Source organism: Anthonomus grandis, chromosome 2, assembly GCF_022605725.1.
Source record: "Anthonomus grandis grandis chromosome 2, icAntGran1.3, whole genome shotgun sequence".
NCBI classification, from domain to species: domain Eukaryota; kingdom Metazoa; phylum Arthropoda; class Insecta; order Coleoptera; family Curculionidae; genus Anthonomus; species Anthonomus grandis.
This window is the reverse complement of record NC_065547.1, coordinates 29,100,644-29,389,001: the sequence shown is the minus strand read 5'-3', so window position 1 is coordinate 29,389,001 and position 288,358 is coordinate 29,100,644. Positions and strand designations below refer to the sequence as shown.

Here is a 288,358-nt window from a genome sequence, read left to right as displayed (position 1 = left end):
AAGCAGAGCTCCTACTATTCACGAGAAGACTTCACTTTGGCACACCACCTGTTGTGTCTTTGGGTGGCGTAATGCAATACTCCAGGCAGTTTGATTTCTGGGAATCATATTAGATTTCTATAGAGAACTCTCCTGGTATTCTCACACAGACATCAGAATTAAGAAAGCCATCTGCGTGCTATAGGCCTGCAGGAAGGCTATCGGCAACACCTGGAATATGTCCCCTTCTCTAGATCTATTCACCGAACGTCAAACTTCTTCTCACATATCGTTTGGTGGCTATATACGGAGAAAGCAAACATTCAAGCTCAACTGGATGGAATTCAATGCTTTGCATGTCTCAGCATAATGAGTTCCATGCAAACGGCGCCAACTAGAGCGTTTGAGACTCATGTTGAGCCTTCCGCCCTTGAGATACAACGTAAGGCAATGGGGAGTGCGGGTGGAATGAACAACGGGCTGGTGAGACTGATCATGCAAAACTCTGGTCACAGGAATCTCCTCTCACTCTTATGGACAGCGACCTTATGGACCTGAGACAATAAATTGGAAGAGTGTGACCCATATCGCAGGCAGCGATAAGTAGCAGAATGTTGCGAAATTATTATACAGGGTGTTCATTTGAAAACTTCCCACCACGGATTTATCGAAGACCACTGTTTAAAAAAAAAACGCCGAAATACGTCAAAAGGTTTGCCAAGGGGGACAACTTTCTAACCTAAAATTACTTCACCCCCTTTCACCCTCTGCCCCCCAGGGTCATACCCTTAAAAAATTTAAATGGCAAGGGGTATCGAGTAATAGCTTGTTTAAAAGGTCTTTCAAAGTCTTTTTTTTTGACGTTTGATTTTTTTTAAATCGGTCGATTCAAAAAGCTATTGAAGGGCACAAAGATTATGGAGGAACAGGTGAAGGTGGGCTGCAGGGTTTAGCTTGTCGAGTCTTGGCCACTCAGGCTGTACTGAAAATGAGGAAGGGCACAAAGATCATGGAGGAACAGATGAAGATGGGCTGCAGGGTTTAGCTTTTCGAGTGCCTGACCACTCAGGCTGTACTGAAAATGAGGAAGCGGACTCCCTTTCTAGAGTGCAGCCTGAAGCCATAATTGTTATAGCTAAATGTGTAGCACTTTTATCAATAAAGAGTCTGCTGAAGAAGTAGATTTCCATCTTCCTTCGAAGATGGAAGGAAGCGCCTGGCATAAATAAGCGCACATAGACGAGCTGTCTGTCTGTCTAAGACGCGAAATTCGGCAAGTGACAGGTCTTTAAACCCGACACTGACATATAAGAAGTCATTTCCACACTATCGGCATTGCAGACAACCGGCAATACTGGTGTTATTGGTAGGAGGATAAAACTGCAGACCAACGTTATTGTGGAGTGCACAGTATTCACGCGCACTTTTTTTCTTTAAATATCAATTCTCTTTAATATCTATTTCAGTGTAGATACTGAGTGGCTTTAAGTCCTTCATACCAGAGAGCCTCATTGGTTTTTCCTAAGGTTACCCTGTTATCAGAGGCCTGTGGGGCACGACAGGTCCTTTAGGCGGCCTATAAGGTACATTACAGCCTTAGCCTCCTTGGCTGCCCACTGCACTATAGATCTACAAAATAGTTTAAGAATTATTACTTTCGACTTTTTATTATACCTAATTTATATTTTCATAAATATATGAAATTAAAAAGCATTTGTTTTATTAATAATTATCTATTAGCAATTATTCACGCCACTTATTGTACAGGGTGTCCCATTTTGGGTCCTTTTGCGGGATATCTCCTTTATTTTTAGAGATAGAGAGTTACGGTTTTCGCGACACTGTGCTACTTTTTCGTAAAACTAAAGATGCTGTTAACTAATGCTAAATGAATTGCGTCTCGAAGTTCTATTAGATTATTGCATTGACTTTCATACACTTGATCTTGTATATACCCCCATAAAAAACCTAAAATCTAGAGATCGGGGGACCGTGGAGGCCATCTAACAGGTCCGTTGGCACCTATCCATCTTTGAGCAAAGTTATTTTAAGAAATGTCCTTACTAGCCCAGAGTTATGACTTGGGGTACCCTATTGTTGTAGGTAGACAGTGTTATATTGGGCTAGAGAGATATTTTCCAGAAGTTCTGGAACAACTTCCTCAAGTATGTCTAGATACCTACGTTCAAAAATTCGGCATACTATTTGTTTTCCCAAAATAAAAAAAAGACACTCAACTCATATTTTCATTATTGTATATTTTAGGACGCGGCTGAACAACAAATCCGTGCTCATGTAATTTGTCCTTTAAACAAGGAAATATACCAAAAAAACGGTTGCCTTCTCTCTGGATATCTAGCAAGCATAAAATTACAACATTAGAAATTGCAGGTAGTCATATAACGGCTTCTAACTTACCTATGGAAATATAGTTCAGAAGCTTCTTCAGCATTGAAAATACTTTGTATAAAACATACAAGCATATCATATTTTTCATAATTTTCAAATGCTGCCATTTTTTTCGCCAAATTCACAAATAACGAAAATAATTATTTTCGTTATTCATTCAAAAACAGAGAAATGTCAATCAAAACCCGAAGATAGTTGACACAATTTTACAAAAATTAAATAATATAAAAGATACTAATATTAATTCAACTAGAGTCTAATCACGCCAGTAACTTTGGTTCAGACTTGGCATCATTATTACATACACATATTTTCAAATATTTTAAAATTAATATTTTATCGAATAAATTGTCTTGAATGAATGCTGTGAATGTTTTTTAATATCTGATTATGTTCCTATATCAAATTTTTGTCGTCAACAATCTATACATGGAGGAACCATGATCTTGGCTAGGCAAACAATTGAAACGATTTTTGTAATATTGATAAGTATGATAATCTTCTGTTAGAGAATTGTTTTTGAATTCTCTCTTTTTTTTTGTAAGCATTTTAATTTATATATTCTTTGTGTTTATAGGTCACCTACAGGAGATATTGCTATGTTTTTGGACAAACTTGATTCTCTTTTATCCCAGTTGTCCCTACACTCTTAGGTTATATTGGCTGGTGACTTTAATATCAACTACACTGATAAAATCTTGCCACGTACTTCTATTTTAAGTATTTTAAATTCTTACGACTTGAAAATGCACGTTCTTTCTCCCACACGAATAACTTTTACATCTGCAACTACAATTGACTATTTCTGTACAAATTTTGTTGACGTTTTATGCACAGTACTCCCATCTGGTACTTCCGACCATGAAGCTATTCTTGCTAAAATGCCATATAATACTGTATCATCTTCATCTCATTATATGGGAAGAATTTTCAGCAGGAGAAATTTAAAGTTAAAAATAAGCATAAGTATACTCAAAAAGATTTAGTTTTAAGTTCTAAGAGTGTTACTATTTTTATTGCTGTCACCAAATAATCGTCACGTCCGTGGACAAAGTCAAAAAATCAAAATATCTGCGTGCGATATGTTTTTAAAAGTATGCCTCCTAGTTGACGCTCTAGTAATTTTATACTCCTTTGCCCTCAGTGTTTTGTTGATGTCGCAAGTGAAACCGTTTTGTGCAAATTTAGTGCCCTTTTTAGTGATACCTGTTGTTTCAAGCACTGTGATCACGTCTTTTTATTTTCTTTTAAGGACTATAGTCTGGAATAACTATATGTATTTATGATACTTTTATTATTTAGCCACAAGTATCGTGTTCTCTTTAGAATTTTCTTGTATAGTTCAAAATATTTGATAAGATATTTCATAATGAAGGAGTTTTCGGTTAAAATCTACATCTCTCAACTGAAAGAGACGATGTTCATGTAGTGGAATGAGGTGTCTATTCCTTTGCCCAAACCAAAGTAAATCCAAGTATCTGCTCGTCCACTTCAACATACAGCACCCTTTTCGTCATATAACACCACTGTATAGAGACACTAAAATTCTGCTAGACCAAATAAAAAAAACTCAAGAGGCAAACTTCTCATCGGAGACTCATACCTGCCAAAGACGCTACCTGAGGATTTCTACCGAGAGACACTCAAGAGCCAAGACGAGTCAATCAAAAAAAAAAAAAAAAGAATAGAGGTGAACAAAGAGGAATTGTTTTTAGACCAACAGGCCTAGATAAGGCAGAAAAGTCAGACCTTGAGTTTTAGACTAAGCTCTGAAGCCGAGGAGATGATCCGCGAAACGGTAGCAATTACGACTATCAAGAACTTCATTTGTCTCTGGTAGTTTTCAAAACAAATTGGAAATTCAGTTTTTAAGTTTTTAATAAGTCCAGATTCCTAACGTCAAAAGTATCTAGAGACTAAGTTCTAAAAACTAACGACTGAGGACTAAAAGACACAGTTTTTAATGAACTTTAATCCAATTGTAGTCTTGGTGTTGGTTTTGTACCAATTAGTCTTTCATTACAACTTCCCATTCTCTTACTGAAATTCAATTCTGGTACTCTGCTACGAGTAAAAAATAAAGATTCTTGTAGAAATGTTATTTCGAATTGCTGGGTAATAAAATTTGGAAACAACCAGTTTCAGTGGGAATAAGACAAAAAGAGATAGAAGGATAGAAAAAATAATTGTAGATTATGTGATCAATTATTACGTGTCATGCACAGGACAACAATACGAAAATGCATTTACAAAAAGAGTCAGGAATATAGAAATTGGGCTTTATATTGGAAACAGTTTAGGATTGCGATGGCGCTATAGCAAATTGGATTTCCTATAGGATATGATTAAAGTATATTATAACTAAAAGACTCTTAATGCATCTCGTTTATTCTATGACCTAAATTTTATTTTCCAATGCAAATAGTAAATTATTTACTATTTTATCTCTCTTTCTAGGCAGACGAATGTAACAGACTTTGGGTAATAGATAACGCCAACATAAATAACGACTTCATTTGTCCCCCTCAAATTTTAGCTTTTGACCTAGAATCGGTAATGATTTTAGAATGAATCTAATAGATATGATTTAATTCCTAATTTCAGGATACCCTGTTATACAATGAGCTACCTTATGATCAATATCATAATAATAACAAATACCAAAACGTTTCATATTATTCAACGCCAATCGCAGAAATCGAAAGTATGGAGGATAATTGAGGATAATTGTATGAAAACTTGGCTGTATGTGGCTGATCCTGAGGGGCCGAGATTACTCGTATATAATTTGGAAAAGAAAATTTCCTGGACGATCCAGGATCAGAGCTTCCATCCGGATCCTAATTATGAAAATTATACTGTAGGAGGTAAAGCACTCAATTTTCCAAGTACAACAACAATTTTGAATGGCTGAGAGTTGAAAATAACTTTGGATACAACATAATCTCCTTTAAAGTACTATTTTTTTGTTGAAGACTGAGTTTTACTAGCGACCTCTTTCTTTGAGGATCTCTTTCGTCAACATCAACGAGCAATAATGCCATAACTGTTAGTTAAAAACATCATAATTTGTTACCAAAGTCATATGTCAGTTTACAACATACATTGCGTGTGTCTTATTAGGGTGAAAAGACCACGAAACGAAAGAAATAAATAATTAACTATTAAAAAGGAATAATGAGGGATAGTGTAAGGCCTTATATTACTTAAATACTCTTGCATATTGAAATGAGGCCGTTGTAAATAACGTTGACATTTTTCAGATCTTTCGTTACCAGAGACGGGAACACAGAGGTAGTTTAAGATAAAATAACTTAAACCACATAAGTTCATCGTTAAAGGTAACTTTTCTATCGAAACATATTAAGTGGAGAATTATTAAAGAATACTTGATGACGCTTTATCGAGATAAAATATAACAGATGTCACATAACATTACGTCAAAGCAGCCAAAAAAGTAATAAAATAAGGATAATAATCTTATTAATGTTAAATACGTATTATCATAAAGAAAAACACAAATAAACATTGTTGCACAGAAGTTTTGTAACCTAACCTAAAAATCTATAATTTTAAATCGTCAAAAGGTAATTTTCCATCACGTCCGTGGACCTCACGTCCGTGTATCATGAATGTCCACGTGAGTCCGTGGACAATTAAATATTATTTATACACATTAAAAGTATTTTTAACAACTTTTTCTTTATGAGCTTATAATCTATAAAAAGATAATTATTGCGTAGCTTTAGATAATCCATTAATGCATCAACTAAAAAACACTTTTTTTTAAGGTATTAAATGGCTAGAACAAAGAAAATATGCGATCGAGATCTAGAAAAAAGAAGAGAAGCGAAGAAATTAAGTATGCGCAAAGCAAGAGAAAAAATTAAAGCTGATCCTGTGCGATATGAAGAAGAGAAAAGAAAACATAGGGAACGAAAAAAACGAAGTCGACGCCCTATTGAAGAGTTTAGTGACCGAGTTCAAAAAAAATTCGAAAAAATTGGAGAAATCGTTTAAGACGTTATAGGGAGAAAAAAAAAGATGCCGAAAAACACGCTGAAAATGAAAATAATTATATTAACTACAACACCCCACCATCCAGCCCTTTACCGATATTAGAAGATATTCCTGGGCCAAGCGGATCGAGAAACATTACTCCTCAACAAATAAGAGGACAAAAACTAGCGAGGAAAACCTGAAACACTGAAAAAAAAGATTAGGGATTTGGAGCTCTTAGTAAATACCCTAAAAAAGCGCGTAAATAAATATAAAACCCAAGCAAGCAGAGCAAATCATCGTCACCTTTCTAAAATACAAAGTCCTAAATCAAACGTCAGCAACTTGTTAAAAAAATATACGGTACCCTCAGCTGTAAAAAAAAACTTTTATTTGCTGAAGTGATTGAAGAGCAGGTAAAAGAAAACTATTCCCGGGAAACCAAAAATAAAAATAAGGTCTATTTTCTATCGATGCTTAATGGTGAAATGGTAAAAAAATACAAATTTCTTACACATTTGGCGAAGCTCACATCAGATGGAAGAAAGAAGCACATACACAAGCAAGATATAGAAGCAAGAATATTAATGACAAAAATGAAAGTCAGGCATTTTTTAGAAAAAGATGAAAATAGCAGAATAACAGCCGGAAAAAAAGAAACAATTACAAAACACAAAGTTAAGAAACAGAAGCGGCTGTTAAATGATACGCTTCTGAATCTTCACAAAAAGTTTACAGCTTTATACCCTAATTTTAAAAAGTTGAGCTATTCGACATTTTGTAAGTTTCGTCCATTTTGGATTTTGTCTCCCAATTATAAGAATAGAGACGTGTTTGTGCAAACAGCATGCAAATATGGGCCTTATATTGGAAAGTCTTAAGAAACATTCCATTATTAACGAATCAAGTATGAATGAGGTAATAAAACGTATTTGCTGTGATCAATTTCCCAAAGAATTATGTTTGGAACGGGCCTGTGAGCGGTGCAAAGATACTAACGTTAATTTTAATCATTATGAAAAAAACGAACAAATATTCCATCAAACGTGGGCTATTCAGAGACATGAAGTTGATATTAAGGGTCAGCAAAAAAAATGTTCGAAGACTTAACGAAACAGTCAAGTTAACGAAAATGTGAACCAAAGAAGAACTAGTGAATATCTTTAAAGCCACGTTAAACGGATTTATGCAACATATTTGTAACATAAATCACCAGTACGCTGCAATTGATTTAGTTAAAAAGTCACTGTCGGATACAACAGTACTAATCCACATGGACTTTTCAGAAAATTATGTCCTAAAATATGCTTCCGAAGTTCAGGCTTCTCACTTTGGGGCGCCAAAGCAGCAAATTAGTTTGCACACCTGTGTTATCTATTATGGTGGCGATATGAAACCTGAGTCTTATTGCACCCTTTCTAACTGTTTAAGACATGACCCTGCTGCGATTTGTGCACATTTAGACCCGCTATTACAGGAAGTAAAAAAAAAAATTCCAAATTTAAAAACCATTCATTTTTGCAGCGATGAGCCGTCGACCCAGTATCGCAATAAATAAATGTTTTACCTAGCGTCTTCACATCTAACAAAAGTACTTAACGTTGAAAATATGGTGCGGCATTTTAGTGAAGCTGGGCATGGAAAAGGTGCGCCAGATGGTGTCGGCGGGTGCTTGAAGCGCACTGCGGATAGCTTAGTAGGAAGAGGAAAAGATATATCCACTTTGGAAATACTGATTCAAGAAGTTAAGCAAGCTTGCAAAGGGATCCACATTATACCGATTGATGACCAAAACTTTATCGCAATGGACAAACTGGTTCCAAATGACATTCCAAGTTTTAAGGGAACATTGCGAGCCCACCAGTTAGTATGGCATCGTGCTAAACCGAACACCATCTATGTTAGAAGGCTGAGCTGCCAAAATTGTCATACAACTTGCAGTCACTACAACTTGGGCAAATTGGTGTATAAATCTCATAATATATTGGAAGATGGAAGGGCTGATGATGACGACGATAATTTCTGGTCACCAGTTCACGAATGCCTACAATACAATGACATTTATGGATCTGACAGTGATACAAGTGATGATATACCACTTTCAAAAATTCAATCCAGACCAGATTCACCAGTTTAAAAAAAATATGTTTGTTGTTGTGAAATTGTTGGGAAAAAAAATTATCGACATTATGTGGTGTGTATATTATCCGTAGATTCAAACAAAGAATATACTGTTAAATTAAAAAAAAAAACTGGAACTAAAACGTTTGAATATCCAGAAGTACCAGAAATAGCTATCATTGAAGAACAGGAAATTCAAATGGTATTAGATCCTCCTGAGTATCTTGAGAAGAAAGACGAATACCTTGTTAAAAATTTAAGTTCCATCCCAAACTTGTTTTAGCAAATAAGTGTTGTTTATAACATTTTTATAAATTTTATAAGATTACTTACTTTCTTACTGTCAGTTATAAAAATCATTAAAAGAATAAAGTTTCATTTTGAATCATGTTTTTTATTTAAATCTATTAAAATGCATTAATTTTATAATTTAAAACTAAAATTTTTGTACTATCAAGAAAATAGATCATGTCCGTGGTCATGGCATGTGTTCTACCCAAATAATTTTTTTGAAAATTTGGCCAAAATATATTTTATTCAGCTCGACCACTCTGGTTATTCTATAAACTAATTTACTTTTATTGGATTTATCCATCAAAATCACATTTTAAAACGAATTTATTTAATTTCAATTGTACTAGTATTATCCGGTAATTTTTTAAGAATAACCCATATATCTATACCACTAGATTCTACGAAAAAAAATCTATAAGAATAAGTTCTTACTTTTACAAAAACTTTAAAAATAACGGAGATACGACGAGGGTCCCAAAATGCAAAAATTTCAAAAATGCCCTGTATCTTAAAAATAAAAGAGCTATGAAAATTTTGTTAACAGCATCTTTAGTTTTATGAAAAAGTAGCAAAATTGTCGCGAAAACCGCAACTCTCTATCTCTAAAAATAACGGAGATATGCCGCAAAAGTACCCAAATTGGGACACCCTGTACATCCAGCTCTTTCTTGTTTTCGCTCACGTTCTACTTGTTTCTATGAAAGGTAAGCTTTTAAATTGCTTTCTTAATCAGGTTTGCTGTGTTGCTCTTCATTTTCTCTTTTCACGTCATCTTTCAAGCATGCCCTTAACAACTTGCTATAAATAAAACAAACTCTCATACTGGGGTAATTATAATTTTATTTGAATCTTTTTTTCAGAGAATACAAATTTGGTATTAGTCACATGTAACAACTTAACCCTATTTTTTACCAGATGCGTATCATGATAATAATAATATACAATTTGGTAAATATATAATTTAGCGTCTATAAAACACAATAATGAAAATCTGTAATCTTTTAGTTAAATATTTACAAATCATTAGGTCCGTGTCTGTATATATATTCGAATAAAATTACAATAACTGGTTGGAAGCGTTACATATATATAATGAGGCCTAATTAGAAATCTATAACTGGTTACAACGGAGAGCCTGAATTGGTTTATTTTTGACAATTCTACCATATTTATTTAAGTTCTACGCTTAATTAACTCTTTAGCTAGGAACCACTTTAGAAGAATTAAATTTTCTTTTTCTTTTATATATTTTTTTTCAAATGAGACACGTACCTAGAGAGTATAGTTTTGAGCCGGTTCTATCTAAGATGGTTCCTTTGTATGCATAAAAAATGCGATGTCATTTTTAATTCTTCGCTCGTATCGAATCACTGTAAGCAAGAACAAACCTAATCAATGTTAATTTTTTGTTCATTATTCCAAATTTTCTTCTGTGTCATATTTTTTATGCATAGAATACTGTAGTAAACATATTTTTTCAAAACAAATTAAAAGGGCTTTATCGTTCGTTAACAGAGTAAACACTGAAAGAATCCGGCTTCAGCGTATACGTATGTTAAATCCACCTTAACTCGCTTTATATTTTAGTGACGCAACGCCAATCCGACCTGACGAGGCATTTAAAGATCTAAACGCTCACCTATTATGCTAGAATAAACTTTCAAAAGTTTTCTGGTGGGATAAGTTTCCATCATCGAGGCGATAATCTGCAGTACTTATTATTTTATAGACTTTTAAATAATTTGTCCCTAACTTAATTGAATATTTGAGGGTTTTGCAAATTTTAGATTCCCGTGATTTTTTGATTTTCAGCTTTTACTTAATAGACGAACCTTGAGTTTAAAAAAAATTGTTTGCAAATTGCTGAGAAACTTATTAAAGTTTGAGTTCGTAATCAACAGAGGTATTTCTTACTAAATAGCGAGGTACACAGTTCATTTTTTTTGTACCTACAGACTTGACTCGGCTTAAAGAAATATTACTCTAAATAAAAATTCAACTGAAGAGGATGGTCTATCTGCTAGGATATTTCTATACATGCCAGATTTCATTCTACAGGGCTAGTCTCTGTTAGGGCTACAAATGCATCGTGAGTCACTTCTCCTCATTTAAACCCTGCCAAGGTTTTTCCCGTTCATAAGACATGCTTGATGAAATATCAAATTTTAGACCAATTTCTCTTTTGTCCACACTGTCAAAAATTATTAAAAAGATGGTTAAAAGCCGTGTAGTTTCTTTTTTAAAACCCAAACGTATTTTAGGTAGATCTTTCGATCTTTTAGACAGAACGTTTTTTACAGTGGTGGGGTTTCCGCTGCAATGTTTTGTGACTTGTTGAAAGCATTCGACTGCGTTAGTCAGAAGATTTGCTGCGAAGCTCTCCACTAAGGCTTTCCAGAAGCGGCGGCAACCTGATTTGCATCATATCTTAGGAGTGCCATCAGGGAATATGACCTCGGGAGTTCGTTATTAAGACCATTACTGTGCAGACGACTACCATTACTTGGAATAGTTTTGATAATGACTCCCTGCGGGTAAACATGATGGCAAACCTTAGCAATAAGGTTTCTGCAGATTGCTTTGATATTAGAGTGACTTCTCGAAAGCTTGGCATGGCGATTTTTATAACAGTGTATTGTCCATTGATTGAATATTATCACAGGAACGGCATTTGCTTTTGGGGTCTCACGAGGAACCATTACATTATCCATAGGACCATCTTTTATTAGAGAAAGCATTCTGACAATCTACTTTCTTTGCATAAAGGAAGTTGATGATGATTCTCTTAAATCAACATAAGATTGTTACATTAAACCCAAGATATGTCAAATGGCAGCAAAATAATTTGCAACTTCTAAGCCCAACATTTGCTTTAGTTAAAAAAAACCATTAAAGGTATAATAGTTCTTAAGCACCTATCGAGGGGCATTAGGGAGGCGAAGTCACTTAAAGGATTTAAATTCCTTTTAAAGAGATTGGTCGGCCTTATTATTCAGTGCTTGAATATTTTAATGACAATAATATCTTTGTGAACTAATGGAATAGCCAGTTGCCTTTTTTTTAGGGCGCGCCTTTTTCACCACTTGGAACTATTGCAGATCTTTTGACTTTTTAACCTTGGGCTAAAATTTGAATATAACATCATTTGAAAATCTAAAATTCCAAATTGTGTTGAGAAAAAATTATACATTTTTCAAAATTCCATTTTTAATCCATTTATTAAATTATTTATTAGATTTTCCAGGCAATTAAGGCCATATTTTACTCTTTCTTGGTTGTCTTGGTAATTTTTTTCTGAACAATTTGACTTTTTGTCCAATCCAATTCGATGTATCCAATTTCATGTCTTTCTTCCGGGCAGTCCCAATCATTCTTAGTTTTCCAAACACTTGGACTCGTAAAATACTTCTTCCAGGCAGTTGAAGCCCTTTCCTATGTCTTTTAAAAAATTAGCGTTATAATTAATTTCTTCCAAGTGATTTAAGAAATGTCTTTTGCGTAAATTTTAAGAAATTTTTGTTTAAAATTTATGTTTATGAAATTGTGAAGTTACTTTGATTTTACATATTTCTATGCAAAATTTTTAAATCGTTAAATTGCCACATTTTTATGAAATAAAAAAACTTTGTAATAAATAAATAAAAAAATAATACTTTTATTTATTTATTGGTGCAAAAAAGTACAATAGTCTTATACATTTTCAAATTGTGAAATCCTCAGTTTTTAATTAATTAAAATTCAATTTACTATAATAATCAAGTTGGAAATATGCAAAAGTCTGAAAATCTCGAATGGTTCCATTTTCAGATTTTGAAATTCTAAAAAGTTGGAAACAAAGTGCAGGAAGTTTAAAACCTCAAATAAAACTGATTTTGTTTCAGGAGAGATACCAACGTTTCGGCCTTTACTTAGACCATCTTCAGGGATATCTCGGTTTAAAAAGCCAGTTTACTGTAAATAAACTTATAATGACTTCATAATATTCTCTTATTTTATCATTAGACATAAATTGTTTTTTTTTTTAAGATCTGAAGATGGCAGATGGCTTAAATAAATGCTGAAACGTCGGAATTGCTTCTGGAACAAATTTTTACTGAGGTCTAGGACCCTGCTGCATTTTTCTCCATTTAACTCTGAGGACGCTAGGCTAATAAGCTTTAATATTCCTAACATTTTAGAGTATTATTCAATATTCATTATTCAATGAAATCAATCATTTTTAAAGAGTATGAGTTTTTTTTAAATCATCTTCTAAAATTCAAAATTTTTAAATTATTTATTTATGAGTTTAAATAACAGATACCATGTAAAAATCCTAAATTTTAAAACATATTTCTATCCAAAATTCCAAATTTGAACATTAATTTAAAAAAATGAAACGCTCTTAAGGTGAGATTTTACGACGATTTTTTTTTCTTTATGAAAGGAGAAAAGCGCATGCTTAATTGTAATGAGGTGCCTAATTTTTGACAATATATTTTTTTTTAAATACTTTGAATATTTAAGACTAAAATTTCAGAGCCCAATTTTAAATTCCCAATTATTTTTGCCAATTTGGCGCCTACAAATTGCCCAATTTAATGAAATGAATATGCAAATTTTCAAAATCTGATAATTTTGATTGCATTATGTTAATGATAATAAAAAAACTTTAAATCCTAAAAAGTAGTGTGGCGGAAATATGATCAAAATACCAATAATGCTCAAAACGTCAACTATCGAGATTTCAGAATTTACGGCTTTTAACTCGTAAAATTTCTTATTTTTTTTATATCAAACACATGAAATCGTCAAGTTATCAAAACATTGCAAATTTTGAATTTTTGAAATTTTTAGCTATTATGCGAATTTTTTTCAGTAATTCTTTGACTTCATTTTAATTTCAAACCACTGAAACGTTTATATTCTTAAATTCTTAAAAAAACTTTGAACAATTAGGATTTTATGCCATTTTAAATTTTCATATACTTTAAAAAATCTCATGTCATCAAGAATTCATATTTTGAAATTTAAAAAATAAATTATTATATCATAATAATTATATAAAATTATTATGATATATAATTATATAAAAAATAAAAAATTATATCAACCATTAAAATTTAAAACTTCATTAATTATTCAATTTTTCAAAATGTTTTTAAATATTACAAATATGAGCAAAAATTACATTTTATTCATAAAATTTTTCAACATTTCATAAAATTTAAAAATTTAGTGTTGACAATCTGTAAACTTTCATCGTTTTCAATTTAAAATTAATAGTATTGGTAAAAAAATCCCAGATTTTTTAAATTGATATTTTCAGTTCAAATCATTAGGTACATCAAATTATTAAAATGTGAATTTTTCAACACTCATAGCTGAATTCTAACATTCAGGAACTTTCTAACTGTTTTAAAATGTTTTAGTCTTAAATGTAACTCTAAGATTTTAGTTAGAAAAATCTAAAAAAAAATTAATTTTCAATAGTGAATGTGTAAATCATAAATTATAATTAATAATACTTACCGAAAACTTAAAATTTGTATTCAAATTCAAATACTCAAAACTCTGAAATTTGACAGTCAAATGTCTGAGGAATTCACTTAAACAATCTTTTTTCAATTTTTTTTCTACATTTTTGGAACTTTTAAACATTCAAAAGGAAAATTTCCTATAAGTGAACTTAAAGTTGAAATGAATGCTGAATTCTTATCTTTCTAATTTAGCAACTGCAAATTACATAATTTGAGACACTTTGAAATTATGCTACTAACCCAACATGGTGAATTTGACAAATTCCAAACCGCCAATAAATTAAGTAACATTTTAAATTTCTGAATAGTGATATGAAAATATAATCAGAACTTTCAAAAGACAACTCCTCTTTCATATTTTTGATGTTGATTTTAATGTAAAGGTTTTAAATATTGATTGTACTGAAACTCTGAAGCACTCAATTTTCAAAATTCTAGAAATTTGATCAAAAATATTCTTCTTTTCAGTGTGCCTTACCCTCTCATGATCTTGGAATTCCTTCTTCTGTCTGGTTTCATTTTCTGTCTATTTTTCCTTCAAATATGAGTTGTGCAGTGTATTTTTCGCTTCTTATTATGTATCCAAAGTAACTTTGTATAAAGTACTCTTCTTTGTTTAACAGGATTCAGTATTATTTATTAAAATTAAAAGAAGATTTAGTTTGGGTTTCGAAATTTTCCAATCGTCAATTTATGAATATGCCAAAGTCCTTTTACCGAAAGGTATAAAATGCACAATTTCAGAAATTCAAAATATCAAATTGTTAGAAATTTAAATTCTTAAATTTTTGACCATAAGATTTAGTGTTTTCAATTTCTAATATTTTTATAAATATTTTTTATTTGCAATAAAATTGTACAATTGTCCAAAGTACCAAAACTTTTCAAGTTTTAAACTTAATTTGTTTGTTGAATTCCAAAAAGAGGCAACTTCAAAGTGAAATTTTCTAATTTTCAAATTCTTAAGTAAAGATATTGAAGAAATTTCTGAATTTGATAGCTAGCTGATTTTCAAATTCTGAATACTTTCTTTCCAGTCTAAAGCTTTACAATTTAAAAAATTTTTATTTTTTGAAGACACACTTTTGAATTGAGATTTCCAAAATGATCTTAATTAAAATGTTTATTTATTAATATTTTATTGTTATTTATTAATATTTTAAATTCAGACTTTTTATTACTTAAGTTTTGATATTTTTAAAATTTTCGTATCTTCATGAATAAAATATTCAATGTCCTGCAATTTTTAAGCCATTAAGTCGTCATGTTCTGAAATACAGATATTTATGATTTTAAAAGTAAATACTATGTGAAAACCTGCAATTTTAATAGTTTTTGTTGACAAATCTTTTGATTTTCAAAATTAGATATGGTTAAATGGATTTTTAAAAATTTTTCAAGCGTGAATTTACTTTTCTATAAATTGTGAGTTTCATAAATTTTCAAAAATTGAAATTATGATTTAAAATTGAAAAATGGTTAATTTGTGAACGTGCTGAATTTTTTCGCAATCATAAATTCAAATATCAGTCAGTCTCAAATTTCCCAATTCGAAGACTGATAATTTGTCAAATTTTGACAATCAATAGATTGACAATGTAAAATTTGCAATTTGAAAAATGTACTTGAAATTCTTTAAACTTAGAAGATCAAAATTTCAGACTTCAAGAATTGAAAATTTTTAATTTGTACAAAGTCTGAAATGTTCAAATATTTAAACTTTTCAACTTCTTAAAATCTAATAATTAATTTGCAAGATATTAAGTCATAAAATTGACAATCTCCAAAATTTTCAAGTTTTAAACTGTGTTTGAAAAAAAATCAGCTTCTAAAGTTCTTAAATTCCAAAAAGAAGCAATTTTTATGTTTAATTTTGATTCTAGAATTCTCAAAATCTAAAATTTTACAATTCAGCACATGTATCAAAATCTGAACTTTGCAAATCGAACCCAAAATAAAGGAATTTAAAATTTCAAATTCTGCCATTCGTAACTTTTAATTCAAGATATTGAAAATTTTAGATTTTGACAATTAACAGATTTTGAGTATTCAATTTTGCAGTCCCAAACTCATTTTGAAAATTTAAAATTTTTGAAGACCGCACAATTTTGAGATTTATTTTTTCAATTTCTAAAATTTGAAGTTTCTTTGCAAATCGTCAAATTAAAAAAGTGTGAAGTTGATCTAAATTTTAAAATTTAAAAATAAAAAAAAAATACATTTTTAAAGTCTTCACCAATATTTTTAGAATCTGACTATAACAAATTCCCCAAAGGGCCAATTTATAAAACTTATGTATTTGAAAAGTGTAAATTCTCGAGATTCCTTAATTTCTAATATTCGAAATTTGTAAATATGCCGAAGTCTAATTTATTTATTCCTCAATTCTCCAATAATTTTAAAATCTAAAATTCAAATTAAAACAATTTTCATAAATAAAAGTTTCAATATTCGACAATTTAAAACTATTAGGTCGTCATATTCTGAATTGTTAAAATTTATGATTTTTCAGGTTTTGAAGTCAAATCGCTTTGGTCGACAACTTTCCAGAATTTCAAATTTAAAAATCAAAAAAAAATAAATTAATTTTTTATTAAATGATTTTTTTGAAAAATTTCAAATCTCCAAGTGTGAATTTACTCTTGTACCTTAAATTTGTGCATTTCATGCATTGTCAAATCTTTTTTTTTTAAATTGAAAAATCGTCAATGAGCGAAATTGCAAAATTCCGAGATTATATGAAATTAAGATTTTAATTAAGATTATTGAGGTTTTATGTAAATTCTACTATCAGCACATCTTGAAACTTAAAAATTTTAAATTTGTCATATCTTGCCAATCAATCAACTTTCCTAAGCCAAAAATGTAAAATTCTGCGTATTTAAGATATGCAAACGTTTAAAACCCCAAGTTGTCACATTCTGAAAGGCAAAAAAATTAAATGCCTGGAATTTAAAAATGCTTAAACCATGGAAATTAATTTTTTTTAAGTCAATATTTTAAATTAAAATTTAGAATTAACTTATGTAGGAATGCTTAACTTCCATTTGCTTAAATTATAAAATACCCAAACTTTTAAAGATTTAAGTCGTCTATTCGGACATTAAAAAATATATGATTTTAAAGGTTCTTACAAAAGTCTGAAATTTTATTCGCGTTGATTGCAGCTTTTGGAATTTATACATGCTAATATCTTAATGTAGACAAAATTTTAAATATTTAAATTATTCAAGCCACTAAGTGTAAAATGTGAATATCCTAAATTCTTAAATGTTCATTTTCTAAAATTGAAAAATGGTCAATTTGCGAATACCGATAACTGTAAAATTTTGACAATCACTTTTTATAACATAGAAAATTCTCAGATCTGCCCATTTGAGATTAAATTTATGAATTTAATCTCTCTGGCAAATAATTTAAACTTTTAAATCTAATATTTTAAAACTAGTTTAAATTGAAAGGATAAAAAATCTTTTAAATTGTGACAATGTCAAAAAGTGAATTTTACTGAAACTGTGAAATTGTAAAAACTCTCAAATTCACTATTTACAACTTTTAAATTACTTTGCGAACCCGATAATTTGAAGAATTAAGAATTTGATTCGGTTTATTTAAAATTTTAAAAGTTAAGTTCTCGAATTGTAAATAAATTTTAAATCGTTTTATTATCTTATTCAGATATTTCGAAATATTTAACAGCCAAAATTTTAAAATCATAATTTTCAAATTTTAAGGTTTAGAAGCTCCTAATTTGTCAAATTTTAAGATCAACTGAAAATTTGTTCAAATCAACAAATTTCTGATTTTGTATAGATAAAATTTGAAAACCCTCAAAGTTCAATTTTTTAATTAAATTTGAAAATAAAATAAAAGACTTTTAAATTTTGGGAGTAGAGAATCCGATAATTTGCATAATGAAAAATTCCAGAAATTTTCAAATTGTAAAAGTGTAAAAAAAAAAATCTTAAGTCGTAAAAATCAAAACTTCTTCCTTGCTCTCAAACAAAAACTGAAATATGAAAAATTTGAATTTTAAATTCTAAATATCTGAAACTTCGAAATTGAAATTTCTATCCGTGTTCTAATGCCGGGTTTCCACCAAGCGGACAGATCAAAAACAAAACACAAACTCGGTCCGTTTGTGACCGTTCGCGAACTGTTTGCAAACTGTTCTGGAACATTTTTGATGTTTTCAGAACTTTTTAGTCCGCGAATAGAGTTTTTACGAACACAAACAGTGTCCCGGCGAGTGCCGGTAACTTCAAAGGGTCCGCTTGTTCTAGAAATATTTGTCTGCTTGGTTTAGACTGTAGACGTCTTGAGACAGTTGTGGACAGTGGGGGAAACCGCCAATTTAATTGAGGGCTCCAAAAAATGTATAAGCTTATGGCTTGCTAAACACGTAGACTATAAAAACAGAATTTTAAAAAAAGATGCCTTGATGGAACTAGGAAAAATGTGTAACGTGTCCACAGCCAAAGTTGAGCGAATGTTAGAGGTCAACTTTAAAGCGAGGCCAACATTAATTCTCAGTATCGTAGAGAGGGGCGTAATTATAAAAAATATAAAGTCTTGAGCGGCTTCTTCTTTTCGTTCTAAATGGTTTGGGTATAATTTGATGGCTTTCCAAGACAGAAATAAACCAAGAACTACAAAACAGAGCCTTGAGCCTTGGCCTTGATGAAAACAATTCTTGATATAGATAGTACCGAAACTTTCAATAAATACATTAAACTATGGTACAAATCTCCTGTTGCTAGAAACCTCAATGTAACGACAAAACGATCCACTGCTGGGATAGTCTCTGTAGTTGGTGTTGCTCTTGCTAATGATAGGGCCAATTAAATAAAATAAATTTTCAAAATCTGTGCTTCACATTCTTAAAAAGTTCTTAAAACTTGATCGCAGTTCACCTCCTAGACTTAATAAAAAATAGTTTAGAAGTCACATTTTCTGCTTTTTGCCTTAAATATGGTCTAACCCAAAATCGATATTTATTTTTGTTCTTCTTATTCATAATAAAATATGGAGCTCCTAGCAAAAATAAATACTCGTCATCTGGTCTTAACATATTTCCTGTGCACCACATTTTCACAAATGCCGTGTCCGGTGTCTCGATGTAAACTGAATAAAACTGAATAAAACTATATTACAAGACATAAACAGTTTTTATTGATTTCAGCTCATTGCTGGTTGAAAGTCCGTTGGGGACACAACAGTTTTGAAACAATTTCAAAACAAAACTGTTCGAATTTTCTGTTCAAACGGACAGTTCGTGTTTCGTTTTTATCCTGTTCGCTTGGTGGAAACCCGGCATAAGAAGCACGACTGATTCAACTCTCAATTCATGAAATTCGCACTATGTGAATATGCGTTGGTTAATTGGTGATATGTTAGGTCTGCACTGCCATCTCTGATCGGACTAAACAGTTACGTGAACCCAAACCTTTGAGAAGACGAATTAAGGTCACATTAAAGTCCTTTTACAATAAAACACAAAAATTAACATATTTTGCCAATTTGGAGATGGTTTGATATTGGCCTGAATAAATTCAAGCCCGGTCCTTATCTGTAGCGAGCGCATGCGCAAAGACAGATGGCGTCATTGTTTACAATTCACTGGTCCTTTTAATAGTTCTAATTCCTGAAAACTTCTAGGTCTCGCTACTTCTAATTCAATTTTAAGTTATGATGCTTCACGTTTAGTGGGTGCATGCGCTTTACTAATTTAATATTTTTCCCTATAAGTGTAAAATTATATAATATTACGATTGAATAATAATAAAATGGTTAATGATATTTTTATTCATTTGAAGCATGCGCAATATGCTGTACTGGTTCAATATTGTTCTTTATGAAAATGAAACAGATTTGAGAAAAGTTGCAATGAGATATTGGCTATCCTTAATAGATTACCACATACATCTAGTTTCTGTTGTTTTTTTTCTCTGTAAATTGTCGAGTTTTTACAGAAAAAATAATAAAATAAGTACAAAATGGCATCCGTATTGTCATTGTAGGTAAAATCAGTAGTACCCTGTTGCGGTTAATTAGCGTTAAATTAATTTAGAATATTCGGTACGCTGACAGTATCTCTTTTACCTATACACACAAAAATAAATATACCTAACTCACCTTACATAACACACAGGAAATTCACGTCACGTCAAATTTTATTCATAAGGTTATGCTTCCCACACTAATTTATACAAAAGAGAGAATTATATTCATTTTTGTCCTTTAGCTGATGATGTAGAGATTCTTTTTTCTTTTAATTAAAGGCACTTTTTGTGCGTACTTAGATTACTCCTTCATTTCAATAATTCACATTTCATAAGACTAAGAGAAGTGCGCGACTAAGATGTTGCATCTACGAGTCGACATCCAACATTTCACCGTCGGATAACTTGTAGGCCGTGAGATGTTCAATGCTGCGCCACAGTACGAAATACACCGCTAAAGATTGGTAATCTGATACGCAGTCAGTGATTTGTTGAATGCTGCTCCATACTGAATTATAGCATCGGTAAACCTGGTTGCTAGTCTGTGAGGTGTTGTTGCTGCACTTTGTTGTAAATAAAATGCATCCAACCGATAAACATCTATAACCGCGTCACTGGTCTTATTTTGTCATTCATTTGTGCGTTTTTATTTATTATATTAACTGGTGACAGACAATAAAGGGAACTTAATCGTTTCTTTGTCTGTCAGCTTGTGCGCAATTTATTCACTCAACTAATTGTGTCTTTTACGCCAATTAAAACTAGATTATCGCCTACCGATCACTTTTATTTCGCTGATAATCGCCTTAAATGTCGTTTACTTTCCTTTAATTATTGTTAAGTGTGCGCGAAAGGGCAAAAGAAGCGGGTCTTGGTCCCTAAAAACTAATTTTGATACATTTTTTTAATTAACAGCGAAATAATTGGCTTACCGGTTTGGAATTCGTTCAATGCTAATGCAATAAGACGTAGATAGTGGCGCCATGTGTTCCAGGCTATTGTCGTTTTAATCATAAGAAATACTACCAGAAGCTGTTAATCACAGTTTCAGAATATCACAGCTATTTTTTTGTGAAGAACGGTTTTTAATCATTGCGATGTTAAAAAGGGTGCAATTTACTTTTTAATGGTCGTTATTTCGTTTAACAATTTTTTAAAAACGGGTCAATACGGGCGCTGATATGTTAAATGTGGTTTAAGCCCTCTTAAACCTAACCAGAAAATCAATTTATTTTATACATTTCTGATTCCAGAGTAAACGAGTCGACGCTAAAGGGGTATGACCAAGCGATTAGGGCATTATTAAAATAATATCTTTATTTGCCTTGGACTACTCCGAACAGCACCTTTCACACTAAGCTCCAGGATGGCAGATTGTATTTCCAAGAGCTCAGAAAGTCACGATGATACACTTCTCAGCCATGTCGTTAGGATACATGGGTTCTACAGACAGATCAAAGCAGAGAGATCATGGAGAACCTCCAAGAATATTATACATTTTTGGTAACCCCCTAAGGTGTGAAGGGAGGCCATAATCAGCCTCATTTACTGCGGGAATCGTATGCGGTCGACACTGCGTTAGCAGGGAGTGGCTGATCACCACTTGCTACATGGACCCCGTTGAACGTGGACGCGGACATACCGGCTTCAAAGCTCAGGAATCGCTTTCTCATGTAAAAGGTTTTCCTGCTATGTACGGTGAGCGCATTCGATGGCACGATGAGATCGTAAATCGAGTTGTAGACTGTCGTCCGAAGACTTTAGTCGGAAGCCTTGGCAGATAGACGTGGAATAAAATTTATGTAACATTCTAGATAGTAATCCGCTGTAAAACCGACTCTGTAACTCCCTTTTGAGACCTAATTGGCAACATTTTTTTAAAGATGGAATCTGGAATAGGCTTCTGCCAATATAATAATTAACTCATTGATTCACGATTTGTTTTTGAAAGGTGGATGGTTGAAAATGGCGCCATTTATATACTGCGCATGGCTCAAAAGCCTATTAATTGATGTTCGGCTACAGCTATGTTTTATATCTCCCTTGTTTTTGGCCTTATAAATGTTCACAAAAGGCTTCAGCAAAGTTTTCTAAGATTTGGTGATACATTTCACCGTTGAATATATGGAAATTATGTTTGACTGTGTTGTCAGAAGTGTTATTAAATTAGATGTCAATATTTACAAAATATTGCAGGTTGCAATAATTTAATACCAAAAGCAACGAAATCCATAGTCGGTACAGGTCGTGAACGGTTGAAAGTGACGCCATCTGTCCCAAAGTAAAAGGTGGTAGACAGCATCAAGTATGTAATTTTTGATTCTAGATGTTCTATGTCTTAATTTCTTCTAAATGTCCTCTGATTATAATTTAGGAAAATTAATCCTTTCGATTTACTGCATTCAGATTAACAGCGGTGAAATGTTCAATTCGACGCCATGTATAGGAGAGTAATCACTATCTCTAGATAGTGCTACTCTCTATACCTCACTTTAATGCTGTATTCTGTATTGCTAACTCACGTAAAATAAAATATTCCACAGATTCGTGGCCTTCAAGTTTTAAAGAGTAGTAGAGGTTGATAAGACCTAGAGTGATGTATAACGCATCAATAGATAGCGCCCTTCCTTCGTTTTAAATGCTACTCTTAATAAAACTAAAATAAATTCGTTCAGTTTATTGCGTTCAGATAAAGGGCGTCTAAAATGTTTAACGGGAGACTATCTATATGGTAAGGAACAAATGGCTTGTGGCGCCTCTGCAGTTAAAAAAAATAATAATAAAACGCCTGGAAGAAGAATTTAAGCAAAACAAGGATGAGGTAGTTTTTTATGGCTACTAGAGTAATACGTGTTGCTTATTTGAACCGATTTGCTAGCATTGAACGTACCCAAACCTCCTAAAAACACTCTCACAGGGCGAAATTTAAAAAATTAACTTATCCAATAGTAAACTATACCTAAAGAATAAAAATATTTACAATTTGTGCGGTGCTAGTGTGCTAAAATAGGGCGTTCCTTCGGCGCAAACTCCTTCCGCCTTGACGACGCCGCGCAAAAGAAACGCCCGTAAGATTAAAGTGGAATCCGTACGTTGTAAGATCCACATTTAGTTGTGCGCTTAAATTAACTAATTATGCGTCTTGATATTGTTGTCCACCACGTTTCGCACCTACTACTGCGCGCGTCATCAGGAAGAGTTAAAACTGGAGTTGAAGCAAAGCAAGCGTTCACAGCGCCACTTATTAATACTAATTTGAAAACCTCACCCAAAAATTAATTTAAAGATTTTTATTGCTGGATCCTTTTCTTTTCCGTTGAGGTAGCGTTAATGTTTATTTTTTCTTCACGCTTGGGTTGGTTTCCATAGGAATTACATACTAAGCTTATAATCTATGAGTGTTTTTTTGGTTCCTACTATAAGACTTGACAGGTAAATTATTAAGAAGTCATTATTGTCGTGAGAGAAATCGCTGCATATCGGTGTTATGTTGCCTGTGGTATCATTTGCACAGCAACGTCAATGTTGAAAGCAATAGATGGCGCTAGATATAGGATGCACAGTAGATGCTACCTCATACGGTCTACTGTTTGATGTGCGGTGATATTAGCTGTGGCGCCATCGAGAAATCAGTTTATCATTTCTTACTTTTAAAGCTTTAGAGCCATCTTTTTTATAATGGGGTCTGAAGATCAAAACTTCTTGTTTTGTATTGAATACAACCTTGGATCATAAATTTATATGTATTGTTATAGCGGTGAGATGTAAGACACACCTATGTTCAAAATGCGCCGATTATTATCTATTGATTTGTAAATTGATGATTTAAGTGTCAACATTTTCGGAAAGCAATAATCTCGTATTTTATTGCTGACTCCGAACATTAAAGACAAAAATTTCTGATTTAGCACTGTAAGTATTTGTACGTCCTAAGCGAAAGTCATCCATTTTTGGACTACATTTGCCGTATAATTAAACTTTCTTAGCAACTGTAAATGATATAAGAATTCACGATTTAGTTCACACTTGTTTTTTACCTGGCATGCCTCGAAAGAAATGGATGGATACAAATAACAGTAGGTTTAACTCGTAAACCTACTCTCAAAACATCCAAAAAACAAAAGTGATCCATCCAATGAACTACATGCTTTAAAAAATCCTAATTTTTCAGCAATTGTAAATGTTAGATTCACGATTTAGTTTCCAAACATCTCCACATTTTATTATTGACTCAGCAAGGAATTCCAAAACTTCTGAAGCGGCACTGAGTTTTAAATAGCATGTCTCGAAAAAAATTGAATTTCTCAGAAACGAATAGCTGAGTGAGACCCATCCATTGGATCACGTTCCTCGAATAAATGAAATTACTCAGAAAATGTAAATGGTAGTTTGACAATTCGCATCAAAGTATTTTGAAAGCAATAATTTAACCATTTTAATAATGACGCAGAACGCTAAAGGCAAAAACATCTGATCCAGCACTGAAATTGCGGTTTGCTAAGAAAGTCATCCATTGAACCACATGCTTCAAATAATAGGAACTTCTTAGAAACTTTAAAGCATAGATTATTAATTTAGGTATCAAAATATTCCGAAAACAATTTTCTCCATATTTTATTATTGACACAGAACGCTAAATTCAAAAACTTCTGAAGCAGCACTGAATGGATTTAGTGACATTTGTTTTTTAAATGTTATGCCCCGCAAAAACTGGAATTTCCTAGAAACTGATAAAGATAGTTTTATGAGTTAACTCTCAATACATCCAAAAAACAAGAATCTATTTTATCAATGGCTCAGAACGCTAAATTAAAAAAAATCTGAGCCAGTTTTCAGCACTGGGTATTTGGGTTAGCTAAGAGTCATCGAATAAATGAAATTTCGCGGAAACTGTAAATTGTGGATTGACGATTTAGCAATATTCAAAAGCCATATTCCACGCATTTAATTTTTGACTCAGACCGCTAAAGGTGAAAACTTCTGAGCGAGCACTGAAATATGACAATATTTGGTTTCCCTAAGAAATTGCCATCAATTGAACCACATGCCTCGAAAAATCGTAATATCTCAGAAACTGTAAATGATCAGCACCGAAAATATTCAGGTTGTACTTCTATTCAATTTCTTAGAATCAGCGAACGATTCAGCGAACAGATCTTAACACATCCGTGAACATGCAAATTTTAATAATGGCTCTGAATGCTAAATTTGAGAAACTCCTGAGCCAAGATATCAGGAAAACAAGAACCTGCACATTTTATTAATGACTCGGAGTCCTAGAGAAAAAAACTTCAGAATTAGCTCAGAAAGAGGTTCTGCAAATCTCTTTCATCTCCGTCAAAATGACTTCTTACCAATTTAACCTGTCTTTTTCCACTCTTAGGCAGAAGCATTAGGACACACAATTTATAAGTAATTATTATTAAATCGCTAAGTTTGCACCATTTCGGATAGACGAGTTTTATAACTACTACATACCGTTTATTATTTCTTGGATCTTTTTTGGGTTAAATATTTCTCACTGATTGTGAGGTTATGTCCCTTCTTAATTGAAAAGATAGGTAAATTAATAAGTTTTGTCATGTCATATATTTTAGGCAGAGTGATTTTGACAACTACAAGCGAAAGTTGAAAGAGAAAGTTAGATCTCACCTTATAAACTAAAATTAAATTCTGATCTAACCCACTTTTTCTTTCTGGTTTACAGCGGTTTTATTTAGAAAGTTTTAATTTCAATTTGCCTTGTTAAGGTTTAGTGTAAGCTCAGAAACCGAAAAACACAAATATCTGAAAGTCTTAGAAACTGTCTACTCAGTAGAATGAGAAGTTAATTTCTTAAAAATATATTTTTTACGATTCAGAACGCTATATTTTAAACCAAATTATGCAGCCTTAAATATATTATATCGTTAGGAAACTTTATTTTATGAGTTAATGACAAAGATTTTAAGGTACTCTTAAAATCTTGTTCACGTTTTGGGCGAAAACTTCTGATCTAATGCTGAATGTTTCTCAATATAATGCAATTAGTATTATTAAATATTTTTTGGAGATGTTTGTTCTAATCTATTGACGAAGATCTCAAGATATTTATCATAAAATTTCAAGGAATTTATTGTCTGAGTTAATGACGAAGATTTCAAAGATACTCATAAGCGTCCTAAACTTTTTGATATAGACAGAACAATAAGATGAAAACACTTAACACTTTGCAGTTAGCGCTGTATGTTTCTCAACATAAGGCAATTAACTCTGTGAGATATGATGATTATTTTGGTTTGTCAAGATTTGTATTCCTTATTAATGAGAAAGATTTCAAAGAAATTGTACCTGTACAAATTGTTTCATAGATCTGCAAACTCAGATTTAACTTAGATATTCATCCAGGGTTATAACTGTTTTATTAAAAATGTTTAAATGTCAATCTTTTCCAGATATTATCGTAACCTCAGAACGCTAAACTCCAAAACATCTGAGTTAAAAAAAAACTGAATACTCAATATACTAAGAAATAATTTTTGGTTTTAAAATGCTATATTCTGAGACAGTAAGTCCACCCGATCATGCGGGGTCTAGAAACCTTCATTGTTTGAGTTATTGATGAAGATTTCAAAATACTTGGAGAACTAAAGTCAAACACCTCTAACCTAACTTAGATTTCCGTTCTGGGTTAAAACGATTTCATTTAGTATGCTTAAACGTTAATTTTTGTCAAATTTAGTAGTAAGCTCAGAATGCTAAAGTCAAAAACATCTTAGTTTCTCAAACACTCTGTATATTCAATATATTGAAAAATACATTTTTTTTAAATGTATTTTTTGTTCTGGGTTATACAGATTATATTTTCAATGATTACATGCCAGTCCTTATCAAATTTCAGTATAATCTCAGAACGCGAAAGTCAACAAGTTCTGAGGTATATGAAGTGTTTTCACAATAAAAATTTCGACTCAGAACTCATAAGTTAAACTTCTAAGCCTTCGGTCAAATAATTTTTTCGGGTTTGTGCGTGTTTTCCAGTTAATTAGCATGAATCTTCAAATATTCAGAAATGAGTCTTCTACAAATAGTATTATGGACTCAGAAAGCTAATGTTAAGAATCTTCAGATCTTCAGAAATTATTAATTTTAAATAATTTAATTATAAGTTTAGATGTCCAACCTTAAAGATTTCTGATCCAGCATGGAATATAATCAAGGCAATATTTCACATGAAATGCTTCAAAATAGAAATTAGATTTTCTTGAGAGCTGTTGTAATAATATAATATAAAAGCCGTAAAGTACTCAGAAATCCCTTGCTTATAATATTAGTTATAGCTTAAAGCCTTCCTGAGTCAGCTCTTGTATTGTGATTTTTAACGAAAATTGTTTAATATAGACTCGTTCGTAAGGTTTATTAGGACCGAAATATCACTTCAAAAACTCTTGATGTTCCTCAAGTTTTCTTCAGGTTTATCAAGTGTCTAAGCCTAAAGAGGATCAGAACATGGTTCATTAAGGAGAGATTTCTTTATAGCGGTTATGAGAAGTTTTTCGGCTTTATATTGATCTGAGTACTCAGAAATTGATCATCTGTAAATTTTATCTTTAAGGCTTTAAGCACGTCTTTTTCAAAGACTTTAAGTGCAATTATCTGAATCACGAACGATCTCAAGATATTTAGAGATCATTTATATGCTAAGAAAGTTTAAGTTATAGACTTCTCATAATTCTTTGATGTTCTTTTACTCAGAAGGCTAAAATAAAAAATAACGAAATCAATTCTTTACAAAGTTTGTTCTAGGCTCAGAACGCTAAAATCAAAAGCTTCTCAGGATGCAAGGTTTCCTTCTAGTGTGTCAAGGGATACCGTGCCTTTAATATTAGCGAGAAAGACATCGAGATTGTTAGAAATTGGTCCTTTACAAATCTTATAGAATGTTTAAGAGCTTCTGAGATGTTAGCATTAAATGCTATTGTCTGAAGACTTGAGCTAGTATTATCAATATATTTTTTTTAATTTTTATAAATAGAGTAACATCAAAGGTCTCTGAGTCAGTGATGAATACAATCAGGTTAAACATGATATGCATAAATGTCTACACCAGCTCTTGTTAAAGATTTAATTTCTAAACTACGTGGTGGCTTTCAGATGTAAGGTTTCTGAGCCAACGCTCAAGATATTCAGGAATATTAAACTTGGAATAACTTGACTTCTTCAGGAACAGTAATTTTTTGATTGATAGTTAACTTACAAGTCTGTTTATCAATAATTCAGAAAAAGGTAAAATTGAATATTTCTGAGCAAAGGCATAAGGTAGATCAGATTTGAGACGTCAAGACGATCAGTTTTAAAACCATGGTTTGATAAAAATTAAATTGCACTTGATTGCAACTTTGGCTCTGAAATTGACTCAGAATGCTTCAGTCAAATGTTTCCGAGTAAGTGTAAATACTTAAAAAAAAGAGATCAAGATGTACTAAAAGTATTCAAAAGAGCACGTTCCTAGAGTTTTCATTGAAAACTCAAACTTTTCGAGTCAACAGTTGTAAAAATTGTAATGCCTAAACTATTTTTCATTTATTAAGAATTCGCTCCACTACAGTATTTTATATATATTCAGAAGGCTAAGGATGAACTGTTTCTGAGCCAGCGATCAAGACAATGAGACTCCTACATAATAAAAATCGACATTGGAATGGCTCAAGATGCTGTAAATAAAATTAACTGTTTTGGGAACGATTAACATTTCTGGATTAATGACGATAGTTTCTAAAATATCGAGGAAAAGACTCTGAATGATTAAATTAAACATTTCTGAGTTAGTCTTGAAACCATGTTTTGGTAAAAGCTGAGTTTCTTAAAAGTTCTATTTTTTAGATTCAGAAAATTTCTCCAGAATGTTCAAAAAATTCTCTAGATTTTTTATTATAGAGTCTGAGGGGCAAAGTCAAACAATTTTGAGTTAGTTTTTAAGTTAATCAGGTTTGTCATAAAAGAGACTAACTTATTTTAAGAATATTCAGAAATCGCTTTTCTAAAAAACCGAATTTAGCTTTCTGAGCTAACGCTTATAAAAAATTGTAATTTCTGAGCTATTCAAAATTAAGTCCTACCTACAATTACAATTAGAACTACAGTCAATACCTACAACTACAATTAGAACGCTAGGATGAATAGTTAAACCGACGAACAAGATAATCAAACTTGCACATTGTCAAAAAATGACTCGAAATGCTGTGAATAATTTTTTTTTAAAACGGTTATTTTTTAATTATTGTAATTATAACAAAATCGAGGAAAAAACTCTGAATTATTAAATTAAATATGTCTGAGTCAGTATTGAAACCATGTTTTGACAAAAATTGACTTTCTTTCTGGATTGGAAACGTGTTTTCAAAATATTGAAAAGTAATTTCTTTAGAATTTTTATTATAAATTTAGAAGGTCAAATGTTTTTGAGCCCGTGCTTTAGGTAATTAGGTTAGTCATGAAATTCTTCAAGGAAGACACTAATTTATATTAAGATTATTCAAAAATCACATTTCTACAATATTTATTAAGAACTTAAACATCTTTTGAGCCAAAGCTTAGAAAAAAAATGTTATTTCTGAGTCATTCTTCAAATATGAGAATCTATTCCTTACAGTATTTATAATAGACTCAAAACGCTAAAAGATTAAAGGTTTTTGCACTAGCGATTAAGAGAATTCATATTCTGTAAATAAAATAATTTGTTTGAACGACAATTTCTGGATTTTTTAACTGTATTTGTTTTTCAGATATTAAGGAAAAGACTCTGAATAGCCAAATCGAACAATTCTAAGCCAACGCGTAAGGAAGATCAGATTTGTTATCTCAATTAATCTTGGAATGACGTTTTGACAAAAATTGAATTGCTGTCTTCATAATATTCAAAACTTAATTCTCTACAATTTGTATTGTAGACTGAAACGGGCAAAATCAAACATTTCTGCGGTAATTCTGAAGTTAATCAGGTTTATCATGAAATACTTTAAAAAACGGGATCACATGATATTAGGAGTGATAAGAAATCACTTCTCTACAATATTCATTAAAAGATTTAGTCCCCTACAGTATTTTTTGTAGACTCAGAAGGCTAGATGAATTGTCATTGAGCCAGCAGTCAAGATCATGAGACTGCTACATCAGAATAATCAACCTTGAAATAGCTAAAAATGCTGAGGATAAAAAAACGATCGTTTTTAAAATATCGAGGAAAAGACTTTGAATGATCAAACTGAACATTCTTGGAACCATGTTCTGATAAAAATTAATTTTCTTAAAAGCTTTACTTTTTAGATTGAGAGAATTTCTCTATAATGTTCAAAAGTAAAATCTCTAGAACTTTGATTAGAGTTAAACGGGTAAAATCAGACTTTTCCGAGTTGGTACTGAAGTTTTTTCTTCAATTTGTATTATTAATATTCACATATTACCTCTCTAGAATATTCAATTTTAATAAAAGTTTTCTGAGCCAACGCTTGTAATAAAATTGTAATTTCTGAGTTATTCTTTCTATTCATAAATTAAGAAAACAGTACTTACAATATTCGCTATAAATTCAGGACGCTAAGATGAATAGTTCATGATGAATAGTCTGAGCCAACGATCAAGATAATCAGACTTGTGTGAGAGAAAAAATCGACTTTGAAATTACTCGAAATAGTCAGAATATTTTTTTTTGTTGAGAAACGGTTATTCTAGATAGAAGAACTTCTAGAATAATTGTTGAAATTCCGAAAAAAAAGACTCTAAATCTTTTGATACAAATTGATGTTCTTCTTTCTGGATTGAGAGAATATATCCATAATGTTCAAAACTAATTTCTCAAGGCTTTTTATTATAGATCCAAAAGAGTTAAGTCAGACGTTTCTGATTCAGTGTAGCTAATCAGGTTGATGATTAAATAATTTAAAAAAAAATGCTCTTGTAATTTTATTGTATTGGGCTTCAAGACTCAGAATCCTAAGATGAACGGTTTTTAAACCAACGAGTAAGATTAGGAGACTGTTACATTCGAAAAATCAACTTTGAAATTGCTCAAAATGCTGTGAATAAAATTAAATTTTTTGAGAACAATAAATTCTGGGTTACTAACCATAGTTTTTTTAATACCGAGGAATAAATTTTGTTAGAACTAATGTATAAAACTAATTTCGCTAAAATGTTTGCATTTTTACAGAAAATCAAACGTTTCTTAGCCTGTGTTGCCGAAAATCAGGTTAGTCATTAAACACTTAAAAACAAAACATTTGAAATAAATTTATAATAAGTATATTATATTTATTCCTTACATTATTTGTAAACAACCGTTAAAACAAATGGTTTCTGAGCTAGCAATCAAGATAAAAAGTTAAAAATACTCTGAATAGTCCCAATAGTCTGTGCTAATCAGATTTGTCAGATTAAGACAAGCGAATGATGTGCTTTGACAAGAATTTAATTTTAGTTTTTTACAAATTTGTATAGTTCAAAAAGCTAACTTTTAAACTGCTGCCCCAACAACAATTTGAATGATTAAATTCAATATTTCCCCTTATTATATTGTTATATGGTGAAACGTATGCCATCTAGTAATGCGAGAAGAGTCCGGATTACTCGTCCGTTCAATCCGAATATCAAATTATTCCGAATCAATCCGGATATCTAAATCGTCCGGATACACGCCGCCCGTCGTCCGTTCGACCGACAATGAAATAATTGTATGAGCTTGCATGAGGCTCACGAAGTGACACAATCGAAGTACAATATGCAGGAGTATTTCCTATTTCTTTTCGAGCCCGAAGGCCGAAACATGGCATAATTTGCCGAACGGGCGAGACATCAAGCGGGTGAATTAATCCGGATGAAAAAACTGAATTTTCAATTCATCCGAATCAATATTGTCCGGATATTGAATTAATCCGAATTTTTACAACACTAATGCCATCTTTAATGACGATAAACCAGTCTTGCGACGAGATGTTGCAAATCAGCGCTATCTAGTTATTATCTATCTATCTATATATATCTAGTTATCTAGTTATATTTAATTATACACGTTCTTACGATTTCTTTTCAACTATTATATACAATTCTTATTATTACGTAAAATTTTTGGCGCTATGTGAATAGGGAGAAATCTGAGAATGATGTGCTTTGACAAGAATTTAATTTTAGTTTTTTACAAATTTGTATAGTTCAAAAAGCTAACTTTTAAACTGCTGCCCCAACAACAATTTGAATGATTAAATTCAATATTTCCCCTTATTATATTGTTATATGGTGAAACGTATGCCATCTAGTGATGCGAGAAGAGTCCGGATTACTCGTCCGTTCAATCCGAATATCAAATTATTCCGAATCAATCCGGATATCTAAATCGTCCGGATACACGCTGCCCGTCGTCCGTTCGACCGACAATGAAATAATTGTACGAGCTTGCATGAGGCTCACGAAGTGACACAATCGAAGTACAATATGCAGCAGTATTTCCTATTTCTTTTCGAGCCCGAAGGCCGAAACATGGCTTAATTTGCCGAACGGGCGAGACATCGAGCGGGTGAATTAATCCGGATGAAAAAACCGAATTTTCAATTCATCCGAATCAATATTGTCCGGATATTGAATTAATCCGAATTTTGACAACACTAATGCCATCTTTAATGACGATAAACCAGTCTTGCGACGAGATGTTGCAAATCAGCGCTATCTAGTTATTATCTATCTATCTATATATATCTAGTTATCTAGTTATATTTAATTATAGGCGTTCTTACGATTTCTTTTCAACTATTATATACAATTCTTATTATTACGTAAAATTTTTGGCGCTATGTGAATAGGGAGAAATCTGAGAATGATGTGCTTTGACAAGAATTTAATTTTAGTTTTTTACAAATTTGTATAGTTCAAAAAGTTAACTTTTAAACTGCTGCCCAAACAACAATTTGAATGATTAAATTCAATATTTCCCCTTATTATATTGTTATATGGTGAAACGTATGCCATCTAGTGATGCCAGAAGAGTCCGGATTACTCGTCCGTTCAATCCGAATATCAAGTTATTCCGAATCAATCCGGATATCTAAATCGTCCAGATACACGCCGCCCGTCGTCCGTTCGACCGACAATGAAATAATTGTATGAGCTGGCATGAGGCTCACGAAGTGACACAATCGAAGTACAATATGCAGGAGTATTTCCTATTTCTTTTCGAGCCCGAAGGCCGAAACATGGCATAATTTGCCGAACGGGCGAGACATCGAGCGGGTGAATTAATCCGGATGAAAAAACCGAATTTTCAATTCATCCGAATTAATATTGTCCGGATATTGAATTAATCCGAATTTTTACAACACTAATGCCATTTTTAATGACGATAAACCAGTCTTGCGACTAGATGTTGCAAATCAGCGCTATCTAGTTATTATCTATCTATCTATATATATCTAGTTATCTAGTTATATTTAATTATATGTGTACTTACGATTTCTTTTCAACTATTATATACAATTCTTATTATTTCGTAAAATTTTTTGCGCTATGTGAATAGGGAGAAATCTGAGAATGATGTGCTTTGACAAGAATTTAATTTTAGTTTTTTACAAATTTGTATAGTTCAAAAAGCTAACTTTTAAACTGCTGCCCCAACAACAATTTGAATGATTAAATTCAATATTTCCCCTTATTATATTGTTATATGGTGAAACGTATGCCATCTAGTGATGCGAGAAGAGTCCGGATTACTCGTCCGTTCAATCCGAATATCAAATTATTCCGAATCAATCCGGATATCTAAATCGTCCGGATACACGCCGCCCGTCGTCCGTTCGACCGACAATGAAATAATTGTACGAGCTTGCATGAGGCTCACGAAGTGACACAATCGAAGTACAATATGCAGCAGTATTTCCTATTTCTTTTCGAGCCCGAAGGCCGAAACATGGCATAATTTGCCGAACGGGCGAGACATCGAGCGGGTGAATTAATCCGGATGAAAAAACCGAATTTTCAATTCATCCGAATCAATATTGTCCGGATATTGAATTAATCCGAATTTTGACAACACTAATGCCATCTTTAATGACGATAAACCAGTCTTGCGACGAGATGTTGCAAATCAGCGCTATCTAGTTATTATCTATCTATCTATATATATCTAGTTATCTAGTTATATTTAATGTACCTTTGCTTACGATTTCAATTCAACTATTATATACAATTCTTATTATTCCGTAAAATTTTTTGCGCTATGTGAATAGGGAGAAATCTGCATCTTTCAACGTCATAACTGTCAACCAATCATTCAACATTAAAGGTTTGTTCTCACTGTAAATTTCTTACAATTTGAAACTGTTTCCAAACCATTTTTAATGCGCATGCGTAAGAACGGAAAGACTCTTCTTCCAATGCTTCTCTTGTTTCTGCTGCTTCATTCCGGGTTGTTTTGTCTCCTTATCTCCTCTCTTGCGCTTCTCTTTATAGGAATTATTTCTTTTGTATATAGATGGAATTAACTATTTAGGGCATATTAGCATGTATTATATAGATGATTTTAATGTTATGATATGGTTTCATTTTAATTATTTATACTTAATAGCAGAAAACTGCCACACAGGTCGAGGGATGGGAAATTTTGATACAGGCCAAGCTAACGGTCTAGTGAAATGTTCCATTCCGTTATAGACGCTACAATAATATTAAGGTAATTTTGTTAATGGGATATTGTACCAATATAGACTATTGTATTGCTGTCTATTTGCTATTGAATGATTTATATTTTGTAAATTTGAATTAATATATTGTAATATTGTAATTATAATTTTAAATATTACAACTGCTGATCGATTTGAAACCGTCTGTGCGAACATCGAATACAGGTTGAGTGGAGTCCATATTAAAAAAAGAAGAGCAAAAATACCTAAAACCTCTCACTTTTTTATGCCTCTGGGAAATGGAAAAATAAATAAAACATAAACAAAAAAAAATTTACACCACAACCTTAGAATAGCTGTATATTATTAATAAAGTTTAAAATTGTGTAATGATTTGCTACTTCAGGGTTTACTCTAAAATGGTCGAGAAATTATATTCTATTAAATTGGGAGACAGTTTCATCAATATAGTTTTGATTTTTGGGCCTTATCGGCTTATCCATTCTTCAACTTAATTTTCTTTAAAAGTCTATGTCGGAATCAACAAAATTCTGATCAGATTCGTCCGACGATTCAAAATCACTCATTTCCTTAATGTGTATTTTTAGACTAATCCAACAATTTAAAATACAATTTTTCAATGAATATCAGGGACTATACAAAACGACAAAACACAAACAATAATTTAGAGGTTATGTGCATATTCCGAAGATCGGCATTGACTGGCTACATGAATTCTCTGACTTTGCTTGAAATAAATCCGAAAACAAGTCTGACTATCAGATGACGATCAGAAATTTGTGTAAAAACATCAAACTTTTGATTTGAAACCGATCAGAAGATTCTGTGCAAACACATTTTACTCTATTGCGCATGCTTATTTGTCAAAAATTTGTTTCTTACTACTGTGAGAACAAACCTTAAATGGCGCCTTAAGGTTGAAAGTAATCACAGCTAAAATGACGTTATCTTTCTCTCTCTCTCTACTGAATAATGTCCTATCCTAACTCAAAAGATATTCTGATATTTTATTTATTTTCTCTAAACACAAAACACTGTAATGGGCAAAAACGTTGTGCGTATCGTTCGTGTAGCTCATTTGTGCTTTAGAATATTTTTTCACGTAAATTTTTGCTTCATTTTGCGCAGGTGCATCTGAATGTGAGTTGTCCCGGTAGTGCCTTAAGTACTAATGTTCCCAATGACAATAATTTTTTTTTGTTTTTTTTTGTTTTTTTTTAATTTCCTATTCTACTTGACATTTAGATTGATAAAATGCTGTAAAAACGAGTAATATGAGACCCTTAAGGATCAAAACTATTTAAAATCTTAATTAGTTTAAAAACATCGACTAAAACTACATTAATTAATTAACCTGTATGTACTATTATATATCCGTGTGTTTCTGAGCACCCACATAAACTTATTATTGAATCGCATACACTGATCCATATGTACAAGAAGCTTGGGCGAAAACTTACGTGCTAATTTTGATTTTTCATTAAGACCGGAAAAACTCACATTTCACAATATACCGAATGACTCACACCTAAATATTATACAGCTAAGCCCTGAATAATTACCTGATGAATTATTATTATTGGTCGGATGAGAAAAAGGTCTCTTATTGGGTGTTCTTAAGGCGGTTCATGGATGTGATGGTGAATTTTTTCAATGTGGGCGTGGTTAGGCACATTTTTGTTTTTGTACTTTTTTCATTGCTTAACTGAATTTTCTCTTCTAGTATAATAAACTTTTCAATCGGATTGCTTTAAAAATATTTTGAATTCTCAGAAGCTGTATGCAGTAGATCATCAAACTCTGTCTCAGAATGTTCAGAAAATTATCCTCTAGAAACTTTGCATGACTCAAATCTATACTTCTAAGCGAACTGCGGTAATAATAAATCTTAACGAGTAATAAAACAAATTTTATCGTCAGTGCCTCAAACAAATGTAAAATTTCGTGGCATCTGTTAATGGCGAAGCAACCAATTTGGTTTCAAAATGTTTACAAAGTATTTCGCTACAAATGGCACAGAAAGGACTCTTAAAAGCTTCTAAGCCAGTCACGAAATTTTAGAGTAACATCAACCTTTGCAAACGGATTGCTTTAAAAATTATATGAATGCTCAGAAACTGTAAACAGAAGGTCTGCAAACTGCGCCTCAAAATATTCAGAAAATAATCCTCTAGAAACTTTGTCAATGACTCAGAATACCATATTTCGTCAAAACTTCTGAGCCAACCGCTAAATTAGTGAGCCTCGACGAGTAACAGAACAAACTTCTGAAATTGAAGTGCCTCAAAGATACATAAAATTTCATGGCATCTATTAATGGCTACGAGTTAATAGCTAGTTAACGAATTTGGTTCTAAAATGCATAGAAATTATTTGTCTAAAATTGTTGCTAATGGTTCAGAAAGATACATTTAAAAGCTTTTAAGCCAGTCACTTATATGATTGCTTTAATTTTTTTTAAATCTTTACTTTAGCCTCAGAAAGCTACATGTAAAGGATTTTGAGCCAATTATTGCGAAATTATTGGGTTTTGACGAGTAACATAACTAGCTTTTCAATCGGAGTACCAAATTATTAAATTGGTCAGAACTTATACACAGTACGTCAACAAACTTGTCTTGAGAAGGTTTACAAATCAATCCTCTTAAACCATTGTCGATAACTCAGAAAGCTCTATTTAACAAATTTATGAGGTCTGTCAATAAAGACGACACAGTATCCAATGGAAATTTTTCAAAAGAATAGGAAATTTCTCAGAACCTTTTAAAAGGTAGGTCAACAAATTTCGTCTTCAAAATGTTCACTAAATATATCTCTAAAAATGTTGCTAATGGATCACAAAGGTACATTCAAAAGCTTCTGAGCTAGTCACGAAATTGCCAAGTACTTTAACGAATTTTAACGAGTACTTTAAAAAAGTCATGAGTTTCTCAGGATCTGTATACAGTACATTAACAAGCTGCATCTCTAAACGGCCAGAAAGTGGTCCTTCTGATAAGCTTCTGGGCCAATCGCAAAATAAATGAGTTTTGACGAGTAATATAAGTAGCTTTTCAATCCAAATGGTTTAACAAAGTATTGAATTTCTCGGAATCCGTATACAGAACACCAGCAAACTACATCTCAGAATGTTCAAAAAGTGTTGCACTACAAACTTTTCCAATGACTCAGAAACCTATATTAAAGAGGTTCTTTGTAAGTGAGTAATTTAATGAGGTATATCAAGAGCCAAGACAAACTATTCAATAAAAATGTTTCAAAGAAATATAAAATTTCTCAGAATCTATTTAAAGGATATCGACAAATTTGGTCTCAAAATATTCACAAAATATGAATAAATATGTTGCTTACAGATTAGAAAGATATATTTAACAGATTCTCATTCTGTCACGAAATTTCCGAATAACATAACAACTTTTCAATCGGAATAAGTAAAAAAAAATCACAGAGGTTGTATACAATACATCAGCCAACTGCATCTCAGAATGTTCAGAAAGTGGTCCTTTAGAAACTTTGACCACTGACTCAGAGGGCTATATTTCAAAATCTAAGAGTGAGTGATAAAATTGAGGCCTTTCAAGAAACAGTACAAACTATAAAATGCAACTTTCTTAAAAGAATATCAAATATCTCAAACTTTCATTAATAACATGCACATCACTTTCATTAACATCATGCACAAATTTAGTCTCAAAATATTGTTAATGCTTCAGAAAAGTACTTTTAAAAGCTTCTGAGCCAGTCACGAAATTGCCAAGTAAAGCGTTTCATTTGGGTTCCTTTAAAAAAGTTATTTGGGTCTTAGAATTTCCAGAAACTAATCTTTTAAGAACTTTCTCAATGACTCAGAAGCCTATATTTAAAAGTTTCTGAGCCAATCTCGAAATTAATACGAGCAACATAACAAGCTTAATAAAACTAATGTATCTTGTCGATAAACATCGAAATTTAAAAATGCCTCAGATTGTATTAATAGCAGATCAACAGGTTCAGTCTTAAAATATTCAAAGCAAGCGTTTAGAAAACGCTTTTTTGCTATTGATGCAGGAAGATGCAGTTAATATATTCTGAGCCAGTAGTCCCCCTAATAATGGGGCAAACCAAGTAACAGAGTTGAACCTTCGGAGATCGGGTTCAATATGAAGTTACATTTTCCGGAATATATGGGAGTTAAATAAAATTGACTCGGAAGTGTTCAGAAATTAATATTTTTCATATTTTAATTTTAGTTTAAAATGCTATACAATTATTAGTTACGTAGAGGACATGACCAATGAATTTGATCTGTAAAAAATTCAGAAAATAAGCCGCGAGTAGTTTTTGTTATACTTTCTAGCTTCTGAGCTGATCAAGGTAAAAATGAGACAAGCCGAGTAACGCAGGAGACTCTTTGGAAAAGATGTCCCAATAAAAATTTATATTTTTTTAATCTCTTCGATTCCAGAACAATACATTCTCATCTGAAATCATCATCTGAAACGATTCAGAATTTAATCCTCAAGAAACTTTGTTATGACTCAGAACGCTATGGTTTTTAGTTTCTGAGCTAGCTACGGTAATAAAAAGTGAAGTCAAGTAAAAGACTAGAAACTTCGGAGAACATGTTTTCATAAAAGTTGAATTTGTCTGAATCTCTTTGGGGTAGAACAATAAATTTGATCTGAAACGACTCTGAACTTAGTCTAGAAATATTATTGATGACTCAGAACGGCAACCAAATTAAACAAAACAAAATACTATAACCAACGTCTTCTGAATCAGCAAATGATTTATCAAACAAAAATTTCTTAGAAAACTCAGTTAAGATTTTCCGATCTGTGACAATCTTTGAATTTAGCTCAGAGAATTACCAAGCCAAAACACCTCAAATAAAAAGATTCTTAGTTAAGAGAAACACATTTTTATATGGAGCTCAAGAAGTTACTTTTAAGAACTTCTGAGCATCAAATATCTGGCTTTTAATGACATTATTTCTATTCTAATGATATGTCTGAAGTTACCATAGACCCTTTTCTCCCCCAACCGTATTTTAACAAAATAAAACGGTTCCTGAGTAAGTTTAGGAATTAGTTTAGCAAAAGGCGTGTTATAACATTTAATAAGCGTTTTCTGAGTAGACTTATTTAAACAGGAAGAACATAGTTACGAACTAGTTATTGTTAAAAATTCTTCTACGCATGCCTTAGAATTATTTCTATTTTTTTTTTGGTGGGCAAAGCTTAGCATGTCAATCCAACGCGAACTAAAACGACTTTTATATGTTATTATCACATTTTTTAAGTTTAATTTGTGGTTTAATTTAGGTTTTATGCTAAGCGTTGTCCGGGGGGTTTTTAGACTTTCTGAGGTCACCTCAGAAATTTTATTACTATTTGACTAATTACGCTAAAACATCTTAAATGTGTGTTACGATTTAAGGTGTCAATTTACAACTTACCCTAATTTAGAATTGCAATATAAATTTTTCTGTTTTATAACGGATTTTGTGTTAAATTTCCCAATTATGCGACCCTTAGCTTGTGGCAAGAAACACCTTTTGGTTATATAATGTTTCGGTTTTTTTGGATATTTCTTGAATAACGATTTTTTAAATTCTTGTCTCTTGCCTGAGAATCTGGCAGTTTCATAATAACGTTTAATTATTGCAATTCCCTGATGTCTAATAATGAAATTTTCGCGCTAATTATAATATTAGACCACAAACAAAAAACGGGTTTTAACTTTTCCTGATTTATAACTAACTTATACAACTACTCTATAGGATCAAATTTTAGTATTTTTCTTCTGGTTAGGTCAACATTATATTAAGTTCGTATTAGTGCGATGATATTGTGCGTTTAATTCAAGTGGAGTCGCTTTAGGCTTGAGAAGATTTTTTTACAAATAATTTCCTGTTTATCAACCTTCGCTTGGTCCCATATGAGCACATATAGTCAAAACCGTTCCCTAATTCTTCCGGATTCCAAAGAACTAGGAGACACAAAAATTTACTTATATAGTTAATTTAACTTCGCTGGGTTATGGTGGGAAATAAATCTTATAATGAACTAATAGGACCGAGCGAAATAAGGTTGAAAAAACAGACTTTTTCATGTGTCAACTCTATCAAATTTTAAATTGGCTGTGGCAACTGCGTCTGATTTCTATTAGAATTTATTATTCATATGTAGTGACTCTCATAAATAGCCACTGTGGTTTGAATCTGAAACCTAAGTGATGTCAGTCTATTTTTTTTATTATATCCTTGTAACATTTTAATACTTTGGACTGTCATAAGTGTCAATTATTCCTGCCATTTCATATCCTGTATGAGGTGCCAAAATGACGAAACATCTCAAGCATATCAAGATGAAAATAGGGAAAGGAAGAATCAAACAGTTTATATTCTAAATTAATACGTAATTTCTTTTAGTGCATTTGATTTTATCAGAACAATTATGACGTTATTCCTGGTTCACGAAAACTATCATATGTCAATACATAACTACTGCTGCCACCATAACTAAAACAATTAATGCGATGCTTAGGGATACCATGTTTTAAGATCTTGTTTTGCTCCTGTTTAATGACTTATTAAACTCTCTTAATTGTCATTCCTATCAAAATTTAAATCGCGCCGTCAGTGGTGGCCAAGCAAACTACACTATGATGTAAGTAATTTTAAGCTTTTTTATTCTTTTCAATGGTAGACCTCTACTCTGCGCTGCTAGGGCTATTAAGAGCTGCTCAAATCTTAATAATTTCTTTTTCAGTAAATTTCAATCCAATCTGTTAATTTTTTGAAAATTTTAACAAACTTTGTATTTCCTTCATTTCTGTCACTAGAGTTTAGAGTCATCTGTCAACTGGCATAGTTCATAAATTTAAACAATTACTATCAGAATTGTCATGTATATCAAAATTTAAATAGCCCTCCGCAGATGGCATACTGCAAAATGATATATTTAAATCTTAAACTGTTTAGATCCTAACCTTAAAATTAATTTATTAAGTGGTTGTATTAAATTCGATTAATAATGGACAAAAATGAAGAAAAACAAAGACTTAGATTTTAACCACATTTTTTAATTTTTCGTAGAATTAAAATTAAAATTTAAATCTAATTAAAATGGTTTAATTAACATAGGCAGACTTTCATAGTTCATAAATACGTCGCGTGCTTTCGCTATGCCATGAGTCGTAACTAAAATAATGAATTTTTTATGAATTCTATTGAATCATTATGCCCATTCCTTTTAAAATTTAAATTGCCCACCGCCTGCATGTGATTTGAAATTTTATTCTTTATTAAAAATTAAGTTAATATGTGTGTTGCCTCAAGTTTCATTATTACGATTAGTACTTTTAGTTGTGTTTTATGTAGTGGCGATTTAATAGAATATTAAGAAACCCTATGCACCAAGAAAGTAAAAAAGTCAAACTTTCTAGATCCTCACTTCAAACTTTATTTTCTTTTTAGTACGTTAAACTTAATTAAATGTCAATATTATCTTGACTAAAGCTATCAAAAGTCATAAATTGCGAGGTCTGCGCTGCCGCAACCTCCTCACTATTTTTACGCTTAAAGTAGTTTTATGTTTAATACAACTTAACATTTAATACTTTTAAACCCCATTCGAAGAGTGATGTATCAACTGCTGTCATGCCTGGATTTATTTATGCACTTCTGCCAGGACATTTTATGAAGTCCAGATTTAGATTCAAAGGGCGTGAGGCTAAAGTGTTTAACGTCTTACATTCAACGAAATGTTAATATTCCTGACATATTTCGTTGATAAAGTAGAAGGTTATGGATTTACCTAAGTTAAAGTTTCTATCATTTCTGTTAAAGTCGATTCATCAGTCGAGCCTGGAAATCTTTTAAATTGTTTTACGTTAAAATTTTATGATTTTGAACCATATTCTTGTATGTTATTATTTCAAGAATTATAAGTCAACTGTCAATTTAAATAGTGCTCTTATGGCAAAGAACAGCAATTTCTTGTGTTGCACCTATTTCAAAACATGGTTACTAACTTATACTATGACGTCCTCATTTTATTCCGCGACTGGTTCGACTGGTTCAAAATAATAATAATATCTGTTTGGTATAACATACCCTCAATTTGTTTATTATACTCAGAAGTATTAATCTATGATTATAGTTCAATCACTTTACTGGGTTTTATTCATAGTTCTTTAGATTATATTTATATAAGTTTATTTGGTAATGGATAAATTATTCATATTTATAACGCGACCTTTGACTTTGCGCGGTTATCTCTAATTTCGTGGATAACAAATTATGGAAACTCAGAAAATTAGTTTTTCTCGTTTCCAATTTTATTGAACCAGGAGAACCACATTAGGCCTCATGGATATCATGAAGAATGGTTGCGAGGTATATTGAATTCGATTTTTTTCAATTAATCCTATGTAAAATTTTTGGGGTACCTTGACATCAAACTTAGTAGAAAATATCGCAGAGAAGAATACCCTATCTCCAGCCAAAAAGAAACTCTTAATATCAATGTGGTATTGAGGTAAACATTATAGTAATTAGGTTTTTTTATTATTTTATGTGAAACGCCCATTAATCGTTTATGTTTTTGTGTCGCCCATAAAATCTACAAAACAAACATAACAAATATTTTGATATGATTTTGACTACTTTAACGCAAGCCATGTTAACAGGTTCCTGTATGTCACTATTGCAAGGCGAGAATCTGAATATTTATAACTTTTTGAACGGGCTTCATGACGAGAATACGTCTCAAATCATAACATCAATAATTCTGCTTTAAACTCCAAGTGTCATGTATCACGTCTTATGATTGAAATGACAAATGCACGCCACCGGTGGCAGCAAATCAAACTGGACGATGACGTGTTAAGCATGACGGTTTTGATCTAGAGATTATAAAACATTAATTATTACGTTAAGTTAATTTTTATAAGGGTTTTATGTAAAACTGCTATAATGGCTATTCAATAAATTTTCAATATATTTGCTTGAAGTGAATGCCACTAGGCAAAAACTCTGAGCCAAAGAAGATGAAGTATCAAATCGTCAACTATCATCATTGGGGATATGGGCGGATTCACGTGAATATAAATAAATTTCGTGTCTTTCCTGGCGAAATTCAATTTCAATCAGTCATAAATTGCTATACCTGCCGGCTAAATTTATTTGTGCGTTTCTGCTGTCAACAGAACATTTTGACATTCAAAATTAGATTCAAAAAGCCTGGTCAAGTTGGTTTCACGTCATACATGTAAAAAAATATTAATGTTACTGATTTATTTTGCTGATTAAATACCAAGTTATCTATAGACTATGGATAACCCTGAATTGAAGTCGCTGAAATTTCCATTATTCCTGCTAAAGTCGGTTGATCAATTACTTATCAATTTGTTTGGTCACTGTCTGCATGCCAAGGCAAAAAGATCTAGAAACAACATACATGAAGTATCAAATTGGCAACTGGCTTTATTGAAGATTTGAGCAAAGTGTTATGATTACAACTAAATTTTATATCGTAATACTAATTACACTTTAATCCATTATAAATTGTCATGCCTTTCGGTTAAATTTAACTGTGCGTTTCTGCTAACAAAAAAAAGAAATTATGATATCCAAATTGCGATTCAAAGTTCGTGAGGTATGAGTGGTATTTCGCCTGAATTAAATAATTATGAAATGATAAATTTAATGACCAAATTCTTGGTATAATATCAAAAGCTGATTAACTGCTAAATTCGATTAATCAATTGATACCGTAAGTCTTTTAAGTTGTCATGTATCATATTATATCATTAGATGAAAGTCAGGCACTAGATAACACAAAAAAAATTATCTAAAATCGTAAGACCTTATCCTTCCTTTTATGTTTGAAGAGTCAACTGTCAAATAGCGACTACAGCGCCCTGATGGCAAAGAACAAATCCTGACATATATGATGCTTTAAACTTCGTAAGTGTCATGAATGACGTCTTATGATTGAAATGGAAGAAAAGCAAACTTATTCACAACAATCAACCAATATTACCATCATTCTTAATACGATAACGTGTTAAGAATGATGTCGTTAATTAGTTTTTGCTAAATAACCATTTAATGTTTGTGACCTATTCATATCCTAGAGATTATAAAATATAAATTATTACGTTGAGTCTATTTTTCTAACGGTTTTAAATGAAATTGTCATAATGGCTATTCAATAAATTATCAGTGGATTTGTTTACTCACTAAATACCACAAGGTAAAAAAATCATGAAGCCAAAGAAGGTGCAGTATCCAATTGTCAACTTTCATTATTGGGTGATATGTGCCGATTTACGTAGATATAAATGCCATATCCTTTCTGTCTAAATTTCACTTTATTTTTGTCATAAATTTTCATATCCGTCAATTAAATTTATTTCTGAGCTTCTGCTGTCAACTGAACAACCTTTGAGAACTAAATTAAGATTCAAAACGCGTGAGGCTTGTGTCGCTGGTTTCACGTCTTACATTTACCTAAATGGAATGTTACCGAGTTACTTAGCTGATGAAGTACAAAGTTACTCTATTGTGTATAATCATTCTGCTAAAATAGTTTGATCAATCAAGCCTGTAAATCTTTCAAATTGTCAGGTTTCATATGTTATAAGATGGATGTCAGGCATTAGATAACATGAAAGTCATCTAAAATAACAGAGATATCACTCCTTTTATGTTTAAAGTGGCTTTAGCGATAGTATGAAGTTATCTTAACGACAGCTGATGATAGATTAGATTCTACCTTCACATTTAATTTTCTTAATGCTAATATTAAATTCGGTTCAAGAAGACTAGAAGTAAAGAGACTGATTTCCGCAGCTAAATAAGTTGATGCGTACGCAAAATTAAACAATCACTGGGTTCACAAAGTAGCCACCTCGTCGCTGTTGGTTAGAAGGGTACCATGCTCTCATTGGCTACTCTTTACGTGGCGGTGACAATCAAGTTCAAATGGCATTTTTAAAAAGAGAATATTTGATAAACAAACAATGAATGATTTATTTCATTTTTAGGCAATTAATATTACTGTTTCGCAAGCAACAACCTTATCAACTCTCAAAAGGTATGTCTAGCCAATCAGAATGAGGTACACTTCTGATCAACAACACCGACGTGGCTACTTTTTGAATCTAGTTATCCTTAATTTTTGGAAATGCGCATTTACCATGCAGATCGGTCTTCTTACTTCTTTAAAAATTATAGTCTCCTTGATTAGGTTAATTGTTAACATAGGTCTTTTCTGAGTGTTTGACCGTCAAGAATCAAAAGATAAAGAAGAAATAAAATGGTTTAGATTTAAACAACACTTTTAATTTTTCGTAGTAAGTTGCAACTTGCTTAAGGTGATTTTGCTGTCATGTGTTAACTGCCATAATTCACAAACACGTCATGTGCCGCCGCGAGGCCATGAATCTAAACTAAAATAAGAAATTACTGTCTAAACGCCAAGGCAATAAGTCGTCTGAAAAAGAATCAAATTAGATGAAGTATGAAATTCGCACTATTGGAGATTTGGACAAAGTCTCATGAATACAACTTAATTTAATATCGTAATGGTTTACCTAAACCTTCCAACTATGATGCCTACCAATAGCTGATTCACTACTAAATTCGATGGACCAATTGATTCCTTAAGTCTCTTAAGTCATATTTTTCGTTAGATCGATGTCAGGCACTCGATAACACAAAAAAAATCATCTAAAATCGCGAGATATTATATACCTTTCTTTAATGTTTGAAGTTGTTTTTCGTTTTTTAAATTTGAAAAGTTTAAACATTATTTCTGTCTTTTAATGTTTGAAGAGTCACAGGTCAACTGTCATAATTTCATTGTCAAATAGCGACTATAGCGCCCTGGCAAAGAACAAATCATAACATCAATCCTGCTTTAAACTCCGTAAGTGTCATGTATCACATCTTACGTTTGAAATGACAAATGCAGACCGTCGGTAGCAGGAAAGTAAATTTCACCATGACTGTTAATTCTTTTTTATAAGAGTTTTCTGTAAAGCCATCATAATGGCCATTCAGTAAAGTAATAATCTGTTTGCTTACTTAGTGAGTACCACGAGAAGATGAAGTATAAAATTGTCATTATTGGGGATATGGGTTGATTCATGTGAATGTAAATAAATTGTATGTTCTTCCCATCGAAATTAAACTTAATCTGTCATAAATTGATATGCCTGTTAGCTCAATTTAATTGCGTTTCTGCTGTCAACAAAAGAAGCTATGACGTCCAAATTAAGATTTAAAGAGCGTCAGGTTTAAATGGTTGGTCTCACGTCTTACATTTAACGAAATCTTATTGTAACTGAATTATTTTACTGATTAAGTATCAAGTTAATGGATTATAGATTATTCCTGCTAAACTCGATTGATCAATCGAGCCTGTAAATCTTTTAAGCTGTCATAATTATCAGGTTTCATATGTCATTAGATAGCACTAGATTAATACAAAAAATCAACTTAAATCGAGTGATATTATTGCTGATTTTATGTTTGAAGTAGTTTTTTGTTAAAATTTGCCTAATTTAAACCATATTCCTATCTTTAAATGTTTAAAGAGTCACATGTTAATTGTCACGCTTTAAATAGCGACCGCAGCATGCTGAGGGCTTCTTATATCACTTCTTATGATTGAAATAACTGCACACTGGTGGCAGCAAAAAAAATTCACGATGACTTGTTAAAGATGACGTTTTTTTATTATTTTTGCTAAATAATGTTTTCATGTACGTGCCGTGCTCTATTCATTTCACTCTAGAGTTTATAAAATATTAATTATGTATGTTTAGTTAATTTTTCTAAGAGTTGTAGGTAAATAAATAACAATAAATTATCAATGTATCTGCTTGCTTACTGAATGCCACAAGAAGATTTCATTTTTCATTATTTCTACTGAAGTTCATTGATCAGTCGAGCCTGTAAATCTTTAGGCTGTCAGAATTGTCCTAAAACATCATCACGTATTCAATTCCTCGAAGTTGTAAAATATAAAATCAGTACGTTTAGTTCATTTAAGGTTGTCAGGTAAAACTAACATCAGTGGTATTCAATAAATTATCAATGTATTTGGTTGCTTACTGAATGCCATAAGGCAATAAGTCCTAGAGCCGTAGAAGATAAAGTATCAAATTGTCAACTGTCATTATTGGAGATTCACGAGAATATAAATTATATTTCAGATTTTGAAGAATTGCTTGCATTTTTTAAACCTTTTTTAAATAGAGTCATTAAATGGAATTTATTTCCTTTAAACTGCAAGTTGTTAAGAATGCCTGTACAGTAAAAATTACTGTATTTAGCTAAAAGCAAATCCAGGTTCATTAGTAAAATTAATGCTCTAACTCTTTTTCAGTTTACATATGTTTTCTTTTAAGTCTTAGGAGAAAACCAGTAAAGCGACTTACTTGACCTATTTTATTTGCCTGGAAAAAGTCATTCTCTATTAACTTTAAATTTACATATTCTATTTGGGATAAATATTTATTCGTATTTATAATTTTTAAATCAATTTTTAAACAAAAACATAGGAGGAATATTGACTTCTCACATCCCATGTAAATGATTACTAATGTATTCTTATTTAGCTGCCATTAAGACTTTATTTTATATCTGTCATAAATTGTCATACCTGTCAGCTAAATTTATTTGTGCGCCTCTGCTGTCAACATAACATTTTATGACACATAAATTTAGATTCAAGAAGCATGAGGCTTGCATCTTACATTTAACGAAATTATTTTAACATTACTGAATTATTTTACTAAGTACCAATTTATTGGACTATGGATACTCCAGAATTTAAGTTGCCGATAGACTTATCGCAGCTATCATAATTTTCTGTTTTCATATATCATTAGATGAATCTTAGACACTAGATAATAGAAAATAATCTCAAAATCTTTCGATTTTAGTTGATTTTTACTCCTTTATATTTGACGAAATTTTACATTAACATTTGATTAATTTAAATCTTTACTCAGGTGTCAAATATCATAATTTAAAAAAACGACTACAGCGCACTGATAATAAAGATCAAATCTTAACATCAATCCTGCTTTAATATATTAGCTAATTATTTTATTAAACATTTTGCCTGCCATGAGTCAACTGACCAAATGATACCTACAGCTTTATTTTACCGTTTAAATTACTGTCATCACATGAACTAAAATTATCAAGATTCTAACCTCACAATGAATATTTCAATGTCTTTCCTTTAATTATATTTATAATATTTTATTTATCCTTTAATAGCTCTTAAACTGTATTTATATATCCTTATTATTGTCAGAAATGTCAGATGACAGTTTTGAAAAATCAGACAAAAATCCAAATGCTATTGTGTGCTCTTTAATTAAAGTAAATCTTTCTTGAATTGATAATATAGTTACGTCTATAATTTGGTAATAAAAATTAACCCTAAAACTAACTTTAGGGTCAATAATGGGCTCGTCGCCGGCTTCATAATCAAATAACTTTTTTTTCAATCTTTTGCATAATGGCGTACATCTTCAAAAGCTGGTTCTAAATCTAAATCGTTAGCAGTATTCCTAGCGTCTTCTATGAAGTTTTCACATTCGTCATCAGTTCGTTTTGCTGTAAAATAGTTTTGTAAGATATCAAGTTCCTTCAAGCAATCTACCATGTTTAGACTAGAGCTCTGAAGCAATTTGCTTACAATATTTATTTTTGATAAAACTTCATACCAAATTGATACGGAAAGAATAAATTTAAAAGATTTTTTTTCCAAGCGATTCCGCCTCATTTCGGGTATGAATATCACGTTTCAGATCGGAAGATAATTCACAGAGAGCATCGTATATTTTGGGGGATGAATATTTCAAGGGTTTAAGAGATTCAATACGACTTTCCCATCGCGTGGTAGAAAGAGGTTTTAAGGTTAAATTTTTCACATTGCTTTGAAAAACGGCCCACCTTTGGGTGGAAGAAGAAAAGAAAACGTATAGCGTTTGGACGACCTTGGACGGCTTGGAAGAATTAATATGTTCGTTTGAAACTGTTGCGGCATCATTAACGACTAAATTGAGACTATGTGCAGCGCAAGTTATTAAAAAAGCCCTCGGATTTATGTTAAGGTCGGCTGTCTAAACAACGACTGATATGCCATAGTAGAATAGAATTAGTTTTTTAATTTGAAAATGTAACTTAAATGTTTATAATAATTTCACCTTAACTACTAATTAAAATAACAGATCACCCCAATTATCATGTGTCAACTGTCATAGCTGTCAGAAATATTGTACGCGACACCGGTGACAACAAAATATACCACGAGTATATTATATTATATTTTTTCTTTGATTAGTTTCAAGGATATCTTAATTTTACTATTCTTATTCCTGTTTCTTGACGATCAACTAGCACGTGTCAATATTGTCAAAACATAAATGACGACTACCGAAGCCTGATGGGCGAAACTCGAACTAAAACTGAATTTTTTGGCAGGTGAATTAATTTATGAGGTCTTGTTTTGAATTTTTCTGAAAAATGTGGGCAAAATGGTCACTTTTAGAACGGGGTGCCAAAATAAATATAACATTGAATGCAAATATAGTATTCCAACTAGAACTAATTGCTCATATTTTATTCGGAATTTCTTTCAGGTTTTGTACTGCGCATGTGCATAGGGTTCAGATAATGTATTTGTGAACTCACGATTAACGAAATTAAAATGTTCGAAATTAATGATAATGGAAAACGTAGGAAAATTAAAACAAAGTGCAAAAACTTCAAATAGTATCCGTAAACCTTATGCGCATGCACATTACGAATACCCAACGTACTGCGCAGTCGTTTAAACCAACAGATATTGTTGAAATACATTTAACTGAGCATGTAAGTCAACTGCAACTTACATGAAGTTGAAATAGAGTGAGAGCGGCAGTTTAACTTATGGTGTTTAAGTGGCACTGGATTGAAAAAAGGGACAAATTAAAGTGGTTATGTTTTGGATATTCTGCTTGTACTGCTTAGTAAGACTTAGGCGTGGATTAAATAAAATACTGCTAAAACGAGCGATTTAGAACCAGCACTTTCAAGTGTGACAACTCCGTACACTCCATGAGCTATCTTTATGATGATGGATGTCTATCTTTATTTATCTAATGATCATTGTTCTTCAGTAAGAGTGAAAGGTGCTGGTCCTATTTCGTTTCTTAACGAGTGGACTCCTTTGCTAAATCTTTAGTTTAGAGATGTTGAGTAAGTATACACGTTTTACGTTTCCATCTTAACCCGAGATTTCATACTTTGTGATCCACGAAACTGTGAAAAAACGTAAAACCTACTTTAGGAAGAAATCGAAGTTAATTTTCTAAGTGTTTTTGAATTTCAGTCTTTGTAGGTTCCATTTTCACCATTTAAATGTCCAAATTGGCTTTTGACTGTTATATTTATCATTTGTCAACTATCGTAATGCAGTTAATTATGGCACCGATGGCAAAAGGATGAGCTGAAACAATCCCAGGTTCTCTAACTTAATTTTTGATGGCCACTTAACACGTTTTTAGGTTACCGCCTCATATTTATCGATATTTGATCTTGTATGTGTTCGTTCACTCTTCCTGAAGTCCAACTTCTAGGCTATTCTAACTAGTTTCTGACCTCCCTCTGTGTGTTTTTTTTTCTTTTCCAACCTCTTCGACAGTGTTATGAGTTAGAAGAGAATTTTATGTCGGGGCACGGATATCCACTTTTCTCGCAATGCATCCGGCATCATCCGACCTGGGCATCTGCGTTAACAGGATCAGCCAAATACCGGCTAAAAGGTAGCAAGAGATCTGGGAACGGATTTCGGAAAACCTACAAAATGTTTGAATTTTAAATGTTCTTTTTTTATTTGGCAAGTTTTAGATTCATCTAACGCAATACTGTAATAATTGTCATTTTTTATTCATCACAATTTGATTCACCTTGGATTGGCTTTTGTTGGTAAATTTTTATTTATCAAGTTGAAGATGCAATTTGCTGTGACAGAAATGGCGAAAGAATGAACTGAAAGACGTTTTGTGGTTTCTAACCTTATTTTTAAAATAATTTCACTTTTGGACGCGCACAGTTTTATTTTGAGTGAATGGTCACAGCTTACACAGCTGGTTACGTGCTGGCATGCATGTGCGGCAGTCGAAGGAGTACTAAGAACTTCTGTATTTTTTGACGGATGTATGACACTTGAATGGCACTTTTTTTAACTGTGGCTGGTGGTAAATGAATATTTAACCTTAAAGCGTTTTTGAAGCCCCCCGTTTAATTTTAGGAACATTTGATAAAATCTTATCTCCTTTTTGAGTTTCTGTGTGTATTTGTGTGAAGTATTTTTTTCGAATTCTTCGATTATAATTGAGAGCTTTTTTCGAGATGACATAATTAAAGTTCCGTTCTGTTTCGGGTGTCCACCATTCGGTGGACCTCTGGTCTGATCAACTTAGGCTATTCCAACTATGTACTATTTCCTCTGCTGGGGGTCTATACTTAAACAGGGCTCCTTTTTTTTAGGTTCCCTTTACCAGTCTGTGCTGGCTTAGGAGAGGCTGCTATTTTTGTGTCCTCACACCCTTGCTATGTAGGGCGGGGTGAGGCTTTTCCAAATATCCAAAATTTAAAATCCAAGATTTAGATCCTAAATCTCAAGATTTCGGACGAATTTAACTAGTTAAATATGGCCGTGACATTCCATTCCCCTCGCGTCTTCCGTCACCTTAAGAACTGTAGATTAATAGGAATCTTCGCTCACAGCATCTAGTTCCAGTTGCAGCAACAACTTTTCCGACTAGCTGGTAAAATTAGATTTCCACAGTCGGGATTTGCACGCCTATTCCCGCCAAGAGGGAGCTGAACTAAGCCGCGATGCGAACACCACGACTGTTAAAACCGATCTCGATAATTAAAGTTCGGATCTCTTATTACGACTAATGTTAGTGTTGTAAGCTGTTTTGATTTGTTACTGTCATAATTGTCAACGGTCAAATGCAGATTGCTGCGCCGCAAAGATTTAAAGAAAGAACTTGACCAATCGTCTGAAAGTGGATTTGATATTTCATTTTGTCTTTGTTCTTTAAGTGCGCACGACCTAATTTTGAGTCAACAGGCATAGCCTAATCCACACTATTTCAGAATTCAATTTTAAACAAATGTTTAATTTAAAAATTATTTAATTATGTTTGAATGCTTTTAGCATTTGTAGTGCCGCCATAATTTTCCCTCATCACATTTGTTTGAGTAGTAGTAAGCGATTTTGGTGTTTTTGTCTGGAACCACCAAATCAGACATTAGCAGTAATTGCATTGACTGCTCGCAATCGAATATAGATAAATCGGGATTTTTTAATTTTATTTCAGTTCAAAGACGTTATTATTGTCGAGTGTCAAAACCTCACTCATGTTAATTATGTGTCGTAACACCTTTTTAATCTAAAAACTCTCATAATGTTATACGTTTTATTACTATATATCACAATAAGGCTTCGGATTTACGTTTGAAATGTCCAAATTAGCTTTTAAATATCATATTTGTAATCAGCAATGTCGGTGGAAAATAGATTTGATATTTGATTTATAATGTCACAGTATTGTTCATTTTGCTGCTCCGGCACAGGCAAAAAAAACCGAATCCAGTGTTTCGGTTTGTTTTTCGTGTTGGAAAAGTTGTATGGGTTTATTTATTTTGTTTAACTGACCGGTCAAAATGCAAATGAGAGCTCATGCGCTGCATAGGCAATTAAACAACTAAAACATCAAGATATCATCTGTAAACCGCCATTGTGCAACTGCACAACTGAAAAAAAACTGTCAAGTTTATTTTATAAAGTAACTTTTCAGGGCAAGATTGATCTTATAGTTTTTTTTTGGTGTTTCTCCCTAGATTTGATCGTGCAGTAATAGTTTTTGTCGGCTGTCATTATAGATGCCAAGATTTGATCTCCGAGTAGTTTTCCGGTTAGTTATATTATTATTTTATAATTAGCATTACTATATGTCAAACAAAATGTCTAAACTGTTTTTTTTACTGAGTATTTGTCATTTATCAAGTATCATGAAGCAGTTTGCGCCACCACGTGAAAAAAACAAATCGCAATTATTAATTAGAAAATTATTTGATATTTGATTCATAGTGTCATAATTACCACAAAGCAGTTTGCTGCGCCGCGAGTGCCAAAACAACCGACTAAAAAACATTTGACATTCTATTTTGGTTTTTTTTTTGTTTAATCTAAAGACTCTCTGCTACAATTTTTATGTGTTATACTGGGATTTGCTTCGCCGCTAGTGGCAAAAAGACGAACTGAAATCAAGGTTTCCTTACCTTATTTTTGATGGCAAGAATGATTTAATTGTTTATTTTGTAATAGTTAACACTAAAAGGTTTAATCGTTTTTGTTATTATTTTGATGAAATACAAATGAATGAAATGTATGAATTTTGGATATTTATGTTTACAGTGACCTGTCAAAATGTACGAAGACTAAAAAAAACGACTTACATGACATGACAACATGACAACACTTCATATCCTTATTTCTTACACAGTGACTTTTAATTCACTAAAATACGCTTCACATGCTGATGTAAAATGATTCAGGTTTTGTCCGTAAAAAATCATTAAATTTTGTTAATTTATAATATCTTGTGATAATTCTATTGTCATTCTTCAAATGCGGACTGTGAAGCCAGGGTGAAAAAAGAACAAACTGTAGCTATCAAGTTTATTTGATAACCACACTTTTCAACCCAAGATTGATCATATATAATATCTGATGGTTTTTGTTATTTTTGTCCGCACCTTTGAAATTAGCCTTAAATTATACGAATAATAAGATTAACAAAAACATCTCGAGGAAACTCATCTAATGTCTTTCTACGTCATTTGTCATAATGAAGTTTGATGCTTCGCCAGTGGTAAAAAAAGAACTGAACTGAAACCATATTTTTGACACCTCGACTGAGTTTAATTCATAACATTCATAAAAGTTCATCGCTTTAATTATTTTAGTTATTTCTGGAATGGTGCTGCGGCACTACTGCCATAAGAATTGCTTTGCTTAATTGTCATAAATGTTAACTGTCCTTGACTGCCGCGCCACGGCTAAAAAAGAATGAACTACAACTTTCAAGTTTAATTTATAATGTCACTTTGCAAGGGAAAGTTGATCTTATAAAATTTCCAATGGGTTTAAGATTTTTGTCTGTTCTTTTGAACTTACAATCGGATTAACAGGAAAAGCATCCCAAGCAAAATCATCTAATGTTTTTATGTCAGTTGTCATAAAAAACGAACTAAAATTGGTGGCTTTTAACCTCATTTTTGACGCCTAGAATGATTGAATGAGAGGTAAAGTCTATGCAAAGTTATTTAAAATACCAGTTATTTGCTTGGCAGGTGTCTGCCTTATAAAAATACCGTATGTCAGCATGTTTTAATTATTATTGGTGATAATAGAGGGATCTGCCAAGCAGATTACTGGTGTTCCAAATGACATTACATAAACTATATATTAACTATTTTAGTTATTTCTGCAGGACAGCTGCATTATTTGCATGGAAACGAAATATTAAGACACCATATACCCTCACTTTTTACTTTATTCAGTTTTACCTTAATCGTCAACTGTCTTTGTTTAAATACAGACAGAACGAACTGCAACTACCAAGTCTATTTTATTAACAGGAAAAACGTCACGAGAAAACTCATCTAATGTCTCTCTATGTCACTTGTTATAATGCAGTTTGCAGCTTTACCGGTGGTAAAGTGGTAAAAAAAAACGAACTAACACCAGTGGTTTCTAACCTTACTTTAGACGCGTAGAACGATTTAATAAGGGGTCCATAGGTTTATTTTAGTTATTTCGGGAAGGATACTGCGTCGTAACTGATCTAGACACCTTCTAACTTCACTTTTGATTTAGTCTTACCTTAATTTTTATATGTTAACTATCTCTGTTTTAATACATACTGCTGCGCGACGGTGAAAAACGGACGAACTACAATTGTCAAGTTTTATAACCATACGATTTCACCAAGAGCTCGCTATTATTTATTAAAAAAATCTTCTCATCGCCTCTTATCAACAATTAATAATCCACTAATATTTTTCTCTGTCAATTTTGTTTTGAATGCCATTTCATACTTACTCTATCCAACAACAGAAAACAAAAATAAAACAAAATGAAAAATAAATAAAAATTAATACGATTTATTACTTAAACAATTAATAAAAAATAAAATAAAATAACACAAAATAAAACTATATATACAAAAACGCCGATAAAATAAAGTGTGTTTTGTTGCGCTAAAATTGTACATTTTTATGTACAAATCGGTTTTTGTGTCTTTCAGTCTAAATACTCCAAATTGGCGAAACAATTACTTACAATAATAATAATAATAAACGCCACTTACCATACCCCCGGAACAATTTTTGTTTTCTTATTATAATCTGTAAAACAATTATGGCCATATATTTTTTTTGTACAATTTAAACTATGAGGGGGCATGGAAAGTGCAACGGGTTTTTCGTTTAGCCTCGTAGTATAAAAGTATGAAATTTTTTTTAACAGAAATGTACAAACTTAGGAGTCACAGAAAAGATTGGTGAGTATACATTACTATTAATTTTAGGGCTAATGGCGGGCTCATTCCTATCATAAATAAGATAATGATTTATTTACAGACGATTGGTGTGCCAGAAAATGAACTACAAGTCAGGTCCCTAAATTTCGATTATTTTTTTTTACGGTTTTGTAGGTCAAGATTAATAGTCCGAATTGCATTTGGCATAACTTAAGTGAAATACCATATTTAATAAATATTCCAAATATTAAAGGCATGGACCAATTCCCATTTGTCAAAGTGCTTGTGATGCGTCCCTACGACAAAAAAAATGTTTTCAACCTTAAGTGGTACCTTATATTATTGCACATATTTTCAAGTAACGGATATTGTATATTTTAGAGCTGGTACCTAACCTCACTTTTCCGTTTTGACATTTGTCAAGTGTCAACTGTCATAATGTGACATTAACAGAAAACAAAACTGTTTTGGATCTGCGTCCTTAACCTCATTTTTGATGTTTATTATTTTTAAGTTTTTACAAACCTCAACTGCCTGGAAGCAAGAATTGAGTTTCTTAATTATCTGGAAATTTGTGTCAATGATTTTTTTGGATTGCTGAAGATGTTAACCAAACAAGAAAATATTTTCTTCCACGCAGTGGAATTTCTTCCAACAGTTTACATTCTTTAGTGCAAAATTAATTTTTTAAAATTAATTTTAATAAATTAACATTTGATTTATTGGACAATTTTCAATTTTTCCAAACTTTAACTGCCTGGAGAATAACATTTATAATATTATTTTAATGAGAGAAAAGAAGGCAGTTTAAGTAACTTTTTCATTTGATTTCTTGGAAAATTTTCAAGATTTCCAAACTTCAACTAGCTGAAAAAATTATGTTACTAATAATTTTTTAATCAACATTAATGAATATATTTCTTGCAGGCAGTTGAAGTTATGTAAATGTTAGACACGAAATTTATATCTTTTAGAGACTGAAGTAATTTTTTCATGTGATATCTTGGACAATTTTAACTCCAACAACTAGAAAAATTAAATTTTGTAATTATTTAGTAAATTTTGTAAAACGAATTTTATTCCGATTCCTGAAGATGTTAATTAAAGAAGAGAATATTTTCAGGCAGACTAGCTTTTAATAGATTTCTTGGAAAATTTTTAGTTTTTCTAAACTTTATCTACCTGAAAGAATTAATTTTTTTAAATATTTGAAAATTTATGTAAAACGAATATGTCTGGATTCCTGAAGATATTAGTAATAAAAAATATAATATTTTCTTCCAGACAGTGTAAGTTATATAAAAGTTATCGAAAACTTATTTCAACTTAAACATTTCAAAAAAAAAAAGAATTTTTAAAGTTCAGCTAGTTTGGAAATTGCTCCATTTAATATCAATGTCAAAGAAGGCAATAACATAATACATGAGATTTCTTCAAATTTCAACGGCTTGGAAGATAAATATGATTCAGCAATTTCTAGAAAATCAATATTGAATTCAATGAACGGACAATGAAATCTTTTCCAAGCAATTGAGATCACTTTTTTCCAAGTAATCAAATAAATGACTTCAACTGCCCAGAAAAAGTATTTTCTTACATTTAAAGAAAAAACGTCTATTTCTATTGATTCCCCAGATTTTTAAAAGTTCATGTGAAAAATAGTGCTTTAGAAAAAATTCTGTTTTGAGTAACAGTGATTCGAGAAAAATATTGTTAGGTAAGATTTTATTATCTTAGACTTTTATTTATTATTATCTAAGACTTTTGAGTGTATTACTTCGTAAGCTTCATGAATTTAGAGCCATCGTGCCATACCATGGTTTTCTCCGACCTCTGTTCGCTTTTATTGTGGACTCTAAACCTTCTGCTTTTCTTCATCTTTCCTGGAAACTATTATTATATTATTTCGTGAAGACATCTAGGTTCTTTGGTTCTAACTAAGCAAGTGTGGTCGTCGGTTTTTTTGCGATGTATCTAAGGCCTTTGACTATGTCACTTCGTAAGCTTCATGGATTTAGAGCCATGACACGATTGTCTTGGTTTTGTCCGATCTATGTGTTTCTTGATAGCGTCACTCTGGGTTCTGAATATGCCGTGATGTTAAAGCTTCTGTTTAGGGAAGAGACATTATGCGTCAAAAAAATCACAATTTACTTGATTTTTTCAATTTTATTTCTGCTTGAGTGAATTGTCATTCGATTTTTATGAGTAATTCGCTCGTTTCGCTAGTTTAAATTTTATATGCGTTATTCAAACGAAAATTTGTACGGCCGTTACAAATTTCAAATTTGAATATTAAAAGTTGAGACTCTTGTTGAGACAGTTTTTATATTTTTAGTTGGTTTTAGCCTTTGCCCCTCTCATGCTGATGAGCTCTGCTTCTTGGACTAGTTTCTAGTTTTGATTCAGGATGTACTACGCGAGTATGAAGCCCTACCAAAGATAAATTCTTCTTATCTCAGTTATTTAGTTTTGTCTGATCATCTGCTATGTAGCAGGTGAATAAATTTCCATCTCTACCTCTTGGGCTGGCACATGACTTTGGTTATTAATTTCACTGTTCGGCACTGTTACTTTTGTTGTACATTTTTATATCTTGGCTTACATATTTTATTTTTAAGAATTGAGCAAGAATTGAACCAAAACATTTAAAACTCACTCGGGAAGCGAAGGGAATTGTACTTTAATTATTGCCAAGTAATGCCAACACATTAAGTAAAAATATTTGCAGTTATAAGTGGCTTAATATCCGTAGATTAGTGATTAGTAGGTAGGAAGTGTTGTAAACTAAAAACATTTGATTTCAAACTGTTAAAAAATTATGAGTACAAATATTTACTTATTTATTAATAATTATTTCCATATCATTGATATCTTAGAATTTAAAATTAAGTTCCATATTTTGTAAATCATTAATGCTTTCCCAACTTTAATTTTTCTTTTTTTTTTAATTAGGTAAATTTTATTTATTAATATACATATTGAGTGCATAATGTAATTTTTTAATTAAATAACATATTTTTTTAATGTATTCTTGAAAATGTATCCAGGGATTTCGATGGTAGTTGACCAAAAAGTTTTTGCTTGTTTTCAAATAATTTCAATACACCTGGACGATTTTATTATTAAAAATTGATAGTTTTACGGAAAAATATAATGGTTTTAGAATATATTTACTTCCAGAAGAAACAAACCTAAGATTTCCTTTGCCAAAAGTAAGTTTTATATACTCTTCTACCAAGAAAGCCACTAGGGTTTTCCTTCACCATATTTAAAGCTGCTGGCATCTTATATTGTCTTAGTTGTCAACTGTCAAAGTGCGATTGTTGCGCCTCCATAGTAGAAAATGTAACTACGTGAAATACACATTGTTCTAACCTCACTTTTTTTGTGACAGTTAAATTTTTTAATATAATATAGTTTTTTAACTCACTATTTTCCAGATTGGTTGATTATTGACAAAATTTAAAAAAACATTGGAGGTTTTCCAGTAATTAGCGTATATCCAAACATTTCTACAGAAGTACTAATATGATTGACGAGGAGAAATTGAGTTAAACGTTGCTCCTTACTTGTAATCCGTCGGATGATAAAAAACTAGGTCCAAATTGTTGACCGAAAGTCATTAAAAAAAATATTTTTGGAGCATCGAGTCTTCTTAAAAATTCTGGCTTTGCCCTGTATAGAATTCATCAGTCTAAACGCTCTCATTATATTTTTCCAATGGAAAACAAATGTTAATAAAATAAAGTATTTAAAGAACAAAAGTATAAATCTACAAAAACAGATTGCTTATTTATGTGAGAATGTTTTTATGAGAATTTAAAATCTATTCTTTTAGAAAAAATACTTCAATCACTTGCCAGAATTTAAAATATTCTGTACAAGTTTTTTTCTATTCAAAGCATAATAAGCGCATTAAGTTTATTTTGAGCCGTCGTACTTCTTAAAAAACACCTAATTTTTTCTAGAATTCAAAAATATCTTTTACACTCACAAATTATTATTGGAGCTGTAGAACAAACAATTTCAAAAATTTTGTAGGTTTCAGAACAACATACTTCGCTAATTGACTAATCATCAAAAATGACTTTTGGAAAAGTTTTTTCGTAGCTTTGAAACACATCTAAGTATCATGTAACTTGGAATCTATATTTTATTTGTGAAATCAAAATGTCGCAGTATTCTTGTAAAATTAGTCTATTATAAATTAGGCAATTGAATACATTGTCGTTTACCCACTTGTTGAAATAAATTTAATGATTATACATGTGATAATGAAACAATTTTATGATTTTGTATTTCCTGTACGTGTTTTTTTAAAATCTATTACATACTTATGTATATATATATATATAAATATTAACTGTACTTTTTGACTAAAAGTATGTTGCTAAACGATGCATCTTAATATTACTTCAATATTTATTTAAAATTACTAGAGTAACATTAAAGGCTTCATTTAAGTTTAGTGGTAAAAGAAAACTACCAAGTTCCCTTGGGTTCTCTTTAATTTAACTCTATTTTAGATTTGTACTGGCTGTTATGTGTTAACTGTCAAAGTACGATTGTGCCGCCTCCATAGCAGGTAGTCCAACCTCAACTTTTGTCTAACTAATCTAATTTCAGTTTAACCTAAAAATTTTGTCGTGAGTGTTTCATGTTCAATTGCTTTGTGTTTTCTTGAATTGAAATAACGTGGTAATTAAGGGCTACGAATATGACATATGCTTCTTGATTTTCATTTTTTTTGGGCGTATTTAAAAATGCTTTGTGCTGCCTTGTGTCAAAGTAGGATTGTTTCGGCTCTATGGTTGGAATTCTAACCTCAATTTTTGTTGCGAGTGTTTCATTTTAAGTCATTTTATCTTTTTTCAAATTGGAATTAAGAGTTAATAAGGGCTATGAATGAATAGGTTTTTGGAAATTTTATTTATTTTTAAGGTTTTCTTAAAAATATTAAGTTTTCTAGTTCTCTTAGGTTTTCAAAAGTTTTTTATTCTTTTCGACCAAGCTTTTTTACTGGCCCAATCCTGCTCTTGTAAGATCTTGATTCTTCTCCATTAACTCTTCGGAATGAATGGATCTTCCCAAATCGCTCTTCATCGGGGTGTTTCATGTCTAACTTTTTAAGGTTCTTGTATGTCAGCAGCAGTCAGGTAGACTAATAAAATGCACTTTTATGGACTAGGAATTTTCAGGTTTAACCAGTTGAATATAGTATTAGGGTTATTTGGTAAAACTTCTTCATATATGAATTTTATTTTTTTTTGACAATTTCAAAAGCATTTTTATCACGTTCAAATTACGTATTTAGAATTATTATGTGAGTTTGTGTAAGATGCAGTTTTCATGAGCTGAGTTCGAATTTCTTTCTACTTACACACTGATTTTATATAAAGTTTTTTAAGTATTATCCCATAGCTACCCCACTCATAGTTGATTGGGTATCTAAATGGCATATAAAGCTATTATCTGAATAAGCAGGAAAAAAAAAAGGTGCAAATTTCATATTGAATTTTAGCTATTTCTGAGTATTTTTTTGGGAAAAATCATAATATAGCAAAGATATCTCAAAAACGAAAGGATCTATTAGATTCGTTATATCAAAATAATGGAATTTAGTTAGGGTGCCAATGTTTCAAATTAATTTTATATAATAGGTAATTATTTTGGGAAACGACTTAGGAAAGTTAGGTATTCGCGAGTCTAACGTAAAAAAAGAAGTTTAAAACCTTAATTACACATTTCTGTAAAATACGTCTTTAATATGTACAGGGTGGTTCAAACTTGATCCTGTAAATCACGTATTTAAGAAAAATGGTTAATGCAACTTTTTTCTAGTGACAACATTAATTTTAATTTAACATATTTATGGCTCGCTGACTAGGTAAATAGTTTTTTCTCAAAAATGGTGAAATTTAGCCATTTCAGCCAGAAACAGATAAACATTTTTTTTTAAATTTGATTATTGAAAATTAAATTTTCAGAGTTGACTTTCAGTATAAGATCATGATTTGGCTCTATAAGACTTTAATTATATTATAATATGACTGTATTTACTGTTTAATGCGCGAAAGGTGTAGCGGGATTAGCTCAACACCATTTACAAAATTTGCTTTTTTGGTGCAATGAGACGGAAGGATTTTCTATCCTCTGATTTTATCGCTTAAATTTGCCATACGCGACTTTCCTTGAGCATTAAATCTATTTTTTTCCGGTTATATTATTCATTTACTGTAGAACTTTAATCTTCTATATATTAGTAAAATGTATTTGTATATTAATGTTTGCATAGGGGGTTTCTTTGTTAGATACCATAAATCGGAAAAAAAAACGGTTGATAAAAGTGACACCTTTTTGGTGTAACACTTTTTGATGTAAAATTAAGGCAGGGAAAAACTTGGTCTTAATTAAAATTAGAAGGTTTATTAGTTAAAAAAACAATCACTGGGTTACATTGTTTTAGCGATCACTGCTAGAGGGAGTAACTTAAACAACCTCCCTTTTTTTCAAAACAACTTATAAGAAGTAGTTTTGAGTAACTGTAAACTTGTTTTTTCATTTTCCACAGCCTGCTTGATTGCTAATGAAGATATATCGTTTTGAATCTTTATATTTTTTGATGATGCATAAATGCTGTTTAAATTTCTAAAGAATCATTGGCATTAAATAAGGCCTTCTAGCGAGGATCAATGCAACGGAGCGATTATTTCCTTTTAACTACCAAACCTTCTCTCCTTAAATAAAACCAACTTTATCAAATTCTGTTGTGCAGAACCGACATTGTGGATATGCCACTTAGCGGCATAGTTTAATTTCAAAATTCATTCCAAGTATTTTCTTTTGGCCAGTTGTTCCTATTCAGACTCAGCTGAAGTTTCCGTAATTTTGTCATCAGTATAGTCGTGTTTTATTACTGTTGTTGTCGTTGTTTTTGTTACTGAAAGTTCTGAAGTCTCCAAGGTATTTTTTTCATTTAAATTGATTATTTTTAATTTCATTTAAGCATTGTGAATTGAATTTTAGTGAGTATCTTGGCACTACTTAGGTAGTGTACTCAAGTCGTGATCCGAATCGGATATACTTGCTGCTTCTTATAACTTCACTTTCTTGAGAAATTAAAGTAACTTAAATAGTTTTTCATTATTTCAACGGTATTCTGGTCTTTCCTATTCTGAATTACCCATGGATCGAATTATTTACTCGATTTGATCTCAAGCTATTTAGACGCGTAACTTCGATTCAAAACTGTGAGATACTCGATTTGAAACAGTGCTGTCAATTAAATAATCTTAAATTAAATTCTCATTTCCTCACTCGAAACAATACTTCTTAAAGTATCTCAGATTTTAAATCGGATTAGAGCTGTTAAATTTCCACCTTTTTACAAGAGAAGTGTCAATAATTTCTGTGGAATTTGGTATTCAGCTAGTCCAATTATTTCTATTAATCAAAATTAGTAGTCCCAATTAGATAAACCAAGATTAACTCCAATAAAAGACATATTACAGGCTTTAGAATGGTTGTAAATTCTGCTCAATACGCTGACATTTGTCCACAGGATTAAAATTGGCAATGCTCCACAGTATTTGTTGACTGAAATCATATTCTCTGTTGAAATACATGATCATGACACGCGATCAAAAAATCATTTTTATACACTAAGAGTTGCCCAAGAACACGCTCAAAATTCTATATTTTTTAATGCTCTAAACAAATACAATATGATGCCAATAGAAAATGTAAAATTTTTTAAAAAGAGAGATGAAAAAATCATTTGATTGTAAATTAAGTAAAAAACCACTTAGTTTTAAACAATTTTTCATGTCGGTTTGTCTAATTTGTGTCTTATTTTTGAATAATATACATAAGTTTGTGGTAATTGTATAGGTTATAGGTGACAACATTGTTATTAAGTGTATATAGGTATTTTGTATTAAATTATTTATTTATAAAAACTTGTACTAGTTTTTTTTTGACTAAATAAATAATTAAGAATAGAAGATAAGCCCAACATATATCTCTAAGCAGACATATTTTAACACAAATAATGATCAGTTTCCTACTTTGTTGGTTATTAAGTCAATTTTTCAATAAATATAGAAAATACTATCGTATACGCTTTTTTAATTATCGATGTTAATCTACATTTCTACAGGAAATTAGGTATATGACTTCTGTCTTCTTTCTTCATAGACTTTTTCTTCATCTTGATCTTCGACAAAGCAACCCTGATTTGCGAACTAGAATTACACCATTTCCTCCATGCATCGATGGCATGCTTCTGCATTGGCATTATGAGCCAAGAAAAATAAATAAAATCACTAGATAAAACCATAATGATTATTAATAATAATGATCCCAGTCACAATATTATTTTACTAGTGCTTCACATATAGTTGATATAGTTGAGGTCATTGCTGAAGAAGTGAAGACGCTAAACGACATCAAATCCAAAGTATTTTCTTTAAATGGGATCGTGGATGACGTAGAAAGACCAAAAACGACAATGAAATATTGTACTTTGGCTCTGCTATGATTCTATAGTGATGCTGACAGAACTCATCAGGGTTGTGGTTAGATTTTTTCAGTCACTGTTCCAGACACTTCGGATACACAAGGTTACCTCTACATCTGCAAGGTGTTAGAAGATTACTAAAACGATCACCGCAGTAGATATTCTGCTTGAATGAGATTCAAGCATCGATAAGTATAATTTTCCGCCATTTAGTTGGACCTTGTTCGCATGGATCATATTCCTGACCCCCACCAAACGCTGAGATAAGATGTTCGGAACAGTGAGCGTATGAGATTATTTTCTAAATTAATATTTATTGCAAAAGGGACGTAATATTCAAAAAAATATGTAACTAATTATGAATTTGTGACGATATAGATTTTACTTTTTTCCTTGGAGTATCTTGCTTAATATTTCCAGTTGTCTCTACTTATTGTCTCTACAATAAATTTCACTGAAGGAACTTTTTATAATTTTAAGTGAGCAAGATTTGTACTATTTCAAAGAATGTGAATTGCAAGATTGTTCTACTTAGAAAATCTTAGAAATACCAACAAAACTATTTCACGAGGGAACACATTAAAATGTAAAAAAAATAATTTTAGTTCACAATAATTGGCAACTGTATTTTTAAGATCAATCTCGTCCGTGGCGGACACTACTGAAGGAGTGTACTAATATAGGGCAAATACCATATTGAAGAGTTTTTTTAACATCTCGAAAGATTTGAACATTTTTTTTAGGATTTTTTTGAACGATCACTGTATATCCATCCTCCAGGATCATTATATGACATCCAAAAAAATCCCAAAAAAAAATGTTCAAACCTCTTGGGAGGATTTAACAAATCTTATCACTATGGTTTTTTTCCTACATTTTCCTACATTAATACAATCCTTCACTACTGCCTCCACGGGTGAGATTGATTTTAAAAATACATCCAGAGTAATCAATTATTTCAAACTAAAAATTCACATTATTGTATTTTTTTTTACATTTCAACGTATTCGTGTTATGTAACAATTTAGTTGGTATTTATACTGTAAAACTCCTGAAAAGTGTCAATAATTTTCAAAAAGGTGACGCAGAAGATTTTCTGGGCCTAAAACGTGTCTGCCAGGACGACAAGATAAGAAAAACAGGATTTCATGTTAGTTGTCGTAAAATACATTTTTTAATATAAATTTTGTCTGTCTAATTTAATAGTCTGTTCTTGGAATTTTGAGTAAATCTCTTAAAATTTTCACTTAGTTAAAATTGAAATAGGTTTATCGAACGGGTACTCTTTTTCAGCTAACTTGTATCCAATTAAGACTGAAAATAGAATTTTGCGTTTAATCACTTGTTTTCTTAAAATTTAAAATTTTCCAAGAAAAATCAAAATGAATTGTTCGAATGGGCACTCGTTTTCAGCTACTTTGGCCCAACGAGGCCAATAGTACGATAAACATTTTTTCATGAAATAAATCCATCGAGTAGGTACTCTTTTTTAGCTACCTGTGTCCAAGTAACACACTGATAAAATCACTAGATTTTTTATATCATCACCAGATTTCATAATTTCAAATTTCCAAAAAAAAAAGAAATCCTTAGGGTGGGTGTTTTAGCTATTTCTGTCCAGCTAATATTTTGGTAAAATCTAATTTTTTATATCAGCAATTTCCAAAAAATTAAAAACCAGTCATGTACAGGGTGTTCCAAATTGGACGCTAAGCACTGGGGTCTGGGAAACCGTAAAAGAGGCGTAAATATTTTAAGATCGAATATTTCCGGAGAAATTTAAGAAAAAACATAAAAATTCAATTTTTATATTTTTTTAATTTTATTTTAAGGTATTGTTGAAAGCCGCCGAGTAAAATAAGTGACGCTTTTTATAGCCACTTTGGTCGCCCTATATGATGGTGATTTAAAATTGATGAAATGACGTCTTTTATCATTAATTTGAAATTACTTTCATGTAAAGTGTCATTTATGTTGTTCTACGGCTTTAAATAGCCACAGACATTTTTGAATTTATTTTTTTTCGACTGTATCCGGAAATATTTGGAATTAGAATAAAAAATTTGTAGAAAAGAACTGCCATAATTTTTTACGTTACTTTTTTTATTATACTTTTCTTATAGGTACTTGTTGAGTCACTTTTATCCAACAAACCCAATGAAAAAATCACATTTTCGAATTATAAAACAGCTAAAAACTTCAGTTGGAAATATCAGACACAAATCAATGAGATAGGAGCTCTTTTTTTAAACTTTTTGACTTCTTACAGCACTTCTAAAACAATACTCTTTTAAATATCTTAGAATCAATAACTTGATCTTATGATTAGGAAACTTGCCTACAAATTTGAAAACTATTCAAACCAACCCATCAAGGGTATACTCTTTTTCAATTATCACAATTAGAGTTTGATGCCTTGCATTCAACAACAACAAAAAACCGTATGTCAAAGCTTAATACCGCAAAAACCACTTTAAAGAACGTACGTCGAGGCTTGAACCGTTTAAGTCTGTTTGGCTGCGCAGCGTAGGAAATGGCGAATTTTTAAATAATTTTCAGAAACTCAATTTATTTTTCAGCTTACTAAGCTGCGACATTCGTTTTTCTAAAATTGAGGCATTTATCATACCTCACCAGCCATTTCTGTGACTCCCAATAAAAAAGTAAAAAACCAACTTACAACAAAGGATGCGCGGCCTGCACAAGACAAACCTTTAAATCCCGCGCCAAATGCGAAATATCCACGATCGAATCCACCATTTCTTGTACGGCACTGACCAACGGGAACTGCAACGCCGCCTGTTTCGTCTTATTGACGCTAGAGGCCAGGGCGTCCGAGAGGGCGTTGGCGCAACTCAGCGCCCGCTCTTTGATCTCTTTGTTGGAAATGTTGCGGTGCACGGTGTCTCCAATGTGGACCAACTTGTGGGCGCTCAAGACGACAAACTTACCATGCGCAAGGAAGATGCGCGGCGGCTGGTTGTGCTCGACGGTCTGCAGGAAGGCGTCAATGGACTGCGTGAGGTTCGTGTGATGCGTGACGATCTGCGCAGCAAAGAACTGGAGGAGCTGCTTGTCGTCGTGGGGTAGGCCCTTGTAGACGGAATCGAAGGCCACGTCGTCCGCGTGTTTCACGCAGTTATCATAACCTTTGAAAAGAGAGAGATTAGTTTTTTGCCACTATACGGAAAAAAAACCTAAGCTGGGTGCAAGAATAATCCTATAAGTTAAATCGACATGTCGACATGTTGTGAAGAATTTATATTTAGTTACATATTTAGCTGGGCATTACGTCATTATTTCAGTAAATATCAACTTAGAAGATACAATGTGATACGTTGAATTATTGACAAGAAGTACACTTGACAATGAAAACCTTGTTTTCGAGACACTCTATACAGTTACCAATACTGTCAACAAAATGAGTATTTCCAACACTTTTTATCTTAACTTTTTTTCATATCATATACAGGAGCGAAAAAGAAATCGTGTGTAGATAGAGTTGGAACACCCTGTATATAATAATAATAATAATAATAATAACGTTTATTAATTCCCAATACAATTAACAATTCAATATTTACATTGCTGTAAAAGAAATAATAATAATATAATTGTGCGGGATTAAATGTCCTAATTTTCAGCATCCTAACAATTACGTAGGGGCTGTTGAAGCCACGAAGTAAACTGTTTATTTATTTATTTATTTTTTTATAATTATATATATGTATATATAAGAATATATTTGCAATATAAAGAGGGAGAAAGAGAGAGAGAGAACAGTAAGAGAGATCGAAAGAAAAGAAGGCGTAAAGAAGAGAAAAGAAGAGATGACACTATAAATGCAGCGCTACGTCACATATTGTATAATTAAATAGGTTGCATATTAAACAAACATGTTTTTCCAAATTGAATTTCTAAATGAGCGGACTGACAATGTTAAATCACTAATTTTATACTTATTTATCAGCTTGACAGCATTATAGGAAAAAGATGATTTCAAAATTTCCTTATGATGTCTTGGAATGTCAACAAGATATCTTTGTCTTAGGTTTACATGATGTGCTGAAGTTCTTAGTTTAATTTTATTAAAAAGGTAGTGAGGAGTGCCATACGTGTTGCCATATCTAACCATTTTACATCTTGAAGCTTATAAGTAATGCTGTTGCGTCTTCGTATACCGAAAATAAATCTTAGACAGGAGTTTTGAACAACTTGAATTCGACGTTTTGTTTCATTATTCAGGCATGGGCCATAAATTGAGTCACAAAAGTTAAAGTGAGATAAGACTAAGGATTCGCATAATGTTTTTTTTTTGTTGTTTGATTTAAATAATGTCTGTGTGGATAAAGCATTTTTAGGGTTGAATGGGCTATTTTAAGTTTTGTAGTGATGTGTTCTTTAAATCGTAATTTATGATCTATAATTAGACCCAAGTTTTTTGCACTAACTTTAATTGTTATCTTTTCATTTCCTATTTTTAAGTGTAGATCATTAACTATATTCGTTCGGTGAATGTCACTGGCAAAGACAATTGCTACGGATTTGGCTGGATTAAGTTTAAGCTGCATATTTGTCAATTTTTCGTATAAATACTAAAGATCACTATTTATTTTTAAATTGGCTTCCTCAGTACCAGGAACAGTAAAGCTGTAAATTAATTGGGTATCATCAGCATACATAATGAAGACATTTGTAGATGTGACAAGTGTAAATAGAATATAAGAGATATATAGAAGAATATAAGATATCCAGCAGCTGAAGTTCTATCGATCAACCTCTGAGCCCGTTTCTTCTGTTCAATATTCCTACCTAACTTCATTTTTTATTAAATAAAAAAACCAAATTTAAACCAATATTTCGGTAGTTAAATTTACTACCAATCACGGTTATTAAGGTAAATAAAGTAAAATTAAATTAAATAGGAGAGTCATTTGAAAAGTTCCTGGCGTTACCGGCAAAATGTTGTATATCGAGATCTCGCGCTTACCGATAAATGGTCTTTACATATGTATGACATATACATTTCAAGCCGGTCAGCACAAAACACATGGTACGCTTCCAAAGTTGCCAGTTGACAAGTGTTGAAACAAATGGATGAAGTCGAACAACGAGCGGTGATAAAGTTGTTCTATTTGAAAAAGAAAAAAAATTGGGAAGTGAAAGAAGAGTTAGATTCGGTGTATCGTGAATCTTCGACCTCCGTTTACAACCGTGAGACATTGGATGGCCAAATTTAAATGCGGTCGTTCGAGCATTTTTGACGATGAACGTTCTGGACGAACAAAAACTGATTCCACGGACAATTTCATCAGCTTAGAGCACACAACCTTGATAAAAATTGCCGATTAACTATCAAAGAAAACGCTGAGATTTGCGGGATATCGACTGAACGGGTGCATAAGATTTTACATGAAGATTTGTGCATGAAAAAATTATCCCCGCGATGGATTCCATGCGAGACTCTTCAGCTCTCCCAAAAGAATCGTGTTGAGTTTTTACAACAATTAATTCCTGTCGAACAAACATGGATCCGTCACCATACTCCGGAGACTAAACAACAGACAATGCAGTAGATTGGGGTGTGGGAACCAGCTCCGAAGAAGGCAAAGGTCGTTCTTTCTGCCGGAAAACTGCTGGCGAAAGTTTTTTTGGGACAGTCGTGGTGTAATTATGGTTGATGACCTTCAAAAAGGGAAAAACATCAATGGACGCTACGTTACGCTGCGTTATTGGGCCGATTAAAGGCGGAACTAAAGAAGAAACGACTACAATGAAGAAGAAAGTGCTGTTCCATCAGGGCAATGCGCGAGTCCACACGTGCATACTTGCAATGACGAAATTGGAAAAAGTGAAGTTCGAAGTGCTTCAACATCTACCGTACTCACCAGACCTAGCTCGGAGTGACTTTTTTTTATTCCCCAACTTGAACAAATTTCTCGAAGGGAGAAAATATGGGTCAAATACTCTGGTAGAAGAGGCAATAAACATGTATTTTTCAGGTTTACCTAAAAATTATTTTTCTGATGACCTAAAAGGTTGTGTGGAGACTATGTCGAGAAATACATTTTTGTTAGACTTCGAATTATGTGTTTTTCTTAAAAACGCCGGAAACTTTTTAAATGGCCTTCGTACTTATACAGGGTGCCTTTGAAAGGGTGGCAAATCTCCAAACTAGAGATCATACATTAGTCCAAAAGTTAATAGTGCGAGATACATGGTTTCAAAATTACAATTTTATTTTCTATTTTTCCTTATTGCTTGAGAAGCATTTCAGATTTTGGCATAAAACTCGGTAAAAGATTTTATGTATAAGAAACAAGAGTCCATCATTTTTTATGGCCAAAATTCTAGAGGGCGCCACTTACAGTAGTATTTCTGTAAATAACTTATCAAAATTTTTTGTGCTACCCTATATATCACATCTCCTTTGCTAAAATTAAGAAATCCATGTCCATTCTGCCAAATCATTATTATTCTCTTTATTTTTTATGATTATGATTTATTTTTAACAATATTTTTTTTTAAATTGGGACATTAGTAAAAAGACTGACAACTTCAAAACTTAGGAAAATATCATATGGTCTAAAAGCAATTGTGGAAAGTTTGTCTAAAAAGTGAATCAAAATTATTAGTGTATGGTGATAAAATATTGAAAAGATATTATACAAGAGAGTGAGTAGATGAGTTTAGACTACTTACTATATTTTACATAGTTTATACACAAGTATATTTTATATAGTTAGTAACTATATTTTCTGATCTTTATTTAACAAATAGTTTTGCGTTTTTTTTTTCTATTTTTACAAAAAATAGAGGTTCTGCAACGCCGCCAAAGTTAGGTAGGCGAATCGGAGAAACTCATAGCTCATTATGAGACCCCTGGGTACATAAAAAAATTAATTATACCTCAAGTAGGTTATTGGACTTAAATGTAACCAAAAGTATCGTTAAAGATTTAAGTTCATATTTCTTGTATATAAAATATTTATAAAAAAAATAAATGTATTATTAAAATAAATATCCCAAAGGTAATTGGACGTCGGGTAAAATGAAACTCAATTTTAAAATTTTTAAAAATCATAATTGAAATACTGTCTAATTCTCTTACTTCTGATTTTGAAATGATAAAAAAACTAAAATTCACAAATTGTGTTTTTCCTAAAATGTATTTTCTTTTAAAAATACATAAACATAACCATCCATCCACTTAAGCCTAGAGTTAGTTTTTTAGGCTCTCCGCTATACAGTCACCCAAAATATCTTGCTAATTTATAACAGTATACTTTTGAGAAATGTGAACAGTATACTAAATATTTTTTTTAGTTAGTCTCAATACTTCAGAATTTCATTATACCTCCAAATCATATACTGATTTTGATAGATGTGGTGTCCTTATTTACCAATGTTTCGGCAGGCTTGATTATACAACTTATTAATTTCCTCAGTTATTAAATTTCACCTTTGAAAATAAGTACTCTAATTTTGGGAGTAATTTCTATAAACAGATTTTTGGGTTGGGAATGGGTATTTGCCTTTCTCCAATTTGTGCCGAAATAATCAAGTTAGAATGTTACACACTGAAATAAATACCTGTGCCTGTTCGTTTTAAAAGTTCCCTTCCTTCATTTCCAACTAATGTTCTCAGAAGGAATACTAAAACTGAAATATTCCTGAGCGAAGGTTATTATTCTTGACTAAACTGGATTTTTTCCGTGTACACTATCGCTTAGATGCATGGCAAAATTAAAATAAATCTATTCATAGAGTACTTTTTTTCCCAGTAACACGATGTTCTCCTCTGACACGATCGTGAAATTAGATTTTCAACCAACGAAATTGATTTTTTTTTAAATCAAAATAAAGAGCTTATAAAATCTTCTGTCCTAAAAAGGATTATTAGCCCAAACGTCATGATATGTTTGTATCTAGGATGCATAATCTTATATCATATTTATGTCCATACATTCATTGTTATAAAATGAACGTATTTAATACGTACTTTTGAATACTTAGTACGTACATTATATACGTCCCGTGTACATATAAATACTTTAATATGTATATTTATCAGTTTTAGTTCTTATGAATTATACAAAATTTTAAAAAATATGTTTTTTTTTTAAATATACGCATTTGTAAATACTACATCGTCTACTTTTATTATTGCGAATTTTACTAGGGTAAACAGCCAAATTTTATCCGCATGTTTCTTTCCTTGGATAGAAAATGACGACAAATTCGGTATAAATTAGGCAACAAGTGTGACATCGAGGCGCTTTCCAAAGGACTAACGTATCCTATAAATTCAGGTAATTTAACATATTGATATTACATACAATTACTTTTCTTTTATATAAAAACTATAAATAATAAAGTATATGTCATGATAATTTATCAAGATGAATCGCAAAAGCAACCCTTTTTTTCCAATAACTGTCAAATAAGTAGTTGGTAACATGATGGAAAAAAGTTGACATTCTAGACAGTTTTTGAAACAAGTTATAAACGCGAAAATACAGGCACTTTTTCCAGTCAGCTTCGGCAGGTTGGCATCGGTGGTCCCTTAATAATATTAAAAAAAAATTACTCATATAAATTAATACAAGCAAATTAAAATATCTATCTTATTAATTAAAGAGGAAACTATTAAAATGTAATTTTAAGTTCTAGTACAAGCATTTAATACTGTATTTATCAGTGGTATAGAAGAACAAATGCCAGGATTAAGAAACAACAGCCATAGATTTGATTTAAAATGTGTTTTTTTTGTATTGCAGTTTCGAAACTTACTTCCAACAAGTTTACTTTACAACAAATTTACTTACATACACAAGTTTTGTTTCAGATTTTTCATAAGCAATATATTTTCAGTTTTTATAAATATTTTATTTTTCCTCATAAGTACTTCTTTTACGCAGCAAAAGGGGGCGTGTAAAATCTCAGATTCGTCATATTCGGTCCAATAAATGACGAAAAATGGCCTAAAAGTGCAGGGTGTCTCATTTTGAGTACTTTTGCGGGGTATTTCCGTTATTTTTAACGTTAATGGGATGCGATTTTCGCTACTTTTTCGTGGAACCAAAAATGCCGTTAACAAAATTTTCATCGCCCTCTTAGTTTTTAAGATACAAGACATTTTTGAAAATGTTGCATTTTAGGACTCGCCTCATATCTCCGTTATCCTTCAACTTATCGAAAATGTAAAAAAATATTCTTATAGATTTTTTTCCATAGAATACAGTAGTGTAAATAATTTTTATCAAAAATGTACTATTTTTGAGTTATAAACCAAGCCTCTATATGTATAGATTCTAAAATCTGTCTTTTCTTTACCGTTTCAAAAATATATAATAGTATACACTTTTTTTCATAAGCCCTAATGAAAAAAAGTATATAAATAATATAATAAAAGTAAATGACAATTTTCCAAAATTAAATACCTAATTTGATAGTAGACCTTGGCTATTATTTATGACAAGAAACAAAACTAAATGTCAAATATTGGTGTATCTTATCGGTTTTTTGATCGATATTTGGTCGATTTTTCAGAACCAGTTTATTTTCCTTGTTTTGATATTTTTATTTGATTCATATTTATCAAGTTCTTCGAATAATAGTAGCGTATAATAATTACGGAAATTAGATACGCTAGTATAATTTATACAGAGTAACGAAAATTTTGAAAACCTTCGGAATAAAATTCCGAGCTATTATGGCTGTGAAAATCTCTAATAGCATAAAAAGTTTGTGCTCATTAGATAACCAGAAAAACGGGACCGTTCGTGGAGACATTTGCTCGTTCAAAAGCGTCCTAAAATTAAGAACAAAGAGAACAGGGAAAGAAAAGAGATAGGTGTTTTGGCATCCATAGAAGCAAGTATCATCCATACAAATTTCTGAACGCCAGTGGTATTTGCAGCAAATCGATGCTATCGATTTATTTGACAGTTTTTTTATGTTGTCAGAAAAATGCTTTTTTAAAGTGAGGGCATTTTGAATTGTTACAATATCAGAAACTGGCATACAGAAAATCGGCATTTAATGTTTGAGAAGACACAACAAGGATGCTTCGGATTTGGAATGTTGAGTGATGTTTTAGTTTGGCAGACAAATAGTGTATAGGATTTTTGCAGGAGATCTTACAGCACGTAGATCCTAGACTAAAAATCCTGAAATCCTTGAGGAAGGTATGCCAGGACTGGATCCGCTCGAAAATATTCCATTAGCTCAATATAAAGCTCTTTACCTCCAGTGCACCAACTTGATATGTAACTGTAAACTTAACTTAATATGTTTACTATTTTTTATTTTTACCTATGTTTCTAATTTTTATTCCTGGCCTACTGTTAAATTATGCATTTAATTTTAAAAAATGGTCATTTATTGGCGTATTTATTAAAAAAAGTGGATCCTAATGTATACAGTCCATCCGTAAAGTAGCGCATAAATTGAATAAAAATGATGGACCGTTTCTGAAAAAAAATGCCCGAACCCATCGATTTTAATATTGGGTTAAGAGTTTTTCTCCGTGGAAATTAAATATACAGGGTGACTAAAAAAAAGATTCACTATATGGACTTATCAAACTGGATGCCTACTACCTACTACATGGACCCATCAATATGGTTTTTAAATGGAAACCACCATTTTTAATGCAGAATCAGAAAGAACGCATTTTTTTATAAAGGATATGGTACAAATCAATAGTGATTACATAAGCAAATTTTGAACGAAAAATTATGATAAAATGTAAAATAAAAAAAATACCTATATAAATTAAACGTTGGTATTTTAGTTTTTTAGTTGTTGTTGTCAGTGTCAAAAATTGAATGTATTTTGGTGTAGCTATTTGAAGTATTTTTACATTTGCAAGTGGTGTTTATTCTTTTTGAGAGACGAAAGCAGTGCCATCCTGCGTTTTAGTAGTAACTACACTTTATTGCCTACTGTTATTGTATGAAATATGAGAAAATTAAGCAAACGTGAAAAATTTGAAATCTTGTGCATGATTGGTTTTAGAGATATGTCGCGTACTCAAAAGGAGGTGGTTCAGTTTAATGCAACTCATCCTGATTGGTGGCCTATTAGCCAAAGTATGGTAAGCAGAGTTGAAGCAAAGTTTCGTGAATTCGGGTATATTCGGAATACTCAAAGAGCTGGTCGGGGTTCAATAACTGAAGAAGACGAGCTTAACGTTCTGTTAACGGTCCAAGATAATCCCAAAGCCACAATCACAGGCACGACTGCTAATGTTAATTTATCGCGATCTACTGTGCATAAAGTATTGAAAAAAGCAAAGTTCCACCCTTATAAAATATTCTTACACAACACCCTCAAAAAGTCAATGTGGTGCGGTATAGTGGAAGGAAGAGTTTTAGGTCCTTACTTTTTTGATGACACTCTCACTGGTGAGAGGTATTTGGACTTTCTTCAAAATGATCTTATCCCCGCTCTGATAACTTTGTATCCAGATTTGGAAGAACCCGACATGCACCAACGTGATCTTTTTTTTCAGCAAGATGGAGCCTCGCTACATTATGCTTTACCCGTTCGCAATTATATATATGAAGTTTTTCCAAATCGTTGGATAGGTAGACCCGGTGGCCATTCAATGAACGAGGGTTCATCCCAGATCGCCAGATTTAACTCCCCTCGATTACTTTTTATGGGGATACTTGAAAAGTAAAGTGTATGTCACTAAACCAGCGAGTTTAGAAGATTTAAAAAAACAAATACGCCAGGAAATTAGAAATATTACTCCAGATGTCATTGACAACGTTCAAAAAGAATTTTTAAATCGCCTTGGTTATTGTCAGGTTGTTAACGGTGCTCAATTCGAACATTCAATAAGATAGGTATTTCTTTAATTTTACATTTTATCGTCATTTTTCGTTCAAAATTACTTATGTAACCACTATTCATTTGTACCATATCCTTTGTAAAAAAACGTATTCTTTCTGATTCTGCATAAAAAAATGGTGGTTTTCATTTAAAAAACCTATTGATGACTTCATATATTTTTTTTGAGTCACCCTGTATATTTAATTTCCATGTAGAAAAACCCTCAACCAAATATTAAAATCGACGGGTTCCGACATTTTTTTCAGAAACGGTCCATTTCATTTTTATTGAATTTATCCGCTACTTTACGGATGTCTAGAAAAATCTATAAGAATATTATTATTTTACATTTTCGATAAGTTAAAGGTTAACGGTATGCGAACATTCCAAAATGCAACATTTTCAAAAAATGCCCTGTATCTTAAAAACTAAGAGGGCTATGAAATGCATCTTTAGTTGCACAGTCGCGAAAACCGCAGCCCGTTTACGTTCAAAATAACGGATATACTCTGCAAGAGAACACAAAATGGGACACCCTGTACATACACATGACCTAAATCCTGTGTCTTTGGGAACAGACAAACAGCAGTGGCGAAGCGTGAACTTTTTTTTCGGGTAGACAAACAATAAAAATCGTTAATTAGCAAAAAATGTGTATTCAATATTATTCATTTTAATGAAATAGAGAATGAAAGCGCATGAAATAATAACTCAAAGAGAAAAATTATGTAGTAATATAAAAAAGACAAAAAATAATTACTACTAGCATAAAAAGATAGATAAATAAAAATAAATACTGCTTACAAAAAAACACAACATAGGTATAACTATAACTTATAAATCCATAATATCCATTATTTTAAAATTAATTAAAGACAAATAAAAACAAAATACAATTGCCAATATCGAACAGTCGTTCATATATAACCACTAAAAAAACCTGTAAGATGTATTGCGGCCGACCAGATCAAGCGTGTCCATAAACAATAACGTTCAACAGCATAATAAAATAGCTGGTCGACTTCGATAGACAAAAGCTCGAATGTCTTTCCCGCGAGTAAATTTTGCATAGGACGTAATAGGCAGAATGCTGATGCGGCGGGACCTCTGCCACCTGCTTGATGCGTATATGGTTCGATTAATTGCTCTAAATTTCGGAAGACAAATATCAATGTGTCTTTCTGGGGCTCGCATACAATAATTGGGTGTCAGCCCTGCATTTTTATTTTAATTGGTGCGTGAGGCGGGGCGCGCCTTAGATATTATAGATAGATAGATATTATAGCCCTTTAGATACTATATAATAATAGTAAGGAGCGACTACGTTCTGTGTTAATTTTTTTTTAATTGTAATTCAACAATTACATGAAATAATTACGTAATAAATGAATGACAAATAACTGGATAATTTTGTGTAGACAGTGTCTACCTTGTCTACTCGTACGCTTCGCCACTGACAAACAGAAAATTATATACAATAATTACCATCTCACCTTTTTTTAGCTTTTCCGGCAATTCGTTCAAAATCTGCGCATGCTGCTTAGCAATATTGTCTTTGGACTCCAAGCTGACATAATCATAGTCCTCTTGGTGCCACGCCTCCGAGCTGGAAATCTCCTTCTTAAATAACAAAGTCCCGTTGCCCTGAATAAACGAAGCGATTTGCCTCACGTCCTCCGTGAGAGCCCTCGCACACGCCACCAGCTGCTCCAGCTCGTCCGGTTTCTGTTTCTCCTCCGTGTCGCACCTGGAGAGCAAACTGATCGCCCAACTGTGCCTCTCCAACGCCTCGCACGCGCTCTGCACCAAATTATCCGACTTCCTTAAAGCCGAAACCAGGGGAGCCAGCTTGACCACCAGGTTCTTATCGGACGCCTTGGCAGCATTCCCCAGAGAACCCTCGCCGAACTCCGCCAAGTCATGCAACGACGTTCTCAATCTGGTCACAGCCAGTTTGATCTCCATCCTCGTCTGTTCCAGTCTCTCCCTTGTTCTCCAACAAGGACCGACGAAACCCAGCAGCCGCGAGGTCGCGCTCAACAAATCACTCTCCAGCTTCTCTAAACTCTCCAGCGCCGAGTTCAGTTCTAATGGAAGTTCTTTGAGTTGCTGCTGGTGCGAGGGAGGAACATCGTAAGTGCCGTGTGAGGGCGGCACCAGAACCCTCACCGATCTAGGAACATCGTAATCGGGCATATTGACCAGACTGCTCCTGTTAGAGGAGCTGAATGAGTCGGCGGTTAAGGAGCTAGCGGAGCTCGAGGGGGTCAAGGGTCCCGTTTGGTGACTGCGGGGGATGTCGTAGGCCTCGCCCGATTCTCGACTTATCGGGGAGACGCACGAGGGGGCGGGGGAGCATCGAGGGCAGTTCTGGAAGTTCAGGTTGTTGACGGGGATGGCGCGGGGTGGCACGTCGTAGCTGGCGCAGTCGTTGTTGCTGGAGAAGTCACGTGGGCTGTGACCGGGAACTGGAATGGGTGAGAGGCGGGACGGTGGCATGTCATACAGGTAGACGTCGTTGAATTTTTTCGGGGTGATTACCTAAGAGAAAGGGGAAACAACGCTGGAGTTAAATGTGATTAAAAATTACGATTCAATATGCAATAGAAATTTGCGTGTATAAAATTTTGTTGACAGTATATTATAATAAATGTTGGTCAATGAACAGTTGATTAATTTGAAATTGCGAGAACCGTGCATAATTAATATTAATAATACCTTTGGAAAAAGATTAAATAAACCCTTGGCTTGGTAATCATTTCCAACTGACCCAATGGTTCAATAATATTTTTGATATAAAGTACAGTTTTTTGACTAAAATAGACTTATTAACTTGGTATTCTTTTTCAATAAATTTTTTTCCAAACTTTAATTTTTTTATTTTATCTACCGTTTTCGAGAAATTTAAAATTGAAACAAAAATAGAGCTACTGAGTTGGTACTTATTTTCAGCTGCTTTTTTCCAACTAACCCAATGGTGCAATTAGACTTTTTGATATTATCTTAGCTTCTCGAGAAATAAAAAAAAATTAGAATAAACTTGTATTGTTCGAAGGACCGATTTGAAAGTCTCGGAAACAGGACCGATTTTTACAATAACTCTAAAAAAAATAAGAAAAAAACTAAAGCCACGACAAAAAAAAGGAAAAAAAATAAGACTAGCCTTCTGGAATTTCACATCTTGGAATATTACAGACCCGGAAATTCTGTTAAATCTAGCGACTAACAAGATCGATATTGGCATTCTCTCCAAAACAAAGGAATGAGCAAAGGACAGCATGAGATGTAGGGATTACGTTGTTGCACAGTAAAGTTGAGATGAGGGACAGACAGGAGTTGAAATCCATGAAAGACTAAAACATTTGGTTGAAGACGTACACTATATGAACTAAAAAATAATGTATATATCAATGAAGTTCCAAAATGATTAAAAAAAAACACCTGATAAGTGGATATGCCTCAGATGTAACAAAATCAAGGAAAGAAAGAAACCACTTCATTAATGATCTCCAGAGCACACTATATCAACTACCAAGGAAGGAAAAAGTGTTTATACTAGGGGACCTGAACTCACTTATAGGTAATGCAAGGATAATGCTGAGAAACGAGGACAGTAACATGCTCATAGAAATGTATACTTATAAATAATGCAAGAATCAATAATACATACTTCAAATACAAAAACCAACATAAAATACACCTTCCAAAACACAAATCAACGTTATGACGGCCAAGTAGACCTTCAACATATTCTCGATATAAGAACAATAACAGCAGCAAACAAAGGAACAAAACACTATCTTATTTTAAGCAAATACTACTCTAACTAAATCATTCAATTCAACAAAGATTTGCTTAAAGATGACAGCACCAAAAGATTATACAAACGAGGACTTAACGAGAAAATCGATGTGTAGCTGACATGGAACAAACTACAAGTAATATAATACAGAGCGCAACAGAGGCTACAGGATTGAGAACAGTGAACACCAATGGTAACAGGAACAGAATACATAGTTTACCAACGAAGTAAAAGAACATGCTAAAGAAAAGAAAGGGATTATTTACAGTACAGACAAAACACTTTGAACACGTGTATAATACCCCCGATGGAAACATAGAAAAGATATTCTAAAAAATGATAACATTAAGAAGGAAATAACAATTCAAGCAAGCAACAGTTAACCGCCAACACAGAAGTTGAAAAACTGAGAAACTCAGGAAGTCGATAAAATCAATAATGAACTCATCAAATACGGGGGAAGGGAGCTACAAAAAGAACTCATCAAACTGTTTAAAAAGATAATTAGATCCGGAATCCTACCAGGTTAGTGTACAGAAGCATATCTATACCTATACATAAAAAGGAAAAGAAAAGTGACCCCATAACTACATTTATCTTTTGTAATAGTTTTTACTAAAACTATCTTTAACACGCTCATGGAAAAAGTGCCAATATCCGAAAAACAGCAAGGATTTGGGTCCAATAAGTAGATCAACTGAGGATGCAATATTCATATTACGCCAAGTGATTTGAACACTGGATATAGAATAAGAAGCCAGAATATCAGAGAACTAGAGTTACAGGATTTAGTAAAATGACCGTAAAAAGGTGCAGTAAGTAAAAGTGTAAAGAGGTGCCGGAGAGATTATGGGGCCATGCCAAAGTGGCCATGTCGCAAAAACCAAACTCGTACCAAGAGATGGTACGAAAGCTGGAGCTCACCTTTGCAGGAAGAGCTCCGAAGGATGTTAAACGCAACTTTTTGCCAAGTAATTTAATGGTGCAACTAGATTTTTAATATAGTATACGGTTTTGGAAAAATTTACATTTTCTGAATAAATTATATAGAAATACGACTTGTGCTTGGCTTGAGAGAGACTCTTCTAATATTATTGTATTATAACCTAGTATCTTATCTAATTTGAAACAGGCATGGTAATGTATAGTTTAGCCATGTCTTTTCAGTACATTTTTAGAACATATAAATCAAGGCCACTTCTCAAAATGTCAAAAAAAAACAACATATGAGTATTAAAAAGATTGGACAGGTGCCATGCACGAACACGAGCATTCTTCCAATTCATTTCGTTATACCTCTCTCTATCCTATCAATAACCATAAAATCCTTTTAAAAGAAAACTAACCCAGAAATACGTTAAACAAGTTTCCTGGTAACCTAAAAATACCGAAAAATTAATAGTTGTTGCCCCTTTAGACACCCATTCGAGGCCCAAAAATAAAACAAATCAACATAAATTTGTAAAGGCGGCTTAAAATGATGTATTTTAAACGGGCCATTCGTCAGACCGAAAACAACCCGATTTGTTATTTAAATAGAGAGTCTTTTGTCAACGGGGTCCTCCGTATCTTCATCGTTCGTATCCACTTGATTATTGAACAGAAAAACGGTGTCGAAAGCATTCGAACGGTCTAATAAAACGCCGTCTGGCGCCGCTTCCACTTTTGAATGTTTCTTTTTTTTTCTCTCAATTTTTTGCCACTAACAGATTTCTGTGCTGCAGATGCTGCAATCTTAATAACGATCGTTTTATGTACGCAAATTTATTGCGCTTAAATGGCTAATAAAGATGCTTATTAGGTTAGAATAACCAGTTCGAGCCTTATTACGTATAGAAAAACGGATTTTATTATAGAAATTCCTTCGATGTTTTATGTACACGTGAGTTCATTAACATTAAGGGCATCGGGTTTCATTTCTTGATATGATTAAGTACCAACTTTCGGGGCTATAAAAATAGTTTGGTCGAAAAGGAATAAAATTATAAAAAATCAGCAGGGAGCGACGTTACACCATATTTTTGATATTTATGTTTTATCATAGCCGAGTCGGAATATATAAAAAATTACTTTGAAAAACTGGAATATGTAAGAAATGATTTTAAATTGATAAAAGAAATAAACAGCTTTTAAACTATCTATGATCCTGTCTTTATTTGTAAATTATATGCTTTTTACGAAGGCGACATTGATGGTGTGCTTCGTTACTAAACCCATGAATAATCAATAAACAAATAATTCCTCGGTATGTATATTAAAAAAATAATTTTAAAAATAAAATTATGGATAGATACATTTTTAGACAGTCGTATGACCGATGTATATAATAAGAAAAACTAAGGTGATAATAGGTTCGATAATGACAATATTCAGAAAACATAAGCGCAAGATTAGACATGAAACACATAAATATCATAAAATTTGCGGTAAAATATTCAAAAGTGCATTCTTAAATTTGTTACTTCCCCTGAACTTTATTATATCGCAGAGAAACCGGATCGTTCAAATAAAGTAGTTTTGTGAGGACGTGGGGTCATTAGTTTATGTCGTAAATCGATATTATGTGCATCAAATCTGAATTTAATCTTTTGGTACGAATGATTGGGACATTTTTTAATAATAATTTATTAAGCAAAAACAAACTGTAATCGTCCTTTCCTTCAAGTTCAAGCACCTAATTTTGCAAAAGTTTGCAGTAACACCCGTATCATGCCGCCTAATTCTATCCACTAACCACAGACAACAATGCTATAGTGTTGAAAAAGTTCTATTCGCCTCATGTCCCTCTCTCCAATAAGCACGGACCATAAATAACTTCCCAAAAGTTAAACTGCGATAGTACTAAGCTATCACAGCAAGTATTCTTCGATTGGATATTCAATACGTATCTTGACTGAAAATTAATTTTAGATTATAAAACCCTTTCTTAATAGAGTGATTGACATTAACTGAAAATATCATATCTATGTACATCAAACATCAACCCCAGATTTCTTGCAGTTGCGAAGCATCTAAGTGTTTCGTTAAAAATACTAACACGCGTCAATTTTTGACTAACATTCTAAAATATTCTTTGGAAGAAAAGTGATTCTGCTTGTTGCTGAAGTAGATCAGCATAGTGTTTAAGTTTAGTGACGTTTGGAACGTATGTAAGGTAAGGATACTAAACCAGATCCCTGAGTGATTCCAGGGCCCCAATTCTTGAAAACCGGGGAATAGAACGGCTAATAGAAAGGGAGCGTGGCTCTATTAAAAACACAAAATCCGTATTCTTGAACTTCGCTCTACTGAAAATCGATAGAAAGGTTGCTCCCTGGAGATTAAAATTTCTTCTACTGGTTTTTTTGCGGGGAACGATTTAGGTATCGCATGTAACGCAAGCGCACTAATTTCACTTTGTATGTCATATTGTTGAGCAAAACGAAGAAGATGCAAATGAATATTGGAGAATTCCGAGAAATAATCTTCCACAAAGTGACCCCTTTTTATCATTATCAGACAATCACAGTCTTGAAGACGAAAGTCACAAAAGATGAAAAAAGTTGAATAAAAACTAGAAAAAACACCAAACTAAATAAACGGCATTAAACAAAAACACTAAACAGCAAAAAAACCAGCAGCCCATAAAACTATCCCCACTACTAAAAACAAGCAACCCCACAACCTAAAATGTCAAAAATACCCTTCTATAATTGGTTGGAATATTTGGCAACACGGTTACGCTTTCCCTTGAAATTCGCTTTCTCCTTTTCTGTCGAGAATACAAATTTTAAGATGTGACGCGAGGGAGTAGAGATGAGTTAGGGATTGATTCCCAGGGATGCTCTATTAATCGTTCTATTCCATCGCCGTCAAGAATTGGGCCCCAGATGAAACACTCAAACCCCCGAAACCACATCATTAAGCTTAGCGGATTGTAATTTACTTAAAAGATAGCAATTAATGCTAGCTTTTGTATGCAACCATTAATGAGCTCCAAAATCAAAATAAACGAGAAGAGTCAAGAGCAAACCATGATTTATTTTGCCAAATGCTTTTGAGTAGTCCAAAAGTACCAATGCCTAAATCCCTTCAGACCCGAATTTGCGCAGAAGAAAAAATGTTTTTGGTTGCTTTTAAGTTAGAAGGGCCCAAACATGTAAAAAAGTCCATAGAACTCGAAATTCAATTTTTTTTTACAGAAATATTTATCATTTACTTATCCCAGATACCTCCGATATCAAAAGGATTAAGTGGTCTGTGGGGGCCTTTTCGGTGCCCTTAAGTGAGCTGAAATGTAGGGTTATCTCCTAGGAATTTTCGGGTGCTGCGAGCAGTTGCCAGTAGTACTGCCTTTTACATGTGCTTATATAGATGTTCGCCAGTTCCTAGTTGTTTAAGGTATTCCAGTAGACTCTTTGGTATTACACCCTTTGTCGATATAACAATTGGGATGGTCTGAACATTATCCATTCTCCATTGCCTTCCGATTTGAATTTCTAGATCTCTGTATTTGGCGATTTTCTCAGTGTGTTTCTCTTGCAGATTATTGTTGTTCGGTATGGCTACGTCAATTAGAGTTGTTTTCTTGGAAATTTTATCTATTAAAATAAGATCTGGTCTATTACGCCTTACATGTTGATCGGTAAGTACACTGCGGTCCCAATATAACTTATATCGGTCATTTTCCACTACGGGTTCTGGAGTATATTTATAATACGGAACCTTCTCTGTTGTAATAAGTTCCAACTTCATTGCCAGCTCTTGATGTAAAATTTTCCCAGCTGAGTCGTGCCGTTCTTTGTATTCTGTCGCTGCAAAGGCCTGACATCCTCCTGTTATGTGATGGATTGTCTCTGATGTTTGGCATCCATACCGGCATTTGTCGTTTTGTACGGACGGATCTGTGACGATGTGCTTGAGAGAATTTCTTGTTGGTATAACCTGATCTTGGATGGCGAGTAGAAAGCCCTCGGTTTCTGGAAACATCTTGCCTGATACCAACCAATAGTTCGACGAAGCAGTGTCGACATGATTTTGGCTGATCTCATTAGGATGCCGCCCATGAAGGGGCTTCTCCATCCAGATGCGGAGTTTTTCCTGGTCCGTATGATGGTAGCTGCGCGCTTCCTCGCTCTTAAGTTGTAGAGGAGTGGAATCGTCTATTTGATTTATTGCGCGATGCAGCGTGGAATTTTCTCCTTGCCTGTAAAAATAGGATCTTAAGTTAGTGATTTGTTTTTCAAGTTGTTTACCCAGATCTATTAATCCTCTTCCTCCAAGGTGGCGGGGAAGCATTGTTCTTTTAGTGGCACTTCGAGGGTGGTGGTTGTGCGTTTTAGTAAGTAGGGTCCTCACTTTTCTTTGTAGCCTTTCTATGTCTGTCCTACCCCAATTAATTACCCCAAAAGAATAACTAAGAGCTGAACATGCGTAGGAGTTAAGTGCCTTAAACATATTTTTGCTGTTGAGATTGGTTCTCAAAACTTGTCTTACCCTTTTCACAAACTCGTTAGTCAGTTCGCATTTCATTGTTTGTTGTTCAATCGTTTGTGATTGTTTTATCCCCAAGTATTTGTAAATTTCGTGTTCGACCATGGCCTCGATGGTCTGGGAATTCTGCATCTGATATTCTCCTGGCTGAATTTTTCCTCGGATTATATTATCGGATATTATTATTATGAGTACGGCATTTATCTAGTCCAAATTGCATGCCGATGTCGTTGGAGAACTCTTCTACTATATGCAGCATTTGGTTCAGCTGGTTCCTAGTTGCAGCCATTATTTTAAAATCATCCATATACAGAAAGTGATTTAACTTTGCAATCTCGGTGTTATTATCTCGGATGCTAAACCCATAGTTGGTAGAGTTAAGACGGTTCGAAAGATGGTTCATAGCAAGGCAGAACCATAATGGGCTCAGTGAGTCCCCTTGGAAGATTCCTGTTCGAATTGGAATGTTGTTTGTACTTACTGCGCTCCAACTTGTCATAGCGCTCTCTAGAAAAGACAAGGTATTACCATCAACTTTATACACTTTTAAAATGTTTATAAGCCATTCATGTGGTACTGAGTCGAAGGCTTTCTTATAGTCGACGTAGGCAGTAAAAATATTTCTCTTGTTGTGATATGCCTGGTTGTTGATGACAGAGTCGATAATAAGTTGTTCTTTACAGCCCATAGAACCTTTAGCGCATCCTTTTTGTTGTGCGGCTATGATGTTGTTTTCCTCACAGTGTTGATAAATGCGCTGTGTTAAGCATGAAGTGATAATTTTATACAAAGTAGGTAGGCACGTTACCGGTCGGTACTTAGACGGATCTTGTGTGTTGTTCTGGTCTTTAGGCAGTAGATAGGTTACTCCTTGCGTTAGGAACGCTGGCATTTCCTGTGGGTTAAGAATAACGGGGTTCAGATGTTCCATCTGGTTATATTTATTACTGTTTTGTTTCTCTTCAGTAACCCAGCTTGCGTTGATATTGCATGTTGTTTGAGTTGCAAGTTGTTTGGCCCAAAAATCTTGAATTTGTTCTTTCGTGGGGTATTGCTTATCTGGGTGATCTGATTTTGAATTTAGCTCTCTATAAAATTATTTTTCGGCCTTTTCAAAACGAAGATTGTCACGTTTTCGGTTATTACTGGTCTTGTATCTTCGTAGGCGCCCTTAAAATAAGGAAAGTTTCTGTGTTAGAGGATCCAGGCATTGTTGAGCTGTATTATTTTCTGGTTCGTGCCGAGTGTGGATGTTGTTTCTCTGCAAAATTTCATCAACTTTCTGTTTTAGTCTGTTTGTTCGTGTACCCCTCAGAGATTCTGTTAGTTGGCCGATATCTTTTCGAAACCTCTGAATTTTTCATTGAAGTCTGGTCTCCCATGGCGGTATCGGGAGCTCGGTTCTTGCAGAGTCATTGTGGATCCTTATCTTAATCTTCATGGTTTTAGCAACGGCAGTTGCTGCGCTATAAACTAAAAGGTGAAGAGATTGCATGTTATTAATATTTAAAAGATAAGGTGGAAGAATTTTGGTGTTTAAAAGTTCCATAATTTGACCTAGTTTTTTTGAAGAGTTTACTTTTTGGGTCAAGAAAGAGGAGGTTTGAGGAAAAGTTTGGGTCTTATCAGTGGGTTGGTTCCCTCAAATTCTAGCATCGCACGTGCCATTTCTGCAGATAGTTCGTGATATAGCTCAGAATTGTCCTCTTGGGTGTTTTCGGTAGTGTTAGGTTCCTGTGTGTTATTTAATACGTTTTCTATTACAGGTTGCTTCTCAGCTGGTTCATTGTTAGCGGGGTCTTGTTCGTTGTTAATTTGCGCTTGTATTTCTTCTTTAATGGTATTGAGTCTTGTCTCTGGAATTAGGTGATTACGCATTATTACCCGATACTGGTCTGCTACTCTCTGTTCGGTGACTTGGAGATGTGGATAGATTCTCCTAAATTCGGCATGTAAAGGTTGTCTGTAGCCGATCATTTCTCGTCCCAGGTTGGTCACTTTATAAAAGCTGCGCATGACGGTTTCATTCATCGCAGATGTCCATTTCATGCGCTGTCTTTGTAGTCCCGCCTGGGTGAGCGCTGGCTGAATTTCCTGCGCAGCACCTTCAGCGAGGGGGGGCTCATGGTGGTGTTGGGCCCTCCCTTAACTCCCTGCCACCGACGGTCCGCATACTGTCATGTCCAGCGCCGGCACCAGACATGCCCTGGCGATCCCCAGGCAGCGACCTTCCTCGAGGCATCTTCCGCTTCGTGTCTCCATTTTTCATGGGTGTACCACCATTTAAACCTGGTGGTCCAGGTTGTTCTTTTAGTCGCCTTTTACGGCAGGCAGAAAGTACCAGGAGGCCCCCCGTGGGGGAGCCGGGGTATTATTATTATTATTATTATTATTATTATTATTATTATTATTATTATTATTATTATTATTATTATTATTATTATTATTATTATTATTATTATTATTATTATTATTATTATTATTATTATTATTATTATTATTATTATTATTATTATTATTATTATTATTATTATTATTATTATTATTATTATTATTATTATTATTATTATTATTATTATTATTATTATTATTATTATTATTATTATTATTATTATTATTATTATTATTATTATTATTATTATTATTATTATTATTATTATTATTATTATTATTATTATTATTATTATTATTATTATTATTACTATTATTATTATCTACAGGAGATGGCATGGGTGATGAAGACATTGAAGATGGTTTATCCTTTTCTTTACACGTATTTGCTTGCCAAAATAAATCAAGTTTTCAGCAACGCGCATACTAAAAGTTAAAAGATCACTAATGTCTTTTTAAAGAATGTTAGCCTGCTCACTGTCCTTTTTATATTCAATCCAACGTGCTAATACTACAAAGTCTACCATATACATTATTACCTTTAGAGTCCATTTTCGGGATCTTATGAAAATTCTATAGAGACTTATTAGTTGGTCCAGAATATCTACACCACCATTGTATTTTTTTACGATTTCTAGACTCTTTATTTTTATATACTTGGATAAGAGTTTATCCCACCTTTTAACAAAGTCTTCGTTACTCTTTCCTATAAAATTAGAGGGTAAAACACAGTCTTTTATAGTCTAGCCTCCTCTTCAAAATACCCTCGTCCTTTCCTCCCCATCTGATGAAAAAGTTTTCAGAAACCTATTTGCCCGAATGGTACCAGCTGCGAAAATCTTTTTTCTTTCAAAACATTTAGTGATAAGTATGAATTAATTATTGTAAAACAATCTGTGAGCTTCTGCTAGTAAAATCCTTTCAACAAGATGAAGAACAACGGATGCACCTTGACTATATGCTTTTGGGTTTTCTTCATTTATTCCCAAATTTTTTCCTTGTTAAAAGATAGGGCTAGCCACTCTTACCACAAAAAACAAAAACTTTAAGACCCCAAGGACAAGGCTTTTCGTTTATATACTGTTTAAATCCAAATTTTTCAGTAAATGGAATTATCTGCTCATTAATCATCAAGCCGTCATTAGAGCTCTTCTTCCAGTTTTAATTTCAAACACCTTTTTCAATTTTAGGGCGCACCTTGTAGAGTTTGTCACTGCAGCTCGGGAGAATCTCTTATCTACATAAACTCGCTTCCAGTAGATACGAACCCTGGGAAATGTATGTAAATTTACAATAATTATATGGAGACCAAACAGACGTTTGAATTTCGGATGCACTGGCATTTCTTAAAGTACAGTTTTTTTGTGCAGCATAAACATTAGTGTAGAAAGCCATGTTTTCAAAGTCTAATTTAGAAACATAGCGTTGAAAATATTGATTGGGCAAAAGTAGCTCTACAAGTGTTTCTCGCTGTATCAAGTTTTCCACTATAGGCAATAATTGGAGGTCAATATGGACTGGTGGAGTGTATATCACTTACTTTAAAACAACTGTTTTTTTGTATTTTTTGAAACTAGAGCTATTAATGGTATGTTTTCCTCTTCGCTACTTTTATCCTCATCGTTCTGCTGTGCTACTTGATTCTCCAACGTGTCTGCTTGTCTTCGGTTCGGTCGGTTTCGGAAGGTTTCAAATTCACCGTCAAGGACATTCTCAAAGTCAAATTTGAGGTCACCGTTTAGTTCCTATTTCAATTCCATGAAACTTTTTTTACGAAAATTAATTCGTAAAAACGTTCGTCAAGTCTGTTCGGATAATTAATGTTGGAAATACATAAAACATAGCGTCCAAAAACAAAATAAAAAATACTCAAAACTAAAAAAAAAGAAATAATTAAATAAGAAATATTACTTTAAATACCTGGGCTGGAATGACTTAAAATTTGAAGAAAAACACTGAAAATAGCTGCATATGCCTTAAATAAAATGGAAACAGGCTTAAAATGTTTTAAATAAATAAGAAATAACTTGACTGGAATAAAGTGAACCATCAATCTAATGGAAAATCTAATAATAAGAACCTAAGAAATATTCCAACCATCAATACCCAAATACTCCGAAAATATAAACAACGACTTCTGGAAGATGAAAGCATGACTTCATCTGCTTCATTTCAGCACTAAGAAAAAAATTGCGGGACTATAAACAAGATAATTTTAAAAACTTGGATAGAAAGATGGAGAAAATTACGATTAATTTTAATCTTTCTTCAGTATACTCTAGGAATGTGAGCGTTGTTATGGCTGAATATTCTTTTATATGATGAGGTACAAAAATATATTCTTAAAATATTGTCAGAATAATTTGTGGGCATATGTTAGCGAACTTTGCAAATGTTCCTCGTAGATAAACAGTTGTTGTGCGCACCTCGTAACGCGTAGTTTCGTAACCGGTTGTTGAGGGCGCCGCGCGTTAAAACGCTATCTGCTGATTGGTCCGCCTGCGTCGGAGAGTGATTCCCCTCGCGATAGTGAAGAGAAGGAGACAGACGATTAGCGGCGTAGGAAGACCACGCGTCGTTGTTACATATCTAATATAACCCTTTTTTGACTAACCTCACGCCACTTGCACGTGGCTGATCGAAGACTGGGGTTTTCTCTTTTAAAATTGAATAAACAAATCCTAAAGTTTTTTCACGCATTATATTTTCACGCTGCAACCCAAATTAACCAACATTTTGATCCTTCGAGTCGCATGAAAACGTACAAATACGTTTAAAAGTCGATGTGCCAGTGGAAAAAGTAGTGAAAGTGAAAACTTGAGAAGCAGCCAGCAGATACCTAAGAGGTTAGTCCAAATCATTTAAATAAAGCCAGCCTTCGCCGTCTAAGTCGAGTCTCAAAACCTAAACGTAATCCTAGGGTTATAAGCTGAGATTTTTACCCAAAATTTGAATCACATTGTATTTGATTTCAAGTTAAACCTAAAAGCAAACCTGTTGCTTGTAGACTTTACATACCAGGCCCAATACCTACTTGGTGCTTTTTGTTTTGTTACATTTTACCCGAATTTTAATCTTTTAACCCTAAATAAACCCGAGAAATCAAAGGCTTGCTCAATTTAAATGAAATTCCAATTGATTTTGCTCTCGTTTTCTCATTTATTTGTAGTCTTTTATGCGCTTTATTATTATTGAAATAAAGTATAACCTTAACCAATTGATTTTACGCTATTAAATTCAATCAAGTGTGTATATGACCAGCTCAATATTAATTTTTAGCCTCTAAAGTTGAACCTTTTTGCGCTTTTGTAAGTAAAATATTTATAAATAAATATACAACATTACCCGTAGTAAACAATGGCTGAAGAATTAACTGCAGAACAGATTTTAGTTAAAGCTAAAGGTGAAATAAAGTTTTTGACATCAAAAAGAGGTCATCTTAAGGCATCTCTTACCCGATTTCAAAGATTTTTAGATGCATCTACTGAAACCCTAAGCTCACCAGATATAAAAGTTCAAATTGAAACCCGGTTACAAGCTGCTAAAACTAGTCTCAATGAATTTGAAAAAATTCAGTCAGGCATTGAAGATATTCATCTGAGGTATGATCTTCCTGAGGCAGAAGATCAGGATGATGTGCGAGCAGATTTCGAAGAAAAATATTTTTCCATTATATCCAAAGCCACCTTCATGCTTCAAAGCTTCACTCCCTTAAGTGTTCCCATACCCGAGAACATTCCAGTAAGCTCAGAACCTATAAATAATGTAACTACACTTATGACTAAGCTCCCACCTATATCAATTCCTGAATTTTCAGGGTCTTATGAATCCTGGACTCAATTCTTTGAGACATTTGAATCCATAATAGATAAAAATCCTAGCCTTCCCAAGGTTCAAAAATTCTACTATTTGCAATCTGCTTTAAGAGGTGATGCTGCTCAAGTCATCAGTTCACTCACTGCCAGTGATGATAACTATACCATAGCATGGAAACTTCTTAAAGATAGATATCAAAACAAAAAAGCAATTACACATTCCCATATCAAAGCAATTTTTAACCTACCCATGATTAAAGAGGAAAATCATTCAAGCTTACGCAAATTCTTGGATAGCTTTCAAAAGCATTTTCGATGCCTTGAAAACTTAGGTGAAAAAGTGATCCACTGGGATACTATTTTAATTTATCTCTTATCCTCCAAACTAAGTCAAATTACCCGCAGAGAATGGGAAATTACATCTAAGAATATGGAGAACCCTACCATTTTAGATCTCACTAACTTTCTTACTGAGAGGTGTTATTTATTAGAGTCTATTGACTTCAAGATCTATAATAAACACGAGTCACAATCCTCCAAGCATGTTTCTATACACAAAACATTTGCCCATCCAGCTTTTGAAAATGTTTGTCCATTATGTAAGGCTAATCATTTTGTTTATAGTTGTAAAAAGTTTATAGATTTATCCATAAATGATCGGTATAGTGAGGCCAAACGACTCAAACTGTGCACTAACTGCCTGCGTCCAGGTCATCTTAACATGAATTGCAAATCGAAGCATTTCTGTAGGACTTGCAAACGCAACCACCATTCCTTGCTGCATCAGCTTGGAAGTCCTAGAACTTTCGAAGTTGCTGTAAATCCTAAATCTGATTTAGTTAGGCAAGCCAGTAACAATCAATCTCCTCAAACAGCCTTATACACTCAGTTAAGGGTGAACCCAGGTGCAAATCCAAATGACATCAATTCAACTTTGCCCAATCCTCATTCTAGCAATTCACTTTGCAACTCAAGAATTGTAAATTCTAATCAAGATATATTTGATAGAAATAGTACTTCATCACCTCATCAGCCATCTTCCTCAAATGTATTGCCAGATAATTCAAGAAATACTCCGGCATTCCACCAAGAAGAATGTCAAAATAATCCCATAACCAACTATAGTTTAGCCTGTGCTAATTCAAGCTCGAATAACTTTATATTGCTATCTACTGTTTTAATTCAAGTATATGATGGCCACCAGACACGCATTCCTTGCAGAGCTCTCTTGGATAGCGGGTCTCAGTCCAATTTTATATCTAGAAGTTTATTCGATAAGCTAAGCCTCAAATGGGAAAAGATTAACATACCCGTATGTGGTATTAATCAAGGGACAACTTATATAAATAAAAGAACCATGTTGACTTTTCAAGATTTAAATCTAAACTATAAATTTAAAATCTCTGCCCTAGTAATCGATAAAATTACAGAAGAATGTCCTCAGCAGGTTATTGATATTTCTAAATTTCCCATTCCACATGACGTTCAGCTAGCAGATCCAACATTCTATCAACCTTCTGAGATAGACATACTTCTGGGTGCTAGTATATTCTATGAACTATTAGTTTCTGGCCAAATAAGACTCGGAAAGAATAATCCAATTCTCCAAAATACACTATTAGGATGGGTTGTCTCCGGACCCATATCAGCTCATCAAGATCAATTTTGTAAACCTATATCCTGTTTTTCTCTCAATAAAAATTTTGATATTGAATTAAAAAATTGTCTTGAGAAATTCTGGCATATAGAGGAACCTATTCACGAACCCAATAAATTATCACAAGAAGAACTTGACTGCGAATCTCATTTTGTTGAAACGGTTTCTCGTACTACTTCAGGTCGTTTTGAAGTCAGTCTTCCTTTTAAGAAGAATATTTCCCAAATAGGTTCTTCTCGGGAAATAGCAGAAAAAAGATTTTTTGCTATAGAAAGGAAATTTCTAAAGAATAAGGAATTTCATAGTTCCTACTCTCAATTTATTCAAGAATATGAGCTTTTAGGCCATATGTCAAAGGTTGATATCACTAAGGATTCCGCCTCGGTGCCTACATACTATCTGCCTCATCATGCTGTGGAAAAGCAGGATAGTACCACCACTAAATTGAGAGTGGTATTTGATGCCTCAGCCAAATCGACCACAGGTATATCTCTAAATGACTCCCTTATGGTCGGCCCCACTATTCAAATGGATCTGTTTTCTATCATCATCAGATTTCGTGAACATAATTACGTTCTTACAGGAGATCTTGCCAAAATGTACAGGCAAATTTTGGTGAAACCCTGTGAGAGAAATTTTCAACGGATAGTCTGGAGGGGCTCTCCCGATAGTGATTTACAACACTTCCAATTAAACACCGTAACTTACGGTACTGCAAGTGCTTCATTTTTATCTACTAGATGTTTAAAGCAAGTATCCCTTGACAAAAAAACCTCATTTCCCAATGAAAGTCGTATCATAGCCCATGATTTTTACGTTGATGACGCCCTCACAGGAAGTAATGATCTGAATGAACTCGTAAAAATAAAATCCAATTTAATTTCGATTTTTCAAGAATACGGTTTCGAACTTAGAAAACTTGCTTGTAATAACCCCACTGTATTATCTGATATTCCTGACAATGGGTCTATAGAGTATGTAATTAATGAGGGATCAAGCAGTAAAACATTAGGAATTTCATGGAATTCTCCAAAGGACCAATTTGTATACTCGTCAAGTCTAAAAAATATACCTGATGTCTTAGTGACTAAACGCTCCATTCTTGCCGCAATATCAACAATATTTGACCCACTGGGTCTTTTAGGACCTATAATAATACAAGGAAAAATTCTAATACAAAAACTATGGCTACTTAAAATATATTGGGATGAACCTGTTCCCAGTGATTTTCACAAAATCAGGTTGAATTTTTCTAATCAGCTTGCAAAAGCAAATACCTTTAATATACCTAGACAAGTTACAATTAAAAATCCTCTAAGGGTTCAAATACATGGGTTTTCTGATGCGTCAATAAACGCTTATGGTGCATGCATGTATGTCCGTTCCGAAGATGCAGATGAAAATATCCACTGCAACTTACTTTGTGGAAAATCTCGTGTAGCCCCCTCAAAGCTGTTTCTTTACCCAGGTTGGAACTCTGTGGAGCTCTGTTGCTCGTAAAACTTGTAAAAAAGGTTACTAAGATTCTTAATTATCCCATATCGGAAATTTTCTATTGGACCGATTCCTCTATAGTACTGTGCTGGTTAAGCTTAGAACCTCGCAGCTTAAAAACATTTGTGTGTAATAGAATTGCCGAAATTCAGCAACTATCTGATGCAGGCAATTGGTACCATATTGTTTCATCTCAGAATCCTGCTGATATTATCTCGCGGGGCATGACTCCTACTGATCTCAAAAATAATATCCTTTGGTGGCATGGACCTCAATACTTAAAAAAACCAGAAAAGTATTGGCCCACAGGCAAACATATCTCAAATTTTGCGCGTCAAGCCCGTGAAATATCCGAAATCCCTGAAATTAACCCAAAATCCTTTGTTTTTATCGCAAACCCAAATATTGACTTTGTCACCAATATTTGTTCAAGATTTTCTTCGTACCCCAAGCTAATTAATGTTGTAGCATATTGTCGAAGATTCCTTCATAACCTAAAAAACAAAGCTCAAAGAATTACTGGACATTTGTTACCAAATGAAATTTCCCAGAGTACTTCTTGCCTTATTAAGCTTATCCAAGCTGATAGATTTCCTGAAGAAATATTTGAATTGGAACACAACCGTGGTGTTAAAGCCAGAAGTAAACTTAGCACGCTTAATCCTTTTCTCGACCGCTCTAAAATTCTACGAGTAGGTGGTCGATTAAGTCATGCGAATATAGACTTTGACTATAAACACCCTATTGTACTTCCTCATAACCATCCGTTCACCGAGCTAGTTGTTACCCACGAACATGTCAAAAACTTACATCCCGGTAGTCAAACAACCCTATCCTTTGTAAGGCAACAGTTTTGGCCACTAAAAGGAAAACCTTTAATTAAACGAATCATACGGAAATGCATGCCTTGCTTTAAGGCCAATCCGCGAACTTTAAATGCCCAAATGGGAGACTTGCCACCATCCCGGGTAACCGCTAATTATGCCTTTTTTAATACCGGTGTTGACTATGCTGGACCCTTTCTTCTAAAGGATTCAAAATTCAGAAACAAAAAACTCTTAAAGTGTTACATTTGCATCTTTGTATGCTTAGCTACCAAAGCTGTTCACTTGGAGCTAGCTACAGAACTGACAACTCAATCGTTCATAGCAGCATTTATGAGATTTATAGCCCGACGAGGTTTGTGCATAAATATGCACTCTGATAATGGTTCTAATTTTGTAGGGGCTAAAAATGAATTTAACGAGATATATAAAATTTTAAATGATGAAAGACTGCGGAGCTTTTTGAGCGAGAGTAAGATATCTTGGAATTTCATTCCGTCACGTGCTCCGCATTTTGGAGGTCTTTGGGAGGCGGCAGTAAAGTCGACAAAACAGCATCTTAGGCGAATTCTTAAAAATACGCCATTACACTATGAGGAATTTTACACGTTGCTGGTTCGAATTGAGGGCATTTTAAATTCTCGGCCGCTGACACCCTTAAGTGACGATCCAAACGATTTGGATGTTTTGACGCCCGGCCATTTTTTAATTGGTCGTCCCTTGAACATGCACCCGGAGTTGGACTTCACAAAAATTCCTGACAATCGACTATCCCGATACCAGCACATGCAGAAAATGGCGCAGCACTTCTGGTCCCGATGGTCATCGGAGTTTTTGCATACTTTGCATCAAAGGTACAAATGGAAATTCAAGGTCCCGCGTACCGAACTACTAGGCTCCCTTGTTCTACTTAAGGAGGACAATTTACCAACCTCGCAGTGGAAAAGAGGGCGAATCATCGAGCTACATCCTGGCAGTGACAGTACTGTGCGTGTAGTAAGTGTTCGTACAAACAATGGTGTCGTCAAACGTGCAGTAAATAAATTGTGCCCGCTACCTATTGAATGTGCCCAGGCCGGTTATAATAATACCCCAAATTGACGTTATTAACGCTATGTATACCTTTGCTTACTGCAAAACTGTCATTATATTAACTATTATGTAAGTAGAAATAATTATGTATAATTTTTAATTTTTATTCTGCAAGTAAAAGAGTGATATGTTAAACTATAACCCATATACAGTCCACCTTTGTCTTTTCTCTTTTGCTTTTAATATATTAATTTCTATCTTTCTCCTATTTAATTGTTATTTCTACATGAAGTATGTAAAATTTTATTTGTTTTATTGAGTATGTTTATGCTTTTCTTCATGTGAAATAAAACATGTCAATTTATTTTTAATCCGCACAGAATGCCTAATATAATTTATAAATTTCTTTGTTATTTGAAATTTTGTTGGTAAGGTCATATGCTAGAAATTTTGCACTTAACTTTATGACTATTACTGATTTTGTACTATTATTTAAGCCTATATTAGTTCTAAGCTTTTGTATCATTGTACCCCCAGTCTCGAATTGAGGTTCTTTTTATTGGTATTTTAAGTTTAGATATATTGAAAGTTATCGGGAACTTCCAAGGGCGGCGGTATGTTAGCGAACTTTGCAAATGTTCCTCGTAGATAAACAGTTGTTGTGCGCACCTCGTAACGCGTAGTTTCGTAACCGGTTGTTGAGGGCGCCGCGCGTTAAAACGCTATCTGCTGATTGGTCCGCCTGCGTCGGAGAGTGATTCCCCTCGCGATAGTGAAGAGAAGGAGACAGACGATTAGCGGCGTAGGAAGACCACGCGTCGTTGTTACATATCTAATATAACCCTTTTTTGACTAACCTCACGCCACTTGCACGTGGCTGATCGAAGACTGGGGTTTTCTCTTTTAAAATTGAATAAACAAATCCTAAAGTTTTTTCACGCATTATATTTTCACGCTGCAACCCAAATTAACCAACAGCATACACAATTAAATTACAAGTCTTTTTGCATCTGAAAAATAAAAAAATAATTAAAACTAACTCCAAGAACCGACATTGAGATATCAGCATCCGAGCCCATTAAACATCGCAAGCCGTGCCACAAAGACCCATAAGGTTACAACAGAAAAAAATCCTCGCCTTGCACAAAGCTTAGCAATACCATATTCAGCTGTGCTGACTCACGACTATTTTTAGAATTGCAATTTTTTTTACTCTCGTACGTATATGCAAGTGCAGTGAGAAAATATCTCGAGTTCTCTTATATACGTTTTGCTTAGATATTCTATTTTTTGTCACGTTACAACATCGAGGTTTATTTCCAGCGTGCAGGGGAATTAACCTACGGTCGTTAATCTGTCTTCGCTCACATGAAATTAGCCAATTAACAGTCAATATGTTTTTCAGTTTATCAACAAATTTACGTGGAGTTGTAGCAGTAAGTCCCTAAACAGAATTACGTAGAAAAGCAAAAACTTCTTGTACGTTTGATAGTTTTTCTGACAATTGGACATTCGAGTAAGTGCTTGCTACACTTTGAATGACTTGTCTAATGGAGAACTTTCTTTCGTCTCTTGAAGTTTTTAAAATTCCTCATTTATAATAGATAAAATTTATTCGATCATACAAATTAAGTAAGTCACATTCAAAAAGTATACTACCTGAATACATTAGTAATAAATTAAACATTTTTCTAGATTTACCTAATTACAAACCTAGAAACTATACAAATTTTATTTTACAAAATATTAAAATCTCATAAAAATACCACCAACATAGAAACCGCAATAACCTAAACCAGTCCAAATAGTCCAAGAGCTAGTGAACCCTCGACTAACGGTCTTCCTGTAAGGCTAGACATTTGTGGAGTGATGAGTCATAGTACACCAAGGCCAACAACAATGACCTGGCAGGCATAAGCCCTGCACGTCATTAGCCCTTTTATTTTTTTAAATGTAAAAGAAATAAAATAAAAAAACTTACTTCTGTAAGCTTCAAAATTTAATACAATTTAGTTTGTGTATTGATAATTATAGAAAAAAATTGACAGGCGATTTTAGTAAGCAAAAGTATCTACCAGGTGAATTGAAAGGTGCATAGTTTAGGGGGTGAAATAAACTTTCTTCTGTAGAGTTGAAATTTAAGTATGTGTTTGAGTAAGTCTTTTCAAATAAATGTGTACAATGACAGGCGGTTCTAAACAGCATAAGACCTTGACAGGCGAGGGGAAAGATGCTGAGAGCGTGCGAGTAAGAGGTGTAACGTGAATGCACATAGTGTGAGTAAGACCGTTTATCTAATGGTAAGCAATTCAGTACATTTTTATTTTAATGGTACAAAGGTACATTTCAAGTCAAATAACCTTGAATCGGGTACATTTTGTAAAATATATCCTTCCTTGTTCAATTTTTTTTATCAAAACATTATCATACCCCATTACACATGTTCCAATGTCACTGTGTCATGAAGATGGAACAATACATAAAACTCAAAAATCAGTAATGGTTAAAGTTTTAAAGGCAAACGTTAGCACTGACGAAGTACCAGGACGTTTTGATGTTGTTATTTTCGATGGATTCTTCTTGCTGCATATTTAAAAATATCCCAAAAACGTTCGGTGGTATTTCGAAAAAAATTATGTCGATATTAACAGCTACACATACTTCACGAGTTGATATTATTTTCGACCAATATTTTTCGCCGTCCATTAAAGATTATGAACGAGTCCAACGCCATAAAGTACGGAATAAAAATTATTTAATTACTGGTCCAGAACAAGTTAGACCTGTTGATTTCATTAAAGAACTTCGCAATATACAATTCAAAGAAGCTTTTGTGGATTTTTTAATTACACACTGGAGCTCTATTGAAATGACAACATTCATCGGGAATACCATAATAAATTTAAATTACAAAGAATGCCATACTAGTGCCATAGTGCCCACAACAACTCTGTTATCTTCAATGTCAACGAAAATTTATCATGCCAACATCATGAGGAAGCCGATACAAAAATAATATACCATATATGCCAAATGGATGAAGATGTATCCGACGTGTTAATAAAAACGTGCGACACAGACATTTTAATACTTATGCTCGGCAACATGGACCATCTCCGCAATAATCATTTAAAAATCTACATGGAATATGGCACCAACAATTTCAAAAAATTGATAAATGTTTCTGAATTGTATGAAAAATTAGGACCCTCGGTATGCCAAAGCTTACCAGGATTTCATGCATTGACCGGTTGTGATTTTAACCCGTCGTTTTTAAGAAGAGGAAAAAAAAGACCTTTTAAAATATTAGAAAAATCTCATCAGTATCAAAAGTCATTTGCAGAGTTAGGAAGTGTAGAAATAATAGAGAAGAAAGAAGTTATTTTTCCAATACTTGAGAAATTTGTGTGCCAAATGTACGGATCAAAATGTCAGATTGGATAACGCACGTTATGAGAAGTTCCTTGACACGAAAAATATCAAAATATTTATGCAAAAAATAATAAGTTATGATTCATCAAATCTACCTCCATGCCAACGCGAACGGCAACAACAATTATTAAGAGCTGCATATATTTCAAAAATCTGGCGGAATAGTCATTTAAAGGAACCAACGCTTCTTACCCCTGAAAATAATGGTTGGAACTTAATCGATGGTCAATACGATTTCAATTGGTTTGAGGGAGGTACGGTTCCTGCGTCTGTATACGACATACTTTTACAAGACCCTACTAATGCTGATACTGCCGAAGCACAGTCAACTGAAACTGAAGATTACATTTCAGGTAACACACAGTTATTTGATTTAATAAGATTCAATATACAGTCTTACGTAATTGAGCGCGATATTCAATTCTTAATAACATTATTAATTAATTAAAATATTTTTTTTCTTTTCAGAGGAGGAAAACGATATCGAAGAGTCGGATTATGATGGAAGAAGTAGTAGTGAAGAAGTGTCAGATGATGATGATAATTAATGTAAAAAATAATGTAGATTACAAAACAATTAATAAAAAATATCGCATCTATAATTTTTAATTTTATTTAATGACATTCACACTATATGCATTCACGTTACGCCTCTTACTCGCACGCTCTCAGCATCTTTTCCCTCGCCTGTCAAGGTCTTATGCTGTTCAGAACCGCCTGTCATTGTACACATTTATTTAAAAAGACTTACTCAAACACATACTTAAATTTCAACTTTACAGGAGAAAGTTTATTTCACCCCCTAAACTATATGCACCTTTCAATTCACCTGGTAGATACTTTTGCTTACTAAAATCGCCTGTCAATTTTTTTCCATAATTATCAATAAACAAACTAAATTGTAGTAAATTTTGAAGCTTAAGTAAGTTTTTTTGTCTTATTTATTTTACATTTAAAAAAATAAAAGGGCCAATGGCGTGCAGGGCTGATGCCTGCCAGGTCATTGTTGTTGGCCTTGGTGTACTATAACTCATCACTCCACAAATTTCTAGCCTTACAGGAAGACCGTTAGTCGGAGGGTTCACTAGCTCTCCTAATGAAAAAGCTATTGAAGGAATATGTTCCCCTAAATTTTAAACTATTTCATTAGATTTAAATGTGTTTTTGATTTTACGGTATATTCAAATGTTAAAAATGTGTATCTTTAAATATGAATTATTAAGAAATTTATAATAATTATAAAATAGGTAATTTCCATAAGAATGCTTTTTATTAGATAGGTACCTTTACTCTAATGAAGTACACTAAAAAATGCATAAAGAGTTCATAAACGGTAATATTGTTTTCATTCAAAGCATAGTCTATTATTAATAAATATTTATCATGTAAATAGTTTTTAACGTCACTGGTAAAGATTTCTTAGGTCGGTAGCATCACCAATGCAATCGAGCGGCATTGCGATGTTGTTACCCTTTTCTCTAATAAACGTTATGTATGTATGTACATTGTACAGGGTTTCCCAAATTCGAGGATAACCATTGGTATCTCGGAAACCGTAAAAGTTACGGGGTCGGTTAAATAAAGGCAAAGTTGCGCAATTTCGAGCTTAATAAAATGACGTTTAAAAAATTTTAAAATTCCGGATACTTCGAAAAAATTTTTCTATTTTTGCACGCGAAAGTAAAAAATCGATATTGAATGTGTTTTTGGTCCTACTTCGTTATTTTAAAGTTGTGGTCTTCAAAGTAAGTACAATATTTGTTCATAACCGTGTTATTTTAATAATATTTAGTTAAAAAATAACAGTTCTAAATACATTTTTTATTATGTGTTGAATTTTTCCAAAAACGTGTGTGGGGTTAGTTGAGCCAAAATTAACGGGGCAAGTTGAGACATGGCTCAACTAACCCCCTTTCATGTATTTGTTTTATTTTACGTATAAAATCTTAGAACATTGAAAGGCTAGAAGTAGCATGCCGTGGAACTATGGGCAGGTTTGTTTGCTTGCAACATCTCTGATACAATGATGCCAAATGTTTATAGAGAAATGGCAAAAATTACTTTATAATATCATAAAAATTTTCAGTTTTTTCCGAAAACTTAAAACAATACTACTGCTCCCCTTTAATAAAAAATCAAGCATTTTTTAAAAATAAATTTGATAAGATACTCTATATCGAAGACAATATACGTGAAATATGAAAATAAAGTACAAAGAAACGAGAAAACGTTAATGGTATCGCAACGCCGCTCGAACGCATTGTTGACGCCACCGATACAAGTACTCTCTACCAGTGACGTTGTCAACAAATATTTACCTGATAAATTTTTATTAATTATTATAGAGTTTAAGTATAAGTAATATTACCATTTATGAGCTATTTATGTGTTTTTTTAACGGACTTCGTTAGAGGAAGGTCCTAATAAAAGGCAGCATTTTTGTCAAAGCATTTTTATGGAAATAAAATATTTTATTAATATAATATTATAGATTTCTTAATAAATCATGTTTTAAGACACAAATTTTTAACATTTTGCAAAATTTATTTTTTTAATAAGTATTAGGTATAAATAAAGCTTATATGAGTAACACTAATACTTTTTGTGACGATTTTTTTATACTAGAAAAATATATTAAAAAAAAATTACCTTTAAGGTAGATCTGATTTTTTTAATAAAGTCTGCCTACTGATAATATTATCTTCCTTATATAATAAATCACTTCTAAGGATGTGATCTGAACAAATATATTATTTTTAATTGTGTTGATTTCGATTAATGAAATCCATTGTTCCCTTTGGGCATATATTGGGCAATTTATAATAAGTATTTGATATTTAATCAAAAAGCAAAAAAAATTACAGTAATAAATTAATATGTGGTGCCAATTACTATATATATATTATTATAAGTTGCAATATGGTAAAACAAAAAAAAATTAACGACCAAATTTTAGGGAAAGACAAAATTAACTATACATAGATATCAATATCTAAATAAAATTCAAAATTCTTTAAAGGCAATAAAAAATTAGTAAGTTCATCTATCTACCTAATGTCTATATTAAGAAACATAACTATATATAGATAGGTATATGGGTATTATGCCATCTTTCTGCCAAAACAACAAAAAAAACATAAAATCCTGCAATAAAACCAGGGACAAAATTCTAGTTTTATATTTTTTATAGCCTATTGATAGATGAATATGTTCAAAAATATATTTAGATTTAAAAATATAAATATTTTGGTATTTTACACACACTTTCACATTCAAGTTTTTATTAGGTTTATATCTATAAGATCTATAAGATCCCCTATTCTACGTTTATGATGATGGTTACCCCATGATGTGATGTTATGAAAGTATCGGTACTTACTTGTGAAAAGATCGGCTTGAATCACCTTTTTATCATGATGCGGCACAAACGACACAAGTTTTTGCCATCCTAGCAATTTAAAAAAACACTAAAATGTGGCCTTTTTCCTTTTGAAACCAAAAAATTAAAGAAAATACACGAATCCCGAACATAAACAAAAAGCCGTTTGACAGATGACACTATGCGTATGGCTCAGGCGCTTAAGTTACGGTGTTGTCGCTTCAAATTTTTTAGAAACGGTTTTAGGGATAAGAATGTTAATAATTTTGTTTTTTTTTTGCTTAAGGATATTATATTTATTCTTAAAATAGGTTAATTGTAGTATTTATATTTTTTAATTCAAATTTTCCTAGAAAATACAACACAAGTAAGTTAAATTAACGTTATAATGGTTGTTAAAATATAGCAAATAATTTCCTCCGTTGGAAATTCGCGTCGACTTGACAACAGAGAATCGGCAAATATGTTTGTAAACAACACACCCCTCTTGCCCCTGTGCACATGTTGGACTCAAACAAAGTTGTTGTTTACTAATTCTAGCCTTTCAATGTTCTAAGTATAAAATAATATTTTTTCTAAATTCCTGTTTTATTTTCAGATGCGTACTTATAAGAGGACGACCGCACGTGGAGAGACGACAAAAGATCAACTATTTAATGCAGCAAAAGCAGTTTAAAAATAGGGAAAAAGTATTAGAACCGCAGCAACTGAATTTGGAATTGATCGCACGACACTGTGCCGATATATAAAAAAATTAAAGAGTGGAGATGGACCAGACGAAGTAACAATGGGATATGTTCTCGTCAAGGTTTTTCTTTAGAGCAAGAAGAAATTCTTAAAGATTACTTGCTCAAACAGTAATAAAACCTTCAAAAATAGTAGCAACGAAGGGAAAAAGAAACATAGGTGCTGTTACTTCAGGAGAGCGTGGAACTAATGTAACCCTAATTATCGCCGTATCAGCAATAGGCAATAAAATACCACCCATGTTTGTCATTCCCAGAAAAAAATTTAAACCCTATTTTATTTCAAACGGTCCTCCAGAACGCATCGGTGCAGGAAATGCAAGTGGTTGGGTGACTGATTTAGAATTTTATGATTTTCTGAAGCATTTCGTTAAACATACAAGCCCCACTAAACAGTCTCCTGTTTTACTTTTACTGGACAATCATTCATCACATTTATCAATTGAGACCGTAGAATATGCAAAGAACAACGAAGTGGTAATGCTTTCATTCCCACCACACTGCACCCACAAACTTCAGCCACTGGACGTGTCAGTCTTCGGGCCTTTCAAGAAGTATTTGGCTTCTGCCCAGGATGCATGGCTTCGTAACACCCCCGGACAGACAATTAGCATATACGAAATACCAAAAATTGTTGCCACAGCTTTGCCATTAGGAGCTACAAGTTCCAATATAATAAATGGATTTTCAAAAACGGGTATATATCCTAATAATCGTGATATATTTTCTGATACAGATTTCGCGCCATCATATGTGACTGATCGTCCAGTTCCCGAATCTATATCTCAGCCGCCGTTGACAGAAAATAACAGCATTTCTGCCAGCACTTCCCAAACCATAGCTCCAGAAACCCCTGATGACAACGCCATACCATCTACATCTACTGGAGTTTTTTAACCTGAAAGCTTGCGGCCTTTGCCTAAGGCAGGACCAAGAAAAACACAAAACCAGAGAAAGAAGAGAGCTTGCGCGATTTTAACAGACACGCCAGAAGAAGAAGCACTTGCTGAAGAACAAAGCAAAAGGAAAATTAAAAGTTCTGGTAAAGTAGACAAAAAGAAGAAAGAAGCTGCTAAAAAAGCTATTTTAACAGATGTGTCCTACTTAGGTAATACACTATTGTAAACTAAAGAACGACGGTCCAATATTACTTCTTCACATTCAGACGATGGAAAGACTCTAGGAGCCGTTGCTCGAGAAAAAGAAAACAAGTTTTCCAAGAACATAAAATAAATAGGAAATCTTTTTTCCCATTGCCATCATTTGAGTCTGAAGATGATGAATGTTTATGTCTGATGTGCCTAGCAGCATTTACAAATAGTGTTCCGGGTGAAGAATGGATACAGTGTTCTAATTGCAAAAAATGGGCTCATTTAAGGTGCACTCCGGGTACTAGTATATATTATATGTGTATAAACTGCGACAGCGATTAGTTTTTAATTTCCAAAATGTTTAATTTAGTTTTGGTAATAAATTTTTTGAGTATTTCTAAAATTAGATTTTTATTTTTCATCAGAAAACTGACTTAACCAGCCATTATGCTAGTTTAGTTTGTGTGGTTCAACTGGCCCCATATGTGGGGTAAGTTAAGTCAACTGTACCCAGCCATATTGCAGTCATTCTTACCTAAATAAAACAATATTTCGTCAAACTTATTAATTGCTTTTTAAAAACAAATATATATATCAATAATCCCTAGAATGTTTAATTATTTATGTTAAATAATAACAACATGACCCTTCAAAATCCGGCTCAACTAGCCCCACCCTACCCTACAACATGTTTAGTTTTTTTTCGATCATCATCAACTTTATTTTTTCTTATGGGCGCCATATTGGATTTTCTGATTTTTAAAAAGTATTTTTAATTGCTTTTAAAATGAAGTATCGCACTTGCATTACTCCTTCTAGTACTTCACATAAGAACTCAATGGGATTATATCACTGGGATTTGTTAACAAGTTTATCTGGGAAATTATCATCAACTCTGTTTTATATATGAACCAAAGTTATGAAATACCCTGTATTCAATTGATACATTTTCATTGAATTGGTTTAAAAAAAACTATATCAAATACAGAGTATTTTATAACTTCAGTTTATATAAAATCAATTTATTTGGAAATCTCATTGATATATCTTTCTCTCTTGCACTCATGGAGTTCTTATGGGGATGCCTCGTTTTGAAAGCAATTAAAAATACTTTTTAAAAATGAGAAAATCCAATATGGCGCCCATAAGAAAAAATAAAGTTGATGATGATCGAAAAAAAAACGAAACGTCGGATTAATATTTTTTTGCGCCATGTTGTAGGACAAAAGTCGCAATGAAAAACTGTTTTTAGTTTTCCGATGTCTCTTTAAATAAACTCGGTAGAAGGTAAAAACGATTTTGACAATTTTCGATTTTTTCATTTTTTTCATTTGGTCATTTTATTAAGCTCCAAATTGTGCAACTTTGTCTCCATTTAACCGACCCTGTAGCTCTTACGGTTTCCGAGATTCCAATGGTCACCTTCGAATTTGGGTCACCCAGTACAATCATTTAACTTTGAATACTGACTTCTTCTTAGAGTGTCTAATCAAACTTTATTAAAAAAAATTGCGTCATATTTTATTAAAGTGGAACAGTAGTATTGATTTTTTGTCTGTCAAAATACGTGACAAATTTTTATGATACTATTTAATTTAGCTATTATAAATCTATTAAAAAATGTAAAAAAAAATGAATTAAGAGAAAATTTAAAAAAATATATATGACACCCAAACTCTTCATTTAGTTGAGTTTGTAATTTTTTAATAAAAATAATTATTGCAAATGCATTGTGGTTTCTCGATATTCCTCTTTATCCCTGCTACAAAAATCTTTCTCCCCACCTTCAACCCTGTCTCAAAAAAACCTGGAATAACATTACAAATGACACGCGCATAAAACTACCCTACCCACACACACACCGCCCCATTTATCTCTATTTTTACATCAGATAAAACCAATCGATAGCCCTCTGGAAATTTCCAGGATGCAGCTGCACCGGAGGCGCAGGACCGCCGCAATCAAGGCGCGATATCGATTAATAAAATTATGATTTCAGGGGTGGTGCTGACCTACAAAATACCCGAAAACAAAAATATATTGAAATAACTTACATGTCAATCCAAAAAATGTAAAACCGCCGAACGCAAATAAAACGCATTACCCAACTCGAAAAATGATGAATTTCCAGGACTAAAATGATGATTGAGAAAGAGAGAGTTTAATTGCGGCACGACCGGTCGACGACGATGCTACAACGAAAATGGTGGAGAAACTGGCTGCACCGGGGAGAGCAAGGTCAAAACCGGCGATGCACCCTCCACCCACCCCACCCCTTCTCCTCTAGTATGCACCACCAGGAGGGTTAGAGGAAAGGGTATGGGAGGCTCCATCATCCACCCTTCCGGGAATTCAGGATATTTCCCAGAGCGTCGGGGGATGGGTTGTTTTGTCAGGGGTCAACTTCCCTAATGGAAAATTCGCCAAATTTAATTGAAAAATTGAACGTTGGGATTCACGGTTGCATGCCGTGGGTAAAGGATATAAAAAAATGGCTCAAAGACCTCGGAATAAAATATGCAATGACTTCAAAAGCCTGGAAGGCGTGAAGCTTGCTTGGAAATTATCTACCATGCCTGAAAAAATATAAAATATTATAATTAATGAAATGATGCAGGATCGAGAGTATGAGAATATGTAGGGAGGCTCTAACATTTTTATTTAAGGGATGTTTCCGTATGACGTATTCCGTTTTAGATATTAGGGAAATTCGTTAAATTTTATTGAAAATGTAAAGGTTAGAATTTATGGTTGCATGTCAGATGATATTAACAAAAGAGTGTCCTGCCTGGATGCCTAAAAGTAATTAAACCTTAGAATACAGGAAAAATCACTTCAAAACGGTTGATTCATTTAACATTATTTCCAGTTAATGGAACAAATGAAATCAAATGTCTGGAATAACATTAAAAATATTATTAAAATGTTGTAAGAATTAAAAAAAGGCTTGAAGCATATACAGGATGTCCCAAACATCAACGATAAGCCGAAAACGGGCAATAGACCACGTTCTGAGGGATTAAAAAAAATATTTAAAAAAATCTATCTTGAGTACTTTTAAAATTATAGGCATTGATAGAAAACCAAAAAAAAACATTTCTAAGAAAATCTTTTTAGTACTGTGGTTACAAATTTGAATTTCTTAACAACTTTTTTTTAAATGTAATCCTGAATAACCCTTCAATAAATTACAAAATTGTTGTGTTGAAAATGACATCTTTTGACCATCATTTCTCAACTTTAACTTACTGTCCTGGAAAAGAACATTATTTGACCGTGGGACAAGTGATTTCAAAAGTTGATGATGTGTAACAGTTGATGATGACTTTATTGCATATCACATTACCATGACATGCAATAAAGTTTCTTTTGGTTGCTATGCTCTTATAGTTTAGACTTTGACATAGATAAAAGAGCTTTTCATGCTCTTGTGGAGTATCAGCTATGATATGTTTTTTTGGGGTTTATGTGCTCAAAAGGGCAATTCGCTTTCTGTCTAAAATAGTCGTGTCTTCCACTGTTTGTAACACATAAAATGTTAACACACTTTGTTACTTATTTATGTTACAGAGCGCAGGTTTCAAATCATAATCAAAAATCATAAAAGCGAAGTTAGTTTCAGATTGCCCATTCCACACACTGAGCCAATAAAAAAGTCATTTATTTATATGGATATTAAAATATGTAACCACCTTCCTCTCGAAATTAGATCAATAGAATGTCCTCTTAGATTTAAAAAAGCAAGAAAACTTTAAAGAAAATATTAGTTTCAAAAGCCTTTTACACTATGGACGAATATCTGAATGTAACTAGCTGGAATTAATTGTCTACTTTTCTTTTATAGTAAGTGTGTTTTATTTTTTATTTATTTTAATACTAATGAATTTTCAATGTATATTATACACACCTCCCACTTTTATCCTCAAGAATGTCGTTCTATACTCCGTGGTTTGTATTTTATTAGGAATAATTTAGCTCATGGCTTTGTCAACAAATCTTGTGATAATAAGGCTAGTTTTTGAATTTGAACTAGAAAAATTGACACATATATTATTTTCCTGACTTATACAATATTACTGTAGATGCACCACTGGGAACATCACATCACAAATTAATAATCGCAACGTTTGAACTACAAATGAAAACTTAGGCTGTACCCATGCCCCGTAAATTTTGGGATTATAGATCAGCCATTTTAAAAATTTCTTTGCATGGTTAAAAATTCCATTCATTTCCTTGGAACGGTAAGAATGGCCTTGAAAGGCTCAAATTTTCCTATGATATGTGAATGTAGTAAAGTTATATTTAGCCTTGCTAAAGTGTTTGAGGGCATTTTATCTCTTTCAAACAAACTTAGCTCTGGGCTAGATAATGTCAATCCTTGTAAGCCTCTTCACGTACTGTTTAATAAGTCCATCATGGAAAACAAGTTCCCCCAAAAGTGGAAATTAAATAATATTGGAAACTACCGACCAATAAGTATACTATCATCAAGTCCTAAACTTTTTGAAAAATTGTTAATACCATCCTTTATTTAGTATTGTAAAGGAATTTTTAATACTAGACAGCCCGGGTTTATTTCTCAACAGTCAACAGTTAGCAATCTACTTTTATATCAATAAGACCCTGGCAGGCACTTGAGGAACATTTATAACATTCTATATTACTGTCCAAACTTAAAAGTCTTGGGCAAAGTCTATATATTTCAATATTTGAAATATATAATATATAATTTGAAATATATAGACTTTGTCTTGGGGTTTCCCTGCTGGCTCGTCAAGTGGCTGGGCACTTATCTGGTTGGTAGAACCCAATGTGTTAAAATTTTAAAAAAATGTTCAGAACTCCTAGTTCCTCAGGGATCCCATATTGAACCTTACTTATTTATTTTATATCTAATAGATCTTACTCAGTGATTTAAACACTGTAAAGCACTGTTTTTTGCTGATGACCTAAAAATTTGTTTGAAAATTGAGAGTATTGAGGACTGTATTAATTCAAACTGAACTTAATACTTTGGTTGCATAGTTTGTTCATTTTTTAAAGGCATTCCAAAAAGCATAAACTTAAGGATCTTTACATTTCTGCATACCAATTATATAATATTTTTGTAACTATAATGTAAATATATAAATGATGATTGCACACTTAAAAAGGCGGAAAAAATATTAAGAGAAACTCATTTTGAAACTGTTATTAATGTCATACATCAAGCAAATCCAAGCTAGGGATACTACCTGGGCACGAACTTATAAATATACCTGGACTGCCAATTCAATGAAATGTAAATGACCACTACTAGGGGGCCACCATTTTTACGTGATTGTGTCCTTTCGATGTTGGTCACTCTGACAAATTTTAGTTGTGCCAACTGTAGGGAAACAAAACCATTTTTTGGAGAGGTTATGTTTACAAAAATACAAAATAGAAAGTTACGTATAGGTAAGAATTTAAGATAGTTTCGTTAGATCTGTGATTTTTCTGGTACTTCTTTAACAATTTCGTTAAAATTTATGAAAGAAAGTAATCCTCACCTAAAATAAGACAAAGTTTCAATTAACTTATGAATGAAGATTATCAGAATGATAAAACAAATATTTTAAAGTGCATCCATCTATTCCAAGTTGATTGAAACTTTGTCTCATTTTAGGTGAGGATTACTTTCTTTCATAAATTTTAATGAAATTCTTCAAGAAGTACCAGAAAAATCACAGATCTAACGCAACTATCTTCAATTCTTACCTATATGTAACTTTCTATTTTGTATTTTTGTAAACATAACCTCTCAAAAACTTTAATTGTTTTGTTTCCCTACAGTTGGCACAACTAAAATTTGTCAGAGTGACCAACATCGAAAGGACACAATCACGCAAAATGGCGGCCACCTGGTAGTGGTCATTTACTTTTCATTGAATTGGCAGTCCAGGTATATTTATAAGTTCGTGTATCCGCCACTATAAGTTACAGTGGCACCTCGGTGGCCAAATTTGTTACTATAAAGTGAGATTTTCTAACCTCACTCAGCATTATCGAAGGTGAGATAATGTCTATAAATCATTTGCGCTAAATAACCCATTACACGGCTGTTGATTTTTGAAATTACAGGAAACGACGAGAGATTGTTGCATTCGTTGGCCCCCCAGGCGCGATATTAATCTTCATAATTTTCTATTGCTCGTGTGCGTGCGTGTGTGTCGCTTGCTAAGATTGAAAATTAAGTTATTATTAGGTATAGACGCGCGTGGTAGCTCGGCTAATTTGTCTATATTTGTACAGGATGCATAAAATCTGCACAATAGAGACTTAACTTAAGTATCATTTTAACATCAATGACCATCTAACATTACCGCTAATACGGCAGCCATTTTGTCTGGTGCACTGATTTTTTAGGTTCAAGGACCCATTTTATCTTACAGTTTATGTTAAAATAAGGTGTTTTCTTTTTACCTGATTTGGTTGGTTCTGCCAACTGCGCCTTTTCCCTTGCTTCTGTAAATAGGTCAACTCGCCGTGGCCGTCAAAAAATTGAGGTGAACATACCCGGGAGCTGTCAAAAACTCCTGGGATCAATCTCAGTCTGTTGGCAGGACAAATACCCTAATAAAAAAAAAACTATTAATGGGTGGAATGCATAAAAAGTAGTAGATGCTAATGCTTGGCTAAAAAGTATTTACTTTGTAGCATTTGCTTTTACATGAAAGTATCTACTTCGCCTATGAAGTAAATACTACACTGTACGGCCCAACAGAAGTACCTACTACTTAGAAAAGTATCTACTAGTGCCGCAGTAAGCGCGTGTCAAAGTTCTCAAAATTGACAACACACTTGTCAAACCTCGTTTTTCTATCAGTGCGATTATTAGTATTAAGTGTGTTCGTGTAATTCGGTTCGGATTCAAACTTTTTAAAAGTTCAGTTATTATAATAGTTAAACCAGTATTATATATATTATAATACTGGTTTAACTATGAGTGATTCTTCAGATTCCGATGCAACAAAAGAGCTAGGACAAGATAAAAACGAACAAGTATTATTTGTTACTCTACTTGAAAGTTATCAAATTTTATTTGATAAAAATATGAGACCAAAAATTAAAAACGAAAAAAAAGATGCACTAAAAAAATTAACAACTGGTTTTAATAAAATAATGGGAAAAAACCTAGAGACAAAACAAATTTTGAAAAAGTTTAATAACATGAAAACAAGTTAAAGTCATGACACCTAAAGGTTCTAAAGCAGCTGATAAGGAGGAGACACTTATTCAACTACAAAAGACCTGTCTACGAAAACAAATTGAAGCAGCCGAAGCCCAAATTTCTGCTTCTCGAGCTCAACAGTCTTCAGCCGAAGCTCAGGAACGAGCCGCGATTGCATTGGTAAATTTTGCCAAAGCCGGTGGGCAGTTAGTTGACCATTTAATTAGGCGGGACATGTTGGAATAATAACAGGAATATAAAATCTACGTATGAACCCATAATTTAAATATAATATGAGGTGTAGTATCCATTTATTTCTTTTATAGTTTGATATTTTGTCACAAACTTAAAATTAAAATAATTAGTTGTTAATAAGTTACCTATTTAATATATAATTATAATAATAATAATAATAATAATAACTTAAATTATTAGGTATGTTAGTTATCATTACGAAATAAAAACTCAGCAACTTCATTTCTGCGCTGTGTACCTTGATTTCGAATTTGTGCTTGATTATACCCTCTGGCATTAGTTCATTGGGATGCTGAACTTCCATCTAAATTCGATCAAAATCATGGTATGGATCTTGTAGATATTTAGCTATATTGTGAAGTACAAATGCACTCACAATATGTTCCGGAATGTTTTCAGTTTTTAGGCGAAAAGTATACTGGAGCATTGGAAAACGCCGTTTTAACTGACCAAAGCACCGCTCTATGACACATCGTTCCTTTGCATGGATTAAATTATAATTTTCTTGCATTGGTGTAGTTGGATTTTTATATGGTGTCAATAACGACGGGGCAACACCATATCCTTCATCACCTAATAAAGCTGCTTCGTGCACATTATTATACATAATTTCATGCACTATGGAGTTTCGCCAAATTCGACTATCGTGTACGGAGCCTGGCCAAGATGCATCCACACTTGTAAACATTTCTCGGGCATTACAAGTAGCTTGAACATTTATTGAGCATACCCCTTTTCTGTTCACGTATTCATAACCGTGAACAGATAGTTTTGTTATTTTTACATGGGTACAGTCAATAAGACCTATAACCCTGGGCATTCGCTCACCACGTGCTTCCTTATTAATAGCAATTCTAAGCATTCGTGTTGGGGAACTTTATCTAATTGTTTCTTTTTGAATAAATTGCTTTAGATACCGTGGCTAAGGTTCTGGAAACAGTGCTTTGATTGACGTCTAGATCAACACCAACTCCTTGCTGAAATCCAGGATCTCCTGTAAGAAAAGTTATTTACATTTTTGAAATTACAAAGGTAATTTATTAGAAACACCTAAACTTCTCAAAAAAACCTCCATATTCCGAGTCGGTGACAGGGCTCTACCCCTTGTTTCCACCGGTTCATTATCATCTTGGAGAAAATAATGTCTAAGCCACTCTACATTTTCTCTGTTAAATCTAAAATACCAAAGCGTGATTAGATGATTGGGATAGAAAAATCTATTAAATTTATGGTAATTACCTAAATAATTTTCGATATAAATCGTCATTATTGTATTCTCTTCTTTGTTTGTATACTTTTTGACGATGCACATCCATAAAAACATCCATAAAAACATGCCATTTTTTACTAAAACACTTTGATTGCTGGGGCCGAAGTTTGTCAAACACCAACTTCATTTAAACTGTAGTAAATACTACTATAACTAGTAGATATTTCCAAAGCATAGCACCTTCTTCTATGTATCGCGTACATAGTAGTATATGCTACAGAGAGTAGTAAATGCTTCATTAGTGTAGTATAAACTTTAGAAATGTAGTACATATTTGAAGCATTAGCATATACTACTTTTTATGCATTCCACCCATTGTCGATTGTCAATAAGTTTATTGTGGATGCTTAATATTCAAGAGTTCTAAATAAAATAAATAAAAACTAATGACTTCAGATATCGTGCAACATATGTTGCCTTTGCACCCCGTGGAACCGCCCATAATGTCAACATGGCGGCCGGAAGTATATGCAACCAATGAATTGATCTGTTGAAGCCAAAATTATTGAAAATGGTGTGCACTATTAAAAAGTTGATGAATGGAATTTTAGGTTGAATTTAATGTAGCTTTTTTTATCGGCAACTTTTGCACTATCAGATCACCGGGATCAGTCTGTTATTTTTTGTTATTGAGAATCGAAAAAATTTAAAAAAAAGACGGCTGAGGGTTTAATTGAGGGTTAACTTTCAACAATTTAGAAAAGAATTCAAATTGAAATAGAGAGAACAACTTTACTTAATACAACGCGTCAAAATGGCGACTGGAAGTATAGGCAATCAGTAAATTGACTGATTTCATTTTTCCGCAACTATGCCTTAACTAGTTGACTAGTTTCATCAAATTAATGGAGTTTAAATTCTGTAGCAATATAAATTATTAAAATCAAATTAAAAAAAAAGGCTACTCGTAACATCCCGTTAAACGCAAATGTCAGTTTGTCAGACTGTCAAAACAGTCGGAAGAACACATTAAAAAAAAACAAGTAAATGAAATATTAATTTTTAGGAATTCTCTCGGATTCAGGTAGAACATCAAAAAATAATACCAAAAGTTCCTATAAAAAGATTCCTACAGGCCTTCTTTACGAAGATACAGCCTCCTAGAGGTGGCTGCTGGAAATTGGATTTTCATAAATTACTTTTAAACTACCAGGTAGAATTTAATACAAATTTTAGATGATGAACACTATTAGGGACCTCTTAAAATGACATCCTTAAAATACATTTACCTTGTTTACTTTACCAGGGGCGGACTAGGTTGTACACTTTAATGCGTATATTTTTAACACCTTGTATGTTAAAGTCTAAAAAAGGTACTCTTGTTCATTATCGATAAAATGAACCATTTTGGAGAAAAAAAAAATAAACGAGCCAATGTTTTTTTTGTTATTTTTTTAAATGAGATAAGTACGCTAGTTATTTAAAGAACAGAGAAATTTCGATGTAAGTCATTTAATTTAAAATAATACATGTTCCTACATGTTAGGAGGCTCTATCTTCGTAAAAAAGGCCTGTAGGAATTTTTTTTATAGGAACGTTCAGTATTATTTTTCGATGTTCTACCTAAATCCGAGAGATTTCCCACATGAACCGGGACACCCTGTACATAACACAGGCCTTGGAAGATTCGAACTGTCAAATATGGTAGCTGGAGGTACAGACCAAGCAATGATGTGACTGGTTAAAATTATTAAAATTTTAATAAAATAAAAAAAGGATTAACGTTCGCAACCCAAGCGCATGTGCTCTCTGAAGCCCAATGTCATTAAACATATTTTATATTATCAAAAAGTTCAATTTGACTGTTATGTAGCTTTGTATGTATAATTTTTTTCAACGGATCTTAAATAGGAACAAAGCTGAGAGGGCAGAAAAATCCAACTGAATGGTTTTATTGAAAAAATTGACGACTGGAATTTGGAAAAAGTGTAAATTTGACTTTTTAAATATAATAACGAAACAGCATATTCTAACAATTTTTATAAAATAGTTCCCGCACATAGTGAATCTGGGGAGTGTACACGACCAATGAATTGACTGACTAATTTTTGGCGAGGGATGTTTCAACTTGTACGAACAAAACCACCGGGATCACTGGTAAAGATTCCTTGTGTCGGTGGAATCAACAATACGATCAAACGACGTGGCGATGTTGTTGCCTTTTTCTCTAATATAGGGACGTTATTTGCATTCATTTAATTTTGAAAATGGACTTCTTCATAGAGTGTCTTATCATATTTTGTTTAAGAAAATGCCTCATATTTTATTAAAGAGGAACAGTAGTATTGTTTTGTGTCTGTCAAAATAAGTGACTAATTTTTGTGATATTATTAAGTGTTTTTTTGCCATTTCTACAAAAAAAAAATTATTAAATGTATTTGTGATGCTGTAGATTTTGTGTTTTTACCTTTTATAAAAGTGTATGACCAGCATCTTTGGGATAATGGATGAATTTTTCGAGTTTAATGGTAATTCTAGTCTTTTAATGTTCAAGAACTAGATTCATTATAAAATTGAGAATTAACTTTTCCTTGAGGACTAGCTTTAAAAACAAAAAGAAAAGAGGGAAACAGAAAAAACAACTTTCCACAACGCAATGCGTCAAAATGACAGGCGGAACTATCAGTGAATTATCTGGTGTCATTTTTATGCAGCTGAGCGAACCGTTTTGCGCGAATCAATAAGCTGACTGGTTTTATCAAAATATTTGGGATTTTTTTCCAGTAATATTAGCTACTAAAATCGGATTCAAAAAACCAAACAAAGACTACGCAAAATTTACGTTAAAAGCAAAAGTCAGCTTGTCAGTCTGTGAAAATTGAGCTCACAGGAACGCACAACCAATGAACTGACTGGTTTCATTTAAAAAAAATGCAAATGACCTTTCGGTGCTGTTCAATAACGTTAGCGAAATATACATTTTTAAAGCACACAGAGAAAACAACGTTGAGTTTTGACGCAACAAATTATCAAACATGAGAGCCGAAAGTGCAGACCATGCGTGACTGTAATGTATCTTCTTCTTTCTTGTTTGGGTTATTGGCTTCTGCTTCCAATCAGTGCAATTAGCCAGCTTATTAAGGTGAAGAAAAGCCGTCGGGTATTCAAGTTCAAATTCAATATTATATTACATGCAAAATACATAATAGCATATATACAAGCCAAAATAAATATATAGGGCAAGACATTAGTTACATATTAAAACTTGAGAGATTTAAAGTCACACAGTACCCTTGAAAAAACTTAAGCCTATTACTAAACAATGTAAAATATTAATTTATTAATGCACTGAAGAATTCTGTGGCATCATAAAAAGCTCTCTCGAGCAGAATTTTTCTTACTTCAAGCCTTAATTTATTAAATGAGAGGACCTTAAGGTCTTGAGGAAGAATATTAGTATAAAGAATTTAATTCCAAGACAATCTGGCCCACTCTGACACATTCCTAGCCGGTGATAGGCCGGGACAATGAGTTTTCTCTGTCTAGTGTCATAGCTGTAACCCGCACCATGCACTCTGTATTGGCCCTCATTTGACTTAACATGCAAGGGAGAATCCAATATACAGGGTGATTTTCAACCTATGCGCATAAACTTGGGAAATGGTAGATGAAGATCAATAATGAGTAATAATGAGACAAAAATGTAGTAAAAGATTTTTGGTTTCCGAAATAAAGTTAAACAAATATCAACAGAACGTGTATCAGACGAACTTATTTTGTTTATTAATAACTGATAATAAACAAGTCATAATGTTTGGTATTTTTTGTTTGGAATCTTTAGCAGTATTTAGTTTGTTGGTGGCTGTGATCGTTTCGATCGTTATTTTCACACGAACAAAATAAAAGCGTCAAATGTAATCGCGCACATTTTTACAAACGAAGAACTTGCCGACAATGACGACTTTGGTTTACAGAGAAACGCATGAGAATGCAGTGGCAGCAGCTGATCTGTATGCCCAAAGATTTCCCCGAAGATATCACCCGAGACGTGGGGCTTTCTTACGTGTTATTCAGCGGGGTAGAGAAACTGGCAATTTGCGGCCGCGGCCTGGACAAGATGGAGGAGCTATTAGACCTAGGCACATTCTAAATCTGGAGGAGGATATTTTAGAAGTTACCGAAGAACAACCTGGAATTAGCGCTAGGACAATTGCAGCGCGATTTGGAATACCACAATCTACAAGTTGGCAAATTTTAAGGCACGAGTTGCTGTACCCGTTTCATGTGCAGAGGGAACAAGCCCTACTTCCAAGAGATTTGCCGCTTCGAGTACACTTTTGTGAGTGGTTGTTACATCACCAGCAGCTAAGCCCAAACTTTACCATGAATATTTTAGTTACGGATGAGGCAAATTTTACGCGCAATGGAATGTTCAACTTTCATAACTCTCATTACTGGGCTTTGGAAAATCCGCATATTACACGGAGAACATACTTTCAACAGTTTCAACAACGTTTTTCTGTAAATGTATGGGCTGGAAATCTGAACGGGATGCTCATCGAACCTTTTATTCTGGAAAATCGTTTGACTTGTGCTCGGTATTTAGAATTTTTGCGCAAAAATTTACCAGTGCTCCTTGAAAATGTGAATCTCAACGTTAGGCAGAACATGTGGTTTCTTCATGCGATGGTGCTCCACCACATTTTTCACGACCAGTGTGGCAACATTTAGATCGTGTGTTTCCCGGACGATGGATAGGCCGTGATGGTCCAGTTGGGTGGCCCCCTCGCTTACCTGACCTTAATCCATTAGACTTTTATTTGTGGGGTCATATGAAAACAATGGTGTATGTAAACGAAGTTGATACTGAGCAAGAGCTACGAGATCGCATAAACGCTGCCAGTGACGCAATTCGACGAGCTCAAGTCTGTATCGAAAATAATGGAAACAACTTCGAACAGTTGTTTTAAATTAAAACACGTTAAAAAATACACGTTTTTTATTTAAAAAAATATGGATATCTTCAAAACTAAAAATATTTTACTAAATTTTTTTTTTCATTATTACTCATTATTACTTATCAGCTATCATTTCCCAAGTTTATGCGCATAGGTTGAAAATCACCCTGTATATTGGGATGGGAATGTTAATATTTTCAGATCGATAAATGCTTGTCTGCAGTCGTCGCTGTATGTCAGCCCAGCCATGATCCACACTACTTTCCTCTGCAGCCCAAACACTCTCTCAGAGTAAGTGGCATAACCCCAAGCCAGCATAAGACATTACTGAGTGAAAAAGGGCATGATATGCAGTTTTTAGGGCATTTAGTGATAAGCAGTCTGAGAGAGTACGGGGGGCAAATAATGTGCTTCTTAGTCTGTCTGACACTTTATCAATACGGCAATCCCATTTAAGAGTAGGGCCGATATGAACTCCCAGGAACTTAATACACTCCAAGTCCCGATTGACATTGCCCAAATCCCTGAGAGCAAAAAGCACTGTCTCAGCTTTTTTGTCATTGAGTAATAGTCCATTCATACGAAAGCATGCCTCCGCACTTGCCCGTGCAGCCCCCAACTTCTCCATAGCTTGTTGCAAAATCATTCCTTTGAATATGGTTGTGTCATCCGCAAAGAGGGTACAGTTTTCTCCTATGGTGTTTGAAGGCAGGTCAAATATGTATTTAAAAGGAAGAGAATCGGGCCCAATATTGAACCTTGCGGAACTGCTTTATCTATAACCCTCTCGGACGACGATAGCACCTCAACTCTGACTAATTGCACTATATTAGATACATAAGATGTCAATAGTTCTATGATCCCTTTTGAGAATTTATAATATTCAAGCTTTTTAAGGAGAAACTGGTGGTCAACACAGTCGAATGCCTTGGACAGGTCACAAAACAGTAAATTCTCAAAAGAAGGTGAAATTTTTGAGATAAGATGTAGGATACCCAAAACAGTGCTCCTGCCCCTGCGGAACCCAAATTGACTCTCCGCTAAGCTGTGATTGTCCTCAAGAAAAGTTACCATTTTTAATGCCATAGCCTTCTCAACAAACTTTGAAATCACTGGCAATAAGGAGATCGGTCTATAGTTTAAAACATCCTGCCGGTCTCCCTTTTTATATATAGGTATGACAACAGCCTTCTTTAGACATTCAGGAAAAACCCCTTCATTGAAACATTGATTAATCAATCAAGGGGCACAATAATTAATTTTTTTATTGTTTTTATTAATTGTACACTTAAACCAAATATGTCTTTGCTAGATTTATTTTTAGTATTATTTATTATGTCACTAATCTAATTAGAAGTTACATCGATGTAGAAGAATTAAGTATTTGGAGGAGTCAAACTTTCAAAATTGCCTAATAGATTATCATTATGTGTTAGTATGCTTTTTGCTTACTAAAATATTCATTGGATGTTTTGGCGAAATATTTATGTCACTGGTTTCAGGTGCTTTCTTTGTTTTGTTGGTAATTATTTTCCAGAGATCTTTTTGGGGTTTTTTGAGGAATGTATTATACGATCATTGGAGTTCCTTTTAGCTCGGTTAATCGAATCACTGTAATTTTTCTTTATAGGACTTGTAAAGGTCAATGTCAGCAGTCAATGTCTCCCTTATTGCCTACTTGTCTATTGCCTAATTGCCTACTTGAGGTGGAAACCCGTTCCACAAAGAAGATGTTCTCCAGATGAATGAGTCCCGATACAGCGACGTCCTTGGGGTAGGCAGGTGGACTCGATGTTGAAGAGCCGCAACTGCTAGACGCGTCCTTCTTGCCGGAACAGCCCTGGGTAGAATCAGGCCTGCCAGCTCAGAGGAGCACTTACCGTGATAATAACGGTAGAATAAACAGAGATCAGCCACCTTTCTCTTGTGCTCCAGACTATCCAGACTCTTTGTCAGTTCTGGTTTGTCGATAAGACGAATAGCTCTCTTCTATATAGAATCCAGCAGGTTTAAACTATGCTTGGGTGCAGAGCTCCAGACATGCGAGCAATACTCAAGGGAAGGGCGTATTTGAGCCTTATAAAGAGTCAGCAGCTGTTCTGGTGTATACCGTTTTTTCGTTTTGAAAAGCACTCCGAGTTTTTTGGAAGCCGCCCTGGCGACCTCGGCAACGTGGTCACACCAGGACACACTGTTGGTGACCTTGACTCCTAGAAGACGTAAAGATGATTTCATTGGCAATGTTTTCCCTGCCATAACCAACTCCGGGCCACCAAGGTTAGTCTTCATCGTAAATACTGCAGCCTGCATTTTTTTAGCGTTAAAATTGACCAGATTGTAACCGCCCCACTCCAAGATTGCTCTAATATCGTTATTGGTTGAAGCTACTTATTGCTGCCTAAGATTCTGAGAACTTGCGGCTGTCGTTGGTTTGGCGGACTTAAATGTGGAAATAAGTGTGCTATCGTCCGCAAAGCTGTAGATTGGATTGACAGTGGTTCCTAGCAAATCGTTGATATATATCAAGAAAAGGGTGGGGGATAGAATGCATCCTTGAGGGACTTCAGCGTTAATGTTAAATTTGTCGGAGAGATATCCATCGATGGCTACTTGGATTGTTCGTTGTTCAAGAAAACTTTTGATCCAATTCAATAATGAGTTTTGTATGCCGATTGGGGAGAGCTTGGTTAGTAGTCCCTCATGTCAAATGCCTTGGAAATGTCAAGAGCGACTGAGCGGGACTCGCCGTGCTTCTCCATGGCCTCTGTCCACAAGTGTGTGACGTAAGCCAGAAAATCGCCGGTGGATCTAAACTTTCGGAAGCCGTATTGATGATCGCTGATTAGTCCAGATGATTCCAGATATCTTAACAGTTGTTGGTTGACTGCTTTCTCCATAATCTTCGATATTACTGGAACTAGTGCAATCGGGCGGTAATTGGAGGGCATCGTCTTCTTACCCTTTTTGGGTACAGCTTGCACTCGAGCAGTTTTCCAGCTTGTTGGAAATTGGCCCTGCTTATACGATGCCGTGAACAGTCTACATAAGGGAGGAGTCAATTCGTCTGCACAACGTTTTAGTATTAGGGCTGGAATTCCATCGGGTCCAGAAGCTTTCTTGGTGTCTACGCTTTTAAGAATTTTATTTATAATTCGTTGGGGAAACGAAATTTCTCCCATCGATGAATTCACTCTTGGCAAATATGGCGGCGTTTTGCCTTGCGAGTGCAGAGTAGAATTGGACGCGAAGAGTTTACCCAGTAAGTTGGCTTTTTCCCTTGCTGTTACCGCGATAGAACCATCATCTGCTGTTAGGGGTGGCAAGGCCGACTTAGCAAATCCTTGACTAACGGCTTTCGATACCGACCAGAAAGATCTTGTTCCATTTGGGCAGTTTAGCAGTTTGTTTTTGATCCTGTTGTTGTGACTCTCTTTGAATTCATCAATAATTCGCTTGCAGTAATTTCTGGAGGCTAAAAAGTTCCTCCGATTTTCGATGGAAGGATGTTGACGCCATTTGCGGTATGCTGCGTTTTTAGTGTTTACTGCCTTTTTGCAATTCACGTTGAACCATTGCTTGTTGTTTGATCCGCATTTAGTAGAGAAAGGGATATAAGCTTCAATTCCTGCCAAGATCGTCTCTGTAATTTGGTTTGCACATTCTGAGATGTTATTGGTTCTGAAGGAGACTTCTTTCCAAGGGAATGAGCGATAAAATTCCCGAAGATGGTTCCACTCTGCTGATTTATAGTGCCATTCCTTCCGCGGCATCGGAGGATCCTGCGTTTTAACCTCCAACTGGCAAGAGACTGTTATCAATTTGTGGTCCGATGTTCCTAGGGGGGCATGTACTGATAGAGTGTACGAGTCAGGGTCTGAAGCCAAGACCAGATCTAGGAGACTCGCGAACCCGCCGTCTCGATCGGGGATTCTGGTAGGTTCCTCCACAAGCTGCGTAAGCCCGCATATGGTGGCAAATAGCTCAGCTTCTCGTCCTTCATCGTCGTTCTTGTTGCAGAAGCGCAGCCAGTTGATATTGTGAACGTTAAAATCACCCATGACGATGATTTCTGCGCTTGGGTGGTCAATTTGCAGATGGGTAATGCAATCAACCAGGTTCAAAAAGAGCCGTCTATATTGGGTGTCGCTTGGTGGTCTGTAGATACAGCAGATAAATTTCGTGGCACCACTGGCTATTATTTTGAACCACATGATGTCGAAGTCCGTAGGTTCAAGCGTTTCCTCCCGCTGGCAACTCAAATCGTTGACAAATACTGCCAATCCAAAGTTTAGTCGAAATCGGGTGTGTAGATCGTATTCAGGATTAATGAGGTGAACATTTGTTTGTTTCTGCCAATGCCAAAATGTGAGGCTTATTTGATTGCAGGTGTTGATACTTGGCGACATTTAAGTCCCCAGCAATGATTACTCGTTGACTTTTATTTATTTTGAGTAAAAGATTGTTCATTGTCACCAAGAATGTGTCAAAGCGGCCAGTAGGAGGCCTGTAAGTGACAATGATATACAAATGTAAACATGATACATATATGGCACGGATTTCAATACATTTCTCGATGTTAAAATCAACAATATAATAAAGACTTTTACAGATAAGACTATTTTTTATAAAAATTAACACACCTCCGCCTTTAAAACTTTTCCGACAAAAATTACTAAAAATTTAAATTTTCTAACCACTTACTAGAATTGAACTCCTCATCTAGTAGCCAATGTTTCGATAAGCATACTATATATGTCTATCTATGTTCTTGTCTGACAGAAATGCTTCCAATTGTCAACATTTCCCTCTGAGAGATCTGATGTTAAGATGCATTGTATTCACATGCTCCCCTAAAAGGGTATGTATCCTGTTCCCCGAATTGAAAATTTCAGAATAATTAATTAAGACTTTCAAAATGGTAAATTTATTTCTTTTGCACATTGTCGCTTCTCCTACGATGCATCCGGCATCATCCGGCCTGGTTACCGGCGTGAATAAGTTTAGCCACCAACGGCAGGGTGTTGAAAAGAACAAAGTACTACCACGTGTTGACTGGGTGAAGAATGACGCGGAAGTCTGGTAATATATCTTAATAAAATTATGATACCTTTTTTATAAGGGGTCGGCAAGTGCATAAAAAAAAACCACTAATTGACTTACTGATTTCATTGAAAGAATTGAGGATTAAAATTTGGAAAATGTTGAATTTTAGCGTATATATTTATATATTTTAACGACAAACCGATTTAATTTTTGCGCGAGATATTTGAACTTGCACTATTAAAACCACCGGTCGGTGTTTTTAGGGATCGGTCTGTGAAGAAAAATATATAACGTATAGGGGGAAAACTGTCAAAATGAATTATCATATTTTATTTATTTATTTATTTTATTTTAATTACACCACTCCACAGAAAAAATTCCAATTATTGAGTGGGAAAAAAAACAATATTATACAAATTACAATCCAAAACTAGAGAAAAAAAATACATTATTAATAGCAATAGTTTCCTACAATATTATACAATACTTGAATAAAAAATAATTTTGTTTATGTCTACTATCTAGGAAAAGCGTACTCTTTTAATTTCGGACAAACTGCAGTTAAATATGTCACATTGATCCTGAACAGAATTAAAAGTGCCACATGCTCTACGCATTGGAGAATATTTACAAATATTCGTCCTTGGTCTAGATAGGTAAAATGTGTCAGAATTTCTAGATGATATGCGGGGCACATGAAGATTTACATGTCGTAATAAGTCTGGCGAATCAATTTTATTATTAAGAAGTTTAAATAAAAATTTCAGATCAGCAGATTTTCGCCTCTCCTCAAGACTACTAAAGGAGTACCTTTCTAGTAGGCGTTGATGTGAAAAACCAATTTCTGGGTACACTCCGTCACATTTATATGAAAGGAACTTTAAGAATTTACGCTGAACATTTTCTAGTTCATGTATATGATTCATATAAAATGGTGACCACACAGAAGAAGCATATTCCAGTATTGATCTCACATAAGAAAAATACAAAATTTTAAGACTAAAGATATTATTAAAGCTATGTGCGTTCCTAATGACAAAACCCAAATCCTTGAACTCCGTTGATCTCGGGACAGTCTCACTGTCCATAGTATAGTCATACATAATCAGGTTTCTCTTCAAAGAGTAAGAAACAACTTTACACTTGGCAGCATTAAGAGGAAGATTGTTATTTTTGCACCATGCATTGAGGAGATTAATATTATTTTGCAATTCCATACAATCTAAGATACTATTGATGCCATAATACAATTTTGTATCATCCGCATATAACAAACTATTTACAGTGAGCTGTTCCGATATACTATTAATAAATGTGTTGAAGAAGAGCGGCCCCAATATGGAGCCCTGTGGAACTCCAGACGTTGCAACTATCTGAGCCGAACTACGGCCATAACATTCCACGTACTGAAGACGACCCGTAAGATAAGAGCTAAAAAAGTGTATTAGGTGAGAAAAAAAACCGTAGTTTTGGTCAAGATTATTTAGAAGAATACCATGATCCAGACGGTCAAAAGCCTTCGAGAAGTCTGTATAAATAACGTCAACCTGTGACCTGGCATTTATTGACTCAGATATATGTTCTGTAAGACAAACTAAGTTTGTGGTGGTAGATCTACCTTTCATAAATCCATGTTGACGATGATCTATAAGACCCCTCATTGAAGGAAATAAGGCCGAATGAAGAACACGTTCAAAACATTTAGAAAAGTTGTTGATTATTGTAATTGGCCGATAGTTCTCGATGAGATTTTTATAATTTTTTTTGTGTACTGGAATTATCTTTGATGACTTCCAGAGGTTCGGGAAACATTCTTGTTTTAGAGCCAGATTAAAGAGAACTGTTAACGGTTTAGCAAAAATACAAGCACAATCATAGAAGAGAAAAGCTGGTATTTTATCAGGGCCAACTATTGATTTTGGCTTGATAGTCTTTAAGGCCAGTAAAACATCATTTTCAGTGAAATCAGACAATATTATGGACTGTACATAAGGCTTTTGAGTTATATCAACATTATTTTGCGGCGATTCACCAGTAGTGTAAGAAGTCTGGAAGTAATCGGTAAATGCATTGGCAATACCCTGAGGGCTACTTAACAGCTCTCTTCTCTGATCAAACATAGATTGTGGTAACGAGCTATTTTCTTTTGAGTTCTGAATTAACTTCCAAAAATTATGAGGTTTTAATTTTAACTCATCTTCAAGCCCTCTACAATATTGCTTATAAGACAGATCAATATCTCTTTTAATCTTAGAACGTAATTCTTTAAATCTGGCTAAATCTTGAAGATGACCAAAACGTTTAAATTTTTTCCACTTGTTATGTTTTTCTTTTAGGGATTTCATTATCTCTGCGGTAAACCATGGCAGATAGGTTCGTGTTCGTTTTACAGTTTTTGGAACAAGCTCATTAAGACAGGAATAAATTTTTTGATAAAAGAGCTCCAGGGCATTATTGACATCCCCAGCGACTCCCAAATCACTCCAATCAATTCCGAGGAAGCTATCATATAAAACTCTAAAATCAGCTCTCTTAAAATTATAGAAAATATTTTCTACTTTACAAGTATTACATTTCTTGCTCTTGACGTCATTAATTCTTATGAGTAAAGATGGATGAACTGCTTCCTCCTCCACCAAAGAATCAGAGCAACCCTCCACTGTGCAAAGCTCAGAATCAGACGAGATGACAAGATACAATATCCTACCTTGAGAATTCCTAATAGAATTAATTTGATGCCAGTCGAAAAATTCCAAGAGGTGAATAAACTGACTTAGTCTACTGGATGAGGCAGAATTAACTGAATAAGAAGTAAACTCGGGGATATTAAAGTCATCCAAAACAAGTACTCTTTGATTATATAAATAGGTTAAAGTAGATAAATATTCAAAAATATCTTCATATACCTGGGAGTTGAGTCCGGGCGGTATATATAATAAAATAATAAACAAGACAGAAAACCCAAGAATCAACTTAGTTCCTACAATCTCGACCATATTAATAAGATTTTGAGGTAGCTTTAAATTTAAGTTAATGACCGAAAATGTTTGCTTCACGGCTAAAATAACACTGCCACCCCTCTTCTCTCTCATCTCTGCATAGCCGGAAGTATAGGAAATCAATGAAGTTATTGACTTCATGCATATAACTTGGCATTTTTTAATTTTTGCGGACGATGAACTTTTGAAATTCGACCTTAAGACGTGTTTTCAAAACCTTATTTTTTTATGTTTTTTAAAATAAGTATAAATATTGAAGAAAGAGCATATAAACACAGCTTTAGCGAAAACAATTAAATCCCTATTCCAAGCGAAAGTCCAAAAGACCAGGAAGCGAACTGGTTTCAGCTAAATGTTAGAAATTCATTTTTGTGATTGTATATTATGTTGACTATTGAATTTCAACTTTAAAACAGAAAATGTTTCAGCTATAGGGGAAACTGTTAACATTCCAACCGGATATAAAGAGAGTCAATAAGGTGGTTAGTTTCTTCTAAATATTGGGAATGAGTTTTATTGATTGCCTTGACTATTGATACAATTTTCTAAAGGGAAATTTTTAAATGAGCATCAAATATTATGGATGTACAACAAAACGCGGTAACTATTTTAACTAACATGGCAACTTTTATATTTCTGTATATCAAATAAATTTATCGGTGAACAAACTTAAGGCATCATTATATTTTTAATCTGCCAACAAAAGCAGGCACCAAAAAATACACAAAGCTTACAAAAAATCTAAATGAGCTTCTAATTTTCAAAACCAGTTTACCAAAATACCAACTAAACTCCATAAACTCTAAATGAGCATCTAATTTTCAAATTCGTTTCAACTAAAATATTATATAATCATCAATTTTTTTTCTTAAAAGTTTTCATTTTGCATTCGGCAACAGCTTTCGTTAATGAATTACAAAAAAATCCGGCAACGTGCGTTTAAACTGGAGCGACAGTTAACTGCGTTTGGGATTCCCATATACGTTTATTGGTTATGGTGTATATGATATTTCAGTAGTATAAACAGTTGTTTTATGCACCGTTTTATTCGTTTTAAACATAACTCGATACTGTTTTACCCGGGAATAGTTCTGATAACAATATTCAAATGGAGAATGAAATAGAAATTCCTTCATATCGTTCGGACAGTGATTCGGAGATTGAAGAATTAGAAACAAAAAAAAAAGCGTGGCGAAGCGTACAAAAACCGATTGTGACTGGAAAAGCTATCAAAAACTCAGAAACAAAGTAACCTCGGTAATGCGTACTGAAAAAACCAAATATTATGATAATAAAATTGATCAATGTAAAGGTGATAGTCGCAATATGTGGAGGACCTTAAAAGGTTTACTGGGAAATAACAAACAATCTGTTGATTATATGGATGTTGATTTTGGGACATATACAGGTAGTATAGAGGAAAACTTTAATCAATTTTATTCAGATAGCTTACAAGATATTGCTGCAAGTATTGAAACAATAGAATGGACTTGTAATACAACTAATTCTCCGAATATACAAATTTCACATTTTAAAAATGTCAATCTGTCACAATTGAAAAAGACAGTTTTTGGATTAAAAAATAAAAAAACTAGTGATAATGTGCTTAGTGTGAAATTGGTAAAAGATTTATTTAGTGTCATTGGATACCCTTTATTGCATTTAGTTAATTCATGCCTATCAACTAGCATAATTCCAAGTGATTTAAAAACTAGTGTAATGATTCCAATACCAAAGGTAACCACTCCAAAGATTCCTGCAGATTTTCGACCAATAAATTTATTGCCTGTCATTGATAAAATTATAGAGACAATTGTATGGCAGCAGTTGAGACAATACTTTGAACAACATAAACTGTTATATATTGGACAGTCAGGGTTTAGGAATAATCACTCTTGTGAATCTGCTCTTCAGTATGTGTGTGGGACATGGCGAAAAGACATTAACGAAGACAAATTAGTTATTAGTGTATTTGTGGATCAACGTGCTTTTAAGACATTAGACCGTAATATTCTTCTTAAAAAACTGTTATATTATGGTGTATGTAATAGAGCTTTGGACTGGATTAAAAATTACCTGGATAAGAGGTATAATAGAGTATCTATAGGACAAAAGTTTTCAAATAAAATAGAAAGTATCGTAGGTGTACCACAGGGTAGTGTTCTTGGACCGCTGTTGTTCGTTATATATATAAACGATATCTATACTGTTTTACAAAACTCTTTCGTAAATTTATTTGCAGATGATACAGTAATTTGTGTGTCAGGTAAAAATTACAAGGAAGCTACAAATATTTTAAATTCAGAATTGAATATTTTGTATCAATGGCTTTGTAAAAATAAATTAAAACTAAACGAATCAAAAACAAAGTGTATGCTAATAGGTACCAAAGCAAATTGTATAAAAATTTTTAGATCAAGGTTTAAATATTGAAATTAATAAGTCAAAAATTCAATTTGTCAGTGAAATAAAATATTTGGGAGTACTCTTAGATCAACAATTAAATTTTCATGGTCATGTAAATTATATTTCTAAAAAGATTGCCAAGAAAGTTGGGTTTTTTAGGAGAATTTCTAATTGCTTGTCTCAATGGACTAAAATGTTAGTATACAATACAATTATTTTGCCGCACTTTAATTACTGTTCCTCGTTACTTATATCATGCTCTCAGGAATATATAAATCAGTTACAACTTCAACAAAATAAAGTAATGCGAATTATTCTTAACGGTAATAAATATACACCTATCAATCAGATGCTTCAAATATTAAAATGGCTTCCTGTGAAGCAAAATATTCTTAAGGCAAATTTAATTTTAATTTATAAAATAGAGCATGGATTTATGCCATCATATCTGCAACATTTTTTAGAGAAAAGATCCAACTTTCAACAATATAATATAAGGTCAAGAAATGATTATCATATATCAAGAGTTAGATCAACTTTATTGCAAAAATCAATGTTTTTTGAAGGGTTGCAAGCTTTTAACTCTCTTCCATTAGAAATCAAGAACGTAAGTAATTTAAGGTTATTTAATAAGAATGTTAAAAAACATTTATTTAAATGCGTTATGTGAAATAGCGTTATTTGATGTACAGTTTATGTATTACTATAGGTTTTACTTATTTTTTATACTACTAAATTTAGCAAATTGAATGTATTAGCCAAGTGCTAAATAAAGAATATTATTATTATTATTATTGAGAGTAAGCAGTGGTTCTATGTAAGAAAATTTGCATGTGTTAAAGAAGCGGAGGAAGTTGTTCGTGCAGAAAATACTTGGTCTATTTTAATAACACATATGACTGAAGAAGGAAAGAAAAGGTTTTATCGCTGTAACAAAGTAAAACGTCGTGGCCCTCAGTGTGCGGCACAAATTTATTTACTGTTTGAAGCTACATCAAATGCTGTTTTGCTCTATCGTGTAGAGGCTGCCCATAACCACGAGTCGACTGGAATTCGTTCTGATTACGGAATAAGTCAGGAAGTTAAGACAGAAATAAACAAACTATTTGATTTACATTTGAAGCCTAAAGCTATTTTAAAAAGTCTTAGTAAGATGAAGGGAGTAAAATTACCATCAATAAAACAATTGAACAATTATTTATCAAGTCGTAGACGTGTTAAATACGGTTCCTCAACTATAAGTCTAGGAGAACTGGAGCGATGGATATTAAATCATACAGCAGTTCCCGAGGACATACACCAAGTATTTGTACTTTCTTATTCGAGGATGAACCAATGTCCTTTCGCTTTGCATTGTCTACAAAACATTTACTGGGGTTAGCAGAACGTCATGCAAATATTATCCATGCTGATGCGACATACAAGTTGATTTGGCAAGGGTTCCCGGTATTAGTTGTAGGAACTACAGATAAATAGAAAATTTCACCCGATATGTCTAGGAGTTTCGACAAACGAGCGTCAGGAAGATTTTACCATGTTATTTAATAGTTTAAAAGAACAGGTTTCGTTTGTATACGGACATTCTCTACAACCGTCGGTATTAGTTTGTGATGCCGCAAAGAGCATCCAAAATGCTTTTACAGAAGTCTTTAGTCCTGAACCCATTGTGAGAATGTGTTAGGCACATGCAAAAACAAAAATGCAAACCAGGGTTGAACAAACATTCTCAGACAAAAACGCCCGAAAGAATATATTAAGAGATTGATGCTTTACAGTCCGTTACTTCTCCTAAACATTTTACTAGCGCATCAGAGCTTTTTATGAGGAAATGGAAAACCCAAACTAATTTTATTCAATACTTCAAAGAAGAGAGGTTAACTCAAAATCGCAATTGGTACCTAGGTGCTGCCCCAGGATCACCAGCCAGAAACAACGCACTGGAATCGTTTAATAGAACCATAAAAGATAGCAATACATTACGTGAAAGATTTCCTTTGTCTCGTTTTCTGGTTATCGCATCGGAGATGGTCAACGAATGGTCCTGCAAAACTACAGAGGAGTCCTTTTCAATTACTCCGCTTATTAAACTTCCTGATTGGACAAAAGCATATCAATGGGCAAAATTAGACAAAAAAATAAAGGTGTTAGATGCTAGTACCAGGAGGTCAAGTATTGTATGTTCAGGCTGAAAACCTTTGGGAAACTTTTGATTAATTCAAAGAATTTTTTTTTTCCACTTGGAGAGTAACAATTCCCAAAGAAAAAGATGATTGGATGAATGGCAGCTGCAATTGTCCACAGTTTTTTAAGATGTATATGTGCAAACATCTTCTGGGCCTAGCAATTAGATTAAAATATACAGTTCCGCCTGTAGAGGCAAAAAATATCCATATTGGACAAAAAAGAAAGCGTGGACATCCATCAAAATCCAAACCTGCTTTGGTAATTCAGTGATGTTTTTAATTTATTGAAGTCTTATTAATAATTTGTTTAATGTTCACTCTTTTTTGTTTTGTGGTTCAAATACTGTTTTAAAAATGGCATTTTTTGTTCTTTTTGTTTTATAAATAGAAGACAATAAAGTATATTTGTGATGCCTATTTTTGTTTTATTTTATGCTCACTAGCTTTTGTCATATTATAAAGTATGAAGTTCAAACAGTTTTTAGAAGCTTTATTATTTAAATAGCTATCCAGATTAGTATAAAACAGTTGACAATATTAACTTTATTAGATGCTCAATAAGTATTTTTGTTGCTCCACCCAGTTTTTAAACGTGCCAAAAAGTATAAAAACTGATGTTCGATTAAATACTACCCTTTTCTAAATTAACAATCATAACACACACAATTCATATCAACAGATTTAGTAGAAATATAATAGAAATTGTACAACTGTCAAACATAGCGGCCGGAAGTGCAGACCATTAATGAACTGACTGGTTCCATTCAAAAACTGATGTAATTTTCGAAAGAGAAAGATACTTTGCTTTAGACTAATGCTTTAAATTTCCAATCAATTATCGTCTTAATTCTACTTTATAATAAAGAGAAGCACTATAGCACAGGTGCTACTGGTGTTAAGTCATTAAAGTTACTTACGCCGTCATAAATTGCTATTTAAAGTTGCAAGTGTGACTGTTGCAAAACATATGCAACATGGCGGCCGAAAGTGCAGGCAACTAATGAACTGACTGGTTATACGCGGGATATTTGAACTTACCCTGTGAGTATCAAACTGAGCCTGTTGGCAGAATAAATAACCTGGACAAAACATATAATTGTCATTTTACATAAGAATATATTATTAATTTTTACTATGGAAGAACCAATATTAGAAACTGAAAGTGACGACGCGATTTTTTACGATGTGATTTGTACGGAGGTAGACGAAAACGCGATCGATGACGACATGATAAAAAATCCCGACTTGGAGATTGCGCAGCTCAAGTTCCTGCTGACCCTGCCAGAGTTTTCCGCTGATAAATCAAAAACCCAAAAACTAATGGATCATGTTAAGAAGAATCAAATGGCCCCTTATTATGAACTAATTTGTAAACAACTAAATTGGAATATGGACAAATCACTTATGAAGGTAAAGTGTCGCGGATCAATTTATCAGTCTAGACATATTTAATCAATACAACATATACAAATTAATGGCGATCAATAGCATAGTCATTAATCACTATAAATTAAAAACGGATTTCATGACCTTATCAAGGCTTTTGACCGTGTCTCTCATTACAGGACATGACAGAATCCAACACGAAAGCACTCGACTCTCTCGAATCGGAAATCGAATACGCGACGAACAATCTGGGAGCGATCGACACTAAAGTGGCCCTTCTGAACAAGGCGGACTATTTAAGTCAAATAGGAGACAAGGAGGAGACAATAAAAACCCTCGGGAAAGCGTACGCGCTTACGGTGGCATTGGGTTGCAAACTGGATAACGTCTTTCACTGTATCCGGATCGGGTTGTTTTTCAACGATCTGGATCTAATACGCAGTAATCTGAGTAGGTGCGAGCATTTGATTGAAGAGGGCGCCGATTGGCATTATAGGAACTGCTTTAAGATATATAAAGGTAATTTGAACCGTTTTTGCATTATGATAGAACAAAGGATGAAAAAGAAGAAGAGACAAAGTCGTTTTTTTTTAATTAACCGGAAAAGTATAACGAATAATGACACTTAAATATAACGTTGTAAGTGCAAACGACGAATGCAACTGAATACCACAGGGAAAAAACGTGCAAAGTCACTATTAATTGAATTTGAGAAAATAAAATTTTAAATTTGAAAACGCTATAAATTTTTTAATAATTTTTTTAAAATTTTGATTTTGGAAACAATTATTATACCGTATACTAGCTTTTTAAATTATGTAATGAAATTAAAAAATATCAATTACTTTTTTAAATTTTATTACAAAAAAAAACAGGAAAAAAACGTGCAAAGTCACTTTGTTTTAAATGTTACCGTATTTACTATATTGGTGTTTAGCGCTTATTTTTTGTTGTTTTAACGGGCTTTTCTCTTCTGTCCATTTTAGGGATTTTCTTTGCGGGTAGTACAGGAAGATTGTCGTAAAAGGAAAACGTGCTCTCGTCACAAAATTTTTTCAGTTGCTGTAGATCTTTGTATTTTTCTCTTGAAATAGGAATTTTACCTAAAAAAATATTTTATTAACAAAAACACTATTATTTAAAGGAATTACAAAACAAACTTACCATTATAAGCTCGTGGTGGATAGTGAAACTCCTTTTCAGATAAAGGTGGGCCTCGTATGAGTTTGGAGACTGGTTTAGTTACGATGGAAGTAGTCCAAGATCCATTATAGGTTTCACGATGAAGAATCATTCTTGGATGATTCACAGTGACTTCCAACTCTCTTATTGGTCGACTCAAAAACGGACACTTCTTTACATACAAAGAAGACAAAAATGCACTCCAGTCTCTTATAAGGCTGTCGTTAACTTCTTCTATTTTATAAGGTGTTGGTTTAACTCTAGCTTCCTTGAAAACCCGAACCCAGTCTGAAGGTAGTTCGGTCTTGGATTTGCAGTTAATTATACCCATATTTTTGTCACACTCCATAAATGAGTGGCCCCTAATCGGAAATACAACTTTGATAGTTTGAAACCTCTTTTTTTGGTGGACCAGGTAGTGCAAATAGCGAAACACTGTAAAGTTCTTATTTTGTCCTCCACAAGAGTCGCAAAAAAAATCTTAACGCTACTAGGAAGATGATGAGTAACATAATCTTCTAAAAAAGAACATACCTCATTAGAACCCTTCTTAGCTACTTCTTCTGAATAGGTATAAAATACTGAATCAGCATCCGAAAGTCTATGGATATTAAAAGAATAAAAAGATAATTGACGCTTATAATAGACGTCATTAGTCGTTATGTTCGGGACTGGTAAGTTTTTTTGGTAGTCCATGGCCACCGCTTCTATCTCTATTGATTTCCTACTTTGAAGTCAAGCTTGTCTCTTCCTAGCATAAAAGGCTTCTGTTTTTTTCTTATGAAGTTCTTTCTCTAATGTAAGCTTTCTTAATTTGCGATTTAGGAACTCTTTTATTTCCAAAGTGATGTTTTGGGTAAGCCTTAAATTTAGCGACTTTAATCTAGCATTGAATTCATCGGACTTGGAACAGGTGTCAGAGCGGGGATATCCAAAACTGATATTAAAATTAGTCGAAAAAATAAAATAAAATTCTGTAAGTTTCGTAAGACACAGATTTATCTGGATGTTTTAATTTATACATTGAGTGCATTTTGCGAATGTTCAAATCTTCAGGTAAGTAAATTTTCTTTGACTTTTTATTGCTATAATGACTAGACCTACCCTTAAACGAACGAATATGAGAAATAACACAGTTTTTTATATCTTCTTTAAGTGCACGATGTTTATAGGATTGTTTCCCCCTGTTGTCCTTAGGAGCAACTCCTTTGACTAGAAGTGAAGTGTGAATAGTCTGAACTCTTCTTCGTGTAATTCCATGAAGTGAACAAAATGCTTTAAGGCATACTGGAATGTCGACTGTTCCTTCATTACGTAGCACTCTTACCTTATAAAAGTAACTAGCCTGCCGGAAGTGACTTTCTTCTTCTGGGCGACGATTTCTTCATTGGAAAACAGGACTTAGAAGAATAAGGCCACACAGATAGGCACTTTGTTCGTCCCAAGAACCTAACTCATTAAAATGTTTAATAATTTTAGCCCGTTCATTAGGTAAAACTTTTTCAAAGCACTGAAATCGCTTACAATGACAGTCTGGCCCTACTTCATGACTCTGTAAGCGTATTTTTTTTGAAACATCAGACATACGACCAGTTATTTTACGTTTTTTAGATAGTCCACATATTTTTTAATTTATTTAATTCGTCACCACTAGTGTCACTCGCCATGTTCACTCAGTTAAAATAATCGGCAGACTGACCTACGAGCTTAAAAAAACAATATAATTTTCTCAACTCAACACGTTTTTTCCTGACTTAACACGTTTTTATCTAGTATCGCGATGACATTGCACGTTTTTTCCCTGCATAGTTTAAAAACTGCAAATATCCAGTGACACAGTGCGTTTTTTGCCGGTATTAATTGCTTATATGAAAATATTCTTTGAAAGGAAACACATAAACGTATTATCTTATTTTTTATAAAATACTGACTTTGCACGTTTTTTCCCTGTAACTACTAATTTCGTAAAAAAGAAATAATTAACTTTTGCAGCTCGATTGTTGAAATCTGATGATTGTTTTTAAAAATTGAGTATTTGAATGATTGTATGGTATGTTATAATAAATGCGAGTTAAATTTTTACAATTTCTAGAATGAATATAAAAATAGAATGGAAAAGTGGCGGCCTAAAATTAAGAGACTGTTTTTAGTGCATAACGCCACTTTTCCACAACGCGTTTGCCTGTAAAATATGGCGACCCAAAATACAGACGATCACTGAACAAAATAGTTTATTACATGACAAATGGCGAAATAATCTAAGAAAGAAACACGTAGAATCACAATAAATGACTAACTATTGTAATTTCTAATACTAAAGAATTAAACTAAACAAAAAGTATACCAGATTTAAATATAACTGTTAGCCCGTCAGTCTATCAATCATGGCTATCGGAAATGTAAGCAATCAATGAACAGACTATAGACTGGTTTCATTAATACGCCAGGGCAGTTAGCAAAAATAGGAGAAGTTTTTGCAAACTGGATTTTTTACAGATTCTAGTACTCATCAGGAGTACTTTGTAAAAAAAAGTTACACCTTCTTGGAGGCTTGCTTTTTCCGCCATGTTAAATTAAAGATGGCGGCTGGTGCTATTTTTAAAAAAGCGTAACTTTCTTATTTATTACCAAATTTTCGTCAAGTAAAAAACATTATCTTTATTTTTAACTAGAGAATAAGACAAGAATATAAAACTTTGATCGGTCATATTTCTGCCAAAATAAGGAAATAAAAAAATCGAAACGCTTTTCTTCAACTTTTAGCCACCCGTACTCTTTACCAAAAAAAGTTAAAATATGTGGAGTCTTTTATGCGTTTTTGTTTTAATTTTAAAACAGTCGCCAAATTTATGATAGGTACTTTAAGAGTTAGAGTTTAAAACTTATGCAGGATGTAACTTTACTTCTTGTTTGATTTATGTACCAAAATATTTTGTAACAAATAAACTAAAAACAAAAATATGTTTATAACAAAAACAGTTTGGTTTTAACTTATAAAAGGAATATAAACATTAAAAAAAAATAAAAATAAAACATTGTTATTCTTAATAATAAGGAACATTATAAATATATTGGTAGATATTCTTTTTTGTGCCAAAAAATTACAAACAAAGCTTTTAATAGCTTTCAACTAACAATAATATATAACTATTTATCGTTAAAAGTTATAACGACTTATTTGGTTACATTTTACATAAACTTCATCATCTATTTCCACTTCATCCAAATCAATTCTGGGTGCATTCATACAAGCTAAATTGCATTTTTTACCTAAAATGCCGCATTTTCGATTATACGAAGCACAAATACAGTTTGCTGTGCATAGATCTTTGCATTTGCAAAAAAAAGTAGCCACTACGTGTTCGGGCCCCGGGGGTTTTGTGTATGTTATTTGGAAAAGCTCATTGCCATTGGAAAACTACCCCCACTCAAGTGGGTCCAACTCGTTTCCTCTCCAGCTTTGTAACTGTAAATACACTCTAAATACATGTTGTTTACAGGAGTCTTCTGTGGGAAGAAGATTTGCCAAATCAAAATTAGATCCTAAACCTTGTGTAGAGGTGATTTGTTTATAGCAATGAAGTCTTGACTGATTAAGATTTTCACAGTTTTGGACGGGAAAAAATTTTAATATAAGTTTTTGTCCAACTTCACTTAGGACAGCCTTATTCATATAAGAGGCATTAAAACTTTTTTAAAATACGTCAAATATTCTTTTTTTGCCCATTTTATATGCATGGATACGAGGTAGTATTACATCCTGTAAATGCATGAATGAATAAAAGATTTTCACGGATCTGTTCTGAGAGCAAAGTTTGAATTTTAAAAATATTTAGAAATTTATCAAGAGCTTTACTCGTGCTGGGTGTCCAAACATATAGCTAGTGGTTAGACTTATTTGCTAAGGTAATTAAAATTACAATTAAATCTGTATCATTACCAAAGACTACTACATCTTGCGATTGACGTTCTGTTATTGCGGTTAAGGCAACAACTCTGTCACAATCAGATTTCGTATGTGTGACTTTTATACCCTTTTCTTTCAACTTCTCGGTTAGGCAAGAAATAAACCTTTCTTTGTTCAAAGAATTTGATAGCAAGTCTGCTTGCGAGAAGACCAGCGATGTGTTTTCCTGAAACTCAACCCTAGGCATAATTTTTGATTGACGTCTACGATGTTCCTCGTCCTTGGTGGACTTTTCACTATAACCATCAAAAAATAACCAAGAGTTGAAACCAAATTTTCAATAACATAATGGCAATAGATTTTAAATACAGGGTGTCCATTTATAAACTGACACATTTTAACTGCTTATAAGTCGAGAACGAAAAATGACAACAATGTGCGGTTTTCACAAAACTTTATCAATATTTTTTAAAGTTTTTTTTGACGGTAATGCCAAGTTTCAAAATTTGTCTGAAATAGGAGGAAAAAAATTCATGATTTTCAAAGGCCGATTTTAAAAAAATTTTAAATGTAACACCCTGTACTTTTTAATTTCACATGAAAGCCTATTAAATCCCCTTTCCGAAAATGTATAAATTGTCTTAAATTCATTATTTTTTTTACAGAGCCAATTTTAGTAAATGACACCTTTTTGAAAATTTTGCTAGAACACATATTCGGTGATTGATGAACATTTTCTGGTAATTGACTATGTATCGCTTTAGCATCATCATAATTAAATAATTTCCGCTATTGCCATGTCTATAAAAAGTATTTATTCTATGTATTAAATTACAACATTTTTAACAACAAACAATTGAAGAAATGAATTTTAATTTATAGCTAATAAATTAGCTGCTGAATATGACTCCCATTTTGCGCGGAACACAAATGTAGACGGAGAAATCAGTTGCCGAAGGCGTTTTGTAGCATTCGCATTAGCATTGTAATTTGGTTGAAAACGTTTACTATGTTGTTGCGCAGTTCATCCAAATTTCTTGGGGTTGGACTGTAGCAACGGTCTTTTACATATCCCTATATACAAAAATCTGGAATGGTTAGATCGGGAGAATAAGGTGCCCACTCGATTGGACCTGCTCGCTCTATCCATCTGTTTCCAAAAGTAATATCTAAGGAATCCCTTGCGACCCTGGAGAAGTGTGGTGGTGCGCCGTCTTGCTGGAAGTAGACCGTGTCTAAAATTCCATCCTGCTGAAGTTGAGGATAAAATTTTTTTTCCAACATATCGGTGTAATTGTTTCCATTCACTGTTGCTTCTTGAAAAAAAAATGGCCCGTAATTTTTAGATTTCGATACTGCACACCAAACGTTCAGCTTAGTTGAATCTCTTTCAAATTCGTTATACACTCGAGGATTTTCATCTCCCCAAATTCGGCAGTTATGCTTATTTACTCGACCACTGATATGAAATGTTGCCTCATCAGACATTAAATTGGTATCCGGCTGATTTCAAAAAAGATCTAGTAGTGTTTCGCACATTAAATATCTTTTTTCAAGGGCGCGATTTTCTATTTTTTGGAAGGCTTGAATTTTGTAGGGTTCAAACTTAATTATTTTTAGAATCTTATGTACTTTACTTTTTGACATATTTGTCGCTTGAGCTATCTTCCTAATAGATAGTTGGTTATTGTTTAAGGACAACACTTCTTTTATCAGCAAAATATCATCCAACAGATTATCTTGTGCATTTAGGTTTGTTCTAACTTTTCTTTTAACTGTTCCCTCCTGGGAAAATTGACGTACCCAATGAAGTATAGAATTGCGTGAAGGTGGAGCTCTTTCAGAAATCAGCCTAAATCTTCTTCTCGTCTGCGTAACTGATTTGCATTCACTAAATAATAACACGTGCCTTTTCCCGGGTGGTAAACATATTTAAACCTTTCAAAATCTGTAAAAAATGCAAAAATACACATAGAAATCAGATTATTGGGACTGCCCAACGAATGACGTTAAAAAGATTTGACAGCAGTTGAAGCCCACAAAATAAATTGTGCAACTCACAGCCTCCTTGACAAGCTACAATTGTTATTGTTGTCACTTGATACCGAGGATGTTATTTAATATATATTTATTGTAGAAAAATTTTCAAAAAGGTGTCATTTACTAAAATTGGCTCTGTAAAAAAAAATAATGAATTTAAGACAATTTATACATTTTCGGAAAGGGGATTTAATAGGCTTTTATGTGAACCTAAAAAGTACAGGGTGTTACATTTAAAATTTTTGAGAAATCGGCCTTTGAAAATCATGATTTTTTTTCCTCCTATTTCAGGCAAATTTTGAAATTTGGCAATACTGTCAAAAAAAACTTTAAAAATATTGATGAAGTTCTGTGAAAACCGCACATTGTTGTCATTTTTCGTTCTCGACTTTTAAGCAGTTAAAATATGTCAGTTTATAAATGGACACCCTGTATATCGCCAAATGTTACTAATTTGGGCCAGACAATTTTATGTAGTAAGCAACCACCATCAATGACTGAAAGTGGATTTTTTAGTGTTTCTCAAATTCAAAATTATCTTTACAAAGATGGGAAATCAGAACAGACTTATTCCCTTTGCGGAGTTTTCCTTGGCTAAAGAAATACGGAGGATAGGTACTTAGTTCATGTCCGAAAAACGTCTTAGCAATACTCTATTAAAGAACTGTTGGGGATTTACGTCAACTGGATTTTTTTACTTTGCATTTTACTGTAGTTTTTTACTACCTCAATTTTTGGAGAAAAATTTTGAGCCTGTAAAATAAGATGATAAAAGAAAAGTGTAAATTTTTTTTTAACTTTTTTTGACAGAAATATAACCTGTCAAAATGGTTTTATATTTTTATTTCATTCTTTAGTGAGAAGCAAATATAATGTTTTTTACTTGACAAAAATCGGTTAATAAATAAGAAAGTTACGATATTTTAAAAAATAGTACCATCCGCCATCTTTAATTCAACATGGCGGAAAAAGCAAGCCTCCTAGAAGGTGTAACTTTTTTTTACAAAGTACTATTGATGTGAAAAATTCAGCTTGATTGCAAAAACTTCTCCTAAATGCCATTTTTTGAGCTAACTGCCCTGGCATATAAAGAGAAGTGGGGATTTATGACCTGAAATCTAAGTAAAGAGATATGAGAAATCACAATGAATAAAGAATACTTATAAGTTTTATTACTGAAAATATGAACAAAAATAAATAGGAGTTAAACATCAGTACTACGGAGAGTAAATTATTAACAAAGTACATGCCTTTGAATGCAAAACATGGCGGCCAGAGGTGCAGATAGTCAACGAAGAGATTGGTTTTAATGAAGAAAAGCGAAGGTTAATCCTTCATTGAATATTAGAAAAGAAATTAAAAAAAAAAACAAAAATATGGAAAATTATTGCACTTTCAAAATAAACAGTATAAGTATAGAAGAAATAACAAGATTTAAATGTAAGTTACTTAAGAGTGTCAAAATGCCAGCTGCAAATGCAAAACAGTTTGGTTTCATTACATAAGTGGGGATTAATTTATGTTTGGAAGTACGATAAATAAAACATCAAAATGTAAATGGCAACCAAAAATGAAAACGATTGATGAACTGACCAATAACTTAAAAATTAATATAAAATAAAAGTAACTACATTTTAATACAATTTTTGCACAACGCTTAAGACATTACGGTCTGAAGTGCAAGTACTCAATGAACTGACTGATCTCGTTAAAGAAATTCTAATATATGAATAATACAATTATAATAAGTTTTGAAATAAAATATAAAAATCGAAAGTGATAGAACCAGATTTAAATGTACCAGTTAATCAGTGCGTCACAGCATCAAATATGGCGACCGGAAATGCATTCGATTAATGAACTAACTGGTTGCATTAAAAGCCATTCAAGCAGAAATTCATTTTTTAAATCTCAGGCGAATCTCATGAATATTGAAATTTGATGATTTTAAAATCTACGTCATAGTAAATTAATCTCAACTTTTAAGTTAAACATAAAAATAACAAAAGAAATTATCTGCCGTTTTTCTTAAATCCATTGGTCAATATTATTAACGAATGCATTTTACGACAAAAATATCCATCAATATGGAAAAAGGCAATCATAAAGCCTATAGTTAAGATAGTAGAGCCAAAGAAAATTTCTGATTTAAGACCAATAAGTATACTGCCGGCTATATCTAAGGTCATTGAGAAACATATTTATAACCAGATATTTAGTTTCGCCGAATCTTTTAATATAATTCCGGTTTGCCAATCTGGATTTAGGAAAAATTTTAGCACTTCGACGGCTTTAGTAAACATATTAAACGACATAAGAATTAACGAGGAACAATATCGTCCTACTTGTATGGAATTACTGGACTTCAGTAAAACATTCGATACCTTAAATCACGAATTATTATTAGCAAAATTACAATTTTTTCGTGTGTCACTTAAGGGTATCAATTTTTTAAAGGATTATCTACATAATCGACAGAGCTGTGTGGTCGTTAATCAGGTCTCTGAAAACAAAGTCTCCACATTTATGCCCTGTAATCAAGGAGTACCTCAGGGGTCGATACTCTCACCCCTGCTTTTTTCAATATATGTGTCAGATATGCAGGAAACAATAAAGTACTCGAGATTACAACAATATGCTGATGACTCCCAAATATACATACCTGTGAGCTGCGAAAATTCAAATACAGTGCAAGAAAAACTTAATTTAGACTTATTAATCAAATAATTTAAGTCGTATTAATCAAATAAAATAATAGTCGGCAAATAATTTATTAAGGAAAAATATAAAAAATACCAGTTCTATTCAAATAAATGATACACAAATCCCAATAGTATCATGCAGAAGCAAAAAACTTGGGTATAATTTTTGACCAATACATGTGTTTCTCATGTTAAAAACAAAATTAAAGCTGCGTATCTAAGATTAAGGCAGCTTTATAAAATAAAAACATTTCTCATCCCACAACAGAAATATCTACTTTGCGAAAGTCTGGTTTTGTCTTTGTACGATTATGGGGTCGTAATTTATGGAGACTCTACTATTTAAGTTCAAAATTCCTGCATGAGATTGGCATAAAACATTCCATATAGACATCACATAACACCGTATCTTAAAGCTTATCAAATTCTTAATATGAATAATAGAAGACTACTGCACATGCATATGTTTGTATACAGAGTCATAAAAAGAGGGCAATCGGCATATTTAAGACACCAGCTTCAAGAATTTGTCCATTCTCATGCAACTCGAAATAACGATTTTATTGTACCTATCCACAGATCAGCAGCTTATAGGCGTTCTTTTAAATTTGTTGCTGTTCAGATATGGAACAGTCTCACCCAAGAACTAAAGGAATTACCTCTCCAAAGCTTTTTTAAACAAGTCAAATTAAAAATACTTTTAGGTCAAAATAATTTATTTTGTTTTTTCTTAACAGTTTTACGTGCCTCCAACTAGTTTTGCCCATTCATCTGCATTTCTCTGTATGCCGGTACCTCTTGCTTTCTCGCCGATCAGCGCTGCCTCCCTATCTAAGCTGGTATCCCCATTTCCCATTGAGGGTATATAACTTCATGAGTGTGCATGTATTTTTTTTTAATAATATTTTTCTTAATGGTTTTTCTTGATTTTTTTAAAATGTTTTTACATTCCTATTCAAATATTAGTTCTTTTAATTTTGGCTCAATATTTAAAATAAAAAAAGAAATATTTAAAATCTATTGCAACTGGAATGTAAAAAGTTGTTAAGGTCTTTAAAAGGGTTGTCTCACTTGTACAGTTTACTGATGGTGCAGACAAACGGTTGTTTTAATCGAGAGACACTCCTATTTGTCATAATAAAATAAGTGAACACAAAAATGTAACATGATTATAAAACTGACAAATAAAATCTTTTTGTATTTGTATTTGTATTTGTAATTACGTTGAAATGAAATTTTTATGCAAGCCGTAAAACGCCGCAACCGGAATCATGGATAACACTGCACAACAAATCGAAGGTTATTTTATGTTGACTGAAATATTTTTATTGTTGTTTACTAATTCGAGGCATCTGATTTCGAATCTGTCGTCAGTTTTACTCTAACAGCTCGAGTTGTTTAGATATAGCTACGTTCTTCTCATTTACCTTTATTTTGGTTTTTTATCTATTATAGTCGCGTTTTAGATAAATTATTGTAATTTTCATCATGACTTCGCTAAGAAGGGTCTGCATTAACGATCCTAATTGTTTTTGTTATATTTGTGGTGAATATGTTTTTCAAAAATTTCGATTGAATATGTCAGACTTTGTGAAACGAGCGTATTTAGACTGTTTTGGTTTTCCTTTGGAAACAGATAACAAGTGCTGGGTGCCCAATATTGTGTGCAAAATTTGTGTTGAAGAATTACGTTTATGAATAATATATATTACGTTTATTAAGAATTATCTTTACCATTACCATCTACATCTACAGAAAGTTCTGATGAATTGAATGAACTGAGTAGCATGAGCGATGACGAGTTTGTTCCAGAAAATCTCTTTGAACCAAAACCATTCGATCAAAGTGCACTTGATGATTTAATTAGAGACCTTGGACTATCCAAAACTTCGTCTGAATTATTGGCCTCCAGATTAAAAGAGAGAAATCTTTTAACTAAAGAAACTAAAGTTTCTTATTACCGCACTCGAGAAAAAGACTTACTTCCCTTTTTCGCTGAGGAGGATAATTTTGTATTTTGTACTAATATTTCTGGTTTAATGACTGCCATGGGCTTGCAGAAATATGAACCAATCGATTGGCGTTTATTTATTGACTCGTCAAAACGGAGTTTGAAGTATGTACTATTGCACAACGGAAATAAACTAGGCTCCATACCAATAGCACATTCAACTAAAGTTAAGGAAGAATACCCCACAATAGCACTGGTCATGAACAAAATCAAATATAACAATCATAAATGGGTGATTTGCGTTGATCTTAAGATGGTGAACTTCCTTTTAGGACAACAAGGAGGCTACACTAAATATCCTTGTTTTATGTGTTTATGGGATAGTAGAGCAAAATCAGAACATTGGTCAAAAAAAAGAATGGCCCTCTAGGGAAGCACTACTTCCAGGTAGTCTTAATGTTATAAATGAACCTCTAGTGCCACGAGATCGTATCATATTGCCACCCCTGCACATTAAACTAGATTTAATGAAGCAATATGTTAAGGCATTAAATAAAGATGGTGAATGTTTCAAATATATTTCAAGGAAATTTCCAAGTCTAAGTTCAGAAAAACTCAAGGCAGGTATATTTGATGGTCCACAAATTCGCAAGTTGGTAAACGATCCTAATTTCACCAGCTCAATGTCAGAAATTGAGAAGAATGCATGGGATTCCTTTGTTTGGGTTATCCAAAATTTCTTAGGTAATAGGAAGGGTGATGATTACATTGCGCACGTCGAAGAGATGTTGTCACACTTCCAGCGACTTGGATGTAACATGAGCATCAAAGTGCACTTCCTACACAGCCATTTACACCATTTTCCTGAAAATCTCGGTGACATGAGTGAAGAACAGGGTGAACGATTCCACCAAGATCTTCGAACCATGGAGGAACGATTTCAGGGTCGCTGGGATGCACATATGTTGGCCGATTTTTGCTGGAGTATTCAGAGTAGCAGTTCATTCAAAACTAGTAGAAAATCATATAAAAGAAAATTCCTGAGTGTATAGTTCTTGTAATTAAAAATGTTTGTACGTTGAGTGTATTTTTAATTCCCAAAAAATACTCCCTCCTTTTAACTCAAAAACTAGAGCTGACACATATAAACTGATGACATTATTTAATATCAGCATTAAAAATAAGCCTAGAATCATAAAAATATTCCATGCAACATACATGCTGTTGGGCGGTGTAATCAATGAAGAAACTCATTCTTTCAATGAAGAGACTTTCATTCAATAAAAAGTTATAACAAACATTACAGCTTCTAAACTAACAAATGAAAGATTTAAATCTCAATATTTTACCCAACGCGTCAGACTGTCAAACATGCCCGACCGTAAGTGCATACAATCAATGAACGAATTTATTTCATCCAATTGGTTATGCTTGAATTTTTGCGGATTTAGTCGCCAATCAAAACTAAATTAAAACCAAGCAAGGAGCATACAATAAATAGTTTTTTACAATTTATAAAATAAATTTAAATGTAACGTTTACCTAGCATGTTGAACTGCCCAACGACAGGAGAAATACATACAATCGATGAACCAAATGGTTTTATGTAAAGACTTTGGAGTTTGTTTGACTTTTCAACACAATTAACTACACTTTTTTCTAGGTTTATACTCTTTGGCGATCAGAGACTTCACAACCGCCTGCGCCGTTTTCACAAACGCAATATCAACATTCGTTTGCACCGAGTTAATTTCCCTAGATCTCTTCATCAAGTACACCATTATCTCCGCAATGATCGATCTGAACCGTATGGAACTCAAAAAGAAGATCATCACCAACCCGGATGTCCTCCAAGCCATCCATTACCAGCCGAATTTGAAAAACTTTATTTTCTCATTGCATCATTGCGACTACAAGACGTTCTTCCGTGCGTTGGCCGACGTGGAAACCGAGCTGAAGCATGACATGCTCCTCCACGCCCATTATCAATATTACGTGAGGGAAATGAAAGTGAAGGCTTACGATCAGTTACTGTCAACGTACATATCATTGAAGATCAGTTATATGGCCGATCAGTTTGGGGTGAGTGAGGAGTACCTCGAGGAGGACGTGAGCAGATTTATAGCGGCGCAAAAGTTGAATTACAAAATCGATAAGGTGAGCGGGAAGATACTGAACGTGCAAGCGAACAAGAGGCAGGAGATGTTCGAAAACGTGACCAAGCAGGGCGATTTGCTGCTGAACAGGATTCATAAGTTAAGCAGAGTGATCAATATTTAGTGTATCTTCCTTTCTCTCGGACATAAAAAGTCCATTAAATCGCTTTCGAATGCATGGCAAAGTGGGTCACGGAATGATCGAAACCGGCCATTCTTCGGTTGTGTGTCAAGGTTAAAAGCAATAAAATTTTGCAGGGTTTGCAAGGAGACTGTCTGTTTACTCATCATGGAGTTCAGTGGTTTTAAACTAAGATTTTTTCAATACTAAAAGGTGTAACTCAATAAAACAAACTGGAGGGCCTTTAAGGAGCACTGCTATAGGTTTAAAATTATTTAGAGTAAACATAATTAGATATTAGAACATAATATGTCTATTAGTCGAGGAGCTCTGATATCTTTTAGAGCTTCGTATCGTTATTTCAAATTTCTCCAAAACTACGAACGATATTTCAAGGAAATAAACTGCTGGAGGTTCAGAAAAACTTCCTGTAAAAAATTTGTTAAAGGTTCAAAATAATTTAATTAGAATTTGGTAAGATGCCACACTTTATACGCGATTTAATCTATTAGGGCTGTCTCTGCTTGGAGGTCATGTCTTGCTATAAACTTAAATATTTTAATAAGTTGCTGACGATAGCTCAAAAAAATTAAATGTAGAACATTCAGAAGACCTTGTCTTACAATCTTTGATTAAAGTTTAAAACAATTTAAATCCTTTATAGGCCATTTAGTCGAGTAAAACTGTCTCTTTTTTTAGCTTATATCACTCTTTAAACTCAAATTTTTTAATAACTACTGATGATAGCTTAATTAAATAAATCGTAGAACATTAAGCAGAACTTGACTTTAGAACATTGAAAGGCTACGATTAGTAAACAACAACTTTGTTTGAGTTCAACATGTGCAAAGGGGCAAGGGGGAGTGTTTTGTTTACACACATATTCATCGATTCTCTGTTGTCAAGTTTACACTCATTTTCAAAACAGGAAATTTTTTAGCTATACACGGTGTCCCAAAAATCGACGATGAAACTTAAAGGGGAGAAGGGGGAGGTCATTTTAAATTAAAATAACTATAAATGTTGTTATCCAATTGTTGACAGTTAAAAAGTTATTTATTATTTTGTACTTTTTATTAAAATTGAATGCTGGCAACAATAAAAAAGTTATGCAAAATAAACGGATTATTCTACTGATTTGTTTTTAGTCATGTTTAATCTTAGGAGTGCCCTTTTAATTTTAAAATAGTTTCAAAAACTCTGTTCTCTTCTAGTCAAGAAAAATATGATCTTAAAAACAAGTTTTGTTTTCAAAAAATATGAATAATTTTTTTTAATGGATGTTGATTCAATGAAATTAACCTTTAAAAAACTGACCCGTCCTTAGAAAATCTTGAGAAATTAATGTACAACTCGCCCATATCGAAATGGCCTTTGAGATGCGGGAAGAAAGAGTAAGAGAGTCAGTGTTCGATGAAGACAGAAAATGATAAACCAACGGCCTAAAATGGGCTCTCGAGGATTTTGCCACTGCGCACCCAAATTTCACTGGACATTTCGATATTTCCGAGTTGTAGTTTCATAACATAATTAAAGACTTGAATACAGATTTGTTTTACCCATTTTCTAATGGAAAATACTTTATTTGTACTATTGCCACATTTTTTCAAAAATACAAGAAATTGTAATAATATTTTTTTTATTTAATTATTAATAAGGTATTAACTACATTAAATATTCAAAATGTCTGCCGCCTACCCTTACACATAATCTACATCGTCGAATAAAATTTATTTTTAACCGTTGGAATCACCGCTGGTTGTTATTGATCACTCTGATCGTTTCTCCTATTTTTTGACGCAATTCCTGTTCAGTGCGGCTTTCTGTAGCGTAAAATAATTCTTTAAAATAACCCCACAAAAAGAAGTCCAATGGGTTAAGGTCGGGGGACCGCGGTGGCCAGCGGATAGTCCCACCCCTTCCAATCCAACGATTTGGAAACTGTTGGTTAATATAAACTCTCACTACTCGAGCGTAGTGTGGAGGAGCTCCATCATGCTGCAGCCACACGTTTCGAAGTGTTTCTAAGGATACGTCTTCTAGTAAGCCATTTAAATGATTTTGTAAAAAATTGAGGTAGATTTCGCCATTGAGTCGTCTTGGTAATTCAAAAGGGCCAATTAACTTCCTCAATTATTCCAGCCCACATGTTTATTCCAAATTGATGTTGGGAACGGGAAGCGCGCACAATTGTAGGGTTAACATATTCCCAATTATCTAAATTGTGAATATTAAATATTCCTATCCTTTGAAACAATGATTCGTCGCTACACAAAATTCTTTGAAAAAACTGAGGGTGGGTTCCGTTGCGACGTAACATATCCCTGAAAAATCGTACTCTTGTGGCGTAGTCTCCGGGTAACAATGCTTGCACCCGTTCCAAATGCTATGGATGTAACAGAGATCTTCTCAAAATACGATGCACCGATGAAGATGATAATCCCAAACGCCTTGCTATGCGACGAATACCAATGGTCGTATTTTCTGCTACCATATTTATTATCTCATATTCACCAATATCTACTCTAGGCCTTCCTTCTCAGGGCAAATGCTAGCCAGGAATTTGACCATTCACGTATATCCTTTGAACATTTTGAAATACTCTGTAATCAGGATAATGTGCTCTGTTAGGAAATCGTGCCCTATACTCTCTAGCAGCAGCCCTTGCATTACCGTCACAAAACCCGTAGACATAATGCATTTCTGCATATTCCTGTGGTGCATAAGGCATCTTTAATAGTTGAACTAACAAATAAAAAAAGTAGGTACTTATTAATCGCAAAGGTCGAAATGTAATAGCCCAGTATAATGGTATATTATTATTATATTATATTATATTATTATTATTATTATATGGAGGAAAGCGTACCTAAGACTGATTTGAAAAATACCAAATTATTTGTTATTTTTATCTCAACAAAAAAAGGACAATGCAAAATATTCAAAATATTTTTAAACTGAACTTTAACGTTCACCTTAAATTTAAGAATAGGTAAACGGTAAATACCTACCTTAATAATATTGGTAATAAATAAAAACCTTTATAAGTTTTTGTGATTTTTAAAAGAATTGACAATGGTACAAGTAATGGTACAAGTAAGTACAAAGGAGAAATTGGGTAAAACAAATATGTTTTTATTATTTATTATTATGTTAAGAGTCTACAATAATTTCTCAAGATTTTCTAAGGGCGGGTCAGTTTTTTAAAGTGTAATTTCTTTTTATCACCATCCATTAAAAAACTTACTAAGATTTTTTGAAACTATTTTAAAATTAAAAGGACATTCCTAAGAATTAAACATAATCAAAAATAAAACAGTAGTTTACCGCGTTTATTTTGCATAACTCTTTTATTGTTCAATTTTAATAAAAAATACAAAAAGGTGAATACCTTTTTACCCATCAATATTTTAATAACCATATATATAGATATTTAGATTCTAAATGACCTCCTCCTTCCCCTCTTTAAGTTTGATCGTCGACACCCTGTATATTAACACATATAATAATGTTAATTTAACTTAATGATGTTAGATTTTGGAATAAAAATAAAAAGTAAAAATAGATATATGTTATTCTAAGCCAAAAAATTATTAACATTCTTATTCCTAAAACCACTTTTAAAAAATTTGAAATAGCAACACCGCATAGGCAAAAGGTATTGTCATCTTGCGAAATGTCATCTTGACAAGCGGCTTTGTGTTTACATTCAGCATTTGTGAAGTTCTGTGTTTTTTCTTTAGTTTTTGGACTGAAAAAGGTCTCATTTGAGTGTTTTTGTGAAGTGTTACAATAGTAAAAACTTGAAAAAGGCGATTTAGGCCGATCTTTTCACAAGTAAATTCCGATATTCTCATAACATCATATCAAGGGACAACCGTCGTCATAAACGAAGAATAATAAAAACGTATTAAGAAATCTATAATAATTATAAAATATTTAATGTCCCTAAAAATTAGATACCTTTACTCTAATGAAGTACGTAAGAAAAAACGCATAAAGAGTTCAGAAACGATAATAATTTTTAAAGCATAATCTATTAATAATAAATATTTATCATGTAAATATTTTTTGACGACGTCACTGGTAAAGATTACTTGTGCCGGTGGAATCAACAATGCGATCGAGCGACGTTGTTGCCTTTTTCTCTATTATACGATATCTACATTCATTTAACTTTGAATATTGACTTCTTTATAGAGTATCTTATCATATTTTATGGAAAAAATGCTCCATATTTTATAGTAGTATTATTTTGCGCCTGTCAAAATAAGAGAAAATTTTTTATGATATTATAAACTCTGTTTTTTCTACATAAGCATCTGGCATCATTGCATAAGGGCTGTTAGAAGCAAATAAACTGCCCATAGTTGCACGGCAATGCTAATTCTAGCCTTTCAATGTTCTAGGAACTCGACCTACAATTTTTGTTGAAGGTATAAAAGAATTTAAATAATATTCCTTAAAATATCAGACTTTATAGGACATTTAACCGAATAAAGCTCTGTCTGCTTGGAGCTCATGGCTCCGTTTAATCTTAAATTTTTCAATAATTACTAATGTTAGCTGAATCAACTAAAATGTAGAACATTCAGCAGACACTTATCTTAGAATCTTTCAAAGTTTAAAACAATTTAAATAAAATCTTTTGATATATCAGACTTTATATGCCATTTACTCGAGTAAAGCATCTATTACACAGGGCGAGATTACTAGCCAGTCGCCGGCGAGTAAAATTTAAAGCGAGTGAGCGAGTTAGAACACTCTCAGCGAGCGCAAACTACATAGGGCTAGTTAAATCGCCTTACTCGCAGGAATTTTTAGAAGTTGTTTGTTTTGTATTTTTCGTTCGAAAATTCAAAATGTCTGTTAAATGGAATAATAATCAAATTATAGAGTTTTTAAAAATTTTTTGAACAATTTCCAGTAGGTAGTATGGAATATTAAACACAAAGAATATCTAAATATTAAACTGAAAGACGTATTATTTAAGAACATGTGTGAACAATTAGATGATAAAGGGCTTCTAAAAGGAATGGATAAAAAACAATTGAAAAACAAAAATAAAAATTTGAAAGATGTGTTTTGTCAAGAACTGGCCAAAATAGAACGAAGCAAAAAAAGTGGCTGTGGAACAGAAGACATTTACACCCCAAAGTTAACATGGTTCGAGGCTGCCTATTTTTTCGCAGAAGTTTTGTCAACAAGGCATAACAATTCAAACTTGGTGAATAGATTTTAGAGCTAGATATTTTTTATTTTTACATAAGTAAATTGTGCATAACAAATAAAGTTTAATTTTCTCATACGTTTTGGGCAAAATTACGTTGGAAAATAATAAATTGTATTTACTTAAAAATATAAAAAAAATATTATTCAAGTTAATTCCAATCCCACTTTTTTCCATTGCCACGGTAAAGGATTTTCTTCCATAAAATACTTGGCGTTGAAACTGTTCATTGCTCATTCTCAAAACATTCTTGTACGCAACAGGATCTTCATTCTTTAATTGTTTCAATAAAATATTAGAAGCCCTATATGTGTCTCGTTTTGAAATCCAATTTCTGAGCCACACCCGTCTTGCTCTTCTTTTTTTCTGGTTTAACTTTTCTTGAAGTTTTTTCCTAAAGGCTCACAACAATATATAATATATATCCGCCATTTTATCCAACTAGTACTAGTCCTGTTTTAAATTACACATAGCGTTTTCACTCGTCAGAGAGAGAAAGCACGAGCGAGCAGCGAGAAAAGTAGTCGCTAACACTTTACTCGTTGGGAAAAAGCGAGCCGCGAGTTTACTAGCAGTCGCGATTACATTTGGCGAATTTTATAGCAGCAAGTAAACTCGCCGGCGCCTGGCTAGTAATCTCGCCCTGTGTAATAGATGCTTAAGACTGTTTCTGCTTGGAGGTCATGTCTTGCTTTAAACTTAAATATTTCAATACCTACTAAAGATAACTTCATCAAATAAACTGTAGAATATTCAGAAGACCTTGCCCTACAATTTTTGTTTGGTTGTTGTCCCAAAAGTTAAATAATATATTTTATATCAGGCTTTATAAAGCATTTAGTCCAGTAAGGCTGTCTCTGCTTGGAGGTCATGTCTCGCTTTAAACTTACATATTAACTACTGATGATAGCTCAATGAGATAAACTGTCATTCAAAAGAACATTCAGAATAACTTGCCCTACAATCTTGGTTCAAGCTTAAAACGATTTAAAAACATCATTCATCATTCAAGAGATATCATACTTTAAAGGTCATTTAGTCGAGTACAGCTATCTCATCTTGGAGCTCGGGTCTGTCTATAAAGATTTCTCAAAAACTACGAAAGATAGCTCAGACTGCAGGGCATTCAGAAGATGGTCCTCTACAAATTGCACCCCCTTGTTAACCCGTTGTGTGCTAGTGTGCCTGCGGTGAGGACACTTACAAATTAATTTTTACTGACGGTCCTGGTGTGCTTACAGCGAAGATATCATTGATGACGTATGCGGAAGCGTGTCGCTCCTCTAAATTTAAGAGCAATAAGAGTCGAGTATTATTTGGACAGTTTGCATATTAATGTTCGCACGTGGTATTGTTGTGGTAACAAGTTTCCCTGTTTTTTGGTTGTTAGAGCAGTTTTTGGGACCATGGGTGGTAAGATTTGCTTTTATATTAGAAATACAAGATCTAGGATGATATTTATGTTATCGCTAGAATGCAATTTTGAGAAAAAGGTATTAGTTTTATAGAAAATATATGGTGTGCTCAGGGCGGTGACACCAGTCTCTTAGGCAAATAATTTTCTCAAAATTTCATGAGTATTGTTTTAACGGTTTTTTTATAGAATTTTATTTTTATTTACAGATAAATTTTATGACAAGCTTATAAATCTCAACTCCAATGACCTGTATGATTATTTGGAAGAAATTCCTTGTGACAACATTAGCGAGTTAGGAGATGTTAGTGAAGATGAGATTGAAGGGGACGCAGAAATAGTAGGCCCAACGGCAGCGGCGTCGCCAGCAATTGATTTGTTTGATATAGAAAATATGCCTATTATATTTGGGAATGATACTTTGTCCCAAGACGCTGATGCTGACTTAGCCGAATGGAGCAGTGAGGATGAGCTACCTTTGTCACTAATACGAGCCCAGGAAATTCGCAACAAAACTATATGGACTAAATCCAACTAACACTGTGTTCGAAATTTTAAAGAATTTGGAGAAGAAATAGGACCAAACATTCCCACCGATATAGAAACCCCTACCGACATGTTTTTGCATATATTCCCTGAGCATATGTTAGACCACATAGCTTTTCAAACTAACTTATATGCCTTGCAAAGAAACGGAGGTAATAGTCATGCATTACGTTTTATTGCAATAAATTTGATAATGGGCATCAAAAAGCTACCCAGCTACAAGAATTACTGGTCCTCACGATTGGAAATGAGAGATCCATTCATAAGTTCAATAATGTCAAGAGACAGGTTTTCATGGATGTTAGCCAACCTGCACCTAAACGACAACTCTGTACAGCCTGGCCGTGATCACCAAAACTTTGATAAGCTTTACAAATTACGGCCTTTGTTAGATGTATTATCTGATACATATAAAAATGCTTTAAAACCAAGTCAACATCAAGCTATTGATGAGTCGATGATCCGATTCAAAGGACGAAGCTCCCTAAAACAGTATATGCCAAAGAAACCAGTAAAACAGTCAGGGTACGTATGTTAATTTCAGATTTACACTGGTAAAATAGGTCAAATGACCGAAAAGTCTCTTGGTGGTAGAGCAAATATTTTAATTCGGTCGAGCTGCAAAAACAACTGCAAACTGAGTTGATTTACGCTTGCGGTGCCGTCAGAAAAGATCGAAAGAATCTACCAACAGATCTACTAGATGACAAGCAGTTAACAAGGGTTGAATTCGATTGGAGAGTTAGCACTGATGGGTTGACATTTTTGAAATGGATGGATAATAGGCCTGTCCATTTTTTAACTAATTATCTGGACCCATGCAAAAATCAATGGGTTTCCCGCAAAAAAAAGATGGTTCCGCCGAAGATGTTATACTTGTCCTGAACTAGTAAAGAAATATAATATGCATATGGGATACGTGGATAAGACGGACATGCTAAAAACTTTTTATGAGGTTGACCGAAAGTCGAAAAAGTGGTGGCATAGCATTTTTTTCTATTTCATAGATTTATCCTTAGTAAATGCATTCATATTGTATCAAAAAAGAACGGATTCCAATGCGCAACTTTCGCTTAAACTTTTTCGACTTTCAGTGGGCCTAGGACTTGTGGGAGCTGAACAAGGTTTACTGAAAAGGGGTCGGCCATCAGCAACGGTGAATCATTTCAAACGTACTGTACCATACGAAATTCGGTACGACTCTTGTTCCCACATGCCTCAATATGGCAAGCCTGGAAGATGTGCTTTTTGTAGTACCAAGGCGGAACCTCACAAATCAAGATGACATTGTACAAGGCAGCTTAACATAGTTAATTATTGTTATTTTTTAAGGTGTGATGTTGCCCTGTGCCTTTCAGATAAGAAAAACAGTTTCCGTCAATATCATACCAAATACATTTTTTATAATCAATGTATTTTTCTGGCAATAAAAAATTAGTTTTTGCCAATTTTTTTTTTTAATGTGTCTTGTGTCCTTACAGTGAGCACACCTCATTGTAACTAACTCATATGCAAAAAAAAAGATTTAATATTAAAAACATATTAAATAATCTTTAATTAATTGAGCAAAACAAAAATTTTCACCAAAAGTTAAAAAAAAAAAAATCCGGCCTCAAAGGGTTAAGGGTTTAAAGTATTTTAAGCAAGACTTCCTTATAATATGCCAGAATTCACACTGTTCGATCAAGTAAAATCTTGTAGGTACTTCACTAACCGGCACAATATTTTTATTAAAATAAATTACGGTTTGACCTTTCGAAGGCCGATGGCAAAAATTACCGAGCTAAGATGCGGGCCCCGTCGATATAATAAATAAATAATTTCTTTCGCTTTCGCCGAGATTAATCGACGGTTATAGGGGGCACCGAAAAAGGGATAATATTAAGGCCGAGGAGTAATTTATTAGCCACTTGCTAAGCCTAAATATTATTAAGCTCGCGTAATGAACGACATTCAATAATTTTGGGCGGGGACCGTGGCATTTTCTTGTTGCGTGCCAAACGCCAATTAATATTGAGCGAGTTTTTTAATGGCAATGACATAACAAGGAGCCATAAAGAACCTTTTTGAGCAACCCATGTAATCATCATACCAACTTTTTAAATTAATTGTGTGTTCTCAAATACTTGCAATTGTCTTGTAGAGTCAATGGTTGTCGAGATATCTGGACTACGTGGCCTTGGGTATAACTTATTTAAGAAATTTCTTCAAATTCTCTCGGTTGAATAGAAAACTGTGTGTAAGAAATCAAGTTGTAGATTAGATCATGCTTTATAAAATTGATAGTCAATAATTTTCTTGTGGAATCGATCGTTTTATATTTGGACTACATGGTCTTCTTCTTCTTTAAGGACCTAACCGTTTTGGATGTTGGCAATTATAACTTTTGTTGTAACAACTCGAATAAGTTCTACTGAGCTTTTCGGAAACCGGTTTCGCAATGTCAATCAATTCTTCCGGACCTTCTTTAACCCATTACCTTTTTTTGTATTATGGTTTGTAGTAGGGAGTATCGGTCTTTATTCATCATAACATGCCTCAGATATCCTAGTTTCCTTTTTTTTTTAATGGTGTACATGACTTCTAGATTTTTCTTCATTCTTCTTAGCACTTCTATGTTTGTAGTTTCAGCTGTCCATGGTATTCTGAGTATTCTCCTATAGAGACACATTTCAAATGCCTCCAGGTTTTTAGTGGTGGCTTCTGTAAAATATCGACGTTACTTTTCCTATATGACATTTTATTTCTTACGCACTTTTCCATTGATCATTTATAAAATAAATAAAAAAATAAAATAAATAAATTAGGCCTTTATTTTATACTCGGCAAAGGGCAGCGAATGCTGTTAACTTAACGGAGTGCACATAAAATTACAATATTATTATAGCTACCATCAAAAAAGAAAATAAAACTTACAGAAAAATATTTAACTAACTTAATATAACTAAGTTGAACACAGTCATTAAATATTCTATTTTATTATTGACTTTCAATCAATACTGTTTTTAATCTGTTTTTGAAGCTTTGAGAAGACTTGTTAACATAGTCACTAATATTATATGTATTTATTAGCTTCGATGCGCAGAAAGAAAATGACCTTTGATTTGATTTACGAAGATACTAGAAAATTCATTACACATTTTCGGCCCTTTCAAATTTAACCTTATACTAAATGGCGATTTTAATAATCACTTTGTGCTCAGGGTAATTAAAACAGATAGACTCCTTGATATAGTTGAAACTTATTGCCACTCTTGACAACATTTTTGGAATATACCTTTTTCAGAAACATTTACCTATGATTATAATTTTTCGAATCACCTGTCATTATTTTTTGAATATTATTTCACCTGATTAAAAGAGAAACTAATTGTTGATAACATACAACGTTATACTAGTATGGGAGGAAAAAGTATATTTATTTGTTGCTTTCCTACAAAATAACGTTAAATAAACATTTACATTAAAGGCTTTTCCCATTGTTAAATGTAAAAATAAAAAACCTGGCTTAAATCTTAATTGATTTTAAAATAATTTAAAGGAACAAAGAGAGCTTTTAAATTTTGTGTCTGAGTTGGCTAAACAATAAGACTGCAGTTCTATTACCGACCTAAAAAACTAACTAAGGCATACCTATCACAATAACTTAAGGAAAGCTAAATCTGAACCATGTGAAGTACAGCACCAAATCCATCTGGGATGTAGTTCGGACAAATCCAAACAAAAAACAGAACTTAGTAAATAAATTTTCACCTGATGATTTCAATAACATTTTCTCAAATATAGCCTTTAAAATCGTAAAAAGTTTATCACCTTCCCAGAGCATAAGCACACAGCTAATCTACACTTGCCATATAATTAATTCACATTTACTGAAATATCTATCATTACCTAATCAAATCATTAAAAAACAGTCTTGATCAGTTCATTGAATTCATACTGTAAATATCATTATAGCAGGTATATGTGTTAGAAAAGCTTCTCAATTTGTGTATAACTGAATCCGTTTTTCCCGCTGTCCTTAAAATCTCTATAGTTGCACCCATTTATAAAAAAAGGACCTCGCAATGACCTGAAAAACTATAGACCTATATCACGAACTTAATAAATATAACTGGATTGCCAGTTCAATATAAAGTAAATGACCACTACTAGGGGGCCGTCATTTTGCGTGATTGTGTCCTTTCGATGTTGGTCATTCTGACAAATTTCAGTTGTGCCAATTATAGGGAAACAAATTAAAGTTTTTGAGAGGTTATCTTTACAAATACAAAATAGAAAGTTTCATTTAGTTAAGAATTTAAGATAGTTGCGTTAGAACCGTGATTTTTTTTGTAATTTAAGAATTTCGTTAAGATTTATGAAAGAAAGTATAACTCACCTAAACTTAAACTTGAATCTTATAAATCCTAATACCATGAAAATTATAATTTTCATTTAAATTTTTGCTTGTATTTACATAAATTCAGTTAAAACCACTTTTATTTTCTTTCTATTTTTACTATTACGACTTTTACTTGACCTTGTATGTACCACATTAATAAGTACAACCATCTATAAAAATTAAAATATAGATGATTTCATGAGAGGTTGTAATTAGCAAGGGTTTATATCGTAAAAATAAATAATTATATATTATTCACAATATTCACATATATAATTCACAATAATTCGGTTTTGAGAAACAGTGAACCAAATACATTTAAAAAAGGATGATGATACATTATTATCCACGTATTAAATAAGGAGGAAGATATATCGCCTTTTGAAGACGATATACCCAAGCGTCGTTTACAAATCGCCAAGAACTAGGCAATCCGCTATACTCAAACGTCAGCGTCATCAACTTCATTACCGTTATTTAATATATTTTTTGTTGGCAACACTAAAAATGTTCAGAGTGACCAACATCAAAAGGACACAACCACTATAAAAATGGGGGCCATCAGGCAGTGGTCATTTTTGGGTATCGTGGCCATATGCATTAGCAATCCAAGTATATTTTTTAAGTTCGTGACCTATATCCATACCCCTTAGTTTCTCAAACATTTTTGAAAAGCCCTAAAATGTTGAATTACACTTTTCTTTGAATTCAATGTTTTTTTTTTAAATAATAAACAGCTTGGTTTTAGAAATTCTAGATCAACAATGGCAGTAATCACTTTATATGTAGAAATAATAAATGATGGTCTTAAAAAAGGGGAATTCACTGGAGCCACATTTGCCGATTTGAGCAGGGCTTTCGATTGTGCCTCCTTTAGAACCCGTGGAATGAAATTGAGATATTATAATTTTTTCTTTCCGGCAGATCTCAAGCGATTAATTTGAAGGGCCTACAATCTGATTTTGCAAAATGAATATTTGGGTTCCCTCAAGGATCAGTGCTGGGACCTCTGCTTTTTTTGATATATGTAAATAATACCGAGGGCAGTGATCCTAATGCTGATCTTATTTTCTTTTTCAACGATACAACCTTAATAAAAAAGGTACATTATGTGAATGAATGTGAATAAATCGAACAGGAAACACAATCGAAGGTTTCAGATTGGTTTTATTCTAACCAATTAATCTAAAAGCAGATAAAAACCAACAACGGTACATATTTACACGCAATTTAGATTTAGTTAATGCTGGCACCGTTTTTGGGATAAACATTTATTCCACACTTCTATGGGATGCACATGTCGATTACCTATGCTCTAAAATCGCATGTGGCGTCTTTGCACTTCGAAGCTTGATACAGAATGTATCTCTTAAAGTTGCACTGTCTGCTTACTTTGCATGTATTCATTTAAGGATCTCATGTGGGATTGTAGTTTGGAGGCTTGCAACCAATGTGGGCCGCACAATGCGGTATCTCTCTCTCTTCAGAGAAAGGCCATTAGGATCCTCGAACACTTGGACTATAATAGAGCGGAGTGTAGAATGCATTTCTCAAGACTCATATTTTAACTGTGCCTTGTTTATATATCTACTATTGTCTATCGCATGTCAGGGCCAATTTTAATATCTATGAAACTTTTGAAGATGTACTTTCACTACAAATAACACTAATATTCATACAGAATTTTATAGAATTCATCGCATAACCACTTTTTATGGCCCATGTTTTATAATAAGTTGCCATTTCCACTTAGAATATTGCTTCTCAATAAGTTTAGAGTAGTGTATAATAATACTTATAATAATAATAATAATAATAATAATAATAATAATAATAATAATAATAATAATAATTATTATTATTATTATTATTATTATTATTATTATTATTATTATTATTATTATTATTATTATTATTATTATTATTATTATTATTATTATTATTATTATTAATCATCATCGAACATCATCATCCTCCTCACGAACTTAATTCCGAACATGTCGATTATGAAACGTCGAACTACTTGTTGACTCGCGCTTTATGATGGCTTTACAAGACCAAGTGATTGCTACAAGAAATAACCCCATTAAGTACATTACTAAAGATGAGAAAGTAATCGACGATCGATGTAGAAAATGCCTGCGCGTACCGGAGGCAATTCAACATATAACATCAGGATGCACATCTCTATCAGCTGCCGAATATCTGCACCGACATAACTGTGTGGCAAAAATTATTGATCAAGAACTGGCAAAACTTTATCATCTAATTGGCGAAACTTGCCCCTATTACCAGTACAAACCAGAAACTGTACTTGAAATGACGACTTTCGCCTCTACTGGGACAGAACTGTTTTGACCGATAGGACGCTGACTTCAAAAAGACCAGATATAATAATCTTAATAAACAAAGCCCAAAAGAAAATCTTTCTGATTGACATAGCAGTGCCAAATACCAATAATGTCCTAGAAACGACACACACTAAACTTGGTAAATACGCAGATCTAGCTTACGAGATAACACAACAATGGAGGCAAGATAATATATATATACTCCCTCTAGTTATTTCATCCACTGGAATTGTCCCTTTCACAAAACACTGTTCAAAAACCTTAACGCATTGGGTCTTTCCTCCTGGACGATTGTCACTATACAGAAATCTGTTATACTAAATACATGCAACATTGCTCGAAAGTTCCTAAATCTACCATAGCAAAATTCATCTTGCCTTCAGGCCGATGAAATTGACAACACCGCTATCAGCGAGCTAAAACAGAATAATAATAATAATAATAATGTGTCTTTATTAAAAAAAAAGCAATATTAATCTTACAATATTACTTAATACTGCCAAAGAAGGCGAAGATTAGCTTGAAGCTATTCTTTAACTCTTAACCTTCCTAACATTCCTAACATTCACAGTTTAAATGGAGAAAACCAGAAAAAAGAAACAAAAAAAGAAACAAGTATATATAAAGCATTTATCTTCTAGAAAACTAAACTATATGTTGGATTGATTTAAAAACAAAAGTCTATAATATTTCTTATACAAATTTAACGAAGTATTAAATATTGGTTTTTTATAAGTATTAAAGAACTTAACGGCATTATAAGTAAAAGATCGCTCGAACAGAGCCGTGGAATGGTGCGGCATGGTCAAGATATTGTATGTAATATTTCGAGTGTGAACGTGGTTTCTTGGTATTAACTTTTCAAAAAGATATTCAGGACTTTGACTAACATATAATCGATAAAGAAAAGTAGAAGTGAAGAATTTGAATAGGTAAGGTAGCGTTAACCACCTCAATTGAAATATAGAGTCTGATACATCATAAAACTTTCCGAGGTTAATTAAAATAAATCTACAGCAAGTATTCTGTACGCGTTGCAGGCGGTAACGATTTATTTGGTCTAAGCAAGGATAAATAAACTATAAGGCAGTAATTTAAAATAGATAAAACAAGACCAACTACGAGCTTTTTCCTAGTTTTAAAATTTAAAATGTGTTTATTGGCATAAAGCATACGCATGCGTAAATAACACCTCTGCGGAAGAGTATTAAAATGTTCCTTAAACCTTAAATAATTGTCTATTTTCTGGCTTGGTCCTAATTATCCTAATTTTCTAAGTCCCAGAACCTCCACAGTATCAGAGAACAAAATAGTTTCGTTATCCAATTGAATGTGAACAGTTTCAGTTCAGAGTTTCAGAGTCAAAATAATGTATGTATTGCGTGTCATCAGCATACTGATGTATTTCTATATATAAGAAATAATAATGGGTCTAGGATCGACCCTTGTGGGACACCAGAAATAATATTTTTCTAAGCAGAATATTCATTATTCACCCTCACTTTCTGGGTTCTACGCCACAAGTAAATTTTAAAAAAGGACAAAACAACATCACTACAGCCATAATATTTCAGTTTCGCTACAAGCAAATCATGATCGATGACATCAAATGCTTTTGAGAAATCAAGAGCTATCATAATGGCTGAAATCTTTTTGTCACGAGCTCGCATGATATTATCGGTGACGTTTAGAAGTGAACTAGCTGTACTATGAAGTTTCCTTAAACCAGACTGATGGGAAGGGAGTATATTATTTGACATTAAAAATGATGACAGCTGCATATAGACTATTTTTTCGAGAACAAAGATTAGGAAGCAAACTTATCGGACGCAAATCTTGAACACTTTCAGGACTAGAGGATTTGGGTATCGGACATACCACCGACTCACGCCAGGCCCTGGGAAAATATCCTACCTCCAAATAATTATTTATAATATGAGTGATATGATCCAGGGAGACATAAGTGTAACATACGTCGAGTTATGTTATCCGCACCAGAGGCATTGGACCTAATATTTTTTATAGTTTCTTCGACAGTATTTTGGTCTACTAAAAAAAATGAAAATTATCTTCGGTAAATTTATTACTGGAGTAAAAGTTAATTTTGTTTACACATTTATCAGCTTTACTAAAGACGCTTACAGAAAAATCATTTATTTGATTTGAATCAGATATATTAAACGGCAGTTCGTTATTATTCTTGGTTGTTTTAATATTTAAAGTTTCTAGACCTTTCCAAAGTTTTTTACCAGTTTTGTCACACTCCAAGCTTGCAAGATATGCAGCTTTTTCTCATCTTATTGATACCAACGCATAATCACGACACTCCGTGTAATATCTCCAATTTTCTAAACACTTGTGACTTTTGTATTTAGTCAAAGCCTTATGACGTTTCTTTAAAATAAGTCTTAAGGTGTCTGTCAACCACGGAGCTGACTTTTTACGGACTCTTATAGTTCTGTAGGGTGCATGAATATTAAATAAACAATTAATATTTTGTTCTAAATATTGAAATATATTTAAAACAAAATCTATTTTTATTAAATATTTAATAAATCTATGTTTTGTTCTAAATGTCCTCAAGATAATAAATATTATCCCAGTAAATATGTGATAAATCAATCCTAAAATATATCTTATTGAAATATTTAAAATTGCGAATGGTTATAAATGTTTGTTTTTGTCTTTTAACTACTAATTTTAAAGTGCAAAAAGGTATTTGGTTGTGCCCGAAACAACGGTGCCACTTTTATGACAAATATCTTTAGTACTAATAAAAATGGGATCTAAGCATGTTGCAGTAGTATTTGTTATACGAGTTGGTTCATTTATTAATTGTACGTACCCAAAAGAGTTAAGCATAGAATATAATGAATTAGGTTTTAACACATCAATATTCAGATCTCCCAGAATTACTGAATAATCATAGGTCCCTAAAAGATGTGGAACAACTTCTTTCAGGAAATTTATAATTTCAAACGCTTTCGATTTAGGGGGCCTGTATATGTATTATAAGTATTGCAATATTGTGTATACCAATTTTAACGTTTAGGAGCATAAATTCAAAAATGACATTATGTACATTAATATTTACAATTTCGCACTGAAACATTGACCTGACATAGATGCCAACACCGGCAACACCACCCCCAACTCTGTCTAACCTATCCTTTCTAAAAAAATTATAACCTGGCATAGAAACCGCACTGCTTAATATATTTTCATTCAGCCACGTTTCACTTATACCCAAAATATCATATTTATTGTTTACAAAATTGAGAAAATCCGGAAAACTTGTCAATAAAGATCTAATATTTAAATTGGCTACATTTGAATAAGAATTTAATTGTTTGTTAGCCATTTCTTATAAACTATATACAAAAAACAATAAAAATAGCTATTTATCTCAGTCAAAAAGTTATTCGTAATTAATTTGAGATCCAAGCTTTAAAAGATATTTCTGATAGGAAAGACAATTTTTATCAAAGCTATAGTGGTTAGTAGAGATAGACTTTACATTATGTTTGTTATGAGAACCTGATTTAACACAATTAATACACATTTTTTCTTCAGAAATACATTCTTTCAATTTATGATTTTTTCCGCATTTGGAACAAGCGTCTTTTTGTTCGCAACAGTCTTTTACGGTGTGACCATATTCACAACATCGAAGACATTTAATGACACGCAGATAGTCCTCCACAACTGACTTGCTCCATCCAACATAAATCGATCCCATTCCTAGAAGGCGCTTACGAAGTGCGGGGGAAACTTTAATCACAAGGTCAATTTTGTTATTGCGTTGCTTTATTAACTTGGTAATATATTTGATTTCAGATGCTAAATCTGAGATATCATTTAAAGAGTTAATATTGCCTATTATTTGGTCTGGTGTATCTAACCCTTCTAAATGCACTCCCTATGATTAGGATGAAATTTTTTGTCTTGATCAATATTATATTTTTTGTCCATTTTTGCAATTAAACTAGTATTTAACGTTTGCAGCGATCTATTGTCTTGACAGTGTTCTGCAACTCCACCACGAATTTACGTTGTATTGTTTATGCAAGCTTCAATCTGACCCGGATTATGTGCCAAGTTTGGCCGTGTATGGCCAAGTGTTTTTTTAGTATCGATGAATTCAACAATAATGATTCTTCCTAAATAGCGCCTGAGTGAAAGGAACTGAAGTGTTTTTTTACTAGGATACGAAAAAAATACGGGCGAAAGCTAATAAGACGCAAAAAGAAAATAAATAATAATAACTATTTTTACCTGTCTGCCTCTCAAAGAGCACAACCACCATCCCTCAATATTGGCAGTATTCTGCTCCAATACAACCAGGGTGTCGCCCTTCTGAAACGCCAATTCATCGGGGGCATCTGGAATGTTATCGTAAAGGGCCCTGGCCAAACAGTGCTGAAAAAAAAAAAAATTTTAATTTCTGTCCAGATGTGAACGGCGGTCAAAGTGTGCCGCGAGAGCATAAGCCGTCCTATTTTATCAGTAGCACCCACCAAAAGGTTTATGTCTACCTGAGTTGACCCGCTGGGACTAAATGGGATCTGAAATTAAATGGGTATTTTTGGACGATGGTGCAAACAAAAGACTTAAAAAATTAGGTATTGTTGATATTTGATGCTTCAAAACCTAATAAAAAACACCCTTTTGTAAGGGCTAATTTGTTAGGGTCGTCGAATTTTGTATTGACACGTGGACAAAATTGAGGGTAACCGATGAAATTTTAGGCAGATGGTTTGGGTCTTTTATTAAGTTATATAGGGACCAGATGCAGCGAAAAATCGTAAAGAGGGTGCTTTTTAAACTTATATTTTTCTGATCGGTTTGTTGTCCTAGCAAAATAATTTGTTTATAAGGATATATAAGTATGTAATTAGGAATCCAATACTATTTAATGAAAATTTCTATAAACTTATTAATCCAAATGTCTTAAAAATTATTTAATATATTCATCTCAAAAAGCATTTATTCCCCAGGTATATTGGTCGATGCCTTTTTTGAAAGAGTAAAACCTGATAACAACTTTACCTCTTACATAATTAATAGGACTATCAGAAATAGAATTAGTGAAAAAAATATCAAAGTCAATAAGAGTGAACTCCATTGGGCCCAGATATCTCAAAAAGAAAATTGGTAGATACTATTTTTGTAAAACAAGTCGTGGTCAAGGTTATTTCTTATACAGTGTGTCAGCTAAATGGAATAAATTAGCTAATAAATAGACGGGAGCGTGTTGGAAAAAACGCTTGAACACGTCGATTGGTTTTTATAGTTGCGCATTTTTTTTCATAAAAATTTTTTATACAGGGAGTATCAGATAACGGTGACCAATACAATCTTGCTTAGTTTAAACATAACACCCTGTATGTTAATTAATTTTTAGTTTCCTCAGATCATGTAAGACATATTTTGTATACAATGTGCTATACCTATCTTTGACTGTTTCGGAAATATTAAGTAAAATTCAAATAAGAACATTTATAATATATATAGAATATAATATATATTATATTCTATATATATTATAAATATATATATATTATAATATATATATTATAGAAAAGAAAATTATTTATTTGCCGAAAATTGTTACAACATATTTAAAAACTTATACATAATACAAATCTAAACAATAATGTCAATGTAGGAGATGTTCAAAATGCTCGCCACGAACGTCTTGGCATACCCGTAATACCTACCCGTAAATAGAAATTTCTTCTAACGTTTCTTAACATCTCAGGTCTGATCGATCTAATTGCCAAGGTTATTCGTCTTCGTAAGTCAGCTAAGTCAGTGGGTTTAGTTTTGTATACAATAGTTTTCACATATCCCCATAAGAAAAAGTCTAATGGCGTCAGATCGGGAGACCGTGCTAGCCATTCCATCGATCCTCGCCTCCCGATCCACCGATCTGGAAATATTTGGTTGAAGTACTGCCGGACATTTATTTGATAGTGGGGTGGTGCTCCATTTTGTTGAACGCATATCATATTCGCTGGAACTTGTGGGTTTCCTGGATCAGGATACAAGTTGGCCAACGTTGGCACTACATTATTTTGAAGCAATTCTAAATAATTATCGCCATTCAAATTGCCTTCAATAAAAAAGGGACCTATGATCTGATCTTCAATAATTCCTGTCCACACGTTAACCTTTTCAGGGTATTGAGTATTGTCTTCTCTCGTCCAGCGAGGATTTTCCCTGGACCAATAGCGGCAATTTTGACGATTGGCATGACCGTGAAGAGTAAAGGTGCAGTCATCAGAAAAAATAACATGTTCTAATTGGATCAGATTGCTGCCTAACATTGCCATCATTTGTTCACAAAAATACATTCTCCTGTCAAAATCGTATTCCGTAAGCTCCTGGGTGGGTATAATTTTATAGGGATGTATTTTGTTTTCTTTTAATATTCTAATAACTGATGAATAGCTAATATCGAGTACTAGGGCTACTTTCCGAGTATGTATGTGGGTGTTCCTCAAACTCAAGCATAACAGCCAATTTGGTATCCTCACTTATTGCATTGGCAGCTGCTTTTTTTACCTGCCTAATATGGCCTAGCTCGCGGAATCGCTTTTCTATTTTACTAATTGTCCCTTGGGTTAAAGGCGGCAAATTTGGAAATTTTTCGTGAAATAAGCGAGCTACTTCCATTTGCGTCCGTGTATTATCTCCATAGCCAATCATCTGTAGAATTGTTATTTTGTGCATTTCTGTTAAATAAACCATTTTTTTGGCTTGTAGTTAATGAAATTCAAACGACTATAGCACTGACGACTACTTTTGTCATGCAACATGAGTCAACATTAAGTCTGGCATTTTAAACCAAAGTAAACAACAATTTTTAGTTTTTTTTATTCTTATATCAATAAAAAGGAATGCTGAAATAGTTTTTGCTTGCTTTATCATTAACAAGACCTAAATGGGCAAGAAGTATTAAGTGAGTTGTAGAGAATCTTGAAAAATAAATAATTTTCTTTTCTAAATGTTTGAATTGAATTTGAATTTGAATTTGAATTTGAATTTGAATTTGAATTTGAATTCAATTCAATTCATTGAATTTGAATTCAATTCAATTCATTTCTAAATGTTATTTTTTGAATTTTACTTAATATGTCCGAAACAGTCAAAGATAGACATTGTATACATTTATGTCAAAAATGATCTGAGGAATTTAAAAATTAATTAACATACAGGGTGTTATGTTTAAACTAAGCAAGTTGGTATTGACCACCGTTATCCGATACACCCTGTATAAAAAGTTTTTATGAAAAAAAAATGCGCAACTATAAAAACCAATCGACGTGTTCGAGCGTTTTTTCCAACACGCTCCCATCGATTTATTAGCTAATTTATTCCATTTGGCTGACACACACTCTACATTGTTTCACAGGAACGCCAGAAATTGAGAGAGTGGAAGAAAATATCTTAGTCACTACGCGTAAACTCTTCTTAGCTCAGATATCTTAAACATCATTAATTGTACATAAAAATTAATAGATACTATTTTTGTAGAACAAGACCTTGCCATCAAATTTGCTTCATACATATCTTTTCATAGAATTAATAAAAAAATGTAGATCGTCGAGAAACTGTCTAAATAGCTATACTGTATTTCAAAAAGGTAGAGAGTAATAAAAGGTAAATTTCCAAGAGTTTTGTGATCATCCAAGGTCGTTCGTAAACTTAGTACTTGAATAAAGCGTTGATTTGAATTGGTAATGAATAAAGCGAGAAAACAAGGTAGGGTTCGAACGCTACAAGCAAGATACAGGTAGGTGCGATGTTTAAATGTAACACAAATTGGAATAATAGTTACTATAATTTGCTAATTTGGCGGATAACTTAAACTTTATTATGCTCCCGCCTGGTAATCTGGAATCTCCGATGGATAACAATAGAGAGTTCATAAACTGACCCAAAATCGGACAAACCTGCAATCCGTAACAAAAATACTTTCGCAATGTAAACTATGGAAGTGGTATACATTATTGGAAGGTACCCGGTACCCCTTTTGCGTACTTAATAAGGTTTTATTACTCTGTATCCTTGTATTCAAGGTCATATCTTTCAGGAAAGTCTAGATGATGCAGTAAAGTATAGGATTATATCAAAAATTCTTGAAAATGTTTGTCTGACTAGATGGTACAGTACTTTGAGGAGAATGGAGTCAATTTCGGTTCAAGAAGAACAGCAACACAACACAAGGTATACTTAATACAATAGTTAGTGTAAAGGAAGCTTTTGATGAGCAATGTTATAATATAGTTCTATTTTGTAACCTCAGGAAAGCTTTTGACTATGTCAACCATCTAATCTTCTAAATAAGCTCTATAATTCTAATCAAAAGAGTATACGATTTTTGGAATTTTATTTAACTGACAAGTATCAGAGAGTTTCGGTATGGTGGTTTGGAGTCACCAAAGTAGAAAATAAAAATTGGTATGCCTCAAAGTTCAATTTTCGAGCCTCTCTTAATTTTATTCGCTCCTTAATTTTTATTAATGATCTGTCCCTTGTGGGCCCAGTGTATTCTACACATTTCTGTTACTGGAAGTGCCCTAAAAGCTTCTCTTTTCGGTTTCTTGAAGGCACAGGAGATGGCTGATAGATAATTTGTATCGAACAGGTTAATGTTAGAAAGGGAAAAGACAGCTTTAATGATCAAGTCCAACATGCCAAATTTTTTGGTAATCATTGACCCCTCAACATAATGGAATTTACACATTGAATGGGTAGCCTCAAAAGTTAAATAAAAACATGTACGTTCTTCGCCGTCTTGCAGACAGTGTATCCCAAAATGTATTAAAAAATATCTAATCTACAACTTTTCATGCCCAACTTTCATATGATGTACTTGTTTGGTGTCATGCTACATATGTGTTCAAAGACTATTTGGACTGCAAAGAAAGGCAAGGATTTTGGTAGGGCTGGGTTATAGGGATGACTCTATATTCTGGGGTGCCTGTTGTGTGTCACAAAAAATATTCAGCCGGTTGTCACACATAACAGCATTCGAAAATTTATTTTATTCGAAGAATTGTTGGCATATTTTTTTTTTTTTTTATTAATTAAGCGGGAAACCCCCATTACAAAAAAAATAAATTATAAAATACAGTTATGTCAATAATTAATAATCCTTACTTAAACTATTAAGAGTTAAATTACTTAACTAAAAAAAAAAGACTCTAAAGTAAATAAACAAAAAAAAAAATGTCTTTGTATTAACTAATAGATTAGAACATAAATTCTCACTTGGTTTACCCAACAAACAACATATTAATTAAAAATAGTAATTGAACAATACTAAGTATTCAAAATTTTCATTAAACTACCCTTAAAAGACCCATATGAATTGCCAAAAACATCTAGCCTCTCCTCCCGATCCAAAAAATCTAGAGATCCCACCAAAAAAGAGTTTTTACCATAATTGGTTCTATGGAACCCAATATGAAATAAATTATTTTGTCTAAGTGTTCTCTGAGGAATAGAAAATTTAACCTGGGAAAGTAAATCCGGACAGGATATAATACCATTCAACAACTTATAGATAAAACAGATGTCAAACATTCTTCTTTTATCCAAAGACAAAACTTTAACATAATTCAATATTTGGGAATAATCATGATTAGCAATAAGATCCAAATTAAACATGTAGTTATAATATCTTAAAAATTTGTTCTGCACACTCTTCAGTAATGACTTATAGACATTATACTGGGGAGTCCAGATAATTGAGCCATACTCAAGCTGTGATCGTACCTATCCCACATATACAGATTTGACAGCCTGCAATGATAACCCCTCATAATTTCTAAGCGTAAAACCCAACATTCTATTAGCTTTTACTACTATTTGGTCTATATGATTGCAGAAGTTTAATTTCGTGTCAAACAGTATTCCTAAATCTTTAGCAACATCCTTTAATTGAAGTTTCTGGCCGTTAATTGTGTAAAATGATGGTATCCTACTTTTTTTCCTATGAAATGAAATTTGGAAGCATTTATTAATATTCAAATCCAACAAATTATTTTGGCACCACAGAGAAAGGCCATCAAGATCTTTCTGTAAGAGGCTGATATCAAGTTCATTCATAATAACCAAGAAAAGTTTGAGGTCATCAGCAAACATTAAAAATTCACAATACTCCAAGACATCCCTAAGGTCATTAACAAACAAACTAAATAGCAAAGGAGAGCAGTGTCCGCCTTGTGGCACTCCAGAACAAACTTCAATGACCCTAGATATAAAATTACCAAGTTTAATCACTTGCTTTCTATCACTAAGAAAGCTAAGCAACTATTTTAGCAATCTATCAGAAAAACTTACATTTCTCAATTTTTCAATTAATAACAAATGATTTACCTTGTCAAACGCCTTGGAGAAGTCTGTATATACAGCATCAATTTGATACCCCCTCTCCAAGGCATCTGACAACTTGTTGTGGTATATGAGTAAATTTGTAAGAGTGGACCGACCACCTCTAAAACCATGCTGTTCCTCAACAATAATTTCTCTACATTGCCAATTTAAATGGGCAAACATAAGGCTGTCAAAAACCTTGGGGATGGACGACACTATGGACACACTACGATAATTACTGACCTCATCCCTCGACCCTGATTTAAAAATAGGAGAAATATAACCTTCCTTCCATATGTCTGGAAATGTTCCAGAAATAAGAGACAAGTTAAAGAGTTTACATAGTGGCTGTGATAGTGCATATCGACAGTTTTTTAAAAGAATATTGGGGATTCCATCTGGACCAATCATTAACTTATTAGGCAAAGCCCCCAGCTTATCAAACACCTCAGCCAGACTTATGACAGGACAGTCAATATTAATCTCGCTAAAAGACTTTTCAGGTGGGGTTGTGTTTGCATTTGAATAGACCGCAGAAAAGTGAGTAGCGAATAAATCAACAATCTGCTGACCATCAGTTGCAACACTATTATCTAAAAACATTTCCCTTGGTACAATGTTAGATGCTCTTTTGTTATTAATGAACTTCCAAAAATTTTTCAGATTACTAGTCCAGTTCTCATTCAAAGTAGCAAGATAATTTCTGTAGCACTCTTAACTTAACCTTTTACACTGAGCTCTCAGAACGGTAAATTCATGATAATCTCTTTCATCATGGGATAGTTGGTATTTTTTATGCTTACTTTTTTGAGAAATACCAATCTTCTTAATTCGGTAGAAAAATATGGAGGAAAGCTAGATGTCTTATACTTTTTTTGAGGCACAAAACACTGTATACCAAAATTTAAAATGTTATAGAACTCTGACACCATAATGTTAATATCGCTATCATTTAAAATAGTATCCCAATTTATAGAAAAAAAAATAATCATTTAAACCCTGATAGTTCCCATTTTTAAAATCAAAATAAAATTCCTCAACTTTAAGTGAATCCAACATTACATTGTTGTCTACTCTAAAATTACAGATAAAAGAAATATGATGAATTGAGTCACAAAAAAGTGGATCTGGAGACTTAAAACATTTCATGGCGCTATCGTTGGTAAACAGGAGATCCAGGAACACATCCCTGCTATTTGGCATATCAATCATTTGGTACATATTAAAAAAACCATATATTTGTGCTAAAAACACGGCTGGTGAATTTGTTGGACAGTCTACTTGGACCCCATTATGAGCATTTGACCAATGTACCCCTGGCAAATTGAAGTCACCCATCATGTAAAACTTAGTGCTAGGATACATAGAACAGATTTCTTCAATTGTGATGCAGTAATCACTATAGATATCATCAGAGGACCCTGGGGGAATATATACACCGCCAACTACAAAACTTGATCCTGAACATTTACATAACAAAAACAGCTGTTCAAAGTGAGATTCTGTCTTTTCAATGATTGAAGCTTGTATGTGATTTTTTACCAGTATTACCACTCCACCACCTCTACTCTTTGATGTAATCTGCACATTTCTATCAGCACGAAATATACTGTAATTACAGCAACTAAGTTCTTCCGAAAAAATTTCCTCATTCAACGAACTCTCCATAATAACAATAATATCATAACTTTAACAATCCAACATTAAGTTCAACTCAGCAATTTTGGTACGAAGCCCTCCCACATTCTGGTAATACATTTGTAATGGGGTATTGGCTAGTTTTTTCTCGTGTTACGTGTGTTATCTCTCAGGCTGTCTTTCCTTACAACCTTGGGACATCCATTAATGTACCTAATGATGTAACTATCATTTTCTTCGGCATTCCTCTCTTGCAGCTCAGTTTTTACCTTCCTAAACTGGTCTCTTTGCATCATCGTCTGATCCAGATTAATGCTGTATACTTAGTCCCCGACAATTTTTTCTTAACTTTTAATACCTCTTTAACAAAAGCCTGTTCAGTACAGACCACTTTTAATGGCCTGCATGAGCCTGTCTTTTTAGTACCAATTCTAAGAACTTTTTCAACTTTATCGAGTCCTCGATCTACCTTCATCAGCTTAAAGACATCTTGTAACGTTTTCTTGTCATCTTCGATTCTATCAGTTAAATCGGTTCGATTAGACTCATTTGCACCATAAATTAATAAATTTCTAGATCTAGTTGATCTTTCCTGCATCTCGTTGAATAACTGCTCGGTAACCAACTCAGCAGATTCATGCTTACACTTCTGATTTTTTACTGATTCCAGCTCCCTTTTTATAACTTCAATTTCTTTCTTTAGCTCTCCCACTTGTCTTAAAAGGGCTGGGGCGCTTTTAAATGCTTCTCTGCATGGTTTACAGAAATACATCATAGTTCGTTTCTGAATGACAACAGCCCTTAGCTCTGATGCATTTAACCCAGTGCACCCTTCCGTGTTGTGCATAACTATGTGGCAGCTGTCACAAACCACTATTTTAGATCCGTCTGGTATAGATTCATTGCAAGTGTTGCATAAATTGACCATGTTTTCGCCTTCCTAACCACACTTTCACAAAACTCCAAAAATACTTATAGATCCTGTACGCTAGTACTTATGCTAAAGCAGGATACAAAATATTACTGATTACATACTTTTTTAGTCAAAGTTTGATTAAAAAACTAGCAGAAATGAAGATACTGGATAAAATATCTAAAACATGGATGAACTCAATTTGGCCCATTATTTCAACAACTATTGGTTCCATAATTTGTGTTAAGCAAGATAGGATCGACAACTTTACTTTCTTTATACTTTTCCATAGGAGTAGGAATAATTGAGAAGCTGGAAACAATGGGGAGACTCCTAAAAACCATTAGTATAATTCAGGATCAGTTCTTATACGCCCATCAGCATATTATTGGATTTTTTTTTGTTTATCGTATCACCATTATAATTAATGGCCTAGTTTAATGCAACAATGGAAGCCTTTAATGAATTTATTATTGCGCGATAATGCAATGTGGCGCCCGGACAGTCGTCGGCAACGTCAGCGAATTTGATTGAATATAAATACGTATTAATAGAATATTGAAAAAAACTTCATTAGCCTTTTAAACTGTCTTTATCTCATGTTCACACCCAAAAAAAAAACATTTGCATTGGCGGTTTAGATCAAACGACTCAAGAAAATATTTACTTTTCCATTTACTGTGTGTCTTGTGAAAATATTGCAATACTTTGTGCAATCTTCAAACAGAATCTTAATATTTATTAACACCGATTATCTGGTACAAGGCTTGTCTCCCCGGGGTGGTCAAACGACTCACGGACTCTGTGATGTTAAATAATCTCACTTCTTAACTTAGCACATTATGGACAACGTTGAAAAATTACAGATAAGCCGCTAAAGAATTCACGAGGGTGATTCATCGACGGTTGTCTCGGAGGTTAATGTCTTCCTTAAGGTGTTCTCCGAATGGCATTGTGAAAAATGTTAATTTGTAATACAAACGGTGGCGATTCTCCGCTTCTTTTTTTATCTTAAAATCGTTTCCGGAGTAGGATTCTTGTTGTTGCACCATCTGCATCTCACCGTCGCGTCGTAAAGAAAAGAAGGAAGGTCTTTGGCTAAACGTCGTCAATGCGACCATTATTTTTTAGCAGATGTCCTTAATTTATGTGTATTTATTAATTTGTATTTATTTTTTGTTATTTTTATGTGGAAAGTAAAGTTAGTAATCAGATAATTTTCAGATATCAAAATCAGAAATAAATGGATTTAACATTCATTGACTTATAATGTTTATTACAAATATCTTTATTAATATTGGCTTAATCAGAAGAAAAATTAAAATTATAAAAAAATCCAAGAAAAGGCTTCACTCCTAAATCCCCAAAATATTACGGAGAGTGACGTAGAAGGAGCACTTAAAAATTGTATTAATAGAAAGATATCTAGTCCCGACAAAATACAGAATTTCTGGTATAAAAAAATCAGGTCACTAAAAGACTCAAGCTCTGCTAGTTCCTCAACAATCTTCTAGAAAACTCTGAAACTGCGCCACCTCTCTTCACCAAAGAAGTCACGTACCCCCTTCGAAAACAGACCAACCAGTGGAGTATGATCCTTCAAAACATCGCCTCATTGCGTGCTTGCCTACTATTTACAAGATTCTGTGGCGTTCTCTGCAACAAGATATATGAACATCTTCAGGTAAACGATCTGCTTTCAGAAAAATAAAAAAGTTACAGAAAGCGCTCTCAAGGATGCAAGGAACAGCTCGTGATTAGATAAGATAGTTAGCCGCCCTGGTGCAAAACCAAGAAAGATCTCTATCTCTACATAGGCTACATCGATTATTAAAAGCTTTTCTACAGTGTGCCCCACTCATGGTTCCTGCAATGACTCGACATGTACAGAATCGAGCCCACAATACTTAAATTGCTGAAAAGTATGATGGAAGGATGGGAGACATGGCTTGTTATCCAGGTATACAGAATGAGCAAGTTACCATAAAAATCAAAAACGGGTTTTTTCAGAGAGATGCACTAAGCGCCCTTTGGTTCTGTATCACTCTCAACCCTCTTTCAACCGCTCTAAACACAGTGTCGTGCTTACTCATCTTATATGCATGGATGACATGAAACTATTCTCCAAGACAGAGAAAGTTCTCAAAAGCTACCTCCGATGCATTGAGAATGACTCCAATGAAATCAGAGCTAAAACGGTATGATAAAAGGAAAATGACATGAATCCAAAGGTCACAAGCTTACCAAGATGTTGAGAGGTGGAACTGTTGATGCTATGCAGAAATACGAGACCTTAAAATACCTACGATTCTCCCAGGTTTGCGGAATTGCAGTGGATGATATGAAAAAGCAACTCATGAAAAAGTTTAATCGCAGAAATACCACAGCCTTAAAAACCAAATAATAGCTATTCTGTTCCCCGTTATGATGAAACCACATGATGAAAGATAGCTTCCCGAACCCTCACACGCTTCATCCAAAACCATGCATTCAAAGATATCACCTGCCTAGGACATTGGTGAGAGAGGGATAATAGACATTTACCTCCGCCACAAAACCAGGATGAATTGCTCAGAAAGCATTTCTTCTGTAAAGAAGCAAATTCAATGCTACACAAGGCAGCGTTAGCTTAGATATAAACTTATCGTCTCTTAAATTTAGTTACGATCAATAATAGTAATACACCATCTCCATGCTTCATAATAGATGGAAACAGAAAGAATTGTATGGTAGGTGCTGATATAACATTGATGGCGCAACCGCATGCAAATGGCTAATATGAATCTATCATCTGCCCAAAGACTAAAAGTATCTTGTGCGTCTTACAAGATCAAGTTATTCCGACAAAGTTCTACCTCGAATATATTGATAAGGATGAGAAAATCACTGGTACCAGTGGCCGTATGTGTGGTGAGGGGCATGAGGACATAGAGCATCTTCTTAGTTGATATAAAAAATGATACCGCGCAAATAGACTACAAGATATAATAATGTAGCAAAAAGATACATTGTGAAATCTTCCACAAAATAGGTCTTATTAAAAACAAACTGCCGTACTACCAATAATTGCCGCATTATTCCTTTAAAGAACTTTAAGAAAGAGCTGGAATCCAAAACACTGTAAAGATTGACGGATTTCTTTAATAATATAATTATATATAGGCATACACAAGTATTAGGTTACTTAGGTGCTTATTTTTGTACGTTTATACAGTGCGAACGTAAAGGTTGGAATAAATTCATTTAAAATTCAGGGGTATGTTCAAAAAAAAAACGCTCGGACATGTTGATTTTTATTTTTAACTGCGGGTTTTCTTACTATAATTTTATGAATACAGGGTGGCCCAAAAATAAGTTACGGTCATCAACGTAATTTTTTTAAATGGAAACACCTATTTTTTATTTTAGATTTAGGTTCTACATCAAATTCTAAGTACATTTCATGTACCATGTCCTATACCTAAACTCGACCGTTGACGATTAAACATAATAAAAGGCTATTTTTGGAAGAGTTATTTATATCAAGCAAGAATACATAAAAATATTTTAATTAATTTATTAAGTGTTGAAAATGGCTGCCACGAACCTCTTGGCAATATTCCAGTCGATGCTGAAATTCTTGTAAAACGTTATCGATAACAGAAGGTTCTATCAATCTTATTTCTTCCGTTATTCTAATTTTTAAGTCTTCAATGTTGTTTGGCCGATTAACATAAACTTTGGACTTAAGATACCCCCACAAAAAAAAAATCTAAAGGAGGCAGATCCGGCGATCTGGCCGGCCATTCAATTGCACCCCTCCGACCAATCCAACGTCCAGGGAAAACGGTATCCAGGTACTGGCGCACGGGACGAGTGTAATGGGCTGGAGTTCCATCTTGCTGATACCATAAGGAATTATCTAATATATCCGGGTCTTCTGGATCGGGGTATAAAGTGGCAAGGCATGGAACCAAGTCATTTTCTAAAAACTCTAAATACCTCTCACCATTCAAGTATCATTCAAAGAAAAAAGGGCCCTATAACCCTGTTTTCAATCACCCCCGCCCAAACATTTACTTTTTGAGGGACTTGGCTGTGGCACTCCATCATCCAGTGCGGATTTTCAGTAGCCCAATATTGTAGTTGCAGTTTTCAAATGTTTCAATTTCAATTGTAGCAGTTTTGCCGGTTTACACTACCATGAAGACAAAACGTTGCCTCATCAGAAAATACAATTTTTTTTGAAAATTGTGGATTAGCATGGCACAAGTCCATAAGTCTCTCACAAAATTCTAAACGCCTATCTGGGTCATCTTCATTTATAGTTCATGAACCAATTGAACTTTGTAAGGATGCCATTTATTTATACCTAAATACTTAACGACGGATGTCTGGGATATCTGATTTTCTAACGCAATATTGCGAGTCGTTTTATGGCAATCTTCTTCAACTGCCAGCAAAACATTTAGTTGCTTCTCTTCTGATATATTTGACCGACCTTTCGTATAATTATCCCTGACATGACCCAAATCCCGATATTTCTGTTCTATTTTACTGACAGTACTTTGAGATATACGTGGCCTATCAGGATACTTGGCATGATAAATTTCACAGACTTCCATCTGAGTGCGCATCCTGTTTCCATAACCAATCATCATCAAAATCTCTATTCGCTCTCGCTCACTAAGACGTACCATTTTTTGAAATTTTAATTTTATCTTTTGATAAACTTAACACAAGCAAAACTTTGCTTAGGCATCTAAATCAAACTAAATTCACTCAAAATTATTTAATGTCAACAAATTGTGACAAGTTAACAATCAAAAACACCAACCACAAATGTAAATAACCAAACAATAACTGATAGGTTGCTTGATATAAATAACTCTTCCAAAAATAGCCTTTTATTGTGTTCAATCGTCAACGGTCGAGTTTAGGTATAGGACATGGTACATGAAATGTACTTAGAATTTGATGTAGAACCTAAATCTAAAATAAAAAATAAGTGTTTACATTTAAAAAAATTACGTTGATGACCGTAACTTATTTTTGGGCCACCCTGTATACATAAAATTATAGTAAGAAAACCCGCAGTTAAAAATAAAAATCGACATGTCCGAGCGTTTTTTTTTTGAACATACCCCTGAATTTTAAATGAATTTATTCCAACCTTTACGTTCGCACTGTATAAAGTGATGTAAACGAAATTTTTGGATTATAAATAAATGAAAACTATTAACTCTATTGGGACAGACAAATACAAACAGGTGGAGATGAAAATATAACATACTAAACCAGACATTTTGGTGAAAAAGCAATATTCCCTGATAAATTTCTTTTGCACGGTAGTGGGAACGCAATGGACATGCAAATGGATCGGGCTGGCAGACTGATGGAACATATTTCGAATGATAAAAGGCAAAAAAGGAAATGCCAAAAGGACTTTCCTGATTCCCGACATACACGAATCGCATTTTTCTATTCCAGAATAAGATTTCTATGAGCAACACACTATCAATGTGTTGACACCGCCTCATGGAGAGGTGTTTTCAGCCCAGTGACAGGATATTACGATAATGTGTGCAAGCAGGCGTGGATGCTTCGTAATCCCAATATTTGATGACAATTGGAAATGTTGTTGAACTCGTTGCCAAGCCGATTCTCAAAGATCCTCGTCCATGAATATTATACGTGTACTCAGAGCGACAGTTCTTTAACATTTTTACAGAAGATGAAGTGTTAGCTTCATCTGTAACTGATCGTCCATTCGAAGACGATGTTAATATCGCAGCCTTTAAACCAACCACAAAGTTCATTCAATGGCACTATCCAATTTGGCGTCAACTGCACTGCAGTCTGATTCAGAAACACTTGCACTGCCATCTAATCAAGTAGTTTTTACACATCATTCTCTGTTGACAAAAGTGTTTCGACGAAGAACTAATGGAATTCGACCTTAGTACGAATAATGAAGTATCTGATGCCACATCGCTTGGAAATATTTGGCCGTTACCAAAAACTGCAGCTTGTACAGCAAAAAATCGCAGTGGCAAATCTGACGAGTTCAGAGATGATGGAGTCTTACGCGCTGAACAAAAGGCAAGGCCAGAAAGAAAGTTCAAGTGGCAAAAAAGCAACTGGCTGCCGATAGGAAAATCGACAGGGTTGTAAAATGACAAAAAAACGCTGAAAAGCAAGCAAACATCGCCATAATAACGGCTACTAAGACGGCCCCTAAAAGAAAACATGGACGTCCTATTGTTTCCAAAGATGTCGACTCAGAAACAAAGAGGAGGAAGTTGACGAGGACGAAGTTATTTTAAACGGAGAGTCACCAATAAAAACCATTTTTTTTCAATTGCCTATTAAAAATATAAATTTTTTTATATTAAAATATAAAAAAAAAAATTAATTTTTTTTTAAATAAAAAATTACATTTTTTTTTAATTTTCTAAGTTTTTGATACTTCCATGTAACGCAGCTATAAAAAAACGCCTAATATTATTTTTATTCTTGATAACATGTTAAAATAAACATAACCAGGTTTAAATACAGTTCCATGACTTTTGGTTTATATTGATTGATCGCTGAAAATAGCGCAATTACTTACAATGTGTATAGATTTTTAAAAGGTCTAAAAAACTACCTTGGGTTTTTTGATTGTCGATTGGGTTACTCATCGCCATCGTGTGTTACATAAATAAATATTGGCACTAAAATAAAGCCTGAGACAAAAATACAAAATCTTTCTGAAAAGTTAATAAATAGGGCCACAAGAGTACTCTAACGGAATGCGCACCGAATTATCTCGTTCTACTCTAGAAGTTCTAGGTATAGAGTCAAAATTAGGTGAAAAAACGGTTAAATGCATCAACCACTTTCGAATATATGAGAAATATATACAGAGATGTTTTCCACAGGAAACAAAGTCCGACGACATATCAACTAATGTTACTGAAATTCTTAAAATGAAAAACTAAAAAGCCGAACAACTTGCCTGAAAAACCCATTATTTTAGTACGAATTCGATGTTCAGGATCATACTGGTATGTCATTGAGCCTTTCAGGCAGTTAACGTCATTATTTATTTTCAAAGCACAAGTAATATTTTTAATTTTCTCTGGGTTCAAGTGAATTATCAATTTCTGGATCTTTTCAGTGAATACGTTTAACTGCCTAGAAAAAGGTTTAAAAAGATTAATTTTTGATCAGGTACTTAAAGTATTAATTTTCTGTTTCTTTAAGATGGTGTATATTATTATTCATTTTTTCAGACATTAGAAATATTTGTTTATTTCTTTTAGTAAGTTAAAGTAATATTTTAATTACTTGGTAGCAGATTTTTTTGAGAGAAAAACTATAAGCGTTTATAAGATTTTTTTACTTCACTGGGTAATTAACGATCCCTTCTAGCCATTTTAGGTAATTTTTAAACTTGTCAATACAATTATCTTTCTATTGGATTAATCTTTCAGACAGTCGCGTCGCAAAGATTTTCTAGGCAACTGAAATGTTTTCTAACTTTCACCAGACAGAATACAATTGACTGCTGCTTTTAACTTTTTGGAAAATTGTCTAACTTCTTAAAATAATTATTTTTGTTTTGTGTTTTAATCTTTTAGATTCTAGCTAATGGGGATTCGCTTATTTGTGATTTTTTCTTTTCTTTCTTAGATTTTAAATTGTAATATTCTGGGATTATTTATTTATGTTATTAAGTAATGGCAAAGGCACCGGACTACCAAATATAATTATTTTAATTTTGTTTCGCAACCTTCGTGTAGTACCGTAGCAGTTGAATGGGTACAAGCGCCACCAGGACAAAATAGACAGACGTGCTTAAGTTTTCACTCTCGTTGAACGTGTCACGCAAATACTAATTAATTACGTTCTTTGATATTATTATATATAGGGTGTTCAAGATAAGGATGAATTGCATGGGGATCTCGGAAATGGTAGGAGATACGAGGTCGATTAAATTAGAGAAAAGTTGCGCGATTCGATCCTTTATTAAATACAGTCTCAGTCATTTTAAAATTCCCAATACTTCCGGAGATATCCGGAAAAAACGAAATTTAGCAAAATTATTTTTATTTTTTACCAGCTCTATTCTAACAGATAACAAAAAAACCGAAAACACTTTTTCATTGCCACTTTTTGTGCTTTATAATTTGATGTATAAATAGTTTAAATCCGACGATTCGTCTCTGAGTTATCATCATCAACTTTCGTTTTTTATATGGACCGAAAAAAAACTACACCCTGTGTATAAAAGCCTATTTAATGACAATTAGAACGACGTATCACACATAGTATTTAAAAAAAAATTTATGGTTAAAAAGTAACTTTTTTGAAAATTTGTTGTTGGTGTCATTGTAGGCCATGAAGGAGCATTCAAAAAACATTAAGCGCTTACCCATATTAAAAAAGAGCAAGGAATAACTAACTAAAGCGTTTTTTTACATTTGCTCTCAGCTTTTACTGTAACAAAAATTATTAGCAATTACCTCTTATTAATATGACTATTAATATAATTATATTAATACAGAATTGGCCAGTATGCCTTGCAGGATTAGTCGCTGGAAAAACAATTTCCACTCATTGAGACGAGATAAACAAATTAATTTCAAACATTTCTCTTGACGTTTATTGTGTTCAGTACTTTTAGATTATTAATTTAATTTTTAAAATAATTTGTTTTTGTTATTTATTAATTTATGTTAGTATAATTTTCCAAGTGTAGTTTATAATTTAGTTTGGTAAGTATCGGTATTTTTTGAATATTTTCGCTATGGAACGAGGGTTGTCAAACGAGTAAAAGCTGGACATGGTGGAGTGCTATATCTTATGTCGGAAAAATTGTGATGCCGCTGCAAACATGTGTAAAAATAAGTATTCTAAGAGAAACTAGCCTGGTCGTTCTATGTTTAGGTGACTGCTTCAAAATCTCAAAGAACACGGTGCTTTCAAAAAACCTGTGCCCGCAAAAAATAAGGCAATAAATGAAGAAAAAGAAATAACAATATTTCAGTCTGTTGTTGAAGATCCTACAAAATCAACAAGGAAAATAGAAAAAATACAGGAGTGCCAAAATCAACGGCTCATTTTGTTTTAAAAAAGAACAAATACAAGCCTTTTAATTATCGAGTTTGTCAAGGTCTCAGATCCGATAATACTCGACGGCTGACATTTTGTGAATGGTACACCAGAAAAAGTCAAGAAGACGTTAATTGTACCTTCAAGGTAATATGGTCAGATGATAGTATGATAGATGATAGTTTTAACCGTTTTAATTCCCATCATTGGTCACAAGAAAAGCCACGAGAAAAAAGAATAATCCTGGCACCAACATCGATTTGGTTTTAATATTTGGCTAGGCATTTTAGGCTAGTACAAACATATTAGGGCCATTTATTTATCATGAACGGTTCGCTGACATCTAATCGGTACCTAAATTTGTTTCAAAATGATTTAGAAGAGCGACTAGACAGCCTTCCACTTGGAATAATTAGAGATTGTTGGTTTCAACAAGATGGGGCGCCTGCTCATAATTTCAGAGAAGTACGAGAATACATAAATCAACAATTTCATAGTGGGTGCATTGCGACATAAGGTGATGTGCAGTTGAGTCCACAATCGCCAGATTTAACGCCTTTTGACTTTTTTATGTGGGATATCTAAAAAATTATGTCTATGGGTGAAATTTTGAGCGTAAAGAGGAACTTCAAGTATTAGTAATCGAAGCCATTAATAGCATAACCCCTGATATGCTTATAAACGTACTAAACTCAACTGTTAGACGAGCTTATCTAGGCATGGAAAATGTTTGTGGATAAATATTTAAGCGTATCTTATAAGTGTTTTTTTTGTATTTTAATTTATTTAAGTTGCAATTTAATTAATTAAAAACTAACTCTATATCAAAAAAAAACTTTTAAAGACGAACCTTTAACGAAGTAAAAGCTGAGAGCAAATGTCAAAATGCTTTAGTTAGTTATTCCTTGATCTTTTTTAATATGGGTAAGCGATTACATGTTTTTTGAATGCTCCTTCATGGCCTACTATGACACAAATAACAAATGTTCATAAAAAGTGACTTTTTGACTATAAAACTTTTTTAAATATTATGTGTGATACATCGTTGTAATTGTCATTAAATAGGCTTTTATACATAGGGTGTAGTTTTTTTTTCGGTTCATATAAAAAATGAAAGTTGGTGATGATAAATCAGAGATGAAACGTCGAATTTAAACTATTTATACACCAAATTGTAAAACGCAAAAAGTGGCAATGAAAAAGTGTTTTCGGTTTTTTGGTACCTGTTAAAATAGAGCTGATAAAAAATAAAAATAATTTTGCTAAATTTCGTTTTTTTCCGGATATCTCCGGAAATATTCGGAATTTTAAAATGGTTGAAACTGTATTTAATTAAGGATCGAATTGCGCAACTTTTCTCTAATTTAATCGACTTCGTATCTCCTACCATTTCTGAGATCCCCATGCAGTTAATCCTTATCTTGGACACCCTGTGTATATATTAGACTCTAGATCTGAAAACTCGATGTGCCGCGCGGCAGAGGTTCGTGTGTGATGTAATAGACAACCACAAAGTGCCAGAAGTTAGCAGTTGCCACCTATAGGTGAGTGCTTTTTCAACTGCCGCAGCCATATTTTTTTAATTCAATTATTCTTTCCACAATAAAATATTCTCGCAAAATTTGATTTAATTCTCCGCACGTAACACTAGTAATTTTACCATATCTTGAAATAATCCCTGTAAGTTATGAATAGTATCGTTTTCTTCATAATTCATTCAAAAGGTCTTGATCCTCCCCTATAGATCTTTCCTAGTAACGCCCATACTTATATCACTGACCAAACCAGAATTACACTTTCCTCATTATCATATCACATATATGCGCCTGTCGCATGTGAAATTTAAACTGAATGGATTATAATCCTACTTAATTATTCAGCTGTTATTATCTTGAATCCACCTATTATCTTCAACTGACGGCAGGCAATTTCGACCGACGTATAGAAAGTCGGATTAAGAGGAAAAATATCCAATGATGACTAATAAAGGGCTTTTTTGGTTTTATATGTTGAGATATGGGGTAGAATATGTAAATATTAATGTAAGGGTATTAGTTTTATTAAGACACATGTCACTGGTGGCAATTTAGCTTAAGAACTTTAAATTTATTGGAGGTTTTGGTAAGATGATAAGCCAATCTGAATGATAAGAAGGTAATTGATTGGCTTGCCTTAACATATAGGGTAACAAAAACTTTTAACCCGAAAACCTTGCAATATCTTTTATATTTTTTACAATAAAGGAGAAATAAAGATATTCCTCTTGTTAAACTTAGATATTTGTAAATAGTTTGATATTAAAATCAGATTTTCAGTAGCGTCAATAGTTTTCAAATAATGCGGTTTTTTTTTCTAAAAATCATGATTAATCCGAGATGGTAAAAGTACTACTTTTAGTAAATTTTGCCAATAATTTACCAGTAAAATCGGATTTTTGCTATCATTAATGGTTTGCCCAAAATAAGCGGAAATTCAAAGTATTTATTAAGGGGATCAGCTACAGGCTGCTTAGGCCCAACCTGACATTACATACAATATAACTAACGGTGAAGAGAAATGAAAAAAATAAACAGAATATAAAACTGATATACAAATCTACACACAATATAGAAAAAAGAATGAAAAGTTGCATCTTAACTACAAAAACTTTACATAACTCAATGTTACATCTGAATGAAAACAAGAAAGTAAAATATTTGTATGATAAGTAATTCTAAATGCTCAACAAAAAATTAAAAAAGAACTGTCATAGATTTGGAATCAAACGTTCCTTCTATAATACATGCGATTTTTTTAAAAGACTTGTAATTTGAAATAATACTAATATTACTTTGCTAGAGAGTTGTAAAGAAAATGAGAAAAATTAGTTCTCGAATGAAAAAGCAGTATGAGATGGCTCTATTAGTAAGTTATGTAGGCGGCTTGTCTCAAATCTCAAGAAAAGTATTTATTAGTATCAATACATACAAAATTTTCTAGAAATCGGTTAATTATAAAATTTAATGTTACACACATTAAGTACAGGATGGCCAAATAAGAATGCGAGGTACTGTATCTGGGAAACTATTCATCGTAGAAGCTTGCGATAAAAAAATTTATTACTAAAATTTCCAAGAGAATGACCTGGAAAATACTTTCAAGTTTCTAAAATGGCCGCTAGGGGGCGCAACTGCAATCTTGAATCTAGAACACTGATGTTTCTGTAAATTTTGCTGAATTAACCTAACAAAAAAATAGCTGATTATTAAAGTAGAGACTAATCCGAACCTTTTTTATTTGAATAGTTTTGCTGTATCTCTAAAAATAAAGTGGTGGGGGGTGTTCAAAAGTTGGCTTAAAACACACCCTGTATACTAAAAACGCCTTAGCCGATTTTATCAAACTTGGGCTAGTTGAAAAGAGCTATTATTAAGCTACGAATATTATTATATTTCATGTTTTTTTAGTTTTACATCTCGCCGCTAGAGGGCTTTTTTCGGCTTTCTGACACAAATGACTAATTTTCTCAAAAAACTTAAATGCATTGATATGATTTTTTTTCATAGAAAAATAGCTAAATGATGTCTAAATAATCTTGCGAAAACCGCAACTCGATATCTTGTTCCTAACCTAAAATATAGGCCAAAGAATATTTTATACCCTTAAATTTTAATTTTTTTATACTAATTATTTTGGATTTTTTTAAAATTCACTACTTACATTATAAAAGAAATTCGAAATAAATTATTTTGTAGTTTTTATAAATATTAAGGGATTTCCATATAAAATTTTCTTTGGCCTAAATTTTAGGTTAGGATGAAGATATTAAGATGCGGTTTTCGCAAGCATATTTAGGCGTCATTAAGCTATTTTTTTGTATAAAAAAATTTATACCATTGCATTTAAGTTTGTTGGGAAAATTAGTCATTTGTGTCAGAAAGCTGAAAAAAGCCCTCTAGCGGCGAGATGTAAAACTAAAAAAACATGAAAATAGCCCAAGTTTGATAAAATCGGCTAAGGCGTTTTTAGTATACAGGGTGTGTTTTAAGCCAACTTTTGAACACCCGCCACCACTTTATTTTTAGAGATACAGCAAAACTATTCAAATAAAAAAGGTTCGTATTAGTCTCTACTTTAATAATCAGCTATTTTTTTGTTAGGTTAATTCAGCAAAATTTACAGAAACATCAGTTTTCTAGATTCAAGATTGCAGTTGCGCCCCCTAGCGGCCATTTTAGAAACTTGAAAATATTTTCCAGGTCATTCTCTTGGCCATTTTAGTAATAAATTTTTTTATCGCAAGCTTCTACGATGAATAGTTTCCCAGATACAGTACCTCGCATTCTTATTTGGCCACCCTGTACATATATTTTTTTTAATAATATGAACAAACTATTATACAGGGTGGCCCATCGAAATAGTCCAGCAAGGTTTGGTGCCCTTTTTTAAAAAAATTTAAAAAATGCTTGTCAATTTTAGGGGGACAATTTTTTTTCATACTTTAGACCCCTTAACATCAACCTCTTGGCGGGGGTTGCAACCGCCCTCAAAATCTTAAATAGGAGTGGGGGTCAAGTGATTGCTTATTTTAAAGGTCATTTTATTCTAGTTACAACTGCCAAGTTTGAAATTGCTAACTTGAGTTTTCGCTTGTCAAAGATTTTGAAACAATACCATATTGTTTAATACTTTTAGCGGTAGTTTTTAGAGGTTCTTGATTTACAAAACAAAAACGCTCGCACCCGTCGATTTTTGATTTTAGTAAAACTATTTTTTGTTTAAATTTTTAACCCCACAACTTCAACTCCTTAGCGGGGGCGACATTCATCCTTATTATTTAAACGGGAAGGGGTGTGTTCTGATACATTTTTTGAAAGGGCATTCTAATTTAATTTTATTGATTAATACTTACGCGTTATCTTATCAAATGTTGAAAATGTCCGCCGTTATATTCCATACATTAGTAAAGTCGAAATTATACCCATTTGTAGTTACGTCATCCAGGTGAGAAAAAACGTATGGCGTAGATATTTTTGCCAATCAATATTAGGTTAGAAACTTTACCATCGTCTTCAGAAATTAATAGTCTGCTATGTATTTTTATACGTTCAGAAATTAACAAATGATTTATTTTAGCAGCATATTATTATATTTTTATATTCGTATATATACTTTCATTCCCAAAAAATTTAAAAAAATCTTGTAATATTTATTGTATTATTAACAAACTTAACAATTAACAAATATTATTATAATTAATCATAAATAATGGGACATAAACAACAAGTCTGAAACGGAATTGCACTTCAAATTGAGAATGTTAGCGAGCCGCAGATGCAACAAATTTGAGCACAACAACGATCGCAAATATAAAGAAGAATGGGATAAAATCAGATCAGGATTACGCTGCTCATATATTTCCCAAGCAAAAGACCGCAAAACCAAATCTACTACATATTTGAAAAGTAGAATTCGGCACGAGCAGTAGACGTAACAAAACCGAGCTTACAAAAATTGTGAATAATGGTATAAAATTATTTTAACTCCCTGGAAAAAATTTAAATACTTACTGACAATTTAATTTACTTGTTCATGAAAAAAAATGCTGCTTGAAGGAATATGTTAACACATTAAAATGAAAATTCTATTCCAAAAAATAAAACATACAAACTCAAAAAAAAAACACGCCATATTGCATTACCAAGTTAATGAAATTGAACGATATAATTGAATACTTAAACGACGATCATAAAATAAAATTTGCTAGAACAAAAAAAGCTTAATCAATCTCGTCAGTATTGTCAGAGTCAGAACTGAAATCAGAGATATTGTCTTCGTCATCGTCGTCTTCGTCAGTCGTAATCACAAGTGGCAGAATGTCATAGGCATCACACACTTGTATTGCCTCCCAAGCATTTTCAATTACCTTTTCTGTATGAAAAAACATATTTTTGCCAATGATCTATAGAAATTTCGTTTATTACCCTTTCCCATGTAGTCAGAACTTCTGAAGGTAACCCCTTAAAATTGGAAATATATTGATCATATTTTCGTTTACATTCCGACCATACCATTTCAATTGCATTAAACTGGCAATGATATGGTGGCAGTCGCAAAATTTTGTGTCCTAAAGGTTTAACATATTCATCAAGGAAGTACTTTTTTTCACTAGGGCAGTTTCTGCGTGCAATACTCCATATTTTATCTTTCATGGCTTTTTCTGGAAAGCCAATATTCTTTTTCTTCAACCATTCGGTCAGTCTCTGCTTTGTCCAAGATTTTCTCGGGATTTCTTCTAATAAACCAGAATGGTAACTTGCATTGTCCATGATTATAAATGACTTTGGGGGAAGATTTGGAACCAGCTGAGTTTTAAACCAGTTTTCGAAGTTTTTCCTGTTCATATTGTCATGATAATCTCCCGTCTTTAATCCACTCTTGAATATTAAATTTGCACCCTTGATGAAGCCATCTTTGGTTCCGGCGTGGACCACGATATAACGATGACCTTAAAAATAAAAGATAATTCAATTCTCTTCTTTTAGAAATCATTCTTCCAGAACATAAATTTGATATAATTAATAAGTAATGTTCCATGCACATACGAGTAGTGTATGGAGTTAAATTCCCTCATATTGTCTTAGAGAGAAATTATATGAAACTATGAAACAGATGAAATTATGAAGTTAGAGGGCCCTACCAAGGGCAATAGTTTTTACTCAAAAAAAAATCTAAAAAGATAACCAGATAATTTTTACCTTCACTGTTTTTCCTTGAATGCGTGTGCTTGGTGTCATCTTGCCAGCTACTACGAAATGATCCCTTGCTAATCCACGTCTCGTCAATGAAAATTTATTGATATTAAGATATTGAAATATTTTTTGATATACTCCCTTAAAAAATTGATTCTTTTATGAACAATATTTGGCAAGTTCATTAGATATTTTCTGTTATTTGATTTTTTCCACTTGAAGCCTATACTATTGATCCATCTTCTTAAGGAGTCAATGGAGAACTCAAAATATTCAATTTCTTCCCTGAACTTTTCTCTTATTGTTGCCAATATTACATATTCTTTTCTGGCGTACATAGAATAAATTGTGTCCCGAATTCTGTTTCAAATATGTTGTAATTTTGGTTTTTGCTGTCTTTTGCTTGGAAGATATACGGGCTACGTAATCCTGATCTGATTTTATCCCATTCTTCTTTATATTTGCGATCGTTGTTGTGCTCAAATTTGTTGCATCTGCGGCTCGCTGTATCACATTCTCAATTTGAAGTGCAATTCCGTTTCGGACTTGTTCCTTTTCCAGTTGAAAAAAAGCCAATATATTTAAAATCAACAGCTGCGATTGTTCATTATACCTATTATATCTTTTTTTAGGCATTATCTAACATTTTTCGAAATAATTTTCAAGAACAAGTTGACAAACCAATATTTTTGATTGATTGATTGACAGTGACGGATATTTCACATAACCTAGTATATAAAAGATGCATAATCATCAGACACCAATTTTTTTCAAAAGTTTGTTGTCGCCGCTGTTTGGAATATGCTAAACAAAGATAAACAAAAATGACGTCATTACAAATGGGTATAATTTCGACTATACAGTAACTGTTTAAAGTGTTCCCGGACATTGGGAAGAATATCGGGTGTTATTTGTTGGCATTCATGAATAATGCGGTTCCGTAAATCTTCTAAGGATTCAGGTTGGGTGGCATAAATTTTGGATTTCAGATGTCCCCACAAAAAGAAATCAAGAGGAGATAAATCGGGTGATCTCGTGGGCCATTCGATAGCACCCCTTCTCCCAATCCATCTACTAGCAAAAGATTTTATCCAGAAACTGCCGTACTGGTACATAATGGGGAGGAGCGTCTTGGTGAAATATCGCATTTTCTTCAGGGTAGCGTTGGTCGTGTTCCATAATTTGTTATATGTTATATTTTATAATTTTAAATTAATATAAATTAAAAACAAGAGGGGTCCAACACTAAGCCTTACACCACTTCATGTTTAGCAATTTGTTTGTTTTATTGATTTTTTTTTATTTCTTATGTTTTATTATTATTATTAAACTAAATAATTTGAGTACGATTTGAAAAATAGGAATTTATTAAATTTATAGTTGATCTGATAAAGTTATAGTGTTTTAGGTTTTTAATTAATATTGAATAAGAGTTCAAACTATCCCCGAATCCTTCAACAACATAATCTAATAAGTTATTAATAGCCAGGTTGTAAAGAAATAAATTAGTCCAATCAAACTAATGGTTTATTTGATCTTAGGTTTAATTAACTCAAATATCTTGAAGAAAAAAAGAAATCATCAGTAGATTGCTTGTTCTTAAATGCAGATACGATCTTAGAATCTGTCGGAAATTAGAAGTAGTGGGAAAGACTCCAGCCAAAATACGAGGGTGGATCAAATATTAACCGACCTTTTTTTTTTTAATTTATTGCAAAAAGTTGTCAACAAAAAAGAAATTACTTTATTTTTCTACATAGTCCCTCCCTTTTAAATACATTTTTCCCATCGAATTGGAAGTTTTTTCATGCCCGTTTCGTAGAATGAACGAGGTCGGCTCTCTAGCCATTTACACACGAAGCTGTCGACCTGCTGATTGCTGCTGAATCGCTGCCCTCCAAGCTCTTCTTTCAGAGGCCCGAACAAGTAGAAATCACAGGGAGAGAGGTCCGGACAGTAGGGAGGGTGTTCCAAAGTAGTCCACCTCAATTTGAGTATTTTTTGTTGTGTTATTTTGGGTAGTGTGCAGATTTTAAAGTGCGGTCTTGCGTTATCTTGGAGTAGGAGCACGTTTTTTACACTGCAACCACGTCTCTTTGATCGAAAAGACTGTCGCACTTTTTCAAGAAGGTCGGAATAGTAGGCTGCATTAATCGTTTTCCAATCGTGAAGGAAATCGATATGGAGGATTCCTCTATAATCCTAAAAGAAGGTCGCCATTACCTTACCGGCCGAGGTTGCGTTTTTGCTTTTACGGGACAAGGTTCATTTGGTCTCCGCCACTCCATACTCGCTCTTTTTGACTCTAGAGTGTAGTGAGGGCACCAGTCACTATGCTTTGCAAAAAATCATCTTCTTCATTTTTGTATCGAGCCAAAAGACGCTCACATACTTGGAGCCGATAATTTTTCTGTTCCGCAGTCAGCAACCTTGGAACCCACCTAGCACACATTTTTCGAAAACCCAAGGAATTTTTGATGATTGACTTGACGCTTCCATAACTGATTCCAAGATTTTGACAGATTTCTTGCCCTCTAGTACGGCGGTTTTTCAAAATAAACTTCTTGACAGCGGCTACGTTCAAATTTGTGATGCTTTTCCGTGGGCGTCGTAGGTGGGAGCTGTTTTCAACGTTGACACGGCTTTGAATTTTTTGTGCCACACTTTCACTTGATTTTTTGAGAGAGTCGGCTCCCCAAACTGAGAGTTCAATCTATTCCAAATTTCGATGGGCCCGACATTTTCTTTCGCAAGAAACTTGATGATAATGCGTTGCGCAACACGCGGATGGACTTTCTGTTCACTCATCGCAAAGGAGACTAAATTACTGAGAAGTAACAGCAGTCGATATTGCAGAAAATTTCGTTAGGCTTCCAGCCAACACTCCACGAGATGGCATTTCGATCAATGACATACATAAATTACAGTGACTAAAGGTCGGTTAATACTTGATCCACCCTAGTACAATGATTAGAAAGTTTGGTTAGTGGGAGAACTCATATATGTTTAAGGGTTTAGATAATTTTTGTGGATATATCAAAGCAGTCTTGGCTTTTGCTATTTTTAGCCTAGATATGTTCTCTCTAACTTGATTGAAGTTGCCAGATGAAAACTGAATCCGTTTAATTGAGGCACATTCAGAGGATCACGAAAACATTTGTTGTTCGTTTCTAATCTCATCAGCAATGTTAATGAAAAAGTTATTAAACGTTTGTACTTATGTTTGTTTTTATGTTGTACTACTAAATTTTCAGCAATTAACACGGGAAAGTCAACCCTGACAGACTATTGCCTACTACCTGCCAATCTGGACATAAGTGGGAAACAACGCTAACCTGAACCTACAATGGCATTTATGTAGTTTGAATAATGTAAAATGATCGTCGAGCTGCTCTTGGATCATGATATTGAAATGAACTTTAAAATCCCCGGTATTTATTTACATTCAGAGAAAGATTCAAAGTATCATAAAAACAAAGTAATGAAGTTTTCTGCAGAAGACCTAAACAGCGATAAGCTGAGTAGGTCTCCAGGAGCGAAATGCTGCACTGGACAAACTTCCGGAACCTCGCACCCCGTATAAAAAGTAATTTATTAAATAGATCCCTTTTCTTTAAACGTGCTGAATACCACATATTCGTTTGTAGTTATGGGTGAAGAAGAGTCATCATCAAACGCATTGCAACTTTAATGAGCTCGCCTACAAGGTTAATCGATCCGATAGATGGCACGGTGAATTTCGTCAAAAGAATGCCGATAACTTGCATCCCAGATGTCAGATTAACTATTACCGAATAACATAACACATAAGAACAAAGTGATAGAGAATCAACACCTTTCTAACTTATTTCGATTGGTAAATATGTATATCACATCATTTGTTCCTTGAATTTAATCACAATACGCCCCTCAACAATGAAATAATTGACGAGTTGGCCGAATATCTTGACATTTAGACAAATGCGCCGAATACATGAATCACCGCCTATTTGTTATTTGAATTAAATATTTGTAATGGATGTAGAATTTTATTTTATAACACAATTCTGATTGTTGAGGCCATTATTGCCATGAAGCTATCAATGGACAATCCCAGGTTGATGTTATCTATGCAGATATGGCGAAATCATAATCAATAGAGAAAGACACTATACAATTTTGAATTCTTTTACGCATATACTTATACAGTCCAAGAAAACAGGGCTCTTAGGCAACATCGCAATAGTCCAAAAGCGACAATATTGTCAATTCAATTAGTAGCTTAGTGTTTATGCATAATATGAATTTGAACCTGCAAATAGATATTAATTTACCATAACATAAATTCAAGATTTTTACATTCGATCTTAAAAGAAACAGGAGTACTCTTCAAAAACAACATAATAGTAGCAATAATCTTATTTCGTTGCCGTTCCGAGCCCACAAGCAGACGGTTTCTACTCCTGGTTGCTGGTATCATCAATAGTTTTCCCAAAAAGTATCAATTTTAAATAATGAATATAAACCGTAATCTATTTGAGATTACGATTATTTTAAATTATTAAAAATATTGAAACTACTGAATATTCTAAACCAAATAATCTGCTCCACCAGTCATTTTAACTCCCATCATTATTTTTATTGGCCCCATATACCTACAAACAGGCATTAGCATTAGCATTTTTGTTTTTCGATCAATAATATCAAACCTGCCGCAACAAATCCTTGATTGCCCATTTCAGAATCGACATCTCGTTTCACCTTTTAAGGCATTTACTTGATGTTTTAGGAATTATCTATATTGGCAACTGGTACTATAAAAGAACTCAGATATACGAGTATATGGACTGATGAGTATTGCCTCTTAAATATCAATAAACACAGTCAAGTTCTACTAATATTTAAGAATTTCGTAAATTGTAGTGAATATTGTTGAAATGTCCATTTCACGAAACAAAGGTAATAAACGTAATGCTTGGGAATCTGCTTAAGAACAAAAATGAATCATATTAAAAGAATATAAGGCAACAAGATGAATATTCGGCTTTTTTCTTTTGATCAAAGCTGCTTCCGGTACCGGAGGCCAAATAAAACACGTAATTCTCGTTATTCCGTTATTGAATCACCTCATCTGCATGTGAAGAAAGGATGTTATTATTGTGGGTTTCGCCGCTAAGAAACGGAGGTCTCTTTTCATGTCTAGCCGGCAAATTGTTTGTTTGTATCATTTTAATTTAATGATCGTTCATAGTATACGCGGTAGCCTAAATAGCTTAAATGGGAAAAAATTGGCATTGTTAATTTCTGAGCTACAGGGGGGTTAATAGCAACACTGGAAAAAATCTTAAATGGGTATCAAAAATAACAGACCTTGTATATGAACTTTAATATTTACAATAGGAAGTGTTAATGAAAAACAAACTATGTATTTTCGTCGACTATTGTTAAAATTAAATGATGATAATGAACTTTTTTTGATGCGTAGTTAATGGGTTCAACCAAAAATATTTTTATACAATAATTCATTAACATCGGAAATATTTATCCACTAAATATTTAATTAGTTAGTCCATACATTTTATGATTTAAAAAAAATCAGTATGCTGCTTATACCACCATCATATCCATCGCTTCCAAGTACCACAGCCGTCCTGATATAAGGCTAAACCCTTAGTATCAATGAAATGAATTTGGTTTACATTTATTTCATATATCTTGTGGTTTTCTGATCGACCAGTAAGAGACGAGTGATAACAAAGCCAAGAGTTTCCAAACAGGAATGAAGGGAATTAATGCAAATCTTCTAAGGGGTCAACAATAAAAGGCAGGTTGTTAGCAAATATTAAAAACTAATGGATGCAATCCTGTGTAACTTTAAGACTTCAGTGACTACCTTAAACACCTGGGGTCTGAAATGAACATAGGATATCTTTTATTTTCCCCCTTATGAATCCAGTTTGTTGACAAATCAAATGCTTTACTGAGATCCACAAATAGACCCAAGCAGTTGTTATTTTGATTTAAATAGTTATGAAACTGATTCAGGAATTGAAGGAAATAAGAAATTCAAACGAAAAAAGCCTGAAGATTAATATGAAAATATTCTTTCTAAAAAAAATATTCCAAATATCTGAAACCTAGCAAAAAATTAGATTACGTCAAATGACTGAAACAATTTTTTTTATTCCATTGAACAACTACTCAATAACTCCAAACCGTCCGTATTTATAAGGAAACTTATAAAGACCTTTTTGATATAGGATCCCATCAGCTTTCATATGAAACTAAAATCAAAAGAATTGTTACAGAAATTTTCAAAATATTTACATTTTTATAAAGCCTTTGATGGCATCAACATTTGTTCAATTTATAGAAAAGCTAGTCAAAAACTCCAAAACGGTTGTATTCACAAGGATACTTTTATGTGCTTACTAGCTGAATGGCCGCGGCGTTGCTCGCGTGAAAATAAAAGAAAAGTCGAAGAAGGCCTCCAATAATAGTAAATGCAACCCACAATACACAAAAATAAAATCCGAAGCCTCGCCTCATTGATAGTACATGCAACCCACAATTGCCACGCCGTTTTTCTTGAGGTCAAGGGGCGCGAATAATATAATATAATTATTATAAAACAAGACACAAATAATCTTAAAAATGATTCGTTAGATGCAGAACGAGCGGTAAGACTGAGTCGAGTCACCTCTCGGGTATCAGTCTCGCATGGACCCGCCTTGTTGTTATGTCTACCAAAATATAAATAATACAGAGACACTTTTTCAATCGTATTTATTAATCAGTTTTATACCGCTATGCGATATTTATCATATCGCTAACACCCCTTATCGGTGGAATTTTAAAAAGTTCGTTCGTATCCGGGGCCTACATTATAAAAAAACATTGTTGCAGTTAATTTTTTTTTCTTAAGTTGATGCCTGCGACTCGTTGGTGCGGGCAGTCTTCGTTCAAACTCAGAAGCCGCGCCCCCTTAGTTCTCGAGGTCACGGGTTACAATTTTCCCATTTTTTATCCCTTATCGGTGGAATTTCGAAAAATCCGTTCTTATCCGGTGCCTACATTATAAAAGGAAGCCGTTGGCAAAATTTCACGTTTCTAGCTAATGTAGTCTGGGCTCTGCGATGATGAGTCAGTCAGTCAGGACAAACTCTTTTATATATATAGATAATTGGTATATGAGTTTTCAAATCAATTAGATTTTTCAAAATCCTTTAATAATATCGAGATTGGTATTTTTGGTAAGATTTCCCTCGAAGACGACCTCCAAAATGGTTGTATTTACAAGAAAACTTCTAAAGACCTAACTAAAGTCAATAAAATCGTAACATGAATTTTTAAATATTTACGTTTTTGTAAAACCTTTGATAGCATTAAAATTTTTTCAATTCATTAATAAAACTAGTCAATAACTCTAATATGGTTGTATTCAGAAGGAAACTTATAATGGCTTAAAATTGCTATATAAGTTTTCAAAAAGGACATTAATAATGATTCTCCTCTTCAGTTTTAATCTCTTTTAGGGATGTTTGACACTATCAAGTTTTTATAATTCTTTTAAAATACCCTGCCACCCTCTCTATACTAGGCTAGTTGTTCGGCTTCGAGTAACCCTCGATTAATCGGTATTTTTCTTTCATCCACACAATGACTTGAAGATCTTCCCTAGGTCTTTTTGCATCAACTCTGCCCTGCCCTTAATTATCGGTTTTTCCATCATACCTATTCTTCCGGCAATGAGTCCCAAAAATTGCAAATATCTCTGTTATATTTGTTTCAGCAATCTATCTTTAACTTTGAGTTATTCTAGTATTGGTATATGTTTGATGTTCAACTGAAGATATTATTAACATAAATCGCTATACCCACATCCAAAAGCGTTTCGAATGCATATATAAGATGAGATATGCTATGAGAAAAATTAGTGCTTTTACCCGCCTTAATTTTTTTTCTACTGTTATATTACAATTTTTCCAAGTAGAAATGATTTACAATGCCGCTTGCTCTTCTGATATTTGAGGCAAGAGAAAAGCTCTTAAACTTTCAATTTCACTCTCTAGTTTCCCACATCTTTCTGCATATCATGCGTGTATACCATTTACGCCTACCTCTCCTGTCTCTTCTAAACTCTCTGCTGTGACCTGTCAGATGATTTTTTCGTTTCTCTAACTTTCTAATTGCTTTTTCTACCTTTAACCTAAGAATCATGGGTTCTTTCTCTGCAGTGAACTTACCCTGATTTACATTTTGGAGATCACCTGCATACAGTCTTCAGCAGTATTTTCCACAAACCTTCGCAATCCCGTTGACATCATTTATATGCTGATTTTCCTTCATTATTGTTTGTATAATTGATTTAAACTCCCTGGCTAGATATCCGACTTTCTTATAAAGCTCGTGCGCTTCATAACATAAGTTTGCATACCTTTTTAGTTCTTCGGATTTTTCATTTATATGTTTATTTTTGCTTCCAAAGAACATGTATTTTTTTTAATCACTTTACCATAATTTAACCGATCTTATATTTTTTACAGGGAAAGCCATAATAACTACTTATAGGCTGCAACAACAAAAAAAGGCAAACAAAGTCAGGACGGAATCAACTGAACTGGTTGAAAAGGTGTGCCATCACAGCACACTTGTTATGCCATCAGACCTAATGCCAAGAAAAACACTAAACAAGAGTTCATACTCGGTCAACATACCAGACTGGGATCAGAAACGGATAGAACAAGAAAAAGCGGACATCCGAGTAAATTCAGACGGCTCCAAAATCTATTTTGGAAAAGAAGTTGGAATATACTGCACCAACCCAAGAACAGAAAGATCTATCTGCCTTGGAAAACAATTTTTTTTCCCATCAATTTTTCAGGCGGAAGTACATACCATTGAAATCTGTGCAAGAATGCTTAACCAAATGCAACTCAAAAACAAACCATCAAAATCTACAGTGACAGTCAGGTGGCTCTAAAAGCGCTAGAATCCCCTACCTGCACATTTAGAGCAACATGAAACTGCAAAAACAAGCTCATCTACTTGGGCAAGGCAACAAAATTACAAGGTAACAAAAAAGGAGCAGAATCCAACCTGATAGGTCCAGAACCAGCATTAGGCAGCATTACCTACAATACGGCAAAACACACAATCTCAAACCTGGTGCCCAATAAAGCAAAGTGCTACTGGAATGGATTACCAGGACACTTCTATAACAATACCATAAGGGAACTTAACAGGAAGCATCTAAAGGCCCTAATGGGAATGTATACCGGCCACTGCAGACTGCGTCACTACATGAATAGGATTGGTTTGGCGGCCCATGCAGACTATGCATGGAGGAGGACGAGACTGCAGAGCACATCCTATGCAGATGTCCGGCACTAGAGAGAATCAGGCAGGCCATCTTCGGCCATGCCTTATTTAAGATGCAAGAATCTTTTCCCCCTTCAAAATATCGAACTCTTAAAGAGGGTGGACTTGATTAGGGAAGTATAAACACCTAAGAGTGAGTCACAATAGACCTAGGGTCGCAGTAGAGGGACACAAGGTGCCCCAATCCCCAAGCAGCAGACAAGTCAACTACGAAACGATGAAAATTATTTTATATTAGTTTATTAGAGCGTATTGAATAATAAAATATTACTTAACAGCTTTAAATAAAATAACTCATCTACAATCTTATAAATAACCTTATTTTATAACCAACTTTTATAAATAACTATGTGAGAGTCTAATAAAATATTTTTATAATCAAATAAGTAATTTGGTATAAAGCATTTATAAAACAATCTTATATAACTATATTGCGTTAAGCAAGATTTATTATTTAGTTGCTTTATAATTATTGTTTTAAAACATATCTATAAAACAGATATAAAATCAGTTTATAAAGGTTTTGTAATAAGTTATAGTAGGTGAACGAAGACTTTATCATAAAACAAATTACTTTCAGTGACTTTATAGTAGTATGTTTATAAAAATATTTTATTATACCCTCTAAAATGTTATACATATATAGTATTTATAAAAGTTTTATAAAATAAATATGTGCTTTTGTCCACAAAATTTTTGTTGTAAGAAGATTATATAACTTTTTGAAGAAAGACTACGCTTTAAATTAATTTATAATATCTGCTAGACTAGAATCTAGTTATATTTTTTCTTGCCAATACCTATTTATAATATAATATAAGTTTAATTTTTTTCAAAACGTCTAGAATTTCTTCTTGGAAAAATATAAAAAATCGGGAAATTTTTAAAGGAAAGTAAAGAAGAATATTGTAAAAACCATATCACTGAAAATCGTTCATTCGGATTCACATGTTAGTGAGGTAATTAGATCGCCGTCTTCATAAAAAAACTGAAACATTGGAAATTGGTCAGAATGCTAACATATCAGATATCGATAATGATGAAGTGGAAGCTATAAATAGTACTAATCAAGATTAACAAACTTACTGACATTTCTGAAAACATACAGACTAATAGTGAGCTAAGGATGAGGGCAATAAGTCAAGATTTTTAATAAAAGAATTCCAAATATTATTTCTTCAGATCTCTTAGAATAACAAAATCATCCCCAAATTCAAACCTTTCCTCTTGAATTTTACACCTATAAAAGTGCCATCTGTTAAGTGTTGATAGCATTCGCGAATAAAACAATTATATTTTAAGCGGATTATTAGTGTTTCTTATAAAATTAAATAAATTTATCTATCTAATGACGCCATTTTTTAATAACATTTGTTTAGGGTTATTTCCACCATGTTGGTTTTTATGAATTAAGTTAAGTGCATATGCAATTTTAAGAAAAACATACTTGAATTACAATTTAGTTTGTGATATTTCTAATTTATTTATGTACGTAGTATGTACGTAAATGTAAGGCAAAATTGAGCGAAAAAATTGCCATTTTTTTTTAACTTAATTTTAGGAAATACTTTTTACTTATCCAAAATCATTAATATTCCGAAGGGGCATCAAAAATGAGATGCGAATATGCTCCTAATGTTTTCGTATATAATAGTCGTTACAGGTATGATCAGCTAAGCCGCCATGATAGACGTAATGTTGTTTTCAATTTCGCCGTTTATCTTTTTTTCTAACAAAAGGTATAGAGCTTATAAACTTTGTTAATTTTATTAAATAATTTCTGTTGATTAAATAAATTTATATTTTATAATTGTATTTATATAGTCTTATAAGTTAGTAATATGACATTAATAAAATAATTTTGTAAATGTTTTATTGTGGACTGGAATCGATTTTATAATCTTATATAAAACTATTATCCGAGTTTAATGAAATGAAAATATTTCATTAGCGTGAGCCCTTTTTGAGTTTATACACGATTTATAAATGCTTATAAGAGCAAATTTAACGACAATAAAGTTTTTTTATGATGTTATATAGCATGCTATATGATAATTTCAAGCACATTTGTGATGCTTCGGTCACAACAAACCTAGCTTGACATATATCTTTTAAACTTACCGGAGACTAACCTCGCATTTGGGACACCCTGTGCAGTAGAAGCAAATACAAAACAACCTTGATACTATTAAATAAAAGCGATATAAGACTTTCATTATGGGCGAACTAACAGAGTTTTTTTTTTTAATCTAAAAACTATCATTAAACCGTGTTAACAGGAAAAAAACTCGATCCGAGACAAAAATCTGGGTGTTGATCGGCGCGCCGCGCCGTTAATTTGCATCCGATAGCGCCTGTTTAAATTATCGGGTATCAGATCTGTTAAGATCGAGTTTTGTAGCATAATCTGACCTTGCCTAGAAAGGTCCATCGCGAACCGCTAATTTAATACTTAGAAAAGTCATTATTAGTTCTTTGTATGGGTAACGCCGCTTCACGTTGGTGGGGCCAAAAAAATTAAGTTCTTCCATAAATCTACGTATGTTCCTGCTAAAACCTAAGAATTGATCGATAACACTGGGCGACAGTGATTCTGCGGCCTAAAAGCTTAAAGTCAATTCTTTATAAGACTAATGTGCTAAATACTAAATCAATATCAGATTTGTAAAATTGGCTCTAATTTTTGAGATAGAGACTAATAACTATTTTACTAAATAAAAATGCCAATATATTTAGAAAAAAAAAATTATTAAACTCTTTTTTAAGAATGATACAAAAACTAAAAATATGTATTCTGTTTACTCAAAACATAAAAAAAATACAAAAAACTTTTTCTGTAGGATTTTCTAGCATGTTTTTGCTTAGGAAATTCCCTTACTAAGGACCAGCAGTAGTCTGCCATCATGTGGCTGTCCCATCGACCTTGGTATCTTTCTTCCATTATCCTAATGTCCTGATGGAACCGTTCTCCTTGTTCTTCACTGTAATCGCCCAGGTTATTCGGAAATCTGTCCAAATGGCTGTGTAAAAAATGGAATTTAATGCTCATATTAGCTCCTAATCTCTTAAAATTTTGTAGCATTTTAGCAACTAAATCTGGATATTCTGTTGCTTTGTCATTTCCCAAAAAATTATTTGACTAACTAAAACAAAGCTTAGCCATGCTTCAGATTCAAATTCTGTCATATGGTTTATGAATTCAGTATCTTTTATACGTATTTGCGGTCCATCGAAAATACCTGGCATTACATTTTTGACACATATTTAAAACAGTCACCAGTCTTATCAAGAGCTTTGATAAATTGTTTCATTAGGCCAAGCTTGATGTGAGGTGGTGGAAGAAGGATATTTGGTCTCGGCTTATCAGTGGTTCATGAACCACTTTTTTTTTCCTACCTGCCAAATATTCATTTTCATTCATTCCTCCTTTCCTTCCAATGTTCATTTTTTGCTCGACTATCCCATAGACAAATGAAACAGGGCTATTTAGTATATCCACCTCGTTGGCCTAATAAAATATTCACCAACATTTGCAAATCGACGCAAACTGACCAATGAGATGTGCATATAAAATCCTTTCTAAAACAATTTTAATATTTTGGTATTTATCTTTTAGTTTGGTAGTATGACCGATTGGAACCGAAGCAAATATATTTCCATTGTGCAGCTATACACATTTTAGACTTCTTTTTGAGCTATCTATAAAAAGCCTCCAATATCGTAAGGCAGTTCGGAAACATTGTTACAAAATACAAAACAAAATATCGGTAAAATCGGTAAAATCGGTAAAATAACGAAGAAGGTCTTGCTCACCAGGTTGAAGACAGTGTTTTTGTTTTAGTCTGGAAGCAAGAATTTCGGCCGATTTTTTTGATAAATTCAAATCACGAACCAAGTCATTGAGCTCCTCTTGAGAAAATCCTTGTTTTGTAGAGCTACTTTTTTCGAACGCTCACTGTCGCTTGTTTCATTGTCTGACATCTCTAACATTTCAACGTCATCACAGTTTGTAGTAGATGATCCGAAAAACAGTGGAATTGGCAAATCATCGCTGTGCAATACTGGGGGTTTAGCCGATTCCACATTAGAATAAACCCAAGTACGTTTTTTATACCGGTTAAACCGGTAGCACAACAATAACAATCATTAAAATGATTAGTTGGCCCAGTCAATATCATCGGCACTCCAAATTCAAGCCCTTTACGTCCTCCTTGACCCAGTATCGCAAATCTTTGCGGAGATTGTTTATCCCAAAGTATGCTTGATAGGTCTTTTCAACAAACTCTGTGATCTTTTTTCTTTGCCTCTGAAAACAATATTTGCCACATATATAACAAAAACTGTTAGGGTCGTTAACACAAGGTTTACGTGGCAAATTCATATTTTTCACGACAGAAAGAACTTTTATACTTCATATAAGACATAAACTGATCACTTCAAGGTTCAACAAAAATATGTGAACTGATTCGCAGTGTAATATTAACAATAATTTACTTTTTTTCTGAACTTCCTATATGATCCACAAGATCTGGTAGTCGAAATAAATGCTTCTTTGCCAAGTAAGAGATTTTTGCTTCAAAGAGCTCTTCGAAATATCATCCACTCTCCTTGATGCCACGCGCGGAATAACCAATATTCTACACGAGTGCCACTTACCTGAGCCGTTAAGAGAGTGTCTTAACGAGTCTTGAATTTCACATATCAAGTTATATTTTTGTGACGAACCGCTATCAATTCAGTTTTGCTTCAATTGTTCTTTCAATGCAGATTTGTGTGAATACTTTTCCTTTTCGGCTCCAGATATTCTTAAGAGATCCTATCCAGATCCTTATATAATGTTTTAGGAACACGATCGATAGATGGCGCCACGATATGAAAGTGAAAATTTACGTGGATCAGATCCAGTGACACTATTATTTTAAAGCATGGCTTTTAGTTGGCCCTACAGGTACTTACTACGAAACAAGGATAAGAATGAATATCTATTACTAATAATCCATCCATCAAAGTGATTTTGAAAAACGTATTTTAAAGCTGTAAGGATGAGTGTCGCTTAATATTTCCAGTAATAACTCGACATAATATTTTCAGAGAAAAATCGTTTAGTAGTTCCTCAGCAAACCCGAATGGTTTCAGTGCTAGCTCAGACGTAGTGGTCGTTAGCTACTGTAAAAATCGTTATTCCATCATTTGCAGATCCGGTGAAATGTGAATTCAATTGCTACTAACTGTTTACAGACTCTGAGTAATACTAGATGAATATCGAATAATTCAATCTCTTTTAGGCCCATTTTATTTTGATCATAGATGGTGCTTTATATTTCTTCCTTCCTAAAGCTAGTCCAGCTTTCATTCTCGTGTGCACCCAAGCCTATAATAGACTTTATGTGCTCACCACAATGCCAATCTATTCTACCCAGTCTTAACACTTCGATGTCCTGCACTAGCCTGTATAGGTATTTTCTGCTATCATACTTAATGCTTCTGAATCTAGTGTGTCCTCCAAAATATTAGTTGCCTTCTGCGATAGAGTGCCTGACAAGCGCAAGTTATGTGACAGTTTCTGTTGCCTTTTCGGAAAGACAACAGATCAGGTGTCTTAACCAGTTTCGGTATATTCCTGCGTATGGCACCCCCAACGCAGTGTAGCCTAATAAAGCGACTAGCAGATCCTTTTCTAACAAGTTTATCCACTTTCTCATTTCTTGATACACCGCGGGGCCCCGGTACCAATACAAATTTTACATTGTTAGGGTTTCCCAACTTCTTTAATTCCAGTAGGTACTTCCATACAATCTTCGATGTAAGCCTGAGGTTAGGCTTCCTCTCTTATTCTCCTATTTCGTCTTCGCACATTCGAGTATTGCAAAAACTTATATTTAAAAGACTGACGTAAAATTTCCTAATGGATGGCATATCTCTCTCTACAATTCTATCCAATCTCCCGCGCCTTCGGCGATCTTTGATTAGTCTGTGTACCAGATTATATGCCCACGGTCGCTAGCGTTCCACTCTTCTTTGATCCAAGTTCTATATGGGAATCATGTGATGCGACTTCATTTCTAATAAAGATGTTTACAGATATTCAGAATGTCTCGACTCCCTATCAAAGAGAGTTCTCTTCTTTCACATTCCATCCGCTGCAATCTCAGTCTATCATCCCCCTGAATATTCAAATGAGCACGCATGCTGTTACGTCCGGAATCCAGACTTGTGATGTCTTACATCTTACGGTCATGTTTATAACAGCTCCAATCTATATTTAAATAAGTATGTTACTCCTTACAAACTTGGTTTGCAAAGTTGTTTAAGAGGTATTGCACCAATAAATCCCTTTTTTGCTAGACTCCACCAGACGAAGTATGCTAACGATTCAACTTCCCAAGAGTACTCCTAAAGTAGAATTTCTTGGAATATTGGAAAAAGAGCACTTTAAGAATAGTTGTCACGTCACCCAGGTATATTAAACAGATTTCAATTATTATTATCACATTATTGCAGGATTCCTCTACTAGCTGGCAAAAAGGTCATCACTAATACAAATATGGAAGTATACATGAGTACAAGGTTGAAGCTCTGAGGCTTACCACAATTGTCAGTACTTTATTATATAAGGTAAGTCGGGAGGAACGCACCAAATTCCAGGTGAGTATTATACACGTAAAAATAATTTTTAAAAATTCGAACTAAATTATAGCGTAATTAAAATGTTCTAAATAGCTTACCGTTTCTTAACACAAATACTGTACGTAAAGATTATTTGGCCGGTTTTGTTGTTCTCACATGTGTTAGTGTCAGTATGTTTGATGCATTTATTTTCAAGTTTGTTTCAAATTGCCATACATCTATTTAAATTATGAATATTCAAATATGGTTTTTGTTTAGGGCTTTTGAAAGATGATGTAACGATTTAGTTTACTAAGAATTGCTACTCAACTGATGATTCCACATAAAAAAATAATCAACACGCTCCACGAGTAACGCTTATGTTAGGCGTATGCAATTTTGTGGTTCGGTGAGTAATAATCGTCCTGTTGTATCGCGCATACTGTTTACTGATGAAGAAACATTTACCCGTGGTGCCATCAATAATACTCACAACTCTCATGTATGGTCGGACGAAAATCCACACGCAACAGTGAAAACTCATTTTCAGCACAAGTTTTCGGTAAACGTGTGGTGTGGTATGGTTGATAGTTATTTAATTACCACACAATTTAGAAAAATTTTTTAATTTTTTTTTTTTGCAAAATGAATTAAAAGCAGTATTAGAGGAAGTTTCTCTAAACATCAGAATGCAAATATATATATATGTAATATTTGGACGAAGAGTTTCCAGATCTATGGATTGGTAGCAGTGGTCCTACTAATTGTCCTCGCATCTCCAGACCTCGCACCACTGGACTATTATTGTTGTGGGGCTGGTTTAAAAATAAGGTGTACAAAGTGAAAGTCGTCACTCGGGAAGCATAATTAGATGCATTATAAATGCGAAAAAATTACATGAATCATAGAACAGCAAAAAGGGCTCTTCGCAGACGAGTAGTAGAGTGTGTTAATGGCCTAATTTTCTAAGATTTTTAAAAATCAGAACTATAATTAACAACATGTTAGTGTAGAAAATGTTGTTTGTTTGTAATTACGCTATATTTTGAAAATAAATTGAGAATTGCATAACATATGGTTTTTTAAACCCACCTGGAGTTTGGTGGTTTCCTTTCGACTCACTCGCTCACTGTATATCACTTACTTAGGATCGCACAAATATAATAAGACTCAAAAAACAAATTAAGAATCACGCCTTTAAGCTCACTCCCAGTCGAAAGCCTTAAACAAGTCGTATAAAACCGCTGCCGAAAAGTGATTCTTATTTCAGAAACAGAATCTGTATATGCATTTAGACGCCTTTGATTTTCAGAGGTACTCCCAACATATTGGGTGATTGATCTCTTTAAAATCCTGTAAATTTTTTTACCTGCTGGTCACAAGATGAATGGTTTTTTAAGACTTGATGAATTATGATTTATATTATTAAAAGAATAGTTATTTTTTGTTGGAGTAGTTAGACACCACAAAAAAAGTCATCCACAATATTATGGAAATTGATTGGCAATGCCTTACTATGGATTAAAATTATTTAAAATTTTTTACTAACAAGTAGACAACTTGGCCTGATTATCTACCAGAGTGCCATGAATCATCAGGGTGACCGCAATAAAATCGAGTTACTCACAAATACATAAGAAAACTAATAATTCAAGATGGTCAGGGCATAAGTGAGAAATGAAGGAATAGAATCACAAAAAGAGGAGATGTTATTAGTTTTTGGCCTAATTCTCCATCCCACCTTCATCTTAGCTCCACAAATCTTAGATAATCACAGTATGAGCTCCATCGTCCATAGTCAGAATAAGTAAGGCGATCTCTTTAAATATAGAGGTTTCTGTTATTGAAAAAAGCTTCTTGTTTTATCAATCCATCATTGTTTTGGATGAAGACTTTTTAACTAAAGAGAATTAATTCTTTCAACAATGTCAACATTTTTAGTGACGTATATTAGACGAATCTTTGTTAAGGTAAAATCATATGGCATTGGCGAATTTGTTTTATTTATGTGGAATGATAAGTCAAGAGTTAGGAAATATTGATCTTCAGGGACTAAGGGCCGTTTTCGGTTAATGTGCATTTTAAGTTAGAGGAACGCAGATCGAATTATTATTGTATCACTTGTTATTGACAATTTCTAAAAAAATATCTTTCACATTACCAGAAATATTACCTAATAGGAATCTATATTTGGTTTTCTTCTCATTTTTCCCATTTAAATACAGTTTTCTCAGCATCTAGCGCACAGTAAAATTCCGAGATCTAACACCTCCGGATTTTTTCCTCTGTCGTAATTTAAAAATAAAATCATAATACCGAAATACCGAACTTTACGATACTTTTAATACCAAATGTTCTACATAAATCCTATATATAATTAAGTATCAATTATTACAGCATATAGGGTGCCAGTCAAAAAAAAAGTCCTGAATTACTGATAACGTTGGTGAAAGTGATGCAAAATAATGGACCGTCAAGAACAGGACCAGATCCCTCAGATACCATACGTATATTTAATAAACGTCCTAATCGGCTTCTTAATGTATTATAATTGAAAAATGCAGAGTAAATAATGATGGCGGCCTGATGAGAAAGTATGACCTGCGATTTTTCAGCCTTAATTCAATCGAGGAGGCCCAAGTGAGTAGATAAGTTTAATGGACTTTAAAGAAAGTGGTTTCAGTTGTGTAACGTTTTTCTTATAAATATATGCGATCTCGAGTAAACAAAACTATTTAAATTAAGTGGAGGCCAATAAACGAGATTAGATAATATAAGTTTTCGGCGATATCAGCTATCTATATTGACGGTTTCTTAGAAATTCTTAAAATGGTATTTTTTGGCCAGAGAAAACCACACCTCACACGTCATGTCTGTATTAATATTATTATACTTTGTAAAAGAGTAATTTAGTTAGTTAAAAATTATTGATTTTTTATACAGTGCGAACATAAAGGTTGGAATAAATTCATTTAAAATTCAGGGGTATGTTAAAAAAAAACGCTCGGACATGTCGATTTTTATTTTTAACTGCGGGTTTTCTTACTATAATTTTATGTATACAGGGTGGCCCAAAAATAAGTTACGGTCATCAACGTAATTTTTTTAAATGTAAACACCTATTTTTTATTTTAGATTTAGGTTCTACATCAAATTCTAAGTACATTTCATGTACCATGTCCTATACCTAAACTCGACCGTTGACGATTGAACACAATAAAAGGCTATTTTTGGAAGAGTTATTTATATCAAGCAACCTATCAGTTATTGTTTGGTTATTTACATTTGTGGTTGGTGTTTTTGATTGTTAACTTGTCACAATTTGTTGACATCAAATAATTTTGAGTGAATTTAGTTTGATTTAGATGCCTAAGCAAAGTTTGCTTGTGTTAAGTTTATCAAAAGATAAAATTAAAATTTCAAAAAATGGTACGTCTTAGTGAGCGGGAGCGAATAGAGATTTTGATGATGATTGGTTATGGAAACAGGATGCGCACTCAGATGGAAGTCCGTGAAATTAATCATGCCAAGTATCCTGATAGGCCACGTATATCTCAAAGTACTGTCAGTAAAATAGAACAGAAATATCGGGATTTGGGTCATGTCAGGGATAATTATACGAAAGGTCGGTCAAGTATATCAGAAGAGAAGCAACTAAATGTTTTGCTGGCAGTTGAAGAAGATTGCCATAAAACGACTCGCAATATTGCGTTAGAAAATCAGATATCCCAGACATCCGTCGTTGAGTATTTAGGTATAAATAAATGGCACCCTTACAAAGTTCAATTGGTTCATGAACTAAATGAAGATGACCCAGATAGGCGTTTAGAATTTTGTGAGAGACTTATGGACTTGTGCCATGCTAATCCACAATTTTCAAAAAAAATGTATTTTCTGATGAGGCAACGTTTTGTCTTCATGGTAGTGTAAACCGGCAAAACTGCCGATATTGGGCTACTGAAAATCCGCACTGGATGATGGAGTGCCACAGCCAAGTCCCTCAAAAAGTAAATGTTTGGGCGGGGGTGATTGAAAACAGGGTTATAGGTCCCTTTTTCTTTGAAGGAGACTTGAATGGTGAGAGGTATTTAGAGTTTTTAGAAAATGACTTGGTTCCATGCCTTGCCACTTTATACCTCGATCCAGAAGACCCGGATATATTAGATAATTCCTTATGGTATCAACAAAATGGAGCTCCAGCCCATTACACTCGTCCCGTGCGCCAGTACCTGGATACCGTTTTCCCTGGACGTTGGATTGGTCGGAGGGGTGCAATTGAATGGCCGGCCAGATCGCCGGATCTGAGTCCTTTAGATTTTTTTTTGTGGGGGTATCTTAAGTCCAAAGTTTATGTTAATCGGCCAAACAACATTGAAGACTTAAAAATTAGAATAACGGAAGAAATTAGATTGATAGAACCTTCTGTTATCGATAACGTTTTACAAGAATTTCAGCATCGACTGGGATATTGCCAAGAGGTTCGTGGCAGCCATTTTCAACACTTAATAAATTAATTAAAATATTTTTATGTATTCTTGCTTGATATAAATAACTCTTCCAAAAATAGCCTTTTATTGTGTTCAATCGTCAACGGTCGAGTTTAGGTATAGGACATGGTACATGAAATGTACTTAGAATTTGATGTAGAACCTAAATCTAAAATAAAAAATAGGTATTTACATTTAAAAAAATTACGTTGATGACCGTAACTTATTTTTGGGCCACCCTGTATACATAAAATTATAGTAAGAAAACCCGCAGTTAAAAATAAAATCGACATGTCCGAGCGTTTTTTTTTTGAACATACCCCTGAATTTTAAATGAATTTATTCCAACCTTTACGTTCGCACTGTATATTAAGTTACACAAGGTACCCCTAAGCCTCTAGGAACCGCATCGATCGTCTGTGGAAAAACTATGATTAGGAACAATCTGAAAATTTGATAGTATACTGAAGTCGAAGTGCTTACTGCTCAAATTATATTAACACACCCGAAGATTATTTAAATTTATTTATTATTTGCGGAAAATGTGATAAAGTTATTTCAAGGATATGTCTTACAGCAGCCCTATTTCCGGAAAAAAGAAATCATCACTAAATACAGTCAAGAAAATTATACAAAACTTAGGAATTTTGGATCCGATTTTTCAATTGTTTGCCGGATAAAAAAAAAACGAGTACTGTCAGATCTAGGAAGCGGGGTGGCCAAAGATGTGCTCCGGAAATGACTATTCATCGATCGGAAAATCTATTTTCAACTATCAGTTGTGACTTCCAGATCCCTAATCGACTCACAATCAGGAAGAGGTACTCCAAGCATGCTGATTGACAATTGAATCGGTGAGTTCGAAAACCATGCATGTCCAAAATCCCCGTTTCGAGAAAATCAATAAAAACCTTTTAAAGCTAAAACTACTTAGCATAGATTATCGGCATGCATAGAAAAGTTGTAGATCTCATGGTTAGCAATGTGTTTTTAAGGGTAGTTTTTCAGAAAAAAAAATGACTTCAGAACTACCAATGACAGATCAAAAGGGGGGACGGACTTGTACGGTTTTTGAACTCAATTCTGTATATAAAAAGATATACATAAACATTTATTGATTTTTTTATATATTTATTCAATACAGAGGAAAAATACAACTTGAAAACTAATATCTCAATCATTTTAATCATCATTTTCAGCGTTTGAATTTTTCCATGAAGTGATGTGGTAATAAAATTCCAATGCTTCACCTTGGGTATAAGTCATTACCTTCTTGATGTCTAGAATTTTTTTTTTATTAATCGGAAAAGGTTCTTTATATGCCTTATTATTGGGCAGAGGTGGGCTGTTCTTATGTTCTTTGAGCAATTTAAAAGTTTGGGAGTGTAAACCATCTATATATTCCCACGTTTTAACATATCCTCGATTTGAACTTTCATACAGGAACTACCTATAGTTTGACACAGCAAACGTTTCCTTCTTAGCACCGGTACCTCGAGTACTACTTTTTTTTTCATAGTAATCAGGCCACCAGTTCTTAAAATTAGTAATATCAGTGTATCGGATCTGCTTCACAGTAAATGGTTGCTTGTTCCTGGAGGTCAATATTAAGTCCTCATATTCTTCTGGAGTGTAAATTCGATCATGTTTTTTAAAATTCCGTTTTGCACAGCCAAAATCCCGGTCACACGGCAAAAACGAATGGCCTCTTACTGGAAAATAATGATAAATTTTGTTAAATCTCTTGGTTGCCTGTAATGCTAAGAGGAAACGAACCATTGTTTGGTTTCGGTTCTGCCCTGCACATCCATCGAAAAATAAATGCAGTTCAGTGATTTCAGGGGGTATATGTTTCATTATGTAATCATTAAGAAATGTACACACTTCATTAGGTCCCTTTTGACCTTGTACTTCATGGTAAGTATAAAAATTACCAGTATTATCCTTAAGGTTGTGTATTTGGAATGCGAATACCCAGAGCTGCCTAAAATAAAATATTTCCTGGACCGGAATTTCCTGCACTTTCGCACTTGTTATAAAACTTTTTCGCCCGTCCTTTATGAGCTATTAGTTCAGCTGCAACCACTCTCTTTGCGTTATCGTTAAGGTTAACATCTTTAAGCCCCGTTCCATGTCTTTCGCATTCCGAACATACATCAACCTGGGGTCTTCCGAACTTCAAATTGAAGTTTTCGTTGAAATGCTTTAAATAGAATTCGTATTTAACAAAGTTTTCCAACTCTGAATATTTTTCGACAAAAAGGCTATGCATTTTCTTTACAGTCAAAGATGCATCTAAATAACGTACGGTTTTGGAGGAATAATGTGAAACTTTGACCGGAAACGCCTGAATGTGCTCTTTAATTTTTTGAGTCCATTCATCGCATAAGGTACGAGGTCTATTATTATCCCTACCTCTAAGATCGTTTGGTGATTTACCTGCCAAAAGTACGGTGTTCAGGCGCTGAACTTGCCAGTCCGATTTGGCATGAAGACTTATAAATGCCTGTTTGCATACGGAAATTCTATTTGAGCCTTTTAAGACAAAGTACGAAAAGTTTGATTTTTTTTCTTGTTTGTTTTCCGCACTTCTCACGCGATTTCTCTCGATTTGTTTAGCTTCCATTAGTCCTTGTAAATAAGTATCTTGTTCATTTTTTGTCGTAAGGCTAAGTGGATTAGTTAACACACTTTTTCTTTCTTACTTAGTAAACTGTTCCAAGCATTTCTTTGTACAACTAAAAAATAAAACAGCTATTTTGATTTAAACCCAACTTGTTGCTAAAATTTACTAGCCTGACTTATCCCTGACTAGCAGTACTTCGGGTGTAAGCGCATTATAAGTACATTGAGTGTACTTATTATGCGCTAAAAAAACTAACCATACTAACCCAAATTCCTTTACAAAAATATTTATTTGTTCAAAAAAAATAATAAAAAAATAAAAATAAATAAATAAATTAAGATAAAAAAAAAATTAAGTCCACTAGGTTATCAAACGATATACGTATAATGCGTTCTTCCGAATTGCTGCTAGTCAAAGTGTTAAACTTATTAACTTACCTACACGCAGGGCCTACAGTCTTTGCAATGACATGTTTACCCGTCTTAGAAACATATGCCTGACCTTGCAAACGTGCTGTTTTTATTGCATTATATTTCCAACTATCAACATTCCTTTTCCTTTTTCTGCTGGCACTACTAGTTTCACTAACTTCTTCATTATCACTGGATGACATAATTTTACTTTAAATTGTTAATAAAACGCTGCTACTCAGCTATTTTTTATGATAAACATACACACGAAGTGAACGCTGTGCGTGCAAATAAGCAACTGGCCACTATTTTGTTGTCGAGATGAAAAACCGTACGACATGGACATGTACGGTTTTTCTCCTCACTAGCAGCCGTGCTATGTTAACGACTAAGTATCTAGTACGGTTTTTAAGCTCAATCGATGAAAAGAAAAAATTTAAACATAATGGATATCTTACTTACAAATGTCAAATTTTGGACTTGTACGGTTTTCGAACTCACCGCTTCAATTAAGCTCATGCTTTAATTACGGATTTAGTAAGCTTATTTACATTTCTGTAGGCTTAGTGCTATATTATTGTTCACGAGTCAACAGTATCAAGGTTATCCTGGAGGTGCTATGGATACCCCTGATTGCTACTGACACGAAAGATCTTCACATCATCCGTAACCAATCGATATCTCTGCGTCACTTATAAAAATAGATAATAGGAAAGGTGCAGGATTACCACTCTAGAGAGCACCCGTGAAATCAACAAGCTAACAACCATACCCAAAAAATTGGGTTCTATTTACTTGATAGGAGGAGAATAGTTTAACCAGATTATTCTGAAAGCCCAATTTGTGTAACTTGTGTGAGGAATGGAATGGTGCATCTTAGCAAACGTCTTGGCGAAATCCGTGTAAATGACATTCAGTTGTTTTCAGTTAATGGCTTCATGGCCAGAATTAAGGAATGCCGTCAAATTGGTACTGGTTGACCTAGGGAGGAAAAAGCCTGGCATACACATCTCAAAAACCTTCGAATCAGTATTGAGATTGGGCGATAGACAAATATTTGCTAGCTTCTATGGATTCAGGAAAGGTATTATCAGAATGGGCAAATTAAAAATTTCGCACAAGGGCCTTGAAAATGCAACAGCACACTCTCTGAAAAAAAAGGATAGCACAAGGTGTGAAACCTAACATTTTGTAACCACTTTTTATTTAGATTTCTGCTTTTTATAAAAATTGACTGATGTTGAGAGTCTTTAATAAAGTGGCACATATACTAATGGCAGCTTATCAGTCTGGAGGACATTAATTGGTGGTGGGTTGGCATGAATTATTCTGGAGATGCTTACCTTTTAAATTTTGGGCGCCATCCAGTTTAATGTGTTTATTTAAAATGCAGTTGTAAGAACCTTTAACTAGCGTCAGTTCAGTTCTCACATAAACAAAAGGATATAAAACATAGTAAAATACAAAATAAAATATTAATTATTAACACTACTATATTAGAAAAATATGCAATTACTGGTCAATGTTCGTTGTGTAACCTTTCACTTAAATAAATCATTGTTGTACGAATTATAAGACAGTTTCTTATTAAAAGTACAACCCCTGAAATCAAACTCTATGCACCAAAGTTATAAACATAAAAAGAAATCAATAAACCGCTAGTATGTGATGGAAACCCTTTGGCCAAAGTCAGAAACCTACCACACAGTACATTGTACAACATGTACTAAACCAAATAAACATAAATAGACCTTTCAGTGTGGTTGCTTACATATGTATAATATGGTATGAAGATCAGGATAGTGAAATGAAAATGTACTAAGCAAAATATTAATTCAGTAGATATGCATGGACAGCAGCTGACTAAGGTCCAATCAATAACGTCATGAAGAGGCAAGGAATCCTGATAAAGCTCTAATTCATGATGGCAAATAGGAACAGCACCTGAGATGGCTCGGGATGGTCCTTAAAACTAAGATCTCACTTAAGACTTGGTTTAGGACCCGGCATAAGATCTGAATTATAACCCAGCATAAAATCTGGTTCATGACCCAGTATAAGACACTAAAATTAACACGTGAAACCTCAAAAATGGCGGCCTTAAAAACCATTAACCAACCAAAACGTTTAACCAAGAATAGGCATCAAGCTTACCTCAAGATGTTGGAGGGTCTTTTATAAAATGTATTAAGTAGTCTTTCACATAACATGGCTAGTATCGCCATGAGGTAACTATGAGGTCGAATCCAAACCTCGAGCAATTGAACTTGTGAACCTGAAGACACCATTTGGAAGGAAAGCCAAAATGCAATTTCTGGGTACCTCTTCGATGGATAATCCCATACAACAATCACGATACAACGTTGGCTTGCTTAGCTTTAAGTTGCAGCGAGTACGGAAATCAATCTAATCCCAAAAGGCAAAATATTCAAATTACAGGAAAAACAATGGCAACAACAGCCCGGTATCGAAAATGCCACTACGTAAAAGTTGATCCATGAGCATGGCGTAAGTGACCAATGACAAAGACAGACAGACAGATAGAAAAATCACGTTAGTCAGAGAGAGAGAGAGAGAAAAAACAACCCGATTCCAGTAAATTGTTTAAAGTACAACGCGAGAACAGAATAGCTAATGCCGTCTAGTTCTTATTTTTACAATGCCGTTAACCAGACACTAGAAGTCGCGATCAGTACTATTCATACTATATTAAATTATTACATTATAAAGGGTGTTTTTTTGAGAGGTATACAAATTTGAAGTGAAATAAAACTATTAAAAAAAAATGTATTGACATGGTATTGGTTTTATTTAAAAGATATTGTTATGCCATTAGTGCTTAAAAATGATTTCGGGCATATGAGCGCCACGGCTGGTTCGAATGTAGTGTAATCAGGAAGTCCAATTTTCGACCACTTTTTCAAGCATCTGGGGCCGTATCTCGGCAATAACGCGGCGAATGTTTGCTTCCAAGTGATCCAACATCTGTGGTTTATCTTTGAAGACATGTGACTTCACATATCCCCAAAGAAAGTAATCCAGGGTTGTGAGATCACACGATCGTGGAGGCCAGTTCACAGGTCCATTGCGTGAAATTATGCGATCATGGAATGTTTCCCGCAATAAATTGATAGTGTCACGCGCTGTGTGGCATGTTGCACCATCTTGTTGAATCCAAAGCTCTGCCACATCAAGTCGGTTCAACTGAGGAACAAAAAAGTCGCCAATCATGTCTCTATAACGTTCTCCATTGACTGTAACATTCTGGTCGTTATCATCTTTAAAAAAATATGGGCCAATGATTCCTCCTGACCATAAAGCGTACCAAACTGTGACTTTTAATGGATGTAAGGGCGTCTCAACAAAAGCTTCTGGATTTTCTCCCCTCCAAATTCGGCAATTTTGCTTATTGACGAAGCCGTTCAACCAAAAATGAGCCTCATCGCTGAACAAAATTTTGGATTGAAAAAATGGGTCAAGCTGAATACTGTTTTCCGCCCATTCACCGAACGTACGGCGCGCATAATGGTCACGCGGTTTCAGTTCTTGCACAAGTTGGATCTTGTAAGCTCGCAAGCCAAGATCTTGCCGCAAAATCTTCCACAAAGTGGATGGGCACAGCCCCAATTGTTGTGCACGATGGCGAATCGACTCATTCGGGTCCTCTTCAACACTATGCTCCACAGCAGCAATAACTTCTTCTGTGCGCTCTGTATGGCGTCTTTGTGGATGCGTATTATCAACTAGAGTATGCTTGGTACGAAAACGATCCATGGTTTTTCGAATAACTTGCTCGGATGGGCGATTATGTCGACCGTAAAATGGACGCAGCGCACGGTAAGTTTCGCGAATTGAACTATGATTTTCAAAATATATTTGCACAATTTGAAAGCGTTGTTCTGGAGTAAGTCTATTCATTGTGAAATGGCAAACTGTACTGACCACGAATACACCACCAACTGTCAAATTGACAATCACCAGAAACAGTTTTGAGAACTTAAAATCCAAACCTCTAAAAAAAACACCCTTTAAAAGCAACCAAAAAAATAAAAATGCTACAATTTCCTTGTCTTTTAATTTTCTTAGCGACTTTAATAATTAATACCTGTTGTGTGAGTGGGTGGAATATTAATATTTTATGGTAGGACTTCATGTGGATAAACTAGGTGCTCAACAAATTCACCAAAAAATGATTCACAATGTCCTCCGAACTGTCCAAGTGAATATTAACTTTCGTATTAATACAGCCAAGCCGATTAACAAGTTGACATTGACATATGACAGATTACTTGTTAATTAATTAAAATTGTACTGTCTCGCGAGCACATAAAGTGGTTATAATATATTTAGGCATGAAATTTAAATTTTTGCAATAAACATTGATAAATTGCATTGTGTAAATAGCTGTGCATCATATTTTAGGGAATAATTCTGCTGATTGGCAAACTGAAGTGCTTAAACTAGGTAGAACTTATGAAGAAAGTGATTCGTGTTTTTTCACATGTGAAACACTTGACATTTCATGACACGTTTGTCATGTAAAAAATGTCAGATTAATTAAATTGGAGATTAATTAACCTGGAGATCTTATAGAGTGGATATTAGTATGTTTGGGCACGAAATTTGATTTTTTTTAAAATAAATATTGAGGCATATGATTAAGTCATTTCATTTCATTGGTTCATGTATGCCCACGAATAGACTGCAAAAACAAGAAACATGATGTAAAAAGCGCCCTAAATGTGGTATGCTCAGACTTTGATACATTAAAACACCTACAGTGTGTCCCAGGATGAGCGAATTTATAGGTAAAAATGACAGAAAATTTTGTAGTTTAAATTTGGCCATTTGGCATCCAGTCCTGCTTGATTAAAAAAAAAATTAGCATGTTTTTACTTTATTTAAATCAAGCATGCCTTGATACGAGCATTTTTTAAATTCTATGAGTAGGTAAAGTAGTATTTTTAGGCAAGATATAAAAAAAGTTTATAAGAAAAAGTTGTTTAGAATGCAAAATTATGCCCGAATACCGAATTTCATAACAAGAGGCCTACTTTGATTTTAACGTTTTGTGTACCAATTAATTTCTTTATTCATATCTAATTATTAGAGAAAAACCAACTAGTTATTAGTTAATAGTTAAATCACTGTCTCACAAATCACATCTAAGAGTTACAAACCATCCTCAAAAATAAATGTTTGTAATAAAATGTACACAGTACGTCTAATTTAACACAAAAATTTATTTTATTTACTTATTTTAAATTTATTCAATGTAGCTATCTCCATTATCGAAACATTTTTCAATATCTTTCCTAAACATTTTAAAAGAATTTCTAATTTCTTTTATGGAAACTGAATTACAAGCATCTCTAAATCTTTGTTTTAGTAATTCCCTGTCATTTGGTGATGGCTCGGAATAAACAATTTGTTTGAGTCGGCCCCATAAATAGGAATCAGAAATAGTTAAATCAGGTGATCTTGGCGGCCACTCAATTGGGCCGCGTCTTCCAATCCATTGATTCGGAAAAGTTCTATTCAACCATTCTGCTACTCGAATAATGGAGTGCGCTGGACAGCCGTCGTGGTGAAAATAAAGATTTATTCTTTGATCAACTGATAAAGGTTCTAAGTAACCTTCAAAAAATCTTTTCCAAATTTGAAGATACGTTTCTTGATTAAGAGATCCTTCAATAACGTATGGTCTAATAATACCTAAATGGTAAGATATGGCGCACCATACGTTGACTTTTTGAAAATATTGCCTCTTGCCGTGGATTATAAAGTTTGGCGTTTCACTGGACCAAAACCGACAATTTTGGGATAAAATTACACCATTTGTCGTGAAAGGAAATTCGTCTGAGAATATTATTTTTTTATGAAAATCCCTGTTCTCTAAAGTTTTACCGCCTAACCAAGCAGAAAATAACAAACGGCGCGCTTCATCCCCCTCTTCTAAAGTATGCAAGTACCTTGGTTTGAATGTTTTAATATTATTGGCATGATAAATTCTTTGCAATTCAGATTTGCTTATGTTCAGCACCGCCGACCTAGCTGTCAAAGACATCCGAGGGTTCTCAGCCATTGACTCCAAAGCAAGGCTTGTAGCAGCATCATTGTCATCGTATCTCTTTTTCTCCTTTTTTTCATCTCAACACTACCCGTGGCCTGAAAAAGTTTAATTAGTGGTCTCAGCTCGCAGAAAATATTGTTACTTCGATTTTCAGATATTTTTCAAACGAAAAAGATTCAAAACGTACTTTAACGACATTCCACTACCATCCGATTGCACAATAAAAATTTTCTTCTCCAAATTTAGGATTTTTCTCTAAATTCTGATAATTATTAATATCTTTTATAAACTTTACAATAAGATAATGACATAAGTACGTTTTTTGTGCATAACTTTGATAGTGACAATGTTTTAAGTTCGACAAAAACTCGTAAATGCAGCAAAAAAATAACCCAATATAATAAGCGGCATTTTCCACGAGAAAAAAATTCCTACCGATCGTAAAAAGTAAAATATTTATTTGGTTTTTGTTAATTAATAAATAATTTAAACGTAAAAATCAAAGTAGGCCTATGGTTATGAAATTCGGTATTCGGGGATAATTTTGCATTCTAAACAACTTTTTCTTATAAACTTTTTTTTATATCTTGCCCACATACAAAACCTACTAAATACACTTTACCTACTCATAAAATTTTAAAAATGCTCCTATCAAGGCATGCTTGACTTTTAAAAAATAAAAATATGCTAAATTTTATTTTTTAACCAAGCAGGGCTGGATGCCAAATGGTCAAATTTCAACTACAAAATTTTTGGTCATTTTTACGTATAAATTCGCTCATCCTGGGACACACTGTATACAACCTCATACAAAAGTAACTTCTCGAATGATGAATGTTACCGTTGGGATTTGAAGTTTTTCTTCGAAAGACCGATCGTCACAATTCTGCGGGACACTCTGTATACTAACAATAACACTCACTAAACACTCATATTTGTAACCGGATCCGGACGCAAAGGTGTTAAAACAAATACAAGATTGTTTGCCGATGATACCCGGCATGATGGATGGATTTACAAGACTCTCGCTATCGAAACGGGTTTTACGATAAAAATAAGACGAAGGTCAAGAGCACCGAAACGAAAATTCAAATGAGCGTTGCATGTTTGGTATTCAAATTGGATTTATTTATTACACTTGGCGCATTTACATAAGAGGTCCTAAAAAAGGGAGATAATCAACTGTGGGTGATTTATGTCGTATCATACGCGTGTTAATTTTCGGTTAAACATAAAGTATGTATAAGCACGCACCAGTGCTATAAGTCAATATGGACGTGCATAAGAAATGAATACTATTATTTTTATAGTTGTATTTCCAAATAAATCAATTATATGGTATTTAGAATAGTCAAAATGGAACACACTATTGCTATTCATATGAAAGCTCAGAAGTTTTCTAATCCAAAAAGCAATTCCGCCCAGTTTTGAAGCTTTTTAAGTCCTTTTTCTATGGATTTAAAAATTCTTGTTCTAAATTTTTTCAAAGGCTTTACAAGTAGTTACAAGGTTGCGTTGTAAATACAGACGGCTTGGAGTTATTGACCGACTTGTCAACAGATTAAAGGAAAGAAAACAGAATCGCGATATTACAAAAATCTAAATATTTTGAAAATTCACAGTTTTATTGATTTTAGTTTCATATGAATACTGCACTGACGATGAGTTTCTGTACTAAAGCGTAATTTTATTATTCAACAGTTATTTCGAGTTCATTACTAGAAGACTCTCATGAGAAAGAGAGAGGTTGATAGATAATGTTTTTTTTTTATTTTGAAAATTTTAAATCTCTGAAAAAACATAAAATTACACCAAATGTCTGACAGAGACAAACAGTAATTTCTCGTAATTCTGAAAAATTAAAAAAAAAACTTAAGTAGAAAGTTCGGTTTTACCAAATCAATCTTTTCAGAGCTCCAATGAATGCCCCAGAAAAAAATTGTCTCCAATGAAGAAGTAACTGCTGAGATTGAAGCGTATTTTGAAATCAAAGACAAACTCTACAGAAAATGTACTGAAGAGTTAGTTACTCTTCAGGTTGACCATAATTTGGACAAAAAAAAGACACTATTTATTTGGCATAATTTTTTATTGAGAATTACTGATCACCGGTCGCTTTCCTTAGTAGATCGACGTCCTCCTTTAACTCAGCTCACTTACGTCAGCCGCTATTTTTCGCCATCCGAAATCCTGTGCAAGAAATAAATCTTCGATGCAATAACAATCCTTCAAGCAACCAACCAAGCAACTATAATATAACCTACATCATATACCTATACGTTTATGCAACTCTCGTGTTACCATTTTATTCTGACGTTCCCATACGTTAAACTAAATGGTCGGTAAAATGGTTTTCGTGCCTGAGTAATTGAATGTGGCTATTTTTTGCCATAACAGATGGTACGATTTTTTTCTACATCTATCTAACGTTAGTTTGAAGAAAAGTTATGACAGACCATAACAAATTCCTTATTCTAAAGGCGCGAATTACATACCATAGGTGTAGAGGAAATTGTTTATAATAAAATGTGTAATCTTTAAAATTCCAGAATCCATGACCAAAATTATACTTTTGGGCGTGTCATTTTTTGTTTGCGTATTAATTTTTTTACCATGAATCGGATCTGTAGCGTGACGCGTTTACACCCGCCCGCCCCTCCATGTTCCTTCCCCACTTTCATTCCAAGCATTTGCATACATCTTAAAAGTGATTTTTGTTCCAGGCTTTTAAAGGCATTTTTTCCCAGTATTCCAGGTAAGATATTTCCAGGAATTGGATGCATCGTTGTATACATTTTTCATGCCTTTGACGCCATTTTCATGTATTTTAGCAATTTTATAAGTGTCCAGGAAAATTAGGTTTTCAGATTTCAGTTTTTTTTAGATCTTTAACCCCATGAGCTAATGTAGGAGTCGCCACTGTATTTGTTGACTGTGTTTGATGATAATAGTAAGTATCTTGAAGAGTCTAAGAATGTTCACGAGGGGTGGGCCTACCCCTTCCTCCCAGCCTTCACTAGTTCACTAGCGGCCAGGACTCTACGGGCGTTCTATGAATGGATGTGAAAGTTGCAAAAAGTTGCAAAATGTTGAAAAAAGCATGCTGAATTTGAAATTCTCATACGGTGTGAATTAAAATGCACCTTTAATATCTTTATATTTATCTGATAAGTTATCAACAAAAAATATTAATACTTAACTCATATTTATTTAATATTTAAAAAGAGTTAACAGTAAACAGGGTCATAAAACCGAATCCTGTTTTTGGATCTAATCAGTAAGTTCATTTTGCCCGCCATGTTGATAGATGGAAGCATAAATTGATTTTTTTATATTTGAATAATTATAAAAAAATTAATTTACGATGAAAAATTTGTCGGATGTCAATAGTCAACACAGTCACCAAGATGAATGTCCAATATTTAGATAAAATTAAAGCATCATCACCTCTGTACTTCCAGCCAGAATATTAATAGTTTGTTGTTCTGCTGTTAAAAGATCTGTCAGGCTGTGGCTAGCCGAATTTCGTGTCTCTTTAAGCGCAATAGTTGTCTGGTGAGACCATAGAAATAAGATAAAGGTAGAATGTGCATAGACCACTGCGCATCCAATTTTAGGCGGATATATAAGGGGCCACCATTTATATGGTCTTCCCTTTCTGTTACAGCTGATCAGCTGTTTTTGGCAATTAATTTGGTTTGTTTTGAATTAGAGCAGTTGAGTTATTTATTTTGTTCTTTCTGTTTACAAATCGAAATTTCAATATATTTTGAGGGTGGGTGCTTGTTAGTTTTTTTTTAAATATTTTTTTACATTTATATGGGACACGAAAAACACATGCAATGCAGCTATATTCTCGCGAAAGAAGATCATACTAATGCTGGGCGATGTTTTTGAAACATCGATCTTCTTGACAGGCAGACGACCTAACTATGTGTGCGTTAGCCTGTCGCATGCCAGCTGCTTCCATGGTTCTCTGAGGAATCCACTAGTGCAGTCGACTCTTCATTGATGAAACAGTTATACATTAGGAATTTTGATTATAGGTTCGAGGTCTGCCAGCCGTTTCGCAGATCCCAGTCCAGCAAGAGTTCGCTTCCTCAGTTCCAGCATATCCTGAGTGGCCAGACACCCGGATAAGCTGAATCCTGCAGCCCATGTTTACCAGTTCCTCCCCTACCTTTTTGCAATCCAGTACGAGCCTGCAGCTCACTTTATCGGTTATAATACCCTTAATGACAGCCCTGCTGTCCGAGCAGATTGATACGACAGTATTGTGGTGTCACATTTCAATGCAGCAAAAACTTCATCCTGGAAAACAATAATATGCTCCCCGAGCAACTACGCCCTACTGGCATATACGGCTCCGCCACAAAACCCTGAACCAGCTCTTTTGTTCATTCTATATACCAGATGATCCTCCTGTTAAGCAATCTGGGCCCATTGGAGACCAGCCAGTCCTCTCTGCCTGCCACGACATCCTCACAGACCACTATATAAGTTATCATTTTAGATCTGTAAAGGTACACCATTTAAACAGATAATGTGTCCCGATTGATAAAACTTGAGTTTTATATTGTGACCCCAAGGAAAAGTGATGCTTTAAAACATGTCATACTTTAAACATCAAATTTACAACATTTCGACAGGAAATGTAAAGATTTAAGGAGGTTAATGGTTTCATTTGAACGAAGATAGAACGACGCATTATCAAGAAAGGATTACGTCTGTATGTTATGTTGCCTTGTAAACAACTGTATCTTTTAAGAAATATTTTAATGAATCTATTTTGTACCAATTCAAAATAAACTTTGTTTTATGTAATTAGGCAATCCAATTTCCAATTACTGTTGTAGAATCCTAGCGGCAAAGTCCATAGGATTTTGCAGCAAAGAGTTATTTTCCTTATTGAGTATGTAGCGGCAGATCCACCTGCTAGATACTCAAGTAAAGAAAAAAACAAGAAGTCCTTCCCTATAAAATCCTAATTGGACTATGTAGATTGTGGAAATGTATTTCTATATAGGTGCCGTCCTTTTCACTCTTTCATGCAATTTTAACTAAAAGAAAGACTTGCTGAAGAAATGGAATTTCAGAGTACATAAACAGAATCCCAGAGCTGATTTTTCTGAACTAGATATATTTTGAACAAAGGCGGTAACATGAGGACAGAAGCGGGGAACACGGAATTTCTACGTCATTCAGATGGAAGTTATCATTAAATTATGGTGTGGTTGCTATCTTGCTAATTGCTTTATAACTATTTTGGTCTCCTTATTAGTAATGTAGGTTCAAAACAATTTTAAATGTATTCATTGGTTGACTTATTACAGGAAAGTGCAGGGGATCAATGCGGGCTTCTGACTGGTTTAAAAGCAAATAGGCGACATTCCGTCCACTGACCTAATATTTTGTGAATTCTGGGCAATTTTGAGGTTAATTTTTGAGAATTCTGAAATTTCATTGGGAAAACCAATATTACAAAGAATAATAGCATTCAGACATGGTAACCGGAAGTTTAGGCTGACCAATGAACTGACTGGTTTCATGTAACAACATTTTTTGCTTGAGAACAAAAAAAATATGTACGAGACGTCAATTAAAAGATTTATTTTGTAGCAATTCATAAAATAAATATAGATATAGGTAAATAACATTTATATGCATATACAGGGTGTTTCAGAACTATGGGATCAAACTTCTAGGGGTTGTTCAGTGCAACAGTAGAATCGATTTGAGTATAGGAACCCTTGTCCGGAAATGTGTCACTACGCCATTACGGCCCTAAGACGCGTTTAAATTTAGAAAATTAGGTAAAAATTATTTACCTAAATAGGATCTGATGCATTTATTTTTACCTTTTGTATATGATACCATCACAACAATTGTTCAAAATGTCTTCCTCCAACCTCAATACACCGATTTAAATGCCGCACAGGATTTCGGCGGACTACACTAAAAATTTGATCCTCGTTTTGAATGTTTTCAAATGCTGCTGTTATTCGTCCAATTAAGTCTAGCTCTGATTCTACTGGAGTTTCGTAGACTAAAGACTTTACATGTCCCCACAAGAAAAAATCGAGCGACGTTAAATCGGGTGACCTAGGAGGCCAAGAAACTGCTCCACCTCTGGCAATCCAACGGTGCCCAAACCGCTGAGCCAAATACTCGCGTACTTATACAGCAACGTGAGCCGGCGCTCCATCATGCTAAAACCACATTTGCTGTCTAACGTTTAGTGGAACATTTTCAAGGAGTTCTGGGAGAACTTCCTCCAAGAAACGCAGATAAATAGGTCCTGTTGACCGTTCCAGTAGAAGGTAAATACAGTAAGAAAGGAAATAGTAAGAAGGTAAATAGTAGAAGGCCCAATTAAATAATCATCAACAATGCCTGCCCATACGTTGACAGACCAACGATTCTGATGTTTTCTTGGAAAAATTGCATAAGGATCTTCTTCGTCCCAAACATGGCTATTCCTACTATTAAAAATACCGTCTCTTATGAAAGAGGCTTCATCGGTCTACAAAACATATCAATGTTTTGTGGATGTTGTGCAATGATGTGATCCAGAAGCCATCGACAAAATTGAACTCTAGGATGATAATCGGCTGTAGTCATACCTTGAAGTTTCAGGAAGTGGTAAGGATGGAGTTGTTGCTCGTGTAGAACCCGTCAGACAGAAGCGTTACTCGTATTCATATTCTTAGCGACGTCACTTGTGCTATTTGATGGTTCATCGGCAACTCGCTGAAGCACCTCTTCTTCAAATTCGACCGTTCTTACGGTTCGAGCAACACCAGTATCATGCATCTTGGTCTTAAACTGCCTGTCTCAGCGAGCCGCCGATGAACCGCAATAAACTTTTTGTATCCAGGATGCTGTCGTTCGGTATAACGTTCATGATACAACCGCGATGCTGCTCGTGCATTGCAGTTTGTTGCTCCGTATGCCAAATGCATATCCGCCATTTCTTGATTGGTAAAGTTTTCCATTAGCAATAAATGTTTAAAAATTGTAAGCTATAAAATTTTTAAACATGACATTGAGAATTGACATTGATAAGCGTTGATTTTAAACAATTGTTGTTATGGTATCATGTACAAAAGGTAAAAATAAACGCAGCAGATCCTATTTAGGTAATTAATGTTTTTTATAAATTTTAAAGCGTCTTAGGGCCGTAGTGGCGTAGTGACGCAATTCCGGACATGGGTTCCTATACTCAAATGGATTCTTCTGTTGCACTGAACAACCCCCAGAAGTTTGATCCTATAGTTCTGAAACCCCCTGTACAATAGCATTTAAATGCCCCTTTAGAGCATACTGTCAAAATTCTGACCGGAAGTTCAACGATTCAATCAGCTGACTGGTTAAAAAAAAAAAAATGCAAAATAGTACTAATATGAAGTATTGTAATGAGTTCCAGTAAGTCTATACTATTAAAATAGAAAGATATACAATTAAATATAACTTTACCGCGTCAAGCAGTTAATATGATAACCGGAAGCGCAAACAGCCAACAAACTGGTTTCTGGCTTAAAAAGTAAAATAGTTATTTGCTTTGAAGAGAATCCAAGATGAACGATGGAAATCGATCTCTCTGTTCTAACTCGAATTTTACAGCATAGCCAATTGCTCTAGCTGCTGTTATGCAGCATTTTTTGTTAAATGCGGGGAGAATATAAGCCAATGTTCTTTTTTCATTATCGTTGGCATCTTGGTGCCGAAAGTATGGTTTGATTGGGGAGGCTTTTTTTTTTGGGACAGGTGTAGGATGGGGAGATGTTTTTTCGATTATTATTTTTGAAATGTTGTCGAGCTTTTTATTTATTTCGTTTTCGTCCATTGCTAGGAGTTGAAGAAGGTTTTAATTTTTATTTTGGTTTATAGATTGATGATTTATATTGTTATTTGTGTTGCTATTGTTTGCATTTGTTATAGCTTAAGCAAATTATTTATTGGTGTTTTGATATATGTTTTGTTTTTAATTATAAAGTTAGAGTTTTTGGGGCATTTTGACCAGTTGGCTGGGTGGTTTCCTTTGCCTTTGAGTCTTTATATATGTGATTGCCAAGGCATTTGTGGCACCTCGGCTGAGCATTACAGTTGGTCATGGAATGGCCAAATTCTTGACAATGGTGACATTGTCCAATGTTAACTTCTTCATTATTTATTTTGTATTTATTGTTATCTGTTATCTAGATTTTCAATTTTTACTTTAATGTTTAGTATTTCATTAATTTCATATAATATGACTTTGTGTTTTTGGTAATAGAAGCCTGACTAAGTCGGTTGGTCTTCTATATGGAACTGCTTTGAACCAAAACATTTCTTCCGGGAAGAAGCCCCTTTCTTCCAAATCTTGTTGAATGTCTTCAAGTTTGAAGTTTTTATCAAAACCTCTGATTAACAGGTTTAGTTTGCGTTCTTCTTCCAGGAAGAAAGAATGATATTCCATATTTTTTTGCTTAAAGAGCCTAATCAGGTTTTTGTGATCATTAATTGTTTGAGGAAACAATGCTAACCCTAATTTATCTTTTTTTACCTCGGTGAGGTTTATTTTATTTTCGCAAACCATTTGATGTTTTTGAGACCCAGTTTGATGTGTCTCTGAGTACAATTTTTGGATTTTTTTCTTTTTTATTAAGGTTTTCTTTGTTTTTTATGAGAGATAAACTTTTTGGTGATGTGCCTAGAAAAATGTTCATTTTTGTTTATGAGAGTAGAAGACCCTGCATTTTGATTTACATTTATTATTTTATTGTTTATGAGATTGCTTATTTCGATGTTTTCTTGCTCAGGAAATTCCTCCGTGTCTGCAACCTGCATTGCCTCACTCTCTTTTGAGCCTGAGCAACGCTTGGTTACATCCACTGAGAGTCTCTTTTTTTTATGTTGAGTTCTTCGTTATTGTTTTTTTGTTGATTTTCGATTTGGTTAACTTTTTGGGTGAGATATTTGTTTTCTTTTTTCTACTCTATTATTAATTAATTCAAGATTTTCTTTGATTTTTATAATGCTATCGACTTTTTCGTTAAAAGATTCCATTATTTTAATTTTTTCATTAATAGTTTTATTAAGAGTTTCAATTTTATTTTTTAGTTCTATTTACTGTTTTTAAGCTATAGATTTCTTTTTCGAGTTTTGAAGTTATTTGTTTTTGTTTTAAGTATTTTTCTTTATAATCGGGGCTATTAATATTTTTTAGAACATTATCGCGCACTGATTGGGGGTTTTTGTCAATTGTAGCGTGAATTTTGGATATTTGATTAGGTTCTAGTTTGGAGGATATTTACTTTCGGACTTACCCTGCTTTTCCCTGTTTTGTCTCTCCTCTTTTTGTTTCTTTTTTTCCTCATCTTCACTGTGAAAATGGTCAGTATTTTCCGATGATTCCATGTCTATGGGTCTTCTTTGTTCTTCTTTTCTCTATATTTTTTTCCGTTTTTTGACTGTCTGGAAGTCTGCCTGCGTTCCCTCCATGGGAAGGGTGTTGGTGAAAATGCGCTGGTTGTGGTCACTTGGTCTTTCCAAGAGTAAAAACTAATAACTGCAAATTTTCACGTGATTCTGTATTGCGGTTCTTAAGTTATAAACAAATATAACCACAGATAGATATGCATGAAACGTAGATATAGTATAGGGGCATTTTAATTCATATCATAGGAGGGTTTGAAATTTGGCATGCAAGACTTGACGTGCACTCACGGTACTGCTTAGTAAAAAAAACGAAGTAGCTAACAAAAAATGAGGATAACGCCCAAATATTGTCTTTTGCTCTACATACTAAAAGAATATATTTTTGGCTATAGAAATCAAGGAACTCACTAACAGACTAGAAGTTAATTAACTGTTAAAATTCGATTCATATAAAAATTTGTTATTTAAAAAATTATAGAATAAGTATAGGAATAGATAACATTAATATTCACTTTTAGAGTGAACACATTAAAACAATGCGGGAAGTATAAGTAACTAACCAAATAACTAGATTCAGTAATATAACTGCCTATGGTTCTTTTACACTGGCACGTATCTCCATACTATAGGTATTGCGGATAATCCAGAATGACGATAATGTTGGGAGAAGGATGAATTCATTCCCAGGCATTCATTCCCAACACTTCCGGATACCATGTTGACAGTTTATGGTTTCACACGCCACATTGTACGAAAATGGAAATTAAACAGATTTTGTTTTGTCTCTGTATGAATATGTATTTTGAAGATTAATAAAAATTAATACTTCATAAATAGTTTTTAATCAAAAAAGAACTGCAAAAGTCAAATATTTTAACTCAATTTTTTAAAAAACACCAGTCAGTTTTGCATTACTTTCACTTCCGGTTGTCACGTTGACAGTAACATTTTCGTTTAAGTAAAGTTCTCTGTGTTTTGATATTTACTCTTGGAATTCTTAAAATAGGATAATATGGGAACTTATTTTAAATTATAACGGGACATTACGTGATGACCAATAAAAGTTAGATCATCTTATCTATGACCACGTTCATTAACTCCAAAAACCATTTTACCCATATATTCCCCTACACTTTAACCTGGTCGTTGACTCAAAATATTGTTAAAACTTAATAAATTTTTGCGCAACCATAACAGTTCATTGTCATCGAAAATTCAACAATAGATGTAGTAAAAAATAACCACCAAGCAAAATGCTTTGTCATGTGTTTTGCAATTTTTGTACTTCCTGGAACTAAAAGTTATTGACTTTCTAAACCATTCTAGATGGCCTTTACATAGTAATTTTTTAAATACATTGTATATGTATTTTGTAACTAAATGCTGTAAGAAAATTAAATATCAAATCTGGAAAGTCTCAATGAATTTAAAAAATATCACATATATTTTTTTTAATCATAACATTCTATAAATTAAAAGATTGTATATCATAAAATAAATCAAACAATTAAAAATTTAGCACTAAAATAAAATACATGTACAACTCATAAAAACAAGTGTTTATAGCAGCACCCACAAATTAATCCACTCGGAACATGGGTCCTAAGGTAGAAAATAGTAAAATATGCAGTTTTAGTGTACTAAATACCCAATCAAACTTTACACATGGGTTTTTCCAGGCATACTAACTTAAAAATAAGAAAAGTCATCAAATATGTATACTTATCAGCTTATTGCTGTCATTCTTTAAAGATTATCTGGCTTATTCTTTAATGCTTATCATCACAAAAAAACTAAAAACAATCATATCTTAAAATCTAGGAAGAATTGAAAACTCGAGTATTCTGAAAATGCGCTTGGTAAATAGATAGGTTATATTGGACAAAAATTTGATGAATAAGAGATACTTAAATATTAGTTCTTTGATCTTTAAATACACTCGACAAATTATGGTTACAAGTAAAACAGCTGCTATGGCTGGAAGACAAACACTGCCCACATGGACTGTAGGCATTGTTTGTCTTGAATGGTAAATAGATATCAATGTGTGCTATATTATTATTAAAATCTTCTAGACCACCCTTAGAGTTATAATTTTAAAACACTACAACAGAAACATTATTCCAGGCATTCAAGATCAAATAGGCCTGTTACCAGTCTGCCACAATGATGGCACTGTTTTGGTCTATAATCTTTATATACTGGTGATATATATTTTGATTTGATTAAGGCTTTTGCCCAAATTGATCATGAACTACTTTTAACAAAGTTAGAATGTATGTCTGAGTGTCATCTCAATCCTGGCCTTTGAAGGACAACATCAAATAGTTAAATAGTTTGAATATTAGTGATATTAATATTTTAAATTTATTATATGTGAATCAATTTAAAAAATTGATAAGTGTAATTCTATAAATGTAAATCATTACAATATCATGGTTTTGATTTGTTATGGAAATATTACTATTTTTATAGTTTAATCTGTCAATTTAATAAATATATATATAGGAATTCTTCAAGGATCAACTTTCATATTGATAAAGACATAGGCATGATATAAAAGCCTTAATCACATTCATAATAATATTGATAAATTTCTGACTCTTGAACCTCCTTGAATGAAACAACTATTCAGCGGGCTCAATCTGCTAATTTTTTAGGAATAACCCAGGAGAGTAATCTTAAATGGAATAATAGCTATTTATGTATCAAGGGCATTGTAAGGACGATAATGCCCGGAAGGTGGAAATAGTACCTAAAAATTGATTTTTATGAACAAAAATAATTTTAATATTAATTAAAAAATAGAGTCTACCTGTACAGGTAGGTATACGTACATACCTACCTACAGAAATTTATCAAGTGACTTGCAGTGATTATTTAAGTTTGACTTTCATGTTTCTGTCAGTTGGCATTTTTTGTTTAAATATTTGCTTAAAATGGAAGAAATTCTACAAAATATAAGAGAAAAGGCCATAAAAGCGACCGAAAATCTTTTGCCAGTTAAATCAAGGCAACAGTATGATCGGAAGTATGGCATATTTGGTATTTGGAAAGATGCCAACGCATTTGTTCAAATAACCGAAACCGGTCTAATGGCATATTTTCGGGAACTGGTAAGTTATTGATTTTATTTTAATAGGTACATATGTTTAACAAATTTTAATATTTTTAGTCGGAAAAGTACAGTCCGAACTCTCTCTGGACCAAGTATTCTACCCTAAGGTCTACGTTAATGGTCTATAAAAATATAGACATCTCGCAATACCATTGTCTCATATCTTTTTTAAAAGTTAAGTCGAAAGGATATGTCCCCAAAAAGTCTAAAGTTTTGGAAGGAGAACAAATAATAAAATTTATTAAGAAGGCTCCTGATGATATCTACTTGGTACACAAAGTCATATTGGTAATGGCTGTTTTTGGAGGTTTAAGACGAGATGAGTTGGTCAAAATGACTATTGATGATATTGAAGATAGAGGAACGGTCTTGGTTATAAAGGTACCAGAAACTAAAACTTCAGCTTCAAAAAGTTTTACTATCATTGAAGAAGATTTAGGCGCTTTAAATTTAATAAAAAAGTACGCAGCATTAAAACCAGCTGGAATAAAGCAGCGAAGATTCTTTTTTACCTATAGAAAGAGTCGCTGTACAGTACAACCTGTTGGAAAAAATACCATAGGAAGCGTCCCAACATTGATCGCAATATTTTTAAAACTGGATAATGCAGAAGCTTATACCGGCTACTGTTTGCGTCGCACATCGTCAACTTTACTTATTGAGGCAGGTGCTTCGTTTGAAATGCTAAAACAACATGGGAAATGGAAAAGCTCTTCAGTAGCTGAAGGATATATAGAAGAAAGTATTTCATCCAAAAATAAAGTAGCCAAAATGATTGCCAATTCAGTTAATTCCGAGGTTAATTCCGTATCGACTATTGAAAATTCTTTAATGGACAATTTACAAACTATACAAAATAGCGTCAGAGCTGCCACCTCTACCATCACAAAAAACACCGACCATTCGATAGTGGGATCAGCTACATTTTCCGGGACATTTCAAAATTGTAATTTTTATTTTGGAAATAAAGTTTAATTTTTAGTATTTAAAGAAACATTATTTTTTGTATAAAATGGATGTTTATTCTTTATTATGAGAGAAATAAAATTAGATAAGCAATAAAATTTCCGGCCATTATCATAATGCCCGCTTATATAATGCCCTAGGTGTGATAGCAGGTATTATTGCTACCATAACATATTCCGTTTCTAAGGTATTATAGGTAAAATAGAAAGAAAGAAAGAAAATGTGCTATATTACGTAAGAATAATCTTGTGTACAAGCATCCTACAAGCTAAAAAAACAAAACACAAATACAATTTCAAAAATTGACAAAACAATGAACAAAATTAAACACAAGAAGACAAAACTTTTTGAACATACTTAAATTAAAGATAACTAAATAAAACAATCAATTACTAAATAAAGGTAAACTTGTTGACAAAACTAGAGAAGAAAAAAGGAAAAAAAGAAAACTTTCCAACATGTCCAAGGTTAAAACCTATCATTAAAAAAGTCATCCAGGTTATAATATGCCTTAGCCAATAAAAGCGACTTTAATTCTCTTTTAAATTTCTTAACATCCGATATATGTCTAATACACAGAGGAACATGATTGTAAATTTTTTTACTTATGTAAATTAATGAGTTTTTGGTAAGGGAAGACGTAGGAATAGGTAGGGGAACATCATTTACACTACGAGTCAAATGGCCAGTGTCAGAGGGTAGTTTGGGAATTTTGTGAATAAGAGCAGCTGTTTCTAAGATAAAGAGTGAAAAAAGAGTTAGGATTTTTTCAGAAATGAAGAGGGGTTTGCAAGAATCTCTTAACTTAGCAGAACACAGGTATCTAACTGCTTTTTTTTGAATAACAAAGATAATGTTAAGTAGCCCCTTATTGGTTAAACCCCAAAAAGGCAAGCCATACCGAATATGAGATTCAATAAGTGAAAAGTACACTGAACGTGCAACCACCCCTCCCAGCTCTTGTTTTGCCATTCTTACTGCGAAACATCCAGAAGATAATTTCCCAGCTAAATGTAAAATATGATCTTCAAACCGAAGGCGTCCATCAATGGTAATTCCTAGGAACTTGCAGCACTCTTTATTCTGCAAGAGGGAATTTTCGTCAAACATCAGACCCTGAACATCGCACTTAAACCCCATAATAGACGTCTTTCTTACATTAAACACGAGCCTGTTGGAAGCACACCACCCTGATAAAATCTGAAGGTCCTCAAGGATACAAGTCTTAATATAGTCAGAATTTTTATGGCTCCATAGTATGGTGGTATCATCAGCAAACTGAACCACCTTGCCCTGCAGTTTCAATGAACTCAAGTCATCCACATACAGTAAAAATAACAGTGGTCCCAACACTGAACCCTGGGGAACGCCGCATTTTAGGGATCTAAAAGCAGACAAACGCCCAGACACTGAAACCTTCTGAGTACGATTTGATAGATAGGACTCAAGCCATCGCAACGCTACGCCTCTAAAGCCATATTTATCGAGCTTAGATAACAGTATTCCATGATCCACACAGTCAAATGCTTTGGATAGATCACAAAACACTGCCGCCGATGACTCTCCAGAATTCAAGGACACATAGACGCTCTCCAAAAAGCTAAAAACAGCATCATGAGTCCCTTTACCGGCTTGAAATCCAAACTGATTTGCAGACAAAATGCCATTATGATGTAAAAAGGACAAAATTCTGCTTTTTGCAAGTTTTTCAACTATCTTAGAGAGGGTAGACAAAATAGAAATGGGACGGAAATTACAAGGCTGATCCAAATCTCCACCCTTATGAAGAGGGATAACCACTGCCTCTTTTAAACATGAAGGAAAAATGCCATTATGTAAAGAATTGTTTATGGCAGAAACTAAAGCATTTAAGGCTGAATCAGGCAAAAAGAGTAACAACCTCGAAGATATCCCATCAGCTCCAGATGATTTATGGTTTTTTAGGCGTTTGATTTCATTTTTTACTTCGGTAAGTTCGACAGGATGAAAAAAATGAATGCTCAACCGACACTTGTTGAAGATAGTGTAAGGGATCAATGTTACTACGAATGCCCTTGAGCAAGATATTAGGTATATCACAATAATAGTCGTTTAAAATGTCAGGTCTTAACTCCGGTTCCGATACTTTTTTATGGCAATATCTAAAATCATTAATAATCGACCAACACTCTGCCTATTTGATGACATATTTAAGCGATCCCTATAATAATTAGATTTTGCTGCTTTAATTGTCTTTCTGTACAGAATACGGTATTTCTGATGATATACAAGGATATTTTCATTTGTGGTATATTTGCACAATTTAGTCAAAAAACAGAGGTTTTTAGCAGAAATTCTAAGGCCTCTTGTAACCCATGGTTTTCATTTCTTAGTTTTAAGCCTCATTTTAGGAAATATAGTATAGGTATAATAGGTATAATAGATAGGTAAAACATAAGCAAATTAATTGGGTACTATCAAGAATTAGTAGTGCTATTTGTGTCAGTAAATATAGGACAAAATAGTTTTGGTGATTAAACGAGTTTCACTCTTTCTTTTTCTTTATCATAAAGAATGCAACTCAGTTTCTGCTAATTATAATAATTTATTATATCACTTTATTTTCTTCTGTTAACATTAAGTAATCAATGGCAACATGGAATACTAAGCATGTTTATCAACAAAATATCTCCTCTGCCCCCTGTGTAGATGTGTGCTTAATCCAAAGCAGCCAATGTTTATTCTTGGGTATTCAATGTTCTAAGGTTAGAAATCAAGGAATTGACTGATTTCACTTACATACTAGAAATTAATTTCTGTGGTTCTATTGACTATTAAAATTCGATTCGTATAAAAATTTGTTATTTAAAAAATTATAGAATAAATATAGGAATAGATAACATTAAGAAATGCGGAAAGTATAAGTGAGTAATCAAATAACTCAATAGTGTCAGTGTCAGATTCATGCATAATCCGTTTGTCAGTACTAAGGTTGTTTTATATGTCAAGTCTTCGTCATATTATCTATGCAGTTGTGTTTTGAAAACACAGAAGAGATTATGATATTAAAGCCATGTTAGACATGCTTATCAAGAGGAAAGTTAAAGTTTTTAAATATTATGCCTGTTCCATGTTTTCCAAACTATTTTTAACAAATGGAGATAAGTTGGGTAACACAAACAAGAGGTTCAGACAATTATATGTCATGCCATTTTGAAATCAAGTTTAAAAATTGTTATTCTTCTTTGACAATTGGTCTCTTACATGTCTATACGTAATGGTTACAACATTGTCTTTTACTTTTTTTTCTTTAGTTTTTTTTCTTAACACTATCTATGTTCATGAATTAAATGTTTGTGATAATAAATGAATAAATAGAACACAGGATTAAGTGGATTAAATGAACTTGATTGGAGACATGGTTAATACCAATTCAACCCTGGCACAATAAGCCAATTCATTTTGTTCTAGTTTTTCTGTCTATAATTTAACTTTGGACAAATGTAAAAATTTTTATAAAAGGGAATGGTAGAATACAGATCCCATATTCACATCACAATGGCAGGTATAAAATAAAAAACGTTGCTGCTTCTTTTTGGAGGTTGAGGTGCCGCAAGGTAAATGATTATACATCTTGATCCCTTCATATATAAATGATTGTTTTATGCTGAATGAGATATTGGCATCAAAAGGTAGGAGGAATTACATGTTATATACACTTGATTTGGTGACATAAACCTCAGTAGATGTTTGTATAAAAGACTCACAGCTTCTAAAATGGCAAGGCCATAAAAAGTAATTTTTTTCCTCTTTAAACAAAGGTTAATAATAGTCCCGAAATTTTGCTCCATAAATATACTTTACAGCTCCTTGTAAAGTAAAAAAACATCCATGACCTACTGGCTAAAGGATCCCTAAAAAGAAATACTTGATTTCATTAATGCAAAAAAAAAAATTTCACTAATGACTGACTGAGTTCAGTGACTGTAATTCTAACAGCAGATCAAACAGATGCAATTTTGTTGCACAGTAACATAATATGTTATTTAGGGTTTAGGTCACTATCAATAATTACACCTAAAAATTTGGTCTCAGGATGGCACTTAATGGCCAAAAGAATCCTCGAGACTAAGCTTTGATTAATGTCAGAAGGAGATTCTTCAATGTTCTATTTGAAGATATTAGGAAGCTATAGCTATGAAAGTTCAGAATAGTAATAAAAACCCAATAAAAAATTCTTTTTACCATTTAATTATTTGGTGAATTCTTGGTACACAAATTTTGATTAGTAGATAATGCAAAAGCATTGAATGATTAGTGTTAATCTTAAGTTTATCTAATTTTAATTTTACACTGCTTCAGCTCTACAAGTTTTAGTTAGATATCTTTATTAAGAATCTCTCTAATTTATTTATTTTTTACTTGTTAGTTATAGTAATTACAGAATTACTTGTGTAAACTAAATGGAATATACATTAATAAATAAAATGAAAGAAAAAATAAATTGACAAACTTAAACTATACATAAGTAAAATATAAATTAGTGTGTGCAATTCTATTTGTTATTAAAAGACTTGGAACAATTATGTCCTTACCACATTGCTTTTTGGGATTATCTAGGCATTTTCATGATATATTGATACCTCAGAGAATTTTTAGAGGCATGCTGGGCATTAGCCTTAAGTATCTTGTACCTCTATTTTTCTCATATTATCTTTGATTCTTAGCACTTATAACATCCATCTTATTTTTAAACAAATAGAAGGACTTGTGATATATAGTGATATGGATACAGTAAATAGAGAAAGAACTCTGTATGTGTCCATATTTTACTGCCCTTATTTGAAATCCATGAAAACAATTTTGTTAATTTGTAAATGCATATAAATAGGTATATGTCTTAATAATTGCAATTTTAATATGTTTTACCTGTATGTACTCATGTTTAGTTAAGAATCCTCTGTGATATATTTTCATTAGTTATAACACTATGTTATTTTTAATAATATACTAAATTTATATTACTTGAATGTACTTAATTTATATTATGAATGCTTGCTTTATTTACTCAACTTATATGATAAATTTGATTTTTTTAAATTATTTATATTATGTATTTATGGCTTCTTCAGAATCCTTGACTGATATGGTCATATCTACTATAGAATTCTGCAACATCCTTCTTATTTGACTTATTGATCTATAAATCTTAAGTCTAGTTCTAGTAAAGGATATATTTTCAAAGTTGTTGACCTTAAAGTATCCTAAACTAGAAATATTGGTGGTCTAAAGGAATTTAAATTATAGTAGTATTTGATATTCAAAAGAACGAACATTAAAAAAAACGTTAAGAGTAACCAAAAATCAACAAAACATCTGATCGAACACCTAAATCCAGGTCCAAGGACCATATAAATCTAATCAGTAAAATCAATATTAGGAGCCACATATGAAGAGATTAGAGTACTATATTATTTTGATAAATCGTATTATTGATTCAACATCCGCCCTTACCTGTGATTGAGGCACGTCAATGGTGGTGGGTTGAGGCATGGCAACTCACTTAAATAAACCCAATTTAAAAAAATAAAAAACAACTTAAACAAAACCGAACCGGAATGAACCCATTGTGGACACAAAAACAAAATATTTTTGAAAATAAAATGCGGATTAACGCAGCGGCATCCGGCACCCAACACGCTTTCAAACAAACTGAAAAATGATTCATTTAATTTCATTGAATCGAGTTCGAGTCACTGCGCGCGCGACGTTGTCAAATTGATTTAGTGAAAATTCTTTTATATTTATAATGTTTTCATTTTAATGTTTTTTTTTTATTGGTACAATTAATAAATCATTTCCATTCATATTACAATGCAAATATTTAAATAAATGTGGTTTAATAACCAACGAATAAGTATTAAGAATAAGATCTATTTGAGCAGGTTTTCTTGGATGCTGCAATGTTTTCTTAGATGTGGCAACCCTGTTCAGCAAGACATTCAACCAGATGTGTTTATTAGCCGCTATGCAGGGTATCTTGACAGGGCCGTTCCTAGGGGTGAGGGCGCCTTCGTACAAGATAATTATTGGCGCCCCTCGCCACCACTAAAATAATAACAAAATTTTTTTTTCGTATAACAGTTTATTGCACACAGCATATATAGCGTTTATTTTAATAAGCGCACATTAACATAGCATAAACAAAAAAACAACATTCAGTCATAATACATTAACATAAAATATTACAAAACTAAATAAAAAAAATTTCTAGGAACACTTATTAATAATAAATGCAGTGAAAAAAATAACGAGTCCCTATAACATAAAAGAAAATAAGGAAACATATGCAGACATAGGTATATATAGGTTTTAAAAAATATTAAAAAATACTAAATCAAAATGTTGCTTTTCTTGCCTTTTTCCATGCAAAATCCGATATTAATTCACAATATAGCTAATTTTTTAAGTTTACTATTTATGTGTTGCTGAAAAGATAGGTCTGTGTCAAAAATAATAATTGGTCTAAGTCATTAGTAAGTTTTTCTTTAGCTTCTATCACATTACTCTTCACTACAGGTATAGTAAGTTGGGTGTCATCGGCAAATTGATTGAATTTACAAAATTTAACACTCCTGTACATATCTGCTACATAAATGGCAAATAACAGAGGAGAAAGGACGGATCCTTGAGGTACTCCCTTTTTGACAAGTTTGAGATCCGACTTTATCATTGTAGAGTCTTTTTTTGTACTTACGTAACTATACCTAAAGGTTAAAATATTTTGTAACAAATTTAGTGCATCTGTAGACAATCCATAATACTTTAATTTTGCTAATAACAGTTCAAGATCGTACCGTATCGAAAGCTTTCCTAAAATCTAAAAGTGTCATGCAAGTACTATTTGTTTGTTCTTGATTTTCTCTTATATCATTGAGGATATAAGTTAGTGTTGATGTTGTGCTAAAATTCTTTCTAAAACCAGATTGGCAGGTTGGGACTATATTTTGCTGTTCTATGAATGACTACTCAATTTCTGAGTAGATATGCTTTTCAAATATTTTTGACATAGCAGAAAGTGTACTAATTGGTCTTATATCTTTAAGGGTTTTTGGATCGTTAGTTTTAGGTAGTGGTAAAATTTTTGCAGTTTTCCAGATTGTTGGATAAGTTGAAGTTAATATGCAAGAATTAATAACATTTACAATAGCATCCGCACAAAAGGGTAGACACAATTTTATATCCCTTATTGATAAAAGGTCCTCGCCAACAGCATTAGATTTTATTTTAGAAATAATTTTAAACAAATTTTCATGGGTAATTAATTTGAATTTTAAATTAATATGAGTAATTAGTTTGTTGTTTTTATAGAAGTCAATGAGATGATTTGGTACTGTATTAGGCTCATTATCTGTTTCTAAAAAAAATCATGTATATGAGTGGCGTTATTAAGAGTTTCCGGAATGTCTATTTGATTATTTTTAGATGTAAGATGAAGTTTTTTTGCTGTACTCCAAAAAGCTCTTCCATTACTCTTCGCAAAAGTATTAAAAAATGTAATTTTTTCCCTAGCAATTGCATGTTTTGTGAAGTTTCGAAGCTGTCTGTAATACTGTAAATGTTGATCTAATTTTGTTCTTAAAAATTTTCTGTGGGCATTATCTCTTAATTTTATTAACTTTTTAACATTATCTGTTATCCAGGGTAAGTAACACTTTTCAACAATTTTTTTAGTTTTTAAGGAAGCATGTTCATTGATTATTTGTATTAAAGTAGAATTTAAAATGGAAACTTTTTCATTTACATCGTTAGCCCTATACAATCGATCCCAAGATATTAACTTCTCTTGGTTTATAAATGTGTCAATGTTAATGCTATTGTAATCTCTAAAAGTAATAGTTTTAAACTTATTATGATTTTTTGATATCTTGAGAAGAGAATATATTAAATTGTGATCCGTAATACTTTGACATATAGCCAGGGATCCAGATTTTGTACAATTAATATTTTGACCTGTGATTATAAAATCAATGAGGCTATGTGTCTGATATGTAAAGTCAAATCTAGTAGGTTCCTGAAGGTGCTGAGTATATTGAAATATTTGTAATAACTGCCTAAGCTTGTTGGGGTAGGTAGAGTTACTTAAGAGGTTTATATTAAAGCCGCCCACTATAATAATATTGTCATAGTTGACAGATAAGTTACCTCTTTGATAACATATCCTCAAATTGATCAAGAAATGAAGAATTGCTCACTGTGGGTGCTTTATAAATATTGATAAAAATATGGTTTTTGTTTTTAATTATAAATTTTATAGCTATATATTCAAATAAATTTTCATTTAGATCAACTAGCGCAAAACTTATGTTTTTATTAATATACAGTGCTACCCCGCCTCCCCTTTAAGCCCTATCTTGCCTGACAAATCTATATCCAGGAATATTATACAAGTTATTAGGTATACTTGGATTTAACCATGTTTCAGTTAAACCCAGTATATCAAATTTAATTCTGACATATAATTTTGGAACTCGTCAAATCCTGTATTTATCGATCTCACATTAAGATGACCCACCAAAAAACCCTGCAAGTCTGTAAGATAGTTATCATTTGACACATAATTATATACATTTTCTCGATGTTGAGCAGACAAGTGCCATATTCCCAAACATACCACCACATTTTTCCTGACTCCCTATTATGCGTAGTTAGCCCCAATTTTGCGCGCTCCATACCCCTAGAGAAAAAAATAACAAAAAAACTATTCTTGAAAAAATTCCCAAAATAACAAAAAAACTCCAAAAACAAAAAAAAACATGATTTGTAAACATTTAGAATTATTTGAAATAAGTAAAACAAAAAACTCAACATATTATGTAAGTATGTATGTGATTTTGTTGACAACCGTCCAATGTAATATATTTAAAGTTTGCATAAGTACCAACACCATAATGTACAAACGTGTATAACACAGTCCAAATTAATAATTTAAAATATCTAGGGTATACATACTCTCATTAATAAAGTCTTAATCAAATTAATATATATGTATATTAAAGCAATAAGGATTTTTTCAGGAAAAATAATAAAATAAACGCATAAGTAAATAGATAAGTACCCCAGAACAAACTAAAAAATAGTAACAATGCAGATTTACCTTTATTTATTTTTGTTAAGTAAATCCAATACCTAGTATCAAGTTTGAGCCTCATTATATCTCTATTATTAATTTTAACCTTGAAAAGCTACGCTCTCCTGATGCCACAGTTAAAGGTAAAGTAAAAATGGTTTTAAAGCTATAATTTCGTTATATAATTCAACACCATCAAAATCACAAGATTAATCTGTCGCATTAACGTATAATGCATATAGATCATTTAAATAGGCTTGCAGAATATTGTCATCTAGTGATTGTATATTAAATAAAAAACGAAAGTTGCTGTACTGTTCTCTTAAACTTACAAATCGCTCATCTACAGAATTTATACAAACATCTAGTACAGAGTAATAAAAATTAATTTTAAATTGTTCCTTGTGGTCGATAATTGCTTCATCATTATGTTCATACGAGAACTGTTTTTTTACTTTTCTTTGACGAACTTGGGGAAATGTTATATTAATGCTTAGGTCGTTTGATAAGTTGGCAGCAATGCTATAAAACCTATTAAAATTTTCTTCGTCGCGTAAGTCTTTTAAAAAACTAAGCAACTTCTCTAAAGCGTCAATACCCGAATTTAAGTCCACATTTGAAGTTTGTAAGACTTCACTTACAACATTGACTTTAGAAAGAATTTCATACCAGATGACAGTAGAAATAATAAAATGGAAAGTTTGAATTTTACCAAGTAAAGCAGCACCTTGATGTTTTGTGCTTAAATCTCTTGAGTTATCATTTTGTAGAAAAGAGAGGGACTCTAATATTTCCTTTAAATTAAACCTTAGGGGTTTTATTGCATTAATTTGACTCTCCCATCGTGTTTCGCTAATAGATTTCAGAACTAACTTTTTGAGATAATTTTTCAAAACATCCCCATCTATAATAATAATAATAATAATAATAATAATAATAATAATAATATCCTTTATTTGCCAACAAAATCGTATACAGGACGACAAAGCAACGTCATGCAAAGGAGGATCTAGCTCCCATAGGGTACATTAATTTTTCTTATCTAGAATTCATAGAGGCAATATACTTATATAAACAAAATAACAAAATTTAAAATAAATATTCTAAATATCTAACACAAGTTAAAATTATTATCCAAAAGTAAAATTATAAAAATATTTGATCTGCAACCAGTGGTAAACAGCTTTTTTAAATTGGACTGTAGATTCAATGCTTCTAATATCAGCAGGTAACATTCTATAAGCCCTGATAGCCATATAATGAGAACCTCTTTCATAGTAAGCTGAATTATGCAATGGAATGGGGAGATCGCTTCTATGTCGTGTAATCATAGTCACATCCTCAGCGTACATTGCCTTATTCTCAACAAACAAATGATTGTGTCTCTTCACAAATAACACCAAGGAAGAAAAGTATAAGGAGGGAAGGGTGAGTATTTTTAGTTTGCAGAAGTAAGGTCTACAGGAAGTTCTGTAGGTCATGCCCAATAAACAACGAATGATACGCTTTTGCATTCTAAATATATCTAGAGCTCCTCTTGCAGATCCCCAGAAACAGATACCATATTGTAAGATCGACTGTACCTGTCCGAAATAAAATAGGCGAAGAGATACCTCAGACACTACATCCCTTAATCTTCTAATCAATCGGCACAAGCTAGCTAATCTGGAATAAAGGTTTTTACTATGTTTCTCCCAATTTAAATTGGGGTCAATGTGTATTCCTAAGAATTTAATACTATTGGCTACAGGGATTGACTGCCCACCAGACCACACAAGTAGAGATTCTGAGACAATATTGGCCTTCGAAAAATTAATCAACCCCGTTTTACCAGAGTTCAAAGACAACTTACTGTCCAGACACCAGGTCCTCATGCGCTCCACTGCGGATGAGCAGCCCCGTGAAAGATCTGCCACTGTCTTCCTGGCAACTATAACTGATGTGTCATCGGCGAATTGACAAATCATATCAGAAGGGAACAGCTCAGGCAAGCCATTGACATATAATAGGAAGAGCACAGGTCCCAAGATTGAGCCCTGAGGCACACCTCTTCCTATAATTTGGGGGCGGGAAAACGTTGGTGAGCCGGAATGTGTCACACAAACTATTTGTTCTCTTTGCTCTAGATATGAACTGAGTAATTTAGATGCTGCACCCCTGATGCCATACCGTTCCAGGATGTCCAGCAGTAAAGAATGGTCAACCGTGTCAAACGCCTTAGACAAATCGAAATACAGTCCAGCTAAACTGGCCTTTCTCTCAAGATTCTCCATAATATATTGTATTGCACTATAAATGGCCATTTCCGTCGATCTTTTGGGAACGAATCCGTGTTGGTGTTTATTTATTATTTGATGGTGAGTTAAATAATTCAAAACTATCTGATAGATAACCCTTTCAAATACCTTCGATATGGATGGTAATACGGATACTGGCCGATAGTTGGCAATATTCGTTTTTTCTCCCTTCTTAAAAACAGGCACTACTTTTGCCCGCTTAAGAGCAGAAGGAAAAATTTGGGTAGAAAGACTCTCATTGATCACATTGGAAATGGGTCTGGCTAAGTGAATCCCAACAAACTTTAAGACGAATACCGGAATTTCATCCAAGCCAGAGGAAAATTTATTTGGAAGGTTCATCAATATCTTAAAGATATCCTGAGAATTAACAGGATTGAGAAATATGGTTGGATAATCATTATGCAAGTCATGTATATTGGAGTTACAGCTTTGTTGATGGTCAAGAGTAAAATGTTTAGCAAATAATTCGGTGATTAAAGCTGGGTTTTCAATGGACTGACCATCTTCCCTTAAAACAATATTGTTGTTAGTTTTATTTTTACCTGACTCAGATTTTATGATTGACCATGCTGATTTTATCTTGTTTTTTGAATTTTGGATTTTGTTATCATTTATAGACTTTTTATAAGAGGAGATGTAACGTCGATATTGTTTCCTTTTATGTTTGTATATAACGTAGTGTTCCCTAGAATTAGTATATTTGTACCAAACATAGAGATCTTTTATGTAGTTTGAATATCTTTTTATCTCTGGTGTAATCCAGGTTGGCTTCTTATTTTTCAACCTAGTCGTACATATTGGAAAAGCCAGATCAAAATAATAGAAGAAAATACGAAAGAAAGTATTATATTTTCCTTCAACTCCTTCAGCAGAATAGACCTCCTCCCATGCCTCCGACATCAGCATATTGTAAAATCGATTCATGTTGTGTGTTAAGAATTTTCGTCGCTTCACAACCATACCACATTGGGAAACCTCCATCTGTCTCTTAAAAACAAAAATTTGAGGATAATGATCAGACAGATTAGAAACAAGGACTTCAGAAGATATGACAACACTTGAGTTCATATTTGTAAAGATGTTATCCAACTGAGAGGCACAGTGAGCAGTGATTCTAGTGTTGGAGTTAATGTAAGATATTAGACCAAAGGTTTGCATTAGTCCAAGCAAGGCCATCACGCCATGGTCATCAGGATTACTAAAGTTAAAGTCTCCTGATATAATAAAAGAAATTTTATTATTTCAGGAGACTATAAGTAGATCTTGAAAAAAAAAACAAACAACTCCTGAATTAAGCCAAAATAATTAATTGTTTCATGATTAATTTTTGCCGCATCGTTGATAACCAAATTTAATGTATGTGCGGCGCAGGGCACAAAAAAAGCTTTAGGGTAAATATCTAAAATTCTTTTTTGGAGACCGATGTGCTTTCTTTTCATATTTGCGCCATTATCATAACTTTGGCCACGTAAATCTCGTAAATCTAATCCCAGTTTAGGTATTTCTGCTTGGATTAAGTTAAAAAATCCTTGGCCGGTAGTGTCTAGAATTTAAAAAAAAAACCCAGAAAGTGTTCTTCTATTACGAATGCATTTTCTACTTCATTTAGAAACCTAATAACAATAGTTATTCGTTCTGTATGACTGGAATCTGGAGTGCTATCAACAATTATAGAGAAATATTTGGAAATCTTTGCTTTATCGATAATGGTTTTAATAATTTTGCGTGCCATTAAAGAAATTATTTCATTTTGAAATTTGCTACTTAGATAATGAGCAGTATGGTAAGTTTTTTGGTTTTTTGACAATTGTATCCTTTCTTAAAAAAGCTTAAAAGCTACACGTATTTCAATCGATCACATTACAACATTGGAGTTGTAATGTGATCTGTGTAGGTCTAGGCCTGATGATGCTCCGACAGGAGCGAAATACGTGTAGCTTTTAAGCTTTTTTAAGAAATTATATAGATTGGATGAGACCGTGACTTTGTGTCCTTACTTTTGTTTTTGTTTTCGTTTGGTCTCTTAGAGAAAAATGGATGATACGTTTCTAATTGTATCCTTCTTAAGTGCTCAGCCATGACAGCATCAAATTTTGCCACCATTTCCACTGCCTTTAAAAAGTTGCCATTATTATTTACATATAGCTCATTAGAATCTCCGCGAAATGGCAAGGAACAACTTGCCAAATACTGAATAATAGCAATTAGCCTTTCAATTACTGCATACCAATGTTTCTTTTCCATTTCGAAGAGACTCTGATGAGTGCCATCAATGGTGGTTTTATTTTTTATTGACATTTCGGTCGACTTCCAAGTTTTAAAATTGTTTAAATGGGTTGCAGATTTTTCGTGCTTGGACAACTTGTCACTTATGTGTCGCCAATCAGAGAAGCCGCTATCATTTATTAATGACGACATGTTTTGTGAAGACTGACCAAAAACTTTGCAACGAAAGCAGAAAACACTATTTAACTTTATTGAATATCTTAGCCATTCTCTTAAAATTTCCTCCCCGTTCTTTAATTTCCTTTTAAAATAGGCCAACGAAAAACTTGTGCCGTTTGAAACACAAAATTTTTCAAAGTTAAGTCATGGGTTTTATATTGCGCAATTAAAAAATCTATGTATGTTACGGTAAGGGGTGAAGGCCAATTTGCTGGATTACTCAAATCATCGGTATCGCTCACATATTGTTGTGCTATTGTAGCGTTGCAACCAAGTTCAATCTCTTCATCGGATGAATTGGATTCATGGAGATATTCTTTTTCCGTACCTATACTATTATCTAAAGAATTGACTACCTGGTTCTTGTTTGAACTACACGAAGGAAAGCTAACTTCATCACTAGCACTGGTACTATCGAGATTAGAAAAATTAACTTTAGACGTACTGGATTCATTTTTGCCAATTTCTTTGGGTTTTAAAAATTTTTGTATGGCACCTTCCATTTTTTTTTCTTCCAACTGCCGCATCTGCTTTCTCTTTTTAAATTCACTTCCGGATGGTTTTTTTCTCTTTAGGAAGATTGTAAATTACTAAAAAAAAAGTTAATAATTACAAGAAAGTAGTAACAATAAGAGGTAAAGTCCAGTTCAGAGATCTATTAGAATCTTTGGTGTGTCGCAGATGCCGCACTAACTAATCCGTGCGCCTATGTCGTATTTATTGTCGCATGATATACATGTTTAAATGGCAAAATTTTATATTGTTTATCTATGAAATCATTTTAAATATACGTAAAACCCCATGTTTTATACTATTTTTTATTTTTCTTTCGAAAATGTCAATTTTTAGAAAGAAAATAATATCACAAGAAAATAATATAAAAAAATTGACCGCGGACTAAAATCCAAGCATCTTACAAAATATTTTATTTTAAACACTTCCAGCACTCACAGACTTTTCATCTCTTTTTAGCCAGTCTAAACAGAGATAAAACACCTGCGTTCTGGCGGTTCCTACTTTAGGCTGTGCAAGTGATTGTGTATCTCTCTCTATCCCACTGATTATGAGAATTACGGGGCCGTACCCAAACATATTTTTGGGCTGTTTTTGTATTACTTTGGACGTGTTTTTAAAGAGATCTTGAAGGATGGGTCTATCGCCTTTAAAATAGTTGTTGGATGGGTCTATCACCGTTAATAGTTGGGAGGGGGATCATGTGAGGTTATTATTTGATGTTTTTTGCCGGTTTTGCTTTTTACACGTTTATGAAAGTAAAGAATTTAGAATTTGGCCTGTATTCGTCTAAATTGTTTGCAGTTTTTACTGTGAGGAAGTGTGTTTTTTTTATTTGTGTTTGTGGATTTGTTTTGGTATTATACCTAAAGGCCTTAAAATGTTTCGACCCTGGGAAAATAGGCAGGAAAATTTGGCAAATGAAAAGGAAAGTGTTTGTGCGGGCTTATGGAGACCGTGGGTGCACAGAAAAGACAATAACATTTGTGATGAAAACAATAAGAGTGATCTGGAGAGTGATTTAGACTTATATATTTCTGATAGTTCATTTTCTAGGATTGAGAAAGCAAAAAGAAGTAAGGGAAGTAGAAGCTAGAGAGAAAAATCAAGCAGTTTTAAAACGTAATTAAGTACAGACGCCAAACAAATTTATCTAAATATCTATAACAATCTAAGGAATGATCCTCAGTTCACAAATGATTGTAGTGCTTTGCAAAAAACAGCGTTTTTAACAGGGGTTCCCTGTAGGACAATATGACTGTAAAAAAAGGATTAAAGGCAGAATAAAAAAGAAAGATGCAGGACAATCAAAGGGACTTAAGACGGATATTGCCAAATTGCTAAGGAAAGGTGTGTATTCTAAATACAAAAACAATGAGGTTCTGACCAAAGAGATGTTAAGGATTAAGGATGTTAAGGACACCTTATCGGCAAGGGACAAACATTTCTCAGTCTCAATCTTGCGGAGATACCTGATAAAACCTGGATTTAAGCATAAGATAATTAAGAAAAGAGCTGCTGTAACGGAATTATCGGGTGGTGTATAGAATATTTGAAGAAAATTTAAAAAATTTTGGGAGGAAGAAAGATCTATATATTATTTAGCCGAAAGATGGTATGATACATGTATGATTGATGTATGATTTCCATTCTCTGGGAAAATTTTGTGCCATAGTAAGAAAACCATATTTTTATTAATTAAACAAGTTTAAAATTTTGTTTTTTACAGCTTACTGCCCCTGTTGTCCTTCAGCGACACAATGAAGTTTATATAATGTAATCCTTTAGTATCCATATGCTGATGTGCGAGATAAAGGAAAAATTCAAAAGCCGCTATAAATGGAATCTATAGCGGCAACAGATAAACTGTTTCCTTCCTTAATGGAAGAAACTGCTAAAGAACAAAGGCAAAAAAACAGAATTTAGAAAATTGTATTAACTCTTTGAGCCAGATTCAAAAGAGTGGTTAAATTATAGAAGTATTTAGTATCCTCACTGTAGTTTTAGGATCCAGTATACTTAAAATGTAGTGTTTTGTATAGGATTTTTAATTTTTAGTATAAGCATTTATTTTTGTTAATTTTTATCTAATCTCTTCTAATATGTACAATAACTAAATACAAGGCAAACAAATTAATAAATATTACATTCAAGATGTAAAGTGTGTTTTTTTATAAGTAATACTTGTGTCTTTCAAATGCATAAAATATAGACAGCTAGATGATTTTTAATTTAAAAGTTTATTTTAAAAAATATACTTCCACTTTTCTGACTACATAATTACTTTTTATCAAAAGAAGTTAGTACTAAATATAGAAATGGGGGTTTTCATGAGTATATTATTATAATAATATATCATAATATGTAATAATTTTTAAAAAACACAATAATAAAGGACATTAAATATGGCAGCCAAAATCCCCATTAATAATCACCACCAAGTAAAAATAAATCTCAATACCCAAAAAAAGGAAATATATATAATTTGAAGACAAACCAAAACATTCTACTCTTTTGTGTCAAAAATTAAATATTTAATGTCTTCATCCACAGAATAAATGGGCCTAAGTAATTCGTACCACCTATTCTCTCATCACTTGTTATAAACACCCCACTGATGGCGCTAAAAGCTAAACTTATTAAATTAAAATTTTTGGTTAAACTCATTTTACGTACTTATATCCTATATTTAAATTAAATATTATCTTGCTATCAACTATCCTGAATTTCTAACTTAATAAAACTAAACCCAAAAATCCCGAACAATAAAGTTTTAAATACAAATAAATTTTAAGGCCGAACCTGTGCAACTTTGCACGCTTGAGTGGCTGTGACTGAGGTCAGGCGTCTAACAAAATAGTACGTGGGCGCATGCAGTCAAATTTTACAAATCAAATGTATAAATTCTTAAAACATTTATTTAATGAAATGGTTAAATATCGCTTAGAATATTACATTATGACTCTTTCCACATAAAATTTTCCGATTTAAACATGCATGTCATGTGACAATACAAGCAACACAGGCGCACGGACTATTTGCGGCACATCAAAGATTCTAATAGATCTCTGAACTGAACTATACCAGAAAATGTGCAAGAGCAGATAGGAGAATCTTTTTGAGATATATTCCACAACACAATTGTACTGTCAACAGTCGCTATAAATTTTGAAAAGAGGGTGCGTTGATGTTCGCAATTAGATGGTCATAATTTTAAGCATACTTTGTATTGTTCTTAAATAAGTAAAAGTAAATAAGAAAATAGATACATTATAAATACAGTCTTAAATTTTACCTATCGCTAATCTGTTGTGTGGCATGCTGTATCAGTTATAATCGGGTATATAACTTTTACAAATTTGTTTTGATTTTTTTATTATTTTGATTCAAACAGTTTTGTTTTTTTTTTCGAAAAGTTATTAAGGGTGGTTCCTTTTGAAATTAAAGCACTGTATAGCATTTAATACATATCAAAACAACTATAACTATTTTGGATATTCATAAAATATTTACCTCGTCTTTCGTTAAGAAAATATATAAATGTTGATTGGGGATTAAGAATTGATTTAGGGTGGTTGAAGTCATACCTGTCTGGTCGCACCCAGAGGGTGGTTGCATCTGGATTTTCGTCAGGGATAGCACACCTTAAATGTGGTGTACCTCAAAGGTCAGTGTTAAGTCCTATTTATTTTTATTATACGTTAATGATTTAAGCTCTCTATCACTGCATGGACTAGTGGTTCAGTTTGCCGGTGATACTACAATTCTGTGGCATAACAAAGATCAAAAAGTAGTCACATCTCTCATAGTAGAGGACCTTTACAAAATTAAAGAGTGGTGCATCTGCAATCAGCTTGTATTCAATGTTGATAAGACTTTTGTTCTGGGCTTTAAGTGTAATGTAGAGGGTTTTTTGTTTGATGAGCAGAGCCCAATACATGGTGGGAATTATTGTCGATTTCTCGGCCTCTTCATAGATGAGAGTTTAAGCTTTGACAACCACGTTTTGGGCCTCGCTGTTAAACTTTTTTCTGGTTGTTTTGCAGTCAGGGTTGCCAGGCATGAGTTGGGGGGGTTGTTTGCTCGTTCAGTTTATTTCGTCTTAATAGACTCTCATATCCGTTATGGGTTGTCATTTTGGGGTTTGTGCTCCAAGGGACTCCTTAACATCATTTTTATTATTCAGAAAAAAGCATAAAGGTATCTGTGTGGTGTTGGTCTGAAAGTCTCTTGTAAACCTCTTTTTGTAGCTGAAAGAATTTTAACAGTTCTCTCACTCTTTATATTGGAAACTGCTACACTCATACACAAGTCTGTTAGTCCACCATCCTGCACCAGTCATAATACTCGTTAAGTAAATAACTTACTATCGTAACTAACGTAAATCTCTTACACATCCTCACTTACGAGAAACTATCTTATATTTATTAGTCGTAAAATATGTTCCTTTTTCGATTAGTATTGTTACAGACCTTAAAAAGTTTAGGAGGGAACTAAAGAAATTATTTTTACCAAATGCTTACTACATCATTGAAGAGTATTTTAACGACTCATTTTGATATTTAAAATTAATTATATATGTATCTGTTGATCAGATTTTTTTTAATTATTCTTGTTTTACGTTGGTTCTTGCCTTTTCTTTTCTTCTTTTTTAGTTTTTTCTTTGATTATATAAAATATGTTTCTGTGTACAATCAAAATCGATTCTGTATCCTGTTTTTATCCTGTATCCTGTATAACCAAATAACTACTAGTATTATAAATTCTAGGATTAGGAAGCTTTTAGTACAAGTTTGTAAACTTAGCAAATAGTATATTTTGACTTTGAATGATACTAGAGTAACTCTTTAGTGCTTAACCCTATTTTCTGTTGAAAAGTTCTTTAAAAAATGAGCCAACATTTTTATACTCATCATAATACATCGCTAATTACAATTTTCTTTTATTAAATCTTATAAACCTAAGAGGTTATTGAGATTTTCTTCTTTTGTGGTTTTTAAATTTGATTCAAATATTTACTTAAAGATTCAAAATTATTAAATTTTGATGCAGTCTCAGTGATCTTAGCAGCTATAACAATATTTATGTCCTTCTTAAGCAAATAATTTTACAAAAATTGTAAACTTTTGATAAAACATTTTTCCAAAAAGATATCAATTAAGTGGACTATCGGTAATGTGTTTATATAATTTAAGATTCCATTTGCCTCCGCTAATTGTTTTGCATTTGCATTTATAATTTTTCCATCAACAATTCCTTTTACAAGAGTTTCATGTATTGCTCCAAAATATTCAAAAATTTACAGTCCACTGCCTTTTTATGACTTGCCTTCGAATGGAAGAACACCTTTTTATAATAACATTCTGTTCATTATTTCTTTTAATATGTTTCCATTATGTTCAGATTAATTTTTCCCAAAAAAAATGTAAATGCGGGAATAAATTTGTCCAATGTATATAAATGGAATAATATGAATGTCAATAATATAAACATAAATTTGCTCTAATGTCTCAAAAAAAATTTGTTGCTAGTATAGCGAGCAAGCATCAAATTTAAGTTATGAGCACAGGAATGTATACTGCTGGTATAATTTTAGCAACTCATTAGTATGTCGAGTATGTCGTTTTCCCCCCATCTGTGACACCAACAATTTGCTCTCTGTTATTTAAATAAGATTTTGTATTTTAAATAAGAAGTTGTAAACCCTGACCTCTAATGCTATATTTTTCTAATGTAAGGAAAAGAATTTAGGGCCATTTAAAAGGGTAATTGGATTTATTCTGGTAATTTTTCCATATACCTTTTCAGAAATGAGTACATTTCATAAATATTTACATAATAATCTGTCAGTACAAGATACCTTTAGGAAAAATTAAGAATGATCTTTCTTTAATGAAACCCAGTTTAGAATTTTATTATCTTGCAGAAATATTCTTAAGAATAGTGAAAATTTGCATTGCAAACATAAGTAGAGTATATCCTCAAAATATTTTTCTGTATTATCACTAAATTGGAAATTTCTATATGCTGAATAAATATTTGTTCCATTTTTTGATTGATGTTTAATTTGGATTTTAATTAATAAGGTTGAAAAGAATAGATTTAAAACTTATTTATGCAAAATCCACCTATGAAATTAAAGAGAATAATTGCCTAGCGCCCTCACCAAATACAGGAATATTTAATGTAAAATGATAATAGTAAGTAAAACAAACTAGAACATAAAAATAAATAAAACACAAAAACCATTACTTACATGATATAATATTATTTACTTATTCTTAAAGCTAGTAGCGAATTGATGAGTTGCATAATCAGATCAGGAATGTTAGGTATAACATAAATACAAAAAATACTGTATTGAACAAATCTGAGGAAATTTTTTTTTTTAGAGAGAGCTATTAAACCTTTTTGCTCTTTCCACATTTCTTATTTCCTTTTCAATTTCAAATCTCCTTAAATCTGCTCGCTCTAAGAAATCTTGTCTCTCTAAATACCTGAAAAAAAATTAAAGGTTGCCCAAATTCTAAATTTTTCACAATGTATATGTAGTGTACTTACCCATCTTTTCCTTTGTTATGGGTCTGGAGTTCCTCTTCAAGATTCTCTTCTTTTTTAAAGCGATCCCAGTCCAGCTTAGTTTTTTCTAATGTGCTAATTTTCTGCTTCTTTCCTAGTTGGCTTAAGACATTACCAATACCACCAAGACCTCCAGATTTCCTTGCAATAGGTTTTGTGTCTTTTGATAACAGTCTTGCTTCTGCTGAATTTGAGTCAACCTCTTTTTCTACTTTAACCTCCTCACCAGCAAATTCAAATACCTGTGTAACTTTTACCTTATTTGTGGGTTTATTGCTTACACTACTCACTATGGGTTTATTTTCTACTTTAGGCTTACTTGTCTGACTCTCACTAGGCCTGCTACTTTTAGCTTTAAACCCTGTGTCTTTCATGAAATCAGCCCACAGATCATCAGCCTTTTTTTTCTGGTCTTCTTCAACTTTGGGGCTCTCTACCACTGGTGCAGTTTCTTCATCATCTTTAGCAATATTCCTTTTTTTACTTTTGGTAGTTTTCTTATTCTTGGTCCTTTTTTTGCCTTTTATGGTTTCATTGTCTGAGCCAGAAAGGTGATCTTCTGGGTCTCCATCTGACTCGACTTCAGACACTGCATCTTCAACTTTACTGTCTGGGACATAGTCTTCATCACTAGAATCACTTGACTCATTGGCATCTTCATTATTCATGATAGTTTTTGCGATTTTTTTTTAAGAAAAACTGGCTTTCTTAGTTCTTACCTTGAGGGTTTTTAGAGAGGCTTTTTTAGATTCTAAGGCTTTCCTAAGTGTGTGTGGTGTGACTTATAATAATAAGAATGTCATTAAAAACTGATTTTGTTGTGTTTTATCAATACCTATATCAGTAACAAAGCTATTATTTCCTTTTTAAAAGGTAATATGCCGAATGGCCGAAGAATGCATGAATAAAAATGCCAGTGTAAGTCAATATTAAACTGTCACCTGTCATTATTGAAAGATGTCAAACAATAATGGAACTGCCTTCGGCTACGTACAACGATTTAATAAAGAAAAGTTTAAAAGTAGTTTTACGTTTGCCTCCGAAGCTTTGTATTAAACGATCAAATAAACTTGCCTGTGGTAAGTTCGATGGTAATATGAGCTTAGTTGGAAGAGTTTATTTTACTATAAAGTATCACCTTGAGATATCCTCTGCAACACAGGTTTAAAGAGGTTGAATCCGTCCCTGGTCTGGTATATAAAGTATATATATAATACGGCCATATTTTATGTACTTGAGCGACTTCTGGTCTGGCCATAATCTCACAATAGTTTAATACCGAATTCCATTGTAAAAAAAAATTATGGCACTAGGGCGGCACCGACACTGGTCCGGTTCAGGTAAAAAACAGCACTGTTACATTGCCAATGGTTTTTTTGGATTTAGCCTTGAGGGCAAAATTCAAAAATTGGCTACTGTTAGTTGAGGTTTCGTTTTAGGTTATCTTCCCTTAAATTTTAGTTTGCAAGCATGCAATGATGATTAAGAAGATGTTTGAATTTATTTTCCACTCCACAGACGTAAGCATCCATATATGCGACGACGAACAAAGTAAACCAGCTGGAAAAACAAGAAGAGCACAAGATGCTCTAATTATTAAAGCAGACGGAATGTCATATGCAGATCTGGTTTAATCTATAAGAGACAAAGTTAGTCCTTTAGAACTAGGTTTAGCTATTACAGGGGTCAAAGAAACAAGAAACGGAGAGCTTCTCCTAAAATACAATGGTGAAAGAGAACAAACAAACAAACTTATAGACACCATCAGCGACAATATCAAGGGAGCGCAGACCACTCAAAAAGTATCAACCAAAATTCTCCACATCAAAAATCTCGATAGCCTTGTTAATGAACAAGAAATCAGCGAAGCAATAATGCGAGAGACACTCGCTACTGATCCCAAGGATATCAGAATAACTTCTGTCAAGAAAGCATGGCAAAATACACAAAATGCTACCGTCATCGTGCCGTGGCCTATAGCTGATATTCTTATCAAAAAAAGAAACATTAAAATAGGGTGGACAATTTGCGAAATAAGGGAGAGAATCCAGGAGCAAAAATGCTTTAAATGCTGGCATACTGGACATACAGTTAACAACTGCGACGGGCCAGATCGAAGAAACCTATGTGTTAAATGCGGCAAAGATGGACATTTTGCCAGAGAATGTAAGGAAGAAGCGGCCTGCTTGGACTGTAACACGGTTGGACAACATCAAACCGGCTTAAGAAAGTGCCCAAAATATGGTCCAAATATCAAAAATTAATACAAACCACCAAATAATACAAGTAAATCTAAACAGAAGCCGAGATGCACACGCACTTCTAACTGCCACCGCATGTAACCTGGGCATAGACCATCGGGGCAGCATTCTCTGCGACTGGATGGCTGCAAGAGACTTAACTCTTCTGAACTTAGGGACGGAACCGACATTTGCAAGAGGTGAAGCAAAGTCTATCATCGACCTTACGATAACAAGGGGAAGAATCTGCACTTCTATTAAAAATTGGAAAGTCCTGGATACAGAAACGTTAAGTGATCACAGGTATATCTTAATTGAGATAGCCAAAAACCATAAACCTGCCTATAATCCCAACAAAAAACTTTCAAAAAGCTGGAATCTTAAGAAACTAGATGAAAGAAAATTTGCCCAGTCAATAGAAAACATTGGTAAAGATGGGCCAATAATAACCTCACAAGATATCTGCGATACGCTAACTAGTATATGCAACAACTCAATGCCATCCAAGAAAAGGCATCCGATGAACAGGAAACCAGCATACTGGTGGAGTGAAGAAATTGCTGAGCTAAGAAGAAGCTGCTTAAGATCCAGAAGACTTCTTACCAGGACAAATAGACGCGCAGATTCAAGAAGTGAGTCGCTAATCCTCGAATATATCAAGAAGCTAAAAAAGAACTAAACAAAGCAATTAGCACAGCCAAACGAAGCTGCTGAAAAAACGACTGTGAGGAAATAAATAACAACTCCTGAGGGGAAGGTTACAAAATCGCCACAAGGAAGCTAAAACTCAGAAATACAAGCCAAGCACTATCCATGACTCAGACACAAACGGCAACCAGGGAACTATTTCCGGTACATGACCAAATAGTATGGGAACCAGAAGTCTATCCAACACAAAAACCTCATACCAGAAGTGACACTGGAAGAAATCATAAATGCCTCTAATAAATTAAAAACAAAAAAAGGCACCAGGAATTGATGGTACCAAGCGAAATTGTCCAAATAGTTTTAAGTAGCAAACCAGAAGCCTTCCAACCAGCAATAAATAACATCCTTTAAGAGAAAGTATTTCCAGAAAAATGGAAAATCGCCAAATTAGTACTCATTGAAAAACCAAAGAAAAACCCTGCGAACCAAATAAAGTACAGACCTATTTGCCTTCTAAACACCTTCGGAAAACTACTGGAGCACTTGATTCTTAATAGAATCTGTACAAACCTAAACCTACAAGAAACCCTTTCAGAGCGCCAATACGGATTCAGAACAGAGAGATCTACATCAGATGCAATAAAAACAGTTATAGAAACACTCAAACTAGCAATCCAAAAAAAGAGCTATAGACATCGAAAAATCGGAGCACTAATAACGCCTGACATCAAAAATGCTTTTGGGTCGGCACCGTGGGACAAAGTCGTGAATGAACTCAGAAGTCGAAAGCTGTCACCCTACCTAATCCAACTAATCAAGAGCTATTTCACTAACAGAACAATTATACTTGAAGCCGAAGAACAGACGAGGAAAATAGAGATGACTTGCGGTGTCCCTCAGGGATCCGTTCTAGCACCCACCCTTTGGAACATAATATATGATGGTCTACTCGAACTACCCGTTTCAGAAGGAGTCACTTTAGTGGGTTATGCTGACGATGTCGCTGCGGTAATCACAGGACGAGACCTAGAGGAAATCCAAACAAAAATAGACGTAGCGCTCACAGCCACTAATGAATGGCTAAGAAAAAACAAATTGGAGCTTGCAACAGAGGAAACAGAACTCGTAATAGTGACAAAGAAGAAGCGAAAAATCGACGCCTCATTAAATATTTGCAACGCAAAAATAGTATCAAAACATGCGGTCAAATACCTTGGAGTATGGATAGATCGGAAACTGAGTTTTGGAACACATGTCGAGAAGATAGCTTCCAGGGCAAGTCAAATGTCCATGGCCTTAAGCAAACTCATGCCAAATATAGGAGGCCCTCGACCCAGCAACTGAAAAGTCCTAGCTAGCGTTGCTAACTCTATAATGCTGTACGCAGCTGATACCTTCAGCGATGCCATGAAATATAAAAAAAATAGATAAATCCTCTGAAGAGTACAGAGGCAAGGCGCGGTACGGATTTGCAGTGCCTATCGAACTGCTCCAACAGAAGCCTTACTTACAATAGCAGACCAACATCCTATAGAGCTGCTGGTGGAATAAAAAAACGCCTTATATAACACCAATAAGAATGAAAGAAAACAGAAGAAGAGAGAAGCTAGAGAACAAACACTTCAAAAATGGCAAGACAAATGGAATGACAACGATACTGAAGCATGCAGATAGATCAAGACTAATACTCCTGATAGAACCATGGATAAACCGAAAGCATGGAGAGGTAAATTTTTATATGCGCAATTTCTAACCGGCCATGGAAGCTTCAAGGTTTTTACGAGAATGATAGGAAAAACAGATGATGACGAATGCCTATACTGTGGCGAAAAAGATACAGCCGAATACACGGTTTTCTACTGTCCCAGATGGAGAGAGGAGAGAGAGTGTACAACAATCTCAGGAAAAGACTTACTGCAGAAAATATTATCACAGAAATGCTAGAAAGAGAAGAAAAATGGGACCAAATAAGTAACATGTTGTATGAAATATTACACCAAAAGAATACTGAAGAGAGAGAAACGGAAGAAGGCTAGATAAAACTCTCCCCCATCTGAAGTAATGCTTGCGGGGTTCCAGATGGATCAGGGATGAACAGAGGAAAGGGTTTTAGTGGGTCGGGGCTAAGCCGTGATTGGCCACCCTATCCCCACACTCCCCCAGGAAACCGAATACCAATGCCTGGGGGGTCTGCATACAGATTTCCTAAACCTCTCAAAAAAAAAAAAAAAAGGGTTGGGTTGGGTTGGGTTGGATTGAGTTGGGTATATCTATGGTCTGTGCGCAGCGCCTTGTGTTCCCCTCGCGGTGATAGAGAAACGGAACAAACCAAAACACTGCACACATACTCACAGAGTCGACAACCCATTTGACAGATAGCGACTGTCATTTATTTTATGCAAAAAAAACAGCAAAAAATTTAAATAAATCAGTTTACCTCTATTTGTGAGTACTTCACATTGTTTATAAAGAAACTATTTGCAAAATACACCTTCCACCACTTTATTAATTTTTTCCAGATAAAATTAAGCTATTTAAAAAAGAAAACCGGTGAAAATACCCCAAATATGACAAAAGCCGCTAAACTGCGGAATCATATTATTTTTAATTCGGACCAAAATCTAAAAATTACCAAAATAATAATACATTATGGGTGTCTTCGGTATGTTTGTTGCACGAAAAAAACAAATTTAGTTACGAGAAAAGGTAAAGACAGTTTTTGTGAATTTATTTTACGCATAATACTTAACATTTCAGGTGACTAAAAAATACTTAGTGAATTCGTCACTTTACAGAAGGCACTCATGAGTCAGCCACACTGGGGACAAGGCTGAAGCTGCAGAGTGACAAAACGCAGTAGACGACAGAACTGGCAACACCACACCTAACCTCACCTTAGTTGTAACCTATTTGTTATCAAAACTAATCGAATACAGGGTTATTCTAAAGACGTTATTCATACATAGTGGGTGATTTAGTGCGTGATAACACCCTCTTCGTGATAAAATTTGGGGAAATCCAAAATTGCCCCAATATATATATTTTTTAACTATAGCAAAATCAAGAGCTAAAAAATCTTGTGCAAGTTGGCAATAAGTACGTATTTAACGTATGTAGAAAAACCTTCATAATTTCCAAAATTTTGTATTTTTTCCAATCATCCTCACTTTTTTATCAATATTTTGACCACACTCATGTAACCACCACATTCTATGTAAAAATTTTCAAAAAAAAATCGGTTTTTAGACTTTACCGGACTTAACTTTACCGGACCCAAATTTGGCTTTCCGCCACTTTTAGTGAAAAATATATATCGTCATGTTTTCTACCAAAGAAAATAATAGTAAACTAGTTAGTATAATTATCTCGTTAGTATAATTATCTTTGTTTCTACTCACGGGATAGGAACTAGAGCCGCAGAACCTTCCGTAGGTCGTGCGGAACTGGCTGCACTCAGGGCTAAAAGTGCCACCTTGGTGCCTCAATGGATTACAAAAACCTGCACTAATTACACCAATGGTTTGTAAAGTTTGCCCAGTGCCCTGGTTCCGCACTCATGCTACTTTTTTTTCCATAATAGATTTCGCTATAAAATAAGCGAAAAAATAAAAAAAACATAATCCAAGGGTAAAAGAGACTTTTGGGGAGGTGGGAGAGAGTAATCTCTTCGGGATTACTTTTGTTATGTAGATGTTTAAAGCAAATCTGAGCTTGGCTGCGTTGGATTGAACGCAACACCTACAAAGGGGGCAGAGGGTATATTATGTTGATAAACATGCTTAGTATTCCAGGTTGCCAGTGATTACTCAATTTTAACAGAAGAAAATAAAGTGATATAATAAATTATTATTAGCAGAAACTGAATTGCATTCTTTATTATATCACTTTATTTTCTTATAAAGCAAAAGAAAGAGTGGAACTCGTTTAATAACCAAAACTATTTTGTACTATATTTACACTAAACATTAATAATAATTAATATTTTTAATTTGGATTCTTTAAATCATGAAATTTCCACACACAGCGGCAACGCTGTATATTTTGCCCAGAAATATTCTCGCAATAAAGGTATTTGGCAACTGTGCTCGTTGTTTACTTTTAGATGATGCACCTTTCATACAGTATTAGTATAATTATATGGCCACTTATGCTTAATATAAGTTTAGTTTAAGATAATAATTGTCACAGTTTATTCAGCATTTAGAAGTATATACAGGTTTCATTTGAAAACTTCCCACCACGAATTTATCGAAAACCACTGTTTAAAAAAAAAACGCCGAAATACGTCAAAAGAAATGTTCAAAATGTTGCCCGTTTTTTGGCCAAACAATGATATAGGTAGGCGATGTTCAAATTCCTGACGGACATTTTCAAAAACATGTGGGATATCATGGCAGCTGTCGATGATGCGTTGACGAAGTTCATCCAAACTTTCAGGTTGGGGAGTAAACACAATAGATTTCAAATGACCCCATAGAAGAAAGTCTAACGGCGTTATATCAGGAGATCTAGCAGGCCATTCTATAGGCCCCCTTCGCCCTATCCATTTATCTGGAAACTCGTCGTCTAGCCATTGCCGAACGGGAAGAACATAGTGAGGAGAAGCGCCGTCTTGCTGGAAATACATTTCAGCCTTATCAAGTATAGGGTTTCCATCATCATCGATGACTCGAAGACGATTTCGATAGGCGAGTTGAGTTTTATGAAAAAATGACTGTCCCTCTTGACAAACCTCTATTCTACTTCGGCGACTATTTCGGCGTTTTTTTTTTTAAACAGTGGTTTTTGATAAATCCGTGGTGGGAAGTTTTTAAATGAACACCCTGTATGCACTTTAAAATATTTGTTTTATTACTATATCTTGAATCTTATAAATCTAAACTTAAACTTGAATCTTATAAATCTTAATACCATAAAAATGATGATCTTCATTTAAATTTTTGCTTGTATTTACTTAACAAAGTTAGTTAAAAACACTTTTATTTTCTTTCTATTTTTACTATTACGAGTTTTATTTTTCTTGCATGTACAGCGTAGTTCCACATTAATAGGTACAACCATCCATAAAAATTAAAAAAAAACCATAAAAATTAAAAAAAAACCATAAAAATTAAAATATAGATAATTTTATGATGGTTTGTAACTAGCAAGGGTTTATACAGTAAAAATATATTATTCTAGCATAAACAACACAGACAGAAAATTCATAATAATTGGATTTTGAGAAACAGTGAACCAAATACCTTTAAATAAAGATGGTGATACAATATTCACGTATTAAATAAGGAGGAAGATACATCGCCTGTTCCAGACGATATACCCAAGCGTCGTTTACAAATTGCCAAAAACTGGGCAATCCGATATACACACACGTCAAACGTCAGCGTCGTCAACTTCATTACCGTTATTCAATATATTTTTTGTTGGCAACAATAAAAATGTTCAGAGTGACCAACATCAAAAGGACACAACCACTATAAAAATGGCGGCCTCCAGGCAGTGGTCATTTTTGGGTATCGTGGCCATATGCATTAGAAGTCCAGGTATATTTATTAGGTTTGTGAGAACAGGATATACTGTAGTATGTACTTGAGCGGCTCCTGACGATAACCTGCCTATGATGGTTGAATAAAGCGGAGCAAAATAGTCTACCACCCAAGATAGTCGAGTGATTCTTATTGGCTAATTTTTGACTTATATCAAATATGACAATAATGACAAACAAATTATGAGGCAGTTTACCACGAATCAATGTCATCAATGTTTATTTTACTCTTGACTTTAAACTTCAGTTGAATCTTCTCCCGAAGTTGCCAACATCGTTAGCGAAGTACATGCCCAGAATAAAATAAGAGTTTTGGTTAGTGGTAAAACTGCCTCGTAATTTGAATGTCACACCAATGGTTTTAACCATAGAACTACGACAACAATGACGTTAATGCCATTATCATCGAGAAGAAAAATTCAAGAGCTTTGTTTCACTTGAAAAATCTTAAAATTCCATCTCGTGCCCTCACATTTCAAATCGAATATTATTCCATTTGTGGCTCTATCATGCCAGTAATAAGATCCTTAATCGTTTTGAATAGAAATCCAACATTAACTCCTTTCGGAAGCTCAATGCAAAATTTTAAAAAGAATTGTAGTCTGTTAGATATAAACTATAATAGACTTTAATTTATATCAAGCTTTCTATGTGTTTAGTTTATGGGTTTATACTATTCTTATTTTATTTATCGTTTTAAATGTGTTATGCTCTCGGCTTCAGACAACAGTGTAATTGATTTTATACATTTAAACGTGTATTGAGATTAAAACATTCCATTTCAATAAATAACTTCATCAAACATAACATGTAAAATCAAGTTTCTAAGCTAGAAATTCGTTAAGAATAAATACTGTTAATTTCTTCCATAGTCGTCACAGTAAGCAGTCCCAAGTTCAAATATGTCAAAATGACATACCATCAGCTGTCGCCTGTCAGTGTCACCCGGCCGACACTGTCACTGTCAGTAAAAAAAAATGTTTTTATTGGTAAAAATGTCACCTTTATTACTTTATTTCCGATAAAAAATATAAGAATCATTTAATCAACAATTAATTAAACATGTAATAATGCACAGTAAGTTATCGATAACCAAGTAACCCGCCCCAGTTCCCTACCAGTCACCAAACTGCCCCGGATTATCAATTTTTTCATGATTCACTTTATTATTGCAGTTCCACAATGGAAAAACCAAATATTAAGGCCGACAGTGTCACGTAAATTGATTTAGGATAATTAAGGGCTAAGCGATGGACCCTATAGGGTCAATGTTTGGCTTTGGCTGGTCCAAGCCTCTTAACACATTTTCAAAAATGTGGTATCAGGTTTTTTTATGGGCCTTGTTTTCATCGGTGGTGGTGCATACAGTAAGTACAAATTGATTGTTTTATAAATAACTAGTTTAATATATTAGGGAAAAAACACAAAATTACGTATATCTTATAGCATTATTTTATAAAAAAATATATACAATATAAAAATTCAAGAAAGCAGTCATAAAAAACCACAGAAATGTAAACACACATGTATATATAAAATGCATCCAAGTTCAACTCATATTTGAAACACAAAATATATTTCTTTTCCATATTTAGTTACAAACTATTAATCCTGATGCTTGAAAATGTATTTAAAACTGGATTTCATTAATAAAAGATATTAATATGATTAATATAGATCTAGGCAACTTTAATTTTGTAGTAAATAATTCTGTTGCATCCCATTTATTCTTTTATTCAGTTTAAAGTTGCAGAGGTATTTGATTATGTAAATGGCCTTAAGGATAAACTAAATTATGGACCTAATATTTCCTCAAAAGATGTGTTTTTAGTTTAACAAAACCTTTGCATACCCTTTTTAATTTGTCACTTAGATTACAAACTTTTCCTGATAAATTGGGAGATAGCTTTATAACCCCTTTTTACAAGAATGGTGACAGAGATAATTATAAAAAATTATACACCTGTTGTTATGCTGTCTACCATTCCTAAACTTTTTGAGTTCATACTTAACAAACACCTTACTTGGCATTGCGGAAATTTCCTGGTCAATGAGCAACATGGGTTTAGACTAGGTAAATTTACCTCTACAAATCTAACATTGTATCATCACTACATTGTTGAGGCTTTTGGGGATATATATCAGGTGGTTTCCATCTATACAGATTTCTCCAAGCCCTTTGACTTGGTCATTCACTCCTTGCTTATTTTTAAATTAAAATGTTATGGTTTCCCTCAGTGGTCTCTATCTTGGCTAAAAACTTACCTAAGCAAGAGAATTCAGTTTGTTTATATTAGGGCACTCTAAATTCCAATTTTGGTAACATCAGGAGTCCCACAGAATTCCCATGTGGGTCCTCTCCTTTTTAACTTATTTATTAATGATATTCATGGAATTATAAAATACTGCCTATTTTTATTATTTGATGATATGAAACTATATTTACAAATTTCAAATTTATCTGATTGCCTTAGAATCCAAGAGGATCTTAATTCACTGTACAAGTGGTCACTATCTAATGGCTTGCATCTTAATAAAGATAAATGTTTTGTTATTATAATAATAATAATGTCTTTATTAAAATTTACAATTGGTAAATTCTAAATGGCGAAGTTGAAGCTTACTTCCTAGCTTAACCATACAAATCAGCTTGAGGTTAAATATTACAAAGAATTTCAAAATGTATCTTAAATAATTGCATAGTTACAAAATATTAAGTTCTAACTGCCTATATGCACAACCGATTAACATTACAACGTTTGATAACCACACAGACTTATGAAATTTACAATAAGTTAAAGAATAGATATTTAACAACACTCTAGGCTAACAGAGATCAGTAATATAACTGCTTATTTTTCGTTTAAATATAGAAGGTCAAATATATTTTAACTCAGGAGGAATTTTATTATATTGCAGATGAATACAGTAACTGCTCTATACAGTAACTGCTAATACAGTAAAGCTCCTCTCAAATAAAACAGTTTTATGAAGAGGAGGTGTAATAAAATACTTATTTCTTAAGTCCAAAACATGAGTGTCATATCTAAACTTCATTTTCTGATAAAGGTAATTAGGACATTTTTTAAAGACAATTTTATTAAAGAGAACAAGACTATGTAGTAACCTCCTTTCACTCATATTTAGCCATCTCATCAAGCGTAACTCACTACTCACACCTCTATCAAATTTTCTCATTCCATTAATTAGCCTTACACAACAATTTTGAATGTACTGTATTCTTTTTATATCACTTATCAAAAGGCAGGGGCCATACAAAACATCACAGTAAGTGAAATGGGACAATACAAGACTGTCACATAAAACTTTTTTTAGTTCCTTATTAAGGAGCTGCCTCTGACTATAAAGTAGCTTAAGGTTAATAAAAGCTTTTTTAATACATTGATCAATGTGCTCAGTGAACCTCAACTTAACATCTGATAAAACTCCAAGATTCCTAGCCACATTACTACAATTTATTAGTTGACCATTCAATTTAATCTGAACAAATTTCTCATATGTGTCTCTGGAATGCAACCTACCAAAAAGAAGAACCTTACATTTACTTGGGTTTAAACTCAAACAATGATTTTCCGATGCCTTTGCTAGCATGTTAAGGTCGTAAGATACCTTATCATTAGCTTCTAAGATTTTGTTAGACCCATGTGGTACTCCGCAAGAGAGATCCATAGCCGAGGATTACTTCCCATTAAGCTTCACTATCTGAGTTCGACCGGTCAAATATTGCCTAACTAGAAAGCGAGCACTCTCCCCAAAACCTAAGAATATTAGTATAACCAGTAATAGTAGGTGATTTAACTTATCAAAGGCCTTGGAGTAATCAAGTAGAGTCAAGATTGTTAACTCATTACAATCAGCTGACTGTATAATATCGTCAGTTACTTTTAGAAGAGCAGTAGAGCAGCTGAAGTCTTTTCGAAACCCGGACTGAATAAGCGGCAAGATACCCTCTCTAAAACTTTTGAGATGACAGGGAGAATGCATAGGCCTAAGGTCGGATAATTCAGTTGGAGAAGAGACTTTTGGAATAGGGATAAGGTATGAGGACTTCCAAGAATCGGGAAAAGTTGAAGATTCAATACAACAATTAACAAGATGCACTAGAAATGGAAGAATATATGGACAGCAGTGGAGCAGCATCGACAAGCCTATACCATCTGTCCCAATGGCCTCAGATTTCATTGAGAATAAAGTAGATTTAACTTCTTCAAGCGTTGCTAGCTGAAACTCGAAGTTTCCTACCCCTTCCTTAACATTTAGTAGATAATAAGACAACGTTTCTGGATTAGGCGCGTTGGAAGATGCAGCATTTATAAAAAAGGTATTTATGATTTCAGGGTCACCCAAGTGGTCAGGAATGGTGTTTTGAGGCTTGCAATGTATGTTCAGCTGACATAGTACCTTCCAGTTATTTTTGCAGTCACCCTTTTGTAAGGTGTTATTGAGATAGCACTTCTTCTCTATTTCAACAGCCGCTGTCACTTGGTTCCAAAGTTGGCGATAGTGTTCCCAATTTAATTCAGTTTTTTGTCTTTTGTACTTGGACAAGGCCCCATTTCTAAGATAAATAAGATGTTTGATATTATCTGTGATCCAAGGACTCCTTCCTTTAGTAATTCTGGCCGTTTTAAATGGCGCATGTATATTAAAAAGATTTAGTATACAATCATTAAACCTATCAACTTTAGCATTAATATCTTCCATATAAAATATGTCATCTTAAACATCATTAAAACTGCAGGGCAAAGTGGTTCAGTTTGCTGATGATACCACCATTTTATGGAATCATAGAGATTCTGATAATGTTAGAGCCCAGGTTTTTAAGGATCTTAAGATTTTATCGGAGTGGTGTGCTGCAAACAGGCTTGTATTTAATGTGGGCAAAACCTTTATTATGGGATTTAAGTGTGACGTTCAGGGCCTTATGTTTAGTGAAAACTCCCCCTTGCAAAACAAAGAAAGCTGTAAGTTCCTTGGTATTACCATTGATGGTCGCCTTCGCTTCGAAGATCATATCCTAAATCTTGCATCAAAATTATCCTCTGGATGCTTTGCAGTAAGAATGGCAGGGCATGAGCTGGGAGGGGTAGTTGCACGTTCAGTGTACTTTTCTCTTATTGAGTCCCACCTTCGTTATGGCTTGCCTTTTTGGGGTTTAAGCAACAAGAGATTATTAAACATAATTTTTGTGATTCAAAAAAAGGCAGTTAGATACCTATGTTCCGCTGGGTTAAGAGATTCTTGTAAACCTCTCTTTATATCTCAAAAAATCCTAACTCTTTTTTCTCTTTTTATCTTAGAAACAGCTACTCTTATTCATAAATGTCCTAAACCTCCCTCTAACACTGGTCATATGACTCGCCAGGTTAACGACTTTCCCTTACTAATCCCTACATCCTCCCTCACCAAGAACTCACTTATATACCTTAGCAAAAAAATTTACAACCATGTTCCTCTATGTATCAGACAAATTTTAGAAGTTAAGAGATTCAAAAAGGAATTAAAATTACTTTTATTATCCAGGGCATATTATAGCCTTGACGATTTTTTCAATGATACATTTTAACCTGTGCTCTGACATCATTGTAGTGTTTTAGTTTTGTTTCCTGTTAAATAATTTAATTTACTTCTTCTAAAATCTGTTTTATTGACAGCTTTACTTATTTTTTAATGAAATTTATCAAAAAGATGCTTTTTTTTTTCTCAATCTGTTTTGTTATGATTAATTTTGGTAGTGTGTGTAAATTTTATGGTAAAGTGTTTTAGATGTTATGTTTGTTTGAAATTTGAAATTTAAAGTGAATTTGGAATTTTTTAGTTGTTAGGATGCTTGTACACAAGATTTTGTTGTCTTACGTAATATAGCACATTTTCTTTCTTTCTTTCTTTCTTTCTTTCTTTCTTTCTTTCTTTCTTTCTTTCTTTCTTTCTTTCTTTCTTTCTTTCTTTCTTTCTTTCTTTCTTTCTTTCTTTCTTTCTAATCGAGAATTTAATAAATCTTGGTAAAAATTATCATGTATGAAATGTTTAAAATCCCTGTAAGTTAATAGGAAGGGTGGAGGTTTGAAAATCATAAGACGTACTTTACATAAAACGGCAAAATGATCTGATATCTGAAAATTTGAATCAACACTACTATTCTGTACAAAATTTATGTTTGAGCATATAATCAAATCTTATCTCTTTTACTAAATTCAAAGCTGTTATTGCTTTTGACTATCATATTAATACAATAGTTCTTTCGAGGGTGACAGAAATTCGGGATTTGGGTGTACTGTTTGACAGCTCCTTGACATTTATTCCCCACATTAATAACCTGTTAAATAAAGCTTCATGCATTCTTGGTTTTATTACAAGGAATTCTCATCATTTTTCTGTCTTTGCGTTTAGAGTTCTGTATATTACTCTTGTTCTCAGTATTTTATCTTACTCTTCTGTAGTATGGTCCCCCTATTTTATTAAACCACATTCATAGCCTTGAAAGACTTCAAAATAAGTTTCTCAGAACCTGTGTTTGGAGGCTAAATTTGCCAAATTTATCTATATAGTCAAAATCGCTCTTATCGTGCGGGTGTATCGGATTATCAACGACAAACTTTTGTAGTTACGTTTCATTTCAATTTGCGCAACGTTTTTTAGCTATAACGCGTCAGATAAACGAAAAAGATAACAGATAAACGAAACAGATATATGCAGCGTTAATGTATCAAAAGAAGATAAAATGATAAATGTCAGTGGTTCTAAAACAATTACTTTCATAACAAACATGCCTGTTTCGTTTCGATTGACGGATGACATTATTTGTCACAAGATAATTTAAATTTCAAATTATGGAAAAGAAAAAGCCTTTTTGTGAATTTCTAAATCCTCAAGCCAAAAAAATGGTACTTAATGTTATTAATTACTTTGAGAGAACGAAAAAGAAAATAAAGGGTTGCCTAAGAATGTACAAGAAGAAGTAGCTAAAGCGCTTAGAATTAGTTTAAGAATGGTGCAAAAGGTTGTATGTGAAAACAAGAACAATCTTATTCCCAAGAAGGAAAAAAAGTTTAAAAGGAAGAAGCCGAAGATTTAAGTGAATGTGTAAAAATGGAAGTAAGGGATAGGATTTATGAACTATATAGGCTAAAAACAAATATAACACTAACTATAAATATAACTATTTCTGAGGGATGTTTTAAAGCAACGCGGCACTTTGGAAATTGGACTTTCTGCTTTATCAAAATTAATTAAAAGCATAGGTTTTTGCTATAAAAAAGACTGCAATAGAAGATATTTGTGTGATCTACCAAATATTGTGAGCCAACAAATAGGATTTTTAAGACAATATACACAAAATGAAAAATCAAAGTTAAGGAAAGTGGTATTCTTAGATGGATATTTTCAACAGGGAGTGGAATAAAATCTTGGCAAGATGAATCTGTGAAAAGCATGAAAACAAAAAAAGGATGTGGTCAGGGAAAACGATTTATTATTTTACATGCGGGATTCGTTCCAGGTGCAAGTTTAATATTTTCTTCTAAGTCTAAAAGTATGGATTATCATGACAATATGAATTGCGAAATGTTTGAAAAATGGTTAAAGGAACAGTTAATACCGAACTTGCAAGAACCTTCCTTAATAGTATTAGACAATGCGTCGTATTATTCAAGAATTTTGAATAAACAACCAAATGGAAGTTTGAGAAAAAGCGAAATTTATGAATGGTTAGTAAAAGAAAATCAGAATCCCTTGCCATATATGCTAAAATCCGAACTTCTTTCAATTGCAAAATCGTTGTTAAGACCAAAAATATATGCTGTTGACGAAATAGTACGTGAATATGGCCATGAAGTTTTAAGATTGCCACTATACCATTGTCAGTTTAATGCCATTGAGCTTATATGGGCAGGGTCAAAATCTTATTATGAAAAGCATGTGGGTGCTAGGCTTAGATCTGACAAGGCTGAAGCTGTTTGGAATGAGGCATTGAATCACATCACAAAGGAGTATTGGCGGAAATCAGTGGATCACACAGAAAACATTATTAGAACCTGGTGGAAGAGAGAAAAAGCACTCGATATCCAAGTTGAACCATTGATCATTGCTCCATTTGAAGAAGATTCGGAAAATGACGAAGAGTTTTCCGACTCTGTTAGTGATAATAATAGTTATAATTAGTTTCTTTTTTTAGTCAAATTTGTTACTTCATATTTACACATTCACTTAAATCTTCAGTCTTCGGCTTCTTCCTTTTACACTTTGTTTCCTGCTTGGAAATGAGATTGTTCTTGTTTTCATATACAACCTTTTGCACCATTCTTAAACTAATTCCAAGCGCTTTAGCTACTTCTTCTTGTACATTCTAAGCAATCTCTTATTTTCTTTTTCGTTATTAAAATAATTAGTTTTCTTTTTGTGTTTCGCATTTTTACATTTTTTATTACTTAGGTATGATTAAAAAGTACAAAATTTTTTTTAAACAAAGCCAAGTAAATAAATTGGTGAATGCGCTTGGAGATAGATATGCCCGGCGCATTCTCCATTTTTTAATAGTTAGTTTCAATCTTTTTTTGCCTTGTAATGTGTAAATAAATAAATATTCATAAGAAAACGACATTTTAAAGAACTGTCGTAGCTCCCCTCGTATTTATCTTTTTAAAAAAAGCTAAGTAAATAAATTGGTGAATGCCCTGGGAGATAGAAATGCCCGCCGCATTCACCAGTTTTTTATTTTTTATCTATTTTTGACTTTTAACTGATATAAAAGAAAAGATAACACAACTTTTTTAATTTTCTGTGCATCAACGTGTAGATTGGGTCGAACGACAAATAATAAATCATAAAATTAAAATGTCATTTTAAAAGTAAGATTGTAACATGAACTTGCCTTTAAACAAAGAAAGTAGTTTTCTGGTCTCTGACTGCACTGCATCACACACAATACAAATTAATTGTTTGTCATTATACCAAAATGTATAGTTTCCCAATAATTATTACAAAAAAACACAATCACACATAAACAAAGAAGAAGACAAGATGAAATAATCGTTAAAAATTAGACGCTGTGCCCTGAAATCGACAAATTAGTATGTTATGCACATACATAGGGTCATGCTAAATGGTATACTAATTTCTCAAAAATTTAGGTAACAGCCATTTTTAAATGAAATATGTACAATTTTAATGAAAGGCTAGGGAGGTATTTTTGCTCTCATAAAAAAATATAAAATGCTTAGATTTAGATATTATTGCGTAAAGAAAAATTGTTATTGAGAATTCCGACTATTTCGGACAATTTTTCAAAAAAGAAAAGTAAATATTATGTCTGGCAACTTAGCAGAATATCAGGGATTCTAGGCATATACCGATGAGGCGTATACCCAACGGGCTTTATACTTATGGGCTTTTTCACGTCATGAAAGGAAATAACCAACGTATGTTTTACATGTCGAATCTCGGATACGTAGTATTCCGCAGACATTTTTACGGCGTTAAAGGCATCATGTCTGTTAATAATTATGATCTCATCTAAGGTGTATACGCGGCTTTAATATGTCACATGACGGCGTTCAATGTACTGTCAAACTCTCAAGGAAATAACATTTTGGCAGCCACTGATTTTTCAATTTGATTCATATTACGTGGTGACCTTTGAACCCGCACGATAAGAGCGAAGGCGACTATAACAGATGTTATTAAGCATGTCTAAATTTAATTTCACTTGAGAATTATATAGGACCAGGTGTGATTTACTTTTTTTCTATAAACTTCTTAATGGTAGTATTGACTGTCCTGAATTATTAAGACTTGTAAATTTTAGGTGCAGTTCCAGATATCTTAGAGAGATGCCACTATTTTTAATTAAACAACACCATATGCAAATTTTGTTTAATTACTTAAAGAATATTGTTTATAATTTTTTTATTGTTATGGTTAGGTTATTAATTTTTGTTGTAATTTCTTTTGTTAATGGGGGCATCCTGTATATAAATTAATACATAAATATAAATCTTATGGATCCTCTCTATCAAACCTGGATTATACTTACTATTTAGACAGATTTATAATAAAATATCTTGCCTTTGGGTGGTTTCATCTATGACATTGAGTTTCTTCTTGAACATTTTTCTCTCATTTAAAACCAGAAGAGATCATCTTAGTGATCTAAAATTACTTTTGATTTATGATACAGATACTTGTCCGTTATTACTAGCTTTCATAATGTTGGCTGCATCAAGAAAACAAGAATTCAGATTTTTATTGTTAATAATAATTAAACTCTCATGACAATGAAAAACATTAAAAAATGTTATGTAAAATTCATCAGACTGAAACACCTCATTGGCTTCTCCATGGCTATTGCCCTCTGGTAACCTTTGGTGGGGCATCACAGTTCTATCGGGAGACCTCTATGTACAACAGTCTACTATCCTAATTCATTTATACACTAGTAGTTTGAATTTTTATAGATACTAATATTTATTCTTTAAGTCTTGGTTGTATTTAGGGACAGTTTACTTCCCAAAAATCATCTTAACATATTTAATTATATCTCTTTGGGAGAACTATTCCACCACATTGATTGATTTCCTCAATCAATACAGTTGTGTTATCAGTAGTTTTTGGGGTGCACTCCAGTTGTATTTATGTTGCATGGGAACCTTAAGTAGTGAATTATAAGATAAGCAGGTGAAGGACTTCAAGTGGCAGATAAAATTGAGTGACTATAGTGAGAATGATATGATTTTTTTGTAGATTGGAACAACTTTGGCTATTATAATGATCACTTACTAGATCATCTCAAGAATTTAATCAGACCTTTAATTTAAATTCAAATTGCTTATTGATGTTACACATGTCAAATTACAGTTGTCACAGCATTAAAATATAGAACAAAATTAATATAGTTAAAAAAGATGAAGAAAAATAACATAGTCAATTAAGTTAAATAATAGATTAAATAATGAAGGTTAAAATAATAAAGTAGACTAATACAAATAGGATTAAAGGAAATCTTTTTGATTATCTAAGTCGGAATTTTCCTGACCACAAATTAAAACCATTATGTTGTTGTGAACTTTCATAAAATTATTATATATAACACCAATCTTCCTGTACCTACATTTAAAAATAGAGCATTGAAAAAGATCTCTTAGAGCTGCTTGTGCTACTTTATACACTTCTGTTATTTCAATATCATGCTGAGCAATATACAGGGTGTCATTGAAATGGTGTAAAAAAATTCGGGGGGTGATAGTACTCCTAAAAATTTTAAAAAAAGTTCCTATAACTATAGGGCGGAAAATGCATATTAAGGGAGTTAGGGGCACTGAAAGGGTAAATTTAAAAAACGGTTTTTTGAAATTGTAGGCTTAAAAAACGAGATAAAATTTCGAAAAAAAATCCTCTGCCATAAATTTTGACCCAAAATCAAATGGTGATACTGAAAAATAATTTGGAAAATCGGAAAGGGTAGTTTTTGCAAGGGTAGGGGGTTAATTCGTGAATAACTTTTTTTAGGTTATTTTTTTCGCAACGTGGGTTTATTTTTTAAAAACTACATACTTTTTCCTACAACAAAGGTACTCTTGTTGCACACGATACTTTTGGGGAGGTTTGATGGGATTAATTACTGAGATTAAGTGCTAGTGAATTATACATTAAAATACGCAAATACGTCCACATCGCCGATGAAGTCGTTCCTTCTTGTAATACTCCACACTCCCACTTCTTGTTTGTTGTTCATTTTAGGAATAGAATGAGGAATTTTCAGTTGAGAGAACACACATACTTTTAAATATAGGGATCATTTAAAATTTACTTAGAGAATTAAGACCAATATGAATATTCAAATAATGCTAATGACATGACTGAACATACATCAATACCTGAAAAGTCATGTGCATAAAATTGATCCATAGAATAAAATGATTCAATGATTAATGATCAAAATTAACGAGTTCTTGTTAATTTTATCTACAAACAACTTAGGTGGAAGCTGTGTCACATAACTAGTTTAAATCTTGCCCTGCTTATGCTGTATCTTGTAGTTTATAGACATAACTCAGAAAGGTGTGTGTACTGGTTTGTGATAAGTGTAGCAAACCTAAAATATTTTTAGACCGATTGCACAAATATGTTTGATGATTATTTTGCTGAGATATAATCTAGATGCACAGACCATGCCAGCTTTTGATCAATATAAACCGCTAACAACTTTACCGAGGGAAGATCTGTACCTGATTTGATTTTACTGCTTAAAGAGCATACCATATCCTCGGCTTTAGATTAGTTTAAACTATGGACGTTTGTAGCGAACCAATCAGTGGACTCTGACCGTGTTTGATGCGGGTTAGACAGGTTATTATCTATACCAGTTCTCATGACAGTTGTATCGTATCATCTCAACAAATTCCGCAGTGGGATCGCACAGAGGTATATCATTCACAAATATGATAAATAATAAAGGCTACAGCACAGATCCCTGAAGGACACCAAATTTAGCATTTTGCAAGGATGATCTCTACTAATTGCTTGCGTAAGATACGACGCTGACAAACTCAGAGCTACGGAAGAGAAGCCATAAAGTTTTAGATTAGCCATAAGTATTTCTAAATCAACACATTTAAATGCCCTTGACTGGTCATACAATCGAAGTGTCAGATTTAAATTTATTAGATTTAAAACCAGGCCCTCTACCTCCTTACAGTTTAATAACCTTCAAAATTCTCAAACGACCAGAAATGTTTTCGCCCCTCGACATAACAAACCTATATTAGAACCACCAACACCAATACTGCCACAATATCCACTACTGGCCCTTCAAGAGTTCCCAAAATCCTCCTTACAATCAAAAATTCTTTAGACCTTCAGGTCCTCCTAACTTTATATCTCAAAAATTGACGAATGTAGAAACCTACCCTTATCCAATACATGTACCTCCAGAATATCAACATCAGAACTGTCCTCATACTAACGAAAATACACCCTCAGTAGACTATACAGAGGAGTATCAACAACCGAAACATCTTGAAAATATTGACGTGTAGTTCAGAATATGGCTGCAAATTTTTATTATAATGAAATGCATCTATGATTATTGTTACTAGTTGATTTAAAGCCAATCATGTGACCATTCCACTTCTAAACACAAACTGCTGCTTTTTTAACACGTTGTCCTTCAAAGTGTTCACACAGTCTCCCGGAGAATGGACCTTGAACTTGAATGGTAAATCTTCCTCAAAAATTGTCTTCTAATACAGCATGTTTATCAAAATCTAAAATTTTCCTCAAAGACTCGCATTTTGTCGATAACAGGTTACAACAAAAATAGAAGAAAATACTCGTGTTAAGATTACTATTCACAGATGAAGCAAATTTCTCAAAAATCTTAGTTATGAATTTTCACATATGGGTATACGAAAATCTGCATTGAATTATTGAAAGTCGGCACCAGCATTTTCGGTTAACGTAAGGATGGAAATTTTAGTTATTAGAGATATCTTGATTGGTCCATTTTTTTTACCAGAACGATTAACTGGAAATGTTTATCGGCATTTTCTCGGTGAGGAACTGATCGCATTATTAGAAAAAGTTCTTCTTGAGCTAAGATATCTAATATATATGTATGCACCATGAATAGAAAATATTCCACTCGTTGGATAGGCCGCGGTCCACATCTATGGCCTCCGCGATCTCCGGATTTAAATGCATTAAACCTTTTTGTCTGAGGTTACCTAGAACAATTAATTGATACTACTCGAATTAAAAGTTTTAAAGAATTAAGAAATAGGATAATGGCAAATTGCGCAACAATTCGAAATACAACAGGCATTTTTGAACGAGTACGGCAATGAATGGTTTCTAGGGTAGTGCTTGCATTGAAGTTGGAGGGCAACACTTTGAACAACTTTTAAAAGCTCTACTCCTAGTTTGTGTTTTACGTCAAGTTAATCACTTTTCTCTTTTGTAAAACACTTTGATTTTATAAGAATTAAATTGAATAAATAAAATGGTTTTTTTGATTGTTATATTTAAGAACTCAAAATGTAATGCATGGCGCTCTAAGACATCAAAATTATTGACAACGGAGACTATCAATTTAAATTTAGCACCTTAGACAACCTAATTTCATTAAGTTATTTTCGATTACATTCAAATTATTTAGAAAAATTGTAAATTAAATTAAAATTTCAGAGCCCTGTATCTTCGCAGGCAAGCATCTTCGGACATAGATTTATGGGAAGTTTTTTCAATATTTTGACCCAAGGAATACGCCCCTTAAATTTTCGTACAATATTTATGACTCTGTATACTCTGATAATACAATCTTTGATTAAACTTTGCCTTAAAATATAAAATGTATATTACAATTTCCTTTTTTCAAGTTTCCGCATACTATAGTCCATTTATGTATAGAATAAAAAGAACAGGACCAAACATCGTGGCCTGTGGATCTGTTATTTACTAGAATATCTCACGAATTTAATTAGGGCTTTATATGAATTTACCCTAGTTTAAATGATTTTACTTAGGTTTCAGAACTACCAAATTAGTATAGACTTTCAATTGATTCAGATTTTTTCCATGCAATTTCCCATCTCTCATGCAAATTTTTACATTTTTTTATTGTTGTTCATTACTGTGATTGTTATTTATTACCAGAGCTTTCGACTTAGAGTTTTTCCTAGTCGTCCCACATTGCTTTTATGTCATATAGTAGTGGCGTCATCTGCAAATGTTAAATCGGATCAAATATGCGTGGCGTTACACATTATACCTATACACTTGATTTGGTGATGTAAACCTATGCCGATTTTAGCATTCACAGTTTCCAAAATGAAAAGGCCATATAACGTCAAAATTTTCTCCCTTTTAAACAAACTTTAGGTGAATGGAAGGTTGAGCTTACAAATATAATAATAATCTGACTCGGTTAAAACAAAATAAACTTCTTCCTTTTATTAAGCATACAGACAAATCATTATAAGAGACATACATAGACTTTGAATGAGGACTGAACCGTGAGGAACTCTGCTAGGAATTAATTGTAACAAACATCTATTGAAATTGATGCTCTGAACACAACTAATATAAGAACACATAAGAAACGCAAGTTAACATATCGGCGGGTTACAAGCAAAACACACTAAATCAATTTTTTTCAGTTTTAAGTTATTTACACCACTTACACGTTACATTTCATAAAATTTGTTAATGGTAAAATCCATTAAGTCGATTGAGAATTTCTTATTACTGCAGAAATCATAGATTCACTAAGTCAGTAATAACGTATTTCGTTCTGGCAAAATAAACTAACTGACTTTTAATGGATATTTCTTGTAAGCGTTTTGTACGGACATCGCGAAAAATTCTGACTTAATGTATTTTACCGCATAATAACGGACATATGACTCGTATGGACCTGCAAAATATCGTTGATTTAGATCGAATTTGCTACAAAACAGTTTAGTTTATCTTGTGTTTTTTATTAGTTTGAGTGTTGTGCATAATAAAGCGTGTGGACAAAATATTTCAACAATTAAGGGCTCAGCAGAGTGTCAGGGGTAAGTAGTTTGTTATTTACACTACTGTTTGTTTAAGTTTTTTTTGGCGTTTGGCATAATCTAACCACGGCGTCACATAAACTTTTTCGTTATAATTTAAATATCTACAGTGCTGTCAGCTGTTTGAGTTATTAATAAATAATCGCATTTTTATATTTTTGAATATTTTTTTTGCAGACTCCACTACGCAAATAAATTGTACAGACTCGAGAAAACGAACTTATACCACATTATCTCCTGTGAAGGCAGATGACTCTTTCCCGGGTAAGAAATGGACAATTATTATAAAATAGCATTAGAGTAATCAGTACATTTCCACTTGGTTTATTTAATATTTCTCGTACCTAATTAATATGCTCTAAAGTCAAAATTGCCTAGTTTAAGATAACTTTTGAAAACATTTTAAAGTAGATACCTACCTAATTTTTAAAAAAATAATGTTAAATATTTTTAATTGGTATAGAGTTTAAAAATGAAATTAGGAGAACAAATTAAAAAACTTGTAATTTCGTAATATATTTTTGGACTATTTTAGATCGGCTGAGTTCAGGACAGTCATCGCAAAGCATTTCTTTAAATTCAAGAACTAAGCATACAACTGACTGTGACATATCGTTTAAGCCAGCGTCACAAAATAGCGTGTCTTCAGACGGACAAATAAGAGCTGAAATTTCTGTACCAAGCAATATCGCGTCTGTGAACTTTGGCTTAGATGTGGACGGCTTTGATACTCAGTGTCTTCCGAACCAAAGCAACTTTCCCTCTGTGCTAAATCCGGATGTACCTGGACCTAGTAATTACCAAGTAACGAAATATAGCTCCGATATAGTGAACTCGGACGATTCTTTAAAAGATAAGGACTATGTACCAGAATACAAAACTGAGATGATAGTTCAGCAACTAGTGAAGAAGGCAAAGATGGTGGAGAGTTTAGAACTCAAGTTATACATGAAACTAGCTTAATGAAAACTAGATGGAGCACTGCAAGGTGGAAGAGAAATATAGAAAAGAAGAAAAGAAGCCAAGGTCAACCGTATAAAAGTGTAACAGGAAAGATACAAACTTCCAAAATTCCCAAGCCAGTGAATTGTGAGAAGTGCCGTTATAAATGTTCGACATATTTTTCTGACGATGAACGTAAGGTATTATGCCAGACATTTTGGAATCTGGATTACCTACGGCAAAAAGATTTTATATTTTTGAATGTTTTAATAAAAGAAGTACAATATCGGCGGCCTCGAAAAGGAGAGGAAAGTAAACAAAGGAGTAATGCAAAGTCATACTTTTTTTCTAAAAAGGAAGTTAGGCATCAAGTTTGTCAGTCTTTTTTCTGCAAACCTTGATTGGAATATTTGAAATGCATTTCAAATATTCCAATCCTTAATGCATTTAAAAATAGAAGTGAAACTGGTGAGTACAGTGGTACAGACAAGAGAGGTCAAAAAGTTCCAGCAAGACTCCAGAAGACGTAATAATAAGAGTGAAAGAACACATTGAAAGTTTTCCTTTTGTTGTTGTCGAGAACCATTATACAAGAAAATCCACTAAACGGCTTTATTTAGATCCTAATCTAAATATTAAGAAAATGTTTGATTTATTTATGGAAGAATGTAAAAAAAATCAATCGCCGGGAGTAAGTCTTATTACATATAGAAAAATATTTTGCACCCAATACAGTCTATTATTTTTTAAACCAAAAAAAGACCAATGTCCCACTTGCAACGAATATCAACAGGCAACAGCTATAGATAAAGAAAAGTTAGAGTTAAAGTATCAGGAACATTTAAGAAGAAAAGAAGAGTCTATGAAAGAAAAGGATAAAGATAAAAAAATAGCAACTGGTGATAAAAGTTGTAAATCTATAACATGTGATATGCAAAGCGTGTTCCAAATCCCAACATCACAAGTCAGTTTACTGTCTTCGCAAACTTATATAATTTTACAATTTATGAATCTGCTCCACCAAACGAAGCCTTTTGCTACTTTTGGACCGAAATAAATGGAAAGCGTGGAAGCTGTGAAATTGGTACCTGTTTATCCTTATACATAAATTCATTATCTCTCGAGGTGAAATATTTAACTGTTTTTTCCGACACATGTGGAGGTCAAAATAGAAATGTACAGGTCACAGCTCTCCTTTTACATATTGTGAGAGTTCACCCAACACTTTGTGTTATCGAACAAAAGTTTATGGAAAGCGGACATTCTTATATGGAGGTGGACTCAGCTCCATTGAGTCAGCTAAACGTCATATTGATATTTACAGTGTCCATGAATATGAAAATGTATTTAAAATGGCACGAGCTGGAAGGAAGCATGATACATGGCCTTATAAAACACGAGAATTGCAATTTAACGAATTTTTGGATTTGAAAAAATTGGTTCAACTTACTATAAATAACAAAAATAAAGACCAAAAGGGAACTATTGTTAACTGGTTAAAAGTAAAATGTTTTAAATATGATAAGCAGTTCCCAAATATAGTTCAGTATAAGTATGATTTTGTCCATGAGTATGAACAAATTAATATTGGATTGATCAGACGAGCTTCGAATCGAATGACTAAGGAGAGAAGCTTTAAAGATATAATAATTCCGCCGTTATATCAAAGACAACTACCGATATCGGTGGCTAAAAAAAAAGATCGTTTAAACCTTTGCCACAGAAACATTATTCCGCCGACACTACGTGACTGATATCACAATTTGCCTTGTTCATCTTCGGTTTTAGATGTAACAGCCGAACCAGCTGAAAATGATACTGACCAAGAAGACCAAAACATAGATTAGATAGTTTAATGTATAAAATAGTTTTAGAGTTTTTGACTTAAAGTTTGTTTTTAATACCATACTAACACTAGTGCTTATCTTCCCATGTAAAGTGCTAATTTTAGGTATTCATTTTGCTAAAATAAAAGTTAAAAGAAGTACAATAAGTCTATTATTTAAAAAAAAAAAAACAAGTAAAATACACTAAGTCAATGTATTGTTTATTAATAACCTCAAATAAATGTATTTTAAAAAGTTTAATTAATCTCTTTATTAAGTCTTATTACTCCATTACATGCAAAAAAAAATTAAATTTTTAAAAAACCAAATTTTATTTAAGACATGTAAATATTTAAAAAAATGTAAAACTAAAAACTTTGCAACGAAATTACTCGAAAGTAAATTTTTTTACTTAATGTATTTTACATGTAACCCGCCGATATTAAAACAATTTAAAATCATAATAATTTCAAATAGTTAAATGCTTTGGATATATTATCACAAATAACTGTCATAGCAATATCACTAAGGTTAATCTTCTGAAGAGAGATGAGGTGACCCAAAGTTCCCTATGACCAAGGACAAACTATTGCCTGTTTTAACTAGTTGGGAAAAATGTCTTCACACAAAGACATATTAATCAGCACTATAAGTGTGTAGCCAGCTCCTCCGCTATTTCATCAAGGAGCGAATTTGATATCTCATCAAGGCCTTTTACATGACTACTACTATCACTCTCAGTTACATGGGCAAGAAACAATATTTTGCAATTATTCTCATGCGATTTTATGTTATAAAAATGTTTAGGAATAATAAACATTCTGTTGACAGAATCTACAAAAGAAAGTACGCATGAAGTTAAGTCAAGTACACAAGAGATATCTCTTAGGTATCACAAATTTTCAGATAGCTCTTTTATCAATGGTATAAAACTGTAAAATGTTTGACATTTAAGTAAAACAAAAAAACACATATGTATATGGCTCATAGATACCTAATTGAAAACATTAAGGCATTTAAAATTCGATAATATTAAAAAATATAACCAAAAAATTAATATTGGACAAAGGTCACATATTTAAATAACTTCTTTAGTGTACACATATTTTTGAGGATAATTTGTTAAAGACCTTTTGCCATATTAAGAAATTCAATTTCATTTTTTTTTTGTAATCGGTGGTATTCAAGATGTATGTTTTTTGCTTTTCTCGTCGTCGATATGTACATTATTGTGTGTCGTGTACTCTGTTAAATTATTTCCTACATGTTTTTATGAACTTCACCTGAGAATCTTAACGATTACTTTGTAAACGTGGCTAAAAACCTAATGACTACGATAACACCTTCTCATGATCCACTTTCATATCTCTCTAATGAAAACTTTCATAGTTTCTTTTTTACCCCTGTACTAATAACACAGCTTCAAAGTACATTAAATGAAATAAGAAACAAATTATCATCTGGTACAGATGGTCTTACTCTAAAAATGTTCTCAAATCTGCCTGATAACACCTTAAACCATCTGAGAAACCTAATTAACAAATCATTTCAAAATGGGGTCTTTCCTAACTGCCTTAAGACTGCAATAATTATTCCCTTGCATAAAGAAGGAGATAAAGAGCAAGCTTCAAATTATCGTCCAATCGCTCTCCTTCCAACATTATCGAAGATCATAGAAAGATTGGTTAAAAAAAGGCTATTATCATTCCTGTTTAAATATAAAATACTAACTCCCCATCAATTTGGCTTCTTGAGTGATAAATGCACTAATGATGCTATGTTCTCCTTTTTTAACAGTGTTTACTCCAGTATAAACAATCATCATTGAACAGCAACTATTTTCTGTGATTTCTCCAATGCTTTTGATTCTGTAAACCATACTATCTTGATCAACAAATTACAGCACTATGGGTTCAGAGGAACGCCTCTCGAATGGTTTAAGTCCTATTTTAGCTACAGAAGTCAGCTTGTAAAGGTTGATACGACCATGTCTTCTAGCAGACCAATAGAATGTGGGGTATCTCAAGGTTCAATTCTGGGCCCAATTCTGTTTCTGCTGTTTATTAATGATATGGCCCATCTTAACATTAGCGGCAAAATCTGTCTCTTTGCCGACGATACTAGCTTTACATGGAGCAATCCGGATGTTGCGGCTTGGACGTTGTTGAATCTGTGAAATTTTTGGGACTTATTGTTGACAGTTCTTTGAAGTGGGAATTACATATCGATGTTTTATCTAAAAAATTAAGTTCAGCTTGTTTTGCCATAAGATCAGTTTCCAGGGAATTAAATCTTTCGTCATCAAGAACAGTGTATTATGCCCTTTTTGAGCCCCATCTTCGTTACGCCCTTCCATTCTGTGGCACATGCTGTGCGCCTCAGTTTGAGCGCATTTTTTAACTACAAAAGAGAGCGGTTCGCTATTTACTAGGACTTGATAGTCGAGCTCACTGCCAAGAAATGTTTAAAAGATTTAAAATATTAACTCTTCCATCTTTATTCATTCTTGAATCTATTTGCTTGGTTCGCAAGCATATATCAGAAATTCCTAATAGACCATCTCGCAATTATCCACTTCGAAACGCAGAGCATGATCTTTATGTGCCAATCCCAAGGTCAGAATTAATAAAAAGCTCTATTCTTTATGGAGCTAAAAAAATGCACAATCATCTGCCTTTGGAAATTAAGTCATTGACATCTTTTCCTCGATTTCGCAATGCTTTGAGAGAGCTTTATATGCAGTAGATGATTTTTTTTTAATATTAATTTTTAAGTATCGTGCACGCACTGGCTAATTATTAAATTTTTTATGATGTAGAATAGCAATATTTTGTATTGCTACATTTCTATAAAATTTTTTATGACTTTTTAACCATTGTATTAATGTTTTTGACTGTTTTTGTTACTTTTTTTATTTTACTTTCTTGTTACTATTTTTATTTACTTTCCTATTTTCTTACTTTTTACATTTAGTATAAGAAATTTGACCAGGTACATTTACGTCTTTTGTACCCAGTTTTGTATTTATTTATTTAGTACTTGTTTGATTTCTATATATGGGTGTTTTGCTTTTTATGTATAGCTTTGTCTACAAATTTTTTTAAATTTTTTGACAATAAAGCATATTTGATTGATTGATTGAAGGGTAAAATAAATAAAAATGGCAATGGCAAAATAAAAAAAAACAATAATAATAAATAGGGTTTTTTGACATGGAATCAAACCCTGGGGCGTATGTCTAATACCAATTTTAAACCAATTTTAAAATCTTCACACATATCCTTTGTAATATAAATATTCATCACTGTATGTAGCAAGTAAGCTTCAGAACATAATTCTTTAGCTAGTTACTGAGCGTGTTTTTCTTGGAAACAAGATTGGCTCTAAAGTCTCAAGATTAGGTACATCTAAAGAAAAATGCATTCTTTGTGTTTTTTGTTCGTTAGGACTAAGATTATTTCATTCAACATTCCCAACCCAATCCTTTTATGTCATCAAATTTTAGTCTCTGTAACTCTGGTCTAAATCATCAAATTCGTTTTCGTTGAGGCACTCCTAGAGCCATGTCAATTAGATTTAAATTTGTTTTTTTTTCTATATTTACATACTGTTTCCTCTCATCAAGATAAGAATATTTTATATTTTTACTAGGCAAATCAAAACGGTGCATGCTCATTTGGTGTATAAGTAACCTGAGTGAGATTCAGTCAAACGCTTTTGTTAAATCACAAAATAAAAACTTTAGTTATATAAAGAATACCAGCATCTTAGTTGAATTTTTTAATTTCCAGGTTGCAGCCCTGATAGCATTCCTAACCCTAAGAAAACACAAGTATGGCAAATACTTCCCTTTGGCAATACTTATAATGGGTGTGCTAACTCCGGCTTTAACCGGCATAGTTAGCAGCGCGGCTATTGCTTATGTCTACCGGGCGTCCAGCTACCCCATGAATCCTTTGCACGCCCTCTTCTGGGGCTGTGGACAAACATTCATTATGGGTTGTATGGGATTCACCAGGATATTGGCCACTTTATAATGTGACGGAGATAATAATGTTGTCAGGCGTCTTGCCTATAGGTTAAGTAGCAAATTTGTGAAACTGTTTCTGGATTAACAACGAATAATATGCAATAAATAAAAATCCAGTGAACGGTTTCTTAATGGTTGTTGGAAAGTTGCTTTTATGTTATTATTATTATTATTATTATTATTTGTCCTCTTATGTCTGTGATAGAAAACAATTAGTTTGAACGTCCTGAGAATTACAGGACAGGACTTTTATATGCCAGGGCATGAAGTTAAAAAATTTGCTACTGAAGGAAGTACTTATTATATAATTATATTAAACAATCACTTATGCCAAATATGTTTTCTGCTACCATATCAATATCAAAAACTGTGTACTGTTTTTTTTTAATTATAGATTTTTATATAAATAGGTAGCGCTCTTAAATAAAACTAATAACTGGGCTATTTAGGTATTTTTATAAATGTGATGGTGCTAAGGAGCATAAAATAATATAGTTTATAGCAAACCAACTATATTATATATCTAGATAATTTCCTATTTATTTGTATAATTATGTAATTTTTGTATAAAAAAAAATACTAAACACTATTTGTAGCATAGAGCCGAGCAGGAGTGTAAATAGGCACTGTACAAATGCTAGTTTTGTAAGTTCAGGGTTGTGGATGTCGTTTTGCCTAAGTCAATAATAGTTGAGAGAATGCGTCCTTAATATTGTAATAAAATATGGTTCTTTTATATATCATTTGGACTTTTTGTTTAATGTTAAATTAAGTTTGTAGTGGTAGATCTGCCTTTTATAATGATGACGATAATCTATAAGACCTTTAGATGCAATGCTGACTCATAACATTTAGAAAAGTTGTTTATTATTGCAATAGCCGATAGTTTAGTATTCTTAATAGTTAATTCTAAATAGTAATTCTAAAGATAGTAGTAGTATTCTTTATATGTACTGGAATTATCTTTGAAAGGTTTGGATAACAACAGTTTTAATGCCAGATTAAGTCAAAGTCGACAGTGTTAACAAGTTTTTCTTTTTCAATTTTATTTATCTTTTCTTCTATCTAGCCTTTTTCCGTTCAATTCGGGTCTCTCGTATCTAGTTTTGGGTCACCGGCTGTTATTCCAGTTGTAAGCGCTTAAATTAGGGCTGAAGAATTAAGCTGTTCAAATGCTAGAACTATCGATCGGCTACGCGCCATCGCCACATTCGCGGATCCTAGTCTGGCAAGAGAGTCCGTTTCCTCGTTACCTGCATGGCCTACGTAGCCAGGTATCCAAACGAGCTGAACCCTGCAGCCAACCTGCACCAGTTTTTCCAGGACTTTTATGCACTCTAGTACAAGCTTGAAGTTTATCTTTACGGCCGTGATAGCCTTAATGGCGGCTCTGCTGTCCGAGCATATTGATACGACAGTATTGCGGTGTCCGCAGCTTAGGATTTTCTGGCCGCATTTTAATACAGTGAATACTTTGGCCTGGAAGACAGTGGCGTGCTCCCTCATCGAGTATGCCCTACTGGTATGAGGGGTCGCACCACAAAGCCCTGATCCAGCTCTGTTATTCATTCTGGAGCCATCTGTGTACCAGATGGTCCCCGTGTTTAGCAATGCAAGCCTGTTGGAATGCTGCTATCCCTCTCTGCCTGCAATGTGCGTCACGATTCCCTTGCAGTCCACTGTCACTGAAGCCATGCAGTCACTGCCCATCAGAAAGAGACGACATTCCTCTACAGCCCGTGACGTATAGCCTGTGCGCAGTCCTCATTGCCTCGAATTGCATAACGAGGTCCAGAGGCGAAAGGCTCAGCAGAGTCTCAAGCGCTCTAGTCGACGCCGTTTGCATGGAACCCGTTATGCTGAGACATGCAAGACGTTGGACTCTGTCCAGTTAAGCACGAATTTTCGCTTTCTCCGTACATGGCTACCAAACGATAGCCCCGTATGTGAAAAGGGGTCTTACAATGCGCGAGTAGATCCCGTGGAGGATCTTAGGAGAGACCCCAGGTGTTGCCGAAAGCCCACCTGCAGGCCTATAGCACGTAGGTTTTTGATTCTGGTGTCTGCGTGATCGTACTAGGAGAATTTGGAATCTAACTTGATTCCCAGAAATCGAACTGCCCTGGAGTAATGCAGCTGCATGCCACCTAGAGGCGAGGAAGAGAGATAACAGGCGGCGTGCCAAAGTTACGTCTCCTCGTAAATAGTAGGAGCTCTGCTTTTTTGGGTTAATCTTGAGACCCCCGAGAGGTACCCTATGTCCACCATATGCAGGGCTCGGCCCCGCATTGAGGCGGCGTCTTTCCCCGGAGAAAGGATTGTAGATGTTATGTTTAATTGAATATTTTTTCATCCTCTTATTCTCTCTAACTTTGTTTTTAATCTTCACAGACGATCAATGTAATACCCATTCGCTAACGATGAGGTAGCGTTGTTACTGGATTTTTAATTCGAAAAATTGTACACGTCTGCATGTCATTGTTTTAAGTGTAAATTACTACTGCTACCATCTATAGTAAAAAATAAGTTGTAAAAACAGCAGAGTTCTACAACAGTTACAACACAGGTGCAGTATGTCGAAGTTTAGTCGAAAATAAACGTCCTTTCAAAACCGACTAAGTTTTGCCCTGAAAACAATGTTGCAACAAGTGGAAATAAGAGTAATCTTAACTTAGGTCACTACAACTTTTTTTTATTGTTACTTGGGTTAAATTTAAAACTGATGGTAATAAACTACAGATGTTTATTTTAGGGTTATTAAAACAATTTTTTTTAGAGATTCAGGTAAAAGAGTAATTTTCGTGAACAAAAATAGTTCTTGAAATGCAATATATTATTAAGGGCTCCGCCTTGCATCTGTTTAAACATTTATTGCTTAAATTGATCTTATTTCTATAACTAACTCTAATTGTTCAAGATTACGTAAAGCTATGGGAAAATGATGTTCTGTGTCATGTAACATAATTTTTCTGGTATTTCATCCAAAATTAAAAGAAAATACAACATATTTTATGCATTTGTTCCCCGCGGCGGCACTTAATTTTTTTTTATGTAATAAAAAAATCTTAAAAATAAGGGTA

At 33.3% G+C, this 288,358-nt stretch overlaps 4 protein-coding genes and 1 long non-coding RNA gene across 6 annotated transcripts; 3 read left to right on the top strand and 2 right to left on the bottom strand.

Moving 5' to 3' along the window:
• Positions 1-56,204: 56,204 nt before the first annotated feature.
• On the bottom strand, positions 56,205-239,218 carry LOC126750743 (breast cancer anti-estrogen resistance protein 1). Its single transcript, XM_050460459.1, has 5 exons — positions 239,026-239,218; positions 165,996-166,139; positions 112,549-112,698; positions 78,460-79,507; positions 56,205-68,271 (listed from the first exon to the last, which is right to left on the bottom strand). Exons 1-5 carry the CDS (start codon positions 239,062-239,064, stop codon positions 67,799-67,801), a joined length of 1,854 nt encoding a protein of 617 aa, XP_050316416.1. The 5' UTR covers positions 239,065-239,218; the 3' UTR covers positions 56,205-67,798.
• LOC126733435 (uncharacterized) lies at positions 74,852-75,504 on the top strand. The gene is made up of 2 exons (XR_007659708.1): positions 74,852-75,207; positions 75,259-75,504. It is a non-coding gene; the product is annotated as an uncharacterized LOC126733435 (long non-coding RNA).
• On the top strand, positions 133,406-147,944 carry LOC126733424 (26S proteasome non-ATPase regulatory subunit 6-like). Its single transcript, XM_050436737.1, has 3 exons — positions 133,406-133,760; positions 133,916-134,255; positions 147,182-147,944. The coding sequence occupies exons 1-3, from the start codon at positions 133,485-133,487 to the stop codon at positions 147,796-147,798; spliced, it is 1,233 nt and encodes a 410-aa protein (XP_050292694.1). The 5' UTR covers positions 133,406-133,484; the 3' UTR covers positions 147,799-147,944.
• A 14,927-nt stretch (positions 239,219-254,145) lies between the features above and the next one.
• On the bottom strand, positions 254,146-255,401 carry LOC126733427 (craniofacial development protein 1). Its single transcript, XM_050436739.1, has 2 exons — positions 254,461-255,401; positions 254,146-254,396 (listed from the first exon to the last, which is right to left on the bottom strand). Exons 1-2 carry the CDS (start codon positions 255,144-255,146, stop codon positions 254,288-254,290), a joined length of 795 nt encoding a protein of 264 aa, XP_050292696.1. The 5' UTR covers positions 255,147-255,401; the 3' UTR covers positions 254,146-254,287.
• Positions 255,402-263,847: 8,446 nt separating this feature from the next.
• LOC126733429 (transmembrane protein 170A) lies at positions 263,848-286,021 on the top strand. 2 transcript variants are annotated; one of them, XM_050436742.1, is made up of 3 exons: positions 263,848-263,988; positions 264,087-264,278; positions 285,040-286,021. In XM_050436742.1, exons 2-3 carry the CDS (start codon positions 264,162-264,164, stop codon positions 285,283-285,285), a joined length of 363 nt encoding a protein of 120 aa, XP_050292699.1. In that variant the 5' UTR covers positions 263,848-263,988; positions 264,087-264,161; the 3' UTR covers positions 285,286-286,021. The 2 variants fall into 2 exon arrangements, with proteins under 2 accessions (XP_050292699.1, XP_050292698.1); XM_050436741.1 differs by lacking the exon at positions 263,848-263,988 and having other exon boundaries at positions 263,995-264,278.
• Positions 286,022-288,358: the final 2,337 nt, after the last annotated feature.

What these genes read in the sequence shown, in the direction of transcription:
- LOC126733424 (XM_050436737.1), top strand. Translation starts at nt 133,485, where the DNA reads ATGGAAGAACCAATATTAGAAACTGAAAGTGACGACGCGATTTTTTAC. An exon ending in TGGACAAATCACTTATGAAG is followed by an intron (nt 133,761 to 133,915) that starts GTAAAGTGTCGC and finishes CTCTCATTACAG; the next exon opens with GACATGACAGAATCCAACAC. An exon ending in CTGCTTTAAGATATATAAAG is followed by an intron (nt 134,256 to 147,181) that starts GTAATTTGAACC and finishes ACTTTTTTCTAG; the next exon opens with GTTTATACTCTTTGGCGATC.
- LOC126750743 (XM_050460459.1), bottom strand. Translation starts at nt 239,064, where the DNA reads ATGCCTCAACCCACCACCATTGACGTGCCTCAATCACAG. An exon ending in TTGACGTGCCTCAATCACAG is followed by an intron (nt 166,140 to 239,025) that starts GTAAGGGCGGAT and finishes TTTTTTTTTCAG; the next exon opens with CACTGTTTGGCCAGGGCCCT. An exon ending in GCCGGAAAAGCTAAAAAAAG is followed by an intron (nt 68,272 to 78,459) that starts GTGAGATGGTAA and finishes CTCTTTTCAAAG; the next exon opens with GTTATGATAACTGCGTGAAA.
- LOC126733427 (XM_050436739.1), bottom strand. Translation starts at nt 255,146, where the DNA reads ATGAATAATGAAGATGCCAATGAGTCAAGTGATTCTAGTGATGAAGAC. An exon ending in CATAACAAAGGAAAAGATGG is followed by an intron (nt 254,397 to 254,460) that starts GTAAGTACACTA and finishes ATTTTTTTTCAG; the next exon opens with GTATTTAGAGAGACAAGATT.
- LOC126733429 (XM_050436742.1), top strand. Translation starts at nt 264,162, where the DNA reads ATGGACCCTATAGGGTCAATGTTTGGCTTTGGCTGGTCCAAGCCTCTT. An exon ending in CATCGGTGGTGGTGCATACA is followed by an intron (nt 264,279 to 285,039) that starts GTAAGTACAAAT and finishes TTTAATTTCCAG; the next exon opens with GTTGCAGCCCTGATAGCATT.